Here is a 275,532-nt window from a genome sequence, read left to right on the forward strand (position 1 = left end):
ACTTAAGAAATCACTGTCAAATCAATTGTGCCATACTTAAGAAATCACTGTCAAATCAAGTATCACTAAGCTTTCCTTCATATTTTCTTCCTACAGTTCCAGCTTTTCTTCTATACTTTCAGGTCTATGCTTTCAGGTCTTACATTTGGGCAAGGTAGGGGAATCATATTACAAATTTAAAGCTTTTGTTGGTTTGGTAGGACTGGGGTTTGAACCTAGGGGTTTACACTTGCAAAGGCAGGAGCTTTACCGCTCGAGCCACAAGGTACCGCTTGGACCTCCAGTCCATTTTGCTCTGGTTATTTTGGAGATGGGGTCTGAAGAACTATTTGCCTGGGCTAGCCTCGAACCACAAACCTTCTGATCTCTCAGTCAGTCTCGAGTAGCTAGGATTATAGATGTAAGGCACCAGTGCCCGGTTTCTGGTGCTTTATTAAACACTCAGACTTTGGAACAGGTTCCCAGCCTTCCTGCAGCGCAAGATCCTAGGTCCTAGCTACAAACCCAGTGCACCATTTTTTCTGGAGTAGGCACTATAGATTCTGATTTACAGATGAGGACATTGAGGCTGGTACCAAATGACCTGCTCAAGGTCGTCTAGTGAGCAAGTAGACTGCATAGGGAACTGAGGGCTTTAATTGAAGAGCTTTCCTAACCCCCTGGAGCGGCTCGCTGCTTTATCTCCAGAATGCCCAGAGAATGAATGAACATCAGGAACGCGTCCCCTTCCTAGCAAACAGCGTTGGCAGGGCTCGGACGAGCCCACTGCTCGGCGCCCGGGGGTGCGCTCGCTCTCCTTGCGCATGCGCAGCTCATGCGCACGGCCCTTTCCACGCTCTGCCCACACGTGGTACGCTTCTCTCTCTGCATGGTACGTCCGGCCTTCCCCCGCGCCCGGGCCAGGGTGGTACGCGCTGCCTCCGCTCGCTGCCCCTCCCAGTTGGTTTCCGCGCGAAAAGCCGGGGCCTCCTGCGCTGCTGTCGCGTCTGCTGTAGCCTCCGAAATGCCGGCCCGCACCGCCCCAGCCCGAGTGCCCACGCTGGCCACCCCGGCCATCTCCCTGCCCGACGATGTCCGCAGGCGGTAGGTGTCATGAGAGGGAAGGGGGACTGCGGACTCAGGAACGGGAAGAGGACGATGCTGGGGTGGGGGGTCGCTTCCCCTCCGGGTAGCTGGTGGCTGCTGCTGACAGCCGGGCGCGCATGCGCGGGGTGGTGCAGTGAGGCGCGCAGCAGCGGTTGGCGCGGGCAGGGTGGCACTTCCGGTCGCGCGCGCTCCCCTGGCCGTTTGGCGCCAAAATGGGTAGTGGCCCTTTGCAGCTCCCTGGTGACTAGAAACTTGTGGGGGGCATTCTGATTCCCCCCCCAAAAAAACCAACAGAACAACCTTTGAGTTGGTCTCTAGGGTCCCTGTTTTCCGAGCAGCCACCGGGCCAGGTGCATGCCGTGCAGGAAGTGAGCAGCCCGCGGCCTCCGGACACCCCGTAGCCCCTGCACTCTGGCCTCCACTTCCGGTGCTCAGCTGGGTCCCTGCGGGCGCTGAGGGGGTTTCCTTGGTATCCCTGGGGCTGTGCATCCCCGTGGTGGCCTCCAGTGATGCCCATCGCTGACCTGGCCATGGCCTGGGACGGCGGGGCTCTGATGGGCAGCCTGGCCTAAGATGAGCCGTGTCCTTCATCACCTGGTCCTCGCATAGGGTGCAGCCCGGCTCCAGGCCTAATGGTCCTTATGGCATGTCTGCGCCCGCCATTCTTGGTCATCACACAAGGTGTGCACTGTGCAATGTGTGCATAAGAGTGAGGGGTGCCGGCTATTGGGCCCCCCATTCTCGCAACACTGTCCTTATGGATCCTGCTTTGCACAACCGGTGGCAGGAAGGCTGGTCCTCCTGCCTCTCCTTCCTGCCGGCTATCCATTCTTGTCTGAGTGAGCCCTCGCCATGCCTGGACTCTTTGCCACCGTATTTAATGCTTCCGCCATTTGTCTGGCCACTTCTGATTTGGATTTTGGGGGATGAAGTGGGGACAGGGAGGGTGTTTGATTCAAACTGCCCCAGCCCTTTTTTGTGTTAGGTATTTTTGAGATAAGGTTTCAAGAACTATTTGCCTGGACTGACGTCAAACCTTGATCTCCCTGATCTCTGCCTCCTGAATAGTTAGGATTACAGGCGTGAGTCACCAGCTCCGAGCTCTTTTTTGGTATTAAGGATTGAACCTCTAGGGGCTTGCATATGCTAGGCAAGCCGTCTACCATTGAGCTATACCCTCATCCCTTATTTTTAACTTGAGACAGGATCTTGCTAAGTTGCCCAGGCTGGCCTCAGACTCATGACCCTCCTGCCCCTGGAGTAGCTGCAATTACAGGTGTGCAATGTCAGGGTCAAGCTACTTTTTCATTTTTCTTTTTTGGGTGGTGGGTGTCAAACCCAGGGTCCTTTGCCTGACTAGGTAAATGCCATAGCACTGAGTTATATCTCCAGTTTGTCAGACACCTTTTTATTTATTTTTTTGTCAGTATGGGGTTTGAACTCTTGGCCTCATGCTAAGTAGTCAGGTGCTGACCACTTAAACCACACCTCCAGCCCTTTTTGCTTTTTTTCTTTTGGACAGTACTGGCATTTGAACTCAGGGCCTCATGTTTGTTAGGTGCTCTACCACATGAACCTCTCCTCCAGCTCTTACTTAAGCCTTTCATGCTTTTGTCCAGGCTGACCTGGATCTTGATTCTCCTATTTATATGCCTCCTGCATTGTTGGAATAACAGGTATCTGCCACCATGCCTGACTTATTGACTGAGATGGAGTCTCGTTAACTTTTTACCTGGGCTGCCCTGGAACCTCAGTTCTCCCAATCTCCACCTTTCCAGTAGCTAGGATTCTATCCTTGAGCCATCCACAGGACTTTTTTTTATTAACGGTGCTAGTGATCTAACCCACAGACTCTAGCATGTGCCATGGAATTACACCTCCAGTCTACAGTGGTTGACTTAATTGGATTTTTTTTTTTTTTTCAGTTCTGTTCAACAGTCCTTAATTGCAGGAAACACTTCGTAACAACACATTTAATCCTCAAGCGTTCTTGAGAGTACATGCTTTAGGAGTTCCTTCTAGAAAATGGGGATTCCTGGTGAGGTCCGTTTCTGGCCAAAACCGTCCTTTGAAGTAGACATTATGAATAGGCCACTGAGTCAGGAACTCTCCTGGAATTCTACCAATCACCTTAGGTTCTGTTTCCCTATATTGTAGGCTTTGGAGTTTTTTGTTCTTGCTTTTTATTTTATTTATTTTATTTTTTTTTTGAGGTACCGGGGCTGGAACTCAGGGTCTTCACCTTGAGCCACTCCACCAGCCCTATTTTTGTGTTGGGTTTTTTCGAGATAGGGTCTCTCGGAACTATGTGCCGGGTCTGGCTTCAAACTTCGATCCTTGATCTCTTCCTCCTGTGTTGCCAGGATTATAGGTATGAGCCACTGGCACCCAGCTACCTGTTGTCTTCTTGCTGCCACTCAGGATCTTCTTCAAACCCAAGTGGGAGCCTGTGGGTCCCCTGCTCCACAGGCTGCCTGGAGCATCTGGTGTGAAGCTCAGAGTCCCCATCCACTTGCCTGTCTCATCCTGCACTCGCTCACATGGCGAACGGGCCTCCTTTGTGCTTGTGGGCCTGGGAGTGCATACAGAGCACTCTGAGACTAGTTAGTGCCACTTAGCCCTCGCCCAGATCTGCTGTTTGCTGCTGGTCTTTCTTCGCTGCCTTGTACATGCTGAATGTGCTCTATACTGCTGAGCCACACCAGCCCTGTCTGTCCACTCTTTTTTTTTTTTTTTTTTATGGTGCTAGGGATTGAACCCAGGGCCTCTCACATGCTAGGCACTGAACTACATCCTAGCCCTGTCCACTAATTCTTAAGTCTGCCCTCAGAAATACAGTCTGACTTCCTTGCAATAAGAGTGTTGAAGGCCACGTATGGTAGTGTGTGTCTGTAATCCCAGCTATTTGGGAGGCAGAGGTAGGAGGACTGCAGTCCAAGGCCAGTTGAGGCAAAAAGGAGACAGTATCTGAAAAATATAAAGCAAAATGGTTGGAGGTATGGCTTAAATGGTAGAACTCTTGCCTAGCAAGTACAAGGTACTGAGTTCAAAATCCACCACTGCAAAAGTATTGAATCTTTTTCTTTCCTTTGTTTTTGTGTATATATATAATTTTATCTTTTCGTTGTGGTGGGGATGGAAACCAGGGCCTCCTGTGCACGAGCCCTCCCTCTGGGCTACATCCCTAGTCCAGAGGGTGTAGAAATCTGTCAGTACACCTCGCCTGCTGCCTTTGCAAGCCTAGAGTTGAGAATTATTACCTTATTTAAACTTGTTTTATTTTGGTGATACTGGGATTTGATCTTAGGGCTTCATACTTGCTTGGTAGGTGCTCTACTTTGTGAACCACACCTCCAGCCCCAGCATTATTTCAGGGATTATTATTCAGGGTGATTGCTTTATTGTAGCTAGATGCGCACACATACTTGAGCCAGATTTTCCCCTGTGAGGAAGCCCGGATTTCCACACAGATTCTCCAGGCCTGCTTTGGCCAGCTGAACAACCTTTGGAGTTCCACAGCTTCTTATCAGCTTGTCATTCTGTGATTAGATTAAGCCGGGTCTCAAAAGTCTTAACTCTAGTTGCACAGCTACCGAGGAGATAGGGAACAGGGCAAAACCTGACTGCTCCTTTTTGATGCTGCCCTCAGTGGGTTCTAGAGCCAAGGACCATGGGGTTGAAATCCTGTAATGCTTGTTACCAGCTCAGTCACCTCACCTCTGCACCCACTCCACAGTGTCATGCACACAGAGCAGGTAGTACAAGAGTGCCCTGCCCAGAGGTGTTCATCACCTGCTATCACACAGCCCATCACACATTTTGTTTCCATCAGGGGAATTAGTGTAATCTTTTTTTTCTTTCTTTCTTTTTTTTTTTTTTTTTGGTGGTACTAGGGTTTGAACTTAGGGCCTAAATCTTGAGTACTCCACCAGCTGTTTTTTGTGATAGGTGTTTTCGATTATAGGGTCTCACGAACTATTGCCTGGGACAGCTTCGAACCATAATCCTCCTGAGTAGCTAGGATTACAGGCATGAGCCACCAGTGCCTGGCAAATCAGTGGAATTTAAAAACGTAAATGTGCAGGTGTTTAATGTGGCCATGGATTCTGTGTGGTGATGATGCACTTTTGCTTCTTGTTCCCACCTTGCACTTCAGCTGACTTTTAGAATGATCTGGACTTGCTCCTTCTCCCGTCATCTTAGCCTATGTGCCAGGAGTCCAGTCCTTGTGGTTTTATTTTATTTTTTTGATACAGGATCTCACTCCTGTTCTTTTTTGGCCTCCTGAGTGCTGGGATTTACGGATGTGTACCACTAAGCCTGGTTTAGTCCTGCTGTTTTTTGGTGGGACTGGAGTTTGAACTCAGGGCTTCACGCTTACAAAGCAGGTGCTCCATCACTTGAGTCACACCTCTAGTCCATTTTGCTCTGGTTATTTTGGAGATGGTGTCTTGAACTATTTGCGCAGGTTGGCCTTGAACCATGATCTTCCTAATCTCAGTCTCCCAAGTAGTTGGAATTACAGGTGTGGGCCATTGGCGCTTGGCTTACTTATTTGTTGGTACCTTTTTTTCTAACACTGGAGTTTGACTCAGTGTCTTATGCTTGCTAGGCAGACGGTCTTACTGCTTGAGCCACTCTGCCAGATCTTTTTTAGGTCATGGACCTATGGGGGAACATTACTTTGCCTCCCACAGATGTCATCTGTTAGCCCCACTATCCCTGCCATGCTGTCATTCTTAAGCAGGGAGAAAGAATGAGGGTGTGTGTCAGTGGTTAGAGTACATGCTTGGCACATGCAAGGTGCTGGGTTCCATTCCCAACACCACCAAAAAGAAAAAAAAGAAGGCAAACAAGAAACCAGGCTCCCAGAGTTTTGGGACTTATCTTGATGGGCCCGTTCCTTTTGCCAAACCATAATTCTGAGTGGCATTTCTGGCTTAAAGGAGTTTAGAATAACTTAATATTTTGTAACGTCTTCCTGTCTTAAGTGCGATTGTGTGCCTCTGGCAGATGGGTTTTGCTAAAGCATGACTCCGTAGATAAAGGTTTGACTGTGGAGCACACTTCACACTTGTCAGCCTGACCTCCCCTCTGTCACTTCCTTGCTGTGACCTGTCTTTCCTGCCTGGTGTGGTTGCATCGGTATTCTGGGTGTTCCCTGAGCCAGCTTCCACACTGGTGCGCTCCTGCTTGGTTGGGTCCCTCTGTCCAGTTCACACTGTTGGGATCCCTCCTTCCTGTCACTGTATCTGCCATTTTTCTTGGGAAACACTCAGATTTTTTTATTTATTTTATTTGAGACATGACCTCACTATGTAGCCCAGGCTGGCCTTGAACTTGTGATCCTCCTGCCTCTGCCTCCCTAAGCTGGGTTTCCAGCCTGGGCACATCTGACTGTATTTGCCTAAGGTCTGTTTATCTTGCCTCCCTTTGATGACTAATGTGAGGGAAACAAGTGGGAATGAGTCATGGGGTCCCGTGCTGTGTAGAGCCAAGGTTTTTCCCTCCAGTCCTCACTGCTTGGTCTTTCTCAACCATCTTTAATATTCCTGGTGGTGACTGTCAGGTGGACGGGAGGTAATATGACAAGTTTCCCTAGGAGACAGATGGAATGGCAAGGTGAAGGCCCAAGAGGCTCCCTGAGCAGTCTGTCCCTTGCTCCCCTCCCCCACCACCAGGGCTCTCACCTGCAGTTTGAATACCTAGTGTGTCTTCCTGTGAACTGTGTCCCTTGGCCAGGCTAAAGAGCAGTGCATGAGAGGCCTGTGCATCTGTTTCTTGCTCCAACACAGGAAGTGTCTGCATCTGAGAAGGAATTGCCCCTTGGTGGGTTGTACTCTTCCCTTGTCTTGTCCTTAACACCAGAGGAGCCTCAGGATCCAGGCGCAGTCTGGTGGAACCTGGGTCCTGCAGAGGGACAGAGAGCTGGGGTGTGTATCTCAGTGGTAGAGCGCTTAGTGCATGAGGCCCTGGGTTTCATCCCCAGTCTCTCTTCCCCCAACCAAAATAACCTCCCAAAACTTCATGTGATCAAGAAGTCAGATGTAACGCTGCTGCCCTTGGGTGCCTGCTTCTGGCTGGAAGTGCCCAGTTCTGTGGCTGTCCTCATTCTAGGTTTGCCCCAGGCTTTAGTTAGCTTTCAGATCAGGTCTCTAGTTTTTGCCCAACCTGAACCACCATCCTGCTATTTACACTGCCCATGTAGCTGAGATCGCAAGTTTGCACCACTGTGCCCGACTCACAGTTGAGACGGTGCCTCCCTTAACTACCTGAAGTATTCTCTGCAGAGCGTCTCCAGCCCAGGCGACACAGCCTAGGCGATGCACATAGAATGCATATGACCAGTGCACCTGCAGGATGCTAAACATCTTCTTAATACAAACTCCTTTCCTGGCCACCCAGCAAGTTAAGGGTCCCTTCCTGGTGGTGCTCACATCCAGTCACCCAGCTTGTGACTTGAAACAGGGCCTGGCATACAGTAGGTGCCCACAGATAAGAGTGGTGCTTTGAAGCAGGGTCCGCAAGCACACTACTGTGTGACATGGGTTTGACAATGCCTGTCACTTGGGTTGCTAGCTTGGCCTCTGCAAAGGCCAGTGGGGAAGAGCTGTCTGTGCTATTTGGGTAGTGATAACCCAGCTTCCAGTCTGTGCGGCTGCTGGGTCTGAGTGTCCAGAGGCACCCTATCCAGGGTGCCCTGGCTCCACTGACAGATACCTGCCCAGCTGGTTAGACCTGTTCTGTCCTCATTGTCACTAGTCAGCTGCCACTGGGGACACAGCCACCCCACATCTCTTTCCATGGTGTTTTCATCCTTTATTCCCTCCCCCCACAGAAAAAAGAGGCAAGCTGATCCTCAAATAGCGAGACCAATTTTCCACCCAAACTCAAGGCTGTCCTGAGATTCTGAGCAGTTAGTTGCAAACATTCTGAAGGATGAGCTCTTTAAGACCCAGCCTACTGTTCCTGTCCCCCCCACCCCAGTGCTGTGGATGGAGCCTAGGCTTTATGCATGCTAAGTTAGTGCTCTAAAACTGACTAGCCAGCCAGTTCTCTAACTTCATCTCCAGCTCCCCTGTGCATGAGCACCGCCTGCTGCCTGCCCTGGACGCCTTGGCTGCTCCCCCCAGCACCGCCAGTTTCATCAGATCCACAGCAGAACGCCAACACCCCACTCTGCCTTTAGAAACATGAGTGGCTGTTCCCGCAGCGTGGCACTGGTCCACTCATTCTAACGCTAGATGTGCTGGGGCTCTTCTGTCACCCAGCTTACAGAAGCGCCCTGACTGTGATGTGTTCCCGCTTTCCTGGTAGCTTTTATTCATTTGATTATCTTTTGCTGGTGGTGGAGTAGCTCAAGTGGTAGAGCGCCTGCTTACCAAGCATGAGGCCGAGTTCAAACCCCAGTGCCTCAAAAGAATTAGTAAATAAGTAAAAAACAAAACCTTTATCTTTTGCTGTACTGGGGATTAAACCCAGGGTCAGGTTCTGGTGCATACTAGGCAGGTGCTCTACCACTTGGCCCACATTCCCAGTCCTTTTGTTTATATTACCTTTTGAGGCAGGAGCTCATTAACTTTGCCCAGGATGGCCTTGAAATTCAGATCCTCCTGCCTCCACCTCTTGAGTAGCTGGGTTTATAGGCATGTTCCACCATGCCTGGCTTCCTGGCACCTCTTAAAATCATGTCTATTTTCTTAGCTCCTGTGTTATTCCTCACTACCAGAAAATTGACCTCAAAGTTGTTAAGTTCACAGAGGATAATTACATTTATTTTTGTGGCACTGGGGTTTGAACTCAAGGCCTCATACTTACTAAGCAGGCACTCTGACCACTTGAGCCACTCCATCAGCCATTTCCTGTGATTTTTTTTTTTTTTTTTTTTTTGAGATAGGGTTTCCTGAACTATTTGCCCAGAGGCTGGCTTTGAACCGAGATCCTTCTGATTTCTGCCTCCCGAGTAGCTAGGATTACAGATGTGAGCCACCGGTGCCTAGCTGTTTTTTGGTTTTTTTTTGAAATGGTCTTAATTTGTAGCCTAGGCTGGTCTTGAACTCTCCATCCTCCTGCCTTAGCCTTATGAGTGCTGGGATTATACACGTGCACCCTCACGCCTGGTGACAAGGACTTCTCCGTGTTTGTGTGTACGCGTGCACACAGGTGGAAAGAAGCCACCATGTTATCTTGTGTTTTGTGACAGGATATCACTGTCTTGCCCAAACTGCCTACTAATCTGAGCTCAATCAATCCTCTGGCCTCCTCTAAGTAGCTGGGACTATAGCCGTGCCACCCTGCCCAGCTACCCGAAATTCTTAACCTGTGGTATTGATTCTTAGAGGTAAATGAAGTTACTGATGAGTGTTTCTTTCTCCCCCATTTCCTTTCTCTAGGCTCAAAGACTTGGAACGAGACGGCCTAACAGAAAAGGTAATTTCCCTTTGAAAACTTTTACTTTGGTATTGTGATTTGAGCTCAGTGAGTTTATGGAAATATCAACACAGTGTGATCATGGTCGCCCTCAGTATGCAAGGAAGATTGTCTCTACGACCTCCAGATACCAAAATCTACACATGCTGGCATCCCTTTGTATAAAATGGGGTAATATTTGCATAGGATCTATATGTTTCCACCTCTATACTTTTTTTTTTTTGAGAAAGAATCTGGCTATGTTCTTGAACTCATGAACAGCCTGGCCTCTGGCTCCCGAGTTCTGGGATGATGGTCCTTGTGCCACCATGCCCGGCTCTCCTGTATACTTTAAATAATTTCTAGATGACTTGTAACACCTAATATAGTATAAATGCTATATAAACATTTCTGCTGTATTGTTTGGGGAATAAGACAAGAAAGAAAATGTATACTGAAACATAACTATCCAAAAGATAAGTAAAGCAAAAAGTCCTGGGAAGTGACTCAAGTGGTACAGCACCTGCCTAGCAAGCATGAGGGCCTGAGTTCAAACCCCAGTGCCGCAAAAAAAAAAAACCTGTACATGTTCAATGCAAAGTTAATATTTTTTTCTTGGCCGGGTACTGCTGACTTAACCTGTTGTCCTAGCTACTTGAGAGGCTGAGATCAGTATGATCAAGGTTCAAGGCCAGCTGGAGCAAATAGTTTGCAAGACTATTTCCATCTCTAAAATAACCAAAGCAAAACGGGCTAGAGGTGTTGCTTAAGTGGTAGAGCACCTGCTTTGCAAGCCTAAAGCCCTGAGTTCAAACCCCAGTCCCACCAAAAAGTATTCTTTCTGTCAGAGGTTGCTTGAGTACATTTGTGTAACTGTGGATGTGGAGGACCAGCTATACTGAGTTTTGTCATTCAGTCTGATATGTGACCAGGCAGTGAACAAATCATGTGTTAGTCTGTTAATGGCTTGCAAGCGTGGGGACTGTTAAACCTATATCCCTCCCTTAGGAGCGCGTGAAGGAGAAGCTGAATCTCTTGCATGAATTTCTGCAAACAGAAATAAAGGCTCAGTTAAGTGACTTGGAAACCAAATTGCGCAAAGAAGAATTATCTGAGGTAAGTCTGCTCTCCGGCTCTTGGCCCCCAAAACCCCTCCTCCCCGTGACTCGGCTGTGAGCCGGGAGGCAGAACAGTCCCTGCTGTCCACGCTGCCTGCTGATTTAAAGGAAGCGCATGTGTTTCCTTGTTCTCTTCCTGCCACTCGTTTACATTCACTGCTGAATTATCCTTTCCTGCTGTAGGAGGGCTACCTGGCTAAAGTCAAATCCCTTTTAAATAAAGATTTCTCCTTGGAGAACGGAGCCCACACCCTCAATCGAGAAGCAAACGGCTATCTAGAAAACGGGAAAGGCCGGAGAGTGGGAATGTCAGAGCCAGACACCCCCCCGAAACCCGGCCCCAAACCTCGGGCACCCAGAAGAAGCAAGTCTGATGGTGAGACCACGTGTAAGGGCACTTGACCTGTTTTCAACCTTAATGGAGGCCGTGGTATGCGGGAGGGGACAGACTTTGACCCGTCTGCACCCCAGGGCAGTGTCTTCTGGTTTCTGGTGCTGGGTTGAGCCTGGTGGGTGCAAAGCACACGCTCTACCTCAGAGCTACACCTCCTGGCCCTCCAGTTCATTTCTCATGTACGCTTCCTAACTAGCTTAACTTGTGTAGGCACTCTGTGAGTTACAGTGGCTCAGTATAGGAGTTTTGAACTATACAGTGGTGTGCAAGTAACACACATTCACTTCACTTGGTTGGAGTCTTAACCTTTTTTTTTTGCGGTACTAGGGCTTGAACACTCAGGGCTACACCCTGAGCCACTCCACCAGCCCTTTTTTATGATTTTTTTTTTTTTTTTTCAAGATAGGGTCTTATGAATTATTTGCCCAGGGCTGGCCTCAAACCACAGTCCTCCTGATGAGTGCCTCCTAAGTAGCTAGGATTATAGGCATGAAACACCAGTGCCCAGCATTAACTTTTGGTCTTTTTCTGAGCTGTATGATATTCTTCACATACTAGGCAGTGGCAGCACCCAGTCAGCCACAATTAGCAGGTGTTAATTGCTGACATAAGCAACTGATTGTTGACTAGAATAAAAACCAAAGGGTGCACCAGCCGGGTGTGGTGGCGCAGACCTATCATCCCAGTGCTTGGGAGGCAGAGGCAAGGAGGATCACAAGTTTGAAGCCAGCCTGGGATGTGCACTGAGACCCTGTCTCCAAAAAGCAAAGCAAAACTTAGTCTGTTTAGTCCTCAGTACCTGGCTTTCTGTAACAGTGTGGTCTTGAAGAAGGCTTCCATGGTTGTAGACTTGTCTGTTCATGGTGGCTTCTTCTTGTTCTGTCTTTGTTTTTGTTTCTTCTTTAAATAGCTGAAGCATCCTCTAGCTCCATGGTTACAAGGAGAGCTACCCGGCAGACCACCATCACGGCTCATTTTGCCAAGGGGTCAGTACATAAGGAAGGCCCAGTTGTCAGGGCCTGGTGTTTCTGGTAATTTGGAATTGGTGGGGTGTCATTTAGCACCCATAACTTCCATATTGCATAGGTTTTTCTCTCTCCCTTCCCACCCGTACTTTTTCTTTCCTTCAGTGTTGGGAATGGAACCCAGGCCTGGTGCGTGCTAGGCAAATGCTCTACCTCTGAGCTGTACCCCAGTCCTGCGTGTGTTTTCTTCTTGCAGTTTTTGTTAGCTAGACATTTATAAACGACACTTTGGAAGACCTCATTGTTTTACTCTTAACAGGAAACTTTCAGTATACCCCAAGTTAGAGTATAGCTTAACAAACCCCCACAGACTCGTCACCCAGCCCCTGTGGTTACTAACTTGTACCTACTTTTTGTTCCAACTGGATGACTTTGAAAAAAATCTAAGGCACACCATTCTATGCCTGAAAACATGAAAAACTGTTTTTTATGCCTTTTGCAAACTGCGTGTGTGCATGCGCTACTGGGGATGGAGCCCAGGGTCTTTCGTGCTAGGCAAGTGCTCTAGCACTGAGCCACACCTCCAGTTCCATCTTACTTTCTGAGGTCAGCTTCAGGGGTGTGTAATGTCTCACTTCTTTGTGACGTTGGTAGCCATCATTCCACGTCTAGATCCATGATTTCTTAAGGGCTTGCAAAATGGTGATCTTTTTTTTTTTTTTTTTTTTTTTTTTTCCTAAGCTTGTCATTTCAAAGAAACACTAAGCATCAGTGTCTTTCAGCATCCTGGTAATGAGGGCCCTCCTGGGGGGAAGATGTCCAGGCTCTGCACTGGGCTTGAAGGGATCGTTTTGCAAAGGAGTAGTGGAAGTCATGGAGGTCCACTGGAACGCTGGGGTCTTGGAACTAACAGTCACTTCCCTGTGTGACAGCCCTGCTAAACGGAAACCTGAGGAAGAATCTGAAAGGGCAAAATCAGAAGAGTCTGCTGAAGAGGAAGATCGAGACCAGGTGGGGCTGGCACTGCTGATTTAGAACTGTCTCATTGTTATCTTTTTTTTTTTTTTCCAGTATTGGGGTTTAAATTGAGGACCTCCTGCTTGCTAGGCAGGTGCTCTACCACTTGAGCCATTCCACTGTTTTGCTTTAGTTATATTTTGGAGAGTCTCCCTTTTTGTTCTGGCTGGCCTTAGACTGCTATCTTAATCTCCATCTCCAGTGTAGCTGGGATTACAGGTGTTCATAATATGCTTGGCTTATTTGTCAAGATGGGGTCCGTTAACTTTTTGCCTGGGCTGGCCTCGAATTTTGATCTCTGCCTCTCTGTAGCTGGGATTGCAGAAGCCACTGCACTCAGCCCACTGTGGTAACCTGTTACAGTATAAAGGACCAGGACCTTGATGTTGGTGCAGCCATAGAGTGTTCAGACGGCACTGGTTTTTCACATGCCTGTGCATTTATTCTATGCAGTTTTGTCACAGGCATGCATGTAGAGTTTATCTGTAGTGCTAGGGACAGAATCCAGGGCCTTGCACCTGCCAGGCAAGTGGTCTTTCATTGTAGTATAGCCCAGCCCTCAGGTGAGCAGACTTGGCTAACCTCCACCTCCAACAAAGGACTCTGTATTTTTTGGTGCCACTGAACTACTTCCCAGCCTCATCTGCACAGTGTATTTTTTTTTTTTTTGAGTTATAAAAAGACAACCAGTCTCCCAGAGATGGAAAACCATGTGATCTTAGGAAACAGTGCCCAGGGTGTCCACCTGAGAAAAGCACGAGTGTCCTCCCTGTTGGGTGGTCCCTCCTACATGGGAACCCCAGAGACTACTCGGTTCTCCCAGGACCTAGAGTTCCTGGGGTGAGGGGAGTCTGACCCTCCCTGGGCCTCACAGCCTGATCTCCGGTGAGCTGGCACGTGCTGGGTCCCTTCTAGCCTTGCCTCTGCCGTGTGGACTGTGGACATTTAAGCCAGTCTCCCAGATCTTCTCCACAAACCCAGGCCCCCCTCTTTCCCCTCCCCGTCTTAACCACATCATGTGTGCTTGCTGAGTAGTTTGACTCATGCTTTTGGCAGTGAACTTGCTTTCAAACCAATGTTCTTTGTTTTCCCTCCCTTCCCTGTGTGCAGGAGAAGAGGCGTAGAGTCACGTCCAGAGGACCGTAAGGATAGTTATTTTTCTTCTATGCATTGTGGGAATTCCTTTTTGAGGGAACTTGGGTTTGCTAGGTAGGCAGTCTTACCACTTGACCTGTGCCTCTTGCCCTTTTTTGCTTTATTTGTGGTTCTGGGGCTTGAACTCAGGGCCTCCTGCTTGCTAGGCAGGAGCTCTACCTCTTGAGTCATTCCACCAGCTCTTCCTTTTCATTTTGGATGAGAAAGGATTTTTTTTTTTTTTTTTTTCCTTTTTTTTTTTTTTCCGGTGCTGGGGACCGAACTCAGGGCCTTACACTTGACAGGCAAGCGCTCTTCCACTGAGCTAAATCTCCAACCCCTTCCTTTTCATTTTCACATAAAATCTCACATTTTTCACGGGCCTGGTCACATACCATCATCTTCCTACCTATGTCTCCTGTAGCTGGGATTAGAGGCATGCCTCCACACTCACACTCAGCTTGTTTAAGCTAGGGTCTTGCTAACTTTTTGTCTGGCCTTGAACTCTAATCACCCTCTCTCTGCCTCCTGAATAGCTGAGATTACAAGCATGAGCCACTGCACTCAGCCTTCGGAAGGTTTAAAAAGAAGAGCTTTATAATGACTTTCCCTGGCAAACAGACCTGTTCAGGATGCTGAACTTAGGGTCAGATAACTACCCTTTTGACTCAGATAGAATAGAATGAATAGATTTGGATAGGCGGGAATGAACTAGATCACAGGTGAATGCAAAGATCTCGTTCCATGGTAAACATTAAATGAAAAAATGCCCTCGGGTTCTGGCATAATGATTTCTTCTGGGGTAGGAGGATGGATTTTGTGCAACTGCTTTGGGCTTCAGTCATACCTGGGTGTCTTGTTTTGCTTTAGAGTTGCTGGACATCCTGAAGCAGAACCAGAGAGAGTAACACCAGGAATTCACACCGCTCAGGAGGAGGAGAGAGACGAGAACGTAAAGCCTTGCTACCTCTCTGTTCATCAATCCCACCCTAATCTTCTTGAGTCCCCTTGGGTGCCAGGAATGAGGGCAGGGGTGGGGAATGCGTAGGAACACAATTGACATTCAGAAGTGATGGACTTGGCCCTGACTTGGGCTAAACTACTTTTCAAGTTCACTTTCCTGGTGGTCCTCTCCATGGAGGGTAGGTTATAAGGTTGTGTGGTTATAGTAAGGCCTCAGCTGCAGCCCTGGTGTCGGCTGGACCTTTGCCCCTTAGCCACAGAACTTTAGTCTTTCCCCTCACCTGTCCACCTGCCTCTTTCTTGCAGATGAGGTCTTCATGACACTTCAATTTCCAGACATGGTGGGGGCGTGCTCAAATTCCACAGCAGCGTCCAAATACTAGGTTGCTTTCTTGGGCTGGGAGTGTGACTCAGTGATAGAACCCTTGCCTAGCATGTGCAAGGCCCTGGTTTCCACTGCCAGCACCATGGAGAAGGGAAAAAAAAAACCCAAACTAATGTTGCCTTCTTATCACAGATTGGAATAGCTCTGCCCTGGACCTCCAGCTCCTCTGAAGTCAGGGAGTAGAAGGTTCTATGCAGCATAGATGCTGGGTCTCATTTGGTTTTGTTGGGCATTAAGATGTTGATTAGGCTGGGCATGGTGGGGCTCACCTATAATCCCAGCTTTTGGTAGGCTGAAGCTGGAAGACTGAGTTGGAGCTCCATAGCAAGGCCCTGTCTCAAAAACCAAACTCATACGGGTAGTGAACACTTGCCTCTGGATCCAGTTAGACTTGGAAGTCTGTTGTTTTACCTTTGTGGGGATCTGATGAGATGGTCCACAATTCCAGAACCATCTGGTACCTGAAGCTGGTCTTCAACAGTTCATCTGTCCAACCCCAGCTCCGGTTAGATAGCAGTTAGTTCATGTACATCTGGCAGTCACAGGAGAGCATGCAGCCCCTGGTGCTAGTGGGGCCCCTACCCTCAGAAGGAGTGAGATAGAAATCCCAGCCAGGGCTACCACTCCAGCAGCTCCTTATGCTGTAGAGGCCTGCAACTGTTCTAATATCCCCAGCTTTTGTGGTCTTTCTTTTTTTTCATGCTATTGAGTGTTGAACCCAGGGTGCCATACATGCTAGGCAAGCACTCTACCATTGAACCATGCCCCCAGTCCTTTTGCTTATATTTTGCTTTTGAGACAAGGGTCTTGCTAAATTTGTCCAGATCACCTTCACACTCTTGATCTTGCTCCCTCTGTCTTCTGAGTAGCTGGGATTACAGGCTTGTACCACCATGCCAGCTTATTGTGGCATCTCCAAATTTATGTGCATCAAGTTATCAAGTTCCTTTTTTTTTTTTTTTTTGGTGGTGGTACTGAGGCTTGAACTCAGGGCCTACACCTTGAGCCATTCCACCAGCCCTTTTCTGTGAAGTTTTTTTTGGTTTTGGTTTTGTTTTTTTTGAGATAGGATCTTAGGAGCTATTTGCTGAGGCTGGCTACAAACCACGTCCTCACGACTCTGCCTCCCGAGTAGCTAGGATTACAGGCTTGAGCCACTGGTGCCTGGCAAAAATTATTTCCTTTGAGGTTATCAACACTTGATAACGGACAACAGAGGAATTCTGCAGTTAAAAACATTTAAATCACAGTGCTTTGTTTTCTGAGATGGAGTCTCACTGTGCTTCTAGGCTGGTCTAGTAATCCTCCTGCCTCAGCCTTCTAAGTAGCTGGGATGACAGGCACCTGCCATTGGTCCCATCTTAGACTGCAGTGTTGTAGGATCTATTTTCTAAGAATTTCCTTAACTTCCTGTTTACTCGTCCTCTAAAAGAAAAAAAATTCTTGAAGGTAGATTGTATACCAATTAGGCGATAGGATAATTTTCAGTGTTATTTCCATAAAACAGTTAAATAGGAACAAGACCAAATGGAAAAAAACTAACCGGTCTTGTATTGCTTCTCTTAGGAAGACGAGAGACCAGGAAGTCAGACCAAAGAAATGTAAGTATGGCTGACATGTCTTTGTGCCATATTGTGACACAATTGCTAACAGCCTTTGGGAAAATAATGGGTTGGTACTGAGCACTGGTATGTTAGTTAGGCTTGCTGCTTGAGAATGGTCAGACCATCACAGCACTAGCTCGTGTTGCTGTAGTTCTTTTTCGGTTCCTTCTCCTAACCCTGGCCCTCCCTTGGTCAGATAGCAGTCTGTACTCTGGTGTCAAAAGGCCATCGAGTAAGTGGCTGTGTCAGTCAGTTGCCTCACCCTGGAAATACTGGATGACAAATAACCTCAAAGCCCAGAGGGGCTGGGCTAGTCATGGTGGCATGCGCCTATAATCCCAGCTATGTAAGACACAGGTAGAAAGATCAAGATCCAAGGCTGGCTCTGGGCAAAAGTACAAGACCTTATTTTAAAAAATAACTAAAGCAAAAAGCGCTGGGAACGTGGCTCAAGTGGTAGAGTGCTTGCCTAGCAAGTGCAGAGCCCTAAGTTTGAACACCAGTACTGCCAGAACAAAAACAAGACAACTCGGGCTTAAAACTGATCATTTACTGAGCTTAGCAGTCTGGTTTGGTGGCTGTCAGCTGATCTTGACTGAGCTTGACAAGGATAGGATTGACCCACCTGCCATGTGACTAGGCCAGCCTTAGTGCTTTCTTATGGCAGTGCCAGGGCTCAAGTGACAAGTAGCCCTTTTATTTTATCCGTCAGGGTCTCGCTGTATAGCCCATGCTGTCCTGGAACTCATGATCCTCCAGCCTCAGCCTCCCAAGTGCTGGCATTATAGGTGTGAGCCATCACACTTGGTTAGATGTAGTCTTTTTCAAGCCTTTGTTAACCTCTAGCTGACTGGAACAAACATTTAGGGCCAGGGTCCAGAGGAGGGGCATGTGCCCGATTTGAGTGGCAGGGCTCTGGTGGAGGGAACAGTGCTGACTTGGGTCTGGTGTGCAGTCAGCTGTGTGTGGTCACTGGTGCTGACCAGTGCAGCTGGTCACTCAGTGCAGCTCTTAGGAAACTACACGGAACATGAGTTCACCTTCCTCCCTGCAGACAGTTCCCATCAGGCCCAGGCCATCAGTGCAGTCCTCTCCGTGTCTTGTCTTAAGCTACTTCCATCTTTGTTCAACCTTTATATGAAGGGCTGGAGGCGAGGCTCAGTGGTAGAGCACTTGCCTAATGTATGAGGCCCAGCACCACCAAATAAATGCTTCTGGAGTGTCCTGAGGTGAGGGTAGGTGGCTTGCACTCTAGGGGACCACTCAGAGTTGCTTGGAATGGTGGCTCCCCAGTAGCTGACTGGCACATGTGTTTTGTCTTATGTGGTGTTTTGTCTTATGTGGTAGAACTTCTAGACAGAAACCGAAGGAGGAGCCGGACAGAGAAGAAAGACCAGGAACTCACACCAACATGGATGAAGCAGACAAGAGAGTAAAGTTGTCTTTACACTGCTTGGCTCTACCTTGTTCTCACATTCCCATTTGTTAAGAAATGGTGCAGGGCAGGGCTCTGGGTTCAAATCCAGCCCCATGTACTGTGGGGTGACTGAGCAAATTAACATGCTTTTTCAAACCTTGGGCATTAGTGGTTGCCCTGCGTGTCCATGCCTGATGCAGTGGGTGTGGAGTCCTTCTGTCCATCCAGCATGGTGGGAAGGCCTGGGTGTGCCACCACTTCTCATGAGGCCTATTCTCCCAGATGTTTAACCTGTGGTCAGCTCAGCCAAGCCTCTTTGTCTAAGTCTATGTGAGTGTAGCTCTCCCCTTGTTTCCCTGCTGGCTTCCCCACCTCCAGCTGAACCAAGTGAGCATATCGAAACCCTCAATCACTCAGTTGTTCCTTGGGCATCCACAAGGATTGGTGTCAGAACCCCCTTGCTCCCCCTTCTGTAAAATAGTGTTTGCGCAGAGGCCATGTACACTCTGTATACCTAAGTCATCTCTGGGTCATGCATGACGTACACGTCACGTACTGTTTAGGGAACAGTGGCACGGACAAAGTCTGTATGTGTTCGGTACAGATGAAGAAAAAATTTTTGCACTCATGGGCTTGCACTTGCTAGGCAGGTGCTTTACCACTTGTGCCATCCCCAGCCCCTTTTTTGCTTTAGTAATTTTAGTATAGCATCTAGTGTTTTTGCCCAGGGTCAGCCTACTTAACAACCCCCAAATAGCTAGGATCACAGGTGTAGCTACCACACCTGGCCTATTGCATGAGATGGGGTCTTAATAACTTTTTCCCTAGGCTAGCCTGGAGACGTGATCCTCCCAATCTCTACCTCCTGAGAAGCTGGGATTTCAGAGTAGCTGGGATTATGAGCATGAACCACTACACTCAGCCAGACCTTTTTCTTTTCTTTTTTTTTTCTGAACATCTTCCATCCAGTTGGTTGAATCCGAGGATATTGAGGGCCAGGTCTGGGCTTCAGTGAAAGTGTAAGATGACAAGTTACCTGCAGAGCCACCTTCTACCTGAACTCCCTGAGAGAAACTGAATTACGATTGTCCCAGGCTTGTCCACGTGGTTTTCCACTGGTTAAGATCTAGAGAGAGGGGCCCAAGGTCAGTCTTGCTGGTTATGAGCATTCTCAGATGTCTTAGAGCTGTATTCAGACACTCAGTCTCCTGCTGGAACAGGTCCTCCGAGACCCTTTTGTTTGTTTCTACTATGTATGAGGAGGTGGGAGAGGCCTAGCATCAGGAATATGAAGGTTACTTGAGACTTCACCCAGGGATACTGACATTTTTCTTCAAGGCAGAGGCTAGACTCCAAGCCCAACAATGACTGCCTCTCTTTCTGGCAAAGGTCACACATATGTCCATCAACCCATTTATTGCTCCCCCCGCTACCCCCCTTCCTCTCCCCCACCACTCCCCTCCCCCCCACCCTGCCACTGACTCTGTGGTGAACTGCTTATCTTCACCTGAGGCAATTTCCTGTATGTTTCTCTTACTGAAACTCATGGGAACATTGGCCTGCTTGCCATGCAGCTTCAGGTACTTCTGTCTCATGTTAGAAGGGCTCACAGGCCTAATCCAGCCTGCCGCCTGATTTTCTTAGGTTTTATTGGAATACAGCCACACCTTCTCATTCCTTCATTCTCTGTGCCTTTTTTTGTGGGGCAGCAGCAAAGGTGGCTTTCTGAAGCTGCAGGTGTCTGGCTCTTCACAGAAGCAGTTGGCCAACCTCTGGTCTCCTACAGTGCTGGGGATCTGTGTGCATTTGTAGATGGGGTGAAAACTTTCCGCCTCCTCTATTCCCCCTGCACTTCTGCCCTGTTCTTCGATTCCACAGGGCCACAGTCTTTAACCGAGATGCTTGTGTGTCCATTTCACGCTGCTCTGTCTTAGACTAATTGTTCCCATTTTTCTGTCTACTTCCCTCCCAGTCCCCCAGCCAGGATGAAAGGAGGCCCAGGAGTCAACCCAAAGACCCGTAAGTGACTGAAACTTGTCTTTTTTATGTTGTATTCATTCTCCAAACCACTGTTCCAAAAACCTGGGGTGATGAGCAGTGTACAGAGGTGGGTGGTGCTGTGTGAAGACAGGGCTGAGAGCCAGGTCCCACTTGGAGCCGTGTCCTTTCCCTCCACCCCTGCTTAGTTATGGCTTCAGTGCCTCCCTCCTCCCCACCTGGGGATCAGCAGGTTTTAGGATAAGTTTTAGGATAAGTTAGTAACCTACCTTTAGAGCCCTCAGAAGTGTTTTGGGTTTTGATTTTTTTTGGGGGGGGGGAGGGGAAGGGTAGCAATACTGGTGTTTAAATTCAGGGCTTTATGCTTGGTACAAGGGTGTTCTACCACTTGAGCCACTCCACCAGCCCTTTTATGTAATTTTTTTTTTTTTTCCCAAGATAGGGTCTTGTGAACTATTTGAGCTGAGATTCTCCTGATCTCTGCCTCCTAGTAGCTAGGATTACAGGTGGGAGTCACCAGTGCCTAGTTTGCTTTTTTTTTTTTTTTTTTTTTTTTTTTTTTGAGACAGGATCTTCCTATATAGTCTATGCTGGCCTGGAACTAAAGAGACTCCTACCTCAGCCTTGCAAGTGCTGAGATTACAGGCATGTACCACCACACTTGGCAGTATTTTGCTTGTTGATAAGAAAGTGTTAGTTTGTATTTTCAGTACAAGTTGGCAGCATAGTTACCTTTTTGGAGCTAATACTTGATGATACATTATCTATTTACTCCCCAGAGTTGTCAAACGGAGACCTGAGGAAACAGAACCCGAGCAAGTAACTCCACAGACTTCTGATGACAGAGATGAGGACGAAAAGGTAAAGGCCCTTGGTTTTGTTTTCATTATTGTTTTGAAGCTTTTTTTTTTTTTCTTTTTTTGAGACAAGATCTTACCATATAATCCATTCTGGCCTTGAACTGAGGTCCACCTGGCTCTTAAGGCTTTGTTTTTCAATACCACTGCATTTCATCCAGCCTACTAGGTTGGTATGTTTAAAAATGGATTTCTTGTTTGTTTTGGTGGCACTGGGGTTTGAACTCAAGGCTTCACCCTTGCTTGGCAGGCGCTCTTACTGCTTGAACCACTCCGCCAGCCCTGTATTTTGTTTTTGAGATGGGATCTCACTACCCTGTTGCCCAGCTGGCCTGAACCTCCATCCTTACATTTCCTGTTCCTGTGTAGCTGGGATGACAAGCGTGCCCCACCACCACACCCACCTCACCGTTTGTGTGTGTGTGTGTGTGTGTGTGTGTGTGTGTGTGTGTATGTGTTTGCGGTACTAGAATTCTTTTTTATGGTATTTGGATTTTGAACTCCGGGCCTACACCTTAAACCACTTAAAATCAGCCATTTTATGTGATGGGATTTTTTGAGATAGTGTCTTGTGAACTATTTGACCTGGCTGGCTTCGAACCACGATCCTCCTGAGTAGCTAGGATTACAGGCGTGCGCCACCAGGGCCTGGCTTCACCTCTTGTTTTTAACTGTTGCTGCAAAATCCATGATCTCTCTAAGAGTTATAAAGTGGCAACGATCTTCTTTCCTTTTACCTGAAGTAACTTGATGTTCCTGGGTAGTCATCTGTTCAGACTGACATAACCTGGCAGCTGACATAACTGGCATTTATTTCCCTTAGTTACTGGTGGTAGAAGTCCATGTTCAGGATGGCCACCTGGTTAGTTTCCAGTGGGGCTGATCTGGCTCAGACAGCTGTTGCCACCTCACTGTGTGCTCATGTGGCTTTTCCCCACTTGTATCTGGAGAGAGTGGGCCCTGGTTTGTAGTCCCCTTCTTAGAAGCCTGGTGGATCAGGGCTGCACCCTTCTGACCTTGTGGGACCTCAGTGACTTCCTTAAGAGCTCTGGCTCCAGATGCAGTCACATCGGGGGTTAGGGTCTTAACGTAAGACTCTGGAGAGACCCAGTTTAGTCTGTGATCCCCTTCATCAGCTGTTTGCTTTCCGAACATTCCATTTGTACAGGAAAGCCACATTGATCTGCTTGTTTCAATTTGGCTGCTCTGAACTCTTAAGGAGGTCTTTGGTCATAAGTTTTTTTTTTTTTTTTTTTTTTTTGAGATAGGATCTCAGCCATAGCCCAGGCTGCTCTTGAATTCACTGTGTAGCTCAGGCTGGCCTTAAACTTTCCATCATAGGCTGGGATTACAGTTGTACACCACATGCCCATTCAGTTTCAGTTATTTCTCTTTTTTTTTTTTTAACTTTTGTTTTTAATTTTTTTTGGTTGTAATACTGTACGATTTTACTTACTGGGATTATTCGGGTCTCACCTCCTGGTCCTCTGACTAACCCCTCCCTGTTTTTTGAAATCACATATGTGAAGTTCTGAGCTTAGAAGCACTGTCCAGGTGTAAAATACTTTCTCTTTTCTTTCCCCTAGGAGGAGAAGAGGCGCAAAACTACACCCAAAGAACCGTAAGAATTTTTTTGTTTATAATGTTAGGTGACTGTTCTAGAAAGAAAAATTAGGCTGAACACCAGTGGTTCACGTCTGTAATCCAAGCTACTTAGGAGACAGATCAGAAGGATCGAGGTTCAAAGTCAGCCCAAGCAAATAGTTCGAGAGACCCTATCAAAAAAACCCATCACAAAAGGACTGGTGGAGTGGCTCAAGTGAGAAAAGAATCTGCCTAGCAAACGTGAGGCCCTGAGTTCAGACCTGCCAAAAAAGAAAAACGAAGTGGTTTGTAGTGAATTACCAGAGCAATCTTAGCTTTGCTTTGGCCATGGGTCCAGGGTGGTCTGGTTTTCCCAGATTAGGCAGATTCTTCTGTGTCGTAAAGAGCCACTTAGGACTTGGCACCTGTCACTGTGGCCACCAGGGCCCACATATGTAGTGCACAGTGGGCATTGGTCTGGTAGGGTTGACTTGGCTACATTCTGAATTGATAAAAGAACAAAGTGTCTCATGTTTTATTCCCAGAACTGAGAAAAAAGTGGCTCGGACCAAAACCGTGGTAAACGCCAAGGTAAATGTACATGGGGGATCCAGCCATTGGGGAACCTGGTGCTGTGCAGCACTGCCTGCTGGGGTTTCCCAAGCTGCCTCTGAGGTAGTTTCTGTTCCTGTTCCCACAGGCCCAGCCGCCCAGGTGTGTCCAGTGTGGCCAGTACCTGGACGACGTCGACCTTAAGTACGAGCAGCACCCTCCTGATGCAGTAAGTTCTGCTCTGTTTTCACCTTTCACCTCCTGCCTCGTGTGCCTCCTCGTAACTGTCCTGTGTCCCTCAGCTGGAGGAGCCTCAGATGCTGACCAATGAGAAGCTGTCCATCTTTGACGCCAATGAGTCTGGCTTTGAGAGTTATGAGGCCTTCCCCCAGCACAAGCTGACGTGCTTCAGGTAATGTCATGACAGAAACATCAGAGCTGTGAGTTTCCCGCCGAGTCGTTAGCACCTGCCCATGTCTTAAGCTGCTACCTCTTCACAGGGAAGAGCCACGAGGCTGGTGGAGGCATGGTAGGCCTCGGCTGCACTGCACGCGTTCTTGTCATTGATGATGTAACAGTCTGTACTCATCCCGGAGGTCAAGTGAGGGTTAGCTCTGTGTTTGGGCTGATCTAGGCTCTGTGGATTTAGCACGTCAGGTCCCTGTCCTTACAGATGGAGAAAACAAGCAAGTGACACTTTTCAGGTTGTACAAGTTGAAGATCCTTTATTTGAAACTCTTGAGACCAGTGTTTCAGATTTCAGGGTAGGGCTGGGTCACATAGGGCCTTCCAGGCTATGTGTACGGTAAGGGGCCCCTCAAGAGCACCTGCTAGAAGCCTCAGATGGACAGCACCCTTAGGACCCTCCCTTTCCTGATGCCACACCCACCCCAGGCTGGAGGTCATGGCACTAGGGACAGGGTCCCTGTGTGTCACTGTGGCAATGCTCTCCCCCACACCGGGACTCTGATCCATGTCAGGATGCTATCTGTCTGAGGTCCCAGGATCAGGCAACAGATGTGATGGGCTGAAGTGAAGCCCACTGTGCAGGACAGATGTTCTGGTCAGCCATGGCCCCTGCGGTGTCCTTGGGAGACAGCAGGGGCCAGGGCTTCCTTGCTCCTGGGCAAAGGTGCTGAGGATGTGCTGCCCTGGACCAGGGCACCTGGCTTAGTTAACACTCTGCATTTGGCCTGACTATGGCTGGCCTAAACTAGCTATCAGAGGGTCAGCCCTGTCAGCTTGGCCCTTGCCTGGAACTCAGGGTTTCTCTCTGTCACTTCTGCAGAAACAGTGAGTCTGTGGGGCAGGGGACTGATCTCCCCCCTGCAGGTCCACGACATTCACCGTCTGTGTCCCTCTTTCCCACTGGACCTTAAGCCCTCAGGGTAGGGCTGTCATATCTCTGTCTGCCACGCTGGGCATGAGAGGCGACTCTACTTTGGGTGTCATGTTTTTCATTTGCAATGTTTACCTATCCAGGCACTGGTGCCTCACATCTCTAATCCTAGCTACTTGGGAGGTTGAGATCAGGGGAATCTCAGTTTGTGGCCAACCTGGGCAATTGATTTGCAAAACCCCCTGTCTAGAATGTCGCTCAAGTAGTGGAGTGCCCACTTTGGAAGCTTGGCCTGAATTCAAACCCCAATTCCACAAAAAAGTTTGTCTGAGCATGATGGTGAAATCCTGTAACGCCAGCAACTCAGGAGGCAGTGGCAGAAGGATTCCAAGTGTGAGGCCAGTCTGGGCTATGTAGTGAGACCGTATCTCAAAAAAAAGTTTGTTTTGTGCTTTTTTTTTTTTCTTTTCTTTTTTTTTTTTTTAATAGTACTGGGATTTAAATTCAGGGCCTTACACTTGCCAAGCAGGCGCTCTACCACTTGAGCCACTCTTCGGATCTTTTACCGTGTTGGGTTTCAAGATTGGGTCTCATGAACTATTTGCCCAGGGCTGGCTTTGAACCTTGATCCTCCTCCTCTCTGCCTCCTAAGTAGCTAGGATTACAGGTATGAGCCACTGGTGCCTGGCTTGATTTTTTTGTACCTAGGTTCTCTGATTACTCCTTTGGGAGAGACATGCTACCAAACGCCAAAAACGTTTGGCTCTGGGTGGCTGTGGGGACCATGGGTGCCCTACGTCCATTTGACATTAAATCTGCAATGGGAGGCTGAAAGCGTCCCTCTCCCTATGTCTCTGATGGGTCTTCCTATCCACCACCTGCTTTATTTTCTTACTGAAGTGCAAGTCACCTAACACACCCCAGGAAGTATCCCAAAGGGGTGAATCGATAGAAACAGTGCAGGTGACAGCAGCCAGGGCCGGGGGAATCAGTAGTGACTGCTGAGTGGGTACAGGGTTGTTTTGGGTGATGGAAGGTGGTGCTCCCAGCATAAGTGCCCCTGCCTTCATGGTGGTCCTCTTTGTAGATCCCCGTCCTCGTGACATGCAATCAAGCTTATTGTTTGGATGATTAGAACACAGTACTGATCTACTTTTCGGGTAACTAAAAAATAAGAGTCTAGGACTTGGATTTAGTTGCATCCCCTGGTGCCCAATCCTAACCCTCTGTGGCTATCTGTGGTGGTGTAACCTGCTGTTAAGCACATCCTCTGTCACCTGTCTAGTGTGTACTGTAAGCGAGGTCACCTGTGCCCGATTGACACTGGCCTGATTGAGAAGAATGTCGAGCTCTTCTTTTCTGGCTCAGCCAAACCAATCTATGAGGACAACCCATCTCTTGAAGGTATGGGAATGTTCTAGCAGTTTTTTTGGGACAGATATTTTAAAACAAACCTCACTTGTAAAGCAGTAGCCGGCCTCTCAACCTGAGGGCCTGAGGCTCTGCCCTGAACACCTGTTAGCAAAGTCACCCCAATGAGGACCGCCCAGCCTGCTGATGAGAAACGCCAGCTGAGCTGGGCCCTCCGAGGACCACGTCGTCCTACTGGGTACTAGGGACTTTGCCTCTTAGGAAACTTTTTCTTTCTGTACTTGTAGGTGGTGTTAATGGCAAAAATCTTGGCCCCATCAACGAGTGGTGGATCACCGGCTTTGATGGAGGCGAAAAGGCACTCATTGGCTTCAGCACTTGTAAGTGTCTGGGCCAGCAGAGGCTGCTCTGGGGCCCGAACTGGGGCCTTCTTGGGGGTTGTCAGGTTCCTGCAGGAAGTCTCAGCACGCTTGTAGAAGAATGCCACATGACCATGGTCCAGTTAAGGTGGCCTCTCATATTTTATGACTGGCCCTGGTACTGACCCTACAGTTTTAAGAGCGAGTCATATTCTTAAAACTCAAACCCAGACCGAATTCCAAAATCCAGAGAAAAAGCCCCCATGGCTAGTCTCCATTCTCCAGCTGGTCTGGACTGGCTACTTAAGGACAAACTGACTGTTCTTTGTCACTTGGGTAAAGAATGATCTTTAGATTGTTCTAAAAGCTCCATAGACTCATCCCTGCCCTGAGGCCAGCATGGCAGCCATCAGGTTGTACCTGCTTTTTAAAACATCACCTGGCTGGACATGATGGCGCTCACTTGTCATCCCAGTTACTGAAGAGGCTAAGGCAGGAGGATCAGTTGAACCTAGGAACACGGATCCCACCTGGGCACATAGTGAGACTGTCTCAAACAAAGCACATAAAAATGTCATGTGCATAAAGAAATAAATGTTTAAGGAGATAGAAGTGCTAATTACACTGATTTGGTCATGATGTTCTGTGTTTTAAAATAAAAGTCGTGGTTCCCTCCAGCGTTTGCTGAATACATCCTGATGGACCCCAGCCCAGAGTATGCGCCGATATTTGGATTGATGCAGGAGAAAATCTATATCAGCAAGATTGTCGTAGAGTTCCTGCAGGGCAATCCTGACGCCACTTATGAAGACCTGATCAATAAGATCGAGGTGAGAGGCTTTTGTTCTTCGTGAGCAGGACTGCGGACCCACATCTATAACCCAGATGTTGCTAGAAAACTAAGGTGTATGTCCAGAGTCAGGAGAAATTATTTCTGTTCTGTTGGGACAGTGTTCCGTAAATGTTTGAGAAGCACATCTCGGGGTGTGGCTCAGTGGTGGAGCACTTGCCCGACTGTCACAAGGTCCTGGGTTTTATAAAGAAAAAGACCAGTGTCAATGGCTCACACCTATTATCCTAGCTAATCAGGAGGCAGAAATCAGGAGGATCACGGTTTGAAGCCATTCCCGGGCAAATAATTTGTGAGACCCATCACAAAAATATGCTGGCAGAGTGGCTCAAGTGGTAAGAGCACCTGTCTAGCAAGCGTGAACCCCTGAGTTCAAAGCCTAGTGCTGCCAAAAAAAAAAGTATTAGATCTTTTCATGGTGCTAGGATGGAACCCTAGGCAAACACTACACGTCCCAACTCCTGTTTTTTTTTTTATTTCCCCAAAGACCACCGTTCCACCATCTGCAATCAACTTAAACCGGTTCACAGAGGACTCTCTCCTCCGCCACGCCCAGTTTGTGGTGGGACAAGTAGAGAGTTATGATGACGCCAAGGACAGTGACGAGCAGCCCATTTTCCTGTCCCCCTGCATGAGAGACCTAATCAAGTTGGCTGGGGTTACCCTGGGACAGAGGTAAGAACGCAGCCGGAATGAAACTGGAGACCTGAGATAAGGGTAGGCAGAGTTGCCTGTATCCAGTTCCCTAAAACGCTGGACCCTTCTCCCAGGCGAGCTGAGAGGCGTCAGACCATCAGACATTCCACCAAAGAGAAGGATAAAGGCCCCACAAAAGCCACCACCACCAAGCTGGTCTACCAGATCTTTGACACGTTCTTCGCAGAACAGATTGAAAAAGATGACAGGGAGGACAAGGAGAATGCCTTTAAACGTCGGCGCTGTGGCGTCTGTGAGGTAACCTCCCCTGGACCTGGCTCCTAGCCGTGTCTGAGTGACTTCCTGCTCAGATGTGGCCCCTACAGCAGGAGTGGGAAGGAGTTAGGAGTGGTGGCAGCCCGGGTGCCACATAGGACGAATGGGTTGAGGAGGTGTGTTCTGGCACTTTGCTGTTAATGGCACTGTCTGACTAGAGCCAGCTCCCTAGCTGGGGCGCGTTTCCTCATGTCCCTGTATCTGAAGTCCCTGTGTGGCTGCTGAGAGTGGCTGCCCACAGGGAGAAGGCTTTCTCCAATGGGGAGGAAATGCCCTGTCTCAAAACTTCCTGCAGGAATTGGGGGTGCAGCTCAAATGGTAGAGCACCTGCCTAGCAAGCACAGGGCCCTGAGTTCAAATCCTCAGTACTAGAAGATTTTTGTGTGTGCTACTGGGGCTTAAACTCGGGTCCTACACCTTGAGCCACTCCACCAGCCCTTTTTTGTGTTTTGAGATAGGGTCTCATGAACTATCTGTCTGGGCTGCCTTTGAACTGAGATCCTTCTGATCTCTGCCTCCTGAGTAGCTAGAATTGCAGAAGTGAGCCACCAGTGCCTGGCAGTTAATGCGGAATCTTCTGTTGGACATGTGCAGTCTTCTCACAGCATGTACATCGTTTGAGGTGCAGAAAGACGTCTAGACATGATGTAAAGTCCGTGGGAACGTGTGTGTGGTTTCTATGCAAATACTCCACCATTGTGTTTGAGGGACTTGGGCACCAGTGAATTTTGGTTTTTAATCTCCCAGGCATACTTACCGAAACTGTAGTTAGTTTCCTTCAAGGACTTAACCTAATTGGATGACAGAAATCAGGCCTATCTTGGTATTTGGTTTTGGAATCTCTCATTTGACTTTATCTTGCAAAACTACAGTAGCAGTCTTGAGAGCCACCTTGTGGTCATGCCTCACACTGGCGTCAGTTTTACCTTTAATAGTCTTCACAGGGATTGGCAAATATTTACAGTTCTGAGTTCTTGTCCTTTAGCACACATGTATCCAATGACTATAACCTTTAAAGTCTCTGAAAATGTAACAGATCTTTTGCAAATCTGTTACGTTGATGCAGGTAGCTTTGGTTAATCATTTTAACTGTTCTGTAGTGTTCTATTACATGATGTCTCAACTTGTTCCCTCAGTGATAGGTGCTTTCCGATATTACTAACCACAACCTTCTTGGACAGAGGTTTTATTTATTTTTTTTTACATTTTTATCCTATTGTTGTAGTAGGGGTACATTGTGAGATTTCCAGAAGTTCTTACTGTATATCATAGTTGAATTCACCCCTCCATCATTCTCCTTTATCCCCTTGGACAAAGGTTCTTGTGAGTTGCTGGGATGTGGGCCTGTATAGTCGTCCGTCCTTTGACATCCCCGGGATTCATTCCCAGACCCCCTCAGACACCACAGTCCCTCATGTGACTGTGTTTGCATAGAGCCTACACACACCCTCCATAGATTTTAAATTGTCTCTAGATGACTTATAAACCTGACAATGGAAGTACCGTGCGTGCATGTAGCTATCACTCCTCTTTGTTTAGGGAATAATGTCAAGAAAAAAACTGACCTGCTTGGTAGAGGTGCAGCATTTTTCAAATACTTTGCTCTGTGGCTTATCCCTCAATGATAGGCAACTTCAGTATTTCAAATTATGCCACGGCAGCTTCCTTAAATAAGGCTTAGAGAAGTGGTTGCTGGGGTGCAGGCCTATGGACTTGGCTTTTATCTAGAAAACTACCCTCCGAGGCGTTTTACCCACTGAACCGCCAAAGACTGTAGCTTCTCATCTTCCCTCTTCACCTGTCTGCCAGTCTGCAGAGTGGCAGGATAAGAAAGATATCGTACTCATAACGAGGTTGGATGTGCATGTCCTAGAAAATTCTACCTCCCCAGGAGTGATGGTGACTGACTACTCTTTGTGATGCTGTTCTAGGTCTGTCAACAGCCCGAGTGTGGGAAATGCAAAGCCTGTAAGGACATGGTTAAGTTTGGTGGCAGTGGACGGAGCAAACAGGCCTGCCTAAAGAGGAGGTAGGTGGGTCCACTGCTTGTTCCCCTAGCCAGGGACAGGGCCAGTTGATGCAGGTTTGCCACACACAGTCCCACTCTACAGATGTGTAGAACAGGCCAGATTCCTTTGCCTGGGCTTGTCCCGGGGCCAGTACCTGCTACCTGACTACAACAGCCCTGTCTGTGAATTTTTCAGGTGTCCCAATATGGCCATGAAGGAGGCTGATGATGACGAGGAAGTTGATGACAATATCCCTGAGATGCCGTCGCCCAAGAAGATGCATCAAGGGAAGAAGAAGAAACAGAACAAAGACCGCATCTCCTGGATGGGGCCATCCATCAAGGTAATACTCACCAGGTTCTCGCTTGGCTCGCTGTCACACTTCTCAGCCCTGGAGCCCAGACACCTGCCCACTTGCCCCGCTCCCCGCCCTTGAGCCTCTGTTTTCCTAACAAGCGTTTGACCTCTGGCCAGGGAACAGATGTCTGGGGGCAATAGGTCATCTCCCACTTGTCCTGTGTCCCCATACGTAATGGTCAGCTCAGTCCCTGTCTCAGAACTAGAATAAACAAATGACGATGTCCTCTGGGTTTCACCTCCCTGCTGTCATTAACCTAGACACAGTGGGTCCATTCAGCCCAGGTGGGCTTTGCCACCTGCTAGGTGACGGCATAGCTATGCACCTATAGGAGCAGGTGCTTGTGCTGCCATATAGTAGGAACAGTTGAGGGGGTGCTGGGAGCCCTGAGGCTTTACGGCACTGACACCTGAGCTCTGTGACCTTGGTGGTGAGGTTGGGGGCAGGACCAACTGAAATAAGCCCAGCTTCCCCATCAGGAGGAGGAGGAGGCTGTATGGAACAGTGGAGTAAGCGAGGAGCAGACAACAGTCTCAAAGACCACAGAAGGCTGGTTGTGTGGCTCAAGTGGTAATATGAGCACCTGCCTAGCAAGTATGAGGCCCTGAATTCAAACCCCACTTCCACAAAAAAAAAACCCCAAAAAACAGTGAGGTCAGCCCTGTGCTGCTAACCCCAAACTGTGGAACCAGAGTTGGTTCTGATGGTGGTGTGCAGAGCTGAGATGGGACGTGTGTGCCCTTGGAGCCAGTGACCAGCCAAGGGAGGCAAGTGTTCTCTGTAGCCAGCGGGCTGGTCTGGCTCATAGCATCTTGATGAACTCATAATGAAATCATAGTTGTGTTTTTACTTTTTACTCTGTTGGGGGGATCTGGGATGGAACCCAGGCTTGGTGTGTGCAGCACAGACTGTACAACAGAGCTGTACCCCCAGCCCCAGGTTCTGATTTCATATGAAGTTAGGGAGGGCTGCATAGTGGCCCTCACCCGAACTTGAACTCTAACCTTCAGCACGATGAGAAGAGGACCTTTTATGAGAAGGTGTGCATCGATGAGATGACCCTGGAGATGGGGGACTGTGTCTCTGTCATCCCAGATGACTCCTCCAAGCCGCTGTATCTAGCAAGGTATGTATCCCTTACGTACGAGCACGACGTGTCTACTGTGCCAGGATAAAACAGAAACACAGACCTGCCTTCCCCCAAATGGACTCAGTCAGAGCTCCGGCCACATCAGCCTTCTCCCATCCCATCTTGTAATGACAGGGTCACGGCTCTATGGGAAGACATCAACAATGGGCAGATGTTCCATGCCCACTGGTTCTGTGCTGGAACAGACACGGTGCTTGGGGCCACATCGGACCCCCGGGAGCTGTTTCTGGTAGATGAGTGTGAGGACATGCAGCTCTCATACATCCACGGCAAAGTCAAGGTCATCTACAAACCTCCCTCAAAAGACTGGTCTATGGAGGTGAGTGCCCCGTGCCTTCCATGGGCTGCCGCCTCACTGTTGGGCTTGTGGCTGATGTTGTGTTCTTGTTACCAAAGGGAGGCATGGACCCTGAGGCCATGCTGCTGGGGGAAGTTGACGATGGGAAGACCTACTTCTACCAGCTGTGGTATGATCCCGACTATGCGAGGTTTGAGTCCCCTCCAAAGATCCAGCCATCGGAATCCAAGTGAGTGGAGCTCGCTTGCTGGTCCCTCCCCACCACCCTGATATGTCACCCCATGCCTCTCTTAGGGGTTTGCTCCCTCTTTGTGCTCTATGGACCAAAGCCCAGCTGGACATCATGGAACCACTTAAAGCGTGTAGATGACCTGGGGATACCTTCGAGACACCTTCATTTCCAAGAGCAGAACGGGGCTTTCTGTCTTAGGACTTCCTGTCTGCTCATTTCATGGTGCTAGGGATGGAACCCAGGGCCTTGCTCGTGCTTGGCAAGGGCTCTACCACTGAGCTACCCACATCTCAGCCCTAAGGGCTTATTTTATTTCTGAGACAAGGTCTTGATGTATTTCCCAGGCTGGCCTGGAACTCTTGGGTTCTAGGGACCCTCCTGCCTCAGTCTCCCAATTAGCCAGTACTTCAGGCGTACACTGCCATTCTTAGTCTCATAGTTTGTTTGCAGCACTGCAGGTCAAATCTAGTGCCTTGTGTATGTGAGGCAAGTGCTCTACCACTGACTTACATCACTAGCCTTTTAGTCAGTACTAGGGTTTTGAACTTAGGGCCTTGAGCCACTTAAGCCAGCCACTCCTCCAGCCCTTTCTGCTTCAGTTATTTTTTCAGATAGTTTTATATTTTTTCCCTAAGCCAGCCTGGAATACAATTCTCCCACCTACACCTTCTGCATAGCTGAGATGACAGGTATGCAATGCCATGCCTGGCTTTTGTTTTGTCCAAGCTCACTTCAGACTGTGATCCTAACTCTGTCTACTGAGTAGCTGGGATTACAGGCATAAGCCATTGCACCCAGCCAAGCTCTGGTTTTTTGAGACAGTCTCCATGTAGCCCAAGCTGGCTTTTGACTCTCAGTCTTCCTGCCTTTGCCTCATGCATGCTGGGACTACACACCACCACGCCCAGCTTGGATGTTCTTAACCATATTCCAGATTCTGTTCTTGAATGTCTCAGGGTTTCCATGTTGATTGTTCCATCAAAAATGGGATGGCTTATTGTCTTTGTGTTACATATTTGGGCTGTGATCACAAATACATACCCTCACAGTGTAGACATAAAGGACAAGAAAGCCACTTCCTCCAGACATCTGCAAATACATTCTCCCAGTGGCCCCAGAGTCTACGCATCAACGCTGTGGGGGCGGCTGCTACAGTCACTACTGTCCACCTTAGGGCCTTGTTTCCTGCTCTCTCTTCCTCAGGTTCTGTGTGAGCTGTGCCCGTATGGCCGAGATGAGGTATAAAGAAATCCCCAGGGTCCTGGAACAGGTGGATGAAGTAGATGGCCAGCTGTTCTACAGCTCCGCCACCAAGAATGGCATCGTGTATCGGCTGGGCGATGGCGTGTACTTGTCTCCTGAGGCCTTCACATTCAAGTGAGTGCCCCTTTGCCAGGGCCAGGTTGCCTAGACCAGTCAAGCTTGGCTTTGTCATGCCGCCACTATCTGCGCCTCTCAGCTGCCGCACAAGCCATCGCCTTGGCCATTGCATTCAACTTTCCATTAATGTAACAAAATACTTGAGGTAATCAAGTGAAGAAGAGAAAATGCTTACTCTGTCTCACAGTCCAAGAATGGGCCCCAATGTGGTGCAGATGCGTTGGCAGGGTGCATGGGGCGTAGAGCTCACTTTGGCTCATAGCCAGAGAAAGGAGGAAGAGACTGGTGCCCCACAGTTCCCCCTTCAAGGGTAAGCCTCCTGTAACCTAGGTGCCTCCCACTTGTCCTTACCTTCTAGAGGTGCCACCATCTCCAACAGTGTTGGACCAGGCCTTTAATACATGGAACATTTGGGAGAGACTTATTTCTTCTTGGCAGTGCTGGGGTTTGAACGTGGGGCCTTGTGCTTGCTAGGCAGGTGTTCTGTTGCTTGGGTCATGCAGTGGTACTACCTTAGTTACTTTTCAAACAGGGTCTCTTGTTCAGGCCAGCCTGGGCAGTGATCCTCATTTATGCCTCCCGCATAGCAGGGATGACAGGCGCACACCACCATGCCCAGTTTATTGGTTGAGATGGGACTAGAGTTTGAACTCAGGACTCAGCACTTGCAAAGCAGGTGGTCAGTAACTTGAGCCACACCCCCAGTCCATTTTGCTCTGGTCGTTTTGGAGATGGGGGTCTCCAGAACTATTTGCTTAGCCTGGCCTTGAATCTTGATCTTGGCCTCCCAAATAGCTAAGATTATAGGCATGAGTCACTGGCATCCAGCCCCCTGCTAACTTTTTGCCTGGGCTGACCTAGAACCCTGATCCTCCTGAGTAGCTGGGATTACAAGTTTGAGCTACTGTACCTTCCATATCTTTGGGACTTTTAACATCTGTTTCTCTGCGTATAACCCACCATGAAGCCTCAGGCAGGCACTTCCTACACTCGGTTATGATGGGGAGAGCAATCAGATCTCACTGTGGACGCTCTGAGGAGGAAGCAAGCTGGGAAGTGTCTCGCCCAGGGCCTGGCTTAAGGTCAAGGCTTACTGAACGTGAGTTACTTCCTGGTCACTAGGAATTGCATCAGAAGACCCTTCCACCTAACAGGATTGAGGAGCTTTAAGGAAAATCAGAGCCACGGGTGACTCATGTTCTCCATCCGTTCCTTGTCCATCTTAACAACTAGTGCACAACTTCTGAGCTTAGTTCAATTTCTGGATTTGAGTTCCATTTTCCCAGAGTCCCCGTGGGACCTGGTTCCCCATTGTCAGCTTGGGTACTGTGAGCTCTGGAACACGGGAGTGGAAGCCTCCGCTTTGGTTCTGGTGGGGTGCATCAATCCCCCCTGGTACTGCTTGTCCTGGGAACAAGTGGTGGGCATCCTCTGTGGAACTTCCTATTTTTCCACTCGGTGGTACCTGAGAGCCCGGCAGGCAAGGTGGTAATGGGGAGGCGGCGACCATCAGAGTGACAGCAGTCTTCAGAGGGGTGGCCTATCAACTGTTGTAGGTGCGGCAGCCGAGGTGGGCAGTCACTTCCCCTGGGAGTCAAACCAAGCTCAGGTTGCCCCAGACTCTGTCTCCCTTCCCCATCAGTGCCTTCTTAGGATAGTATAGGTGACATCTCTCAAATCAGTCATGTAGAGCACAGCACTTTTGTTCTTGCCTGTCGCAGGTCAGCAGTGGGCTTGGACACCTGGGCTGACTGAGCTGGACTTTGAGATCAAAGAGAAGCAGGCTGGCCCTGCCCTGGGAAGCTCAAGGTCGCTTTGCTGCACTTGATGGGAGCTACATGTGCCACGTGGCCTAGGGACAGAAGGGGAGCTGGGAGTTTTGAGCAGTGCCCTAATGATAAATGAAACTTAACTTTTTTTTTTTTTTCGGTGGTACTAGGGTTTAAACTCGGGGCCTTCACCTTGAGTCACTCCACCAGCCCTTTTTTTGTGTTGGGTATTTTCGAGATAGAGTCTCAGGAACTATTTCCCTGGGCTGGCTTCAAACCTCGATTCTCCTGATTTCTGCCTCCTGAGTAGCTGAGATTACAGGCATGTGCCACCAGCACCCTGCAGAGACTTAACTTTGATGCACATCTTTCCCAAGGGCACTGGGCTGCATTAGCTTGTGAAATGTTAGACTAGGTGTGGGGTTGCTCCTCACGGTCACTTCTATGCAGCATCAAGCTGTCCAACCCCGGGAAACGCCCGAGGAAGGAGCCCGTGGATGAGGATCTGTACCCGGAACACTACCGGAAATACTCCGACTACATCAAAGGCAGCAACCTGGATGCACCGGAGCCCTACCGGATCGGCCGCATCAGAGAGATCTTCTGCTCCAAGAAAACCAGCGGCAAACCCAATGAGGCAGAAATCAAGATCCGACTCAACAAGTTCTACAGGTCGGTGGGCCTGTACGGAGAGAGGGAGCTGGAGATGGCCGTTTCTCCAGTGTTGCTAGTTATCTTTGCTGTGTTCAAAGCCCCAGTTTTTAAACCCTTTTAAAGCTGCTGAGCCCAGAGCTGGGGGTGCAGCTCTGAGTAGAGCACTTGCCTAGAGTGTATGAGGTCCTGGTTCCATCTCCAGCCCTGCCTAATGTAAAGGAGTTGAGGGCTACAGAACCTTTCTCTAAAAACGTATTTGAAGCAGATTTCCGAGTGATCAAAGCAGGGGTGGAGTGTCTTGGGCTTTGTCTGAGCCTTACTATCCACTGGCTGTGTGGGTTCCCCTATCTCCTCCCCCTTGGGCTCTGTACCACGTTGCTGGTTCTGGTGTTTCCACTTTTCTCAGGTGCTTGGCTCAGCTCAGTCTTACCTTTCTGAAGTGTTAGTGAGAAGAGCTGATGTGACAGGCCCATGTGGATCAGTGACAACTTGCTTTGCCTGTTAGCTAAGTGAATAGGTTTTCCCAGGTCCCTGCAATAACCAGTTGCAACTATAAGAGAAAGAAGCCTTCTGGTGTATAAGCCAGAAGTTGTAGAAATGCTTCTCACCAGGAGGTGGTGCTGTGGCTCATGAGGAGTGGTGGGGATGAAGGGCAGTAGCCATTGCAAGTGCAGACTAGGAGGCTGTGGGACCAGGAAGCCTGATGCACTGGGAGCTGTGATCTCCACTCAGGCCTGTGGAGACATTTATTGGTCCAGCCTGTCTAGTCGAAAACACTCCAGAGCCTGAGGGGGAGCAGTCCAAGGGGAAAATCTACACTGACCTCATGGGTTGGGTTGGTGTCAGAGCACTTGCACCAAAAATACAGAATAAAACTGTAAAACTCCTTCCAGGCTGTGTGAGTAGGGTGTACCATAAGATGTAAGTGAATGTTAGGGTTAAATGTGGGTTCCATCCCCAAGATACTTTTTTTTGGTAGTCCTAGGATTGAATCAGAGCCTTCTGCTTGCTAGGCAGGCGCTCTACCACATGAGCTACTCCTCTAGTCTCCTAAGATTACTTAGTATATGCAAATATCCTAAGTCCCTCCAAACTCAAACATTTCTTGTCCCAGGCTTTTCAGAAAAGCAACACTAGGCCCTCTACTTCACCGGCCCCCTTGGTGAGAGAATCCCTCATGCAGTGCCTTCTGCCCGCAGGCCAGAGAACACCCACAAGTCCACACCCGCAAGCTACCACGCAGACATCAACTTGGTCTACTGGAGCGATGAGGAGGCTGTGGTGGACTTCAAGGCCGTGCAGGGCCGCTGCACCATAGAGTATGGGGAGGACCTGCCTGGGGGCCTCCAGGACTACTCGGAGGGTGGCCCCGACCGCTTCTACTTCCTCGAGGTGGGGCCCGGGCTCCCTGGAGGGGCCTTGATGGTATGGTAGGATGACAGGTGGTGTATAAGGAAGGAGTCTAGCAGCAGGCTTGTGGCTTTCAAAGAAAGCATCGTTAGCAACTGCACATCCAATCTGTGTGCTTAAAGAAACACAAGAAGATGTAACGTTAGAACTGAGTGTGGTGGCACTCACCTCCCAATGCTCAGGAGGCTAAGGCAGGAGGATTGTAAGTTCAAGACCAGCATGGGTTGTAAGATCAAAAATACACCCTTTCCCCAAAGAGAGGGGAAATAGAAGCTGCAACATTTCAGTGTCTTGACACAACTAAAACTTACCTGAGGACTGAGTGGCCTCTGCTCACCAACCAGTATCTTCTCATGTACAGGGAAAGGTACCGCTTCCCTAGGACAAGGCCCTGCCCCTTTGACTCCTCAGCCAGGTGCCCACGTCCAGGCAGATGATCATGCAGGTGGCTCTGGTCATGGATAGGGCCCAGGAGCCTGTTAAAGTACTGATTGTGTTGGGTTCTTTTTTGGGACAGAACTAAGATTGAACAACTCAGGGCCACATGCTTGCTAGGCAGGTGCTTTACTGCTTGAGCCATTCCACCAGCCCGGTTTTGTGTTGAGTATTTCCCACATAGGGTCTTATGAACTGTTTGCCCAAGCTGGCTTCGAACTGTGATCCTCTTGATTTCTGCCTTCTGAATAGCTAGAATTATAGGCGTGAGCCACCAGTACCTATCTTGCTTTTAGTTTTTTTTTTTTTTTTAACCAGGGTCTCACATTTATGCCAAGACCATGACCCTCCAGTCCTCGTATCTATGCTCCCCATGGACATGGAATGACAGGCCTGCACCATGCCTACCTTATTGGTTGAGATGGGGCCTTTGATCCCTAAATTCTCCTGATCTTTGCTTTCTAAGTAGCTCGGATTCAAGTGTGAGGCACTCTTACCTGGCTCTTTTTCCTGATTTTAAAATGAGCAGTCGATCTTTGAGATAGTCTCACTTCTTTTTTGCTTTCTTGTGGAATTGGGGTTTGAACTCAGGGCCTACACCTTGAACCACTCCACCAGCTGTTTTGTTGTGATGGGTTTTTTTAAGATAGGGTCTCACAAGCTATTTGCCTGGGCTGGCTTTGAACTGTGATCCTCCTGATCTCTGCCTCCTGAGCAGCTAGGAGCCACTGGCGCCTGGCATCTTAAGTGCTTATAGTTGCAGTAATATCAGTGAGCAGATAAAATAATTTATGGTATTAGAACAGTTAAGGAGCTGAGCACAGTGGCACAGGCAGATAATCCCAGCACTTGGGAGGAGAAGGCAGGAGGATTGTGAGTTCCCATTGTGAGACAATGTCTCAAAAAACAAAAGGAAGGAAGAAACAAAGGCATGACTAGAGAGAAGTTAAGGTACTGAATACCAAATTAATTTAGTAGTCTGTTGAAGAGGGTTCCATATTTCCCTCTGAGGCTATAGTCGCTCACTCCTTTCCAGGCCTATAATGCAAAGAGCAAAAGCTTTGAAGATCCTCCGAACCACGCCCGCAGCCCGGGGAATAAAGGGAAAGGAAAGGGGAAAGGTATGTTGTCTTCCAGATTCCTTTTCCTTCCTGGCTGGACCCCAGGGCCTCGTGCCTGCTAAACCCCTGCTCTGCCACTGAGCCGCTCTCATCATGCGCTGCTTCTGTAAAACAAGGCTGTCTTGAATAAGGCATCCTATGAGAGTCTGTAGGACTGACTCCTGGGTTAATTTGCGGCATGTCCCCTCCAGGGAAAGGGAAGACAAAATCTCCAGTCTCCGAGCCGAGCGAGCCCAAGACGGTGATAAAACTGCCCAAGCTGCGGACCCTGGATGTGTTCTCTGGCTGCGGGGGACTGTCAGAAGGATTCCACCAAGCTGGTAAGTGCTGGCCCTTGTGAGCCCGGTCACCCTTCTGACCCCCACCTCTGGCTGGGAGGCTTCAGAGCACTCTGTGTCCTTGTGCCCACCAGGCATCTCTGAGACGCTGTGGGCCATCGAGATGTGGGAGCCTGCTGCCCAGGCGTTCCGGCTGAACAACCCCAGCTCCACTGTGTTCACGGAGGACTGCAACGTCCTACTCAAGCTGGTCATGGCCGGGGAGGTGACCAACTCCCTGGGCCAGAGGCTGCCGCAGAAGGGCGACGTGGAGATGCTGTGTGGTGGGCCTCCCTGCCAAGGCTTCAGCGGCATGAACCGCTTCAACTCCCGGACCTACTCCAAGTTCAAGAACTCCCTGGTGGTCTCCTTTCTCAGGTAACCAGGGCAGAAGCCCCTGTGTATGGCTCCTGTGACCCCGGGCAGTGGCCTGCAGTGGGTCGGGTCTTGCTTCCCCGCACCCTGCTGGGGTGACTCCCTTAGTGTTTCCTGCCCCACAGCTACTGTGACTACTACCGGCCCCGCTACTTCCTCCTGGAGAACGTGCGGAACTTCGTGTCCTTCAAGCGCTCCATGGTGCTGAAGCTCACGCTGCGCTGCCTGGTCCGCATGGGGTACCAGTGCACTTTTGGCGTGCTGCAGGTGGGCGCCGAGGACCAGCTGGCCACCGCAGTAGTGACGGGGGTCGGGAGGCAGACACTCAGACCTTCATTGCCCAGCATGGTGCTCTGGGAACTCAGATGGAAGAATCCCAGAGCGAGCCTACCTCTCAGTGTCCCCAGCGCCTGGGAGGCTTGGGCCCAGGGTCTTAGGCCTCTGTTCTCTTGTTCCTTTCCTGCTGTGGGGAAGGGTGGGGGCAGCAAGGACACCTCCAAGGGCAGCCAGAGCAAGGTTGGACATGGTGAGCTGCCGGAAGATGGCAATGCTCTTCCCCAGTTGGACATAGGCACACGCAAGCAGAGCCCACACGCCAGGTGGCTCTCAGTGACTGCATCTGCAGGGATGGGGTGGCCAGAGGGGACAAGGTCTTCTTTGCAAAGAGCTTGCTACTCATACTTCTGTTCAGGCAAGCACTGGACTAGTGGCAGCTTCAGGCTTGCAGTTAAGCCTGGCTGGCAGCTATAGTCTGTCTCCACAGCCATGGCCGTCAGGGATGGCAAAGCTCCCGGCTGTTTTTGGGGTCCTTCCACTGTGCTCCCAAAGAGCCAGCTGGAGTGACTGCTCCATCCTGTCCTCTCAGTGGCCGCTGCTTGGGGAGGCCCTTCACTCGGGTCAGCCCCCAGGTGGTTTGGGAACTCCCTAGGTGTGTGAGCTGAGGTACCGGACCAGCCCCAGTCCAGGTGCTTGGAACGCCCCTGACTGCAGGCATGTCCGGCTCTCCATGCAGGCCGGGCAGTACGGAGTGGCCCAGACGCGGAGGCGGGCCATCATCCTGGCTGCAGCGCCCGGGGAGAAGCTCCCCCTCTTCCCAGAGCCCCTGCATGTGTTTGCACCCCGTGCCTGCCAGCTCAGCGTTGTGGTGGACGACAAGAAGTTCGTCAGCAACATTACCAGGTAGGAGCCAGTAGAGTGCCTTCTTCACGGGCACAGAGTCCTGAGTTCAAACCTCAGTTCCACCAAAAAAAAAATTACCTCAGTGTGCCTTAGGCGCTGATGGCTACATGGTGGTGAGCAGTGAGCGGTGCTGGGGGTCCAGTCCCAGGATCTCTGTCCTGGGGGCCCGAGCAGAGGTGCAGATAGCAGGGCACGGCCAGCAGGGGGCGACAGAGTGCATGTCCCCCCAAGGTGCCAACTGCTGCCCCCTCTGCTGTGCTGCAGGTTGAGCTCAGGCCCATACCGGACCATCACTGTGCGGGACACCATGTCTGACCTCCCTGAGATCCGGAACGGGGCCTCGGCTTCTGAGATCTCGTACAATGGGGAGCCGCAGTCCTGGTTCCAGCGGCAGCTCCGGGGCTCGCACTACCAGCCCATCCTCAGGGACCACATCTGCAAGGTGCGGCCTGCAGTGCCTAGCTCCTGCTCCTTCTCCTTGAACCTTCATCCAAGCCGCTGTGACCTAGAGCCTCCAGCCTCACGACTCCCTTCCCTTCTTCTCCACCATCCCCCACACCTGTCCCAATCCTGGCTTCTCCCAGCCTCCTGCAAGCCTGTGCAGTCCCAGAACGTCTTCTAGTGCTGCCACCGTCCTGTGTTGACCTGGGGTATCTGGGTGCTACCTGCCCCACAGACTTCATCTCTCCCTTTTTCTCCCCTGTGTCTTCTCCCAAATACACCAATCCCAGCCCTCCACATCCTGCAGTTCTAATGTCACCCATGGTCATCCCTCATGCTGCTCTGTGGCCCTCAGTGGTTTTGTATTGTGTCCTCCCCATGGGATCTGAGTCCCTGGGGTTCCCAGTCACCACAGCATGCCCAGCATACTGCAGAGTTCAGGTGCACCTTGGTCCAGGTGACAGCCTGTTCATTCTTCTAGGACATGAGCCCCTTGGTGGCTGCCCGCATGCGACACATCCCCCTTGCCCCGGGCTCAGACTGGCGCGACCTGCCCAACATCGAGGTGTCGCTGTCAGATGGCACACTGGCCAAGAAGCTGCGCTACACCTACCACGACAGGAAGAACGGCCGCAGCAGCTCTGGCGCCCTGCGTGGGGTCTGTTCCTGCGTGGAAGGTGGGCCCCAGCTCCTGCTTCCCCCACTGGCTGGGGGCGGAGGGTGGCTTCTTGGGTTTTCCTACAACTGGCACATTTGCAGGTCAGCCTTAGGCTCTGGGTCATATCAGGTATCCCCAACAGTTGTACCAATGCAATGGGACCTCCGGCTGCTGTCCCTGGATGAGGTGACACAAGGTAGAGGCTGTTGCAGCCTCAGCACCACCCTCTCTTGCAGCTGGCAGAGCCTGCGACCCCTCAGCCAGGCAGTTCAACACCCTCATCCCCTGGTGCCTGCCACACACTGGGAACAGGCACAACCACTGGGCTGGCCTGTATGGGCGCCTAGAGTGGGATGGCTTCTTCAGCACCACCGTCACCAACCCCGAGCCCATGGGCAAGCAGGTGGGTCTGGGCAGGCGGCCAAGGCCACACGTGAATCCCTGCTCACAGCCTCCTTTCTCTTCCCTTCCCCGCACAGAGGGCGAGCAGCCCTGGCTCTCTTGCTCGGCTGCTCCCTCAGCCTCCATTGCATCTCTTGCTGTAGGGCCGCGTGCTCCATCCTGAGCAGCACCGCGTGGTGAGTGTGCGTGAGTGTGCACGCTCCCAGGGCTTCCCCGACACCTACCGGCTGTTCGGCAACATCCTGGACCGCCACCGACAGGTCAGTGCTCAGTGCAGCACGGGGGCTGGCTGGGAGCGAGGTGCTGCCTGGGACCCCCTGAGTGGCACCGCGTTCAGTCACCTCTGACGACACTGTAAGGGAACAGTGGGGTCAAGCTGGTGAGTCAGGGTGTCACTTAGCAGGCAGTCACTGAGCCCAGAGGAAGGTCCTGAGACACTGAGAGCAGGGTGTCACGATGGACTGTCGGGTTGGCTGTCCCTTAACTAAATGTACTACTGTTGGAATAATGACATGTACGGCTTAAAATCCATCAGGGCCTGGCTCCACCCCCATCTTATTGTCTAGAGCCAGGCCTCTTAGCTGGGAGAGAAACATGGCTCTGTGGCCCCCCTTCCTTTAGCTTTGAGGTACTAGGGCTTGAACTTGAACTCAGGGCCTACACCTTGAGCCACTCACCAGCCCTCTTCTTGTGATGGGTTTTTTTTTTTTAAGATAAGGTCTCAGGAACTATTATTTCCCCGAGGCCGGCTTCGAACTTTGATCCTCCTGATTGCCTCTTGAGCAGCTAGGATTACAGGTGTGAGCTACTGGCACCCAGCTAGCTTTGAGTTTTCTAAAGCCCTTTGAAGGCCCCTTCTCCATTAATGACACACGGGTGTCAGGTGCAGGGGTGGCTAACGAACGACAGAAGGGCTTTGGCCTGCAAGTGCAGAAGACCAGGACCCCATCCCCCAGAGCACTGATCCCCCCCACCCACCTTGCCAGTCAGACGTCCCCCTCTTCTTCCGCAGGTGGGTAATGCTGTGCCACCTCCCCTGGCCAAAGCCATCGGCTTGGAGATCAAACTGTGTGTGTTGGCCAAAGCGCAAGAGAGTGCCTCAGGTACGTGAGGCGGGGGCGGAGGTGCCCTGGGCTCTGGGGCTTGAGTGAGTCACTAGCCCCACCCGGGGAGGCTGCCATGCAGGTGCGCAGCCAGGTGAGGCTCCTGTTGGCTGAGCCTGGTAGGCCGGGCCTGCCTCAGGTAAGCAGCTGCTTATGGGAGCTCTCAGGACGGCTCAGAGCTCGGTACAGCTGCTATCAGTGGGCACTATCAGAGCACGCGGTGAAACGTCCCCAAAACCACGTACTTGTTCTGTCAGCCTGTGGCTCAGGGTGACACTGACTTTTCCTTTCCCTTCAGCAAACGTAGAGGCAGACACCACCACCAGGGACTAGTTCTGCCTTCCCACCACGTCTCCCTGGTTTCTGGCACCGGAACATCCACATGCACTGATGCTGTTGTCTTTTTAACATGTTGAAATCTGTCGTTCAAATGTGTTGTACAGTGTTTGTGGCCTTGGTTGTCATGAGGTGTGCTTATCAACTGACTTTGTGATCACTGTGCAGTACCTTGTGCATTCTCGATTTTAAAGGTTTTTTATTATGCATTATATCAGATCTACCACTGCGTGAGTGGAAATCAAGACTTTATGTAGTTTTTATATGTTGTAATATTTCTTCAAATAAATCTCTGCTATAAACCACCCTGGGCACTGACTCTGACTTAAATGGGGCCTCTGGCCCCACCTTAGCTAAGCTGGACAGGGAAGGGCGCCTCGGTGCTGAGCGACTGCTGGGTGTTTGAGGGCAGGTAGGGCCTGACTTCTGTGGCTCAGTCCTGGCCAAGGAGAAGCAAGCTCCAGAAGAAGTGCCCTCCAGGAAAGCTTTTTAAGGGGACAGTCTTGACTGGTCTTCACGGCCTTATGCCCATTTTTGGTCTGGAACAGACTTGCTTGGTGACACAGCAGCCATCTTGTGACTATGAAGACATGGAGTGGCTGGCACAGGAGTCACCACTGAGCTGCCCTCCAAGCCCTGGCCTGTCCACCCCCAACCAGAACCCCATTTGCCTAGGCTTGCTGCACTTCCAGTCCAACTCGATCTTACCGAATTGGAAGATGAGCAAACACTTGCTTTAGTTTGTCTTTGGGCAATGACTTGCTGTAGAATGCCAACAAAACAGAATCGGACACGTCGGTCACCATGGCTCATGATGCAGAGACCACTAGCGTGTAACTCCTGCCCTGCCATCCCTGTGGGCTTTCCCGAGGGCCCACTAGGTGGCACTTAGCCACATCTCCACAGATGCTTGTCATATGACCAAAGGACCAAGAATGGTGGAGTGCAAAATGCTTCAAGAAGGCAGTCCACCCCGGTGGCACACACCTGTAATTCCAGCACCCGAGGTGGAGGCAGACCCCGTCTCAAAAACAGTTGGGTGGCTAATACTGAGTACACTCACTGTGCAACCATCACCAATACTGCTTTCCAGAACTTTCATCATTCCAAACAGAAAATGTCCCCCTTAAGCACTCATTCCTCGTCCCCCATTCCTGGAACCGCCATTCTGCTTTCTGTATAAACGACTGCCTAGCTATGTGAGGTACACCTGTGAGTGGGATCCTGCAGGGCCTGTCGGGGTCCGGCTTTGCATGGATCTTGCCTGGGTCCCCTCCACACTGCAGTGTGGACCAGGACTCCATTCCCCCTTAAGCTGAATCCATTCCTCTTGGACTGTTTTGTTCTGTACCCATCAAGGATGGACACTGACTTGCTTCCACTTGTATTGGAATTGTGCTGCTGTGAACATGGGTGTGTTAACATCTGTCCGACACCCTGGCTCTGTACCAAAGCAGTGGGATGGTTGTATCGTATGGTCATCCTTGGTGGTGGTGGTACCGGGGTTTGAACTCGGGGCCTCATGCCTGCTGGACAGGAACTCCAACACTTGAGCCACTCTACCAGCCCAATTTTCTGTTTTTCGAGATAGAGCCTTATAAACTGTTTGCCTGGGCTGGTCTCAAACCTTGATCCTTCTAATCTCTTGCCTCCTGACTAGGATTAGAGGCATGAGCCACCAGAGTCTAGCTGCAGCTGGGTTTTTAATGAAACAGATCCCTGTCAAACTCCCCAGATATAATCACAGTCAGGACATTGCTGTATCTTCTTACCCAGTTTTCAAATTACCACGTGTTCATGTTATCAACTCAGTATTTCCTGTGTCTAAAAATACTATATAAAGCCAGGCATGGTGGTGCACACTTATAATCCCAGCACTTAGCTGTACATTGGTGGCTCACTCCTGTAATAGCTACTCAGGAGGCAGAGATCAGAGGATTGTGGTTCAAAGCCAGCCAGGGCAAATAGTTTGCAAGACACCATCTTGAAAAACCCTCCACAAAACCTGGGCTGGTAGAGTGGATCAAGGGGAAGGCCCTGAGTTCAAGCCCCAGTACCAGGGGAAAAAAAAAAATCCAAACACTTGGGAGGCTGACATAGCTGGATAATGAGTTCCAGGCCAGCCTGAGCTACATAGTGAGATCTGCTCTCAAAAAAAAAAAAAAAAAAAAAAGTAAGTGATATCTACTAAACTTGGTCACCTGCTGTTCAACCGTGGTTTTTTTTGTTTGTTTTAGCAGTACTAGGGCTTGAACTTGGGGCCTCCACACTTGCTAAGTAGGCGCTCTACTACTTGAGCCATGCTCCCAGCCCCTTGTTTGGAGTTTTTAAAGAAACACAACCTAGAAAAACTATAGTAAATCCCAGCACAACTAAATTAATGGTCAGCCTCTGTATCTACAGTGTTTAATGAGGAACTCTCTTGCTTTAGACTGAATCTTGTGTCCCTCAAAGGCCCATGTGGTAAAGGGCTGTTTTGCAGGAAGTCACTACTGGGAGATGGTGGTGATTGCAGGAGGGAGGCCCAGGGGCTCGAGGGACTACTTCCTTTCATTTCACTTCCTGGTGTTAAAGGTGTTGGGTTTTTTGTTTTGGTTTGTTTTTGGTGGTACTGGCCTTTGAACTCAGGGCCTCACGCTTGCTAGGCAGGCACTCTACATCTTGAGCCACTCCACCAGCCAAGTCTCCTGCTGTGACATGCTGCTGGTCACAGGCCCAAAGCATTGGGACCATCTGATCATAGACTGAAGCCTCATAAACCTTGAGCCAAAATGAAACTTTTCTCTCTTTAATGTGGTTGTCTCAGGAATTTGTTACAGTAAGAGGAAGCTGACTAACACACTTGTCTAACACAGCATCATTTCACAAGTGGCCATCGTCACACATGTGTAAGGTACCTACCATCCATGCTCCCTGGTGGCCACCGGTGACCCCCAGAACTTACAGAAACAGTGTTAGCCAGATCCAGGTTAAGTGTCCCTAATTTAAAGGAATTACATTTCATACATACTATACACACATTCATATCCCCTGTTAATGTATAAAATCTATATTCACATGTATATTATGTTTAAAGAAAATAATACATTTTTTGTTTTGTGGTGCTGAGGATTCGACCTAGGTCCGTGCACTTTGTAGACAAGCAGTCTTACCACTTGACTCCCACCCCGTCCCCCGCAGTCCTTTTGTTTTTTTGGCCTTGTGGGGGTTTGAACTCGGCCTCAGGCTGACTAGGCAGGTACTCTACCACTTGGGTCACACCCCCAATTCTTTTTGCTTTGGATCTTTTTCTTTTCTTTTCTTTTTTTTTCTTCACTTACTTTCTTTGGTTATTTTTGAGATAGTCTTGCTTTATGTTTTCGCTAGCCTAGACCGCAGTCCTCCTGTCATTCCTACTGGTGCTGGGATGACAGGCATGTAACCACTGTTCCATTGGTTGACATGGGTTCTTGTGCGCTTTTTCCCTGGGCTGGCCTCAAACTGCAATCCTCTTGATCTCTGTCTCCAAATTAGCTCAGATTACAGGTGTGAGCCACGGAGCCCAGGGGTTTAGGAGTTTTACTGGGGTAAAGAAGCAGGGTGGTTTAGGTCTTCGCAAGGGTGATCTGTCATGAAGTCAGTGGTCTGTGTATCCACGATCAGTCCTCCTGGCTCTTCCTGGAAGACATATTCAGAAAATGTCAGTGTTAGTGTGACCTGAAGTTGGAGTTCTCAGCTGCCTTTTTTTTTTTTTTCGCTTTTCCTGTGACAGAGTCTCACTATTTAGCCCATCCTGGCCTAGAATTTCCAATCCTCCTGCCTCAGCCTCCCAAGTGCTGGGATTATAGCCAGGAACCACTGTACCTGGTGCTGAATTCTCAGCCTTCTGATGTGATAAGGTCACCCATGTACTCTTGTACAGACAAGGTCAGGTGATAAAAGTTGGTTTCCACCATGTCCAGGAAAAGTAACCTAGGCAAACATTATCATAACCCCATGACAGCTGCGTTATCTCCTGCAAAACTAGTGGGAAAATGATAACAATCGCTCAGCTAGCCACCTCCAGAATTAGTAATTCTTAAAGTCGCCTAAAAGCAAGTGAAGCTAGAAAGTTTACTTAGGTTTTTCCTCAGTTCTGATGTTTAAATTTAAATGCAGGAACTGGGGACATGGCTCAAATGGTAGAGTGCCTGCCTAGCAAGCAAGGGACCCTGAGTTTCGATCCTGGTACCACCAAAAATAAAAAATTTAGCAGAAAAGTCCAAAATAAGGGGCTGACAGTGTATCTCAGTGGTAGCACACCTGCCTGGCATGCACAAGATCCTGGGTTCTCACCAGGTGCCTGTGGCTCACGCCTGTAATCCTAGCTACTTAAGAAGCAGAGATCAGGAGAATAGAGGTTAAAAGCCAGCCCAGGCAAATAGTTTGCAAGACCCTATCTCAAAAAAATTCATCACAAAAATAGGACTGGGGTTTGAACTCAAGGTGTAGGCCCTGAGTTCAAACCCCAGTACCACAAAAAAAAAAAAGATCTGGATTCCATTCCCAGCACACACACAAAGACCCCGTATAAGCTTCCCTTGATGCTGTCCTTTCAAAGCATCTATCATGAGCAGTTTCTGATATCTCTTTCTAGAAAATGATTTTCGCATGTCTGCTATGTACTATTAAAGAACTGTGCAAAATTAGGGTTGGAGGTGTCGCTCAGTGACAGAGTTTGTCCTTTGATGTGTGAAGCTGGATGGTATGCCTGTCATCCTTGCTACAAGAATCATGGTGCAGGCCAGCCTGGACATAAAAGTGAGACCCTATCTCAAAAAAAAAAAAACAAAAACAAAAACAAAAAACAACCAGAGCAAAAAGGGCTGGAGGTGTGGCTCAAGTGGTAGAGCTCCTGAAAGCATGAAGCCCTGAGTTCAAACCCCAGTCCCATCCAAAAAACAAACAAAATACCTCGCTGATGTAACACCCCACAGCATACAAGGATAAAGAGCCTATAAATGCTCTATAGTCTGATAAAGAAAAGGGAAAAAAAAAGGATCCTCCTTGCTTTGGTCACTGCTCCAAAATAACAGTAACAGGAATATAATTACTTAGCTTTTGTAGGGTCTGAACACGGCCTCCACTTCAGTCATACTCCCAGACTCTTTTTGCTTTAGGTATTTTTCAGGTAGGGTATCATGTTTTTGCCCAGGGCTGGCCTCAGAATATCATCCTCCTACCTATGGCCTTTGCCTAGCTTATTGACTGAGATGTGGTCTTGTGAACATTTTTCCTGGTCTGGTCTTCTCTCAATCTTCACCTCCAAAGTAGCTGGGATACCAGCATGAGCCACCAGGCCTGTCCTGGTCCTGAACCCATTTTCACATCCCGAGCTCATATCACTTTGATTGAGAATGCATGTTCTTAGATGGAGTACTGACAACCAGCAAGTAGGTGAAGAAACTTAAATCACAGGGCTGGGGGCTGGGGTGTAGTTCAGTGGTAGAGGCCCTGGGTTCCATCCCCAGCCCAACACACACACACACACCCCACAAGATTATATCAGAAAGCCAAGAATGGGGCTGGTGGAGCAGCTAAAGTGGTAGAGTGCCTGCCTAGCAAGTGGGTGGTCCTGAACTCAATCCCCACTACTGAAAAAAAAAAAGCCAAAAATGCTACAGGTTGGCTGAGTGGCTCAAGCGGTAAGGGTGCCCACCTAGCAAGCAGGAAGCCCTGAGTTCAAACCCTAGTGCCACCAAAAAAAAAAAAAAAAAAGAAAAACCCACAAAAATGCTACAAAGAAAAGGGAACCAGTTGATATCTTGTCATTCAGATAAGGAGATAAGGACAGTCCATGACAGGTGTCGGTGACTCATACCTGTAACCCTAGGTTATTCAGGAAGCAGAGTTCAGGAGAATCATGGTTCAAGGCCAGCCTGGGCAAACACTTGGCTTACCCAGTCAGGACAATATAGTGAGACCCCAGCTCTCAAAAAAAAAAAAAAAAAAAAGAAAGGAAGAAAGAAAGAGAAAAGAAAAAGAAAAAAAGAACGTTATTATCACTGTTATTATTACTACTACTATTATTGGGGGGAGGTGAGACAGAATCTCACTTTGTAGCCCAGGGCTGGCCTCAAATGGTGATCCTCCTGATCTCAGCCTCCCAAGTAGCTAGGATTACAGGGGTGAGCCACCGCTCCTGGCCCTACTAAACTTTTAAAAAGACAAATACACAATAAACCAGGCCTTTTGGTACTCGCCTGTAATCTGGGAGGCAAGCAGGAGCATTGCAAATTCAAGGCTAGCCTGGAATACACAGAGAGACTCTGTCTCAGAAGACCAAACAAGGGACTGGCAGAATGGCTCAAGTGGTAGAGCGCTGGCCAGCACGCGTGAGGCTCTGAGTTCAAAACCCCAGTACCGCCAAAATAAACAATGTTTAATGAAATAAGCTCAGAGATGCTCCTTGGCTCTTTACCAGCTGGCTGGGTACCAGCGCCCAGCCGCGCAGCTACAGTCATTTCCTCCTCCGTCCTCAGGGGGCGCTGTAGACGCCGCTGCCAGGCTGCTCTAGGCGGCGGCGGCGGCCTCACCGGAAGTCTCGTTCTCCGTCCGCTTCCGCTCTCTGGCCCGGGCTGGGGTTGCGTGGAGTAGACTTTACAATGCCGACCGGCGACTTTGAGTGAGTCCGGGGTCGCGGACGGGGGGCTCCGGAGAGGCAATGTGGGCATTCTGGGGCGTATTACGGGGCCGGGGTGCGCCGAGGCCGCGGATACCGGGCCTCGCTGCCCCATCCCTACCCCGCCACAAACTTGTCTCCGCAGTTCGAAGCCCAGCTGGGCCGACCAGGTGGAAGAGGAGGGAGAAGATGGTGAGTGCGTCTACGCGGTCGCCCCGGATCGCCTGGTCACTGCGCCTGCTGAGAGCCCCCTCCCTGCCCCAGGCCATCCTCCTGGGGCCAACCTGTTGCCCACTCCCTTGTCATCCTTCCAGGTCCCTGTCCCAGGCGGAAGTGGGAACAGCCTGGTTCCTGCATTTGTACTGGCGCCCGGATGGCTCTGTGGCTTGTCCCCCAGCTTCATGCGTGGGGTCTTCCCACTCCTGTCACTGCTCGAGGCCACCACGCCAGTCCTCTGCCCTTGACCCACCTTCCCTCAGCTTCTAGTGGGGGGTGTCACCCCCAGGGTCTTTGCCTCTCGGTTTTGGAGCTCCTTCCCGCCCCCAGCTGACCCTGTCTCCCCATGCTCCCTCTGGCAGACAAATGTGTCACCAGCGAGCTCCTCAAGGGTATCCCTCTGGCCACCGGGGACACCAGCCCAGAACCTGAGCTGCTTCCAGGAGGTAAGTGACCCACTCGTGACTGCCACTCCATCCCCGGGCTACCCCTGTCCCCAGCCTTGCTACCACCGGCTCCCCATTACCCAGGGCTCAGATACCCTCATCTTTTCCCAGCCCCACTGCCGGCTCCCAAGGAGGTCATCAACGGAAACGTAAAGACAGTGACCGAGTACAAGGTAGATGAGGATGGCAAGAAGTTCAAGGTGAGTCTGGGCTGAGGACAGAGGGCAAGTGCCCTGTGCTTGGGGGCACTTATATCTGCAGTGAGGGGCAGTGTGGGTTGGTGAGGACAATCCTGTAGTTCCAGGAACCTTGAGGTGCAAGAAGCCGACCTTCTCTCCTCCCTTCCACAGATCGTCAGAACCTTCAGGATCGAGACCCGGAAGGCATCAAAGGCTGTTGCAAGGAGGAAGGTGAGACCTTCCTTCCTGTTTTGGGGGTTTGCCTAAGGTTAACCCAGAGGAATTGGGAATTCCTGATGCTGGCAGGGTATCTAACGTTTTTGGGGAGTGGGGTGGGAATTGAGGTAGGGTCTTCCTATGTAGCCCAGGGTGCCCTGGAACTTGTGGTGCTTCTGCCTCCGCCTCCCAAGTGCTGGGATTGCAGGTGTGCACCACCATGCCGGGATTCAGGCAGCATTAGGTTCTTACTGCTCTTAGCCTGTCTACCTGGAGGAACAGAGCCAAGCCCTCCCTTGAGGCATTTAAAACCACAGCTCCTGTTTACCCAGGGCTTCTGGAAGAAGCAACAGCTGTGAAGCCGCATAGCACACTTTGCTGTGCACTTTCTTTGTGCCAAGACCCGTGCCAGGCACGCTGCAGGATGTTGCTTCTCACTCCATCTCCGTCACAGTCCAGGCAGGCAGGAAGCATTTGTGGTCCCTGTTTTATAGGAACGAATGAGGCGCAGGTCGTTTAAACAGAGCAAGTTCCCTTATGCCTGGCTGAACCATGCACGTCCCTGAGTGTCACTTCTGGTGGGAGGTGGCCCACCAGCCTGCCGTAGAAGTTGGTTGTGCATGTGTCCCTGCCCCACTCTCAGTCTCGTTTGTGGAGCTCTTGTCTGGCTGAGAGCTGCCCCTGTCTCCCGGATCCGATGTGAAGCTAGGGCCTAGCACGACACTTAGAATAAGGGAGTCGTCATTGTTACGATTAGGGGAGTGGAGTATGGGATTTGAGGCCCAGACATGCTGGAGGTGGCATTTGCAGGCCTGGGGTGCCCCCTCACGGGACCCTATCTGCCTCTGCCCTGATTTTTCTCATCTCCCCTCCCTCTCTGAGCCCAGAACTGGAAGAAGTTTGGGAACTCAGAGTTTGACCCACCAGGGCCCAATGTGGCTACCACCACTGTCAGTGATGACGTCTCCATGACATTCATCACCAGCAAAGAGGTAGGTGGGGCGACAGAGCAGGGTTGGTGCCAGGGTGGCTGTGGCAGAGGTGTGGCAGCCTCCTTGAGCTGCTCTGCCATTCCTGCCAGGACCTGAACTGCCAGGAGGAGGAGGACCCGATGAACAAGCTCAAGGGTCAGAAGATTGTGTCCTGCCGCATCTGCAAGGGCGACCACTGGACCACCCGCTGCCCCTACAAGGACACCCTGGGGCCCATGCAGAAGGAGCTGGCCGAGCAGCTGGGCCTGTCCACTGGCGAGAAGGAGAAGTTGCCGGGAGGTGCGGCCCAGGGGCTCTGTGGAGGGGCCCTGGTTGTTACAGCACCGGCCCTGTGGCTGTCATCATCCACACTGTCACCGCCTGTGTTTGGCTGTGCCTGCGCCTTGTGCATCCTTAGTGCGCAGCTGCTCTGAGTGCAGTTGGGGGTAGTTGTGCCAGGTTATGTGTGACTCGCTGGCTGCTCTTCTGCTGGTGACTGACCATTCTGGCTGAGTGTGTAATGTCTTGTCTGGCCTGTGATGCCAGCACCCCCACTTTGTGTGTGTGCATGTGATTCCCTTGCAACTGGTCCTAGTCCTTGGACACAGTCTGGTGGTGGTGGGCTTGGGCAGCTCCCTCCTGTGGCTGGCTTCTGAATTGTCCTTGTCCCCTGCCTTGCATGGGGATTGTGTGTTGTGTGCTTGGGGTGCTTAGCCCTGTGTGACAAGGTGTGGGTGCCTGGAGGGTGTCATCTCCCTGCTTGTGACCTTGGTGCCATCATGGCCACTGAGGTTTAGAGAGGCCTGGAGTGCCCCATCATATGCCTGTGGTTTGGCAGGTGGTGGTCATGCTGGACAGGGCCAGGCCTTTGGTGTCATAGAGTAAGTAGGGTGGCTGCTCAGTGGGCACCACTGCAGGGGCTCAGGACTGAGTGACCGTCCTTTGGTGTGCAGAGCTGGAGCCTGTGCAGGCCGCCCAGAGCAAGACGGGGAAGTACGTGCCGCCAAGCCTGCGGGACGGGGCCAGCCGCCGCGGGGAGTCCATGCAGCCCAACCGCAGAGGTGAGAACGCCTCCTGGCACCCTGTAATTATCCCTGGGCCACTGTGTGGGGGTTGGGCAGGGCCTTCTCCTCACTGCTGACCTCCCATTTGCACAGCTGACGACAACGCCACCATCCGTGTCACCAACCTGTCCGAGGACACCCGTGAAACAGACCTGCAGGAGCTCTTCCGGCCCTTCGGCTCCATCTCCCGCATCTACCTGGCTAAGGACAAGACCACTGGCCAGTCCAAGGTGGGCAGGTGGCCTCAGGACAAGTGGCAGGCAGGTGGGGTCATCCGTGCTCGCTCTTGCTCTTGTCCCCTGACTTGTCTGCACCGTCCCCCAGGGCTTTGCCTTCATCAGCTTCCACCGTCGTGAGGATGCCGCGCGCGCCATCGCTGGGGTGTCTGGCTTTGGATACGACCACCTCATCCTCAACGTCGAGTGGGCCAAGTAAGACCCTCCCCTCCCTGTTCTCCCCCTGCCCGCCACCATGGCCAGTTGGGCCCCTGGACATTTAACAGCCACCAAGCCTGCTGGGAGGTGACAGTTCTTTATTGTCTTTTTATAAAAACCCTGAGAGGGACAGATGGGCACCAGTGTCAGCTAGCTGCTTTTCTTGGGACCCACTGCCTGTCAGTCCACAGCAGCAGAGCCTGGCTTATAACTGCTGGTGTGGCTGCACATGTGCCCTTTGTCACCATGCTGCCTGTCTCCCCACGTCTTGGATGTCCTGCTTGTGGGGGTTTTTTGCTGAACCTCAGGGTCTGAAGCCTTCCTTATCCCTCCTTCATCCCTCCCTCTCCCTCTCCAGGCCATCAACCAACTAAACCAACTGCCGCTCAGAGCCTTGTTGACAAAAGTGACTTCAAAGAGCAGTGGTGCCAAGGGCATAAAAAGGCACAAAGCATTCTCGTGTGTCCTGTTCATTCTCAACGTTCTGTGTGGGGTGCCTCCCTCTCCCCCAAGCTGGGCTTTGGTCTCTGGCCCACGATGGCCTTGTGGGTGACACCGTGGAAGGGACTTGTGCCTTCCCCCACTTGCGCTGTGGTTGTCCCACCCTGGCTGCCACTTCCTGGAGGAAGTGGGAGCCCGGAGGGGACCTCTCAGGGCATAGGGCCTGTCACATTTTTGGGTTCTTACTTGGTCACTATGAGTGCCTTATGGTGAGGAGCAGGCTCGAGATAGAGCACGTCATAGGCCTAGCTCTGAGGTTTCAGGGGTGGCTGTGGCGGCAAGAGGCAAGACCTGGCCAGGGTTCTTGTCCGGGTTTTGGCGGGTCAGGTAGCACTGGCGGCAGCAGTCCAGGCTGGGCACCACGGCCATGTAGAGCAGCGGGTGGATACAGATGGCCAGGGGCACCAGGCCCCGCGTCACCTGGTAGCTCAGGTAGTGCTCCAGCTCCAGTGCCTCCATGGCCTGGGTCTCATTGGCAAAGCCTGGACAGCGGGCACGCCAGCGCTGCCGGGCGTCCAAATTGAGCACCCGTGTGACATGGTAGGGCACGTAGGAGCTGGCATAGAGGGCCACCCCACTGGCCACCAGCATAATCACACGCAGCTTCTCAGCCGAGGTCATGCTGTGACTGCGCAGCACGGCCCACCCCAGTGCACCGTAAGCCACCAGGGTGAGCAGCAGTGGCAAGCCGCCACCCAGCCCCGCCAGCACCAGGCTGTAGGCTCTGAAGGCTGGCAGCCGGCTGTCATCTGCTGTCCCCAGGCACTTGACACAGGCGTCAGGTTTGGTTTGGCTACACTCCCCTGCTTCCTGCTGTGGCTGCTTCAGGTGGGAGAAGCTGAGGGTGGGCACTGCCAGCAGGGCCGCCAGGACCCAACTGGCAGCACTGAAGGCCCAGGCATGTTTAGGCCGCAGATGGCTGCGGGTGAAGAAGGGGTGGACCACACCCAGGTAGCGGTTGAGGCTGATGCACGTGATGAAGATGACACCGCCCAGCAGGTTGCAGGTGAAGAGGAAGCGCTCCAGGCGGCAGGCCACCTCCCCATAGCTCCAGCTCTTGGGGGGGTAGAAGTACATGGCCAGCGGGGGCAGTGTCAGGGCATAGAGTAGGTTGCTGAACGCCAGCTGGGCAGAGAAGACCACGGCCAGGTGCCATGGCCGCTGTTCCCGCATGATGAAGCGGTATAGGGCCAGGCCATTGCCTGCCACGGCCACCAGGAACTCAACCATCAGAAGGGGACACAGGTATGCTTCCTGGTACGCTTCCAGCTTGCGGTCAACTACTGCCATAAAGTTAGCAGGGCAGGGCTTGGCATCTGTGGGCAGAGAGTATCACTGGCTGAGTCCTGTCCTTCCTCTTTGTGTGGTTCTTGCCCTCAGCCCTTTCGTGTTGGCACACCAGTCCCTCTGTGAACACCACATTGTTGAGTCCCTCCATACCCAGGAGCCCATACTCCTTTCTACAGAGGCTTGTCACTCGGATGACAAGTTTGCTGGGCTCTCCCTGGTTCTCAAAAGGACCACCTGGGCCACTGCCCTGGAAGCCAGCATGTAAGCCTTCAGTGACCACCCAGGCCCACTGTGCCCACCCTCCTGTCTATCAGGGAGCCCAGCCAGGCTGCTACCTCTTGTGCATGCCCCCACAACCTCCAGAGGGTGCCATGAACATGCCAGCCAGGTCCCTCCACCCTCCTGCACCCTTCCATATCCTGCTTCAGAAAAGCCAGTCCCACTGGGGTGTAGCTCTGGTAGAGGTGGTCTCAGCATGCACAAGGCCCTGGATTTCATCCCCTGCACTGCCATCAAAAGTTCAATTCCATCTCAGATACCATGGCTCACGCCTGTAATCCTATCTACTCAGGAGGCAGAGCTCAGGAGATCCACAGTTCAAAGCCAGTTTGGGCAAATAATTCCTAAGACCCTATTTTGCAAAATAACCCATCACAAAAAAGAAAAAAGACCCACTGGCAGAGTGGGTCATGTGGTAAGAGTGCTTACATAGCAAGCATGAGACCCTGAGTTCAAAGCCCAGTACCACCAAAAAAAGTTCAATTCCACAAAGCCCTGAAGGAGTCCAACCTTTCTCTCCCCACCCCCCTGACATTTATCTCCAGCAGCTGAGATTCCCTAGTCATCCCACATCCTGCCTCAGGACCTTTGCACTGACTGTTAGCACTTGCCCCACTTATGGGCCGTAGACATGTATGCAGGCTTTCCTCCCTCAGCTCCCTTGGCCTTGGTCCCGTCAACATCCTGACCACCCTTACATGGTGGTTGCATGCCCCTCAGCACCCTCTGGTCCCCATGCCCTGCTTGGTTTTTCTCTACAGTTGGTATCTCCGTTACTATGGTGAAAATGTCCATGAAAAGGACCCCCTACTGCAGAAGGCCAGAGAGGGCCCCCTCTTACTACTGGCTTCCCAGTTCCCACAACCCGTGTCTGGGACCACCAGCAGCACGGGGCTGGAGTCCACCCTATACCCCACTCAGCCTGTTTCCCGGTGTCCTGCAGACCACTGGCAAGGCACACACCCTCCTCCCACCCTAGCAAGTCCTTGGCGAGTGAAGTCCCCTCTGCCCCTGGAACCTGGCCAGCCCCATTGCCCCCATTTCAGGCTAAGTGGCGATGGCCTAGTCCCCACGTCAAGCATGAACCAGACCAGCCGTTTGCTCACCTGTGCTGTAGGCCGCCATGGCCTGCTCCAGCATCTGTGACACCTGAGGCCCCTCCCAAGCTCCCAGCAGCAGGGCCACCGCCTGCCCCTGAGGCTGCTCCAACCTCAGCCTGCAGAGCCGGGCCAGGAGCCGCCTCCCGCCCAGACGCTTCCTTCCTCATCCTGCTGCAGGAAGGAAGGCCGGCTGCTCACAGCATTAGGGAGGGGCCAGGGCCACATGGCCCAGGCCGAAGCTAGCACTACCTTCCGTTTGGGGCTGGCCAGGTCCCTAGGCTCCATCCTGTTGGCCCCCAGCCCATCCCAAAAGCAGACACAGATGTATGCCATGTTTGGTGGTTTATTGGAGGGAAGGTGGGGTGACAGCTCCTTTATGAAAGGAAACCGGGGTGGCCTAGGAGTGTCCAGGGCAGCTCCCGGGCCCCAATCTGGGGCGTTCCTGTGTGCCGCTGGGGCTCGGCTCAGGTGCCTCTCTTTGGTGGACGACGCTGGACTCGGCCACGGCCTGGGGCAGCCTCTCTCAGCCTTGGCTTGGCCTGGGCCCCTTGGGGTCGGCCCTTGGGCTCTGAGGGCCTCCAGGCCCCACCCCGGCCTCTGCCACGGTCCCGGTCAGGCCTCCGCTGCTTCACCTGCCACTTCCTGCCTGGGGGTCCGGAAAGCCGTCTCCGCTTGGCCACCCTGGGGAACATGTCTGTGGGGAGACACAGGGTCAGGTTCCCCCCCACCCCCGGTTGCAAAGACAGGCTCCACGACCAGCTCACCACCCTACCACACACCCTCATCAGGCTCCTCGCCCACTGCTTGGCGGAAGTACTCAGCCTCATCCTCCTCTTCTCCCTGGCGGCTGGGCCCCTCTGCCTCTGGGGGCGCCCCAGGGTCCTCAGCATCGCTGTCCCCGTCAGCCCCCGCCCGGGACCTCTTCATGCCTGCCAGGCTCTTCTTCCTGCAGGAGAGGGGCAGTGGTCAGCCCCAGCCAGGAGCCTACCCACCCGCCACCTGCCGGCTGGCCTGTCATGCCACTGACTTGTGGGCCTCCTGGCGCTCTCGCTTGCGCTGCACATTCTGGGCCTGCTGGTCCCGCCTCTGGGCCTTGAGCCGCAGCTTCTCCTCCTTGGCCGCCAGGATGGCCTGGAGCTCCTCCTCTGTCTTGTGCACTGAGTGGGGGGATGTGTGACATGGCTCCCTGCGGTCCCCACAGGCCCACTGGCACCACCCCCCACCCACGGCACCTTGTCCAGCTCACCGTAACTGTGGAACAGCACGTTGCCGGCCCCAACACCCTCTTGGATCTTAATGAGTCGCAGCGTCATCCGGGGCCCGATCTGGGGGGACCCAGGAGACATTCAGTCCTTCTGTGGGGCTGGGAGGTGCCAGAAGCCACCCTGCCATCACAGGCCACCTGTTCTTGCCTCACCTCCGTGAGCCGCACAGCACTCTGCTGGGCACGCATGTTGCCACGACCTGCGATGGCCTGGGGCAGCTCCGTGATGTTGTGCTCGCCATCGGGCTCTGCCTCGCTCTCTGACAGCCCTGCGCCCCTGTGGAGGGACAGACGGGCTCAGTGGGTCCCCTGGCTCCTGGAGCAGTCCTGCGTGCCCCCTACCCTCCCGCCCAGCACCCTCCTCACGTGGCCAGCAGCTCGCTGATGTCCTGCAGGCGGCTCATGTTGGGGAACTTCTCCTGCAGCAGCTTCTTCATCCCGCGACTAGCACCCACAGGGACCACTTTGATGCTGCTGTAGTGGGGAACAGACTGGGTTAGGGGACCCGGGATCAGAGGGCAGCTTGGCATCCCTTCCCAGAGTGCGTCAGTGCGTTTACTTTGAGACTGAGCCATCATGGAGTCTCAGCAGCAGTGCTGTCATCAGCCGCACGGGGACACCCACCCTGCAGTGCCTCCCCGCTCCCAGCACTCACTAATGGCGGAAGTCCAGCTCCTGGGAGTCAGGGTTGTAGTTAATCAGAAGGCAGCGTTTGATGGTGTTCAGGTTCACCTGGCAGGGACAGGGGACCACGTGAGCTGCCCGGGACCCACGCTGAGGCCAGATGACCTGGCCAGGCTGGCCCCATCCCACTGCAGGCACCAGAGTCAAGTGTGCATGTATGTGACTGTGTTACTGGTGACACCACGCAGGTTGGGCAAGGCAAGCAGGATTCATGGGCTCCTGAAAACTGTGAATGTGGGGCCCACCAGTGTTACCCACACCAGATTTCCTAATTAGGACCATCTTATCATAAGCCTAATTGAAGAACCACCAGAGCCAGGGTTTAGGGGCTGGGACTCTGCAGCCAAAGAGATTTAAAACTCCAGCCTTGCTGAGCATGGTGGTACCTGCCTGTAATCTCAGCACCTGGGAAACTGAGGCAGGAGGATCTTCAGTTTTAGGCCAGCCTGGGCTAAATATCGAGACTGGGTCTCAAAACCCCAAAAAGAAACAAAAAATAACTCTAGTACTTTGCCTAGTTCTATCCCTATCGCCGCCACCACCAGCACCACCACCACAGCCTCCCCCACCCCGCCAAAATAAACAAAAGTCTAGTCCTGCCTCCTTGACCCTAACCTCAGAGGCAAATGACTTCGTCTCTGTAGAAAGGGAGCGGGAGAAAGGGTCTGCTGCCTGCCACGCGTCAGAGCACCTTGTGCACGTTGATGGAAGGGAACAGGTTCTGGAACATGGTGGCTGTGAGCTTCACGTGCATGCCGTGGGGGCCGAAGCTGTTGAGCACCAGGAGGGGCGGGTGGATGAACTGCTGCTCGTGCATGCGGTGCCTGCGCAGTGAGGAGACCACATCACGCACCAGTGTGTACTGCAGGGAGGACAACGAGTGGGTGACGGCGACACTATCCACGTGGCCGAGTCATCCCCAAACCCAGCTCCTGTTCCACATGGCTCCCCTCCCCACCACCTCTACCCCTCACCTTGTTGACCTGGAAGGTCAAGGTGGGGCCTCCTGGGAGGCGCATCAGCTTCTGTAGGAGAAGAGAAGATGAGTGAGGGTGCAGGGGTCCAGCTAGGGGACAGGACGATGGGAGCCACTGCCACATCTCTTCAGAGCGTTTACTTTGAAGCCAGAATCATGGCAACTCAGGGGCACATGGATTCATCATGAGAGACTGGGGAGGAGGCCTGGGGGAGACTCAGGGTGTAGGTGCCCACTCACAAAGTAGACGTTGGTGTCCGTTTTGCTCAAGATCAGGAAGTGTGTGACCCCAAGGGGCCCAGCCACTGCCACACAGTCCTTCAGCGAGTTTTTCTTGCGAACCTGCAAATCACACAAAGGAGAAGAACAAATACTAACATCCCTCATTGAGCTGAGGGCCCTGTTATGCTGTTCTTTGCATCTAACCATCCCAACAGGGCCAAGCCCAGAAGAATAGCAAGATCCTGGCCTCTGGAGCCAATCAGACTTGAGTTCAAATGCTGCCCCCGCCCATTGCTTACAGTGCGCCGTCCCATTTGATAGATGTGCAAATTGAGGCTCAGTAACTTTAAGAGAAGCCAAGCTTTACTATGTCCATTGCTTTTTTTCTTCTTGCGACAGGGACAACTTAGGGCCTTGCGCGTGCTAAGCAAGCTCTCTACCCCCGAGCTACTACAACCCAGGCTTCCGCACACAACCAAGACCAAGGCTACATGCGTCTACCTGCGCGCCCGCGATCCCGGGGCCCAGGGTGGGGTGGAGGTGGGCATGGAGGTGCAGACCTGCAGGCGGGTGGCGGTGAGCGGCTCCATAACCCGCCGCACATCCAGGCTGAGCTGCCGGACGCTGCGACCCGCGCGGCCCCGCGTGAACACGAACGAGTGCGGCTGCGCAGCATAGGCCTCGAGGTTGCGGAGCTGCGCCTGGGCGCGCGCGCGTTTCTGGTGCCGGGACTGAGAGGGCGACAGGCGAACGGTGAGCGTCGCAGTCTCGGCTCGTCCCCACCCTGCGCTCCCCGCCGCCCTGATCGCCGTGACCTACCCGCCCCGACTGTCCCATGCTGCCTTCTCCTCCACGAGGCCGCCTCTGCCGTCGCTTCCGGCACTGTGCTGCTCACTTCCGGCGCCTGGCGAGTGGCGTCATCAGGCGGGCCGACGCACTGCGTGGCCTGAGGGAAGCTGGCGGAAATCGTAGGAGGAGTTGCTATGGAGACACTGCGAGACCTGTCCTACGGAAACTAAACAGGGCTACTCAGCTCCAGGCCGCGCATTGTCAGATTCACGGGTTCGAATCTCGTCGTGTCCTATTTCCTCCATCTGTGTTTTTTTAGATTTTGGAGACAGGATCTTGTTATTAGCTCATGCTGGCCCAGAACTCTCTATGTAGCCCAGAATGGCCTTCAACTTGAACTCACGATCCTCCGGCTTTTCACCAGCTGTGCAATTTTGATAACCATTTTCTCCACTCGGAGGCTACTAAGATATCCCAAAGTGAGGATAATAGCATGCCCAGGGCATGAAAAGAGAGAGCGAGCGAAGGTACAATGATTGGCACACTTGGGGAGCCATGCTGTACACAGAGAGACAAGGGAATAAATAGAGCTTGTGGCAGTCGGTCATTTATTTTGTCCCCCAGTTCCTGAAGGCCATCTGTCATCCCCGCGGACCCTGTCTGCTGATGGGCCAAGGGATGGAAACTCCACATCACATTCTGGAAACTCTGGGTAAGGCCAGTGCTTGGTGAATAATTCACCTCCTCCCTCTTTCCATTCAAAGCCCCAGACTTGGCCTCAGGACGCTGGCTTCCTCCCCGAAACCTTGCGGTGAAGGAATGGACACCCCCTGGTTGGGCTGTTCCTCTGCCATGGCCTCTCCTGGATTCTTTCTCCTCTTCCCCACCCCCCCCATTCTGCCTCCCCCGTCTGTCTCCTCCTACCTCCATCTCTCTTTTCCCCAACTTTGTCATCGACCATCCCATTCATCATCAGTAAGCCCCCATCTGTTCCCAGCTCTCTCCCTGCCTCCACAAGTGTCTCTCTCTCTCCATATCTCCCCTTTCTCCCCCTCCTTCAGCCCCCCTATCTGCTGCCAGTGGGGAAGCCAGAGGGGGCTGGGGGTGGGGGGCCGAGGGGCCCAGTGTGGGGGGTCCCAGGCCAGGCCCGGAGCCCAGCCTGGCAGCCTCTCTCTTGGATCTGGGAGGACCATTTCCTCTCTCAGCGCTGGAGTGCACTCGGGTTACTCCGGACGGTTCAAAGAAGGGAAGGACCCTGCTCCTCCTCTGTGGGGTCTTCAGACAGGTTGGGGACCCTGGGACTGGGCTCCAGGGGACTCTGGGTGATCTCTTTCTATGTCTGAGAAATGCCTGCAGGGTTGTTTCTTTTCCTCTGCCCCTGTGTGGTTTGACTTGTGTGAAAATGAGACCAAGTGTGTGAAAGACAAAGGGAACTTGAATGGTGGGGCGGATGGGCAAATGGGTTTCACCATGTCTCCTTGTAATCTCTGTGCTTCTTGGGCCAAGAGGATGTGTCTGACACACAGATCTGATACACTCAGCCCACAGGGCATTTCCCTTTAAGCTGTGCTGTATTTTGAATATACACTTGTTGCATGAATGTATATTTTGTTTCCAATTCTGTCTTTCTGGCTGTGTGATCACAGGCAAGTAGCTCACCCTCTCTGAGCCTTAGTTGTAAAATTTAAGGTAACACACAGAACCCAGCTCAGATTGCTAGGATTAAGTGAGAGAAAAAGGTGTTGGGTTCAATGCCGTCCCTGTCACAGAGCACGTGCCTACCAGTGACAGCCATCTTTGTCCTTCTCTGTGTGATGTGGATGTCTGGGGCCCAGATCCTGCAGGTCTGGCCGGGGCCTGCAGCCTCCCACGCTCTGCTCCTTTGGGAGGAGGAGAAAGGGCTGTCCAGGGCGCTGACCTGTGTTATCAGACTCTGGTGGTCTGGAAATTCTGCCTCAGTTCTCACGGGGGAAGTGGTAAATATTTACCATTGCTGCAGTCACGGGCTCAGGGGGCAGGGGGATTGAGGGTGGTTTCTCAGCCTTCTCTCTCCTGGTCTCTCACCAGCCTCTCCCCTTCCCCAGCACAGAGGCCCTACTGGACCCTCGGCTCTTCCTCGGACTTCTCGTGCTTGCTGAAAACCTCGGTCTTGGTCGTGAAAGGTGAGAGGGTGTGCGTGCAGATGGAGGTGGAGATCATGGCTTTGGCTTGGATCGGGAGGGTTCTTGCTAACTTGGGCTGACAGCGTGGGGTCCATCCTGTTGTAGGGGACCTGGTGTTGGCAAAAGAAAGACAAAGACGAGACCCTGCCCTGGGGAACTCCAGCTTGACCCAGTAGAACCTTAGTGATTGTGCTGTTCTCCCAGAACCCTCCATGGCTCCCACCTGATTCAGAGTAAATCGAGTCCTTCTCACAGCCCACAAGGCCCTGCCTGCTATGCCGTTACCTCTGTGCCCTCATCGCCTCCTATTCTCCCCTTCCCTCTGCTCCACCCTCGCAGGCCTCCCTGCTGTTTCCTGGCCAGCACCAAAGCAAGGTCCAACTTCAGAGCCTTTGCACTTGCTGTTCCCTCTGCCTGGAATGCTGTTTCCGCTTCTTTCTTCCTTCAGATCTTTGCTCCAGTTGTCACCTTTTTGGTGAGGCTTTTCCGACTCTTCTACTACTTGAGCCATGCCTCCTCCTGATCCATCTACTTAAACACCTTCTCTTCATCTCCAGACTCCTGGCGCCTTTCCTACTGGCTTTTTCTCCTAAGCAGTATCACCTACCTACTGAGTTTTACTTATTGTTTTCCCAACTACAATATCAGCTCCATAAAAGCAGGGATTTTGAGTGAACTACGGTGGTGTACGCCTGTAGTCCCAGTGGGAGGCGGAGATCGGGAGGATTGAAATTCAAGACAGAAAGTGAGACCCCATCTCAATCAACAAGTCAGATGTTGTGGTGTACATCTGTCATCCAAGCTACTCAGGAAGCATAGGTAGGAGGATGGTGACTATGAGGCCAGTCTGAGCTACATAGCAAGACCCTGTCACAAAGTAAAAATAAAAAAGGGCTGGGGGTGTAGATGGGTGGCATTTGCCCTGGGTTCCATTCCCAGCAGTACACACACAAAACACATACATACATACATACATGTGTGTGTGGGTGTACAGTGCTCAGACTAAGGAAACTGGAACTACAAAGGCCTTGCAGTTGGAGTTGTTTGTGGGTGCATGGGGAGGAGATGAAGGCAGGAAGGACCTGGCAGACTGCAGGGCCTTAAGGATCACCAGGAGGATCTGCTTATTTCCTCTAAGTGAGGTGGGACAGAAGGCTCTGAGCAGAGGGGTGTTCACAGTGCCTTCTGGCCTCTGTGTGTATAGGGGACAGACCAGAGGTCAAAGGCAGAAGATTGGCCAACAGGGAGGTCACTACTGTAAGGAAATCCAGATGGTGTCTGGAGCTGGGAATGGGGGAGAAAGGGAGTGTGAAGGAATTCTGTGTCTAAACAGAAGAGTGGACAGGCCTGGCTGATGGCTTGGAGCTGCTGTGGAAAAAGGCCGCTGCAGGCTGGGGTGTGTGGCTCAGTGGCAGAGTCCTCCTGAGGCCCTGGGGGCCCTGGCTTCAAGTGGAGGGGGGGCGTGAAGAAAGATGTAATGGGGTTTGGGCCTGAGAACTTGTCCACTACTAGAGATATGAGAGGACTTAATGAGACCTCTCCTCCCACATCCCCACCCACGCCCCATGCTTTACCTCCACCTTCCCTAAACTGCCTGCAATTCCTCCATCAGGTGCAGCCTCAGGGCCTTTGCACTTGCTGCCCCACCCCCATCCTTCTCTCCCCAGACACTCACAGGATTTCCTCCCTCACCTCCTTCATGTCCTCCTTCAACAACCACTTACCTCTCAATCCGCCCTGGCACGGATCCCCTGTATCTGAGGTTCTCTTATTTTTAGTACTTAGTACGGACTCAGGTACTCTGTTACTCCTATTTTTGTTTATTGCCTACCAGGGCAAGGACTCTCGTGTTTTGTTCCCAACTATTCACGGTGCATGTTGGCAATAATGGCACTGAGAAGTTTCAGTTCTTACTGCACCCTTAAGCTTCTGTTTTCCAGGGTTACGGTCCTGCCTCAAGTCTAGCTTGAACCCTCCTTCTGCCCCAACCTCCAATCAGCATGAACCATAAGATCCTAACCAATCAGATCATGCTGAGTCCCACTGAGGGGTATTTAAGCCCCTGCCCCTCTCTCCCTCGCTTTCTTGGCTCTCTCCCTCTCCCACCCGGCAGTAGAGTCTCTTGGCCAGATCACTCCTCTCCACGTGGTCACTTTGGGGCCTACATTTGGTGCAGTGACTCGGATTCGAACCGAGATTGCTGCGCTCAATAACTGCTTGATGAATGAATGAATGAATGAATTAAAGCGCGAGGAACCCACAGTATGGAAATGAGGACGGGCATGGGCCCCGGGGGTCCCGCAGGTGGAGCATAGTGGGGAGAGGAGGCTGCCTGTGGCTCTGGAGTCCCACGTCCTCCCTCCTCCTCCTCTGCTTGCAGGTGAGCCATGTGCGCGCTCCCGATGCGCGCGTTGCCGCCGCCGCTGCTGCTGCTGCTGCTGCTGCTGCTGTGCGCGTGGCGGGCGCGGGCGGGCGCCCCGCGCTGCACCTACACCTTCGTGCTGCCCCAGCACAAGTTCACGGGCGCCGTGTGCTGGAGCGGCTCCGCCCCCGCGCGCCCGACGCCGGACGCCGTCAACGCCAGCGAGGTGGCGGCGCTGCGCATGCGCGTGAGCCGCCACGAGGAGCTGCTGCGCGAGCTGCAGCGGCTGGCGGCCGCTGACGGCGCCGTGGCGGGCGAGGTGCGCGCGCTGCGTAAGGAGAGCCGGGGCCTGAGCGCGCGCCTGGGCCAGCTGCGCGCGCAGCTGCAGCACGAGGCGGGGCCTGGCCAGGGGGCGGAGCCCGCCGCCGGGGCGGGGCCGGGGGCGGAGCCTGCCGCCGCGTTGGCGCTGCTCGGGGAGCGCGTGCTCAACGCCTCCGCCGAGGCGCAGCACGCGGCCGCGCGCTTCCACCAGCTGGACGTCAAGTTCCGCGAGCTGGCACAGCTGGTCAGCCAGCAGAGCGGCCTCATCGCCCGCCTGGAGCGCCTGTGCCCCGGGGGCGCCGCTGGGCAGCAGCAGGTAACCGCCCAGCCTCTTCTCGGAGCGGCCACTTGCTGTCCCCACCTCTTCTCCGCAGTTCCGAAATCCGAAAGTCGGGAGGGAGTGGGGAGAACCCTAGCCAGGAGCCGGTGGTTCAGCCTGTAATCCTAGCTACTTGGGAGGCTGAGGGCGGGAGGATCGAGGTTCGAGGCCAGGCTGGACAAATAGTTTGCGAGACCCCCATTTCCATAACCAGAGCAAAATAGACTGGAAGTGTGGTCCAAGTGGTAGAGGGCCTTCTTTACAAGTGAAGACCTGAGTTCAAAGCCCAGCCTCACCAAAAAGAAAAAACAAAATTTCCACCCGCCTGGTCTCGTTACTTATTTGACTGAAAACATGAGGGTTATTTATAGTACTTATACACACTTAACGCAGATATTCATAAGGTCCTCTACTCACATGAAGCCCAAAGATAGTATATCCCCATGTGCCTCCCGCCACGCTCTGAATTCTGGAGCATTTCTGACCCCGCTGGTTTTAGGGTGCTGGGGAAGAACCCAGGGCTTTGTGCATGCTAGGCAAATGCTCCGCCACTGAGCTACACCCTCAGCCCTGCCCCAGCTTTCGGGTTAGACGTTGTTGCTCTGTGACTGTCCCTATGTTCCAGGGTTGATGGGAGAATTTGGTAAGCTAAACACTCGAAGTTGGATTGTGCTCCTGTTACACCTACCTTTTCGGAAAGGGAAACTGAGGCAGAGATTAGTTAAGCTCCGAGCACCATGGCGGGAATGTTAGCCCAGCTCTATGTGCACTTGAAGGCCACGAGTTAGGCTTGGGGGCGGATGGGCCTAGTACCGGGGGATCTCCTTGCCCGGCTTCCTGATTGTTAGGGCACCAGGAGCTTTACCCATCGTCCAGGGCCCGACACCGGCCTCCTGAGCAGAGGATGAGGGCACCTACATCTGACTTTCTCCCTCACCAGGTCCTGCCACCACCCCTGGTGCCTGTGGTTCCTCTGAGTCTGGTGGGTGGCACCAGTAACACCAGCAGCAGGTTGGACCCAGCCCCAGAGCCTCAGAGAGACCACACATTGAGACAGCAGGGGCCCCAGGCCTCCCCCTTGTCTGCAGGGCACCCTGCTGCTCCCACCAAGCCAGCTGGTAAGATGAGGCAGGGCTGTTGGGGATGCAAGGAACTAGGAATTCCCAGTGCAGTGTGGGTAGAAGGCACTAGAAGTCAGGATTTTAATGGCAGAGTCCAGTTATAGTGAGAGGACTGGAGAAAATGAGGCTCTTATTCTGGCAAGGAAGCAGGGAGATAGGGCTCTTATTTTGACTGAAAAGAAAAAAAGAAAAAAAAGACTAGGGCTGGGAATGTAGCTCCACGTAGAGCACCTGCCTAGCATGCACAAAACCACTGCAAAAAAAAAAAAAAAAAAACCCACAAAGACCAATCTTGTTATGATGTGAAAATAGGAAACAGGAGAGAAGGCACTCTTATTTTGGTGAGTGGACAGATTTTAGGTCTGCCACTTTGGTGAGGAACTGGTTTACAGTACCATGTTCAGGGCTTATATGCTGGTGAGAAGACCAAAGAAGCAGAGTTTAGGAACTCCAGACTCTACATCCACTCTGCTGAGGGAAGAGTGACTTACCTAGGTAAGGAAATGGCTATTGGTACTTAGTTAAGAGTGTGGGAAAGGAAGAGGCAGTACTTTTTATTTGGGTGAGGGGACCAATGAGTCATGAATCCTATTGTGGCACGCAGTGGTTGGCCCTGGCTGTGCCTCCGTTACCCCTGTGCCCACAGGCCCCTGGCGGGACTGCGCAGAGGCCCAGCAGGCGGGCCACGGGCAGAGCAAAGTGTATGAGCTGCAGCTGGGCCGGCGTGTGGTCTCGGCGTGGTGTGAGCAACAGGTGGAGGGTGGGGGCTGGACTGTGATCCAGCGGCGACAAGACGGGTCCGTCAACTTCTTCACGAACTGGCAGCACTACAAGGTGGGTGCGGGTGGGCAGGGCAGGCGGGGCCCAGGACTCCTCATTTCCTCATGGTCCCACCCTTGCCAGGTGGGCTTTGGACGGCCCGATGGGGAATACTGGCTGGGCCTCGAACCCATATACCAGCTGACCAGCCGCGGGGACCATGAGCTGCTGGTGCTTCTGGAGGACTGGGGGGGCCGGGGGGCACGTGCCCACTACGACAGCTTCTCTCTGGAACCCGAGAGTGACCATTACCGCCTGCGGCTTGGCCAGTACCATGGTGATGCAGGAGATTCTCTGTCCTGGCACAGCGACAAGCCTTTCAGCACCATGGATAGAGACAGAGACTCCTATTCTGGTAAGGAGACCTTTTAATCTAGTAGGAGGGTAGAAGAGATGGGACTTTTGTTCTGGTGAGAGAACGAAGGCAGAAGCTTCCTCTAGTAAGGAAGCTTGTAGTCTGACTAGAGAACAAGGGACCAGGCTTTTATTTTGATGAGGGGATGGGAGCCCAGATTTCTTCTCTGATGAAGCAAAACTTTCAGGAATCCTGTACTGGCTGAGGGCAGAGGTTGAGTGCTAGGGCCTTGAGCTCTTACCACTGAGACACACCCCCCTCCAGTCCAGACATTTATTGTAGAAAGGAAATAGAGATTTTTATTTTCCTGATAAAGGAATGAGCAGTAGGCATCTACTTAGCAGAAAAGTTGGGGAAGGTGTGACTTGTACTTCAGCAGGAAGATCGGGAATTAAGGCTGTTACTCTGAAGAAGAAAATGGGAAGCTAGGGCTTTTATTTTGGAGAGGAGATGGAGGAGCAGGGCTTATATTCAGTAATATTGAAAAGGGCCAGGGGATGCCCGGCAAAAGCCTTGCACAATGAGGTGCTGGTACAGACTTTTATTCTGCTGGGGACACAGACTCACTCTCTCTCCCCTCAGGTAACTGTGCCCTGTACCAGCGTGGGGGCTGGTGGTACCATGCCTGTGCCCACTCCAACCTCAACGGTGTGTGGCACCACGGTGGTCACTACCGGAGCCGCTACCAGGACGGCGTCTACTGGGCTGAGTTCCGCGGTGGGGCATACTCTCTGAGGAAGGCTGCGATGCTGATCCGGCCTGTGAGGCTGTGACTACCTGTTCCTCTGTCCCCTAGGGCCCAGGGGAGGCCGGTCAGCCAGAGTCCTGGCCAGGCCTCCTCTGCGTGGCTTTTCCCCAGGGCCCCAGGAGTTCCTCCCCATTCCCCAGCTAAGGTCGCAGGCCCAGAGAGGGCTCCCAGGGGTGTCTGCGCCTTGGCTGAGCTTATATAACACCACCAAGTATCCACAGACTGACCGTGTCTGCTTCCTGTGCGCACCTGGCCGGAGGGGTCACTCCCTGGGCCCACCCTCCTCCTCTTCCTCCTCCTCCTCCTTCAGGTCCTCCAAGATGAGGTTGTCCAGATCGTCCAAGAGGCCACCTTGGCTCAGGCAGGTGGCCACGGTGGAGCCACTGCTGATGTGCGGGTTGCTGGGGTAGAGGACTTTGGGCAGGTGGTTTTGTTTACGACTCTTGGGGTGGGCGCAGGAGGTCCCCGGCACATGGGGCTCTGGGGGGGAGAGGGGGAGCGGTCAGGACCTTGAGGTTTGGGGAAGAGTCTGGGGACCGGGGGCAGCTGAGGCTGGAGGAGGAGCCGAGGCCACAGCTGCACAAAATTCAGACGTGTTCAGAGTACAAGACACAGCCAGGAATGTGGGTGTCGTCTGGGGAGAGGCCAAAACATGACGGAGGCCCGGGGACGCCCAGCTTTGTACCTAAGACCCCAGGGGGAGGTCAGGTCCGGGCCTCACCTCTCCGGTTGTAGCAGTCGGCGGCCGAGCAGGAATGAGTGTGTGAACTCCGACGGTCCACGTCCCGGTCCCAGCGCGGGGGGAGGATCCGTGTCGGATACACGGGGAAGCCACACCCGTAGCAGGGGGACGGGGACCCCATCTGTGCCCAGCCTCTGGGGGCGGGCAGGGTGGTGAGGGCCCGAGGGCGAGTCCGGGCTGCCGTTGGGGGTGGGCTGCGGAGCGGGGCTGGGGAGGGGAGGGTTGGGACTGGGGGAGGGGGGAGACACCCTTGCCCTCACCGGAAGTTGTGCCGACACTTTGGGCAGTGGAACTCAGCCAGCCCCCACATCTTGTCAGCTGGCACTGGCTCATAGCGCTTGCGACATTTTCGGCACCTGGACACCTGAGCAGGTGGAGAGGGGACCAGGGCGGTCAAAGGTGTCTGGGTTTGGGGTCAGGCCTGCAGTGGCTGGTGTGGCCTTCAGATGCCCAGCTCCCAGTTCAGTGGCTCACGCTGGTGGCCTGTCGATGGCCACAGTGGTAAACAGCAATCGGCAAACACTGCAAACCGGGCTCCCCCAGGACCATCCTGCCAAGAGCTAGTTAAGCATTTACCAAGAGCACTCTGCCGGTCAGGGGGTTCAGAAGCCAGATTTGGGAGTGTGGCCTGGGATCGAGATCGAGTTCAAGTTCTATGGCCTGGGGCAAGGAGTTCAGCTTCTGGAACTCCAGGGCAGGAGCCCAGCTACAGGTCGAGTTGGACTCCAGAGGCTGGAGGCTGCGGCTTAGGCTCTCAGAAGTTCACGCCCTTCCGTCAGAAGGACCCTTGCTGCAGATGTGGGTCAGGAGTTAATCTCAGGCAGACTCAAGGTCAAGTTTTTTTTGGTGATATTGGGATTTGAACTCAGGACCTGTGTTTACTAAACAGAACAGGTGCTCTACCTCTTGAGCCACACCCCCAGTGCTTTTTGCTTTAGGTTTTTTTTGTTTTTTTTTTTTTGGTGGCGGTGCTGAGGCTTGAACTCAGGGCCTTCACCTTGAGCCACTCCACCAGCCCCACTTTTGTGTTGGGTTTTTTTGAGATAGGTTCTCACGGAACTGTTTGCCCTGGCTGGCTTTGAACTGCAGTCCTCCTGATTTCTGCCTCCTGAGTAGCTAGGATTACAGGCATGAGCCACTGGTGCCTGGCTGCTTTAATTATTTTTCAGCTAGGGTCTCACTTTTTTTTGCCCACAGCTGACCTTGGACCATGCCTCCATCATAGCTGGGATGACAGGAATGGGCCACCATGCCTAGTTTTGATTGGCTGAAATTAGGGTCCTGCAAGCTTTTTGCCTGGGCTGACCTCCAACCATGATCCTCTCCATCTCCACCTCCTGAGTAGCTGGGACTGTAGGTGTGAGCCACAGTACCTGGCCCTCAAGATCAGGTTTTGATTTATCACCTCTTTCCGCTGGGGCACACGGCGCCACCAAACGTGGTCACAGGAGGAGCAAGCAAACTGGCGGTCCACGGCAGGGATGAGGTCATCCTGGGCACGCTGGAACATGCGTAGATTGGCTTCTGTCAAAGGCAACAGGGAGGTCGCCACTGCCTGTGGAATGGAGGGGTGGGGACAAAAGGGTGTCACCCTCCTCCAGCAATACAAACGTGTCAGCCCCCTCTTCCTACAAATGTGTCCTCCTCCTGCCCAACAAATCTCCTCCTCCAAATGCATGGATGTGCCCCCATCCTCCCTCCCCACCGCCAACACACCTGGATGTCCCGGTCTTGCTTCATGTCCTCTGGTGGGTCCTGGGTGGAGAAACAGAACTAAGAAACTGGGGAAGGGTCTCAGGTCTCTTTGCACTCTTGCTTGCCAAAGGAAGGACCCCTGTATGGGGGGAAGGGAGGGGCTCCTGGATGCGGAGACAGGGTCCTGGACCCATTTGAGAACAGGGAGCCCGTGAGTCGCCAGGAGTGACAGCAGTACCTGCTTCTGAGAGCCAGGTGTGTGGCCTCAGCTATTCAATACCTGTTATCACCATTGCTGGGGGGGACTGAGGCCCAGAGTCCAAGAGCACCCTGAATGAGTGGGGCTGCACCCCATTCTCCCTGCTGGCCTGCAAACACCACACATTTGTGGTACCATGACACCACTTCTTTGAAGCCACGTTGCTTTAGGCTAACAGTTTAGGAAGCAGTGAGGTGCAGGTTCAAATCCCAACTCTAACACCTCCAGCTGTGCAAAAGGCAGGCAACCACTGAGACCTTACTGAGAGGCATCTGAAAGCCTTGGTTCTAATCCCAGGTGGCCAGGGTTCAAATCCCATCTGCTGCCTGCTTCCTGCATGAACCTGGCAGGTGACATTACCACTCTGGACCTCAGTTTCCTCATCAGCAAAATGGGAAGATAATGTATAACAGGACCTCTCTCCCATGTCACTGTGGCCATGAAATAATTCCTGTCATACGGGAAGTGCTCACTCTACCACTCTCTTTTGGTCTGTTTTAATCACATTCTATGCATACACGTAAAGAGTATAACACACTTTATTTATACTCTTTAATGACTACGATAATAAGCCTTTCAGGTGGTCCAAGCCACTTTACCAGTGACCAAAGTGCTCTAAGACGCAAAGGGGCCATGTCACATCTGAACATCAAAGCCATTCAGTTTTTCTTCCTTTCTCCCTAGTTTCAGTTTCTCTTTCTCCCTTTTAGTACAATCAGCACATAACGAGTGCCTACTGTTTGCAGGCTCCTTGGCCGTTAGCAGATGGGAAAGGGGAAAAGGTGAGAATGAGGTGGAGCGATGATGAGCTGTGGATTGGCCACCGCGTCGCATCCCTCTTGCTCCAGAGTGGGACACCAAGGCTGGCTGGGTCCCCTGAGCTATCCCTCCCCTTTGGGCCGAGGAGTCAGGTTACCTGGGCATCCAAGTCATTACTCAGTTCCTGACCATCTTTCTGCTTCACGCCTGGTGGGAGAAGAAACGCAAGGCCCTTGAAGGCTGTGTAGGAGTTCAAGGGTGTCCCTCCCCGACAAGCCAGGCCCCCTGCGGGAACGGGTCCCCGCGCCTCTTCCCACGCCACGCCCCCTGGCTTTCCCACGCGGGTCCCCACCGTAGACGATGGAGCGTCCCACGCCGGTGTGGTCGCTGCCGAATTTCTTCATCAGAGCCCCCGCCTTTTTGGGGGAGACCTTCCCGTGAAACTTCTCCCGCAGGCGCCGCACGCTCTTCTCCAGCTGCGATGGGCGCAGAGGGCTCGGGTGGGGGCGGGGAGGACAGGCGACGCCCCTCCCCCACCCGACGTGCCTGAACTTGACCCTTGGCTTTGACTTCCGCGCCCCCCCATCCCTTTATGGCATTTCCTGGAAAAAGCCAAAGTCCTCGCAGGGCACTGGGGGAGGGTGCGGAGTGGGGCGCGCGTCCCAGCCCGGGGTGGGTGCAAAGGGGTGTAAGGAGCAGGGAGGCCGGCCAGGTTACCCCGTGGTCTCTGACCCCTGACCCTGCAGCCCCCGCTTTTCCTCGGGGAGGCCGCATTTCGCTCTCGGGGATGTGGAAGTCACTGTCCCTTGCTGGGGAGGGCAGGGGGGACCCGCGCGCCAGCCAGGGTTGGGGGAAGGCGTGCGCTTCGGATGCGGTCCCCCAGAACTGCGAAGCCCCCTGGGTGCCGCCAGCCCCTCCCGGGCGTCGGTGACGGTCCCCTGGCCCAGTTGTGGCCATCTCCTACCTCCACGCCTTCCTGTGACATGGTGGCGGCGGCCGCGTAGGTCCCCGCGAGGGTCCGCACTGCGCGCTCGGCCGCCCCCCACCTGGGCGCGCCCGTCGGTCCCGCCGCGCGCAGGGCGGAGGGGCGTGGCCTGGCCTGGCTCCGCCCCCCTCCCCGGCCCCTCTTTCGCTTTCGATTCTTGGGGGACGGGGCGCGCTGGCTCCGCCCCGGCTCCGCCTCCGCTCTTGCGCCCCGAGCCCCGGCGGGTGGCTGGCGGCGGGCGCGAGGCGCGCGGGGTCTGCGCCCTGCGGCGGGGCGCGCGCAGCTCGGGCGCGGGAGGCGGCGCGGCCTCTGCAGTCGGTCACATGTCCCCACGCTGCGCGGGGGCCGCGTCTCCACGTCCCTCGTGGGGGCGGGGCCGCCTCGGAAGGCCGTGCTCCTCCCCCAGCCCCCCCCCCGTGTGTCACCCTCCCCGCCCCCATTCGCCGGGGAATGAGCGCTCCTCAGGATCGGGGTCCTTCTCTGGCTCTGAGTCTCTAACCAGGCCACCTGCCTCTCTTTGAGCCTCAGTTTACTCCTCTGTACAATGGGGATGACCATGGTTCCTACATCCTGGAGTGGAGAGGGTTTTTTTTTTTTTTTTTTTTTTTTTTTTTTTTGCTGTACTGGGGTTTGAACTCAGGGCCTACACCTTGAGTCACTCCATCACCCCTTTTTTGTGATGGATTTTTTCAAGATAGGGTCTCATGAACTATTTGCCTGGGCTGGCCTCGAACCACGATCCTTCTGATCTCTGCCTCCTGAGTAGTAGTTAGGATTACAGGCGTGAGCCACCAGTGCCTGGCTTCAGAGTGGGTTGTTAATGGCTCTTGGAGTGCCGCACTCACTCCGCTGGTTCCCGGGTCACCTACGGAAAGTGCATAGGAAGGACAGGCAGGCCCGTAGGCGAGAGGGTGATGGAAGAAATGACACATTTCTGGTCCCCAGCACTCTCGACAGCATGGAGGAGCTCCTGAGAATCGCCATTGTTAAAGCAGGAGGTTGAGAATCCCATGGGCCAGCAAGATTCTCACCCAGCACGGGGACTGGCCCAAGCTCTGAGCTGAGGCTCTAACCCAGCACGGGGACATCAGAGATGGCATCTTGGGGAAGGGGATGGTTTGTACATAGTCACTGGAGTTTGAGGTCTTAGTAGGTGAAGAATAGAGAGAAGCAGCCACGCATAGGTAACTCATGCCTGTAATCCTGGGCAATTAGTTCTGGAGACCCTGTCTTGAATAAAACCCAACAGAAAACGGGGTTGGCAGAGTGGCTCAAGTCGTAGAGCGCCTGCAGAGCAAGTATGAGGCCTTGAGTTCAAACTCCGATACCGTCAAAAAGAGAGAGAGAAAAAAAAGGAGTACAGAGGGAAGAAGGAAGCAAGAGACTCCGGGGCTTAGGGGCAGGGGACATATGTCTGGGTCTGGGGGCACCCCAGCCTCTGTCCACTAGATACCAATGGCATCCTTCCCCCAGTCGTGGAAATCAAAGATGTCTCCAGACATTACCAATGTCCCCTGGGGGGCAAGATCCACTAGGGGAAAGAGTCCATTTTTTCCCTTCAGTTTTGCTTCCTTACATCATCAGAATAAATGTTAAAACTTAGAGCTGGGTGTGGTGGCTCATGCCAGCAATCCTAACTACTTGGGAGGCAGAAATCAGGAGGATCCCGGTTTGAGGCCAGCCTGGGCAGAAAGTCTGGGGGGCCCCATCTCAATCAATAAGCCAGGTGTGGTAGTTCACACCGGTCGTTCCAGCTACATAGGAGACATAAGTGGGAGAATTGTGGTGTAGGCTGGCCCTATCGCGGAAATAACCAATGCAAAAACAAAACAACAACCAAAAAAATCCTATCTACTCAGGATGCAGAGAGCAGGAGTTTCGAGGTTCAAAGCCAGCCCAGGCAAATAGTTCAAGAGATCCTATCTCAAAAAAATCCATCACAAAAATAGGGCGGGTGGAGTGGGTCAAGGTGAAGGCCCTGAATTCAAATCCTGGCAACACACACACACACACACACACACACACACACACACACACACAAAGGCTAGGGTCATAGCTCAAGGGGTGGAGAGCTTGCCTAGCAAGTGCAAGGCTCTGAGTTCAAACTCAAGTACTGTCAAAAAAAAATTGAAGCTCCACTCCCTGATACAGATTAATTTAAATTATATTTAAACACTATGGTATGGAAACTTTATTGAAGCTCTTCATAAAGCTAAACATATAGGCAGGCTTGGTGGTACATACCTGTAATCCCAGCTACTCAGGAGGTGGAGGTAGGAGGACTGGGAATTGGAGGTCAACCCCCACAGTTATGGAGACCCTGTCTCCAAAAGCAAAATACAAACAAGTGTTGGGGCTTAAGTGGTGGAGCACTTGCCTAGCAAGCCCTGAGTTCCATCCCCAGCACCACAAAACAAGCAAACAGACAGAAACCCTCTCATGGGATCCATTGACCCCATTCTTGGGCACTTATACCCAAACGAAAGGAAAGGGACAGGCGGAGGAGACGCCCACGCTTATTGCAGTGCTTCTCACAATAGCCGAGCTATGGAGTCAGCCTATGTGCCCATCTGTGGGTGAACGGATATAGAAAATACAGTCTAATGCACAGTGGAATACTACTCAGCCATAAAAAGGTCAAAATCCCCTCACTTGCATCAACATGAATGAAGCTGGAGGACATTGTGTTAAGCTAAATAAGCCCAGCACAGAAGAGAAATGCCACAGGATCTCACTCATGTGTGGGAGTGAAAAAAATTGGATATCAAGTCAGGTACCGGTGGTTTACCCCTGTAATCCCAGCTACTTGGGAGGTTGAGATCTGGAGGATCACATTGGAGACCAGCCTGGGCAAATCGTTCGGGAGACCTCCGTCTCCAAAAGAACCAGAGCAAAATGGACTGGAGGTGTGGCTCAAGTGGTAGAGCTCCTGCTTTACAAATGTGAAGCCCTGAGTTCAAATCCTATCCCATCAAAAATATATATTTTTTTAATCTCATAGAAGCAAAAAGTAGAACAGTGAATAGTTGCCAGCCACTGGGAAGGGCACGGGGAGGGAAGAATGGAAGAGGAAAATCTAGTGCCTAGTGGGGGTTCTGGTTAACAAGAACGCCGCCATGTATATTTCAAACTAGTTACAAGGGAAGACTTGGAATGGTTTCGGGAAAGAAACAATCCATATTTAAGAAGCTAGATACACTAATTTCTGTGCTTTGATCTTACACAGTGTAAACATGTATCGAAACCTCACTCTATCTCACAACTATGTGCAATTGTGTAGCGAGATCAAAAATAAAAATAAAAAGAGCCAAGTGTGGTGGAACATTCCAGTAATTCCAGCACTCAGAAGTTCCAGGCCAGCCTGTGGTCTACACAGCGAGACTGCTGCAACAGCCCCCCACCCCAAAATAACAAAAACAAATGAAAAGGGCTGGGGTGCAGCTCGGTGGTAGAGCACTTGCCTAGCATGCTAGGTCCTGGGTTTGATCTCCTGAGCTGCAAAACTAAACAGATAAATTATAAAAAATGGAATTAGGCCAATCTAATGTGAGATTGCTATATAATAATATCTTAATTATATAGATATATATTGTTTAGAAAATGAAAATTATAGGTGTTCTGATGTCTTCCAGTAGGACCCCAAAGCTTTGTTGGGGAGGCCCCACTGTGACGGTATGGGTGCACTGTGGCACGGAGGCCTAACCAGAGTAGATGAACCGAAAAATAAACATTGAAGGAATCACCTGGGGACACTGTGCTCTGTTTGAACTTTGTGACCATTTCCACGGGGCGAACGAGGTTTCCTTGTGCAGTAGTGTCTTTAATTTTTATTAAAAAGGCGTAGAATAAAGAGAAAATGCTGGGAGCAGTGGTGAGAAAGGCAGCTGCTGACACTTTAGTGTAATTGAGTCAAAGATGAAATCCACTAGACCCACGTGTTGGTTACATTGTGTGATGGCAGGTAGGACGCTGGCTCATCTAAGAATAAGACACAACTTCTGCCAGTCTGGAGTTCCCAGTCCTCACAGTCGCTCTACCAAAGGGGATAGATGCACAAGGCCACCATGGCTGGGGCTTATTGAGCAGGACAGGGTGAGTGGAGAGAGGTGAAACTTATGTTTGGAGTGGCTTTTGTTGCTGTTGTGTTTTGTTAGCACTGGGGTTTGAACTCAGGGCCTCAGTTTTCTACGCAGGCGCTCTACCACTGAGCCACAGCCCTGGCTTCTCCTTCTGTGCATTTCTAGATGTTAAGTCTCTACATTTTCCCTCTTGCATATTCTCTAACATTTGAATTTCTTTTGCAACAGGCACCCAGCACTTTGTAGTCAGAAAAAAAAAAAACCCTCAATAAAATAGATCTGATTATTTTAAGAAAACAAAGTGCATGAAACTCTCAATTACAGCTCAGAGGTGAGCAGTAATTTGGGGGTTTTATAACTCACATAACCCTCAGTACATAGACTGTCCTTCGTAGCCCCAAACCTGTGCCATGTCCTTCACAGAACAGAAATCCATTGTTGGAGTTTTGTGAACTCGGCTTCATGACACTTCCAGGAATGCAATTTTTTCGTGCCACAGTTGACAAACCTGTTTGGGGACTCTGTTCAGGTGAGTTTGGTGAGCTGGGAAGTTGCAGCATCTAAAATAAATGCCTGGCTCAGGTGGTAGGGTTCCTGTTTTAGCAAGGGTGAGGCCCTGAGTTCAAATCCCAGTTCCACCAAAAAGGAAATGAATACCTGAGTGTGTCTGCAGCTCACTGAGTACCAGGCTGTCTGTGTGATACTCTCTGGGCCTCCGTACTTTAGGATTTTTGGTCCCTGTTCCCTTTACAGATGAAGAAACTGAAGGCTATGGTTTGAATATGTTTGGCCTCCTCTAAAACCCATGTTGAAATTTATTTCTCATTATGAGATACAAAGAAGTTATTCAGGGAGCTGGGCATGGTGGGTCATTTCTGTAATCCCAGCACTCGTGAGATTGAGGCAGGAGGACCATGAGTTCAAGGGCAGCCTGGGCTACATCATGAGACTTTGATTAAAAATAGGAAAGAAAAGGAGAGGAGAGGAGAGGAGAGGAGAGGAGAGAGAGAGAGAGAGAGAGAGAGAGAGAGAGAGAGAGAGAGAGAGAGAGAGAGAGAGAGAGATTAGGGCTTTCTATAGAGATTAATCCCACCACGGTTGGGAGTGGCTGTGCTGTAGAAGCCACTTGGACTGGGTTTCTCCCGAGTTCCCTGTTTTGCACTATGTGATTCCCTGGCTGGCTTCAGACTCTTACAGCAGGAAAGCCATGACTAGGTGCACCCCTCCCCCTTGACCTTGTACCAGAACTGTGACCCAAAATGAAACTGTTCTCTTTATAACTTAACCCATTCGAAGCTGGGCATGGTGGTGCACATCTGTAATCCCAGCTACTCAGGAGCCAGAGGCAGGGGGATCTCGAGTTTAAGGCCAGCCCAGGGAAAGTTTGGCATCCCTGTCTCAAAAATAGAAACAAAAGGACTGGGGATGTGGCTCAAGGGGTAAAGCAATTGCCTAGCAAGCACCAGGCCTTGGGTTCAATGCCAGCCAAAATAAATACAAAAATAACTTACCCAGTGTTGACAGAAAATGAAGTAAGACACTGAGTGGCAGAGAGATTAAGCAAATCATTTGCAGTTGAATTTGTCATATTTAAAATTCTTTTTCAATGCTAGGTGCCTTGTGCCTTTAATAGTCAGTTTAGAGTTACTGTAATGAAATACCCAAGGTCATTCACTTATAAGGAGAAAAAGTTTATTTTGGCTCACAGTTTTGGAGGTTTTAAACCAAAATTGGGCAGCTGCATTCTGTGGGTCACACATCATGGCAAGATGGACAGGTGGAAGTAGAGAGAGGAGACTGGGGTCCCACAACCTCCTTCAAGACAATGCCCCCAGTGGCCTAATGTCCTCCCATGGCCTCACTTCTTAACGGTCCACAGCACCTCCTAGTAGCGCCACCCTGAGGACATTCGTTTAAACTGCAGCAAGGGTGTTTGGCTTAAAGTGACTGAGGCAAGACCAGAACTCAGGTCCCTGTGAGGACATCTGGACAACATGGAAGGTGTGACAGTTTTTTTTTTTGTGTGTGTGTGGTATTAGGGTTTGAACTCAGGACCTACATCTTGAGACCATTTTTTGTGATGGGTTTTTTCAGACAGGGTCTTGTGAAGTATTTGCCCTGGCTGGCTTTGAACTGCAATCCTCCTCATCTCTGCTATGCATCTTTATTTATTATTATTATTATTATTGCAGTGCTGAGGATTGAATCGAGGGCTCTGTGCAACCTAGGCAACATCGCAGCCCAAGAAAACATCTTTATGTAGTCAGTAGTTACAATTTACATTTTTTCCCCAAATACTTTGATCCAAGTTTGGTTGAATGTGTGAAGGTGGAACTGGTGGGTAGGCTGATCGTATGCTATTTTAACTATTTTACTTTATTTAAACCAATTCATTTATTTATTTTTGTGATGCTGAGGATGGAACCAGGACCTCACATGCTAGGCAAGCGCTCTCTCCATGAGCTGCAGCCCCAGCCCTAAATCTGTTATCATTAAAGAAGGGATCTTTGAAGAGGTGACATTTCTTTTTCTTTTTGATGGTACTGGGGTTTGAACTCAGGGCCCCATCTTTGTTAGGCAGGCACTCTACCACTTGAGCCACTCCACCAGCCCTGTTTTGTGATGGGTTTTTTTCAAGCCCAGGCTGGCTTTGAACCTTGATCCACTATGATCTCTGCCTCCTGAGCAGCTAGGATTACAGGCATGAGCCACCAGCACCCAGCGAAGAGCTGACATTTAAACAGAGTCCAGCTAAGGGAAGGGTTTGAGCCATACATGGGGATGAGGGGAGTACCAGATAGAGGGACAGTAGGTGCAAAGGCCCTGGGGTAGAAAACAACTTGAGTGTTAGAAGAACACAAGTGATGCCCGTGAGGTCAGAGTGGGGTGAAAAAGTGACAGGTGACAGGTCCAAGCCATGTCACGGCAGGTTGTTTAGGGCTATGGCTAAGAACAAATGTCCAGAGTTTGATCTCTGTATTTGATCTCTGTATTTGAAGTTAAGTCCAGTGTCCCAATCTTCTTTGAGACACCTCCCTGAGAACAACAGTGAGGACCGTGGCAACTCAGGACTCACAGCCACGGTTGGTCATGTATTCTGAAAATTCCTCCAGCTGGTCCAGCAATTTCTTCTTGCCCACGGCCCCTTCTGCTGGCCACAGCATGAGGAATGTGTCCTTGCCCAGGATGTAGGTGTAACTGGTGGGAGACAGCAAAATGGGAAAGGAGACTCGGGTATCTTTGGAGGCTTGGGGACCTCCCCAGTCCTGCTTGGTGTCTTTAACTATAGGATCCCATCTGACTCTTTACTGCCCTCTGTTGGGAAATGCAGGTAATGAATTTCCCTATAATCTTGTGAATGAGTTGTGCAGTGCACAGCCAGAACCTCTGTTCATGGCGGTCCTGACACCCCAGATGTCCCACTGACAAGTCTAGCAGAAATTGTGGAACTGAGGACTGGGCCGGGGTAGAGAAGGGAACCCAGTCAGGAGTCCCCTCCATACGCACTTGGTTTCCACTTTCCACAGGTCTGATGTCTGGCCCATGATGAGGTACGACTCCTGTTCTTTTAAGCCCAGGGAGTCATAGCAGGTGGCGTGGGAGACAAATTTCTTCATGGTGAGGGGCACAACAGCATCTGTGCCTGGAAGAGAGCCAGTGTGAGAACAGGTGCAGGACTGGCCCCATGTCACCCTGGGACATCCCCCAGGGCAGGGCAGCACTTCCTCTCCTGTCACCTGGGACATACCACTTTTGATGACAGCTTGGAGCTTCATGCTGTAGTGGATGTAGGGGTTTGAGGCAGAGGCCTCCACTGCCTCCAGCTTGACCTTGTACACTGGGGAGGACAAAGGGTAGGAAGGCGTGATGTGGCCCTCGGGTGGGTCTCACTTTCCCCTGCTGCTCCTTCCCGCCTTCCCCACTCACCAAAGTCCACGCCTGGCTCACAGGCGGCCACCTGGAGCTCCTTCTGTCTCAGCCGGCCGCTGTCCTGCCTCAGGGACGGACATTGCTCTGGAAGGTCAGGTGACCGTGCTCTGGCTGGCTGGGGAGTGGCCCGCCTCCCTCTACCGCCCTCCACCCAACTCCTCAGGTCTCTAGGTCTCACCATTCTGGTCTGTAGGGTCCTCCACAGTCTCTCCCTCCACTCACTCTTTTCTTCCTTTCCTCCTTCCCCTTCCTTCCTTCCTTCCTTCCTTCTTCCCTCCCTCCCTCCCTCCCTCCCTCCCCTCCTCTTTGTCCTTTCTCTCTCTTTCTTGTGATGGGACTGGAACCCAGGGCCTGGTGCATGCTAGGCAAGCGCTCTGCCACTGAGCTATATCCCAGTCCCCATCTGTGTCCGTGTCTCCCATCTTCCCTCTCTCTCTCTCTGCTTTTCTTGAGACAGGGTCTCGCCATGTATATATATGTAGCCCAGACTGTCCTGGAACTCGCCATCCTCCGTCACCTGGCCGGATGTGTGTCTGCCCCTCGGTCTTTGGCAGGGCCTGAGTGCAAGAATCTCTGTCCCTGTCTCTGTGACTACCCTCAGCGCAGAGGACAGCCAGGAGGTGGCCGAGGTCTCCTGGGCCCCCAGGCTGGGGTTCCCCCGACCCATCTCACCCTCGGCGCATCTGCAGACATCTTTGTGGCAGACCTTTCGCAGGGAAGAGCGCTCGCCGGGCAGGTTGTAGAAAGCACCGCACCTGTGGGCTGCCAGGAGCAGAGCCGGGGAGTGACTTTGCCCAGCCTTCCAGGGGCGAGGTGCCCGCCCGGCCCCGCCCGGCCCCGCCGGGCCCCGCCCCGGATCTGGCCACGCCCCCTCCAGACTCTGGCTACCGCCCATTTCCTAGCCCCACCCCCTGGAAGCCTCACCCTGCTTGGCCCTGTCCAGCCACTCCCCAGGCCCCGCCCCTTTAAAGACCACGCCCCTTCTCGCCCCACTCCACTCCCCAGCAGGCCATGCTCAGTCTCTTATTGGGTTCTGCTGCTTCCAGACCACGCCCACTTAGAATCACCCAAGAAGGCCACGCCCCTCGTGAGCACCCAGGCTCACATTCCCCAGCTCCTGGCTCTGTCCTTTGCAGTCCTGGTCCCCTTGTGGGACACCTGTCCACCCCCCAGACTTTTGCTCACAAGGCTCGTAGTAGTCATAGATGGTGACCAGAGCAGCCTGAAGGAACTCGGCCTGCAGCATCCTGTGCACGCGGAAGCCCAGCACCGTGTCTTCTTTATGGGAGAGCTGGGGGAGGGGGTGGGGAGGAGTCCAGTCTGAGCTGAGTATGGGGCATTGACCACAGGACCTTGACCATGACCACTGGCCACGTGGGCTGGACTGTAGGCACAGACCTCAGAGGGAATGGCTGCCTGCCAAGGCCACTCAGGGGACCATCTGAAGGTCTCTACCTGGGCACCTGGCCTTCCTCACCTTGTCCAGGTAGAGGACAACCGTGCTGTCGCTGGAGCTTGTGTTGGTCTCGTACTGGAAGGCATACATCTCCACGTCGTTGGTGAGCTGGGGCAGAGGGCAGCGATGGCGGTTAGCAGGAGGCCTCCAAGTCCCCAGACCTAGGAGCTCAGCTGGTGTGAGCTCCCGGCCTCATCTGCTGTTGGGAAAACTGAGGCCCAAGCATCAAAGGACATCCTTAAAGCCATGCTGGGGGTCACTTAGGGCAAGTGCTGTGATCCCAGTTACCAGGGAGGCAGAGGTAAGGATTGTTGGCCCAGGCAAAAAATGAGAGACTTTATCCAAAAAATACCTAAAGCAGAAAGGGCTGGTGGAATGTCTCAAGTGGTAGAGCACCTGTTTAGCAAGCACAAGGCCCTGAGTTCAAACCCCAATGCCGCCAAAAATAAAACCAAAAGAGTCATTACTAAGTAACCTGGCCCTAGCATGGGGCAGTCCATGGGGCCCTAATCCAGGTAACTTCTGCCTGCTTCCACATGGAGGGGGTGACATGTGGCTCAGCTGCTTGCAGGTGGGGTCTTCTTTACCTGTTTCAGGTCATCCAGGTTGGGGTAGAAGCCGGTGAGCAGGGAGATCTCCATGATAGTCATGGTGGCCTCTCGATTGTCCTGGAACCTGGGGATTTCACAGTCTGTCTTCCTACTGTCCTGCTGCCTCTTACCCCGTGCTCCCCACTGCCAGCTTCTGCACCAGTGCAGTAGCCTCATCTCCACTCTGCCCTCAACAGCATAGAGCACTAGCAAGCAGGAATCTGGGTGTCCCCTCTAAATATCTTGTGTTAGGGTCTACAGCAAGTGCTGTTTCATCTGTTCTCCCTAGCCTCCTCCTCCTCTTTGGTTGCTTTTTTTTTTTTTTTGAGGGACTGGGGTTTGAACACAGGGCTTCACTTCACACTTGCAAAGCAGGTGCTCTGCCAGTTGAGCCACTCCTCCAGTCCAATTTGCTGTGGTTATTTTGGAGATGGGGTCTCATGAGCTATTTACCCTGGCTGACCTTAAACCTTGCTCTTCCTAATCTCAGCCTCCCAAGCAGCTAGGATCACAGGTGACAGCCACCGGCGCCTGACATTTCGTGCCTTTATTATAGCTTCTAGAGCTAGGTGCTCAGTACATATTTGTATCTGGGGCAGACCTGGCCAAGGGAGAGCCATTGCGCTTGGAGTTAACTCTGCTCATCTGGATGATGGAGCTCGTTGGCTGTGGCAGTTTGCCACCTTAGTTCAAGCAGATGTGACAGGATGACAGGAAGAGTTGGAGGTAAGATAGGGGTAGGATGAGGCATGGAGAGGTCAGCTTGTCCCCACCCTCCATCCAGTACCCAGGGAGGGAAGAAATGTGGACAGAAGATCACAGCGCCTTCCTCCTGCCCAGCCCAAAGTCCTGCTCCCATTACCTTGTTTCCATCCGGAGCTGGAAAGTCTCCTCTCCTTTTTTATTTTCTGCAGCGAGAAAGAAGGGGTTTAGAAGGCTGGAGAGCACCGTGACTGAGCTCAGGGCCTCTGGAGCCAGCTTTCTGGGTTCAAATCCTGATGCTGCTGATGTGTGACTTTGAACAAATTGCTTAACCTCTCTGCCTCACTTTCTTCATGTATAAATTCATCATATTCTGAAGCCATTGGGAGCAGGAGGGGGAGGAGGAAGGGGGGGGAGGAGGAGGAAGGGCTCAAACCAGAGTGTGAGGGTTCTCTCCTCTCTTTGATACCCCAGTCTGAGAGCTGACAAAGTCTGCTATTTCTGGTCATTTTACACCCATGACCTTGGTCAGGCTTCCTGAAGGACCAGTCTCCCTGGTCTCCCGGCTCTCATTTTTGCCCTCTCCTGTCTGTCCTCCCACAGTGTCAAGAGGAGCCAGTGCAAACCTGTGCTAGGTCCCTCCTCTGCTTAGAACCTTCTATGGCTCCCAGTTGACTTAAAGCAAAGGCTGGCCAAAGTCAAACCCTCCCTATGACCAAGTCCAGGTGCTAGCTTCCCTCATCACCTCTCAACTGTCTCCTAAAATTCTACCTCTTGCTCCTCTCTAGCCACATACTCTCCTCACTGTTACTCACACCCAGTGAATTCATTCCTATTTCAGGGCCTTTGCACCTGTCCCTGAGCCACACATCCCCAGCCCTGGGTTTTTGAGACAATGTTTCACTGTGTAGCCCAGGCTGGCCTCAAACTCATGATCCTCCTGCCTCTGCCTCCTGAGTGCTGGGACTACAGGCTGCATCACCACATCTGGGGACACAGGACATTTTTCTAGCTCATATCTATGTTTCCAGGACCAAGAAATGGTCTAGCCTGCAGAAAATGCTCACTAAACATTTGTTGAATGACTGAATAAATGTGCTTCATGAGCAGCAGCTAAGATAAAGTAATAAGGACGCAGGGTTGTGCATTACTGGGTCCTCGCTCACCTTCTGGGACACTTTGCAGAGTCACATTTAGGCGGTAGAGGTTGCATGTCTCCTCCCAGGACTCTGGGGACCTGTGGTACATCGTCAGTATCTGTCAGGGCAGAAAAAGGACATCAGAGCCCATGGCAACCCTCTCCCTTTCCTCCTCACTCTCATCCCTGACTTCCCAGGTCTCTGCGCAAGTGGGGACTCAACCCAAGGTCTCTTCCCCTCTACCCTTTGATTCTGGGGTCAGAGCCAGAACAGGCTCGAGTCTAGTAGAACTTCCTTCCTCCCTCCCTTCCTTCTTCCCTTCCTGCCTCCCTCCCTCCCTGCCTGCCTTCCTGCCTTCCTCCCTCCCTCCCTCTTCTCATCCTTCTCTCTCTCTCTCCCTCCTCCCCTCCCTCCTCCTTCCTTCCTTCTGTCCCTCCTTCCTCCCTCCCTCCTCTCCTCCTCCTCTCTCTCTCTCTCCCACTCCCTCCCTCCCTCCCTTCCTCTGGGATTATAAGCATGTGCCACCACGACTGGCTTATTTTTCTTTTCTTTGTTTTTGGTGGTACTAGGGTTTGAATTTAGGGTCTTGGACTTACTAGGCAGGTGCTCTACTGCTTGGGCCACTCCTCCAGCCCTTCTAGTTAAAGATTTCAAAGGTGAGTTCTTTGGCATGAGTTTGTGACTCCCCTCAATTCATATATTGAAAAATTAAACGTCAGTGTCACTACATTAGAAAGTGGAGCCAGGCGCCAGTGGCTCACGCCTGTAATCCTAGCTACTCAGGAGGCAGAGATCAGGAGGATCGTGGTTCCAAGCCAGCCTGGGCAAATAGTTCACCAGACCCTATCTCTAAAATACCCAACACAAAAAGGGCTGGTGGAGTGACTCAAGGTGTAGGCCCTGAGTTCAAGCCCTGGTACCACAAAAAAAAAAAAAAAAGAACAAGAAAGAAAGAAAGTGGAGCCTTTGGAGGTGATTAGGTCAAGAGGGTGGAGACCTTAGAAACAGGATTAGTGCCCTTATCAGGCCTCACAAAGCTCCTTGCTCCTTCCATCATGTGAGGACAAACAGGAAGACAGCATCTAGGCACACCTGTAATCCCAGCACTCAGGAGGCTGAGGCAGGAGGATCTTAAGATCCAGGCCAGCCTGGCTACATAAAAAATTTAAGGCCAATCCGGGCTACCCAGTGAGACCCTGTCTGAAACAAACAAAAACAAAGGCAAAAAGAAAAAGAAAAACAAGAAAGCACCAATTGTGAACCAGAAAGCACTGAATCTGCCAGTGCCTTGACCTTGGACTGCCTCCCCCATCTGGAACTGTGAGAAACCTCCTGACTTAGTGGTATTTTGGCATGACAGCCTTCGCGGACCAGGATGCAGGGGACCAGACCTACCGAGATGGTGCCTCTTCCATTGCCACTGACTTTGATCTCTAAGTCATCCTGAGCCAAGAACTGAAGAGAAGAAGAGGATTTAAGGGTGACACAGGCAGCACCAGGGGGCTGAGAGCAAGGAGGGCGGGGAGGAAAGCATGCACAGAGCCTCCAACATACTCTTCACTGACATCTTTGCACCTTTTCATTTTCCCCTCATTTTGCTTTTTTTTTGGGGGGGAGGGGTATACTGGGGATGGAACCCAGGTCTTGAGCTTGCTAGGCAGGCACTTTATCACTTGAGTCCTGCCCCCACCCCTTTTTTTACTTTGGTTATTTTTTTAGGTAGGGCCTCATGCTTTTGCCTGGACTGTCCTCGGACCATGATGCTCCTACATCCACCTCCCCAGTAACTGGGATTACAGGTGTGCACCACCACACCTGGCTGCATACATTTCTTTCTAGATTGTTTCATGAAGACAGGGACCATGCATCTTTTATGACTCGTGGCCCATGGTAGACACTCCAAAATGGTAATGGAACAGATGACTGTATACATCAACATAAAGTCAAATTGCCAACAGCCATGACGTCATCTTTGGGGGGAGTAGATTGGTAAGGATGTAGCTGTTGGCCTTATCCTCAATGGGATAATTATACATGGACCTCCTTCCTGTCCCCCAGTGCCACCCTCACCTCCAGTGCCACCTTTGCATAGACCTCCTGCCCGTCCCTCATCTCCGCACCTTGGCTGACCGCTGCTGGTAGGCGTTGTTCCGATTAATGAGCCACTGCACGTTCAACGCTCTCTTGGGGACACTGATCTGGACACGGAGGTCCTGGGTTCCATGGAAGGGGACATCTTCGCTGAAGCGGGTCAGGGCTTCGAGGGTCACCACGGTGGTCTGGGTGTTGGAGCAGGGGACGGAGATCAGCACCACAGACAGGGCTCTGGCCACTTCAGCACCACGGACAGCGCCCTCCCGCGGGCGGGGCGCGCCAGCACCTCGGTCAGCTCCCGGCCCCCTCCCAGGCCCGGTCACCTGCGTGGACCCGAAGCCCCCGCCCAGCTCGCGCCTCTCCAGGAGCCACTTGGCGATGGCGTGCGTCTCATGGTGCTGGCCCAGATAGAGCTTCTGCATCAGCGCGTAGGCTGTGGCCTCCACAGTGTACAAGGAGTCCTGGCCCAGGTAGCCCACCGGCCAGTGGGTTTTGTCTAGAAGAGGGACACACCCACCTGGTCACCTGGATTGGGGCTAACTGCCTCCTCCTGCCTCTCCTTCAATCCCATCTGCACTGGGGCTTGACCTCAGGGCCTCCACCTTGAGCCACTCCACCAGCCCTTTTGTCTGTGATGGGTCTTTCGAGATAGGGTCTCTGGCACTATTTGCCCAGGCTGGCTTTGAACCACCATCCTCCTGACCTCTGCCTCCTGAGTAGCTAAGATTACAGGGGTGAGCCTGGCTCATCGGCCATTTTATTGAACATCACTGTCTGAGGGACCGTGGGACCCTGGAGGGCAGGGACCGTGTCAGCCTTGCTCGCCTCGGTCTCTTGGGCTCTGAGCTCCGGAGGTGATGCATACCAGGGGCTCAGTAAACACTCAGTGGCGAGTCGCAATTTGCTGGATTTGGGATTGTGTCCCCTCCCCGCCCCCGTGACCGCGGCTAACGCGCAGTGGGCTGTGCCGTGCCCCACACCCACCCTGGCTGGCGAAGCTGTCCAGGCGGTCGTTGGCCCGGGGGCTGTTGGCCAGTGCCAGCGCGTAGGAGGCTATGGCCATGGCAAAGGTCGTCTGGATGTTGGGGAGTTGCGTTTCCAGGAAGCCTCGGGCTCTCTCTAGGCTGCCGGCCAAATTCTAGAGGGTCCAAGGGACGAGGCCAGAGGGAGGTGATCAGAGGAAAGAGGTCCAGGAGTTAGGGGAGAGGGACCGGGAGGGACTTGGGGGCAGGCTCACGCATCCTGCACACCCCGCCCTCCTCTCTGGGGTCCTACCGTTATTCTGGGGCCGCACAGTTCGCTCCCCTCATGCAGGGCGATCAGGACAAGTGCCGTGAGGGATATGTCTGCCTCTGAGCCTTTGTAGCCACCCTGTGGATAAAGTCACACCCACGAAACTCTGAGCATGGTGGGGACATCCATCCCAGCCTTCCTTCCTGACCTTGGGGTGCTGCCGGGGCTGGATGCTGCTGGAGGTGCGATGTGGAGAGAGGGAGGAGCTACCTGAGGGTCGCCTATGTGGGGTCTGCCTTACTCACAAAAGCTGACAGCAGGCTGGACACGCAGCTCAGTGGTAGAGCGCTTGCCTAGCATGTGCAAAGGCCCTGGGTTCCAGACCTGCACACGGCAGCTGGTACTCCCGGGTTAAGTCCTTTGTACCACCTCAGAACATCCTCACCTCAGTCCCGTTTTCCTGATGAGGAATCTGAAATGTGGAGGCTTCCATTGCTGGAAGGCGACCAATGCAGGGCTCAAACTCCTCTTTGCCCCCCCACCCCGCACTGAATTGAATCGTGTTAACTTGGAACCTCAGAATGGAATCTTATTTGGAAAAAGGGTGTTTGTGGGTGTAATTAGCTTAGAAGAGGTCACACTGGACCAGTGTGGGCCCTGACTCCAAAGACTGGGGTCCTTATAAGAAAGAAGCCATGTCTATGTAGGAGGCAGAGAGGTGAGGATTGTGGTTTGAGGCCAACTCAACGAAGGCCGGATCGCTGGCAACCCACAGGAGCCAGGAGGAGGTTGAGAGAAGAGAAGAGGAGGAGGAGAGGACTCCTCCCTGGAGCCTGGGGCGGGAACGTGACCCTGCCACCACCCGGATTTGGGACTTGTAGCCTGCGGCACTGAGAGAATAAATATCTGCTATTTTGGGCTGTCACAGTAAACCGGTAACTGTCCCCACTTAACAGCGGCCAGAACCGGGTGACTCCCTCTTCTGACCAGGACTCTCCATGGCTCCCACCTTACGCAGAGGAAAAGCCCAATCCTCCCAATGGCCTAAGGCACGGTGCCTGATCTGTCACGTCACCTTCCTGCCCTCACTCACTCTGTTCCAGCCATAGTGACGTTCCTCCTTGGTGTCCCTCTGACATGCAGGGCACTTTCCAGTCTCAGGCCCTTTGCACATGCTGCTTCCTCTGCTTGGGACCCTGTTTTTCTAGTTGACCATATAACTTGCACCCTCACCTCTTTAGGTCTTGTGCAAATACCAGCTCCTGATGAAGGCTGCCAAGAGTCCACACCTGTTACTGTTATTTTAGATGCTGCCCCGAACTCCTGGGTTCCAATGGTCATCCCGCCTCAGCCTCCCAAATAGCTGGGATGACAGGCGTGCAACACTGGCGCCCGGCTTCACTCATTCATTTGATCATTCATTCACTCAATTCATTCCTTCATGTTCTCATTCCTTCATTCATTCACTCACGTTCATTCCTTAAACACTCCCTCATTCATTCACTCAGTGTTTCATTCAGCAAACGCTTCCCAATGTTCTGAATGATACCTGCTCCCCGAAGTCCTGTAGACTTGGGGATCTGAATCTTTCCTTTCTCTCAGGCCTCAGGACAGACTGCCCTGTGTCCTATCTATGTGCCGTGGGCATGCCGTCCTCTCTTCTCCCTCCTGCAGCGTGCCACAGGGCCTTTGCAAGTGCTGCTGACATTGCCTGGAGCTCAGTTTTCCATTCCCAAGATCCCCAACCAAGCCCTAGCTCATTTTCAGATTACTGTTTATGCCCCGGGCCCCTGAAAGCTACTCTCTCCTGATTTTCCTTTCCTGTGGAACATAACATGATTTTATCTCAAAGGATGGCGACTTATATTGAGCTGGGAGCATGGCTGAAGTGGAAGAGCGCTTGCCTAGCATGTGCGAAGCTCTTGGTTCAATCCCCAGTACCAGAAAAAAAAAAAGCCAAATCAACAATTGCTAATTATAATTATTTGGTGAACTTCCGCCTCCCTCCACCTCCAGTATCTTGGGAGTGTCACAGGGCAGGGATTGTATGTGTCATTTACCTAGATGGTTCCCTTCTGCCCAGCACAGAACCTGGTGGACAGAAGTCTCTGAATCAATGTTTGTTGAATGAGTGAGTGAGTGAGTAATAGGATAGGTGCAATGATAAAGGCAGGCACCGGGCTGGTATTCTGGGGAGGCTTCCTGGAGGAAATAGTGTCTGAGCTAAATCTTGAAAGAAAACAAAATTTGGCCACTTTAGGGGGAGGAAAAAAAATGGATGAAGGAAGGCTATTCTGTGCCTAGAGGGTAGCATATGCAAAAAGACAGAGGTGATTTGGGGAACCCACAGGAATTAAATGTGAGTCATGAGCAATGAGCCGTGAGAGAAAAGATAAAATGACAGCTGGGAGCCTGGAAGGTGTTTGAGCAGGGGAGAGACCCACCAGGTTGTGTTTGACTTTTCTTTTTTCTTTGTTTTGTTTTGGTGGCACTGGTGTTTGAACTCAGGGAGTTTTGCTTGCCACTTGAGCCACTCCGCCAACCCATTGTGTTGGATTATTTTTTGAGGCAGGGTCTTGCTATCTAACTTTGGCTGGTCTGAAACTCAAGATCCTCCTGCCTCAGCCTCTTGAGTGCTGGGATTACAGGCGTGCACCACCACACCCAGCCAGGCTGTGTTTGAAAGATGTTTCTGGAGGAGGCTGGTGTGGAGAAGACTGGGTGGGAACAGATGTTTTGTCTCAACACTGAGAGGACTCAGGCCCAGAGGGAGTAGGGTCAGGAATGGTCACTCTGATGGGACAGATGGGACCCCAGATGTGTTCAGGCTCACCCGCATTGTAACAGAACACAGGTGGCCCAGCCCGGGGGACACCCATCTCTTTCCCTTTCTCCTCCTACCTGAGTTGGACTTTAGTGTCCTATTGGGGCTCAGAGCCCTAGGTTTTGTTTGACTGGTCCAGGCAAGGGGACGGCAGGTACCTGCATGGACGCCATGACCACAGGGCCTCTCTCCAAGAAGCTCCCATCCTCTGCCTGTCTCTGGGAGATGATCCATTCAGCCATGGCGCAGAGGGATGGCAGGTCGAGCACCTTGACGGTCATTATGGGGTAGGCCAGCTTGAAGATTCGGAACACGTAGCTTGTGAGCCTGTTGGGAGAGGGAGCAATGACAACTGGGAATGGAAACCAAGGGGTTCCCCACACTGGGGGGGTCCACCGCTCCCCGTGTCTGCCAGCGTAAAAAGCCAGTTGTCAGGCTTCTGAGGTCGTGGTGGCAGCCGTGACCGGGCCATCCTTACCAGGTGCTGCCTGGGCTTCCCTTGGTGACATGGTAAGTGCCATCGTAACTGCGGTGGGTGAGCATTTGAATGTGACCTGGGGAAGACACAAAGCCAGGCTCGCGGGGACAGCCGGGGTGCAGATGTGGCTGGGCAGCTGGCATCAGTTAGCAGGAATATTCTGGAGAGTGGGGACGGGGTCCGGGTGTGACTTGGGACTGTGTTACATGTAGGTGTCACCCATGATAGGTGTGACCTCAACAGCCGTTGTGCAGGTGTGTGAAGGAGGCTTCAGGGCCCAGGTATGAGTGTGGGGATGCAGGATGTGTTCATACCTGCCTGGGAGTCACCTGAGATATTGTCAGCTTGGGGGCTCTAGGGAGACGTGTGTGTTGGGGGGGGTCGCAGCTTGGAGGGGTCAGGTGTAACCTGGGAGAGGGTTATTCTGGGGGATCCCTGCCTGGGACTTTCTTTGAGGGGTTTCTTCTTGGCTATAAATCAGGGGTGTCCCCATTGCAAAGTTATTTCTGGGGTGCAACCTTGGAGGGGCCCTCTTGGGGGTACTCTGAGTGCTGTCACTGACTTTTCTGTTTCTTTGCCCTGTTTTGCTTGAGCCGGGTTCTCGGGACATTGCAGGAACCGCACCTGGCTGTGGGTATTGCTACCTGTGTATAGCCCAAGTCCACCTGCAGGTTTATGATTTGGGGGTGACATTGGGGGTGACCGTGTCTGGGAGTTACCTGGGCAGTTACTGTTTGCGAGAGCCCGTGGAAGAGGGGTCAGCCCGAATTTACCTGCGGGTCTCTGAGCTCAACTGGGGCATCCATCTCTGGTGGTACCTGGGGTTGGTTACCTGTAACCTGGGGAGGGGTCCACAAGGAAGTGCCCTGGGATTATTTTGGGGTTTCCCACTTGGGGTTGATATGGGGAGGGCAGGTAGAATGTGCACAGTGGGAACACGGAGGAGCCAGGGAGCAGGTGTGACACCATCTCCAGGTACATTTTGCCAAATGTTCTCTCCACCATTTTCCTGGAATAACTGTTGACTACGATTGAGGTTTCTTCTCCTTCTCCTTCTTTGCAGTACTGGGTTTGAACTCAGGGCCTCATGCTTGCTAAGCAGATCCTCCGCTACCTATGTCACTCTGCCAGCCCTGTTTTGTATTGGGTCTTTTTTTTGAGATGGGGTCTCGAGAACTATTTGCCCAGGCTGGCTTTGAACCACGATCCTCCTGATCTCTGCCTCCTGAGTAGCCGGGATTGCAGGTGTGAGTCACGGTGCCAATGAGGCTACCGCCACCACGGTCCCCAGCATCCACCCCAGTAGGGACTTTCCTAACCCCAGAAGTCACCGACAGTCCTCACCTACATCTCATTATGGTTGCTGCTTCATGCACGCACCCCAAAATCAACATCCTGGGTCTGAGGATGACAATGGGGTGAACCACTCTCCCACATCCCTCCCCCAACTCCCTGAATCTTAGAAATTCTCAGAAATTTCTGCAATTACGCGCAAAACATTGAGTCCACTTATCTGCACGGCGTACTTCCACCTTTAATCCAATAAATCTCATTTTTGCATTGGCTTTGCTTCAAATAAATCTTGCTAAGTTAAAACTCTATGTGTGCCCCCCCCAAATTCTTTCTTTGGCGAGACCAAGACACTGCCATTCACCCCAGTGACAGGATTACGTGGGGGCATTGCCTCATCAAATTGAAAGAGTAAGTTGGGGTGGTGCACAGCCATAATCCCAGTTACCCAGGAGGTGGAGGCAGGAGGATCACGACTTTGAGGCCAGCCTGGCCTACATAGTGAGACTCAGTCTCAACAAACAAACAAGCCAACCAAAAGCCCCCCCGAGGGTCCCCGCTCTCACCGCTGATAATATTCTTTATCACCTGGTCCCTGTGCTCCACCCCGACCTTGCCCCACTGGCCGGTGGCGTCCAGGTAGCCGGTCAGGATGATCACGGGGGCCAGCCTGCTCAGCGTCTGCTCGGGACAGCCACCCGGGACAGTCAGCAGGTCCTGCACCTCCCTGGACGTTAGGCTGCCCAGGACAGCTTCACCAAGGATGTCACCTGTCGGATGGGTGAGGGGGTCACCTCAGGGAGTGGCCACCAGGACTCCCCCTTCACCCCAGGTCAGCCCCCAGCCCTCCCTGTCCCAGTGTCTGGCAGAACCTGGACCCAGCCGCCCCCACCCCAAACCTGTCCCCCGCCCCACCTTGGACGCTGACAAACACTTCCGCCTGCGTGCCGGGCACCTTGTTCAAAAACTCCCGTCTTGGCACCAGCTCCGCTTGGGTCTGACCTGATTGGGTACGAGCTTCTGTGATTGGGACATTTCAGCCCCTTTCTCCTCCCCAGCATGGCCCCAGGGCCCCACATGCTCCCCCACTGGCCCCACAAACCTTGAGGGTTCAGAAAAATACTGTGAAAGAGTCTCTCTATCCGGCCCCCGGCCTGTGGGAGAGGAAGCAAGTTAACAATGGCAGCAGCAGTGATGATGACAGTCCTAAGGACAGTAAGAGGAAGCGCGGCTTAGGTGTGAAGTCACAGACTCGGCCCAAATGTCTGGGCTCAAATCCCAGCTCTTCTACTTCTGAGCTGTGCATCCTTGGGAAAATTTACTTAACCTCGCTGTGCCTTGGTTTCCCCTTTTGTACAAGGAGGAAAGTAATTGTTCCTCTCTCAAAAGCGTTCTGAGGGCTGAATGAATTAATAGTCTTGACTGACCTTGTGCTTAAGTAAAAAAAAATATATATATATATATATATATACGTATATATATATATATATACGTATATATATATATATATATACGTATATATATATATATTTGGGCCCAACTGGTCCTCCCATGATCACAGCCGGGGCCCAGGGGAACCCCGCTTCTTGGCAGTACCTGGACCAGGAGCACTTTTTTCACGTGGTCCATGACTCCGAGGCCCACAGCCTTCACCTCCACGTCCACTTGGCCAATCTCGAGAGGGAGGAGCACGAAGGGCACCATCTTGGTGGAGGTGGGCGGCACCACCACAACCTGGCGGGACGGGGCTCCCGGCTTTGAGGCACTGCACAGCGGCTCCTTGTGGGGAAACTCTACCCGGACCTAGGGCAGGATGGGGACGTGGTTCCTGAAGTACTGGGGTGGTCAGGATGCCACCTGAAATGCTCAGAGCCAGCGGCCAGCACTGCATGTGGCCTGGGTCACGGCCATGCTGTGTGACCTCGGGCCAGCCCCCTAACCTCTCTGTTCCTTCCTTTCCTTATCTTAAAACCATTGTACCCATCAGACGGAGTCATTGCAAGATTTAAATGAGATAATATCTTAGCAGCTTTCCCAAGGGGCCCTCTGGAATAAAGGAACCACTTCAGCATCACTCCCCTGCTTTTATGGGTAGGATGGGATTTGAACTCAGGACTTTGCACTTGCAAAGCAAGCGTTCTACTACTTGAGCCACACCTCCAGTCCATTTTGCTCCGATTATTTGGGACATGGGATCTCCTGAAGTATTTGATGAACCTTGATCCTCCTGATCTCAGCCGCTCAAGTAGCTAGGATTACAGGCAAGAGCCACTGGTGCCTGGCACCCCCTTCTGTTTTCTTTCTTTTTTGGGGGGGCATGAGGGGATGGCATCTTACTATGTAGCCCAGGCCGGTCTGGAACCTGTTCTATAGTTCAGGCTGGACTCGAACTTGCTGTGTAACCTAGGCTGGCCTCAAACTGTGACTCTCCCGCCTCCATCCCCCGGTTCTGGGATTCCAGGCGTGCCCCACCGTGTGGGGCGACGCTGACAGGTGTTCTGGCCGGGCGGGGCGGGGCGCTTCACCTTGACCTCTTGGTCCTTGAAGTTGTACAGCACAGCTTGGATCTGCACCTGCTCGTTCCGGATCACAGACGACGGCAACTTAAGGTCCACAAAGAAAGTTTTCATCACCATCAGCTCAAAGGGCTCAGAGACGCAGACGCCTAGGGCCACCAGAGTGCAAGGTGTTACAACTCAGCCGATGGTGTCCCGGGGCTGGGTAGGGCCCTCAGCATCGGGCTTGCGGGGTCACCTTGTCCATCCTTGAGGCTGATGGCCACAAATTGCCAGGTGGTGATGGAGTCCGGCATTTGCACAGAGAAGGAGTGTTGAGAGAGGCTTCTGGAAACGGGGGAGGGAGGGGTCACTGCCTGGACAGAGGCTCTGGGTCAAGAGAGGTCACTGTCCAGGCGATGGTCACTACTGGGGGGACGTCACCTGCTCTCTCTATCACAAGCCTCGTCATTTTGGGGGACCCACTGGGCTCTTCCTCCCATCCAGGTGGACCTATCTTGGGTCTACCCTGAGCCGCGGTGTCACTGCTGGGGTCATGGCCCGTGATCAGTGTCCAGGAGGGACTGCCATCCTACCCCGCGTTACTCTTTGGCAAAGTAAGTGTCCTCCAGAGCCAGCTCTCGGGGAAAAAGGTGCGGACAGGCATGTCGTCCAGAAAGAGATCATCAAACACGTCGTCCTCATCGCCTGCGGGAAGGGTCGGATGCAGGGTGGCATCTCCTTCATGGCTGTCCCGCGGCCCTCCTCGCCTTCAGGGGAGCCCCACCCGCTGTCCCCTGCCCTGACCCTCTCACTTGTCCCTAGAATCAACTGTTCTTCCCGAGCTTCTCGGGTCAAGGTCTCGGACAGGTGGCAGCAGTCTAGGAAGGCAGCCACGCAGACTGGACCGTGGCGGACATATCTGGTCCTCTCCACGCAGGACAGCCCCACCGGGCTCTCTCGGAACCCAGCCTCGCAGCACTTGCGCTCCAGATCCGAGTTGAACTTGTTCACTGTGGGCCCGAGTTCGCGGAGGAAGCAGGGTTGGGTTGTCAGAACCTAAGCAAACTGAGCCCCGTCCACCTTCCTGCCAGGGGCATCTTGCCTCTGAGCCACGATCCTGCGGCTTACACTGTGCCTCATGCCTTTCCCATATCCTCCCAGAGCCTCATACTGAACCCAAGTGCTGAATTCTGATGAGGAAGCTGGACAACAGAGAGGTGGATTCATTTGCCTAGGGTCACACAGCATGCACACTGCAGAGCCAGGGCGAGTTGACCTGGTTCTAACACCATCCACGGCTCTCTCCCATCGTCCAGCCCCCAGGCTCAGAGCTGCTTCTTCCAGTCCCCACCCTGGCCTTGGATATATGCCCACCATACGCAACCATGCAGCTACATTCACCGCTGGATCAGAGGCTCGATAGCTAAGAACTACATTTCCCAGCCTCCTTTGCAGTGACAGTCCTGAAGGGGGTGAGATCCAGCTGCTGGGGTGCAATTGTGTAAGATTTGGAAGGTGGGAGAGAAGTGTGTGTGTGCAGCAGTGGAATCTCGTGTGTGCGTGATTTGAAACGGGTGTAATTTTGTTCCAATAGTTACCAAAATGCCACAATTTTCTAAGATTTTATCAATTACAATATCACCCCTGTAGTAGGGTGATTGATCTTGGCTCGGTGAACAACCTTCTACTCTTTATATATTCCTTCTAAACTTTTTTCTTTTGAGACAGGATCTCATTTCATAGTTCAGGTTGGCCTCGAACTCTCGATCTTCCCACCTCAACCTCCTGAGTGCTGGGACTACAGAAATGCACCACCATGTTTGGCACAGAATTCCCAATGACGCCTCTCCTTGCTAGAAATCCCGACATTTCCTGTGCTCATCCCTGAGGCACAGTGGGTTGGAAGACTTCCGTTCTCACCTGCGTTCCTCCTGGTCTCCAGTCTCTTCAGGGAGCGGTGGCGGCGGGGGCTGGGAGGGGCAGTCTGAGGACAGTGCCACTCTGGGGGCCGGAGAGAAGAATGAGGGGACAGTGGTCCAGATAGCATTTATTGGGTACTTACTGGATGCTCAGTGCTGTATTTGCATCACATTTAATTCCATTATTTCCTTTCTTCCCCCTAAAAGCTGGGCAATCCTTAGTAAATTGCTTAACCTCTATGGGCATGAATTTCTCCAGCAATTTAAAATGGGCATAAACAGAACTCTATCACTGAGATCATGCATACAAAAGTACTTAGGAGGGCAGGGGGTGTAGCACAGTGGCAGAGGACTTGCCCAGCATGAGCAGACCCTGGGTTCCATCCCCAGTGCCCCCCAAAATGTAGTAAATCAGGACTATAATTAACATTAGTAGTCACAGCTGAGAGAAGACACTCATACTTGTCGCTGATGAGGGCGACCCCTGCTCTCCTCCACACACTTGGGCTCTTACCTTTTGGGTTGGCCCTTACAAGGTTCCCCCATGTACTGAATGTTCTAAGAGAGCCGTTGTTGGAACCTCTACACAGCCAGACTTTGTGCCATGCACTCCCCAACTGTCGGGTGTGACATCGGCTCATGTACCCCAGGTTTGTGAGGTTGCTGGTGAGTGATCCTAAAAGCCCCAGAGTAAGGGGACAGCGCAGGCGACATTTGTCATGGAAATTGGGGCGATGGGCCATGTCCTGCAGTATCCCTGCCTGGTCCCCTGGTATTGCAGTCTATCAGGACCATTATGGAGGCCACTATAGAGAGAAAAATGGCTGCTCATGCAATGAGGCTATGGAAATACAAATCTCTAATTCAAGATGATGCTCTTTGACCCTAGGTGGGTCTGAGCATCAAAGAGGGGAATGATATATCAGGGAGGAGGACCAGAAGAGAAACAGACAGGCTGTGTTCTAAAAATGAGGCGGGGGAGGGGATGGCAAAGCAGAGAGATAAAGCTTAAAGAATTGAAGCATGACGGTCACATAGCGCTGGGGGAATGAAATAGCCAAGGAAGTCACATGCAGTCATATGTGGGTTGAGCTTTGCTTTTTGCTTCTGTAATCTGTTTGCAAGGGCATATAAGGTGAGACCTCTTTGTTCTCCGGGCTCAGCCTTTGGACGTGAGTCCCCTGAGTCTGTGCCAGCACAATAAAATGCTGCTTCCTGCTAAACTGCCTCAGTGTCCCCTATCTCAGCTTGCGATTCCCGCAAGAGTGCTACTGTTAATTTTTACCTCTGGTATACATGGCCCTCCAAACTCTTATTTTTGTTTTTGGCAGTGCTGGGGTTTGAACTCAGGGCCTCATGCTTGCTAGGCAGGTGCTCTACTGCTTGAGCCCCTCTGCCACCTCTTTTTTTGTGATGGGTATTTTTTTGAGATAGGGTCTCCTGAAATATTTTCTCAGGGCTGGCCTTAAACTGCAATCCTCCTGATCTCTGCCTCCTGAGTAGCTGGGATTACAGGGTGAGCCACCAGTGCCGGACCCAAACATCTATCTTAACCAACGCAGAGTGAGTTACTTCTATTATGACAGTTATTCTATTATTACTATTATTATTATTATTATTATACTTCAGTTATCTCTTATCTGAAATGCTTGGGACCAGGGGTGGAGGTACGGCTCAAGTGGTAGAGCACCTGCATAGAAAGCCAAAGGCCTTGAATTCAAATCCCAGTACTGCCATAAATAAATAAAGTGAAATGCTTGGGACCATAAATGCTTTGGATTTCAGATTTTGGATTATTTTCATGGCCTACCTGTTGCACATTTGAAATCTGAAATCCTGAAATCTGAAATTTTTGAACATTGCATTGGTACTAAATTTTTTTTTCTCAGATTTTAGACCATTCCAGAGTTTGCATTTCTGTATTTAGGGATGCTCAATGATTACCTCTATTTTTATGGACACAGCAGTGGAGACTCAGGGAGAAAATGTGACCAGCCCATGATAAGTGGCAAGGTCTGGATTGTAATCCCTGCCCCGTGCCTGTACCTGAGCTTGCCTTGGTCTCCATCCCGGTGCTGATCTTCAGATCCAACCCAGCATCCTTGAACACAGCAAGCCTGTCCTTCCCACTGCCTGCCGTGCAGCCAATGTCATGTTCCTCCACCACGTCCCAGATCTGGGGGTCAAGACAGGTATACCTGGGTTTGGGACCTGTCTCACCCCTTCAGGAAAGGAGCCATGGTGCACTGGAATTACAAGCTCAAATAATAATCCTAAATCCTTCTGCCATCTGTTGAGTTCTTGCCACATCCGGTTGCTATGCCTTGCACCGGCTCCCAGAACCCACAACACCATGGATGCTGCCACTCTCACAGCTGAAGGGCTCCAGCTAGAATCTTCCATCAACCACCTAGCCCAGAGCCCACTGGTCTCACCTTCTTCTGAGTGAGCTTGTGTTTGCTGTTCAAAACATAGACAGCCTTGTCCACTGCCAGCAGCCCTACTGTGGCCTCTGAGTCACCTGTCACCTTCAGCTCCACTTTACTATTGGGTTCCAAAGTTGAAACAAACCCATCATTCTTCAAGCCAACCTTCAACTGAGCCGAGAGAAAGAGAGATGTCATGAACTCCATTTTCAGCTTTGCGTTCCCTGTAGAACCCCACCAGACCAAGTTCACCCCTGTGTTGAGCTTTTAAGGCCACATAGTTTCCTCTTTTTTGCCCCCTGACCCCATGGCCCCCTCCAGGCTGGGAATCCTTGAACTTGTACAGATCTTGCTAGAACCTTTTTTTGGTGGTACTGGGGTTTGAACTCAGAACCTTGTGCCTGCTAGACAAGTGCTTTATCACTTGAGCCACACCTCCAGCCCTTTTTGCTTTTAGTTTATTTTTCAGATAGGGTCTCCTGCTTTTTATCTAGGACCAACTTTTACCACTCTCCTCTCATCCCCACCTCCCACATAGCTGGAATTACAGGCATGCATCACCATGTCCTGCCCTTGCTAGAATTTTTTGATGGTGATGTTACAGCTACAAGGAGTTTGGCATACGTGTCCCATGCATCTGTCATTCACGTCAATCCATATGGAGTCAGCCACCAGCTCAGGGTCCTGGTTCACTCCCCTGGGCAGTAAATAAAAGGCCAAAATGCGAAAGGAAGGTAGCATGTCTGGAGTCACGTCAATAATGGCGGACGTGTAGACACTCCCTGGGCTTTTTAACTGCTGTTTGGAACTCACAATCCAGCCTTTGCTCAGAACCTTGGGGATAAAGACACCGAGGGTAAGAAGGGGAAGGCCAGCCCTTTCCTGAGCCTGTCCCAGGCCACCCCACCATCACACCTTCATAACCCAGCAAGCCAAGGACGTCCATTACACAACACTAGGGGGCGCCATTCCAATGGTCCCAGGGGAAAGACCTCTTTGGCTCAGCCCCCGGTTCTAGCTCCTCACTATGATGGTGAAAGAGGTGATCCTTTCTTTGGCTCCAGAGTCCCTATGTCTCGTGTTGAGGCTTAGTTGGATGTTGCTGCCGACTTCCGTGCCCAGCGTCTTCACCTCAATGTGCAGGAAGTTCCCTGACTTCTCCTGAGTGGAGTAAGGCCAGGCGGTCATCGTGGCTGAAGCCTTTGGCCACAGAGAAGTGTCAGTTTCCACCTGCAGAGAGCCACAGGCAAGTAAACCCAACCTTCCCAGCTCACACAGCCCCAAAACCGCACCATTCTTTACCCTGTTGGGTTGGTACCGAGATGGGGAGCTGTTTCAGGTTTGCATCTGTGTTGATGGTCAGAGAAGCCACGCCATCTTCTAAGGTGTGCACTTTGTGGTTTTGGCAGTGGACCAGGACACCGGAGGCTGGAGACCCATCAGGATTTGAGACAAAGACCTGGGGGTAGAATCTGGGGTGAGATGAAGGACAGGTGGCGGGGAAGGTGTGGCTTGGAGTGAGAAGCAGAAAGCAAGACTTCCATCTGGATAGGACGCCTTGTACAGTTGTACAAGAGGTGCACTGGGCACCACCAGGGCATCCTTCACATTCCAGTCTTTGTGAGTGGTGCCCCCTAGAGTTTTGAGGTGTCTAACTATGCCAGCTCCTGGCTGTGGGCATGCTAGTTGGGATGGGAAGACTGGGAGTAGAGAGGGTAGGAGGAGACATGGAGGGCTTGGGGAAAACTCAGAATAGGATTGCCACTGAAGAGTGCCTCTAACTTTCTTGTATTGGGCAGGACTGGGGTTTGAACTCAGGGCTTCACACTAGCAAAGCAGATGGTCTACTGCTTGAGCCACACCTCCAGTCCATTTTGCTCTGGCTATTTTGGTGATGGGGACTTCTGAACTATTTCCCTGGGCTAGTCTTGAACCATGATCCTCCCAATCTCAGCCTCCCAAGGAGCTAGGATTATAGGCGTGAGCCACCAACTCCCGGCTGTAACTTTCTTAATACCCACTGGGCATCTCAAAGTTTTGGAGCAAGACTTGAAGTGAAATTGGGGAGTAGGATGGACTCAACTTTGGTCTGAACCGCCCCCCTCCAGAGTGGTTTTGGGTAGGGGGCCCTGAGTCCCTGGGTGGAGTGAGCCCAGACTCTCACCCTAAAGTGGAAAGGCATTCCTGGCTTGAAATACTGTGGTGTCCTGATGAACTTGATGGTGTATGGTGTCTCCACGATCTTCACCCCTGAGTGCTCCACCTGCACCATCTCGCCCCCTGTGGAGACAGGGGGACCATGGAGTCGGCCAGTGGCTCAATTTCCTGGGCAAGTGGTGTGGCTGCTGCCGTGAGCAACTCATCTTTTTATTTGTGGCTTAGTGATTGAGATGGGAGTCTCACTAACTTGTTTGCCTGGGCCTGGACTCAAACTTCAATCCTCCAATCTCTACCTCCTGTGTAGCTGAGATTACAGGGGTGAAGTACTGTACCCAGCAGAGGCAGAGAAAGACAACTGCACAATTTTCACTCCTCCCAGCCCTGCTGATGTCTCCTCATTCCTCTGATGAGGGAGCAGGCTCAGAGGTGGCCTGAGGTCCCATGGATGAAGAGTCTGAGCTGGGAAAAAATCAGTATCTTGGCCCTCAGTCAGAGCCTTGGGGGGAGGGTACCACCTGAGGAGAACACGGTGACGTTGATAAAGATGGAGGCCCCAAGAAGGTCCTTTTCTGGGCCTTCAAACATGGCCATCAGCTGGTCCTTCTGGAGGGAGATGTGGCCCTGGCCTTCAGAGACCTGTTCTTGGGAGGACAGAAGGAGATGGCTTCTTGGGGGAGTGATGGGAGGTGGGTGGAGAGGAGGCAAGAGGGGGGTGTCACAATTTGGTCACCTCCACTCTCTGCAGAGAGCTTTGGATGGGGATACGGCGGGAGTCCATCTTCACTCCAAAGATGACCAGGGCATGTCCGTCCACTGGCTTGTTGAATATATACCTGGAGGACAGAGGGTCACCTTTGTTGGCTGCAGAGGTGGCTCCAAGGATCTCGCTGGGCAGCTTCAGGAGGGGCACAGGTGGCCCTTGGAATCTTAGATGGCTTTGTCGCCAATGCACACGAGCCTGGGAGGTGACAAATATGTCATGGGGCCCGTGCAACCTCACACGATGGTAGAGGGAGCCGAGAAGCCTGGAGGACCCAAGTGGTGGCCTGTGCCACTTGTGGGTTTTCAAAGATGGGGGACAGTCTCGTGGGCCTGGCATGTCTCAGGGGTGGCGGCAGAGCTCCCTGCCACCCTCGGTCCTTCAGACGTGGGCCATGTTTCTCTACCCACTCTGTTTCTTGGTGTCCCTGTCCTATAGCAGGCCGGGGTGGGGGAGGGCGGTGATCAGCCTCACCGCGCCTGGATGTCAACGTCCAGGCTCTCGTCATTAAGGTGGAAAAACATCTTGTTTGGCATCAGCTGGACATCAAAAGACGGGAGCACTGTGTAGGATAAGAGCAAGGTGACTATCAGCATGTCATTCTGTCCCTTTCTTATCTTTCTCTTTCCTCTGTGACTCTGACATCCCCCAGGGGCTGGAACACACAGTTCTGCTCCCAGGCACATGGCAGGTGCACGTCAGCCCTCCGGCCACTCTTGAGACATCCCATCCATCTCCAGCCCCGGTCCCCACGTGCTCCTTGGGGCCTCCCTGCCCACGGCCTCCTCACCGTACTCCTTCACGTCAAAGGTGGCCTTGAACTTCTGCTTGCCTGCACTTTGGTAACTGGCTTCTATGGTCCAGGTCCCCAAACTGCGATGAGAGAGTCAGGAGTCAGGGAGACTGGGGATCACCTCCGCCCACGCCAGCCCTTAGGGTTTCCACAGCGCACCTCACAAGCTCCGGTAGGTGAAAAGAACTTGCAAAAAGTCCTTCTTTGGCCAGCAGGCTCTGACTGGTCACTGTGATCCCCTCTGGGTTCTGTGGGGACAGGGGTCAGGACCTTTAGATCTCCAGCATGTGTCTTGACCCCAGTGTCTAAGATCCACCCTCCCCCTCCCCGCCCAGGGGGAGAGGCCACCTTGATGTCCAGCGTGAATGTTCTAGACACAGGGTCCATCTTGTGATTCACCGTGAGCACCCGGTACTGGACTAGAGAATATGGGGACATGCTGCGTGTCTGATAGAGGGCGGGGGGAGATGGCTTGCAAAGAGGGGTGGCCTTTAGGATCGTGGGGGGTGGTGGTGGAGGGGACTTTTGTAGATGGATGGGAGGATATTGAACATTAAGGGACATTGTGGAGAGGAGTTAGCATCTGTCCCCAAGCTAAGTCCCCAGGGGCTGTACCTGAGTGCTCTGGGGTATAGATAGTCTTGTCGGTCTGGATGAAGATATAGCCAGCATGGGGAATCACTAGCACCATCTTCTCCATGAAAGAGGAGGCTGAGGGGGGCCCCCAAGCCACCCGGATGATGATATATTGCTGTCCTGGTTTGGCCGGGTATACCAGAGACTCAGGAACCTGGGGGAGACATACCCACATTCCTCAAGTTCTGCTGGGGTCTAGGGGAAAAACCTTGTGGCAGATCTTGGAAGAAGCAACTGAGTGGAAGGGAGCCCTCTGGGTCAGTCCTGGGGAGCAAGGACGCCATGTGCAGCTGTTCGGGTTGCTCACTGCACAAGGGCACCGAGCCACGGAAACCCAGTCCACGCTCAACTTCCTCAATGACCAGCAGAGGGCGCCCGTATAACTCACAGAGAGACGTCTGTCCGGCTAGAGGCAGTTCTTTCTGCCCTAGGGGACTTCTGATTTCCAATGGACACAACAGAATGATGACATAGAGACACTGTGTCAACTCTCCAGTGTCCCTTACGAGAAGTGCCCCTAGGGTCAGCCCCTCTCTGCTGACATGGGGCCTCCCTTTCACCCATCCTGGCCTGTCACCCACCGTCACAAGCATCTGAGTCATAAAGTCATTTTTCGGTGACAGCAAGAGCTGTGTCCTAGCCACCATTGTCATCCTCAGGGGAAAGTCCCACACGGTGACGTTCACCCCGAGGGGCGTCTCGAGAGGCTGCGTGGAGTCTGAGTGGGCCTGGACGTGGATGTTCTCGGGGCTGCCCACTCTCATGACTCGGGGGGTCACCAGGATGTACCTGACAGAGAGGAGACATAGGGACACATGACTCAACCGGAGAAGGGGGCCACCCCATGAACAGGGGAGTCAGGTAGACATGACACAAGCAGGACGTCACCGAGTCCCCGAAGACCCCCGACTCACAGTGGCTCAGCGTGGACGAGGGGGCCGCCCATGAGGATCAGAATGAAGCCCAGGGGCCAGGTGGCGTCCATGGTGAGGCAGACAGCAGATATGTGGCCCCTGGTCTGCCCCGGCTCTGGCCTGTTTGCCTTGGCCTCTGCTGGCTGGGTTAATATCTAAACAGGTGTGGGGAGGGATTCCCGTAATCCAGTGGAAGAGGATAGGAGGGGGCTGTCCCTTTGAGGGGGACTGGGGACAGGTGACAGAAAGGATCTTATCCTGGGGGCCTCCCCCTCTCCCAGCGGGGAGCCATGTGGTCCCCAGAACATTGACCCTGGGACTTGCTTGGGCTTAGCTGGTAGGGATGGGTAGAAAAGTCTCCCTCCCCCGCCAGGCCGGGTGGCTTGTCCCCACCCCTGCCCTTGTGAATTTGGTGGCGGTTTCTGGGACACAGCAAGCATTTCATTCTCATTTCCCAATCCCCTGCATGAGCAAAGCATGTGGCATGTTGCCGTCTGGCCCCAGGAGCAGCCATTATGGAGCCTTCTGAGAAACCCAGGGGTCAAACTCTGCCTGCCAGGCTCCAGGTCCCTCTGCACCCAGCGTGCACCACAGCGGGGTTCCCCCTGCCTTGCAGGAGCCGGAGCTGCTTGGTAAATGTGGCCATTGTCCATTGTTCTCGTCACGACAGCCTCCTTTTCCAGCAGACAAATTATACATATTAAAACCAGAGAAGAAAACACATCATGCTTGAAACATTCCCGGAAGAAGGCTTTCTCTGTACTCAAAAAATTCTTGCTGGCCGTTTTCTGGACCCATTAAAGTGATCTCTGCTTGCAGACGATTCTGTCTGAGGTTTTTCTCTGCCAGCTTGAGGAGTCTCGCCTCTTGCAAGGACCCTGACTCCCCAACACCAACACAGTGATAACAGACACTTATCCAACAAAGACTCATTTAGCATTTGCCACCAGCCTGGCTCTACTCAGCAAGCTGGGGACACAGTGGTGAGCATGGGCTCTTTGCAACTCCTGGAACTCTCACAGCCCTGCACCCATTGTACAGATGGGGAAACTGAGGCCCACAAAGGCTGGTCGGTTTGCCCAGTGTGTCAGGCAGTTGAGAGGTAACTACCAAAGAATCAAGAGAATCAAATTAAGACCTGGTTGGAAGGTGGTGGTGGGGCGCAGAGCAGGTTTAATTTGGAAGGTTCTAGAACAGTGTACCCATTCATGATCCCCAGCTGTCAGGGAATCTTTAACAGCTCAGATGTCCTTTGCCTGGGGGAGGGGGTGCTTTCCTTTCACAGCTTTGTCCCCCACCAGGTGTTCACAGCTTCCCTCTGTTGGAAGCGGGGACTCTCAGGTGTCTGGAACAGAGGCTGATCCAAAGGTGTCAGAGCTGGTGGAGTGACTCGAGTGGTAGAGTGCCTGCCTAGCAAATGTTAGGCCCTGAGTTCAAACCCCAGTACTGCAAAGTATATATATATATATTCTCAAATTTTGCCAGCCACCGGTGGCTCACGCCTATAATCCTAGCTGCTCAGGAGGCAGAGATCAGGAGGATCGAGGTTCGAAGCCAGGCTGGTGGAGTGACTTAAATAGTAGAGCACCTGCCTAGCAAGTGTGAGGTCCTGAGTTCAAACCCCAGCACCACCAAAAACAAAAACAAAAACAAACAAAAACAAAAACAACCATAGGTGAGATGTCAGGGGCTCTATTCTTGGTCCCTGCCTGTTTTCTCTCCCAGCTCCCCAGTAATAGGACCTTAGGTTTCATATATCTGTTCCTGACTTCAATCCCGGATCTATCTCAATAACCATCTATTGAGCACCTGAAGAGGAAGATCAAGAGGACAGGAGAGAAGCTGTGGGTTCCACCATAAGGTCGGCCTCACATCCAGCCTGTGGGTTGGAGCTGTCACTTGGCTGTTCACGGTCAAGTCCACGTGTCCTCCCGCACTTGGCCACTAGAGGGCGCGAGCGCGCCTCCGGCCGGCCGGGGCCCCACCCGCAGGAATGCGGGCGGGGAGGGCGGGGCCGCTGGCCGCGCGCCGGGAGCAGCTGCTGCACTGGAGCTGCTTCCTCCCGGCCCGGGATGCACGCGTCCGTGCAAGGATGGGTGGCCTGTGGCTTTTAAAAATTAAAAAAAAATTTTTTTTTACCCCCTAGCCCAAGGGCTGTGAGCCCAGGACTTCCCGGGAAAAGGCTGGGCAGGACTCAGGAGGCCTAGAGATAATTCCTATAACTCTCCACCTCACAAATAGGATTTATTAAACACGTGGCAGGACGGTATCAGGGACTTTCTGATTTACAGACGAGGAAACTGAGGTCCAGAGATGTGCCCAGCTTATCAGTACCCCAGCCCAGTCCCCCACCCAGGGCAGGCTCCTTGGTCCTTTTGTTTTCTCCAAGGTTTCAGAACTTGCCCTTGCTTCCTGATCTCTTATGCCTCGTCTCCTGGTCCCCAGAGGTCTCTGCTGGCATGGCAGTGAGAATTTTCAAGAGAAATCTGCTGCTAAGAGGGAGGAAGAATTCAGCAGCCACATTTGGGGCTGCTGGTTTGATATTACTCCTATCTGCATCTGAAATCCAGGTGTAATTAGAGCTAGGCTGTCCCCAGCTTGGTCAAGGAGAACTCAGGTGGAATAAGGAGCTGCTGCCTCGGCTAGCCTGGGCAGTCAAGCTTCTTGGAGGAAGTGCTGTTTAGGCTGAGATCAGAAAGTCTCAGTGAAGTAGGAGTCATTGGCTGGCCAGGCCAGCTAGGCTCACGCCTGTAATCCTAGCTACTCAGGAGGCAGAGATCAGGAGGATCGAGGTTCGAAGCAAGTCCGGGGAAATAGTTCAGGAAACCCTATCTTGAAAGTACCCAACACAAAAAGGGGCCTGGTGGAGTGGCTCAAGGTGTAGGCCCTGAGTTCAAGCCCCAGTACCACACACACACAAATAAAAATAATTAAAACTTGAGTGATAACACTTGAATGGCAAGGCTGTGGAAAGTGAGCTAGCACACACACCCTTGTCCTCCAGGATGGAGATGAATTTGCTTGTGTTCCTAACAATTGCAAACGCATAGATTCTTTGCCAAGGAAACTCATGAAGAAACACTTGCACATGTGTGAAATGATGTGTGCACACAGAGCTACTCCACACAGATGTTTATACAATAGCAAAAGCCTGGAGCCAGCCCAAAGATCGCTCAGTGCGGACCCGTTGCATAAATTACCACTTATCTACACAAAGCAATATATCGCAGATTGGCTAGAGAATGAAGATGACACAGAAAACCCTCCAAGGTATATGATTCAAGAACAGAACTGAAGTGCAAAATCTTGTGTTGTGTGTAAGCTGATTTTAGTGAAAAAGTTAAAAAAAAAAAGATAAACTGGTATTTTTTTCCTGTTAAAACATTTTGTGCTGCTTTTCAAATTTATGGCAAAGTATACATAATACAAAATTTGCTATCCTAACTTTTTTATTTGAAACAAGATCTTGCTATGCAGCCCAGATTGGTCTTAACTCGAAGTTCTCCTGCCTCTGCCTCCCTGAAGGCTGGGATTACAGGGGTGAACCACCATGCCTGGCCTATTTCACCATTTCTAAGTGTGCAGTGCACACTCGCACCGCTGTGCAGCCATCACCACCATCTCTAGAGCTTTGTCACCTTTCCAAACTCAAACTCCATCCCCATGAAACACTAATTCCCATCCTCTGGCCTTCACTCTTCTACAAATGGCTGGATTTATGTGCTCTCTGGATATTTCATATACTTGGGATTATGCAGCACTTTTCTTTTTTGTCATTGGCTTTACTTCACAGTTCTCAAGGTTCATCCACATTGTACCATGTGTCAGAATTTCCTTCCTTTTCAATGCTGAGTAATACTCCATTGTCTGGCTATATCCCAGTTTGTTTATTCATTCATAAGTTTTTCCCCCTTGTATAATCATGAAGAAGACCTGGCTAGAAAACCCAATCATAACAGGAAAGGGTGGGGGAGTCAAGAATCTGACAATTGAGGGAAAGAGGATAGAATTGTTTTCAAAATGTCTTTTTTTTGAGGGGTGGCACTCGGGTTTGAACTCAGGGCCTCACACTTGCTAGGCAGGTGCTCTATCACTGAGCCACCCCACCAGCCCTGTTTGCTATAGTTATTTTTCAGATAGGCTCTCGCATTTTTGCCAGGGGCCAGCCTGGACCAAAGTCCTCCTACCTGTGCGTCCTGCATAACTGGGACAACAGGCGTGCTCCACCATGCTCGCCCCCTCTAGACTTTCACCGTCTCTAGGTGACGTGCAATACCTCATACGATGTGAATGCTATGGAAGTAGTTGTTGTGCTGTATTTTTAAATTTGTATTCCTTTTTTTGAGACAGGGTCTTACTATGTTGCACAGACTGGCCCTGAACTTGCATTTCTCTTGACTTCACCTCCCAAGTGCTGGGATTACAGGTGTGCACCATTACACCCAGCTTATTCATTTTTTTTTATTGCTTTCTGTCTGCACTTGACTGGATTCATGCAGAACCCTCAGCTACAGAGGGCCGACTGTTCCCCAGCAGATGCTACAAAGGTCGGCCGCCATGAAGGTGCTGAGTGGCTGGCTCTGAATATATTTTACAAATCAAGTGAACCACAGCTCCCGATAGGTTAGCCGGGATGTAGCTGAGTGGCAGAGCATGTGTTTAGCTTGCTGGAGGCACTGGAGCTGGAGCCTGGAGGCACAACACAAAAGAGTAAAAAAGAGACAGAGACAGAGAGAGACACAGGGCTGGAGCATGGCTCAAGTGATAGAGCTCCTGCCTAGCACAGGTGAGGCCCTGAGTTCAAAACTCAGTACCACACACACAAAAAAAAGATAAAAGCTCCTCCAGAAAGAGGGAGAGTCAGAGAGAGACAGAGAAAGACAGAGACAGAGAGAGACACACATAGAGAGACAGAGGGAGGGAGAAACAGAGAGACACAAAGATAGAGGGACACACACAGAGACAGAGACAGAGGCAAGGAAGGAGAGACAGAGACAGAGAGAGAAACAGAAAAAGAGATGGTAAGAGGGAGGAAGGGAGAGAGCAAAAAAAAAAAAAAATCAGGGGTGGGGTGTGTCTAAAGTAGTAGAGCACCTTCCCAGCAAGCACAAGGCCTGAGTTTAAACCCCAGGACTGCAAGAAAAATAAAAGATAAAGAAAGAAGGAAAGGATCAGCTCACATCGTGGCAGAGGAACCAGAGTCCAGTGTTGGCCTGACCACTGGAAGAAGAGACTTATCTCCATGAGATTGGGGAGGCTGGGGGCGGGCACCATGTATCAATCCAGAACCAGGAGTCTCCTGTCTTTGGCCAATGTCCACTGGTCAGCGATGGCATCCAGCCAGAGTTTAATAACGGCTTCCCCTCACTGGACTTGTTTTCATAGTGACCACTCAGACTTAGGAGGAGTCTTTGCTACAGCCAGCAGAACTTGACTCTGAGTGATTTAAGCAACATGGGAATTTTTAGGGGGTAGTTCTAGGGGATGGAGGGGATCATGGCACTGCCAGCCTTGGGAAATAGATGGAAAGTAAGCAGTGACACACAGCAACCTCATCCTAAATCAAATCCTCCCATTGCGTGCTTCACTCCCCTCCCCCATGATGAAATATGGACAACTGCATCTACTTAGCATGCCTATGGTGCCTTCTCCTTCCAGACAAGGAGATATAATTGTCTTTGAATATAATTCATGTATGGCTGGGCTAGGTGGCTCATGCCTGTAATCCAGGTGGGAGGATCACAAGGCCAGGCTGGGCTACACAGCAAGACTCTGGCTTAAAAAAAAAAAAAAGAAGTGGGAGTGAGAATGTAGCTCAGTAGTAGAGCACATACCTCTCAGTTCTCTCTCTCTCTCTCTCTCTCTCTCTCTCTCTCTCTCTCACACACACACACACACACACACACACTTTTTTTTTTTTTGGAGGCATTTTGTGCTTGCTAGACAGGTGCTCTACCATGGAGCCACTCCAGCAACCTGACAACACGCACTTCTCATATAAAGTGGCCCAATGCAGGGGGACTTTTCCTGTCACCCCAGCTCAGTTATTGCTACCTCTGCTTTACAGAGTTTGAGTAGGCGGTCACCTATCCACGGCCACCCTGGGAGTCACCTGTGAAGTAAGAGCAGAGCCAGCATTTCAGCCCAAAGTCCATTTTCTTCCAAGGTCTCTGGAGGAAGGCAAGGGAACCTGACATTTGGAGGTTCAGAGGGGGATCCTGTTTGCATTTTAATTTTTTTTAATTTAAAGAAATTTAGTTTTACTAAATATTTAGTATAATGACAGCTTGTGGTTATAAATATATATTCAGTGAAAACACAGGTATAGATGGCGAGCTTGTGCACAAACACCTTGTGTTAATATGGTGTATATGACCAGGAAAGTGGAGAATTCTGTGCGGGGTGGGGGGGAGTGGGGAGGAGCCTTGGTTCTGCATCATCCTTGTGTTCCCAGGACCAGGATCAGGAAGTTATTTTAAAAAAGTTTTTTTAGGGTTGGAGGTGTGGTTCAAGCCATAAGTGCCTGATGTGCAAGTATAAAGTACCAGCAAAAAAATTGACATTAAGTTTTTTTTTGGTAGGACTGGGATTTGAACTCAGGACCTCACACTTGCTAAGCAGATGCTCCACCACTTGAGCCTCTCCACCAGCCCAAGATGATGAAGTTAGGAGTTGAATGAGGCAGACCTATCTTATCCTTCAAGGTCTGTGACACCCCTTCCTCCTGGACAGGTAACTGGCTTCCTGCTCTGGGCTTCCTAGCCTAGAGTCCCAGTGTCCCTCTTTCTGCTCCAGCCTGAACCATGGAGGGGTCTGTGCCTGGAACCTGAGGCCCTTTCTGGGATTTTAGCCATGTGGAGACACAGAGCAGTGAGGCAGTTTGCTGAGTGACTTAATGAATGAATGACTTATGAATGAATGAATGAATGAGTCTGTGGTGGCCCACTGAGTTGGGTGTGGACTGAGGAGCCCTGGTTGTTCCCAGGTGAGGAGGATCAGGCTCAGCTCTGCTCATCCCGGCCGCACCCGTTTTGGGAGGCAGCCACAGGCCAGGCATCGAAGGCCAAGGCTGAGGAGGCGAGGCCAGTGGAAGAGGAGTCTGTGGGCGGTTCTCACGTACAGGCTGCCCGAGGGGTCCACGGCTTTGAGCGCGGTCAATGGGATGTAGCGGGCGTTGGTTTGTCTGCGCAGGGGTGGTCGGGTAGAGCTGATGACCTTGACAATGGCCTGTGGGATGGAGCCCTGAGTGCTGGGATCCAGGGACCCCCCTTTCCCTTAGTGCCCCAACATACCTGAACCATATCTGCTGGGCCACTCACCTGGGCCACCTCCTGTGGGCTCTGACCCACAGAGCGGAAGAGCTCCCTGGAGGCTGGGAGGTACAAGTCCCTGAAGTAGCCCAGGCTGTCAGGATCAGTGCCTGGAAATTCAGCCGTGGAAACCTGAGCCAAGAGCTTCCCCTCAAAGTCGGTGGTCACAGGGCCCGGCTCCACCAGGGAGACGCTGGGGATGGGGCAGGGGTGGTAGTGGGTCTGGTGCCCCAACCCACATGTTGCCCCATTTTGTCCACAACTGCGCCCCTCTCCTCCTCCCTCCATTTCTCTCCATCTTCTCCACTGTCTCCATCCCCCAGTCCTTGATCTCCCTCCTCCCCTGCCTCCAAATACTCGCCCTATTATCCTTCTCCCTCCTCTCCCTCTCACTGTCTCTCCCGCCCCCGCACAGTCTGCCGCTTCCCCCTCCTCACCAGATATTGAATTGCAGCAACTGGATAGCCAGGCTCTCGAAGAATCCTTCCAGTGCAAACTTGGAGGCTGCATAGACGTCGTTGAACATGACTCCTGGGAGGGTTGGAGGAGAAGGGGTCTTTGGTGGGGGGGTGTCTGAGTGATAGGCATTGTGTTTGGGAGACGGAGCAAAAAGGATGTGAGGATCAAATGAGGGTAAACTCAGTGCATGTCCTTATATGATGGGATCACTAGGGTCCACACAAGGTCATCCTGGGGGTGCCAGATGCCACCTCTTTCCAGCTTCTCCTAGACTCAGGAAACTTCCCTACTTCCCTCTATCCTTGGCATGGGATCCCCCAGGGCTCACGGAAGCAGTGGCATTCAGTAGGGACCTTATTAGTGCTTCTCCATGGCAAGGTCACAATTCCTTAGAGGTTACCGAGGAGGGAGACAGTTCTCAGGAAATTTCCAGCGGGGAGGAAGGGTTCCAGGAAGAAAGTTCCAGGAGCATGGGTGGCAAGCAGGCAGTCTCCAGAGGAGGCCATCGGAGATGTAACGAATCAATTTGTGTTCTCTCTTCTGCTGAGAGTCCTCAATTTATGCGTCTCTAGGTCCAGATGGGGGTGTGTTTGGCAAAGAGGAGTCTCAGGAGAGAGGGTCTTAATGGTTCTTTGGGGTTTGGGTTGATGGTTGGGAGAGCATTTTGGAGATCTTCAGAAGTGGAGTTGGTTCTGGGATGTGGATGGCTCTTAATGGCACACATACCAGCACCACCCACTCTTACACCAGGGCAGGCATAACTAATCTACCCCAGAGATTTGTGTTTTTCTTTTGAACTTCAGAATCCTTCTCAACACAGCTCTCCAGGCTCCTTTGGAACATGAGCCTCGAGAGGGCCAGACAGTAGAGGTGCAATCCCTAGGGGTGGATCCCCAGGACTCACCTTGCAGCCCCATGACACTGCTGACCACCACGATGTGGCCTCGATGCCTCCTCTTCATGCCCGGAAGCACAGCTTTGACCAGACGGACAGCCCCGAAAAAGTTGGTGTCGAAGACACTCTGCATGGCAGCTATGCTGAGCCCCTCCAGGGGCCCCACCAGGCCCACTCCAGCGTTATTCACTAATGGGGGATGTTGAGTGTAACCTTGAAGTTCCCCAGCTGTCCCGCTCCCCTACTCCAAGTCCAGGGTGTCTTGGGTGGACACACGTGGAACAGGCCTGGGTGGGTGGAAGAGCCACTGGGAACAGAATTCCCTGTAGTGCATGAGCAATTCAGCACTGACCCCAAATTGCATCAAAAATGGCTACGCCCACCCTCCTGAGGAGGTTGCTAGGGACCGTGAGTGGCTGCTTCATCACACTTCCTTCTCCAAGTGACTCATTAGACCAATTTTTCCAACCACATATGGTTGTCTGCATATGTGAGAATGTCTGTTCATTAACCCTACCCCGTTCCAGGTATCAGATCAGCCCTGACACCTCTAATGGACTGGTTGGTGGTCCCAGCCTTTGGACAACTGGTCTCCCTCCTTCTCCAGGGTCACAGGAAGCCCACAGGCTGGTGCTCAGATCTGGACCTGCTAAGGGTCTATACTTAGACCAGGGAGAGGGCCTCTTACCCAGCACGTCCACTTCTCCCTGGATGTGGCTAAGACACTGGGACACTGAGTCATCACTGCACACATCCAGCTGGGCCACGGTAAGGGTCTTCCCCAGAGCCTCTCCAGCAGCCACCTCCAGTGTTTCCTTCTTTCCCAGGTCCCTCATGGTGGCCACCACTGGGGACAGAGAGCAGAGCTGGCTTCTTTTTTCTGTATGTTTGTGTGATCTTGCATGAGCAGTCACAGAGATATGGAGAACCACAAGTTTACACGCCTACATCCATTAGGCACTCAGCAAATGAACACTTATGCACACACATTTTTTTCTTGGTGAGACTGGGGTTTGAACTCAGGGCTTTGCACTTGCAAAGCAGGCACTCTACTGCTGAAGCCACACCTCCAGTCCATTTTGCTCTGGTTATTTTGGAGATGGGGTCTTGAGAACTATTTTCCCAACCTGGCCTCAAACCTGATCCTCCTGATCTCCGCCTCCCAAGTAGCTAGGATTACAGGTGTGAGCCACTGTGCTTGACTTGTGCATTCACATTTCCTTGTACCCACATCATCCATCCATCTGACAAGCATTTCCTTGTACTATGCACCATGGGCTTATTCTAGGTGCTGAGACTATTGTGTGAAATAGGATAAAGTGCCTGCCTTCTTGGAATTCACAGCCTAAGGAGTAAGACAAAAAAATATAAATATAAAATGGATTGCCATGAGAAAAATCTGTGTGTACATCCAGAGGCAACACAACTGCACTCAGCATGAATGGCCACATTACATCACCAATATAAGAAATCCCAAATCATGGAACACTTACTGGATGTTAGTTACTTTGCTCACCACTACCTCTGACTCACAAGTTATTTCACTAGCTCATTTCCCAAAAATGGCTACATCGATATTTCCCATCCCGCGAACTCCTAAAATCTTACCACCTTTCTACAGTACATGGAGTTGAATCCAACCGCTCTTGAGCCTTTTTTTTGGAGACCTGCTCTTGCTATGTAGCCCAGGGTGGCCTTGAACTCACAATCATCCTGCCTCATCCTCCCACGTGCTGGGATTATAGGCACACACCAACATACCTGGACTGAGCATAGTTGTTTGACGCCATGAATTTTGGAGTGATTTATTTATTTATTTTTGGCTGTGGTACTGGGGTTTGAACTTGGGGCCTCATGCTTGCTAGGCAGGCGCTCTACCACTTGAGCCACTCCACCAGCCCTATTTGCACATTGTCTGCAAGGCTGTGTGATTCATAGATCTGATACAGATGGATGGGGCCACTTGCATACACATGCACTGAGGTGACAGACAGGGACAGAGGATCTGGGCTGCCCCAGTTCAAATCTCAGTTCTGCCTTCTTTCTGCTGGGCCATGGCAAAGGACTTGGCTGGGCAAGAACCTCCGGTGGCCTAATGCCTCAGTTTCCTCATTTCCAAAATAAGGCAAGACTTGTGTGTGGTGGCTCACACCTGTAGTCTCAGCTCCTTGGGAGGCAGAGAACAGGAGAACTGTGATTTGAGGCCAGCCTAGGCAAAGTTAATAGTGACACCCCATCTTGACCAATAAGCCAGGCATGATGATTCACACCTGGCATTCTAGACATGTGGGAGGCACAAATAGGAGGATCATGGTTCAAGCCAACCTGGGCAAAAACTAGAGACTCTATTAGAAATCAACTAAAGCAAAAAGGGCTTGGGGTGTGACTCATGTGGTAGAGAGCCTGCCTAGCAAGCACAAGGCCCTGAGTTCAAACACCCAAAATGAAATAAAATGAGGCAAGAGCTAGTGAAGGATCACCTCCTGGGGTGACTGAGGATTAAATGACATACTAGATGCATTTAAAATGGATCTTGTCATATACTAAGAGCTCAGTGGGCACAGGTGGGCACAGTGAAGCACATCTGTAATCCCAGCCCTCGGGAGTACGGGCAGGAGGATCATGAGTTTGAGTGCAGCCTGGGCTACATAGCAAAACAATAGCTGGGGACTGGCAGAGTGGCTCAAGTGGTAGAGCACCTGCCTACCCTGAGTTCAAACCCCAGCACCACCAAGAACAACAACAAAACAAAACCAAAAACAACAGCTGGGTGTTGTGGCTCACATCTGCCTGTCATCCTAACTACTCAGGAGGCAAAGATCAGAAGGATCACAGTTCGAGGCCAGCCCAGGTAAATAGTTCATGAGACCCCATTTCCAAAATAACCAGAGCGAAATGGACTGGAGGTGTAGCTCAGGCTGTTCAGCACCTGCTTTGCAAGTGTGAGACCCTGAGTTCAAACCCCAGTCCCACAAAAACCAAAACAAGAAAACAGAGGGAGAGAAGCAGCTGTGCCAACTGCAGTGGCACACACACACACACACACACACACACACACACACACACACACACACACAGCTCCTCTTAAGTAACAGCCCTTTGCCTTCCTCCCGTCCAGCCTGTTGTAGGTCAGAGGTTCCTACAGCTGGGGCCCAAGGTGTTGCAATGCACTCCAGAGCCGCACAAAGGCAAGCGTCTACAAATAAATGGCCTTCTTAAGCCCCTACGGTCAAGGGCACCTGAGAGGCTTATCTTGGAGCAGTAATCTGGGGAAGGCTGGGGAAGGGTGCTTCAGCGAGGTTCTTCTTCCGTTCTTGGAGCTGCTCAACCAAACTTTGTAGAGGAGTCTTTCTAGACCACCCCTGCTAAAAATGCCAGTCCTCACCCCATGCTACCCTCCCTCCTTGGCCTTATTATTTTGTTCCTGGCACTTGGTACCACTAGAGAAATTGTAATTTCTTTTTCTCTGTTTACTGTCTGTCTCCTCTGTCCCACTAAACCATTACCCAAGGCTGAAATGTTGGTTTCCTATTCACATCTGGTTTTTTTCTTTTTTTGGCACCCAGAATAGTGCCTGGCACTCAGTATAGCCTCAAGAAATACTTGTTGGACTGGGCGAGGAGAGGGGATGGTCCATGGAGGGAGAGGTGGAAAGGGGGCTTCCTTTCATGAGTGCTGGGCCCTCCCCAAGTCCACAAGTATAGCTGGAAGGGGCAGGATAGTGGAGACTGGGCTGCCGGCTGGGGGTCCTATAAAGCCAACCTCATGCCTGTGTCTTGTGGCTCCACCTTGCTCCCCTTACCTTGGTAGCGTTGTCTGGGGTCGTGAGCCAGGTGCACAGCAAGCTCCAGACCAATTCCTGATGAACAGCCAGAGATCAGAACAGTCTGGGGTGGGGAGGCCATGTTGATCTCTGGACATGTGACTTCAGCTGGACAGCACCTGACTCCCCCCCCCACCCCACCCAGCTCAGTGGCTGCCTTCTAAGCCCCTCCACCTGATCCCCTGCAGGAAAAGAGGCCCAGGAAGTCTCAACTTAAGGATCCCTTAAGCTCCATACACCCTTCCTGTGTCAAAATTCCTGTTGAGAGCCTAGAATCCTAGCTACTACGGAGGCTGAGATCAGAAAGATCACAGTTCAAGGCCAGCCTGGGCAAATAGTTCTCAAGACCCCATCTCCAAAATAACCAGAACAAAATGGACTGGAGGCGTGGCTTAAGCAGTACAGTGCCTGCTTTGCAAGTGTGAAGCTCTGAGTTTAACCCCCAGATCCGCCCCCACCCCCCTAAAAAAGAAAGAAAGAAAAAAGAAAAAAAATTCCTCTTGAGGGTTGGGGGTGTGACTTGGTGGTGGTGCTGTTTTGCCTAGCAGATGTGAGACCCTGGGTTCCATCCCCAATGTCATTCCTTCCCTTCCCTTCCTTCCCCTCCTCCTCCCCTCCTCCTCCTCCTTATTCTCTCACCTTCTCTCCCTCTCTACAACTGCCGCACTCATAAAGTTTATTTATCTTCATTTTTATTATGATTCTAAATTATTCCAGACATGGAGAATGTTTGTGGGGGGAACTGGGGGTAGGGGTTGATTTCTTCTCTTACTGCCTCTATTCTGGATGCAGTTAGAAAGCTGGGCATGGTGGTACACACCTGTAATCCCACCATTCAGAAGGCTGAGACAGAAGCATCTCCAGTTTGAGGCCAGCCTGGACTACATGATGAGAACCTATCTCAAAAACAAACACCCAAGAATCTCTAGTTGGAAGGAGAGTGAGAGAAACCAACAGTGAGTGTGGTCCCAGCAGGGTCTGAGAACTGTTAACAAGACTACAGTTAGGTTACAAGAAGTTAGACTACAGGAAGAACTTCCCAGCAAGACAGGGCATGGCAGGAACTTTATGAGAGTCTTTTAGTTATAAAAAATCTCAGCTTGGGAAGAGCCTGGGGATGGTGGAGGTGCTGCTCCGGGATGGGGGAATTCCCTCTCCTTCTCCCATCCCAAGAGGCCCCCAGCTCTTCCTCAGGCCAGATGGGGCCCTACCCCTGCCTCCCCAGGGACACAGAGACTCTTTGTCTGTGGAGCCCGGGTTGAGAGTGAGCTGCCTGCATCTAGCTCCCTGTTCCCCAAAGGGGGAGGGGGGTGGGGGGGTGGAATGATTTCAGAGCCCAGGGTCCGCCCTTTTGCTTCCTCCCTGGGAAACTTCTGTCTCACATCCTGCGTGTCTGCGCTTGTCCAATTACACAGGAGCACTACCTGAACCCCTGGGGCCTCTTCACACTGGGGGGGGGTGTCCCAGTAGGATAAGAGAGGCCTTTGTTTCATCCCAGGAATGGCAGGAATCCACCCCCCCCCAGGGAAAGACTCCCCCATCTGATGGAGACACTTGTGGGGATGTGAGGATGTAGGATTGGGGCGGGGTAGCCATTAGGGTACCCGAGGGGGAGGAAGATGAGGGTTAGGGATAGAGTTAGGCAGAGTGCTTTCTTGGAGGATTTAGAGTTTGGGGGGGTGGTACCAGGACCACAAGGAGAGATGGGGGTTTACAGCAAGGTGGGGAAATCAATTTGGAGACCTCAGGTGACTTTTGGGAGAATGAGAACTCCTTACTTAGGCGGTCTGAGTGGAAGGTCTTGAGGTAAGACAGGTGGGTGAAAGTTTGGGGTGAGGCTGGAACCCACATTCCCCCTTGGGGACCTGGATGAGTCCAAAAGGGGTTGGTATAGAGCCACACCTTGCCCTAATTCCAGGGCCTAGATGGAGACTGGAGGTTTGAAGGAGGCTAAGATCCCTGAGCGGACCTGTTAGGAGGGCAAGGACTTGGGGTAAGGCTGGGACCCCGAGTTCTACGGTTGGCTAGGAGTGACGCTGCTCCTCCGCCGGGGGTGGGGCCAGAGCGGGCTCCAGGCCTGGGGCCCCAGCCGGCCAATCAGCGCTCGGTGCAAACTTTCCCCCTCCAGCCGTGGGTCCCCCGCCTCCCGCCAGCCCCGCCCGGCAGTTGCTGGAGCGCAGGGCGCGGCCCGGGCGGGGTCTGTCCAGTCTCCTGCCGATCCCGACTGCAGCCGGCCGCCGAGTGACCGCGCCGGACCCGAGGAGTCGCCGCGCCCCGCAGCCGCCCCGTCCGGTCCCCCGCCTTGCGCATGGGCCTCGCCCGGATGGGAAGCCACCGGGGCCTGGGCCAGCCACGGGCCGGCCTCTGCCTGTTCCTGGTCGCGCTGCAACTTATGCCCCGGACGCTGGCCGGTGAGCCTGGAGTGAGGGCATAGGACTTGGGGTGCAGGATCCAGAGAGATTCCATACACTGTGTGGAGATGTGAATGAGGGGCGTGCGTGGGGGTCATGCGCGTTGCGTGTGGGTGGAGATGTGAGAGTCCCATTCTGGCTGATCTGTGGGTGTGACAGCTGGGGGTGGGGTGGAGAGAGATTTAGGGGTGTGACAACTGTCCTGGGAAACGTGTGGCTGTGTTTACTGGCGGGTGCATGAAACTAAATGCAATGTGTAGCGGTGTGTGTAGCAATGAGTGTGCAGCCACTTGGGGCTGAAATCACGCATGCTCTTAAACGTGGAGGTTAATGGTGACTTTTGAATTTGGGTGACAGGATGGTCCCTGGGAGGGTGTGTATAGTGACATGTGAGCGTGCATTGTGTCCAGCGTGTCTGTCTGTGTCTGACTCCGTGTGTGTGTTACAGGTGTGACTGTGTGTTTCCAGATGACCCTGGGAGAGCTGTAGTTGTGACTGGGGTGGGGTGTAATTTATTGTCCATGAGTTCGCGTGGCTGATGCTGAGATGAGTACAGATGAGAGTGAGAGGAGGGCCACACCTGTCTTTGCGCCCTGTTCTCCTTCTTCCTCTTTTGCCCCAAATTGGCTCACGCCCCCTTGGTCCCACCCTTTGCCCCCCCACCCCCACCCCGCGCTCCCCAGAGCCAGATCGTCAGCACCATGGACAGGGCCGCGGTGAGGGGCGAGGCGGGGCGGGGCGCAGGGCGGGGCGGGGCGGAGCGCGGCGGGGGCGGCGGGAGTGGAAGTTGCTCCCCGTCCCAGTTGCGAGAGCCTGGGGTGTTTTTCCCGAGGAATTTCTCAGGGCTCCCCCAGGGGTCCCGGGGCCGCAGGACGGGTGAGTCAGAGCTGACGCATGCCCAGCTGCGCGCATCTGGCACGGAGCCCCGCCGCGCCCCGCAGGGTTGGGGTGGGGGTGGGGTGCCCCAGGGTGCCCCCAGGGTGAAGAGATTCAACTGGTGAATGACCAGGGCTTTCCTGATCTAAAGGACCCCAGGTTAGGCCCAGGGCTTTCCTGATCTAGGGGACCCCAGATTAGACCCTACAAGAAATTAAGGTGAGCTCAGTGTCCCAGCCCCGGCTAGCTCGGGCATACACTACAACACTTTCTCGCACTTTCTTTGGAGTGCAGGAAGGTTCCTGCCCATGTGGGTAATCCCAGATTAGCCTATGCCCCATTCCCATGCTCACACATCCGCATGATCATGTAATCTCAGGCATCCATCCAGAATATAAGACTCTTGGGACACGGAAACACCGTGGCCACACCCAGCCAACCCCATCAGCGTCCCCCCAAAACACAGCATTCTGCCACTCTCCTACGTCTTCAGATTCTCACACGTGCTTCCCCTGGCATCCATGCAATCATGGTCGACATTCACAACCAATCGCCCACTCGTTGACTTGTCACATTCTCTCAGGAACTGCGTTGCAGAGTCACTTTCACTGTGAGTTGGAGCTATTACAACAGACCAAGGTCTCCATCACACAGACACATCCATGTGTCAAACACCTGCACCTAAGAGACCATCACAGACCCAATATTTGCACACACGTGACACCTCACAAATGACTTCCCAGTCATTCTCTGATGTATCCAGTCACCCACACACTCTCCTGCACGTACACACATTTGCACCCACCTACGCTCTCCCACACATCTGGGGGGGGGTGGAGGATTCCAGCTGCATCCCAGTGTGGGATGCAGTCCTTGCCTTCACATCCTAGACTCCACCCAGCATCTCCCCGGGGACCTTGACTAGCATATGGAAGAGGGTGTGGGCGTGCGTGTGGGGTGAGTATGGGCTGGGTCCCTGACAGACCCCCTATCTCCTGGCCCTGCAGGCAGGACTCAATGCCTCTTGTGTATCTCCTTGTCACACCGCCAGCCATGGAAAGAAAGGGCAGTCAGTTTCGGAAAGGTCATTGCACAAGGGACACAGGACTGAAGCAGGAGTCCTTTGGATTGGATGCCAGAAAGGACTTTTGATATCTGAAGGAGCAGTGGCCTAGGGGAGACACTTTCCACTGCGTAGAGGCTGGGGTCTTTGTGGGGGAGAAAGTCTCCACGCAGGGTAAGGTTGTAGATCTGGTTCCTTTCCTGGACCCCGGCCCATTCAGGGGGTGGGGAGTGTGCAGCTGGTTTGATTTGTCCATGGGGGACTGACCCTTGCGGTGTGAAGAGCCTGGGAGCCCAAATCTTAGCCCCAGGGGGCTATAACCCAAATACCTCTTAATGACAGTCCAGCCACAGAACAGGCAATTAAAGATGGGGGTGGGGGGGGGAGAGAGAGAGAGAGAGAGAGAGAGAGAGAGAGAGAGAGAGAGAGAGAGATCTTTGCACAGTACTGATGCATAGAGATGTGTAATTCTCCGAGAAGAGAGTTAACCAAATACCGACACAGACTGAGTAAGTGAGCAAGACTGATAGACCTACCAACTGACTCAGAGCTGGATGCAGAGATGGGTTCAGAAAGCAGGGCGGAGAGAAGGCAGGAGCTGGACAGAAGGAAAGACACTGGGGCAAGAGGGTCAGGGGCTGGAGCAGACCTGTGCAGTTAGGAGAAGGAAGGTTATTTCTGACCCAGGCAGAGCTGGGATGGGGGTCTTCACCCAAGCCATTCCCTCCCTCCAAGTCTGGCCCCCAACTCCTGTTCCCAGTGGTGAGGTCAGCAGAGCCGCCCCTAGGGGTGAGGTCATGGCAGACTCGACAGAATCTAGATCCTGCCAAGAGGCTGGGTCAGGGGGTTAGTGGGACAGTTTGCTGAGGGTGGGGGAGGGGACCAGGCAGGGACTCTGGGCCCAGGGGAAGCCCCCACCCACCTCTGCCCAGGCCATGTGGTTCCACTTAACACTGGCCTGGCTGTCTGGGGTGCAGCCAGGAGGATGGCCTGGATCAAGGTCGGATTGGGCCAGATCAGTCCCTTCTTTGGCTAAGATGAGAGAGGAAGAGGGTCAGAGGGGGAAGGGGGCTGAGGTTATCAGAGCGAGGTGATCAGAAAGGAGGTCAAAGAGGAAGATAAAACGGGGTGTCAGAGGTCAGATGGAGGAGAGTGGAAAAGGCAGGGGAAGAAGTCAGGGGGTAATCAGAGGGAGGCCTCAGGAAGGAATGGGACGGGAACAGCGGGGAGTCAAGGGGTAAGTCAGATGGAGAAGGGGTGCGTGCATGCACACGTGTGTGTGTGTGTGTGTGTGTGTGTGTGTGTGTGTGTGTGTGTGTGTTTGGTGGTGGTGGTGGTGAATCTAAAATACAAGTTAGCAGCTAGGGTAGGTGTGATGGCAAATGCCTGTGATCCCAGCTACTTTGGAAGCAGAGGCAGGAGGATTTCAAGTTCAAGGCCAGCCTGGACAAAGTTATCCAGACCTATCTCAACCCCAACCAAAGGTTTGGGGGCGTGGTTCAAATGGTAGAGCATTTGTTTAGCATACACAAGGCCCTGGGTTTCAACACTAGTACCACAAAAAGAGAAAAAAAAAAAAGTTAGCAGGGATGGCAGAAGAAGAGTAGGAAACCTGGCACCTGTGGCTCAGTCCTGTAACCCTAGCTACTTGGAAGGCTGAGGTCAGGAGGATCGAGGTTTGAGGCCAGCTCAGGCAAACAGTTCTTGAGACCTCATCCCCAAAATAACCAGAGCAAAATGGACTGGAGGTGTGGCTCAAGCGGTAGAGCACCTGCTTTGCAAGCTTAAAGCCCAGAGTTCAAACCCCAGTCCCACCAAAAACAGAAAAAAAAAAAAAAAAAAAAGAATATTCAGAGGGAAGAGGCCATGGAGGATGGTGGTCAGAGGGAAGAGGCTATGGGAGATGGGGGGTCATGAAAGGAGATGAGAGGGAGAAGGTGGGGGAAGAGCACACACACAGCCCCTCCTTCCCCTGTGGGTTTCCCCTGGCAAGGGAGATCCAGGCTTGTGCGGGGGAGTAGGGAGAAGGGGATGGTTTGGCTCTGGGGCTCCAGCCAGGAAGCTTTGATTCATCCTAGAACTAGGTCAGCTTTTTTTCTCACCAAAAACCAAGGGAAAAAAATAAATAGCAGAAATCAACAGACTGATGTAGCCGGAACATCTGTTGGCTGGGGGGGGGGGGTGTTAGCTGGTCCCAGGCCCAGCTCCTTCTTCCAGAGCCATAAACACACTCAGAGGGGAGGAGGGAGTCCCCCAAACCTGAGCCACTAACATGGAGCTCTGGGGGGGTTCCAAGTCTCCCACCTTATCCTGCTTCTCTCTGCAGTGGATCCTGTGGATGTGCTAAAGTCCTTGGGTGTACACAGGGGCCAAGCCGGGGTCCCCGAGAGGCCTGGCTTCTGTCCCCACAGGACTCCAGAGGGTGACCGAGCATTCAGAGTGGGCAAGGCCAGCGTGCTCAGTGTCCCCACGTTGGACCTCTTTCCAGGTGAGTTAGGACAGGAAGGTGTCAGGGTCATGATGGAGACAGCAGGAGTCACTACCAGGCCACCTGACCTGCCTGCTCCCTTCTCTCTTCCACCCAGATGGGCACTTCCCTGGGAACTTTTCTGTGCTGATTACTCTGCGGGGCCAGCCAGCCAATCAGTCTGTCCTCCTATCTATTTATGATGAGATGGGTGCCCGGCAGCTGGGCCTGGTGCTGGGGCCAGCTCTGGACATTATAGGTGGTGCCTTCACCCGGATGCCCCAGCAGGTCAACCTCACGGATGGCAGGTGACTATAGGAAAGAGAAGTGGGGACCCATGGAGGGCAAGGTGAGGTGTACCTACACTGAAACTGTTCCCTTGCAGGTGGCACCGTGTGGCAGTCAGTGTGGATGGTGATATGGTGACATTGGTAGCTGACTGTGAACCTCAGCCCTCTGTATCAAGCCAGGGACTTCGATTCATCAGTACAGCTGGGCTCACTGTGCTGGGGACCCAGGACAGTAAGGAGGAGACTTTTGAGGTAGGAAGAAACTTTTGTGATAGGGGAAACTGAGGCAGAGGGTGGGAAACTTTGTCCACTAGTTGAATCTGGAGAAGACGAGGGGAAGGCAGAATTGAAGGAAGAGAGTGCCATGCTTGTGGCACCATTGCCACATGTCACATGTCTGTCATATGGTTCTAAAACCATGAGATGGTAAGTTATGATGGTGATCATGACATGTAGCAAGTACACATGTACACATGTTGTAGTAGATTAACTAGCTGTGAAACGACCTGAGACAGTGGTGGTAGTTGTGATGGTGTGGTTGTGACATTGGGGACTGGCCAGGCAGTGTCATGTGGCTGGGTGACATATAGGTTTTTGGTGTGGTGACAATGATTGGTGGCTGTGCTGTGTGTGATTGTGAGGTGTGTGGCCTCTGGGAGGCCAGGGACCTGGTCTGTCGTGTGCTGGTCTGGATCCCTTGTACCTGGAAGGGCATCTGGCACAGAGTTCCTGTTTCACCATGTAGCCCGAGGGTTAGGGACAAATACACCTTCATGCGACAGATGTGGGTGTGGCTTGTGGTTGTGACATATGTGGTCCTGATAGGACTCTTCCTTTTCTGAGTTGCAGGGGTGGCTGTGAGGGTCATTCCTCCTTCTATGTGGGGTGCTTTGGAGGGCACCACACTGGGAGGTGGGCAGGGCTGTGCTGGGGAAGGGGTCAGAGTCAGCCTCTGGTCCTTTTCACCTGTCCCCACTCTCTCCCAGGGAGACATCCAGGAGCTGCTGATAAGCCCAGACCCCCAGGATGCCTTCCAGGCCTGTGAGAAGTACCTCCCTGGCTGTGACAGCCCAGACCCCCCAACTTCAGGGGTGAGTGAGAGGCTACATTACCTGACCCAAGGTCCTGGGCTGAGTCATTCTGGCTCCAGGTGGGAAGAAGTGAGTTCTAATCCCAATGGGGTAGAGTAACCTGACTCCCAACATAGGACAGAGGGATCCCTGACCTCAAACAGAGTCCAGGCATGAGTGCCCTTGACCTTAAGTCACATAACTGAGTGATTCAGGTCACCCTCAGTGTTGAGTGGGAACCAACGGACCACAGGCCAGCACAACCCCAGGTGACCTGAATGATACCACCTTCATGGCGGAGAGGGGATGCACCAGACCTGACTGAGACCCTCTTTCCAGGGCCCCCAGGAGGAGCCAGAAACCCATCCTCCTCGCCGCAAGGGTAAGGGAAGAGGGAAGAAAAAAGAGCGAGGGCGCAAAGGCAAGGGCAGAAAGAAAAAGAACAAGGAGACCTTGGCCCCCAGTCTACCTCCCAGCCCCCTGGAGAATCAGGTAAGGTACCTGAGAATGCTCACATTTGGTCTCAACTGCCTGTCCTCACAGTCTTTGGCCTCTCCTCCATGGCCTTGGTCCCCAGCCTCTGATCCTGCAGCTCTGGTTTCTCTCAAGAGTTGAGGGGAGGGACACAGGTTCTGTCTTAGGAGCTCTCCCATGTCTGTTTCCCCAGTCCTGGGGAGGCTGGTGGGAGAGGGCACACCCAGAGGTGTATCTGGTTAGTAGGGGGTTCTTGGTGAGTGCTGCTGTTTAGCTGGGGGTGAATAATGATAGGCTCATTGGTTAGTGTGACCTTGTTAGGGGATCCACCAAATGGGCCCATTGAGGGTTAGTTCTTGGGGGATAATGGCCTCTCTAATAGGAATTGCTGGTTGGAGGTGATCACAGAGGGAAATGTTAATTGAGCTCAATATTTGGGGTGTTCCTAGCTGGGGGCCACAGTAAATCATTGATGGAGGTCATTGTTGGTATTTTTGGTAGTCTCCTGTTTAGGGTCAATAGGGGTTAGCCAGGTATGATAGCTGACACCTGTAATCCCAGATACTCCAGAATCGGAGATCAGAAGAACTGAGGTTGGAGACCAGCTTGGGCAAAAAGTTAGAGAGCCTCCATCTCAATCATCAAGCCGGCTGTGGTGGCTCATGCCTATCATCCCAACTATTCAGGAGGTGTAAATAGGAGGCAGAAATGCAAGACCCTATCTGAAAAATAACTAAAGCAGAACAGGTTGAGGGTGTGGCTCAAGTGGTAGAGCACCTGCCTACCACACATGAGGCCCTGGGTTCAAACTCCAGTACTGTGTCCTCCCAAAAAATTAGGGGAGTTGTTGGTAGGGGATTGCTAGAAGGCGTAGTGGGATCTCTATTTGGGGTTACTGTTTAGATGAGAAATTTTCAGGGGATCTTGAGCAGGGCTGTTAGTTTGGGATCCCTGGTGGGTTATTAGGAAATCCACCAACAGTGGAATTACTGATTGGGGCCCTTCACTGGGGTGGGGCATAAATGGGCTCAGCTAAGGGCGTTCATTGTTGGAGGATCCCTAGTTGTAGGAACCATTGGCTAGGGGCCACTGGAAGGGCCCATTATAATTAGTTCTCATTGTTGGGGGGATGTCACTGGTTGGGAAGATCACTGGATGGAAGAGTATCTGGTTGGAGGCATTGGTGGCAATCCTTGATGGGGATTGGGCTTGCTTGTGGGTCACCAGTTGCAGAAACACTTAGGTCCATTGCTGTGTGTAGGTTATGGGGTAGAGGTCTTGGTGTGGGTCCTTGGTCGAGGATCCCTCCCTGCTTGTACTACAAACTAGTTCCAGATCCTCCTGGCTCAGAATATGAAGATGAGAGATAACAGGCTTCACCCCAGCCCCTTCCTCAGCCTTGCCCCTCAGCTGGGTCCCCACCGTTCTCTTCCTGTGCCTTGACCCACTTCTGCAGCTGTCCAGGCCAGATGGAGCTGACTTTCTTTGTGGCCTGGCTGGCTGACAGCTGAGCTCTGCCTTGGGACAGCATATGTGGGATAGTCTTTGGGAGTCTGGCCCTGAATGCTGGACCTTGACCCTGACCTTGGGCTCTGGAGGCAGCCCAGCTCTGCCTTCCTCCTCTATACAGGATGGCTGGTCAGCCACCAGGGGAGCACACCTTTGCTGCCATCGCCTTGACTTTCTTTGCAACATCCTCCTTTGTCCCACTCCCCAGCCTGAGGCGAGGCCTGGCTCCTCCTTTACCCCTGTTTTGTCTTGATTGCCTGGCCTGACCCCAGACTGATACTCACCCCATGCCTGCTGCAGACCTCCACTGACGTCTCCAAGACCGAGATGCCAATTCCAAATGTGCCCCTGACTCCCACGCCTTTGGTTGTCACTGCCACGGTGACTATTGGCCACAATGTGACTGTCCTACAGGTCAGTGGAAAGTGGATGGTGCTGGAAAGGGGAGGCTCCTGGGTGGCGGTGGTGGTGACAGATAAGAAGGGCAGAGGCAAACCTTGACTGCTCCAGTATCCTCAGGAGGAGAGGGACCCTGGCAGTGAAATGGAGCTGAGGACCTCGGAGACCGAAGCAATTGAAGAAGACGGAGAAGGGGCAGATCCTATGGGCCCTGAATTCCGGGCAGCAGAACAACCTTTTGAGACTGAGTTCCAGGTCTTTCCTGTGAGTGTGGGGGCTAGGAAGGGACTCCTATGGGGACCACACGAGGACACATTCTCTCTCTAGACTCTATCTGCCTCAACGTCTTTGTAGCACACCAGTGCAGCCAACAGCGCTTACTGAGTGAAAGGCCGTGCTAACAAATGGCTCTGTGGGTAAGGTGATGCAACCGGCTTTTAGTAAACCAGGATGAGAAGCCACTTGACCTTGGAATGGGATCTCACTCCAAACTCTGGAAGCTGCCAAACTGTACATGGACAGCAGGGGGAGCCAGAGAGGCATCAGGGAAACCTGTAGTCTAAGCAAGAGATGCCAACTGGGGACTCCCTCCATTTTGGTCTTGCTGCTAGAGGTGGAGAAAGGTGTGTGGTAGGACCATTGAGTAAAATGGGTTCTCTAGCCTTGTGACAGAGGACCAGGTGGAAAGCCAAGGGTCTTGGGCCAGGCGCAGTGGCTCATGCCTGTAATCCCAGTTGCTTGTGAGGTAGAGATCAAGAGGGCAAAGAGTTAGTAAGACCCCACCTCAACAAACAAACCAGGCTTGTAATCCCAGCTATGAAAGAGGCGTGGGTAGGATCACGGTGTCAGGCTGGTACCAGACAAAAACAAGAGACCCTATCTGAAAAATAACTAAAACAAATAAGGACTCGGGGCGGGGAGGTGAGGCCCTGAGTTCAAACCCAGAAATACCACCCCACCCAAAACAGATGCTGGGCATCGGTGACTCATGCCTGCAATCTTAGCTACTTGGGAGGCTGAGATTGGGAGGATGAAGATTTGAGGCCACTCCAAGCAAGGAGTTCTCAAGACCCCATCTCAAGCAATAGTTGGGCACAGTGGTGCATGCCTGCCACCCCAAGCTACACAGGATTGGGAAAATTGCAGTTTCAGGTCAGCCTGGATAAAAACGTTTGTGAGACCCCATCCCAATGGAAAAAAGCTGGTTGTGGTGGCATGCATCTGTCATCCTAGCTAACAGTCAGAAGCTTAAATAGGAGGATCTCAGTCCAGCCCAGCCTGAGATAAGAGCAAGACCCCATCCCCAAAATACCCAAAACATAAAAGGGCTGGTGGACTGGCTCAAGTGGTAGAGCACTTGCCTAACAAATGTGAGGCCCTGAGTTCAAACCCCAATACCTCCAGGCACCAGTGGCTCACGCCTGTAAGCCTAGCTACTCAGGAGGCAGAGATCAGGAGGATCACGATTTGAGGCCAGTCCAAATGGCCTCAAAACCCTTTGTGAAGGGTGTTTTCCAAAAAACCCTCTTGAAAAAAACCTTCACAAAAAAGGGCTGGTGAAGTGGCTCAAGGTGTAGCCCTGCAAAAAAAAAGAGAGAGAGAGAGTTGTAACTAACTGTGACTGCGTAATCTGGGCTAAGCATTGTGTTAGGTGCGCCATCTTCACAGGGATGTACCATTGTCACTCAGTCACTTCATAGGGGACACTGTTACTTGCTACTGGCCATGGGCTTTTCTCAACATCGCTCAGCTGGTGAGAGGCAGAGCCAGGACAGGGAGCTTTGGGGACTCCTGAATGTGTATTGACTGAAGAAAGGACTGGAAGCAGAGCTGGGAGGGTCGATCCTATGTGTGTAGGAGGGGGCTCGGTGGCTCGGGGGCTCACTTCTCTTTTCTTCCCACTCCCGGTCCCCAGGGCGTTGGAGAAAAGGGAGCCAAAGGAGAACCAGCCGTGATAGAACAGGTGAGGGGCTGGGGCTGTGGGGGGTTTGAGGGGTTTCGCTAGAACAGGAGTAGCACCCATTTCTCTTTTCAGGGACAGCAGTTTGAGGGGCCTCCAGGACCCCCAGGACTCAGAGTGAGTACTGGCCGCATTCCACTCTTCCTATCTTTCTATTCTCTCTCTCTCTCTCTCTTTTGAGACAGAGTTTGGCTCTGTAGCCCAGACTGGCCTCAAATTCAAGATCCTTCTGCCTTGGCTTCCTGAGTGCTGGAATTACAGGCACGCTCCATCACACCTGGTTCCATTTTTCTTTTTTAGTTGGGGTGCGTTTAAGCCCTTGGGGTGAGGAGTTGGGGCGTAATGTTGCCTGGTCATGTGGAGACCATTGAATATTTGATGGCCAAAAGATGAGGTGAAAACAGGGCTGAGCTGTGAAATTGGGGTTCATACAGGGTTGAGGTGGGGCAGAAACCGGCTGACAGGTAGGGCAGGAAAGTCAGCTTGGAGTCAGGGTCAGAGGTAGGTTGGACATCAGTGTGGCTTAAATTTTGCATTTCCTGTAACGTTTTGTTTCTCTGTCCCCTACAGGGGGTGGTTGGTCCCTCAGGCCCTCCTGGCCCCCCAGGATTCCCTGGGGACCGTGGTCTACCGGTAAGAGACTCCCCTGGGTACGGGTCCCTTTTCAGGCTGGGAGCATGAAGGGCTGAACATGGGGCTGAGGGGACAGGACTGGGAAACATGCCCTGGCTGGTATTGACTTCTTTTGCTGATCCGTGAACAATCTTTGTGGTCTCTCTTCTGTCTTTGGGGGCCTATCCCCCACTTTTCCCCCTATACCTATCTATGTATCTGTTACCACCTGTCTTTCATCTCTATATTTCTCTCTATGTCTCTGTCTCTCCCTGGTCTCCCTGTTCTCTCTCTCTCTCTCTTTTCCTGCCTCCATCTCTTTGTCTTCATCCACCTCTGTCTTCTTTGTCTCTTAATCTGTCTCTCCGTCCCTCTTCCTGTCTCCATCTCTCTGCCTCTATCCCTTGCTGTGTCTTTCCCCTCTCCTCCCTTCTTCCATCTCTCTCTTGTTCCCTCTCTCAGGGCCCCGCTGGCCTCCCAGGAATCCCTGGCATTGATGGAGTGCGGGGCCCCCCAGGCACCGTCATCATGATGCCGGTAAGAAGGAGATACAGTGGCACAGCCTTGGGGACTGGAGTCCTGACCAGGGAGGGGGCTGTCCTTGGAGCTGTCCTCACCTCTGCTTTCTCCTTAGTTCCAGCTTGCTAGCAGTTCCCTCAAAGGACCTCCAGTCTCCTTCCAGCAGGCCCAGGCTCAGGCAGTGCTACAACAGGCACAGGTGAGTGGGTTGGGGGGCAGTGTTCATGTGAGAGGTGACAGAAATGAGGGCTAGTGAAAGGACAGGAGTCACGGGGAACATCTGTCTCCTAAAGATGCCTATCTTGGATTTCTCTTGCTATAACAAAATACCTGAGACTGGATAGCTTATACAAAATACAGGTTTATTTGGTGTATGGTTCAGGAGGCTGGGAAGTCCAAGAGCTTGGTGCTGCCACCTGGTGGTGGCCTTCTTACCTCATCATACCACAGCAGAGTGGGGTCTGTAGGTGTCATTAGTGGGATCACAGCACTGAGGGCAGGGAGTGGATGGCCAAGGAATAGCAAGCCAGAGCAAATGTGCAAGAAAGCCACTAATCTCATCGCAGGGGGTCCCACCCTCATGACCTCATGTAATCCCAATCACCTCCCAAACAACCCCACCTCCAAACTCCACTGACATGAATTGGTGATCAAATTTCCAACACATGCATTTTTGGGGGTTGGGACACTGTCAAACCATAGCAGCGCCTGTGTGTGTGTGTGTGTTGGGGGGCTGTCAGGACTCTTAGGGCAGACTTGAGGCTCTGTTCCTCTCTTTGCAGCTTTCAATGAAAGGTCCCCCTGGCCCCGTGGGGCTCACCGGACGCCCAGGTCCTGTGGTAAGGAGTGTGCAGAGAGGAGGGGACACATCTACGGACAGGGGTCACACCCTTCTAACCATGTCCCCCGTCTCTCCTCCGCCAAGGGTCTCCCTGGATATCCAGGTCTGAAAGGAGACATAGGAGAAGTGGGGCCACAGGTGAGATTGTGGGGTTGGGACAGGATTGGATGGGAAGGGTCACCCCCCAAAACCTTTCTGGATGCAGAAGATGTCAAAGGAGCCAAGGACACCCTTGCAATTCTCGCCCTTCCTATGGAATGACGTAAAATAAGTCCTTTATTCTTCCTTCTTTCCGTCTCCTTTCTTTCTTTTCTAGGGTCCCCGAGGACTACAGGGTCCTCCTGGGCCCCCTGGCCGTGAGGGCAAGATGGTGAGTAAGTTGTCAGTCCCCAAGCCACTTCTTCTTCTTTTTTTTTTGGTGGTCAGGGCCTTCCTGAGCTCTGCTACTTGAACCACACACCCAGCCCTTTTTGCTTCAGTTTATTTTCCAAGTAGGGTCTTGCTTTTTGCTCAGGGTTGGCCTCAAATCTAAATTCTCCTGCCTTTGCCTCCCACGTAGCTGAGATGACAGGTGCACACTACTGTGCCCAGCTTATTAGTAGTTGAAATGGTGTCTCCCTAACTTTTTGCCTGGGCTGGCCTTGAACTCGATCCTCCTATCTCTGCCTCTGGAGTAGCTAGGATTACATTGTGAGTCACTATGCCTGGCCTGAAGATGGGAATCCTTAATCTGGGTGATGACGGTAACTTAGACTACAGTAAGAGATCTGGGGATAATGAATAATGGGTGGTTTTGAGAAGTTTTGGCAGGTGAAATTAGTACTCAAGAGAAGCCTCCTGCAAATGACTAATGAATTATACTAAATAGCCAGGTGCTGGTGCTTCACGCCTATAATCCTAGCTACTCAAGAGGCAGAGATCAGGAGGATCTCAGTTCAAAGCCTGCTAGGGAAAAATAGTTCATGAGACCCTATCTTGAAAAAACCCTTCTCAAAAAAGGGCTGGTGGAGTGGCTCAAGGCGAAGGCCCTGAGTTCAAATCCCAATACCACACAAAAAAAGCTTACTAAATATCTAGATGATATTAATGATAATGTAGTTGAGGAGGTCTTAATTTGGGGGAGGGACCAGGGGAAGTTTATCCTTGACCCTTGGTCTCACTTTCCTCATAGGGCCGCCCTGGAGCAGATGGGGCTCGGGGCCTCCCAGGAGACACAGGACCCAAGGTTGGTGATGGGGTCAGGACTGGGTGGGGGTGGGGACTGTGCAGGTCAAAGGTTCAAGGCTCAGCAGCTGTCTCTTTGGACAGGGTGACCGGGGCTTTGATGGTTTACCAGGGCTGCCTGGTGAGAAGGGCCAAAGGGTGAGTGTGTGACATCTTTTCCCCTCCCCATTCTCCTTCCCCATGTCACAGTCTCCTCTCCCTCAGTATCTGACTTCAACCCTGGTGTCTAAGTTCTCGCCCCCTCATACCCTATCTCCTTTCCTGGTGCGTGTGGGGGTCACTGCCACCTGTACTATTCCCCTCCCATCTCCCCTCTGTTCCCCGATCCAGGGTGACTTTGGCCACGTGGGGCAACCTGGCCCCCCAGGAGAGGACGGTGAGAAGGTAAGTTTGGAGATGAGCTGAGAGCTAATTTGGAAGCAGAGAAGTCTGGGTGTCTGTCAGCAAGGAGGAGCGAATTCAGGGGCTGAGTGAGGGGTGAGGCTCAGCAGGATGTCTGAGGAGGGGGGTCTCAAAAAGCCAGTTTGCAAGCCAAATGCTGGCTTTGGGGTTAGGGAATCAGACTTGGAATTGCAAGTGTGGGATTGGGGGCCCATGCACTTGGTCTGCAGGATCCTGGGACCTTGGTCTAACTCTGAGATCCCCTAACCTAGGTGAGGGGAGATGGCCCTTCAGGGGTGGTACTCCCCCTCTTCAAATAATGATACCTTCCCACAGGGAGCAGAGGGACCTCCAGGGCCCACTGGCCAGGCTGGGGAGCCGGTGAGCATCAACCCCCTTGCTTGTTGTTGGAGACAGGGTGGGGACTCTTGGGTCCCTGGAGCTCCCAGGGCCACAAGAAGGGGTGCTGGGATAATGATTCTGCTCCTTTGCAGGGTCCCCGAGGTTTGATTGGCCCCAGAGGCTCCCCTGGCCCCCTGGGACGCCCGGTAAGGATGTCACAGACTCTCTGACTCCTTTTCTGTCTTTTTCTCACCTGTCTCCCCTTCGCATGTCCACTTTGGTTGTGTGGTATCTCTGTCTGTCACCTTTGTGCCTGTGCCTCTCAGGCCCTTGGCTGACCCCAGTCCTGGTCTTACATCTTCTTTACCCGCAGGGTGTCACTGGAAGTGATGGGCCACCAGGTGCCAAAGGCAACGTGGTATGTGACTTTTCCTCTGATCCTTGGTCCTTCTGACACTCTGAGCCCATGATCGGTCATATCCCTGTCCACGCCTGTGACCCTTCGTGTCAGCCTTACTGATCGCGGCACCAGCTTCACTGAACCCCCACTTTCCCTACAGGGTCCCCAAGGAGAACCAGGTCCGCCAGGACAGCAGGGAAACCACGGGTCCCAGGTTTGGTCTTTCTCAATAATGGGGGGCAGGGGTCAGCTGAGACCTTAGACCCCTCCGTGGCTCCCCAGTCTTCACACTCATCATTCCATTTTCTTGTCCCCCCTCACCCTCTTTTTATGTCCTCAGGGAATCCCCGGTCCCCAGGGACCCATTGGCACACCTGGGGAAAAGGTGAGTGGCCGTTCTACCCATCACCACTGCCCCATGTCACATCCTACGACTCTGTCTACAGGAAGAGCTTTGTCCCAGGGGCTGGGGATGAATTCCTACATCCCCTATGCCAGCCCTGAATGACAAAGTGTCCTTGTCTGGGAAGGCTTTCAGAGAGAAACCAAAACCTACCCAGGCTAGACCACAGAAGGGGACATTGTCAAGATAAAGAAAGACGCACAGAGCCTCTCAGAGAAGGATTTCTGAGATCCCTGGGCAGGAGAGCCTGTTCTCTGGGGCCAGTGGCCTCCCCTTTGTTCCTCTGGACATCTGTATCCGATTCCCTTGGCAGACTTCTTTCTGCACACAACTTACTTTGTCCTCATCCCTCGCCAGCTGCTGGGTTACCATTTCTGGCCCCTGATCCCTGTGACCTTACATCATGACCTTCAATCTGTACCCAAAGCCATCCAAGGGACCAAGGTTTCTATCTCTTACTGCTAAAATTCCTGAAGGAAGCTGATTGGCTGAGCTGGGCCAAGGTGTCCTCCTTTGGACCTGGGAAAGTCTTGCAGGACATAGGGTCACTTCATGTCTGACAAGTCTGAAGATGAACCTGTGGGTGGGAGGCACATTTATTTATTTATTAAAATTTTTTTTTTATTGTTTTATTATTCATATGTGCATACAAGGCTTGGGTCATTTCTCCCCCCTGCCCCCAACCCCTCCCTTACCCCCCACTCCACCCCTCCCTTACCCCCCTCTCCCCCCACCCCTCAATACCCAGCAGAAACTATTTTGCCCTTATCTCTAATTTTGTTGTAGAGAGAGTATAAGCCATAATAGGAAGGAACAAGGGGTTTTGCTGGCTGAGATAAGGATAGCTATACAGGGCATTGACTCACATTGATTTCCTGTGCGTGGGTGTTACCTTCTAGGTTAATTCTTTTTGATCTAACCTTTTCTCTAGTACCTGTTCCCCTTTTCCTATTGGCCTCAGTTGCTTTTAAGGTATCTGGTTTAGTTTCTCTGCATTAAGGGCAGCAAATGCTATCTAGTTTTTTAGGTGTCTTACCTATCCTCACCCCTCCCTTGTGTGCTAAAGCTTTTATCATGTGCTCAAAGTCCAATCCCCTTGTTGTGTTTGCCCTTGATCTAATGTCCACATGTGAGGGAGAACATACGATTTTTGGTTTTTTGAGCCAGGCTAACCTCACTCAGAATGATGTTCTCCAATTCCATCCATTTACCAGCGAATGATAACATTTCGTTCTTCTTCATGGCTGCATAAAATTCCATTGTGTATAGATACCACATTTTCTTAATCCATTCGTCAGTGCTGGGGCATCTTGGCTGTTTCCATAACTTGGCTATTGTGAATAGTGCCGCAATAAACATGGGTGTGCAGGTGCCTCTGGAGTAACCTGTGTCACAGTCTTTTGGGTATATCCCCAAGAGTGGTGTTGCTGGATCAAATGGTAGACCAATGTCTAGCTTTTTAAGTAGACTGGGAGGCACATTTAAAGAAAGGGATGTGGCTGGCTGGGGAGCCACCCCCCAACCCTAACACATTTTTCATACTGCTGTTCTTTTGCAGTGCTGAGGATGCTAGGCAAGCGCTCTACCACTGAGCTACACCCCAGCCCCCCCACACTCATTTTATATCCCTTCTTTTGATTCTCCCAGAGGAGGAGGATTTCTGAGGCTCAGAGAGGGCAAGGGTTTTCCCAGGGTCACACAGCAAGTCTAGGCAGAACTGGAATAGCTTTCCTGGCCAGTGACTTGTTCCCTAGCTCTGACTCAGCTGTCTGTCTGGGTGGCACTGTCCAGCTCCTAGTGGAAATCCAGGGCCCTGAGACCCTCTGTGATTTTCCTTCAGGGCCCCCCTGGAAACCCAGGAATTCCAGGTCCCCCAGGAGCTGATGGTCCTCCGGTGAGTACCAGGGCTGTCACGAGGTGGGAGGTGAAGGGGGAGGATTGGGAATTCGGCTGGTGAATTTTGGTCTCTGATGATAAAAAGCATGTTTCTCCTTCAGGGCCACCCGGGCCATGAGGGTCCCACAGGAGAAAAAGGGGCCCAGGTGAGTGACCAGGAGGAGGAGGGTGGGTGGCAGGGCTGAGAGTCAGGGGCCAGAGAGGACAGCTACAAGGACATCAGGAATGTGGAGGGAGCAAAAAAGGATGACATTGACCTTCTCTTCCTCTCAGGGTTCACCAGGGGCGGCAGGCCCTCCAGGCTATCCTGGACCTCGGGGTGTCAAGGTAGGCAACACCTGGGGGCTTTTGGGCACCATTGGCTCAAGGAAGCAGTTCAAATAGAAACTTCTAAATGTGTAGAGAGGAATCAGTTGGCTGGGCCAGATGTAGTGGCAGTAAGGTTTGAGTGGGGGCAACAGTACAGTTGTCCCTGGTTACCCTCAGAGACACCAAAATCCACAGAGTCACAAGTCATTTATGTAAAGACATAGTATTTGCAAATAACCTACCCAATTATGTCTAGCTGCTTTAAATGCCTGCTACAATGTAAACACGTTAAGTACTTGTCCTGCTGTGTTGTTTAGGAATTAAGGACAAATCTATACATGTTCAATATAAATGCAATTTTTTCAGGGTTTTTTGGGCAGCACTGGGATTTGAACTCAGGACCTCCCACTTGCTAGGCAGGTGCTCTGCCACTTGAGCCATTCCACCAGCCCTTTTTGCTTTAGTTATCTTTGAGATAGCATCTTGCGTTTATACCCGGGCAGGCCTGGACCAAGATTCTATTTATGCTTTCCAAGTAGCTGGAATGACAGGTGCCACCATCACACCCAGATTTTTATTGACTGACATGGGATCTTTTAACTTTTTTTTTTTTTTTTTTTTTTTGCCCCAGCTGGCCTTGAACTGAGATCCTCCCAATCCCCACCTCTTGAGTAGCTAGGATTAGAAGTGTGAGCTGCCACACCTGGCCAGATGAAACTTTTTTTTTTTTTTAGTATTTTCCATCTGCATTTGTTTGAATCTGCAGACATGGGACCTGAGTGTATGCAGGGCTGACTGTATAGAGAAGTGTCTGTGTTTCTTGGGAGCTGAACAGCCAAGGGACAGCCTTACAGTGTAGTTGTCACCTTGACATTAAGGACAGCTGCATCCATTAAGACACTTTGCTATAAACACATGTGGCACATTGTAGTCAAGTGGAGGTTCTGTTATAACCCAAGCCTGCAGCCGTGTTATCTACAAGCACGATATGCTGAAATAAACCAAGAGCAAGCGCACTGTGGCTCAACAGAGAGACACTGTTCCAAGTTCAGGGTCACTGGCTTCATGTCCATATGGCCATGGAGGCCAGTTACACTGTACCCAAGAACAGGTACAGTTTACCTGTTGTCTAAAAACAGTGCAATGTAGCCAAAGCCAGCTTCTTGCACTTTGTATTATGGACAAGCTCAGAGTCACTATAATGAAGGAGGTTGCTGGATTCTATCTGGCCACCATGTCCCATGGGCACCCAAACTCAGAGGGACATGGTGGCCAGGCACAGTTACACAGACAGTAGTAGTTCCTTTACCTGCAGTTTCACTTTCTGAGACACCCATTACCCAGAGTAAAACACCAGTCTGAAAATATTGAATGGAAATTTCCAGAGATAAACAATTCATGAGGTTTTTTGGGGTTTTTTTGATGGTACTGGTGTTTGAACTCAGGGCCTCATGCTTGCTAGGCAGGTGCTCTACCACTTAAGTCATTTGGCCAGCCCCAGTATATGAATTTTAAATTATACATAATTCTGAGCAGTGTGATGAAATCTCATGCCATTCTGCTCCATCCTGCCTGGTGAAATATCCTTTTGTCCAGAGTATCCACCCTGTATATGCTACCTCCCTGTTAGTCACTTGGTGGTTGTCTTGGTTATCAGATCAACTTAATACTTACTTAATAATGGCACTCTGGAGTGCAAGAGGAGTGATGTTGGAAAATTAGATATGCCAAAGAGAAGCTTTGAAGTGCTTCCTTCAAGTGAAAAGGTAAAAAATACAATTAGGTATTTTGGGCCAAAATACTTAATACCTATAAGTGTGGCATGCTTCTTATAATCCCAGCATTTAGGAGGTTGAGTAAGGAGGATTGTGAGTTTTGAGGCCAGCCTGGGCTCAAAAAGAAAGAGGATACAAAAAGAGACCCTGTCTCAAAAAATGAGAGAGAAAGAGAGAGAGAGAGAAAGAGAGAGAGAGATTTTGGCAGAAAGGGAGACTACATTCACATAACTTTTTAAACAGTATAATTCTATTTTATTATTACTTATTATTGTTCATCCCTGTCTCATTTATAAGTCAGTCTTTACCATAGGTAGGTATAAAGAAGAATAATACTATATACAGGTGACTTCAAGCACCCATTAGGGATTCTTGGCATGTGGCTCCTGCAGACAAGGGAGGACCACGATCTTGTAGCTGGATCTTGTTACATTGTAGCTGAGAAAAGAAGACAACTGTAGCCGAGCTTAGTTACATTGTGGTTGAGTAAGTTACCTTAGGCACAACCCTCATGCTGTTTGGAAACACATCGTCACACTGTATCCAAGTGCAAGCTCATGTAGTCAAATGCAATGTTCAGTTTGGTGTGAGGAGGAAGTCCAGGCTTGCCCCAACAGCCTCTTTGTCACCAGGCAGAGTCTCCTTGCAGCTAGCACAGTGGGGAACATTCCTCTCCCTTCCTAATGAATCTGGGATGTCCTTTTTCCTTCTCTTGTCAGAAGGAACCGTGGACACAGTGTCCCTGGGAAACAGGACTCCATTACTTGGAAATTTGGCCTTCCCTGCTCACCCCACACAAATGACCTTGGCAGGCTGTCAGAGGTGGGGGAGGGGAGACAGCCCCCACAAATCTCAGTAATGTGCGCTGGGGGCAGTCATTTCCTCCCACGCTGTCCCCACCCCACTCAGCTCCAGTGTCCTCTTGGGACCATTCTGGCTGTTTGGGAGCAAAAGACTGAGTCTGGAACCCTCTTAAGCAGGGAAGGAGGCTGAGAGCATTCTTTTATTTTTCAGGGTACCTCTGGCAACCGGGGCCTCCAAGGAGAGAAAGGCGAGACGGTGAGAAGAAAGAGGATATGTTGGAGGGCGGGAGTCCCTGTCACCACGGGGCCCTGACTGTGTCCCTTTGCGGAAGCCTGACTTCTATCCCCTTCTCTCTCTTATCCAGGGAGAAGATGGTTTCCCTGGCTTCAAGGGTGATGGGGGACTGAAAGGCGATCGGGTAAGATGAGATCTTGATGAAGGCTTGTGTGGGTCTGGGGGGCTCAGGGAAGATGAGAGGGGCAAAGATGGGGGCTCAGGGGAGCAATAAGTACAAATGACTGCTATCAAGTCCTTTTCTTTCTATTCCAGGGGCAACCAGGACCCCCAGGTCCCCGAGGAGAGGATGGTCCTGAGGGGCCAAAGGGGCCTGAGGGGCTGGTGGGCGAGGAGGGTCCCCCAGGAGCAGCTGGGGAAAAGGTGACTAAACTGTGCTCACCTCCTACCTTTCCCTTCTGACCTCCAGGTTGCCTGGTTTGACCTTTGTCTCATAATCTCTCTGTAGGGCAAGCTTGGGGTGCCAGGTCTCCCAGGTTACCCAGGCCGCCCTGGACCTAAGGTAAGAAGCCTGGGATCTGGAGGTGGGCAGGAGCAGGGAGAGAAACTAATATCTGGGGGGGTCCATGCTCTGGTCTGAGGGGTGAGCTGTCCACCCCCGGGGTCAGTGAAGAATGTAAAATATTAGCTTTGACCTCTGATGGACTTGAGCTCCAAACCAATCCTTCCCAGCTATGTAACCTTGAGCAGCCTCTTAGCCCATTTTCTCAGCCTCAGAATGGAGATCACCAGTACTACCTGCCTTATTAGTTTGGTGATGGTGGTGATGATAAAATTGTTCTATCCTTATTTGGTGTGACTGAGGCTGCTCCATCAAAACCAAGTTAGTGAAGAGGGATGTATTAGTCTGTTTTCTGTTGGTGTAATGAAACACTTGGGGCTTGGTACTTTATAAAGTGAAGAGGTTAGTTTAGCTCACAGTTTTTGGAGACTGACAGTCCAGTATTAGTTTGCCCTTTGATTCAGCTTCTAGCACCTGCTTGCACCCCCATCTTGGTAGATGACATTGTGGCAGGAGCACGTGTGAGAGGGAAGACAGGGAGTAGAGAGAGGGGAGGGGCCAACCTTGCATTTTATAACATCCTGTCATTGTAACTAGCTGGGGTCCTAGGAGAGCTACATTAATCCCTTTCCATCAGTCCCAATGACCTAAAGACCTCCCACTAGGCCCCGCCTCTTTTTCTTTTTCTTTTTTTGGTTGTCCTGGGATTTGAACTTTGGGCTTCAGGCTTGCACAGCAGGTACCTGCTCTACCATTTGAGCCACGCCTCCAGTCCTAGGCCCCACCTCTTAAAGGTCCCACTACATCAATCCTGCTGCACTGAGAACCAAGAGTCTATCACATGGACCCTTGGGGAACAACCCACGTCAAAATCAAAACAAGAGAGAACCATAAAAAATACAGATCTTACTTATCTTGAATCAGTTATAGCATCACTGAAATGTACTTACACAGAAATATATTTACTGAAGTCCCGCATCTCTTTGCCAATGGTTTGATGGAAGAGGTGACCTGTGGGATTTATGTTTCTGCCTAGTACACCCATATACATCGTGGGTAATTTGTCATCTCTGTTTATATGTAAAGTAGTTCAGGACCTTAAAGATACTTGGGAATGAATTTAAGGACAGAATTCTTCCAGAGCTCCATAGTTTTGCTGTTTTGAGCTAATGTTGGTATCTTGCCGATACCTAATTCCACTACAGCTTCTTATTTTTTATTTTACTACTCATTTATTTATATTTTTGGCAGCTCTGGGGCTTGAACTCAGGACCTCACGCTTGCTAGGCAGGCCCTCTACCACTTGAGCCACTCCACCAGCCCTTTTTTGTAAAGGGTTTTTCAAGATAGGGTCTCATGAACTATTTGCCTGGGCTGACTTCGAATCACAAACCTCCTGATGTCTGCCTCCTGGGTAGCTAGGATTACAGGCATGAGCCACTGATGCCTGACTTGACTGCAGCTTTTTAAAAATGGCTTTCTTTTAGACTGAGTCCTTTCCATACAATTTAGTTTGGATAGCCGTCTTTCTTTTCCTATCTATATTTCATCAGTTCTTATAAATTTTCATGAAGTCACATGACCCCAATGGCACGGATAAAGGACACAAACAGGTTTGGAAGAAACTCAAGGCACTGTCGCTAAGTATAGCTCCATTTACATAGCAGATGTCCGTGGGAGTTTGAGAGACGCTCCTTGGGAGAGGCCAGTCAGGGCATACTGGACATTGAGCAATGCGTTTTACGACAGTCATGACCTTGGTTAAGTCAAGGTCAGTTTCAGTCATCATAAATTACAATAATGGGGCTGGGGAGGGGCTCAAGTGGTAGAGCCCTTGCCTAGCAAGTTCAAGGCCCTGGGTTCAATCCCAGTACCACCAAAAACAATACCAGGAGTGTGTTAATCAGCCTCATGTTACTTTTACTGACACAATTAACACAAAAGAGACTGCTTATTTGACTGATGGTTTTGGAGGTTCCAGTCCACAATTGAGGAGAAGGAGAGAGAGAGGGAGAGAGACCGAACTTCATCAATCCCCCTCAGGGCCATGCCCCACTAGGCCACACCTCTGTTTTCGTTTTTGTGGTACTGGGACTTGAACTCAGGGCCTTGCACTTGCCAGGCAGGCACTCTACCACTGAGCCACATCTCCAGCCAGGTTTGCTTTGGTTATTTTTTGAATAGGGTCTCACTGTTTATGCCCTGCTCAGGCTGGACTGTGACCCTCCTATTTATGTTTCCTGCTTAGCTGGGATGAGAGGTGCACACCACCGCACCCAGCTTTTATTGGCTGAGATGGGATTTCTCTTAACTTTTTGCCCAACCTGGCCTTGAACCAAGATCCTCCAGATCTCAGCCTCCCAAGTGACTAGGATTACAGGTGTGAGCCACACCCAGTTTAGACCCCACCTCTTAAAGGGCCATAGCACCTTCCAATAGCATCACCTTGGGGACCCAGCTTTTAACACATTGGAGATGCATCCAAATTATAGCAGGCAGCTAGAACTTCCTGAGCACTTGCTGTGTACCAAACAGCAGGTGAAGAACTTTCTATGACCCTACTGAATCCTCACCAGACCTTGCGAGGAAGGTATTGCTGACATCTCTGTGCTAAACAGACGTTAAACAAGCAAGAAACTGTATAAGCTCATTTCAATTTGAGTATTCTGAGAAACAACAAATAGCATAGGAAAGGCTGTTTTGTGATAGACTGAGGGTGACTTGGAGGGGCTGATGTTCAAGATGGTGGCACAAGGGCATCTCGATGAGGTCTGAGTGAGCAGCTGGCCATGTGGAGACCTGGGAGAAGAGCCTTTTGGGCAAAGGGAACAGCCAGTGCAAAGGTCCTGGGGCAGGAATGCTGTTGCCTCCATGGGGAGCCGTGAGGGCCAGTGTGGCTGGAGTGGAGTGAGAAGGGGAGAGAGGAGGCAGATGGCTGCTTTGGAGGAGGTTGGGGCTGGAGGGACTCAAGGAAGCCACTGAAAAGCCTGGTCACTGGCCTCTGATTCTCTCCACTCACTCAGGGGTCGATTGGATTTCCCGGGCCCCTGGGTCCATTAGGAGAGAAAGGAAAGCGGGTGAGTTGTGTGACCCGGGGAGAGGGAAGGGCTAGCCTGGGGGGGGGAACAGCATGCGTTTGAGCGTGATGGTGGGTGGGTGCTCGTGACTGTGTCTGTGCTTGGAAAGTCCTTGTGTGCAGCCACAATCCCGTGTGCCCTGCAGGGAGCCCACAAGTGATCACACCCGGGATTATCACGCACGGGCCTATGAACGCGTGTGCACATGTCTCGTATTCTCATGTAGCTCGAGCCGGCTCTGTGTGGTGCAGCCTGTGGCCTTGTGCGTGGACTTGCGTGCACCTTGCACGACCGTCACCCACGTGTGCATGCACCTAGGGTGTAGCATGATGCATTGTATTGCTCTGTGTTATAACTGGGCAAATGGGTTTTTTGAGGCCTTGTTCTTATAGGGTTCCATGCTCCACCTCCCAAGTAGCTGGGATTACAGGCATGCACCACCATGCCTGGCTTGGGTGTATGAGGTCTTTGTGTGGTTGTGAGCACAAAGGCATGTGTGTATCTGAAAGGCTTGTGAATAAATGTGTGGCAGACATCTTTTTGGGGATTCATCTGTGCATCTATCATGCTTTGCATCCTGACTTTGTTTTTTCTTGCTCCTATTTGCTTTTTAGGGGAAGGCAGGGCAACCAGGACAAGAAGGAGAGCGGGGACCACCAGTAAGAAAAGCTCCCACCTTGCTGGGTCTTGGGGGGGGGTCAGGGCTGGGAGAGGGGAGATGGTGGAGAGCGGAGGATGGGTGGGGCAGGGCTTGGGTTATGTCCCTGTCCCTGGTGAGGCAGGAGAGGGGTCCCAGAGGGAGGCATCTGGGCTTGGTGTCATCTCCTTGGCTCCTGCACCTCTCACTTGTGTTCTTTGCCTTTTGTGTGTGTGTGTGTGCAGGGCTCCCGTGGAGAGAGGGGGCAGCCGGGGGCCACAGGACAACCAGGCCCCAAGGTATGGGATGGGTGGATGAATGGAACCTCCCCAGGCAGCCTGTCTGTCACTCACCAGCCTCCCAGTCCTCCCCAGTTGAGTTTGTTCTGCAGCTTGAGTCTCATTTATTCCGTCCTAGGGCGACGTGGGGCAGGACGGGTCCATTGGGATTCCTGGAGAAAAGGTGACTGTGTGTGTGCGTGCGTGCAAGCGTGGGATTCTAAAGTCAGTCCTTGATCTGCCCCTTGCCAGTTGTGTGACCATGGGCAAGTCACTTAACCTCTCTGTGCTTGAATTTCCTCTGCTGTAAAATAGACTATAGTGGAGAATGGAATGACCTGTTTGTTGGACAGTGCTCAGTCCCATGTCTGGCATGCAGTAAGCACTCAATAGGTGCTAGCTTTTATTTATTTGTTTTGAGATAGGGTCTCACTATGTAGCTCAAGCTGGCCTTAAATTTTTTGATCTTCCTGCCTCAAACTCCAGAGTGCTGGGATTACAGGCGTGAACTACTGTGCCTGTGAGCTAGCTTTTTTTTTTTTTTTTTTGGAACTGAGTTTTCAACTCAGGGCTAAAGGTGTGAGCCACTGGAGCCTAGCTTTTGATGTCATTTTGTGGAGCACAAAATGGGGGGGGGGGACATGAAATAATGATTTTTTGTTCCATTTCAGGGCCTCTCTGGTCCACAAGGACCCCCAGGATTCCCTGGGCCAAAAGGCCCCCCTGTGAGTGAGGTCACCCTCTGATTGGGGGTCAGGTGGGAGGGGAAGCAAAGAGGGGGAGACTCTGTATCTACACCCCAACTCTCTCACACTTTGTCACCCAGGGTCCTCAGGGGAAAGACGGGATATCAGGGCACCCCGGACCAAGAGGAGAATTGGTAAGTGACCCTTTGACCTGTGACCCTGACTTCATTAGCTCCTCCCTCTGACACTTTCTTTTATCTTCCCAGGGCTTCCAAGGTCAGACAGGCCCACCTGGACCAGCTGGCGTTCTGGGTCCTCAGGTCAGAGTGGACCCCATGAACTCACTGTGGGGCCTTGGGGAGAGGTGGATCTCTGATGGACCCCCCAAGTCACCCCCACTCATGAGGCACTATCTTCCTCTCCAGGGAAAGACAGGAGACGCGGGGCCTCTGGGCGAGAGGGGACCCCCAGGCCCTCCTGGACCTCCTGGGGAACAGGGTCTTCCAGGTCTGGAAGGCAGAGAGGGGGCCAAGGTGAGCTGTGTCCCCATGGGAGAGCTTGGAGGAGCAGCCCCACACAGTCCCTTTGGTGGCCATCATGCCACCTCAGGACTTGGACTCCACCCTGTGGGGGAGGGGCCCAGAGTCATAGATTGGGGGTGGCGGAGACACCCCATCTCTGCAGCCTGACCTCCCTCTCTTGTACTTCTGCAGGGAGAACTAGGACCCCTTGGGCCTCTCGGGAAGGAGGGGCCACCTGGACCCAGGGGCTTCCCCGGTCCCCAAGGAGCCCCAGGGGACCCAGTGAGTATCTTTGGAGCCCCTCCTGGATGTGCCTGGCTGGTGGGTGGAAGGGAGAAGGAAGAGGGACTGGGTGGGGCCGCGCGATGGTACCATGGAGGTAACTGCACAAAAGAACAGTGGGAGGAGGAGCCCATGGGAGCCAGAACCCAAAGCCCAGGGCCCAGTCCTAGGAAGGGGCCAGGGACTGAGCACCTCAGAGTGAACACAGGACTTGGGGGCTTTCTTGGGGGTTTTTTGATTTTGAATCCTTTCCTCCCTCAGGGACCTGTTGGTTTGAAGGGTGATAAGGGCCCTCCTGGCCCTCTTGGAGCCAATGTAAGTGTAACCTCATCTGCTGAGTGGGGAGTGTGGTGGAGGGAACTTGGGGCATCCACGATAGAGCCTGTCATCTTTGGAGTCAGACAGGTCTGAGGCCACACTGAGTTTTGCCCCCCCATTGGCCGTGTAGTTGTATCACTCAGTGAGCCTCAGTTTCTTCATCTATAAAATAGCTGCTAGAAGACTTCCTCTCTCATATGCTCAGTGGCCTGATCCATCTGTATTTGTCTGTTTCATGTTACTATATTGAAACACCTGAGGCTGGATAACCTTATAAAGAAATAAAGTTTTATTTAGCTCATGGTTCTGGTCCAAGGTCAAAGGGCCATCCTTGAGGATGACCTGTATTGTTCACTTTAAAGTTGCTAATCTTTTTTGTTGTTGGTACTGAGGTTTGAACTCAGGGCCTCACACTTGCAAGGCAGGCATTCTATCACTTGAGACACTCACTCCTCCAGTCCTTTTTTGTGTTGTGTATTTTTTGAGATAAGATCTTACAACCTCGTTGCCCAGGCTGACTTCAAACTCCAATCCTCCAAATCCCTACTCCCAAGTAGCTAAGATTGTAGGTGTGAGCCACTGGCTTCCAGCAAGAAGAACAACTTAAATAGCCTAGTCAGGGAAGGCCTCCCTGAGAGGTCACATTTGAGCTGAGACCTGGAGGAGATGAGGACAGAACCCCGTGTAGATCAGGGGAGAGTGTTCCAGGCAGAAGGAACAGCATGTGCAAAGGCCCTGAGGCAGGACTGTGCTTGGAGTATTTGAGGGACAGCGAGGAGATCTGTGTGGCTGGGGCTGAGTGAGTGAGCAGGAAGACCAGGGTAAGAAGGTGATGGGCAGTAGGTGTGGGGTGTTGTGGGAGCCATGGAGGGCTGTGAACAGAGGAGGGATGAGTCCCAATTTGGTTGCTTGTGAGCACCTTCTGGCTCTTGTAGAGTTGGGAGCAGAGAAGACATGATGGTGTAGGTGAAACTCAGGGCCTGTCAACTTAAAAACTTTCCATAGCTAGGTGCCTGTGGCTTACTCCTATAATCCTAGCTACTTGGGAGGCTGAGATGGGGAGGATTGTGGTTTGAGGCCAGCCCAGGCAAATAGTCTGTGAGACCCCATCTCCAAAATAACCAGAACAAATTGGACTGGAGGTGTGGCTCAAGTGGTAGAGCTCCTGCTTTGAAAGTGCAAAGGTCTGAGTTCAAATGCCAATCCCACCAAAAACAACAAAACCTCCCCCAAAACCAAAAACCTCTCCATAAGTGAAAGCCATTATTAGTGTATTATTCTTAACCCCTACCCGTTTTCAGGGCTCCCCTGGTGAGCGGGGTCCTCTGGGCCCATCAGGTGGCATTGGGCTTCCTGGCCAAAGTGGAGGTCAAGGCCCTGTAGGTCCTGCAGGCGAGAAGGGGTCCCCGGTAAGTGTTTTCCCCCCATCCCTCAGCATCCTACAGACCCACTCATGTAGACCATTCCAGCCCTGACACCCCCTTTTCACTCCCCCCATCAGGGAGAGCGCGGAGCCCCTGGCTCCACTGGCAAAGATGGGATTCCAGGGCCACTGGGGCTTCAGGGACCCCCTGGAGCTGCTGGACCTTCTGGCGAGGAAGGGGACAAGGTGAGGGGCTCCCTAAGAGGCTGGGTCTAGGGAAGGAGTTCAGGGTGGCAGGGGCTGGGTCCTCCCTCACCTGTCTCCTCCACAGGGGGAAGTGGGTGCCCCCGGACACAAAGGGAGCAAAGGTGACAAGGGCGATGCGGTGAGTGGGGTCGCAGTGAGGAGTGGTCCTCAGGGGAGGAGAAAGGGGGCCGGGGATGTGGAGATGGGCGTGGGCTGCCTGTCTCGCTGAGCCTCGTGGCAAGACACTGAGTCTCTCTCTCACTTCTTATAAAGCCGCTAATGCCATCCTGGGGACCCCACCCTCGGGACCTCATGTAATCAATCAGATCTCAAAGGCTCCACCTCCCCCATGCAGCACTAGCAGCTCAAACTCCCTGGAGTTAAGGGGGCCACTGAGCCACCTGCAGACTGGGTAGTTGGGGCCCCAAGAGATCTGGAAAGACACCGGGGAACCTAGCACTCTGCTCCCCTCTGTTTTTCCTTGGTGGCTATGCTTCCATCTGCTTTCAAATCCCAGCTGTCCCCCATGAGGTCAGTGACAGCATTGCTGAGGCCACTCTGTCCCCATCAGTTGGTGTCTAGGAAGTCAGGCTTGGGCGTAGTAGCTGTCACTTCCTGGTGGGGGCAGTTTTTCTAATAATGGGGTGTGGGCAGGGAGGTATTGATGACTCCTGCCCCAATGTGGAACCTGAGGGAATTTTCTCTTCTCACTTCCTCCCCCCACTTCCTCTTTTCTTTTCTTGCTTTTGAGATGGGATCTCACTAAGTAGTCCAGGCTGGCCTAGAATTTGATCCTTCTGCCTCAGCCTTCCAAATTCTGAGCAGTGGGCGCCACCATGCCTGACAACTGAGGGGTTTTTTTTTTTTTTATTCTGTTTGTTTCCCTAGGGCCCACCTGGACCGACAGGAATACGGGGTCCTGTGGGACACCCAGGCCTCCCGGTGAGTCTCCCGCTTTGTGATGCTCCTTAGGTCCCCGATGGCAAGGGAGCGTGGTCCTCAGCAGGACTGAATCCCAACCTCAGTCTCAGGCTAACATCCACCATGAACTCAACTCCAGCCTCAACTCTGCTCGTGACTTTGACCTCAACCCCAACAGAAGCCTTATCTTCAACTCCTCTACTTTAGCAAACCCTAGCTGAGTGCTGCCCGTCACCCCAACCACAGCCTCACCCCCAGTGCTGAACCCAAATCTGAATTCGAACTTTGAATTTGACTCTAGCTTTGTCTTACTCAGCTTTCTGTTGCTATCACAAAATACCTGGGATCGGGTGACTTATAACTAACAGAGGTTTAGGGGCCAGGTGTAGCTCCATGGTAGAGCACTTGCTTAGCATGTGTGAGGCCCTGAGTTCCATCCCCAGCCCTGCACGCACACACGTACCCACGCACTCACGCACGCACGCATGCACACACTAGAAGTTTATTTGCTTCATGGTTCTGGAGGCTGGGAAGTCCCAGAGCTTGGCTCTGGTGTCTGGTGGGAGTTTCCAGCTGCTTTACAGCATGGTAGAGGGTGTCCTATGGAGAGATAGAGCATGGTGACAGCTCAGGTCTCTTCTGCTTCTTATAAAGCCAGTTATATTGTCACAGGGGCCCCACCCTTGTGACCTCATGTAGTTCTGATGACCTCCCCAAGGCCTCACCTCCACATTCATTAACACATGAATTTGGGGATTAAGTTTTCAACATGTGAACTTTTGGAAGACAGCAGATCCCAGTCTGAAACCTAACCCTAAAATCCATCTCAAACCCATGGGAACCCTGCTCATGACTCCATTCCTGAACTCACCCAACCCTTACCCCAATTCTGACCCTTGACCTTGACCCTAGCTCTAATCTTTGAATGGAACCCCAACTTTGTCTTGCCCATCTTCATCCTAGGGAGCAGATGGGGCTCAGGGACGCCCTGGACCCCCAGGCCTCTTCGGGCAAAAGGGAAATGAAGGCATCAGAGGCTTTGTGGGTGTAATTGGCCCCATAGGCCTGCAGGTAGGTGCTTAGGTCTGGGGGTGCTACCTGATTCCCCACACCCTGCACCCCAACCTTCTTGCTTCTTTGTTCCACAGGGGCTGCCAGGCCCTCCTGGAGAGAAAGGGGAAGTTGGAGACGTAGGGTCCATGGTATGCCAGACTCCCAGGGAAAGGTGGAGGGAGGGGCGGGCTGACCATCTAGGGGTTCATAGAGGACCCTGTCATTTTTAAGGCTCCTGTACACTTAAAGGTGTGTGTGGTTACTTCAGCCTTTAGGGGGGGATGAGGGTCACTGTATACTGTTCCGGTCCTCTCACAGGGTCCGCATGGAGCTCCAGGCCCTCGGGGTCCTCATGGCCCCAGTGGATCAGAGGTGAGCACTCCGGGGCAGGCAGGATGGCTTGGAGTGGGAAACCCCATTTTCTGTGAAGAGGTTGTCAGGCTCCCAATGTCTTGTCTCCCCCTTTGCTGTCTCCCAGGGCTCTCCTGGGCTGCCTGGAGGGGTTGGCCAGCCAGGAGCTGTGGGTGAGAAGGTGAGAGGGGCGGAAGAGGACTGCATGGGGTGGGGGAGGTGAAACCTGCCATACTGGGGGTGGCTTTTCTGGGGATCTCCTCTCTGTCTGCCCAGATGGGACCTCTCCCCACTCACTCTCTGCCCCCTGCAGGGTGAGCCAGGGGATGCTGGAGACCCAGGACCCCCAGGAACTCCCGGTATCCCAGTGAGTCTTTGTGATGTGGCCCCTGTACCCATCTCAGGGAACCCCTAATCCCTTGGTATGTTGTGCACCTTGACCTCTGGGTCATAGGTCATCCACAGACCTATGCACATCCCCCATTATTGTGATGAAAAATCCTCTGGAAGATCTTGGAGAGGGCTTCTATGTACAGTTCTACAGACTGTACACTGCACAGGAGTGTAGTAGTGAGGGGGCATCTGGGGGTTCAAATGCAAGCCATGAACCCTGGCTTGGGGATAAGTTGCATAGAGACCCCCCAAAGGAGGGCATAGACTACATCAAGCTTGCCCTTGACCAGTGGGTCACTGCATCATCCATACCTCTGACTTAGTCTTAGGTCTCTTTGACCTCTGACTCATGGGTTGCCTAGGCAACTCTGACCCCAGAACTATCCCAGACCATGTGATGCCTGAATTCAAGTGGTTCCCTGGAGACTGAACCACTCCCACCTCTGACCTCTGACCTCTGTCTTTGCAAAGGGGCCCAAAGGTGAAATTGGTGAAAAGGGGGACTCAGGTCCATCTGGGGCTGCTGGACCCCCAGGCAAGAAAGGCCCCCCTGGAGAGGATGGACCCAAAGGGAGCATGGTGAGTTCAGGTGGGGTGGTGACAGCAAAAACTGGGGACAATTGAGTAGTATTCCCAAACTTTAGATCAGGAGTCCCCTCCTGAAATTTACTGATCCTACGAACAAGCTGGAACATAAACGAGTGAATGAATGAGTGAATGAGGCAAGCAAGCAATGGTTACACATCCAGGTAACCATCTTCACACTGGATCTGTCTGATGATGTGGTAGAGGTCAAGGTTAATGTTGGGTCAGAGCTGGGGCTAATTATTTGGCATAAGGATGCAGGCTGAGGCCCTCCACCATCTAGGTGGGGCTCAGGGTGTGGGGCAGGAGTGTCAGAGCATCGATGGGAACTAAATTTGCATCTCGCCACCATAATCCCTTGAATCCCCAGCTGGGCAGTGACAGGAGGGTGATGTGAGATAATGCATGGAATGTTCTTAGCTTAGGGCCTGCACCCACTAAACACCAGAATGTGCCAGGTGCTGGTGGCTCACGCCTGTAATCCTAGCTACTCAGGAGGCAGAGATCAGGAGGTTTGTGGTTGGAGGCCAGCCTGGGCAAGGCCCTAATCTCAAAAATACCATAACATACACACATTCACAAACAAAAAAAGGGCTGATGGAGTGGCTCAAGTGGGAGAGTGCCGCGCAGTAACAGTGAGGCCCTGAGTTCAAAACACCAGAGTGTTTGTGCCACCAGCACAGGAACTTCGTGCTTTGTTCAGTAATGTGCAACCTGAACTAGGAGTGCATATCTGGTCAATAAATGAACGAGTAATCACGAATTGGGAGATGTGATTATGAATTGTTTTGTGTTCCAGGGCCCCACAGGGCTCCCCGGAGACCTAGGGCCCCCAGGAGACCCTGGAGTTCTGGTGGGTATAGCCCCTCCCCCACAGCCCACTGTCTTCCCAAATTCTGTCCTTCCACCGCTACCCCCAGACTTGAACAAGGTCTGGAGCAGATAACCCTCTCTGTCCTTCAAATCCTCATGGGGTACCCCCATGCCCCACCCCAACTCTATGTCCCCCCTCCCAACCCCTGCAGGGTACTGATGGCCCCCCTGGGGAAAAGGGAGATCATGGCGATATTGGGGGTCCGGTGAGTGGGGGAACAGGGTGGGGCTGGTGATGGGTGAATTGGGGGCCCAGGGGGCTTGGATAGTGGAAGTGGGGTACCCAGTGCCTGCTGGTGCTCCTGCTTTGCCTCCCTGGGGCCCCCATGAGTATGAGCAGCTTAAGGAAGGGGAGGGAGATGGCTGGTGCTAGGTGGTGTCTGGGGGAGGCTGGCTTCTGGCCCAAGGCATGAGGTCACAGCCATACTCATCCCATTGCCCTGTCTCTACAGGGACCGCCCGGTGCTTCTGGGGAACCTGGTGCCCGTGGGCCCCCTGGCAAAAGGGTAAGTGACACTCACTTCCTAGCTACCCTGTTCCAGTCATGAGTCAATCACCCCACAGCTCCCAGTCACCCCAGATCCCTCACTCACCCCAAGGGCCCCTCTCACACTCTTCTCCTCAGGGTTCGCCAGGCCGCGTGGGCCCAGAAGGCAGAGAGGGAGAGAAAGGTGCCAAGGTGAGTCCCTGTCCCTGGAAGGGGGTCCCTGCATGGACACCCCTCTTCCATCAGCAGCTGGGCTGACTCTGAGCTGGAGGCAGCAGCTGGCCCCCTGTGAGTCTCTGTGCCTCCCTCACCTCTGTCCATTTCAGGGAGATCCAGGTCCTGATGGGCCCCCAGGGAAGACAGGCCCAGTGGGGGCTCAGGGGCCCCCTGGACGTGTTGGGCCTGAGGGTCTCCCAGGGATCCCTGGCCCTGTGGTGAGTGGGATGGGCACTGGGAAGGGGACAGGGGTGGTTCAGGTGCCTTCCTGTTTGTCCCACCCCCCATAACCTCATCACAATTGGACAGAGTCTCTCCTGATGGGCGGTGTGGGCGTCCACACTGGGGACTGGCAGGGAAGAGCCCACCCCCGTGTTCCATTTTATCCTCAGGGTGAACCCGGCCTCCTGGGACCCCCTGGGCTGATGGGACCTCCAGGTCCCCTGGTAAGAGACTTCTTTGTCCCTCAGGTCTCAGCTCTGAGGACTGCACTGGCCATCCAGTGACCATCTAGTGATTATGGGTGTTGATGGTACAGGCCCTCACTGGCCACTCATCTGTCTACACTGGCATCTCTTCTACCCATCTCATCTGACCCTCTGTCTTAATGGTCGACACTGACCACCTACACCAACTCCTCATCTTTCTTTTCCTTCCTCACTTCCTCCTCCCTCTCTTCTCCCTTTCCTCCCTCCTTCCCTTCCTCCTCTTCTCCCTTCCTGCCTTCCTCCCTTCCTTCCTCTCTTCCTCCCTCCCTCCCTCCCTCCCCCCCTTCCTTCCTTCCTGTTCTGGGAATGGAACCCAGGGTCTTGTGCATGCTAGGCAAGTGTGCTCTGTCATGGAAACTATGCCCCCAACCCTTGTTTTTTTGAGTCAGGGTCTTGCTATGTAACCCAAGCAGGGATTACAGGTGCAAACTACCATGCTCAGCACTGACCCTCCATCTTGGTGGTCTACCTTGATCACACTGATTCTACCATTCTCATTGGCCATTCTCCATCCAACCCCCCATTGTTTCCCATCATCCCTTGATTGCCCCATGACCACATCTCTGGGTTTTCCCTTTGGAAATTTGAGTAGTTCTCCAATAGACCATTTCTCAGCCACCCACATGGACCTTGGGATTTCACTCTGAAAACCACAAGGTGACACTTGTCTCTTCCTAGGGACCCTCTGGCCTCCCAGGGCTGAAGGGGGATGCTGGCCTCAAAGGGGAAAAGGTAAGACTACCTGACTCCATTGTTCTTCTCCACATCTCCCCCACACTTTCCCTCCCTCCCTGGCCAGAGGGCTGGGAGAGTGGGGTGTCCTCTGCTCTCATTACCCCTGGGGCTCTAGGAGAAAAATCTCTCAGCATCTCCCCCACTGTGGCCCCCTCTTGTGCCTCTTTGTGCTCCAGGGCCACATCGGATTAATTGGCCTCATTGGTCCCCCTGGGGAGGCTGGTGAGAAAGGGGACCAAGGGTTGCCAGGTGTGCAGGGCCCCCAAGGCCCACAGGGAGACCCTGTGAGTATGTGCTCTGCCCTGAGAGGGAAGAATATGCCTGGGGACTTGTTTGGAGACTGTGGGTGTGGGGTCTGGAATGGCAGGGGTTGTATTTGGGGAAAATGGGGTGGAGGACTGAATCTGGAAGCTTGCAGCTTGGAAGCTGCATCTGAAGTTTGGGAGTCTCTATAGGGGAATTGGAAACTTGTCTAAGATTTCAGGGGATTGAAGACTTGTCTGGAGGATGTCTGGGTAATGGGGTGCACCCCATTAATACTGACTGATGTCCCTTCTCCAGGGTTCCCCTGGTCCCACTGGCTCTTTGGGCCACCCTGGGCCCCCAGGTGTGGCGGTGAGTATGGGGGTGAGTGGGTTGTGGGATGGGGGTCACTGTGGAAGGCCAGGCAGGACCCCAGCATTCCCTCTCTCTACCCCACAGGGCCCTCTGGGACAGAAAGGCTCCAAGGGGTCCCCGGTGAGTAGGAGCTGCCACCCTGGTCTCCCTCCATCCCAGCTCCCCACCCCCCTCTGCTTCTCCAGACCCTCGTCTCTGCTTGCCTTCCTTTGTCTATTCGTCCAATCGTGCATTCAACTAATATTTATTCAACACCTATGCCCTATTTCGTGGACTGTAAGATACCATTCATGGTCAGATGCACCTTAATTTTATAAACTGCTGAGAAAGAATACAGTTCTGCCAGTCGGTGACTTGCCAAAGACACAAAGATGTTGGTTTTGGATACGGAAAGGAAGTGGATGTCTTCCACTGAGCACTGAACCTTGGGGTCCCCCACCCTGGGTGTGTTTCTGTGCATGTGTTGACAGGTCATGGTTTCCACACACAGAATTCAGCAGGAAGTGACTTCTTTTTACAGGGATCCGTTGGTCCCCGTGGAGACACTGGACCTGCAGGTCCCCCCGGCCCCCCTGTAAGTTTTCCTGAGGTCAGGGGGGGAGGGCAGAGACTATGTTGGGGTGTCCCCATGGCATCCCCCAGACACCAGGTGTTCCGGGGTGAGGTGGGGAAGGCAGGTTCCTGACAGTCCCAGGAGAGCCTGAGCTTTTGGGTGGTTGTGATTAGTGGGGAAATAATGGGGGCTCTTACCTGGGTCTGTCTGCTCTGCTCTGTTCCCCTCATCCAAATTTTCTGTCCTTGTTTTTCCATCTGATCTTGACCTGTCTGTATCTCAATACTTGTTCTACTCTATTTCCCTTCCCCTCCTCTTCCTCCTCTTCCTTCTCCCTCTGCCATGTCTCTCTGTCTCTTCTTTCTGCATCTCCTCCCTCCACTCCTCCATCTCCACTCCATGCCCAGGGTCCCCCAGCCCAGCTGCCTGAGGGATTGCGCAGGCGCCGCAGGCGTGCAGTCCTGGGCACCCCGGAGGGTGGCCTGGAGGAGGTGCTGGCTTCACTCAACTCTCTGAGCTCGGAGGTAGAGCAGCTGCGGAGACCTCCAGGCACAGCCGAGCGCCCAGGTCTTGTGTGTGATGAACTTTACCGCAACCACCCGCACCTGCCAGATGGTGAGGTCTAGGTCCCTCCCCAGGAGGTGCACAGGAGTATCTAGGGTCCGCCTCCACTCAGACCTGTCGGGTCTGCCTCTGTCGCAGGGGAGTACTGGATTGACCCCAACCAGGGCTGTGCGCAGGATGCATTCAGGGTTTTCTGCAATTTCACGGCGGGAGGAGAGACCTGCCTCTATCCAGACAAGAAGTTTGAGACCGTGAGTGGCTAAAACGGTGTCACCCCCCTCCCCAGGAAGGGCTGTCCCCTGTTCCATCCACACCTGGCCTCATCCTTCCTTCCACCCATGTGCACTGAGCCTGCTGTATGCTGAGCCCTGGCAAAAGCACCTGCTCTACAGTAGAGCGGATCAAGAAGAAGATCTCAGGGGTTGGGGGTGTACTCCCTGGTAGAGCACTTGCCTAGCATGTGCAAAGGTCCTGGGGTCAATGCCCAGAATGCCTTTCCCCAGTCTCATTCAATGGAGCACACTTTCTACTGTTTAAATCAGTATTTAAACAGGGGTTATTATGCCTGTTCCAAGGACTTTGTGCCATTCATTATTATGCCCCAGTTACCTAGCTCTTTTTATTTACTTATTAATTTATTTTGTGGTGCTGGGAATTAAATCCAGGGCCTTGCACATGCTGACCAAATGCTGTGCCACTGAGCTACATCCCCAGCCATTCATCCCAATTCGATCATCATCCCCCGGGGGGAAACTGAGGCACAGAATGATATTGAGATTGTCCAAGGCAGCCTGGCTCCAGAGTCTCAGACTTCAACTACCTGGCCACACTATCCGCTACCCAGTAGTCCCCATGGGTTCACTGTCCTTTAGGCTGTGGGCTGGGAGGTGGCACTATGTAGTCTGATCTTAGAAATGCTGGGATTTTTCATCCAGGAATTTTGAGCCTCCCTGTACCAAACGCTAGGCTTAGTAGTTTAAGACAATGGATGAGCGGAGTCAACAGTCATTGGCTGAGGGTGGCCTCGGGGGCGGGGCCAAGGAGCTGGGGATAGTTATCCACCAGCCCCGCCAGTCATTGGTTGAGGGCGGCCTCGGGGGCGGGGCCAAGGAGCTGGGGGTATTTATGCACCAGCCCCGCCAGTCATTGGTTGAGGGCAGCCTCGGGGGCGGGGCCAAGGAGCTGGGGGTATTTATGCACCAGCCCCGCCAGTCATTGGTTGAGGGCGGCCTCGCGGGCGGGGCCAAGGAGCTGGGGGTATTTATGCACCAGCCCCGCCAGTCATTGGTTGAGGGCGGCCTCGGGGGCGGGAACCTGCCCCCTTGCGCACCTGCCCAGGGGACTTCCACAGCCAGGGCACAGTCTGAGATATCCACGTCCACAGCCTCCGGTGTGAGGAGGCAAATGCAGACTGGACATGAGAGTCACACGTCCCCTTTGCTACAGTGACTTTTCCGCCCTCCCACAGGTGAAACTGGCCTCCTGGTCCAAGGAAAAGCCGGGAAACTGGTACAGCACTTTCCGACGAGGGAAGAAGGTGGGTCACCAGAGGCCGAGGGAGGGGGTGGAATGACATTTGGTAGGACTCAGCATGGGAGCTTGGGAGAGGGGCTCTGATGGGCGAGATAAACAGGACAGACCTTCCTCTGCCTTCTTGGTGACCGCAGGCTGGAGATGGGGAGGGGCCACCTTTGATGGGTAACAGTGGGTTAGTCACACACACAGAGCAACGATGCTGGGGTGGAGAAGGGCACGGTATGGCAGAAATTCAGAGGCACAGCTGGAAAGACCTAAAAGCTTCCAGGTGATGGTCACAGCTCATCCAAAACCTAAAGAAAATGAGTTCTGTTAGCAAGTTAGAAAGCACAAGGACAAGTGTTCTAAAGGGAGGGAATAGCATATGCAAAGGCTCAGCATCCAGAGAGGGTGTGCTGAATTTCAAGAAGGAAAAGTCACATACTCTGCTATAGACTGTGAAAGGGAATATAGGAAAAACGAAGGGGTAGAGAAGGGCTATGCCAGGAGCAACCTGTGGGAGTAGGGAACCATGGAATGTTTGCAAGTGAGGGAGGCCAGGTCAAATGTCTGTAGGCTGGTGTGGGATGTAGACTGGAAGCCAGTCTCATGCACTAAACAAGCCCTCTACCATTTGAGCCAAGCCTGTAACCCTTTTGGTTTTTGAGACAGTCCTCCTGCCTGTGCCTCCCCATGCACTTCCTAATGCTACCGAGAATACAAATACACCTGTGTGATATGCAATCGTATCTTGGCTTGCTTCCTCCAAAGCAGACCCTAAGACAAGGGTCTTACCATATCTCGGTTTGCGGTTCCCCCAAAGCAGATTTACACTTACTCAAGTGTAAGTACTTTTATCCGGGAGATGATTCCAGGAAACACCAGTGTAGGAGTGAAGAGATAATACAGGGACAAGAAGGAAACCAAGTTCATGCCTGATCCCAGTTGGTGGAAGTAGGAGGATTGCAGATTTGAAGCTAGCCTAGGCTAGCCTAGTGAGTTCAAGGCCAACCTTGGCTTCAGAATGAGACCCTGTCTCAAAAAAAAAAAAAAAAAAAAAAAGGGTAGCAGAGTGGCTCAAGTGCTAGAGCACCTGAGTTCAAACCCCAGCACTGCCAAAAAAGAAAAAAGAAGGAAGCAAAAAAAAAAAAAAGCTCTTGGTGTCTCTTTGGAATCTAGGCAGTAGGTTGGTCTGCCCCAGACATGAGGACATGGGAGAAGTGGCAGGTGTGCTACTGGATGAGAGATTCTGGGAGGTGGATTCCATGGAAAGAGCGGTGGCCAATGGAGCACTGTCACCCCTGCCCTGCCCTAGTTCTCCTACGTGGATGCTGATGGGTCTCCGGTGAACGTGGTCCAGTTGACCTTCCTAAAATTGCTAAGTGCTGCTGCCCGCCAGACCTTCATCTTCTCCTGCCAGAACTCGGCCGCCTGGCTGGATGAAGCTGCAGGTGACCACAGACGCTCCCTCCGCTTCCTCGGGACCAATGGGGAGGAGCTGTCCTTCAACGAGACAGCAGCGGCCACCATCAGGGTCCCTCATGATGGCTGCCGGGTAAGGGGACAGGGAGGAAGCTCCGGAGTGGGGAGGGAGGCTCTGCCCACTCTGCCTCTAACTGATCCTCTGTGTCTTCCTGCGGTCAGCTCCGGAAGGGACAGGCGAAGACGCTCTTGGAGTTCAGCTCTTCCCGAGTGGGCTTTCTGCCCCTATGGGATGTGGCAGCCATTGACTTTGGCCAGACGAACCAGAAGTTTGGATTTGAACTTGGCCCCGTCTGCTTTAGCAGCTGAGAGTTGAGGGATGGGAAGGACATCAAGGTTGCCCTGCTGGGGCGTATTTGGTGCTGAGGCTTTAACGCCACCGTATATATCATCTCCTGGGACTCTGGAGTCAGGAAATGTGACTGCATGTCCCTTCTCCCTTCCAGGAGGCTAAGGGATGGACTCCTCCAGCCCAAAGGTCCAGCTCCCCTCTACCCCATCCGGGTGGCATAAGCGCAGTCTGGCTCTTTCTCCCCTCCATCCTCATCCACCCATCCACTCCACCCCTTCTGAGTCCCCATGCAATGATAGAAGCCCCTCACGCCTGTCCCGCCCCCCCCCCGTAAGTGTCCTTAACACCTTTTGGTGCTACCCTTCCCCATAGTTAAGCACTGGATTTCTCTGATCCCAGGATGGGACCCCTTCACACATTTGAGCTCTGCGTCCCTTCTGCTGCCTCAGGCCAGCTCTGCACACTCCCCTCTCCCACTCCCACCTTGCTATGCCAGGTGGTTTGGGGACCAAGATGGCGGTCACAAATCAGAAACCTAATGGTGCTGCCCTATTTATACCTGGGTCTGTATTAAAAAGGGAAATCTCCTCTGTTGTATATTTAATCTGCTTCTTCCTCTGCAGAAGGCTGGGATATGAGGAGAGAGATTCTGGCACACCCCACCCCTACCCATCCTCCCAGGCCATAGGGCAAAATTGTCCTCTGAAGTCTGAGAATAAATCAATGAACTGTGTCCCTGCCTCTGTCTTTCATCTGGTGTTGCTGGCCATCTCTGTCTTAGGGACTGGCTCTTGTCTCACCTGGGGACCTGCTACCACCTGTCTTAATCAGTTGGGTGTATCTTTTGGATATCCAATTATAATGGGACTTGCTGGAAGTTATGCCCTGTTAACTAACTCAATGGGTTAGTCAACTTTCCATCTGCATGACAAGATCCCTGAGAAAAACAACTTAAAAGGAAGAAGGATTTATATTGGATCATGGTTTCAGAGGATTCAGTCCATGGTCACTTGGACCCATTGCTTTGGACGTGTGTTGAGGCAGAACAACATGGCAGAGAGCGTGTGGTGGAACAAAGATACTCACCTCATGGTAAGCCGGAAGCAAAGAAAAGAGCGAGAGGAAGGAACTGGGTTTCGATATATCCTTCAAGATCACATCCACAACTTAGGTGGGGCCTAACTTCCTCCCACTAGGCCCCACCCCCTCAGGTTTCCACCACCTCCCAACAGCGCCACCAGCTGGGGACCAAGCATTCAGCACATGAACACTGGTGGACATTTAAGATCCAACCATAACCTAGATCCTAGAGGAAAAGCTGAACTTAACTTTCCATGTTGACTTGGTTCTGGAATCTCTGGCTGGCTTCAGTAAATGGAACCAAATGACCATGGAGCCAGGTGTGGTGGTGCATGTCTATAATCCCAGCACTCAGAAGGCTGAGGCAGGAGGATTGTGATTCTAGGCCAGTCTGAGCTACAAAGTGAGACACTATCTCAAAAAAATAGTAACAATAGTAAAAAGAAAGCTGGATATCCACATGTAGACAACTGAAACTGTACAAAAATCAATTCAAGATCGGTCAAAGATCTTAACTAAGTAAGACCTGAAAGTACTCGAGGAAAACATGAGGGAACACTCCAAGATCCAGGCACAGGAATCCTGAGGATTCCAATAGCTCAGGAAATCAGAGCGAGAATTGACAAATGGGATTGCATCAAATTGAAAAGCTTCTGCACAGCCAAGGAAACAGCACAGTGAGGAGGCAGCCCCCAGAACAGAGGACAATCTTTGTCAGTTACTCATCAGAGGGGGGAATAATATCCAGCATATGCAAAGAGATCAAAAAAATTAAACAGCCAAAGGACAAATAATCCAATTAACAAATGGGCAAATGAATGGAATGGAGAGTTTGCAGAAGAAATGCAAATCACTAAAGAACACATGAAAAAGTGCTCACCATCTCTAGTCATAAAGGAAATGCAAATCAAAACCACACTAAGATTCTACTTCACCACTGTTAGAACAGCCATCATTAGCAACACCACTAACAATAGGTGTTGGTGAGGATGTGGGGAAAAATGAAACTTCATACACTGCTGGTGGGAATGCAAGCTAGTGCAATCACTCTGGAAATCAGTATGGAGGTTCCTCAAAAAACTAAAAATAGCCAGGCACCAATGACTCGCCTATAATCCTAGCTACTCAGGAGGCAGAGATCAAGAGGATCCAGGTTTAAAGCCAGCTTTGGCAAATAGTGAGACTCTATCTTGAAAAATACCCAACACGAAAAATGACTGGAGGAGTGACTCAAGTGGTAGAGCACTTGCTTTGCAAACATGAAGTCCTGTGTTCAAATGCCAGTCCAACAAAAAAAAATTGTGGGGCTAGGTGTGGTGTCACACATCTCCCAGCTACTTGGAAGGTACAAACAGGAGGATCATGGTTAGAGGCCAGCTCAGCAAAAAGTAGTGAGACCCCATCTTAATAAATAAGCCAGGCATGGTGGGATCCATCTGAGGTCCCAGTTACAGGAAATGAGGTAAGAGAATCAGTTTGAGGCTAAACTGGGCAAAAGCCTGAGATCATATCTAACATAAACTATAGCCAAAAGGCCCACGGGCATTACCATGGTAGTAAAGTGCTTCCTTAGCCAGTGTGAGGTCCCAAATTCAAACCCCAGTACCACCAAAAAAGAAAATTACAAGAAAGTTAAAAAAAGGGGAGGGGATTGGGGGAGAAGGGAAGATGAGAAGAGTAATAGAGGGGGTGAACATGACCAAAGTACGTTATATTCATGTATGGAAATGTCACAACGAAAACCCTCATTTTGTACAATTAATGAATGCTAATAAAAATATTTTTTGGTGGCACTGGGGTTTGAACTCAGGGCTTCACACTTGCTAGGCAGGTGCTCTACCACTTGAACCACACCTCCAGCCCCCTAAAAATAATTTTTACACAAGAATTTGGAATTGGCTGTTGGATTTAATTAGATTAGCATTGATTTCAGAAGTGGGGCAAACTGAGCGTATGGGTTTGCTGTGAACAGGGGGTGCAGGGGGCAGTTTAGAGAGTCGATTAAAATGAGGTCAGATTTGGGGTGACTTGAATTGAGAGTTAGATGTTAGGCTGAGGTTTTCAAAAACAGCTTTGTTGAGATACAATTCACATACCATGTAATTCAGTACTTAAAGTACATAATTACATGGTTTTTAGTCTATTCCAACTTGTATAACCGTCACCACAATCAATTTGAAAATATTTTCACTACCTCCAAAAGAACTCCCACATCTATAGAAGTCACTTATTTCTCCCCAACCTCCCACCCTAGACGACCACTAATCTACTTTTGCTTTTCTCTTCTCTCCTCTTCCCTCTCTCCCCCCTCCCTCTTTCTCACTTTCTTTCTTTTTCTTTTTCTTTTTTTTTTGAGACAGGGTCTGAACATGTAACCCAGGCTTGCCTTCCCTCCTCCATTCCCTCCCTCCCTTCCTTCCTCCTTCTTTAGTTTCTTGACTGCTTCCCCAGTGCCAGGCACTGTTCCAGATGCTAAGGATGGAAGAGACGTGTTGTCTGCCTTCAGAATCTTACTCCTGAGGCACAGATAATACTCACATAGCTATAGAATGCAATTTCAGAGTTGCATTTTTTCTTGTCACTATTGCAATTCCATGCAATTGTTGTGAGAAAAAATGAAGCAAGTCACTTGGGGAGGGAAAGGTGGGCTGGGGGTGATTTAGAATAGGCTGATGGGGTCTTCAGAGAGGAGGTGCCAGGTGTGTACAGAGAGTGATAGGAGGGTTGGAAGGGAAGAGCCCTGTGAAGTCTTGAGGAACTTCCCCTGACACCCTCAAATAGCACAGAAAGCCCTGGAGGAGCTGCAGTTGCTCCTGTTCATTTCTGATTTGTTGCCTCTGCTAATTTATTTCCTCTGTGGTCCCCTCTACCACCCAAATGTAGACCTAGGTCTGCTAGTTCCTCCTCCAACCATCCTTACCTCAAAAATTCATGGGGGGGCTGCCAGGTGTCAGAGTTCACGCCTATAATCCCAGCATTTAAAAGGCTGAAACTGGAGGATATCGAGTTTGAGGTAGGCCTGGGCTGCATGGCAAGATCTTGTCTCAAAACAGCACAGAACAAAATAAAAGAATGCATGTGGGAGTGCTTGTGTAGTGTGCATCAGGCCCTGGGTTCCATCTGCATTCAGCTGAGCACTTATGACTAAAATACATTCCCCAGCTTCCTTTGCAGTTACACTGGGGCCATGTGACTGGGTCTTAGCCAGTAGGATGTGAGTGGTCATAAAATCTCCTCACAACCTTCTGCTCTCTTTCCTGGATTCATGGTAACCTTGGAGGTCACATGTACAAGAGCAGATTGTTAGGCCAAGAGCAGTGGCTCATGCCTATAATCCCAGCTACTTGTGAGGGAGAAATCAGGAGGATCATGGTTCAAAGCCAGTCTGGGGAAAAAATTATCAAAACCCCATCTCAATCAATATGCCAGGTGTGGTGGTTCACGCCTGTCATCCCAGCTACATGGGAGGATTGAGGTCTGAGACCAGCCCTAGGGAAAAATGTGAGACCCTACCTGAAAAATAACTAAAGTAAAAAGGGGTGGGGGAGTGGCTCAAGGGGTAGAGCACTGCTGAGCAAGCACAAGACCCTGACTTTAAACCCCAGTACCACCAAAAAAATAAAATAAAAATGGTCAGAATGCTGCAATACAGTGTAAATATTATGTAAATACTTTTTATACTATACTGTTTATGGGACAGTGACAAGAAAAAATTTCTTTCTTTTTTTTTTTTTTTTTACTAGGTCTTGGTGGCTCACGCCTGTAATCCTAGCTACTCAGGAGGCAGAGATTGGGAGGACTGTGGTTCAAGGCCAGCCCAGGCAAATAGTTCACAAGACCCTATCTCAAAAAAAAAAAAAAAAATAAATAAATCACAAAAAGGCTGGTGGAGTGGCTCAAAGTGCTGGGGAGGAAGCTCAGTGTCTTGCAGATGCAAGGCAGGCACTCTCGACAACCTTTTTTTGTTTTGGTGGTACTGGGATTTGAACTCAGGGCCTCACACTTGCTAGGCAGGTGCTCTACTGCATGAGCTACCCGCCCCAGCCCTAGGAGACTCTACAACTGATTTGCATCCTCAACCCCAAGAGCAAAGTCCTGCATGGGGGGTTGAGTGGTAGCTCAGTGGTAACTGGCCTAGCATGCGCAAAGCCCTGGGTTCAATCCCTTGTGCACACATCCTGTCGTGCTCAGAATAGGCTCCAACTATTTTCACCCTGGGATTGGTTGAACCCATGGATGCAATACCAAGAGCTGACTGTGGATGGAACTTGATGGCGGCGTGGTTCCCTGACTCACTGCTTATCCAACAGATGGTGACAGGAACAGGCGATAACTTGGTTATATTTAAGTCGCTGAGCTTTTTAGGGTTGCTTGTTACAGCAGCTAGCATCACTCATCCTGACTGACACAGCGAGTGCCTCCAACTTTCATTGAAGGTTGGCTTGAGTATGTGTGAGAACCAGCAGGCCTAATAGCAGGAAAATGAACAAATTAAAATTTAATACTGTCATGCTTATGTCTTCTCTTAAACAAAATTAGAGATAAGGGCAGAACAGGTTCTGCCTGGAAGGGGAGAGGGAGGGAAGAGGGAGGGAGTGAGGGGTAGGGGGAGAAATGACCCAAACAATGTATGCACATGTGAATAAATAAAAAGAATAAAAAATAAAATAACGTAAATAAAAAATAATTAAAAAAATTTAATATTGAATATCTCTGTCCTTAAAAATCCCTGCCACTTCCGGGTGTGGTGGCATATGCTTGTAATCCCAGCACTTGGGAGGAGGAGGGTGGTGCAGGCAGTCATTCCAAGTTTGAGGCCAACCTGGGCTGCCTAATGAGATCTGCTTCAAAAAAAAAAGTCCCACCATTGTAACTTTGTCACTGCCACTGCAGAAATGCTCTCCCCTTCCTGCCAGTCTGCCGCCTCTCTCTTCTTCTCCCCTGCCATGTCTCTCCTGGCGCCCCTACTTCATTCCTTTCTCAGGCTGTTGCACTGAGATCAAATAAATACAATCTTCCTTTCTTACAATGAATCATTCGCTCAGCCGTTCCTTTTGCCTTCTCCTTACAGACCATCTCTCCATGCCCACAAGACTCATGATTAATTCAAGAAAAACTATCACTAATGATCACAAGCTACTCAGGAGGCTGAGACTGGGAGGACCTGGGTTCCAGGCCAGCCTGGGAAAAGAAGTTAGAGGGACCTCATCTCAAAGGAAAAAACCTGGGCATGGTAGTGGCTGTCTGCTATCCCGGCAGTGGTAGGAAATGTGAACTAGGAGGATCAAGGTCCAGGCCAGCCCAGAGCGGGGTGGGGAGCAAGAGCCCATCTCTAAAATAACCAGAATAAAAAGGGCTGGAGGCATGGCTGAAATGGTAAAGCACCTGCCTAGCAAGTGTGAGTTCAAACCCCAGTACTGCCCAGACAACACGATCACATTCGCCATTTCATCAAAAGTTTTTGCCTGGCCTGAGGACGTGACTCCGTGGAAGAGCACTTGCCTAGCATGCCTGAGGCCCTGGGTTCCAGCCCCAGCACCAGGAAAAATAAAATTTTACTTCAACGTATTTATTCCTCATGACAACCTTTGCAAAATATCTTCATTTTGCAGATGGGGAAACTGAAGAACACAGTGGTAGAATAACACAGAGTCTACAGCTAGCAAGAGATGAAGCCTGTCAGTAAAAAGACCCCTGAAACTGGGCTTGGTGGCACCTGCCTATAATCCCAGCTGCTCTGGAGGCTGAAGGTAGGAGGACCACTGGAGTTTGAGACCAGCTTTGGCAACCCAGGAAGAACCTGACTCAATGACATTCGCACATGTGCTTTCTAATAATCACAGCCCACTTGGGGTAGCACCGCCCATTCCCTTTTACAGGTGGGGCAGGAGGGAAATCGAGTCAGAGAGAAATGGTGACTGTCCCCAATCCACAGTGGGGGCCTGTTGGAGGGAAGGGACAATTAATGTCTAGTTTAATGAGGACGCTTTAATTAGCCCGAGGCTGCTCATGAATGGGACCGCGGACCCTGTGAATGGAAGGCGAGCTGACGGGGGGGAGGGGAGGGGTCTGGGCCGCTGGCATCCATTCTGGTTCTGCATCCTGCAGCCGCTGCTGGGAACCCCAGCTGATTTGCATATTCAGCAGCCATAATTAATCACACGCTTCCTGAGCAATTACTGCCACTGGGGGTGGGGTGGCCAGCCACGGGCGGCTTCGTGTTGAGGTGGCTGGGGGCACAGTAGGGGATTTTGCACACGCAGACTCGTGACACTTACAGGATCTGATTCAAATCTTGTCACCCCCTCCACAGCTGCAGCCACATGTCAGATCCGTGTCACACACCGCCATCCCCTCAGCCAGAGTCAGGCAGGCTGGCACCACAGTCACCCGAACAGTCACCCGCAGCTGTGCTCGCACACACAGGGGTCTCCGCACACAGGTGATGGCCTTCACCAATGCACCCCGGAGATACAGCCACATCTGGAGAGAGGGAGAGAGAGAGAGACGACAGACAGAGACAGAAAAAGAGAGACAGAAAGAGACAGACAGACAGAGATAGAGACAGGAGAGACAAAGAAACAGAGACAAACACGAAGAGAGAGAGACACACACACACATAGAGAAACAGAGACAGACAGAAAAAGAGAGACAGAGAGAGAGACAGAGATAGAGACAAGAGAGACAGAAAAAAACAGACACAGACAGAGAAAGAGACTGAGACAGAGAGACAGAGACAGACAGGAAGCGAGAGAGAGAGAGAGAGAGAGAGAGAGAGAGAGAGAGAGAGAGAGAGAGAGTGGTCTGTGGCCCTCACAGAGCTGACTGCACCCAGCAGCTGGGCACAGATAGGAACCTCCAGTCCCCTGCAGAGAGACACACCACAGCACATCATGGGGTCTTGGACAGGTCAGAGGCCCCCCGGTCACGGTCATTCATTCACTCAGCAGTCATTTATTGAGCACGTGCTGTGTGGCAGGCGCCATTCTAGGCTCTGGAGACAAAGCAATGAGCAGACCAATGGTCCCTGGGCAGGAGCAAGCAGAATATCAGCCCTCTGGATTCCGGGATTCGACCAACCTTAGATGGAAAGTGTTTGCAGGGAAACAAAACTGTGCGTGTGGACTCCAGCAGGCTCTAAACGACACGGAATAGCAGCCATGGACACAGTGATCATTTTGGCGGGTGTCCCAAGTCCTCTAGAGATGGCTTGAAGTCCAGGGGCTGTGTCCAGGTTCTGTGCAAACTCAAGCCGTTTCTAATCAGATTGACTGGCTCTTTTGCCTGCTCCCCTGTCACTCAGCAGCAAAGCCATTTTCTAAAAGGGACTTGCGCGTCTGTGGATTTTGGTATCTGTGGGAGGCCCTGGAACCAACCTCTGGAGGATAGCAAGGGGTGATTGAGCAGGTGCCACAAATCAATTGCAACTTGAGTCTGGAATGAGTGCTCAGTCTATTTGTGTGACCTCAGACTGGTAACTTAACATCTCTGAGCCTCAGTCTTCTTTCTTAGGAAACCTTTCCCAGGGCTACTGGGAATGAGCACCGGCCTGGCTCAGGATGGACAACTCGCTGTGGTTCAGAGCCAAGTTCCGGCTGCCTAACCCCGGGTGAGGACCCTGCTTCTTCCTGCCTGGGCCGAGCTGGGTCTTCTTGTCCCGCCAGCTCTTGCCTCAATTCCCAGGCCTGTGATGGGAACCACATGTGCTGGCCGCCTCCCCCGCCTCCCCTCTCCCCCGCGGCGGGCCCTGCGCCTCCTGCTCTCAGCCTCGTTCCCACGCCGCCTGACCATGGCTTTGCGTGGCAGAGGATGTCGCCATGGTGGGTCTGGCTGTGTGCAAACTCTCCGCTTGTGCCGTGGGCGTGAGTGCGACTGGGTGTGTTTGGTGCACATGGCCTCCCGGGTGCCTGTGTGCAAGTCTCTTGTTTGGTGACCGTCCTGTGGGCCACGAGTGGGTTCAGGTGTCAACCCCAGGTCTGATGGAGAGCTCCAGGAAGCTCTGCGCCCGCTGTTGAGTGTTCCGTGTGACTACACGACCGCAGGGGCGCGGTGTAGGCTGGGGATCTGGGTGTGGGTCCATGGCGTGTGTCACACTGTGGCACCGTGTTTTGTGTGGCCTTCCTGTGTGCCGGTGGGCGTGCTGCTGTGCTACAAATCCGAGTGTGCTTGTGTCGTTTCTGGGCGACCCTGTTGCGGTGTCTGGGTGTGTTGAGGTGTGACAGCAAATCTAGTGTGTGCCAGGTATGTGACCTGCCTGCCTGTTTTGCGAGCACACTGTGGCGGGTGAGTGTGTTCCCGCTTCAGCCGCACGGCTCGCAGGGCTGTTGTGTGAGTGTGACTGTGACTGTGTGTCTGAATTGTGGCTCTGTGATCAAACTTCCTGCCTTCATTGTGTGTCTGGGCAGTGTGTGTGGGAGCGAGAGCGAGAGAGAGAGAGCAGTCTGCCTGGTTGCTGTGGCTGTTTGGGGGTCACTGGCAGTGTTTTCCTGATGACCACATATCTCACAAAGCTGTCACGTGTGTGTGTGCGACAGCTGTGTGCCTGTGTGGTGCTGTTTGTGTGGCCGTGTGCCCATGTGAACAGCCTCAGTTCTGTGCTGGGACTTGTGTGTGAATGTCTCGAGCCGTGGGCTTTGTTATTTCGGGTGTCAAATGAGTGACACCCGGGGTGGGGATCTGGGGCAAGGGGACAGCTGCACTTGCAGGCGTCAGTTGTGGTGTAACTGCAGCTGACTGGCCGCCGGCTGTCCTCCACGCGGGTGGAGGGCGTGCGTTTCCGTGGGGTTGTGTCTGGGCCTCTTACCCGTGTGTGTTGTCCCCGGATGCCTGGGTGGGTGTCTGTGTTGTACAGAGGATGTGACGACCAAGTTCCCAGCCCCACAACTGGGTCGTCTGGCCCATGCGTGCGTGCGTGTGTGTGCAAGTGTGTGTGATACCTGTAGGGCAAGAAGTCGCAAAGGTGGCAGCCACCAAACAGTGACATACGCCCGAGAGAAGGAGAGGGAGGCTGACCACTCCAGACAGTCTGTGCCACCTCTGAGGGTGTGGGTTGAACTCAGGGCTCCTTTGGGACACAGAGCGCCCTGCGGTGTAAGCAAGTGGAGAGTGGGGTTGGGAGGGCACCTGCTGGATGTCAGGGACGGGGGAGAGATGACACTCAGCTCACCTGGGCCCCACCAAGCCCTGTGGACACCCAGGTGTCACCAGCAACCTCAGCATAGGCGGCCTCGCGTCTGGAGTCAGGGTTCTGCAGTCTGAACCCTTCTGTGCCTTGATTTGTCCGTCTGGGAAATGGGTGGATGTATAGACACCGTGCGTGCCCTGCCCCATTGCCTCGGCCTGTGCCTGGTCATGGGCACACTTTTTCCAGCCTGAGTGCTGTCTCAGCACACCTGCAGGCCAACCTGGACATGCTGAGCTGATGGTGGCCCTGGGAACAGTCCTCCCCAGTTCAGCCTCTTCTCTCTATGTGGGTACGGAGCTGTTAGTCACGCATAGCCTGGGAAGATATGCAGCAAATATTGTCAACATGATGCTATGGACACTCATAAAACTTTATGGATGTCAGACGGAGCTGGGTTTGAATCCTGTGTCTGCCCTTTATATCTGGGTAACCCTGGACAGGTTACGTAACCTCTCTGAGCCTCAAACTTTTCATTCTTGTTTGTTTTTGTTGTTGGTTATTATTTGGAGACAGGGTCTCACTATTAGGCCAGGCCGGCCTTGTACTTACAATCCTCCTACCTCAGCATCCCTCCCGAGGGCTGGGATTACAGACCTGCACCACCATATCCAGCAAACTTTTCTTTTCTTTTATTTCCGGTACTGGAAATGGAACTCAGTGCTTCCCACATGCTAGGCAACTGCTCTCCCACTTGAGTCATGCCTCCAACTGTTATTTGTATTTTGTTTTTAGGACAGGATCATTCTAACTTTGCCTGGCTGGCCTTTAGCTCAAGATCTTCCTGCCTGTGCCTCTTGAGTAGCTGGGATTACAGGCATGAACCCCCATGCCCAGCTCTGGCAAACATTTCATTTTGAAATTGGGGATAAAAATCCTGACCTCACAAGGCTACTGGAAGAATCAAGCATGCGTGAGAGGGCTGAGCCCTGTGGCGCATTTAGCTGGATCTCAATGACTGGGGATAGTTGTTATTAAAAGGATGTTCCCAGAGTGGTTTGGGAGAGCACTGAGTGGTTAGTCACATGTAGCCTGGGGGGTAAGGACAAGTTTCTCACCAGACAGATAAAAGAAGTCAATGTTCCCAGCACATCTCAAACTGGGCTTAGCTGTGGGAAACAGAATCAAAACCGGATGCCGTGCTGTGGATGGAGTGTGACTGCGTCCCTCAAAGGTTTGTTCCTGTCCTGGAGGCCTTGCCCTCAGGGTGGCATTGCCGAGATATAGCAGGGCCCTTTAAAAGGTGGGGCCTGGGGCAGTCATTGGTGGGGACTGCCCTTGGAAATGATTAATGTAGCTCTCATGAAAGCCTGGTCAGTTCCCACAAGAACAAAAATGTTGTAATAAAAAGAAGCACGGCTCCTGCTTCCCTCCGGCTTCCTGTCTCACCATGGGATCTCTTCCGCACACCCTCCCACCATGGTGACACCTTCCACCATGAGGTCCCCACCAGAGCCAAGCAGATGTCAGCACCATGCCCTTGGACCTCTAGAGCTAAATAAACCCCTTCAGGCCCTGGGTGCAATGCCCAGTAGTGCAAAAACAAAAACAAAAGCAAAACACCCTGATTTCTTTATAAACTATCCAGCCTCGGGTACTGTGATAGAGCAACAGAAGATGGACTAAGTCATTAGGGCATCAGGGTCCCGGTACTTACAAAGTGGCAGAAGGCTGGCTGCTGAGTTCTAGATCAGGTCTATGGGGTGACTTGCCACAGAATGCCACCTCTCAACTGGCCCACCCGGGAGCCTCTGCCTGTTATTATCAGACAGGTGGGGAATTGCACCAGGGACCATTGACCTCAGTGGTAGAGCACTTGCCTGGGCATGTGTGAGGCACTGGGTTACATCCCCAGCACGCGAGAGAGAGAGAGAGAGAGAGAGAGAGAGAGAGAGAGAGAGAGAGAGAGAAAGGATAGAGGGAGGGAGGGAGGAAGGAAGGAAGGAAAGAAAAAGAAAGGAAGGAAGAAAGGAAGGAAGGAAGGAAGAGGGGAGGGAAGGGAAGGAGAAGGGAGAGGGAGAGAGGTGTGGAGGCTCATGCCTGTAATCCCATGCTGAGGCAGGAAGAATAGGAGTTTAAGGCCAACCTGGAACTGAAAAAACGAAAATGCAAAACAAACCAACCAAAAACAGAAAGGAAAAAGAAATAAGCAAAAGAATTGAAAAGAATATATCACCATATCTGATTGTAAACAAAATGTGGTCTATCTATACAATGGAATATTATTCAGCCATAAAAAGAAGCACAGTTCTGATACACGATATCCATGGCTGGGCGGGCGAGCCTTGGAAACTATGTTAAGTGAAAGAAGCCAGACTATGATTTCCCTTATGTGAAATATCTAGAATAGGCAAGGAGATCGAAAATAGACTGGAGGTTAGCAGAGCTGGGGGAGGAGAGGGTGGGGAGTGATCGATTGCCTAATGGTTGCAGAATTTCTGTTTGGGATGATGAAAGGTCCTGGCAACGGAGGTGATGGTTACACAACATAGTGAAAGTAATGAGTGCCACTGAACCACACACTAAAAAAATGGCTTAAATGGCAAATTTTGCCTTATGTATTTTTTACCAAAACTTAAAGCTAATGATGTAATGTATCAAAAGCTATTGGCTTGTACACTTGAAGGGTTAATTTTATGGTATGTGTATTATTTCTCAATTTAGGCTTTCTTTTTGATACTGGGAAAAGTCTTTTTAAAAAAAATACAATGAAGCCAGGTGTGGTGGCTCATGCCTGTAATCCCAGCTACATAAGAGGTGGAGATTGGAAGGACTGAGGATTCAGCCCAGACCAGGAGTTAGTGAGACCTCATTTCAACCAATGCTGGGCATGGGGGTGGGAGCCTATGATCCCAGCTAATTGGGAGACATAAATAAAAGGACGAAGTCTGAGGCCAAGCCCTGGGTAAAAACGTGAGACCCTATCCAAAAAAATAATGAAAGCAAAAAAGGACTGCTGGTCCTGAGTTCAAACTCCAGTACTACCAAAGAATATAAAAATAAAAATGAATGTGCAACATTAGTTGCTATTTAGAGGTTTTAAAGCTGCTAGCATTGTTATGGTAACTGCTTCTCCGTCAAAGCTAGTGGTGAGCTGGGCATGGCAGTGCACACCTGTAATCCCAGCACTCAGGAGATTGAGGCAGGACGATCTAGAGTTTGAGGCCAGCCTGAGCTGTATAGCAAGACCCTGCCTCAGAAAAAGAAAAGAACAGAAGAAAGAAAGGAAGGAAGGAGCTGGGCACAGTGGCAAATACCTATAATCCTAGCTACTCAGGAGGCAGGGATCAGGAGGATTGTGGCTGGAGCCCAAATCAGGCAAAAAGTTCATGAGACCCCATCTTAACCAATGAAAGCTGCGCATGGTGGTACACACCTGTTGCAGCCAGGAGGGAACGGTAAATAGAAGTATCATGGTCCAGGCTAGCCAGACTGCAAATGTGAGATCTTATCTGAAAAATAACTGAAGCAAAAAGAGCTGGCAGAGTGGCTCAAGTGGTCAAACACCTGCCTAGCAAGCACAAAACTCTGAGTTCAAACCCAGGGACCACCAAAAAACAAACAAAGGAACAAAAAACTGGTGATGATATTGGTGACTGGAAACAAGAATATTCCCACAGGAGAATCCACACTTTGACTGGCAGTTCTCTGTACCAATGCAGAAGGATGATGGCTTCCACCTCCCCCACCCTCTTTTCACTTGGTGGACTCTAAGTGGCATAGAGAAGTATAGCTGCAAGAGAGTCTGGTAGTGTCGTTTTGTTTGTTTTAACTTTGCCAGCTCTGTGACACAGGAATGCACACTAGGAGGTTGGCCCAGTACTAAGAACCAACCCACCACCCTGTGGTTTTGCTTATGCAACATCCTTTCCCTCTTAAAGCTCAAAGTTCTGTACCCCCACACCCCTTTTCTATCCAGTGTAGGTTGAGTGAGGCTAACTGCACTCTCTGGCTCCAGGAGAATGAGCTATCATTCAGAGCTGGCCACGCCCCATTCCTCAAACACTTGATTGGTTCAGGACGAGCATGTGACTTGGGGTGGCTCATAGAGTTCTTATTTTGCAAACTCTTTTTGCTGATGTTGCAAAAGTTAGGTTTCTGCACTTGGTAGCAATGGACCGTGAATAATATAGACAGAGATTAGCAAGGACAAAGCCTGGTGTAGCTCCATCCATTAGTGACCTTCTCGATTATTTTCTCAATGAAAATTCTGCACTGGATGTGAAGCAAAGGCTAGGCTGGGTCCTCCTTTGATCGGACACTGAAGGGGTTTTGGGATCACAGAGCCAGTGGCTGCCTACCCACCAATTAGGAAAATCCAGTGCCCAAATGGTGAGATCCAGCCCGCTCTCACTGAGCTTTCCACACTTTTGTCCAATGCTCAGATCTGCGTCCCCTAGTTCTTCCATGTCACCACAAGATCCTTGAGAATTTAATCCTAATCTCTCTTCAATGATGGCCCATAGTTCTGACCACTACACCACAGGCACCCCTCATGCATCATAGTATCGCCCACAGTGCTGACCTTGAAGCTGACACTAGGACACTGAGTATGACATGGCCAGGCTTACACTGATTACTATGTCCGCCACAACACAACCAGGATTGACCAGTGATGCCCACAGAACTGACACTAGCAGAAGCGGGATACTGATGGCAGCCCAGGTCACCATTCAGTATGACACTGACCACAGCATGATGGGAACCCTGAGATCCCTATTGATGCAGCAGAAATAGCCATGACGGTGCATTGAATGTATTGGCTCAGACCCAGTCTGAAAAACAAGCCCATGCCAGATAGTTGGACCTAGGGGATTCCATGTTGGAATTAGTCACAGAGGCACTGGGTAGTGATGAGCACAGGGGAGGAGAATCAAGTCCAGAGTAGCAAGCTGCCATCTTTCCATGGGCTGAACAGACAAAAAGAAGTAGTTATCAGAGTCCCAGCCACCTGGCAGGAGTTGCACCACAGTGGGGGATGAATTAGTGAGGCTGTGACCTCAGAGAAGACACAACAGCCACAGCTAGAGACACCCAAAGTGGAGAGAGAGGCAGTGCCTTCCTTCCCGCCTCTAGTCTCCTTCCAGCCTCCCATTGGCTGAACCCAGCCAGAAGCAAGAGATCTGGGAAATGTAGTTTTCAGTGGGCAAGGGCTCCTGGGAAATGTAGTTTACAGTGGCACCTCCCCTGACTCAGAAGGGAGAAGAGAAGACAGTTGAAGAGTGGACTGGAGGGCACATGGGCCACAGCCCAACCACAAACACAGGTCATTGGTTGGCCACAGCAGTGACCATCTGCTGGACAAGATTCCAGAGTCCTGAAATACAAACCTTACAGTGTCCAATCTTAGTCTTTTCATATTTGACCAACCTGTACATCTACCCTACCCCAACTGGGTAGACCGGCAAAAGGAGGACTTTGGGAAAGGGAGGTAGAAAAAGAATAGCTGAGATTCTGTCTTGGGACCAGATTTCATGGCCAGTGTCCTCAATCGCTCTATGTGACATTCCACTCTGGGGACTGAGTGCTGGCCAGATGCAATCTGTGTTGGTAAGCCACAGATGTCTCACAACGATGGGAGATGTGGGGAGGAAACAGGTGTTTTAACAGACGGAAACCTCTTTGGCTAAGGTCACATGGTGAAGTAGTGACAGAGCCAGGGGTGTTGGACCCTGAGTTCTTCCTCTTTGCTTTTGCAAAGACATCAATAACGTGTTATCTGCCTGGCGCACAACAGAGTCTGAAAATGCTAGCTGTCTTCACCCCCCGTATTTTATGGCTGATTTTTCTGTAATCTGACATATTCCACCCCCCCCAAAAAAAGCCATTGAGGGGCTGTAGGAAGACAAGTGACTAGAGAAACTGATGGGTGGAGGGTGAGAGGCAGAGAAAGGCTGCCCATCCTCCCAAAAGAAGGCAGGCAGGACAAGGACGCCCTTCATATGCAAATATTTCGCGTGGGGGCGGTGTTAATATTTTGATTCCCTCCGGATCTGGTCTGTCATCTTGGGCCATTGAAACAGGAGCGAGGCGGGACTGTCCCAGGTGTGGCGGGGGAGGGGAGGCTTCCAGCGCGGAGAACCGTGGGAAATGAGCGCCCAGGGATAGTGAACTGTTGGAGGCCAGGTCCCCCCACCTGGTCACCTCTCTTGTCTCCACGTCGCTCTCTCCTACTCGCTGATTTTTGCTTTTCCCTCCCAGTCTCCATCTGTGCCCCACCTCCCCTTGTCCTGGCATTGACCCCATCCCCAACTTCCACTTTCACAGGCCCTGCCTCAGTTTCCCTGTTGGCTGTTGAGTCATTTAAAAAGAGGGGGCGCTCAGAATTTCTTTCTTGTTTTTGGCTACAGGGCCTTCCTCCTATTCCTCAGTTCCCCACTGGTGCCCTCTCCCACCTCCACCTTCACCGTGGGAAACACCCTAGGAGGGTGAAATTGACGAGCACGTGACCGCGCCTCTCCCCCATCTCCATGGCCAGTCCCCCCCAATGTCCTGGGGTGTGTGTGTAGAGGGGAAGCTGTGGGGTGTGCGTCCCCGGCTCCCCTTGCCCGTGCCCATCCCCCCTCTCCCCCGCCCCTAGACCCCGCCGACGAGCTGGGGGCGGGGCGGGGGGGCGGAGCCCGCAACAAAGACCCGGCGCGAGCGAGGGGCGGGGGCAGGGGCGGGGCGGGATCCCGGCGGCGGCGGGCGAGGCGGGGGAGGCGGGGGAGGCGGGGGCGGTGCGTGAGGGTCGCCCCGGCCCTGGCGGGCGGGGTCGCTCCTGGTCCCCGCGCCGAGGCGCCGCGAGGGCGGGCGGGGGACGGCAGGCCGGGCAGGGGGCGCGTCATGTGGCCGCTCACGGTCCCGCCGCCAACGCCGCTGCTGCTGCTGCTGCTCTGCCCAGGCCTCGCCGGACAGGTAGGGCCCGGCGGGCAGGTGCGGGCGCGGGGGGTCCTGGAGGGGAAGGGGGCTGCTGGATGGGAGGGGTGCTCCGAGGCTTCCCGGGGAAAACGAGATTTGGGGCTCCACGAGCCTCCTGCATCCCCCCCAGAGCTGCAGGGTGGCTGGGGACGAGGGGCGGGGGTCGCAGCAGGGGGGAGGAGCTGGGACATCATCCTGATTGGGGGGGCGTCAGGAGTAGCCTAAAGCTGGGATCATTTGGGTGTGGGGGGACACACAGCAGGATCCCTCCTTGCTTTGGGGTTCTTAACCCCTCAGGTGAGCAGAGCCCACACCCTGCCATCTCAGCTCCTGGGGGAGGAAACTTCAGGGGGCTTTGGGGTGTCGCTTACCTGTCACTTCTCCATCATGGCTCAGGTGCTTGGTTTCTGAAGGCTCTCCCCCTCCCCCCGTCGCCTGCACCCCCAGAGTAGGAAAAGGGGCGGGGCTCACGTGTGAGTGACTGACAGGGACGTGTGTGAGGTGCTGCGGGAGCGTGGGGGTGCAGGGTAACCCGTGGACGTGTATGTCTTTGTGTCGCGGCTGGGTGTGACCAAGGCGAGTTTGTGTGTGTGGCCGTGCAAGTGTTTGCCAACTGTGAGTGAGTTGGGGTGTGATCGGGTGAGGGTGTTTGTACGTGCGGAAGATTCTGTGTGTGACTGTGGGTGGCAGTGACCGGAAGGCTGCTGTGACTGCAAGGCTGCTGTGACTGCCAGGCTTGTAAGCCTACGACGGGAGTTGTGTGTCTGTGTGTGGCTTGATGGTGTGACAGCCAGTGAGGACTGTGCTCATCCCAGGGGGATCTTGTGCAGTCATAGCTGTGTCAAGGACCGTGTGCGACAGTGTCCAAATGCTTTGGTGTTGTAGGAAACGTGCACGGCCAGGTAGGTTACCGGGTGACAGTCCTTAGTGACTATGTGCCATTCTGTGCCTTTGAGTAAACCACTCTAAAAAGGAAATGTGAAGGTCGAGGGTTTGCGTGTGCAGGTGTGAGCCTCCATGCACGTGTTTGTGTGGCCTCTGCACACTCCACGGAAGCAGCTGTCTCCCTATAGCACCCCACCTCTTGGGCTGGCAAATGTGGAGCTATTGAGAAACCTCCTTCCTCCTCCATCTTGGGGGTGGACCTCCCCTCTCCTCTCTCCATCTCGCAGATCTGTAAGGACTTAGAGAGAAGCTGGTATTAAAAAAAAAGTCCTAATTATAAAAGCAAACATTCATGAAGGACTTATTTGCGAGGCGCTCTGCCCAGCACACAGCACTAGTGAAAGCGTTTCCTCTTAGGGTTCTTTTGGTTGGTGGGTGTCATCGTTCCTTTCGTTTTAGAGATGGGGAAACTGAGGCAAGGAAAAGTTAAGTCACTCGCTGAAGGCCAGACAACTTAGGACTGGCCTGAGATAGGATTGAACACAGACAGTTTGGCTACTGAACCTATGAGTTTACTGCTTGTTAAATAATCCATTCCGTGAGTGTGGACACCACCTGTATAGATGTCACTAGGTGGGTTTTTGAAGTAGAAATTCAGGGGGAAAAAAAAAAAGCATCTGGGAGGCTTTGCTTTCCTGAGCAGGACAGGAGAGGAATCAGATTGTGCCCACTCCCCGTGGGGACAGAGGGATGAGTTAGATTCATGAGTTAGGAGGAATGGAGTTAGATTCTAGATAGAAAGATGTCCACAAGGAGAGGTTGTGGGGTCCCCTGCCTCTTGTTTCCCTCTCAATTGCCCAGCGCCTGGCTTCAGGCTGCAAAGAGACACACAAAAGAGAGAGAGACAAGAGACCAAAAGAGATTCACCCTTGAGAAATTACTGGGGGGAAAATGAGCCAGGAATGAAGGTGAATTTGATTTCTAGCATCCTTGGACCCAGTCCTCTCCCCAGAGTTTGATGGGAGAGAAGCAAGTCCTCCACACCTCAGGACTGAGAGGGAGGTGTTTGGGGGCGGGGCTAAACGCAGATGGGGCGGGACTGAGAATGGGTAATGATGGTTGGGGCGGGGCCAATGGAATCCTGTCCCGGGTTGCAGTGTCTCCAGGCGGCCACCAGGGGGCACTACGTGAGATACAATGGTCTCACCCTGGCTAAACCCATCCAGCCTGGCACCCCAGGAAAAGGAAGGGAAGGTTCTGCAGAAAGGACGCTCTGCCCTTTTCCGCTCCAGGCATCGCTTTCCAGTCCCTAATAGGCTGTGGGCTGCCCCATTTGTCCTACTTGGAAATTATTTACTCATCTTTCCGGAGAAGCCCACAGAGGTGAGACCACAAAGGAACTTGTGGTTTGTGGGCAGGAGTTTGGATTTGATTGGGAAGACAGAAGGTAGGACCTGTCCAAGACATCTTCCATCCACCCCGGGTTTTGGGATTCTGTTCTGTCAGTGACCTGGAGCTACCAGAGGGCCTGACAGCTCCCAGCCCCTCACCCCCCATCTTCCCTATGGGCAACATGCCCTCTTTCTGGCCCCTGGGAAGTCCTCCCTGAAATCTAGCTTTATCTTTAGCCCTGCCTGGATTTGGGATCAGCTCTTTCCTAGGGCTGGTCATAGTTTGAATCCTATGCCCCAGGGCCTTTGTACTTTGTCCTCTTCTTAGGACACTGTTCCCCCAGAAACAGTTTTTCAAGTCCCCTCTCTTTCTGCTTAAATATCACCTCTTGGGAGAAGCTTGCCTGACCATTAAAATAGTCCCCATTTTGCCACTCTCTAAGCTCTTCCTGTGTTCGTTTTCTTCATCTCCTTTGTCATTCCCTGTCCAGGACTTACCTATTCATTGGTCATCCGTCTTCCCACTACAACAGCAGCTCATCTCTCTGGTGCCTAGTACAGAGGTGGGAACACAGGAGGTGCTCAGAAAATATGGGTTTTTTTTTTTCCCTTTTGGTTTAGTTTTTTGGCAGCACTGGAGCTTGAACTCAGGGCTTAATGCTTGCTAGGCAGGCACTCTACCACTTGAGCCACTGCACCAGCTATTTTTTGTGTTGGGCATTTTTGAGATAAGAGTCCAAGAACTATTTGCCCTGCCTGGCTTTGAACTGCGATCCTCCTGATCTCTGCTTCCTGAGTGGCTAGGATTACAAATGTAAGCCACAGGGCCTTGCTCAGCAAACATCTGTTGAATGAATCAATGGATGCATGGGTCCCTTGCATACACACAGTCTTTTTCTCAAATCATGAGGTTCTTGTATAGTAGCCCCCTCTTGTCTAAGGGGGATATGTTCCAAGATCCCCAGCAGATACCTGAACCATCAGAAAATGCCAAATCTTATATAACTGAAATGGCCACTGAGTAACTAGCAGGTGGGCAGGATATGCAGTGTGGATACACTGGCAAAGGGATGTCTAAGAGTGGTGTGCAAATTTAACACTTTTGAATTGCTTATTTCTGGAACTTTCCACTGATATTTTCTGATTGTGATTGACCTCAGGTAAGTGAAACTGCAGAAAGCAAGGCTACAGATAAGGGAGTGCCAAGGGACACTGGTTCCTGGATCAGAGGCATCAAAAAAACACCCCATGTTGGGTTGGGAGTGTGGCTCAGTGGCACAGTGCTTGCCTAGCATGTGCAGGGCCTCGGTTTGATCCCCAGCACCTCAAAAAAAAAAAAAAAAAAAAAAGAAACCCCAACTTATTTACCTATGCCTAAAATCCCACTACAGGGCACTGTTACTTAGGGTTAAGATACTGTTCCTCCCAGAATCTTCTAGAATGTGTAAATGTCTCAGGTGGACAGAGGTAAATGGAAATCTTAAAAGACTCCAAGACAAAGTGTAGGGAAGAGCCTGGTTGGAGCTGGGCCCACAATTAAGGAGCTGGGGCGACACCTAGTGGTAGAGTGATGTTTGTGCAGGAGGTGTGGGTGTGGGTGTGGGTGTGGGAGAGATTCCAAGCCAAGATAAGTTAAATGAGGCATGCCCTCCTGAACAGAATTTTCAGGGGATGCCAAAAACACTAACCAAGATAGGTGTTTTATTGAAATATTTTAAGAAAGTCAAAATTAATGCCAAAAATCGACAAAATGTTAAATTTTTAAATACAAATGGGGTCTAAGTCTGTCCCCCCACAACTTTTGTCACTTTAATCCTGGCCCCACATGAGTGTGTCTGTAGTGCCCCTGTATGTATATTCAGAGACTGTGGACAGCTGTCCTTGGTGTCCACAAGACCTCCCATGGACACCAAGATCTACCCATGTCAAAGTCCCTCACTTTTTGTGCACACCCTCCAGATAGACTGTCAGTCATCTCCAGGTGACTTAGAATACTTGATACAATGTAGATGCTATGGAAATAGTTGTTACAGTGTGTTGTCCAAAACAATGATAAGAAAAGGAGTGTATAGGTACTCAGGGCAGATTCAAATTTTTAAAAAATATTTTCTCTTCATGGTTGTTGAATCTGCAGTGCCAATCCCAGAGACATGGAGGGTGGGCTGTACCAGGCATTTGCCCAGCTGAGCACAGAAACTTGTGTATACCATAGTTGTACGTGTGGCTGTGTGTATATAGTGACCCCATGTCCCTGTGTGTTGACCGTGTGGCTGGGTGTGTATTTCTTTTTCTTTTTCCATGTAGAGATTGAATTCAGGGCCTCACACATGAGCCTTGCCCTCAGTCCCCTTGATTTTAGTTTGTTTTTTGTGTAGAGTCTTGTGCTAACTTTTTGTCCAGGCTGCCCTCAAACCTTGATCCTCCCAAGTAGCTGGGATTACAGGCATGCACCACGACCAACCCTCCTTTAAAAAAAAAAGGTTTGTTTATTTGTTTGTTTGCAGTACTGAGGTTTAAACCCAGGGTCTTGCAAAATGCTTCACCACAAGCATTGCAATGTCACAACAGTCTATCTGATAACTGAAATAGCCACTGAGTAACTAGCAGGCCGGTAGTTTATACAGTATGGATACACTGGACACAGGGATGATTCATGTTCCAGGAAGGACAGGGCAGGACAGGGTAAGATTTCTTAACACACTAAAAATGGTATGCAATTTAAAATTTATGACTGACTGACTTGTAAAATTTCCCATTGAATTTTTCTACAATACCACTGGCCTCAGATAATTGAAACTGTAAGTGTTCTACTGCTGAGCTACACCCCCAATCCCTGTTGTTGGTTTTTTGTTTTTGTTTTTTGGGTTTTTTTGTTTTTGTTTTTTTTGATGAGACGGGGGTTTGAACTCAGAGCATCACGCTTGCAAGGCAGGCACTCTGTCACTTGAGCCACACCTCCAGTCCATTTTGGTCTGGTTATTTTTGAGATAGAATCTCACAAACTATTTGTCCAGGCTGATCTTGAACCGTGATCCTCCTGATTTTAGCCTCCTGGGTAGCTGGGATTACAGGTGTGAGCCACCACACATGGCCCCCTATTGTATTTCTTTATGAGGTCAGTGGCTCGTGTGGGTGATGACTTTGTTTCTGTAGAACTCAGTATCAGTACCCAGGAGACAATAGCTTTCTATTTTCACTTCTTCGTGCCTTATTTGTGCTGCCGAAGGATGAGGTGGAAGATTAAACTCTGGGAGATTTTGCACGTAAGTGTAGGGAGTGAAGCAGTGACATGTCTTCCCCTCCAGGATGGAAGCCCAGGCCGTCTCACAACTTCGTCTATCCATAGCTCAGACCAAACCTAGGAGAAGCCAGCAGAGGGCAGGGAGCGGTCTGAATGGATTCCAGGAGGTCTGTGTGCAAAAGTGTATTCACACAACTCCCAGGAAGCCCAGCCGCCTCCCAGTGGCTGTGCACGCGTGCTTCGCACGTAGTTCTAATAATCCTGGGCCACCAGTGTGGAAATCCTGCTTGCGCACAAGTTATGGTGTCCCCATAACTATGGCATAGTCAGTTGAGGCCATTGAATGAATAGCAAATAGTTCCTCATTTTTTTTATAGAGACCTGAAAGAAGCTGTTTATTTTGAGTCTACAAAATAAATTATTTGCATCCATTGCCTATTACGCTTTCTCAAACTTTTCTGTGTGCATTTTTCTGTTTAACCACAAACCCTTCCAACTGTGTTTTGCTTTCTTATGTGTGGGTACATTGTGGCCTTTACAAAGGTTCTTACAATGTATCAAATATATCAAATTGGAATTCACCCCCTCCACTGCTCTGCTTTATCTCCCCCAATTCCTGGAAGAGTTTCAGCAGGTATCATTTTTGCATCTACATACATGTGTTCACAGAATTTAAACCGTCCTCATCCTCCTACCCCCTTCCCAGTCACCTTCCCCCTCCCACTGGTGCCAACCCGCCCCCTCTCCCCCAGGCAGGACCTATTCCGCCTCCTGTTCTCTGATTTTATAGAAGAAAAAAAGATAAAAAGAAAAACATGATGTTTTGCTAGTTTGAGATAAAGATTCTTGAATTCTCCTTGGACAGGCTGTATTTAATTTGGAGCTTCCTCCACCAAAGTTAGGACCCCACCAGTGCAGAACACATTTGAAACCACTGGCAGAGAGTATTTATAAATATAGGTGGGACATTTGTCACTTTCAAAGCATTTTTGCATCCATTGTTGCCTTGTCTCTTCAAGGTAATCAGGTGCCTCTGTATATGGTTTATTCCATGTAGAGATAGGTATGAGTCACACAGAAATGCTTTTCTTGCCCCAAATTACAAACCAGTCAATAGGAAAGCCAAAGTTTCAGGTCTTCTGGCTTCTTTTAAAAAAATTTTTTTTCTTTTATTCATATGTGCATACAATGTTTGGGTCATTTCTCCCCCCTTCCTAAATTTTTTTTAATTTTTTTATTCATTTATTCATATGTGCATACATTATTTGGGTCATTTCTCCCCCCTGCCCCTGCTCCCCCCTGCCCCCTCTCCTCCCCCTCTTGCTTCCAGGCAGAACCTGTTCTGCCCTTATCTCTAATTTTGTTGAAGAAACGACCTAAGCATAATAAGAAAGACAAAGCATTTTGCTAGTTGAGATAAGGATAGCTATACAGAGAGATTCCTAGCATTGCTTCCGTGCACAAGTGTATTACAACCCGAATTTATTCATCTCTGCCTGACCTCTTCACTACTTCCCGGTCACCTTCCCATAGTGACCTCTGTCATTTTAAGGTTACTGTATTAGCTCCTCTGCAGAGGGCACATCAAACACTTTTCAAGTTTTAGGTTCCCTACCTTTCCCCATTCCTCCTGTATGTGTTCTTTGGTGGTACTGGGGTTTGAACTCAGAGCCTTGTGCTGAGGTAAGCGGTGCACTTTTGCTTGGCTGTCCTAGAATCATGATCCTCCTAACTTTATCTCCTGAGTAGCTGGGATTACAGGTATGTAAATAGCTTTTCATCTTTTAGACCAGGAGAGAATTCCAGCAATTCCCAACAAAAATACATGCAAGTCCATCATGAACCAGGTTTCTTTCTATTCTTTATTTCTCTAGTAATTCCTGTGAAAAAGACACCAAGTGAGTTGGTTTGAATATGGTGAGATGTGACACACCTTTGTCTTTTGATTTTCACTTACTTTGGGCAGTTCCACGATTTGAACACAGCACCACAATTTCAGGCCTTGTCCCCTACACATCTTTCTGTAGAGCGGATGACAGTTCACAAGTTGAGATAGATACAGCAGGCACGTGGTACAGTGCACAAAATGTCAAGAATCAGTGGAAGCCAGGCATAGTGGTTCATGCCTATAATTCCAGCTACTTGGGATTAATGCCAGGCAAAAGTTCAAACCTTTCTCTGGAAAAACAAACTAAAAATGAAACAGCCCGGGTGAGTGGCTCAAAGTGGTAGAGCACCTGCCTAGCAAGTGTGAGGCCCTGAGTTCAAAGCCCAGTACTGCCAAAAAAAATTACAGGTAAAATACACACAGTATAAAATTTATCATCTGTTTGGGGTTTTTTTGGTGGGACTGGGGTTTGAACTCAGGGTTTCATGCTTGCGAAGCAGGTGCTCTACCGCTTGAGCCACACCTCCAGTCCATTTTGCTCTGGTTATTTTGGAGATGGGGTTTTGAGAACTATTTGCCTGGGCTGGACTTGAACTACAACCCTCCTGATCTCAGCCTCCCAAGTAGCTAGGATTACAGGCAATAGCACCAGCACCCGGCTTCTTCCTTTCTAAGGCTGAATGGCATTGCACTGCTGCCCACTTGTCTGTCGTGGCCATGACTTTCTCCCACTTCTTGGCTGTCATGAATAATGGTGCTGGGAATCACTGGTGCACAGAGATCTTGAGAGTTTGCCTTCAATTCTTTTGTGCCCATACCCTGGAAAGGAGTTGCTGCAGCCTATGGAAATTCCATGTTTATAATTTTTTGAGGGCCCCCAGACTTTTTCCCACAGCCAGTGCACCATTGTACATCTCCACAGCCTTCCTAACACTAACTCTGTCTGAAAGCCGCCTGCCACATTTTATTTCTTAATTAATAGAAAACTTTGTTTTATCTGTACTTCTTTTCTCTTTCTGTTTTTTTTCTATGTTTTCTTTCTCTCTCTCTCTTTCTTTTCACTGAAGCTGATTCAAATGGTAGGAATTTCTTCCTAGTAAGTATGAAGCCCTAAGTTCAAACCCCAATACTGCCAAAAAAACCCTTTCTTTCTTTCCTTCCTTCCTTCCTTCTTTCTTTCTTCCTTCTCCCTTCCTTCTTTCTTTTTTCCTTTCTTCCCCCTTTCTTTCTTTCTGTTCTTTCCTTTTCTTTTTCTTTCCCAGAGCTTGTACTCAGAGCCTTTCACATGCTAGGCAAAGGCTCTATCACTGAGCTACATCCCTAGCCGTTCCATGCATTTCCTTTTAAAAACTCATATAACCTGGGGGTGGCAGTGCACACCTGTAATCCCAGCATTTTGGAGGCAAGGAAGGAGGATTGAGAGTTGGAGACCAGCCTGGGCGACATAGCAAGACCCCGTCTCAACACAACAACAACAACAAAACCCCTACACACAAGGGCACACATGGCTTCATATTGAACTCACAGCCAACAGCCTAACTGGCGCCTGAGGGAGCCTTGTCCAACATCCAACAGGTGTTCCCCCAAGGCGCACTGGCGCGTCCTTCCTTGCACTTAAGAACACCTGGTAGAATCTGAGTGCTCCGTGTGTGGGCGGAGTCATTAGCAAGAAGCACAGAAATGCAGACAACTCCACAGCAAACAGACTAAAACATGCGCTCATGCATGCAAGGGCTGGGGCTGGGGCTCAAGTGGTAGAGCCCTTGCCTAGCAAGTGCAAGGCCCTGAGTTCAAATCCAAGTAATGCCAAAATATATGTGTGTATACATGTACACACACACACTCACACATACACACACACACTCCGCGCGTAAAACAGGAGGTGGAGCGTCACCCTGCTCGACCTCAGCTCACTCAACACTTTGCTCCTCTGCACGTGGCCATGAATGACCACAAAAGCCCCAATAAGTTGGCCTCAGAGGTATAAATAAACTGTACAGTGCAGGCAAATTTGCCAATGTGGAATCCGCGGATAACGAGGCCCAGTGATGCAGGCCTAGGACAGGGACTGCCGGGCCACAGGAGAGATGGTGGTGAGGTCTTGCGAAACCGGGACTCCTCTGAAAAGCGGACCGATTCCCCCTTCCGCCAGTAGGGGGCGAGCGTTGCACTGCTCCACACCCTCGCCAACGCCTGACGTTTTCCCTCCCTCCCTCCCTTCCTTCTGGACTGGGGTTTGAACTCGGGGCTTCGCACTTGCAATGGAGGTCTCTACTGCTTGAGCCACATCTCCAGTCCATTTTGCTCTGGTTACTTTTGAGATGGAGTCTCGCCAACTACTTGCCTGGGCTGGCCTCAAACCTTGACCCTCTGGATCTCAGCCTTTCAGGTGGCCAGGATTACAGAAGTGATCCTGGCACCCACCTTCTTTCTTTTGACAGGGTTTTCAATGTAGCCCAGGCTGGTCTCAAACTCGAGATTCTCCCGAATGCTGGGTTTAGGGGTGTGAGCTGCCACATCCAGTTTAGGCTGTCTTCTTTTTCCTTACTGCTTTGTAGGGAGATGTGTGTGTGTGCCCAGAATTTATATAAACACACACATACATGTATGTAACTATAAAATCAGAACACGAGGGGTTTGTGTGTGTGTGATACCGGGGTTTGAACTCATAGGTGCTGTACCAGTTGAGTTCATTTACCTTTATTCTTTAGGTTATTTTTCAGATAGTCTCATGCTTTTTACTCAGGCTGGTCTCAGATCCTAATCCTCCTACCTACGCCTCCCTCATAGCTGGGATGACAGATATACACCACCACACTCAGCTTGTCTATGGAGATGGGGTCTTTAACCCCAGTCCTCCTAATCTCCACCTCCCAGGTAGCTGGGATTACAAGCATGAGCCACCTCACCTGGCAGAATATGAGTTCTTACTCTGTGGCTTGCTTTTTCATTGCCTTTTTTTATGGTTTCCAATTTTATTTATTTTTATTTTTTATTTATTCATATGTGCATACATTGTTTGGGCCATTTCTCCCCCCTGCCCCCCCACCCCCTCCCCTGCCACCTCTCTCCATGCCCCTCTTCTAGGCAGAACTTGTTCTGCCCTCTTCTCCAATTTTGTTAAAGATAAGACATAAGCAATAATGTTTCTTTTCATTAAAAGAATTTCTTAATTTTCCTGTAGTTCAAATCATATTTTTTATCTTCATAGTTCATATTTATTAGCCTCCTGTTTTAGAAATCTTTGCTAACCCCAAAGTAATGATGCTATTCTATATTTTCATTATTTTTGATTTTTCACATTTGGCTTGATTTTCACAAATGATGTGAGGTAGGGATCCACTTTCATTCTTTCCCACTATGAATTGGTACAAATAAATCAGCCCAGTGTAGACTCTGGAGTTTAATCCTGGGTGCCTCTGAGGAAGTTTCTTAGCATCTCTGTGCCTCTGTTTCCTCAGCTTAAAAAAATAGGAAGGCCAGGAGAACATTATTCTGAGTGAGGTTAGCCTGGCCCAAAAGACCAAAAATCGTATGTTCTCCCTCATATGTGGACATTAGATCAAGGGCAAACACAACAATGGGATTGGACTTTGAGCACATGATAAAAGCGAGAGCACACAAGGAAGGGGTGAGGATAGGTAAGACAGCTAAAAAATTAGCTAGCATTTGTTGCCCTTAACGCGGAGAAACTAAAGCAGATACCTTAAAAGCAACTGAGGCCAATAGGAAAAGGGGACCAGGAACTAGAGAAAAGGTTAGATCAAAAGAATCAACATAGAAGGTAACACACATGCACAGGAAATCAATGTGAGTCAACTCCCTGTATAGCTATCCTTATCTCAACCAGCAAAAACCCTTGTTCCTTCCTATTATGGCTTATATGCTCTCTACAACAAAATTAGAAATAAGGCAAAATAGTTTCTGCCAGGTATTGAGGGGGTGGGGGGGAGTGGGGTGCGGAGTGGATGGTAAGGGAGGGGGTGGGGGCAGGGGGAAAATGACCCAAGCCTTGTATGCACATATGAATAAAATAAAAATTGAAAAAAAAGATATGATAACCAAATGCAAAAAAAAAAAATGGGAAGGCCAGATGTGGGGCTCATGCGTGTAATCCTAACTACACAGGAGGTGGAGATGGAGAAGATCTCAGTCCAAGGCCAGCCTGGGCAAAAAGTTAGTAAGACCCCATCTCAGTCAGTAATCCACGCATGGTGGTGTGTGCCTGTGGTCTCAGCTATGCAGGAGGTGTAGGTAGGAGGAACATGATCCAGGCTGGCATGGGCAAAAATGCAAGACTCTAACTGAAAAATAACTAAAAGCAAAAAGGGCTGGTGGAGTAGCTCAAGTGGTAGAGCGTCTGCCTAGCAAGAGTGAGGTCTTGAGTTCAAACCCCAGAACTGACAAAAAAACAAAAACAAAAACAAAGGAGGAAGGGATTATATAATCCTCTGTACAGCAAAGGAGGATTGTGAGAGTTCAGTGAGCTGTCACATGAACTGAAGTGCATATGGCACCTAGTACATGACAAGTTCCCAGTCACCTTAGCAATTATTGATGCTGTTCTGACAGTTGTGAATATTTTCCTCCTGGGAGATTTCTTCTAAGAGCTCCTCAGCCCGGTGCTCAGAGAGATAGTGATGAGGAAGAAGGGACACTTGCTTGAGCTATTTCTGTATCAAGATGAACTGGTGACAGGAGGGAGGACAGAGAAGGAAGAGTCTAAGGGGCATAAGATTTCGGACTGTGAGTGCGTCGGGGCCAAGACCTTGGTGAAGAAGCATTCTTAAACTGTCACTGGTGGCTCACGCCTGTAATCCCAACTACTTGGGAGGCTGAGATTGGGAGGATTGCAATTTGAGGCCAGCTTGGGCAAAGAGTTAGTGAGACTCCATCTCCAAAATAACCAGAGTGAAGCAGACTGGAGGTGTGACTCAAGCGGTAGCATGCCTGCTTTGCAAGTGTGAAGCCCTGATTTCAAAGCCCAGTCCTACAGAAGAAGAAGGAAGAAGAAGAAGCACCCTTAATGTATAAGGAGTCACTTACTCTCCTGTTAGTACAAGGACAGGGCACACTTGCTAGACAGGTGCTCTACCACTTGAGCCACCCCTCCAGCCGCTTTGCTTTGGTTATTTTGGAGACAGAGTGTCACGTTTATTCCCGGGCTAGCCTAGACTTCAATCTTCCTATCTGTGCTTCCATATAGCTAGGATGATAAACATACACCACCGTACCCAGCTTTCATTAAATGATATGGGGGCTTGCTAACTTTCTGCCTCAAACTGTGATCCTCCCCATCTTTGCCTCCAAGTAGCTGTGATTATAAGTGTGCACCACCATGCCCAGCTCAGTGACTTCATAAACTTGATAATTAGTGCAGCCATTCGGTCTTAGGACATTCCCATCACGACCCCGATGGCTGCCTGGTACCTATTTGAATTCCTTCCCCACGATGGATCTCAGTTCCAGGCAATCACTAATCTACTCTGTCTCTATTGATTTGCCTTTTTCAGGACATTTTGTATAAATGGAATCATAAAATCTGTGGTCTTTTCTGTCTGCCTTCTTTTACTAAGCAAAATATTTTTGAGCTTCATCCACATTGCAGCAAATATCAATAATTCTTTCCCTTTTATGGCTAAAAGAGTTCCATTGTATTGGTGGAGCACAGTTTGTTTGTTCCTTCGCCAGGCAGCAGACATTTGGTTTCATTCATTATGAACCCCACTGTCATGAATATTTACGACGGTGCCTTTCTGTGGACATATGCCTTTATTTCTCCTGGGTAGCTGGAATGGTTGGGTCTTATGGAAGGTCTTTCTGTTAAATTTGTAAAGAAATTGCGAAGTTGTTTCTCAAAGTGGTTGCCACGTTTTATATTCCTTGCAGTAATGTCTGGAATTCCGGCTTTTCCCACAGTCACCAATACTTGATAGGTCTGGCTTCCTGGTTGATGCCAGTTCTAGTTGGTGTTTACTAGTCCTGGGAGACACACAGGTGGAAATGTTAAGAAGCAGGTGGATTTTGTGTCTGAGCTCCAGGCGGGGATAGAGCTGTAGGTAATGCATCCCATTAGCCGGTCGGTCAGAAATCACTTCTTGGGGCTGGGGTGCAGCTCAGTGGTCTCGCTTGCATAGCATGTGTGTGGCAGTGGGTTTGGAAAGAAAGGGGGAGGGAGGAAGGAGGGGAGGGGAGAGGAAAGGAGGAAGAAGGAAGGGTCAGAGGAACGTGTAAAACTGAAAAGCACAGAGAGATAGAGATGGCTCACCGTCAGCACAAGTTTATTCAGGAGAAGAAACCTGTGAAGGGGGTCCCAGAAAGAGAGCTACAGCCCCCTGCCACTTACAGACTGGGGGTTTGTAGGAGAGGAGGGACCTGGTAAGGGGTGAGGGAATTTTTTTCCATTGTGACTTGTTCATTGTCCGTTGCTAAGGGTAGTCAAGGAAGTGGGTCTTGAGTTCTGGCACAGGTGCTGGGAAACCAGAGTTTCCCTTGGGAGCCCATCTCTACTGCAGTCAAATAACTCTAGGGTCAAGCAGAGTGTAAGGTGGCTTAGGTGATGTCAAGTTGAGACCTACAAAAGGAAGAAGGAAGGAAAGAAGGGAGGGAAGGAAGGAGGGAGGAAAGAAGGAAGGAGGGAGGGATGGAGGGACAGAGGAAGGAAGGAAGGAAAGAAGGGAGGGCGGGAGGAGGAAAGAAAGGAAGGAGGAAGGAAGGAGGGAAGGAGGGAGGGAGGGAGGTTGGAAAGTTGTTCGTTGTTCTATGTCCTGAAGATGCAGCTGTGAAAAACACATACCTATAGGTGACAATCTGTGGGGCTGAGAGTCTAGCGAATAGACCATAGACAAAAGTACACACGATGATAATGTTAATGAATGAAGAACAGTAAGCGCAGAAACTGGAAGAGCTCCAATCGCAAATGAGATGCTTGTTCAGATAAGGTGTATTTGGGGCGCGCTGGGGCTCAGTGTTGGACCACGTGCTTATCGTGAGCAAGATGCTGGGATCCATCCCCTGCACCACAAAAAACAGAAAGAAAAACGTGAAAATGGTGGCTCTGTCACTCAGGATTCCGTCAGGGAAACAAGCACTTTAGGTGTTTCAGCGAGAGAGAATTTAATACAGGGAAATGGTTACATGGGAGATGGTTAACGGGGTGATCAGGGAATCTAGCAACAAGCCATTTCAGAAAGTCGCTGAAGGACAGAGCAAAGGGTGGTGTGACAAGGAGGGGGCTCTTGTGTGGGAGCTGGGTCTGTGGAGAGAAAACGCTATCAGAACCCCCCCAACATCCTCCATAAAAAAAAGGAGAGATATCCTGGCTTCTCCTGCCCCACTGTCCCATCTCCCTCCAGGGCCTCCCATTGGATGAACCTGACCTGAATCCAGTGCGCAAAGAGCCCTGGGAAATGTAGTTTTCTGGAGAAGGGCAAGGCATGACTCTGCTCCACACCGTGACAGAGCAGAGACAAAGAAGAGGATCAAACATGTGGGCATCTGTTTTGAGTAGCAGCAACAGCAAGTGCAAAGGTCCTGAGGCAGGGAGTGTGTCAGATGGAACCAAGACCTTGGGTGTGGGTGTGATGATCAGAGCACAGTGTGCAGAATGAGAGGGCAGGGGCAGGACAGAGTCCTGGGAGGGAGACACGGACATTTAGGGAGTGGTGGTGTAGCTGGAGAGGTGGAGGGAGAACTAGGAAATGGTGTGTCTGAAATCAGTGAGAGTGGCTTATGCCTGTAATCCTAGCTACTCAGGAGGCAGAGATCAGGAGGATCTCAGTTCCAAGCCAGCCAGGGAAGATAGTTCACAAGACCCTATCTCAAAAAAAAACCATCACAAAAAAGGCTCCAGGTGTAAGCCCTGAGTTCAAGCCCCAGAACCGCCACAAAAAAAAAAAAAAAAAAAAAAGGAGGGCGATTGGAAGGTTTGGAAGGTTATCGATGTCTTTGGTCTGAAGAGTTTTGGAGGGGCAGAGGAGGTGGGGGGTACATTTAGGAACTTATCGAGAATGAGTGTCACTGGATTTCATATTGTCTAAGCCAGGCTGCTGGGAGCCAAGTGACTCTGGGCTCTGAAATCAGATAGACCTGGGTTCAAATCCAGGACTCCCAATTCCCTGCTGGGCCACCCTAAGTGGGTCCCCAATCTTCTCAGAGCCCAGTTTCCTTATGTGAAGGGTATACCCTCCTATACTTTTCTTGGGAGGTAGCACAAGTGCTAGCAAGCTCATTTCCAACCCCTTCAGTGCTCATAAACGGAAGCTTTAGTACAAGTAAGCAAGGACCCAGCTTGGTGTTTTTCCTGTCATTTATCAGTTGCAAATCATAATAGCAATGTCAGCTCCTATTTATGAAAAATGTACTATGTCCCAGAAACTGCAAAGTGCTTTACAAATGCTATCCTCCTCCACTTCCCCCTGGCTCACTAGGTTCCAACAGCTCTGGCTTCCTTCCTGTCCCTTGAGTCTGCCTGCCCCAGGGCCTTTGCACTTGCCATTGCCGTTGTTTAGAGCTCTTCCTCTGGGTATCCAAACGGCTTCCTCCCTCCCCTTGGCAATCCTATTTGAGGTGTACTTTCGCACACTTTCAGAATCCTGATAATCCTATTTGTATTTCTATTTTCTTCCCTTATTTATTTATTTATTTATTTGTCTGCGGTATAGAACATTAAAGCTTCCGGCTCAGGCTGGCATTTTTCTCTGAGAGTCAGTGTCTGGGATGCTCAGTAAGTCACTTTAAGCTCCCCAAACCTTTTACAAGGTTTAAAATCACCAATCCTCAGAACCTCCCACTTTGCAGATGAGAAACTGAGGCACACAGGGGAGGTCACTGCTGCAGGTCACCTGTGGGCACACCTTGGCTTTCTCCTCTGTGATCAAGCTTAGAAAAAGACAGTCCAAGACCCCCCCAGTGTCCACCCCCAGGTTGGCTGCTGCTCCCCTTGAGAGCAAAGGCCTGAGTCATCGCCGCCTCCAGACGGCGGCGGCCGCGGGCCGAGGGCGACGGCGGCGGCCGCGGGAGGTGACGCGGGGACGCCAGGAGGGGGCGTGAGCGCCGGCAAAACAGAGGAAATTAAACCCGCCTGGCGCGTGGGGAGGGGGGGAGAGAGCATGGATGGAGGGGTGAGGACTCTGCGCTCCACGGTCCCCCAGGGGACAAGCCCCGGAGCCCGAGCCCAGGGACTGGAGGGAGGTCCCAAGTGTGCAAGTTCCCCGCCCACACCCCCGCCCCAAGTTCAAGTTCTAAGTCAAGCCCCACCTGGGACTCGCTGCGCCCTGGTCCCGCGCTTCCCTCGCCGCCCTTGGATGCGGAGAGGAATCTGCTCGCTGCCCAAGTGACCCCCATCAGTCACCGCACCCCGCGTCTAGTGGCTCGGGATCACGCCTCTCAGGGCTCCCCTAGTCCCATTCCATCCAGTGAGGGACCCCAGAGGAGACTTGGTACCACTTGGTACCGGGGAAGCCCCTTCCCCGATGAAAACGAGATCTGGGGCTGCCCGATTCCTGGGAGCGCACTAGAGTCTCGCCCACCCCCACGCCCCCTTGTGGGTTTTAGGGCGCCAGTGTCCCAGCCATAGCAGGTGGGTGAGGACTGACTGGCGCCCTCCACCCCATGTTGGGTGGGGGGACTACGATGGGCCAGCTGTCCTCCCAGCTGCAGGACGCCCCCCCCCCCGGCTCCTTTTAAACGCGGGGGTTTCCAAGAGGGGCGGTGCGCCGAGGGTGGCCCGGGGATACCACCGGGGTGGGGGGACGGGATCGCCGCTGGGGGGCGGGGCTGGGGATGCCGCGGTGGGGGGCGGGGGACGTCGCTAGAGGTGGGGGGGGTCCCTACCACCTTGGGGCAGCCCGGGAGAATGGGGGGGGACGGTGAGGCTGCGGGAGACCGGGTGGGGGTAGCCTGGGCGCCCCCCGCCCCCCGCCGGGCTCGGGGCGGGAGCCGTGACGTCACGCGGCTGGAAGTGCCCGGCGCGGAGGCGGGGGTGGGGTGCGGGGTGGTGGGGGGGGAACCGGCGCTTTATAAGCGGAGCCCGCGAGGCGCGCCGAGCCGCAGCCGCGTCCCCGAGCCCCCCGGCCCCCGGCCCCGGCCCCCAGCACGCGCTCGCGCCCCTCGGGGCGGCTGGGTGGCGAGGGCTACCGCGCGCCTGGCTGGCTGGTGGCGGGGCGGGACGAGGGGTGCGCGGCGGGCAGCCGCGGGGCATGAGGCGGGGGCGCGATGTCGGTGCCGCTGCTCAAGATCGGGGCCGTGCTGAGCACCATGGCCATGGTCACCAACTGGATGTCGCAGACGCTGCCCTCGCTCGTAGGGCTCAACGGCACCGTGTCCCGCGCGGGCGCCTCCGAGAAAATCGTGAGTGGCCCCGGGGGGCGCTCCCGGGGGGGGGGGCGTGGTGCCCGCGCCACCGCCACTGTCGCCTCTGTCGCCGCCGCAGCCCTCCCCCCCACTCCTGTGTCCCCATAGTGCCAAGCGATGCGGGCCGGGGGTGTGCGCCCTCCCCCGGGGGGGTGCGCCCTCTTGGGGCTCGGGAGCTGGAGGGAGACCCGGGGACGCCCCCCTCCACGCCACCTCCACGCGGCACAGCGTTGTTCTTCTTCTTATTAGTAGTAGTAATGATTATTATTAATATTGGTGAGTGGTGTCCGGGTGCCAACCAAGGCTCGCTCCAGCCCCGGGCGGAGGCGGCAAGGGCTGCGGAATTGAGCCGCGTCCGGGCTGAGTGGGGCGCAGTGGGAGGGTGAGATTCGGGGCCTGGGAGGGGACCCTGCCTCTGCATGAGGGTTGCCTGGGAGTCTCCGGGGGTCTCCACCTTCAGGGACTCTGCCTGGTTTGTGTCTAAGCGGCTTTGAATAGTTACACATTCTCTCTCCTCTCTCTCTCTCTCTCCCCCCCCCCACCCCCGTGTCTCTATGTCTCTCTTTCCTTTACTCTTTCTCTGGGTCTCTCTTGATTTCTGTCCTTACCTATCTCTGTCCATCCCTGTCTCGCTGTCTCTGACTTTGCATCTCTCTTTGCCTGTCTCTCTTTTTCTGTTCCTGCACACCCCACCCCCCAAGCATCTCCCTCCCGATTACCTGTCTCACCAAGTGCAGAGTATTTATCCCCTTAAGTCACCCACCTGGGAGACACACAGGGCTCTGGCTGAGCAGAAGCTGATGCTGCCTCCAGCAGCTCCAGGACTGTCCCCTCCCCTCCCCCTCTGTTGCTTCTCCCTCCACAGAGCTTTGGTTGGGGTGGGAGTAAAAGGGGACACTTTGTCTGGTTAATAATGGTGGCTCCATTGTCCTGAGGAGAGAGGAGGGGTCTTCCCCCATTACAAACTCCCTCAGCCCATCCCCTCCCACCCTTTGCCCCTCTGGGAACCCCCTCATAGTCCTCAGTTTGCAAGACTCCTCTCAACACAACGTGGGACTCCCTTGCTTCTGCACAACATTATCCCAACTTCTCCAATCCTTTATCTAGCACCCCATCACCATCACAACACTTCTTTTTCTTCCAAGGCATGCAGGCAAGTGTTGGGGGGTGGGAGAGACACCATTCACTGTACCCAGACTTTGGCCAGCCCCTGGGGTCAGGTGTTACTGCGCTTGACACACAAGTGAGATGTCAGTCCAGATTCTCAGACTTGAAACCAATATATGAGGTGTTGTCTCTCACATCAAGTGACATTGCGTGGGTACACCCTGGTGTGTGTATTTATGCATGTGTTTGGGTGAGTGGGTGGGGGGTGGAGTGGGGGCTGTGTCACAGCATTGCTGACGCGAGGATCCAACTGCGTTTTCCCATGTGTGAGACTAGTCCCAGAATGACTAGTGGGAGTGTCTCCGAGTGAGTGCGTTTGGGTGTAGATGTGTTGAGTGTGTGTCTGCAGTTGTGTAACTGTGGGTTCACTTGTGTCAGGCGATCACATGTGCGTAGAGTTTGTATACATGGGTGTGACACAGCCTCTTGCTGTTGCTACCAGAGGGGAAGGGAGAGATGGAGTCATTGAACTCAGAAGCCAAATCCCCCCACCTAAGTGTGAGACTGTGGCCATGCATGGGGGAGTTGTGCGTAAGTGTGTGTCTAAATGCTAAAATGCCAGCGTCCAGTGTCTCTGGGCCTGTGTGCATAAGCATGTACGAGCCTGTCTCTGAATTATCATTTTGTGTGTGCAACTATTTTTGTATGCATATAAGTGTGGACATGTATGACTGTGTGTGTTTGGGTGTGCAAATATATATGAATGTGTTTGCCTACTTTGTATGCATGTGGGTTTCCTGTGTATTAGATGTTTTCTGTAAGTGTGTGTGTGTGTGTGTGTGTGTGTGTGTGTGTGTGTGTCCACACAAGACCTGGTTCTCTGGCCCCTCTGTAGCTAACAGCACCTGATCCAATGCTTTCATGAAAACGCTCGCTGAAAGCTAATGGCTCTCCCTTTCCCTCCCTCAGCCTTGCTATGCCTTGCCAAAAGGGCTCTGTGAAGGGAGATGCTGAAGGACTCTGGGTTTGGACTGGGAGGGGCCTGTGATATGAGGGTGCTCAAGAGAGGGTCTTGGGATCTGAGAAACTAGATTTTCCCCCACCTTGCTCTATGACTGTGGGCCGGTAACTGCACCACTATGAGCTGCTGTTTCTCATCTGTCAGGTGGGAATAATTCCTACGTCACAGAACTCTTGTAGGTAACAGAGACCCTTCCATTCATCCACCCATCCATTCATCCTTCTATCTGTCCATCATCCTCCCACACATCCACCCACCCATCCATCTATCCATCCACCATCCATCCACCCATCTGTCCATCCCTCTCCACCTACCCACCTACCCATACATACTTTCATCCACTCAGTCCATCATCCACCCATACATCCATCCACCTATTATCCACCCACCCATCCACTCACCCATCTATCCATCCCTCCGTCCTTCCATGCATCCACCCTCCATACATCCATTCATCTGTCTACACATCCATCTGTCCACCCATCCATGAATCCATCAATGCATCCACCTATCCATCCATCTGTCCACCCACTCATCCATCCACCTACCTATCCATCCATCCCATCCATCCACCCACCCATCTCTTTACACCCATCTTTCCATCCATCCATCTACTCATCATCCTTTCTTTATTCCATCTGTCCATCCATCTTTACATCCATCCACCCATTCATTCATCTTGACATCCATCCCTTCATCTTTCCATCCAACTTTTTGTCCACCTCTCCACCCATCTATCTCTCCATCCATCCGTTATTCATGATTCATCTATCTTTCTTCCTTTAATGGATCTATCCATCCATCCATCCATCCATCCATCCATCCATTCATCCATACTTCTACCTTTGCATTCCCCAATTCCCCCATCCAACCATCATGCATTCGTCCTTCCATCATCCATTTCTCTATCTCTCCATCTGTCCATCCATCCATCTCCCCATTTTATTTATTCAGCATCACTACCCAGTACCTCTTCTGTGCGTACATGTGCATTTGAAAACTCCCAGCTCATGGCCTTTCATACCGAAGCTCAGTTTGCGATAGGATTTTGAGTCACATATATGTGGGTTGAATTCTGACCTGCAGCTTGCTATTATTGACCTGTTAGTCAATTTCCTTGTCAGTCAGGAAGAAGTCAGAGTCTCCCTTAGAGTAGAAAATCTGTGAAGAGACTGGAGGTGTGGCTCGGTGGGATTGCACTTGCCGAGCGTGCGTGGCCCTGAGTTCCATCCGAAGCACTGCCAGAACAAACAGAAATCCATGAGGAATCTGTTACTCACTACTGAGTGCTATAGCCTGGTGCATAGTAGGCTCACCATAAATATTTGACAAATGACTGAATCTACAATCCACCATCATAAGGAGTCTTGGATTCTACCTTCAAGTGGAGATAAAGGCTGGGCACACAGTAGGTATTCAGAAAGGAGGGGATGTGTTATTTGCCATTATAGCCAAGCTCATAGTAGGTCTGGAGTGAATACTTAAGTGTCTACATCAATTTCACTTCCTAAGGATTGGGGAGAGCAAGTGGAAGCGCCCAAACACCTAGTAGGTATTTGATAAGGAGTAGGAAGATGGAGAACGCCAGTGTGGGGGAGACAGAAGGATCTAGAAACCTCAGCAGTGTGAATTTCCAAAGCCACAGACAGATGGTTGGTGGCTGGTATGTGGCTTAATAAGGGGCCTTGGTGGTGTAGTGGGTCGTTGTCTGCGCTGGCTTCCGCCACCCTCCTCCATCCAGAGAAGCAGCTCGCGTTCTTGTGATTCAGACCCTCCCTGGGAAGGAGGCGGGAGGAAGCTGTTGCTGCCACTACCTTTGGCTAATTCTCAGCCATAAACCGTCCCTGAGGGATGGGAGCCTTGGGCGAAGCGGCTCTTCACCTGAGGATCATAAATCCAGGGCCAGACTAAAAGCTGGGACCCTATTACTGGGGGCCACCATCGTGCCAGGGCATGCAGTAGATTACCGGCATCGTCTGTGTTCCATTCTGGTCGGTTCCCTCCAACTTAAAGACTGGAAGGAGGAAGGGGAGAAGGGGGAGGGGTGTCTTATTTGGGGAGGATCTGAGCAGTGATCAGCAAAGGTCCTTTGAGTATTTTTCCATAAGGACCAAAACTCAAGATAGGCGTGGTGAGTCACATCTGTAATCCCAGCTACTCGAGTAACAAAAACCTCAGCTCTCAGGTTTAACGCAGCCTGGATTTATTCTTGCTTCTGGCATGTATCCATCTTTGGCTGGCTGTGGTTGGTTAGGCTCTGTCTATAGTGGTTATGTGAGGACCCAAGATGATGGAAGCTGTCTTGTGACACTGTCATTGAGGCAAGCGAAAGGGGCCGGGGCACATCAAGTTCCCCCTAGGCCAGGCACCGGTGGCTCATGCCTGTAATCCTAGCTACTCAGGAGGCAGCCATCAGGAAGATCGTGGTTTGAAGCCAGCCTGGGGAAATAGTTCACAAGACCCTACCTTGAAAAACCCATCACATAAAAAGGGCTGGTGGAGTAGGTCAAGGTGAAGGTCCTGAGTTCAAACTCCAGTACTGAAAAAAAAAATCCCCACTGGGTTCTAAACTTTGTTCCAAAACTGGCATGTTGCCTATGCTTACAGTTCATTGGTTGAAGCAAGTCATGTGGCCATGACTCAACCTGAAAGAGGGTGAGAGGCCAGGCGCTGGAGGCTCACACCTGTAATCCTAGCTACTTGGGAGGCTGAGATCAGGAAGATTGAGGCTCGAGGCCAGCCTGGACAAATAGTTTGAGAGACTCATTTTCAAAATAATCAGAGCAAAATGAACTGGAGGTGTGGCTCGAGCAGTAGAGTGCCTGCTTTGCAAGACCAAAGCCCTGAGTTCAAATCCCAGTCCCACCAAAAAAAACCCAAAAAATGAGGCCACTTGAGAAAAGTGACCAGGTATTTGCCAATACCACCCCCTGCCAATCCGTCCTCTTAACTTCAATGACAAGAATTCCCCTGTGTTCCTTCATTCGCTCACACATTTATTCAACATGTGTTTATTGAACTCCTATTACATGTCAAGCATAGAACAGTGCACACAGGAGGCAGAATTCCTTGTCTTTGTGGATCTGGCATTCTAGAAGAGTGGGGAGTGACAAGTGAGTGGGTGAATCTCTACAGTGTCAGGTGGTGATGTGTGCTGTGTAAAGGAGCACAGGACAGAATGAGGGGATGGGGAGTAAGAGGAGAACGGTTTTGGACTGAGTGGACTCTCTGAAGAGGAGACTGGTGCAGAGGTCTGAAGCTAGAGCAGAATAGCTAGGGAAAGAGTCATAGGAAGAGAGAACAGCAAGTGCAAAGGTCCTGGGGTGGGAGCATACTTGAAATTTAGGAGGAACACTCAGGAGGCAAGTGTGGCTGGTGGAAAGTGGGGTGGGGGGCAGATCAAGAGGAAGTGAGTGTTGGGAACCATACCATATTGGGGGATCTTGTAAGGACTTTAGATTTAACTTGAAACTCCTCCATGTACTCCCCGTCCTCGTTCCTTGCTTTCTATTTCTGGATTGCACTGTATACCTTGTAATAGACTCTGTGTAGTTTGACTAATTTGTCTGAGCTGGGTGTAGTAGGCCAAGCTGTAATCCCATCTACTTGGGAGACTGAGGCAGGCAGCTCTTCAGTTCAGAGCCAGCCTGGGCTGCATAGCAAAACCCTGTTGCAGCCGGGTGCTGGTGGCTCACACCTGTGATCCTAGCTACTCAGGAAGCAGAGATCAGGGGGATTGTGGTTCAAAGCCGGCCTCAGACAAATAGTTTAAGAGACCCTATCTCAAAAACACCCATCACAAAAAAGGGCTTGGCGGAGTGGCTTAAAGTGTGAGAGCGCCTGCCTAGCAAGCATGAGGCCCTGAGTTCAAACCTCAGTACCACTAAAAAGAGAGACAGAGAGAGACCCTGATGCAAGAAAACAAAAACCAAAAAGTATCTTCTCTGATTCTTTGTACTATATAATATCCTGTCCATAAGAGCAGGGAATTTAAAAAAAAATAGTTTGTTGACTGTGTTAGCCTCAGTACCAGCACATAGTAGGTGTTTAATAAGCACCTACTAAATGAATACACAGAACAGATGGGATGCTATGTAAGGCGTTCTGAGCAGGGGAGGAACTGAACCTTACTCAGAGCCAGGCATGGTGGGTCACACCTGTAATCTCTGCAGCTGGCACAGGCAGGGGTGCTCAAACACCCTGTGAGAAAACATGGGCTGAGCCCCTACTTTGTAGTGGAGAGCATTCTAGAATATAGGCTCGAAAGACAAATAAGGGATGTGGGTGTGACAGAGCACACGTGTATAGCATGCGCAAGGCTCTGGGTTCCATCTCCAACGCCACAGAAAACAATGAATAAAGTCTCTCTACTTCGGTTGCCCTCAGCCTCATCAGCTGTACTTGTGACGTGCCATGGTGTGGTGACAGGATATTTCTGGAACGTTGTGGGGGCAGAGGAGAGCCAACAAAACCAGCCTGGCTGCAATGTCGTTTTCCTGGAGGTGGGCAATGCCTAAATTGAGCCTTTTATTTTTTTCTCCCCAGTGCTGGGGATGGAACCCTGGACCTTGCACATGCTAGGCAAGTGCTCTAAAATTGAGCCCAGCCCTTAAAATTGAGTCTTAAAGTCTAGAAGGAATCAGGCAAGTGAAGGGAGAGCAGTGACCCTTCAGACAGAAGGAATGGTGAGGCCAAAGGCTCAGAGGCGAAGGGCATCCTGGCGGGCACAGTGAAAGTTGCAAGCAGACAAAGGTTCTGAGATGGGGGCCTAAGTGTCCCTAGTGTTCAGCCAGGTCCAAGTGCACAAAGGGATTTGGCCTGAGGTATTCGATTTCATCTTGGGTGTCATAAGACAGGAGCCTTGGAGCAGGAAAGGATTACAAGGCTGCCTATTATTTTTTCTATAGATTCAATTGTTAGAAAATCTGTCTACACTGCGAGTTTGAAACCTATTTTCTTCCAGCCTTGCTGGGCGAGGAGGGAGAAAGCAGCCATCTGCGGGAGGCCCAGGGGCTTTGCAACTTTGGTGTGGGTTGGGTGTGTTTGTGTGGGGGAGGGAAGAGGCAGCCACTGAGAGGCCAGGCTGGAGGGAAACTGAGGCAGACCTGATGGGGGGGAAATAGGTCCAGGGTCTGCCTGTGGCTGCCTTGGCCCCATATTGGTGTTCCTTTGTCTCAGCCTGGAGGCCTCTTTGTTTTTAAACTTTTTCCACAGACCTCCCTCTCATCTCTCCCTCATTAGATAGGGATCTTTTTATTCATTTCATTTTATTTTTAGTTGAGACAGGATCTTGCTATGTAGTCTACTTTTGTGATCCTCCTGCCTCAGCCTCCCATGGATTACAAGTATGTACAACCGTGCCTGATCTTTTTCTTTCCCTCCCTCCTTCCCCCTTCCCTGCTTCCTTCCTTCCGTCTTTCTTTCCTTCTCTCTCTCTCTCTCTCTCCCCCTTCCCTCCTTCCCTCCCTCCCTCTCTCCCTCCCTTTTCTTTCTTTGGGCAGAGGTCTATCTATATTGCCCAGGTTGATACTCCATGGATGTTTGTTGAGTGACTATGGGCGATTATCTCTGTCTGTTTTTCAATGTCTTTCTGTCACTTTCTGGGTCTCTGAATCTACTCACCATCTGTGCATTGCTGTCTTTCCCTCCATGTGTCTCTGGTCTCTGTCTCTCCATCTCTCTGCATCTCTTTCATGTCCATCTCTCTGTCTGTGTCTGGGGTGTGTCTGTCTCTCTGGAGTTGTCTCCTATAGGATGCCAATGGGGAGTGGGAGAGGCCTGGAGTGGAAACAGGCTAGGATTCCCAGGCTTAAGAGGCCCCTCTTCACCTAAGACTGGTTCTGGCATTCAGAAGGATCAGACCAGTAGCTGGTAGTGGGACTGGAGTGTCCGGCCCCCTGGGGACACTGCCAATGGGAGCCTGAGGCTGATGGGAGGTGGCTGGCCAAGCTCTCCTCTGCCATTCCCTTGGCCACCCTGGAGGGCGTCCCTCTAGGACCCAGCCACCAGGCCCAGGCTCCAAGATGGGACAGCCGTCTGGCTGCAGCTGTAGGAGCTCATTTTGAACAAGGGAGATGATTGCGGGAGTGACGGGGGGAGGGCAGTGCGGGCCAAAGAGGAATCAGGCGACATTGTCGCTGCTGTGGGCGGGCGGCCAGGCGGATGAGCCAGGCGGGAAAAGGCAGAGGGAGATTTGTCTGCCCAGCCACAAGGCCATCTGTCCCTACTTCTGGCCTTTCCTCTTGCGAAGTTTTTCTGCCTGGAGCCCCCTCTCCACCACCTCTGCTCTGCCTTCTCTGTGCCCCGTCCCCAGGGCCTGTCACTTGCGTGTCTCTCTGTCTCTCCACTCAGCTCTCTGCAGTATCTCTGAGCCCTCTTGCCTGTCCCTTGGCGCCAGTGTCAGTATCTGAGCCACGGCCCTCTTAGAGCCCGTTTTCTTTTCTTGTCCTGTCTGCCACACTCCAGGCTGCAGACAAACAGAAGTGACAAATTCCCAGGAAACGGATGGAATCATGTCCTTCAATAAAGGGATATTTGCAAAGATATCTCAATTAGGACTAATTAATTAAGTGAGCCACTTCTCCTGCCCTCTCCCCCACCCCGCGGTCCCCACAGCCTCCCCGGAGGGACCAGGCCAGTGACTGGATGGAGGCCGGCTGGATGTTTAATTCATCACCGTCTGCTCTCTGTGGCCCCAGCAATCCATCCGGAGGGACAAGGTGGCCCAGACGTGCAGATTCAGGCAGAAGCTGGCCACCTGCCTGACACCACCCCTCACCCCCGGTCTGATGGAGCCCTGCCTTGGGTGGCAGGGGGTGGCAGATATGCTGCCACCCAGCACGTGTGAGCCCATGGGACATGTCCAAGTGGGGCAGCGTGTGTCACTCGTGTGCGCAGTGTCTGAGCGTGGCCAGGTGTGCCAGCCTCTGTGGAGCACGTCTGAGCCTGGGCACGTGCCAGGGCCTGTCACGGCGTAACTGCTGTGCCACACTGCAAATTCCCAAGCCTGCAGGTGGAGCCTCTGTCCTCAAGGGCATGGCAAGGTGTGTCTCAGCAGGGTCCCCTGGCAAGGACGGCAGTTATGTCACAGCATCTACATCAACGGCAGATCCAGTGAAGGGCCCCAAGCCACACACCGCGAATCTTCCCCAGACCCTTCAACACTGGTGTGTCAAGACGTGGAGTTCCAGCTCTTTTTTTCATTAAGTGTTTTTAATTTGATGAGTCAGGGTCTCATTATGTAGACCAGTCTGGTCTTGAATTTGCAATCCTCCTGCCTCAGTCTCCCGAGGGCTGAGATTACAGGTGTGCACCACTGCACCCAACAGAACTTGTCGATGTACCATTTGCCCTTCTTTCTTTTATGGCATGACTTCAGGGTCCCCTCTTTATCCATGGCCATCCTCCTGTCAGACACCATAGGGTCACTTAGTCCTGCCTGTGCCTGCCCCTTTGCACCCCACCCCAAGGAGCTCCCAGTGCAGAGGGAAAATGGCACATCTGAATTATACTTTCTAGTTATGAAGCTTCAGTGTAGGATCGAGGCCATCGAAGGTATGACTAAAAGTCACAGAAGTCAGTCTTTATTGGAAAGATGGAGCTGGTGGCTCAGACCTGTACTCCTGGCTACTTGGGAGGCTGAGATCAGGAGAATCATGGTTCGAGACCAGCCTGGGCAAATAGTTCGCAAGACTCCATTTCTAAAATAACCAGAGCAAAATGGACTGGAGGTGTGGCTCAGGCAGTAGAGTGCTTGTTTTTCCAAGTACCTGTTTTGCAAGTGTGAAGCCCTGAATTCAAATCCCAGTCCTACCATAAAAAAAAAAAAAAAAGATGGTAACGCAGCCCTGAGTGTAATGTCCCCAAATTCCAGGGTTGTGCTGGGGTCATCAGCCTGCCCTGGAATGTGACTTCACCCTGCACACAGACACTGGCTGGGACATTTGGTGCAGTGAGAAGAGAGAGGAATTTGATCACTCTTTTGAGTGCCTTCTCTGCCTGTTCCAGAAGTGCAGGGTTCCCCGACCCCGGTGGCCAAGGCTGGCTCCATTAGCCCTTGTGACCTCGGCAGGACACCAGGCTTATTAGCAGAGCACAAATTCTGCAGGGAGCTTTCAGGACTGACTGCAGTGCTCATGAGGAGGCTGGGGAACCAGGAGGGCACTCGACAGGATGTACACAGATGTCGTTTCCTGCTGGGACGAGCAGGGCTGCTCGCAGATAAGGCAGGTGGTACAAGTGGACGGAGAGGATTGCACGTGAAGGACCTGGCTGTGCTTGGACAAACTCAGATACGTAGCACGTCTGTGGCTCCTGGGTGGGCACAGCATATGCACGACGATCCAGATGAGCACATGGAGGGAGTGCCCTGCTTTTTCACAGAGAGGCATTCCCTGTGTGATGGGCACAAGGCCCCATTGCGAGCAACTCTGTGCGTGTAGGAACATGGTTAGAAAGTGTCATGTGGACAGGTAACGGTCCAGGAGAGAGGCAGACTGACTCAGATAAACTTGGCGTGCAGACAGACAGACTTCTTACCCAGATCAACTTGGGAGCTTTTGAATTGTATGCAGAGTAACCCTGAGTTACAATGGTTTGGTTTCTTTTCTTTTTTTTTTTTTCTTTTGTGATACTGGGGTCTAAACTCAGGGCTACACCTTCATTCACTCCACCAGCCTTTTTTCGTGATGGTTTTTTGAGATAGGGCCTCGTGAACTGTTTGCCCAGGCTGGCTTCGAACATTGATCCTTCTGATCTCTGCCTCCTGAGTAGCTGGGATTACAGGCGTGGGGCATGAGCACCTGGCCTTTTTTTTTTTGCTTTAGTCATTTTTCAGAGCATTTATGCCCAGGACCAGTCTCAGACCATCATCTTTCTACCTATGTCCTCCACTGAAGCTGGGATAACAGGCACATAACACCATGTCTGGCTTATTGGCTGAGATGGGGTCTCAGTGACTTTTTTGCCTGTCTGGCTTCTCCTTGAAATCATCCCAATCTCCAGCTCCCTCGTAGCTGGAATTATACAACAGCACACCACCAAGCCCAGTGCATTTGTTGAGATGGAGATCTCCCTCACTTTTTGCAGGGGGCTGGCCTCCTATCTGCAATCCTCCCCATCTCCGCTGTCTCCAGATTAGCTGGGATTATAGGCATGAGCCACCTAGCCTGGCTAAATGTCTTGCATGTGAATAGGGCATCTTTGTACTTGTCCTCTGACACACACACACAGCCATTTGCATGGAATTACACTAATGCACACATATCTACGTGGTTCCTCACAGAAGTGAGCATGCGTTCCAGAAGTGTCCCAGACACAGACACACAGCTGCCAGCTGATAAACTTGGGTGTTTGAAGGTAGTCACAGAACCCTGGTATCCTAATATGTACACACTACCATCTGGGGACAAGAGTGACCACATTTCCAGAGCCCTCTTGAACTTCTGGCAAAGTGAGCCCTCAAATCCAAGAAGGCTGGGACTCAAGTGGTAGAGCACTTGCCTATGGAAGGGCAGGACTGGGCTTCAGATCCTCAGTACCACAAAAAAGTGGGTGTTTGGGCTCAATGATGCCATCCAGGGATACAGAGCTCTGAGCCTCGCCTCGTCTGGTCTTCTTGGGTGATTCTCCTCCATTTGACACCCCTCTCTCCTTGGGGCTAATTTGGGGGCTGATGATCAGAAAGGCCCCTGGTATAAGGAAGGACCAGGTGTGAGTTAGAGGCCGTCGTTAGCGTAGAGGACAGGCCTTGTTGCCACCAGTCACGAGTATGCTCCCTGAATCTCGGAGGAGTTGTGGTCCTCTGTGTCTGTCTGACCTCTCCCCTTCCCATCCTGCATCACTGGGATGTCCCTCCAGCCCCTGGCTTCATCAGTTTCCCAGCTGTTCCAGGTGTTTTTTATTTTGTTTATTTGGTGGAACTGGGGTTTGAATTCAGGGTTTCATGCTCTCGAAGCAGGCGCTCTACTGCTTGAGCCACACCTCCAGTCCATTTTGCTGTGGTTATTTTACAGATGGGGTCTCAGGAACTGTTTGCCTGGATTTGTCTGGAACCGCAATCCTCCTGCTCTCAGCCTCCCAAGTAGTTAGGATTACAGGTGTGAGTCACTGCGCCCCACTTCTGTTCCAGTTTTAACGCCTTTAACACCATCCCCCACCTCTCCTCCCTAGGGCCCCTCTACCAGATGGCTCTTCCCTGACACCTCTCCATTCTCTTCGCCTCCTGACAGCGGCGGGTGAGTGGGTGCTGTGGTTTGGATGTAAAATGTCCCCCACAGGGTCCTGTGTTGAAGGCTTGGTCCTCATTGCCCTGGTGCTCAGAAGTGGGTCCTTGGGAGGTGAGTAGATCTTGAGGGCTCTGACCTCATCCATGGATTAGTGCACTGATGGGTTCAGAGCTTCATGGCTCTTGGGAGAAGGTGGAGCTGGAGGGAGTGCCCCCACCCCGGCCACCACGAGGTGAGCAACTTTGCACACCTCTTCAGGGCGTTCTGCCTCACCACAGGCCCCAAAACGACAGGGCCAAGTGACCATGGCCTAAAACCCCTGACATCACGAGCCAAATGAAGCCTCTCCTCCTTTAAGTTGATTTTCTCAGGTATGCTGTCACCACGATGGAAAATTAATTAACACAGGTGTCCCAATGGGATAGGGAAACACACAGGGCATGTCACAAAACCCAACCCCTGGGGCTCCACCCATCACTGATTCAGTCTTCCGTCCATCATTCATCAATTCAGTTAACAAATACTTAACCAGGAATCTATGTGCCAGGTAGATGGGACAGACAAGCATTGCTCTTATGGAATTGAGGGGTTTTTGGCAGTGCTGGGGTTTGAACTCAGGGCCTCATGCTTGCTAGGCAGGAGCGCTACCACTTAGCCACACCTCCAGCCCTTTTTGTTATATGTATTTTATGAATAGATTGTCACATTTACTCCTGGGCCAGCTTGGACCACAGTCCACCTATTTATACTTCTCATGTAGCTAGGATGACAGGTGCACACCGCTGAGCTCAGACTCACAATCTTCCTGCCTTGGCCTCTTAAGTGCAGGGATTACAGAAATGAACCCCCACTCCCAGCTTCTCCAAGGTTTTATGCTCCCTGTTGGGGGAGCTAAATTATCCTGGTCACCCTTGCTTCTGTTGAGTTATGATTCTCCAGTTGGTGTCTTATGCCCTCAGTCTTTGCTTTGACCCTTACCAAGCCTGAGAGCTTGGCCACTGAGGTCAGGGAGACCCTCCATGCCAGGCCAAGTCACTCAAACTTGATCTTGAACACCATGGGGCCATTGATCCATCCATGCATTTATTCAACAGGTATTTTTGAGGATTTCTTATGAACTCATCACGGGAGACAAGATGGTGAGTCAAACAGACGGGGGCGCATGGCAGTTTCTGAGAAATAGGAAGACAGGTACTGATCATAGATTCACAAATAAATATAAATAACAACTCTGATGACATCTTGGAGAACAAATTCCTTGGTGCTATAAGAGTTTTTTTTTTTTGGGTGGTGCTGGAGCTTGAACTCGGGGACTTGCACTTGCTAGATAGGTGCTCTGTCACTTGAGCCACTCCACCAGCACTATAGGAACCTCAAATAAGGAAATTTGATCCAATCTGGAAAGTTCAAAGAAGGAAGAGCTGAGGTCTTGATGCAAAGAGAAGAGGGTGCTCTGGGCAGAGGGAATGTCATAGGCAAAGGCCCTGGGGTGAGAAGTCTTTAGTATGAGAGACTGAAGAAGACCTTGGAGTGGGAACTTGATTCGGGATGAAAGGAGAGGGGATTGTACAGCACACACCCAGAGGTCATATGGCCATGTTGAGAAGTTTTGTCTGTGTCCTAAGAATAAAGGAATCCACCCATGGGGATGGTGTGGTCACATGTGCCTTATAAAAGTTCCCTGAGAACCAGGCTCCATGGCTCATACCTGTAATCCTAATGCCTGTAATCCTAACTACTTGAGGCTAAAATCGGGAGGCTCGCAGTTCGAGGCCAACCTTGGCAATTACTTCTTGACACCCCATCTCCAAAACAACCAGAGCAAAATGGACTGGAGGTGTGGCTCAAGTGGTGGAGTGCCTGCTTTGCTAAGACTTGAGTTCAAATCCCAGTCCCACCCTCCTCCCCAAAAAAAGTTCCCTGAATCTCCCTTGTGCACAGAATAAGGCTGACTTGAGGTAGACCAGATGGACCTTCTGAATCGCGAAGATGAGTTGGACCATTGGGTTGAGTGGTGATAGAGATGCAGAACCACATGTGAGCTCTAAGGGGACCTAGGAGTTAAAGTCAGGCAGACTTCGTGGGGATGAGGGGGCGCCTGGGGGGTCTGACCCATTGACCTGCAGGATGGGGATGAATACAGAGACAGTTAGACCAGAACTGCACTGAAGGGCAGAGATTCGGATTTCACATTGAGTGTTGGGAATGAAACCCTCTCATCTGGTGGGGGACAGACCCGGAGTCAGGTGAACAGGTGTGTTCCAAGGACATACATGTGTGTGGCTGGCTGAGAATCGTTGGAAAAAGAAAGGAGTAGAGAGAGAGGCCAAGGCCAAGGCTAGAGCAGTGGTTCCCAACCAGAGGGTTATTTTACCCTTGGGACAGTTGCCCTGGAGACATTTCGTGGTCACATCTGGAGGGGTGACATTAGTGTCCACCCCTGGCGTCTAGTGGATATAAGTCAGGGATACTTCTCAACATCCTATTGTGCACAGCATTGAGTTATTTGGTCCCAAGTAGTAATAGTACTGAGGTTGAGAAACCTTAGCCTGAAGAGGCATTAGTGGTCAGGTGGAGGACATAAAGGAGGTACAGTGAGGTAGGAGGGAACCGTGTAACTGTGCGTCTCAGTCTGTGTGCTGTTGCTACCACTAAGTTCCACAGGCTGGGTGATTTATTAAGCATGAAGGTTTATTTAGCTCAGGACTCTGGAGGCTGGGAAGTTCCAGAGATGCATGGTGCAGGCATGTGCCCAGCATCTGGTGAGAGACTCATGGTGGAGGGCATGCCATGGTCAGGCAGTGAGCTAAGCAGACAGCACGTACGTTTGTAACAGAGCCAATTCCTGGATGACCCATTAATCCATGAAGAGATTCATCCAATCGTTAGGACAGAGCTCTCCTGGCCTACTCAAGTCTTATGGGCACCATCCCCCCTCCCAATTAATTTGGGGACACTGGGGGTTATGTTTCCCGCTCACAAATTCAGGAGACATTCCCAAATCACAGGTGTTATGGAAGCCAAGGAAAGGAAATGCATCAAGAAAGAGACATTGTACCCCATAACAACAATAAATAAATAGAGAGAGAAAGAGAGAGAGAATACGGGCCTGGCAGATTGGTTCAAGTGGTAGAGCACCTGCCTACCGAACATGATAGCAAGCATGAAGGCCTGAGCTCAGATCCCAGTACCCTGGAAGGAAGGGAGACAGGGAGGGAGGGAGGGAGGAAGGAAACCTAAAAAGGAGGGTGGGGGATAGGGAGAAAGGTGGGGGGTGGTGACTCGAACATATATTGTAAGTACTTTTGTCAGTGTCCTAACGTACCCCTGTTACAACTATAATATGCTAATAAGTAAATAAAGGGGGAAAAACCCAAGCAAACAAAAACAAAAACAAGAGAAAGTTCTGCTTGAGAAAGTGTGTTTGAACAGGCAGGATAAAGACAAGAGAGTTTGTATGAGATTCCCAAGAAGGCAGAAGGGATCAAACAAGAATGACCCCATGAACTGTAGGAGGAGGGGCATTCCTCCATTGTAAAAGCGGGAGGCGCCAGGTTGAGCAAAAGTTGGTAAATTGTGACTTGAGAGAAGGGGCATTCTATTTTATGGTTTTTTTGGTTCTTTGGCACCATGAGGCTTGAACTCAGGGCCTAGCTCTCTCTAGGCAAATGCTCTACCATGTGAGCCACACACACGTCTCTCCCCATTCCTTTAGTTTGTTTTTCAAATAGGGTCTGAAGCTTTTGCCCAACTGGCCTTGGGCTGTGATCATCCTCCCTCTGCCTCCCGAGTAGGTGGGATTACAGGCATGCGCCACCGTGCCTAGCTCATTTCATTGCCTCTGGAAGGTTTGGAGATGAAGCTGGGGAAGGTTGGAGGAGAGCGATGGTTTTGAGTCTTTCTGTTTAGCATGTTCTGCCCTGTGACAGCACCTGGGCTTTGTCCCTCCCAGCCTGTCTGCAGTACTCCGACCTGAAATCCTGGTGTGAGATTTGGCATCTGAGCCTGGGGACAGCTTAGGTGGAGGACTGCCCAATCCTGGTGTCTACGAAAACCCATGACGGATTCTCTTAAAGGCCCCCAAGTCTTGTTTTTTTGAGACAGGGTGTCACTAAGTAGCCCCGGCTGGCCTCGAATTCTCCATCCTCCTGCTTGAGCCTCCTGAGAGCTGAGATTACAGGCGTGCGCCGTTATGGCTGGCTAAAGTCTTCAATTCTTTTCATTTTTCTTTTATTTTTTTGATGATGCTGGGGATGGAACCCAGGACTTTGCACATGTGCTAGGCAAGAGCTCCACCACTGAGCCCCACCCCCCAGCTCATGAAGACTAATGCCATATGTAATAAGTAGATCATGAAGAAAGCCTTGCCATAATACTACTTCAAAAGACCCATAAAATTCACTTTAATGAATTTCAGATAATGGCATTGGGAAAATAAAATGTCTTTATCCTCATTAATCCGAGGACACACCAATCATTTGAGGCGGGTGTTTGTCACAAAGGCCCTGAGCATTTGGGGGAAGGGCTCCATGAGAGACGGGGTTCTTTGGAACAGGACTGCTCAGCTGTGGTTCTCGAAGTCCAGCCAGGGCAAGGTGGACCCAGGTACTGGCAAGACAGGACAGGAGCCGCTCAGGTCCCAAATGGCGGGTAAATTCAAGCCCTGGGGACCGAACACAAACACACCCCTGAGGTCTTCAGATCCTCCATGGTTGGCTCTTTGTCAAGGTCAAGGCCGAGCCCTGCAGAGACAAGGGCTGAGCTTGGGGCTGAACTTGGGTCTAGGAATAGACCAAAGACAAGCCTAGGAGATATTGGATAGGTCTGACTGGATAGGTCTGCCTAGGACTTGGATTTGGACTTGAACTAGACAAGGCCAAACCCAGATCCTCGGCTAGAGTCGAACCCAAGTCTTCAGACAGACCAGGGCTAACCTCACCTCCTGATCTCCATCAGAGAAGAACCTATGTGAACAGAACCAGGAAATGAGTTTACTTTTTTTTTTTTTGCGGTGCTGGGGTTTGAACTCAGGGCCTACACCTTGAGCCACTCCACCAGCCCTTTTTTGTGATGGGTTTTTTGAGACTGGATCTCATGAACTATTTCCCTGGGCTGGCCTCAAACTGTGATCCTCTTGATCTCTGCCTCCTGATTAGCTAGGATTACAGACGTGAGCCACTGGTGCTGCACTCACTTCACCCAAACTTTTGAGAGCCTCTGGGATTGGTGCCCATTGCAAATGACTTGGAATGTGCCAGGACTGGTCAGAAGCAAATTTAATTTTTCAATGAGGGGTCATCCTAGGACCTGAGTTGGAGCCAGCTCAGACCCATGAGCCTGGACATATACCCAGTTGAGTCAGGGGATGACAGTGCCCAGGGTGGCTGTCCCTCCTCCCCTTGCCTGTGATTACTGTCACCCAGGTTTGAGTGAGGTCCGTCCCCATGCCACCCAGATCATCCCACACAGAGATTCACACACCACAGCAGATCTGTTTGCACACACACACACACACACACACACACCACTTGTGTTTTGGATATAAAATGTCCCCTGAGAGGCACTAACCTCATCAATGATGCGTTCATAGCTGAATGGCCTGATAGGATGTGGGAGCCTGACCCCTTCCCCCACCCCCCCCTCTGCTTCCTGACCGCTGCTCTCTGCCACAGCCTCCCGCCACCATGATGTTTGGCCTCATCTCAGGCTCAAAGCAACAGCTGAGCACTGGTGGCTCACGCCTGTAATCCTAGCCACTCAGGAGGCAGCGATCAGGAAGATCGTGGTTCGAAGCCAGCCCCAGCAGATAGTTCATGAGACCCTATCTTGAAAAAAACCCATCACAAATAAGGGCTGCTGGAGTGGCTCAAGGTGTGGGCCCTGAGTTCAAATCCCAGTACCTCCAAAATATTTTTTTTAAAAGCAGTGGGGGCCAAGCAACCATGGACTGAAACCTCTGAAATGGTAAACTGAAATACTCTTTCCTCCTTTAAGGTATTTCCTCAAGTATCTGTCACAGTGGCAAAAAGTGACTAACACACCAATCCATGTGCAGGTCCCAAAACCACAGCTGTGCCCTCCGCACACCATGCACATCGACACGCAAACCGCACATACTCACGCACAGATCACATCCGGGTCTTGCTGTGCCTTTGGGGTCCTGATGTCCCAGAATGGTAGCCCTCGAATTGTGCCACTGGTACACAGCCTGCACTGTGCATCTTACTCAGTCCCTACTGTATTCTGTCATCTGCATAAGTCATATACTCCCTGACATTCACGCAGGTAACAGTTACTCGCTCCTGCTCACAGACACAGGCAATCCCACACATCAGTCTCACACACTCACAGAACCTGTGCAGTCAGCATCGGCTAGGCTAATGCTGTGTAACAAAACAGCCCCCAGCTCCCATTAGGACAGTGCAGTCAAATGAGCTTTGGTTCCTGCTACATGAGGGCTGGCAGGGGGTCTCTGCCTAGTCTGGTCACTTAGGGACCCTCACTGATAGATGTGCTTCATGTCAACAAGCACGTCTGCAATTGCTAACACAAGAATGTGGCTCTTAAGTTTGACTCTTAAAGCTTTCTCCTGGAAGTTCCTTCCACTCCCACATGGTCACACTGGGGAAGTACAGTCCAATCATGTGCCTAAGAGAAAGGAACTGGAGGGACCAGGCACGGCAGCTCACGCCTGTAATCCCAGCAACTCAGGAGGTGATGATGGAAGGATCACCAATTGAGGCAGCCCAGGCAAAAGTTAGCAAGACCCTTCTCAAAAACAGACTAGGCTTGGTAGCAAACACCTGTAATCCCAGCTACACAGGAGGCAGAAGTAGGGGAATTGAGGTTTGAGGCCAGCCCTGGGTAAAAATACAAGACCCCATCTGAAAAATAACTAAAGGAAAAAGGGCTGGTGGAGTGGCTGAAGTGGTAGAACACCTGCCTAGCAAGTGCAAGGCCCTGAGTTCAAACCCCAGCATCACCAAAGAAGAGCCAGTCTTTACGATGCGTTCCTGTCTGTGAGATGAGGCAGGAGGCCACACATGACTTCCTCCTGGTTTGCCTCTCAGACCCCTTATTTCATGGCACATCAGAGCGGCCTCCCGCCCCTCCTGAGCTGGGGGTCCCAGGGTGACGCCTTTCCCACCCAGAGCAGGAGCTGAGAAAGCCGCAGCGACACCTCCTCTGCCCCGGCGTGGGCGGTATTTTTCCACAGACACTGGAGACTGTACCAATACTGTGAGGACATCTCAGTGCTGCCTGCGAACCTGCCCATCCTGCCAGGGCGGCCTGGGGTGGGGGAATCTGGGGGTGGGGGGAGCAAACCAGGGGACCCCGGCCCCCACCCGCCCCGCTCCCAGTGCCTCTAGGGACCCTCTCCTTCCCCTCCCCAGCCAGCCCTGCTCCTCCCTCTGACTACTCAAGTATTCCAAGGCAGGAAACTCATGAATATTTATGAGGGCCTGGCAGTGAGGGAGATAAAAAAAAAAAAAAAAAAAACATTTGGAATTTATGAACCAGGATCCATCTATAAATAACAGGCTATGGAGGTGGGGGCTCTTCTCTCCCCCACTGACTCCTTCAAGTTCAACTCCAGCCCCATCCCAGCCTCCCAGAGCCGACCCCCCCCGCGTGTATACACACTTGCACACGCACACATGCACACGCAGAGCCTCACTGCTGACGCACAATTTTGCATCTCCAGGTTCGTGGACACACGCACACATTCACGCAGCCAAGCTAGAGACACTTTCACACCTGCCAGGCTCTGGCTCCCACCTCCCTTCCGCGCACACACACCGCCACCGCCACCACCATGCAGAGGGACCTGAGTGTGACCCGGCCACCTTGGGCAGATGCAACCTCATGCTCAGACCAGCATGCACACCTGGGCACAGAAGCCCCAGCCACAGCTCGTGAGGACCCTTCCTGAGCCCTGGCCCAAGCCAGGTGCTTTCCTTCTCTGGGCCTCAGTTTCCCCTTCTGCATAAGGGGCGTGCAAAGGGTCCATTTCATGTGGTGTCTGTGCAGATTTTTACAAAATACAGACAGGCCTGGGGGTGCAGCTTGGTGGTAAGCACTTGGCAAGGCCCTGGGTTCCATCCCCAGTATTCAAAATGATGAGATGTATACATACATACATAACAAAAAGCAAATGGAGTCCAAGTGCCTGTCGTGTGCAAGGTGCTCTATTCTCAGCCAGGTAGCACGGGAGCGAAAAGAAAAATAAATAAATAAAATAACAGGTTTTAAACCTCTGTCTGTCTAAGCCAGGTGTGGTGGTGGATGAATGTAACCCCGGCACTTAGGAGGAAGAACCAGGAGGATCATGAGTTCCAGGCCAGCCTGGGCTCCAGAGCAATTTTGAGACAAAAAAAAAAGAAAGAAAGAAAGAATAAAAAGAAAAGTCTGCCTGACATTCTGGAGGAGAAAAAGAGAGTTTGCAAAATGAATGCATGGGGTATGTGTGGAATGTGGGGATCTGAGAGTGGGGAAGGCATGGGGCGTGCTGGGTCCCTGTAGAGCCCACTGGCAGGATCCATGGCATTTGAGTGAGGATTTGAAGGGCGTTGAAGGACAGTCCGGGGCAAGGAACAGCCAGTGCGAAGAGGATGAGAAGGAACAGCGGAGGTGGAACAGAATGAGCGCAGGAGAAAGTGGGAGGAAGGCGACAGGGCAGATCCTACCTGGTCTTATGTGTCTTGGTGACAGCTCAAGCTTTTACTTTGTCCTAATCCATTCTGAGATGGCGTGGGCTTTGTACTCATGTGTCAGTCACTGGCTCCCCCTGGGGGTGGGGAACGCCTCCCAGGCACCCCAGGGTGTGGTGGCTCCTGGAGGGCAAGTGCAGGGATCCAGAGGTCCCAGCAGCGACCCTCTGTGCTGGGAGGCTGAGGTGCAGGGAGAACCCCGAGAGCAGCTCCTGCACCCCCATGAAAAGGGTCATGGGAGCGCCAAGCTCGGTGCCATTTACAGTGTGGATGTGACAGCAGCACCTGCCCTTGGCTCCCTCGGGGTGAAAATTGGGCCCATTTGGCACCGATGACCACTGATGCAGCTGAGGTCCTTCCGGGTTTATTAACTGCCAGGGGCTCAGCCCCTGCCTGCAGATTTTGCCTGGGAATTGCTAAAGGGAGCCATGAGGCTCAGAATAGCCAAAGGGGAGGCATTGCTGTTACTCCTACTTTGCAGATGGGAATAGTGAAGCACAGAGAGATTAACCCACTTGCCCAAGGTCACCCAGCTAGAAAGTAGAGGAGGCAGGATTTGAACTCAAGTCGTCAGGCTCTGGGGGGGTGTGCTTCGGGGTTATACTCAATTGCCTCGGATCCTGTGGCTCCTTCAACACCCAAAGCCCTGTGTCCATCTTGGGAAGGAGAGGAAGAAAAGAGAGCTGACAGGATGGGGGTGGGGGGGTAGAAAGAGGTCACAGGGGAAACTTGGGAAGGACAAGAGGCATCCATTAGTTCATTCACTAATACTGGTGCCTGCTCTCTCCTGGCCCTGGGGCTGCACAAGGAGGAAGAATGGGGCTGGAGGTTCAGCTCAGTGGTGGAGGGCTTGCCTAGCATGTGTGAGGCCCTGGGTTCCACCCAGCACTGCAGAAAGAAGCAGGAGGAGAGAAAGAAAGAAGGAAGGAGGGGAGGAGGAAAGGGAGGAAGGAAGGAAGGACTCACCTGCCCTTTTGGTGCTCACAGGCTACATTCCCAGCCAAGGAAAAAAATAAAATGTAAGAACCCGCTGAGTGCCGTGGGTCACACCTGTAATCCTACAGGAGGCAGAGATCAGGAAGACTGCTGTTCAAAGCCAGCCCAGGCAATATTTTTGCAAGACCCTATCTTGAGAAAAACCATCACAGAAAAGGGCTGGTGAAGTGGCTCAAGGTGTAGCCCTGAGTTCAAACCCCAGTACCAAAAAACAAACAGACAAACAAACAAAAACCCTATGTATGTGTTGGGGAAGCAAGGAACTTTGGACATACACACATACATACACAAAGTGAGCCTAACCACTTGTCTTTGTGGGTGGAGAAGGCTTCCTGAAGGTGGTGATGTTTTACTCTGGGCCTTGAAGGAGGTATGTTATTTGGGGAGGGAGCTCTGGAGTACATGGCAGGAGAGCAGAGTAGAAACACCAGCATTTTACAGCCTTTGAGCTCCTAATGAAGAAAGCAAGCAACATTGCCTGGAGGTTTTTGGGAAACCGGTACCAACATTTGTTGGCCACCTACTATGTGCTAACTGCTGTTTTAGGCATTGGAAATATGGAAGTGCCTGAGAGATAGGAGGTTCTTGACTTTGTACACTTCTCTCCTGTTGTATTGCATTAGTGTGTTTTTTGTTACTATAATGAAATCCCCAAGGCTGGTGACTTTATAAAGAAAATAAGTTTGTTTAGCTCACAGTGCTGGAGGTCCAAGGGCATGACACGGGTACCAGCTCAGCTCTGGTAAGGCAGGTGGGCTCACATGGCAGAAATCCATGCAAGAGGGAGAGCTTACCTTCTGGAAAGAACCAGCCAGGGGTCCCCTCCCAAGAATTCTCTTATCCCTTACCCCAGTAACCTCTCCCTAGCCCCACCTCCTAAAGGTCCCACCACCTCCTGATATCACCACACTGGGAACCAAGCTTCCAATTCACATGAACTCCTGGAGGACAGACCACATCCAAACCATAGCATGGGTCACCCACTACTTTAGCCAACAACTGTAGTAAGATGGCTTCCATTGTGACAAGTGCCAGACAGGGAGATGAGGACTGAGAGGGCCGCTTTAGAAATCAATCAAGGAAGGCTTCCCTGAGAAGGTGACTTTTCAGCTTAGCTTTAACTGCACAAGAAGGCTCCAGCATCATCCCTATGACTTGTGGAGACCAAATGGGACAGTTGACCCCTGCCAATGTCCTCTAAGTGGAAAGTTCAATGATTAAGGCAACTTTAGAGAGAGAAAGAGAGAACATGGGCTCTGAGTCCCGTGGGCTGATCATCTACTGGTGTCCCACCCAGCCCTTCCCTATTTGTCTCTGGGAGGTGAGCCTTGAAAACTACATTTCCCAGGTGCCCTTGCTCACTGACTTCCTGCCAGGTTCAGCCAATGGGAGGCTGCAGTGGGAGTTTGAAGGCGGAAGAAAGAGGAGCCTTCACACCACTGTTGGAGGTGAATGGGTAGTGACCTCGGTCGCTGTCCCTTACCTGGTACTTACTATGTGTGAATTTAAGTTCTGCATGAAGGCATTGGTTCATTCGTCTCCCCAATAGCTCTAGGGGGTGGGCATTAGTGTTAGACCCATTTGACAGATGGGGAAACTGAGGCATAAGTCACTTGCCCGAGGTTTTTAGACTAGGAAGTGGCACCTCGAGGTCCCTTGTGCATGCATCCTGCGTGCACAGTGCCTGGCACCTGCACCAGTGATTATAATAATTATTCCTTGCAGGGCTGGTGTCTCTGCTCAGTGCTGACGCTGGAGGTGGCAGGCACAGGTGCCAGTGTTGGTGGCCACAATGCATGCTGATTGCCAGGTGGCAGAACAATCCCCGGATGGGACCGCACTGCCTGTCCTCCTCCGGGAAGGGAGGGAGAGGCCATGGCCTCCCTCGGGCAGCATTGGGCAGGAGCAGCTGCTCCAGGCTCAGCCCGGATCGATTTCCCTTCAAGTGGCCCATTCTCTCTAACAAAGGGCTCGGGTGATCCAGGTGGCCGGCACTGTCCCCTCCCTGCCAGGAGGAGGATGTGCCTCCCAGCTGGAGCTCTTTTCTGTCTTTGAGAGAGGCATTGCTTTGAAAGACAGAGAAAGCTATAAAGAGTGGTCAGTCACCCCTCTGGCCTCCCCATTGCCCTGCTGGGTTTTTCTGTGTCCTCTGCTCACACTCGGGAGGGGCTAAATGGCACCACCAACCCCCCCACCCAAAAAAAAGACAATTCCTATGTTGAATCTTAACTCCCAGTGTCCCACAATGTGACTGTTTGAACCTGAGTTCAAAGCCCATACCTGACAAAAGAACCAGCATTGCCAGCACTGTGGTTTTGGACTTCAGGTCTGCAGAATGGTGGGAAGCGAGTCTCTGTTGAAGGCCACACCATCTGTCACACTAGCAAACTCCTGCAACACTTAGTGGTTTCCTGACCCCTCAGGGTGAGCTCTCAGCCCATCCTTTGTGTGTGTGTGTGTGTGTGTGTGGTACTGGGATTTGAACTCGGGGCCTCAGGCTTGCTAGTCAGGTGCTCTACATCATAAGCCATGCCCCAGTCTTGTTTTTTTTTTTCTTTGTCCAAGCCAGCCAGGACCACAATTCTCCTATTTTATGCTTTCCACTGTTGCCGAGATGACAGGCATGCGCCACCACGCTCAGCATTTTTTTCTGTTGAGATGGGGGTCTTGTGAACTTTTTTGCCTGGGCTGGCCTCGAACTTTGATCCTCTTGATCTTGCTTCTGTAGTAACTAGGATTACAGATGTAAGCCACCAGTGCCAGGCTTCAATCCATCATTTTTTGTTGTACTTTTTTGTTTGTTTTCTTTTTGAGTCAGGGTCTAGCTGTGAAGTCCAAACTGGCCTCAAACTCTCTATCCTTCTGCCTCCACCTCCCAAGTGCTGGGATTATAGGTATGCACCACTACACACCAGCCCTAATCTCTTATAAGAGTCCCAGTGCTGTAGGGTTAGTTCCCACCCTAAGGAACTTGCTTTAATATAGTAACCTGTTTAAAAACCCTCTTTCCAAATACAGTCACATTTTGAGGTGCTGGGGCTGGGAATTCAGCCTATGAATCTGGGAGGGACACAGTTCAGCCCATAAGAGAGGGGGCACCGAGAGCAGCCCCTGGCTTCAAGAGAGAAACTGAGGCACTGCTGCTAAACCACTGCCCAGAAGGAAAGAAATGAGGGACTTAAGTACCCAGGATTCTCAATTCTGCCTCCTGTTTCCTCTGGCTATCCTCAGGGACCAGACTTTGCTGGAGGCTGGAGGGCAAGGGACTCTGGAAGGTGTAGACTTTCAGCCTCCAAAACTATGAGCTAAATAAGCTTCTTTTCTTTGTAAGTTAACCAGCCTCAGGTATTTTGTTATAGTAACTAAACAGACTCCAACACAGGCATCAGGTTCTTGGAGCACAGAGCAGATGGAGCAGCGGAGAGATTGGATTTAAGAGAAAATTCTAGCTCACCTCCCAGGCTCCCAGTTTGATCTTCAAATCTTCATTGAACAACTTTTGGAACCTTCCTTGCACCATTTTTCCTCCTACTAGGATGGAACTTTGATGAGGGTTTCATGGATGGCACTGTCCCTAGAGCCTGGCACATAGAAGATGCTCAGTAAACATGCATCTAATTAATCAGATAGCTTTTGTCCATGCTGTCCCCTTTGCCTGGACTCTTTTCCTCCCCACCCTATGGACTCCCAGTCATTTCTCCAGTCTGCTTAGCTATTGCTTCTTCCAGCATACGGGCCCTACACCCTCAAACCCAGACTCCAAAGCCAGCCCGGCTCCCGTGCGTCCCCCAGACAGCACCTGTCACACCCTTTTATCATCACCTCTTCACTTGTCATTCTTCCTGGCTCATCTGTGAATCTGGGGACACAGAAGCCAGTTATCCCCACTGCCTTTCCAAGGAATACTGCCGTGGGCACTTCTGTGGCTCTCGCTCTGAACTGTAACTTTAAAGCACTTCGAATGTATTAGCTCCCTGCAACCTTGAAATGCAGCACCTACAGCCTTTGCCTTGTTTGGCAAATGAGGAAACTGAGGCTCGGGGACAGTAAATAGCTTACCCCATGTAACAAAGAGCCCAGGTTTAAACTCAGGCGATCCGGGTCTCCCTCTTTGCACTTCAAGCTAGCCCCTGTCCACTTATTTTTATTCCACAAGCAATGATATCACATTTGCTTGTATATTACATTGCATGGGTGAAGCCTTGTTTTCTTTTGTTTTGTTTCGTTTTTGTGATGCTGAGGATTGAACTCAGGGCCTTTGCACATAACTAGGCAGGTTGTCTGCCACTTGAGCTACGCCCCCAGCCCTTTGGTTTGTATTGTTTTTGGCACAGGTTTTGATCACTTTGTCTGGGCTGACCTTGGACTTACGGTCCTTCTGCCCCAGCCTCCCAAGTAGCTGGGATTACAGTTGTGTACCCCCATGCCCAGCTGGGTTTTGTTGTGTGTGTGTGTGTGTGTGTGTGTGTGTGTGTGTGTGTGTGGGTGTGTGTGTGGGTGTGGTACCGAGGTTTGAACTCAGAGCCTGGAACTTACAGGCAGGTATGCTATCACTTGAGCCATACTCCCAGCCCTTTTTGCTTTAGCTGTTTCTTTGGATAGGGTCTTGTATTCTTGCCAGGGCCAGCCATGGACTTTGATCCTCCTACCTACACCTCCCATTAGCTTCAATTATGGGCCTAAGCCACCATGCCTGGCTTTATTTGTTGAGGTGGGGGGTGGGGGTCTCGATAACTTTTTGCCCTAACTGGCCTCAAACTACTGTCCTCCCAATCTCTGCCTCCCGAGTATCTGGGATTACAGGCATGTGTTATCACACCTGGCTTGGTTTTTTGTTTTGTTTTGTTTTGGTTTTTTTTGTTTGTTCATTTTTTGACAAAGGGTCTTACTATGTAGCCCAGGCTGGTCCTGAATTTGCAGTTCTCCTACCTCAACCTCCCGAGTATAGGTAGGCACCACCATGCCTGGCAGGTGAGGCCATTTTAATATATAAACAACTTCATAAGAGCAGTACTATTCTTAGCCTCCTGTTACAACAGGGGAAACTGAGGCACAGGAAAGTTAAGTCACTAGCCCAAAGTCACACAGCAGAGTTGAGATTTAAACCCAGAAGACCCTGTTCCAGGGTCAACTGGAGACTCATGTCTTTGAAACCCTGGAACGCGTATCCAGAGGTACAGCCAAAGTGATAAAATCTGGTCATCCCAAATGAACTTGCCACTCCCAAGGGACTCATAGGACCTAGCAGGAAGGAGCCTGTGGAGGTTGGATCCAGGCAGAGCTGGCACTGGCTGTCCCTGGTGAGTTATTAACTGGCAGGTTCATCTGTCACCTCCTAGAGCCTGGTTGTCCAGCCTCTGCAGTCTCCTTTCCTCCCTCCAATCCCAGCCCAGAACGCTCGCATCAAACACCTCCATTTTGTGCAGGGGTGTCCCTGGCTAGTGGCACAAAATGCTTCAGCCAGCCACGAAAGATAAATTTCCCCCACGACGACCTTTTCCACACGCTACCGGATTGATTTCCGAAATCCATCCCCAGCCGACGGGCCGGGCCCAGCCCCCACCGCAGGCGCTGATGGCTGCGGATTTATGCCCGGGCTAGAAATTGAATTCCTGTAAGTCTAGGCAAGTGTCTAAAAAGCTCACCCAGGCTCATTTTTACTTCTGACAAACTTCAGGCGAGAGATTAAACCTGGACGGGTGTCTTCCAACCACAGTGGCAGGGAAATGACCTCACGCAGGCATTTTTCTTCCATTTTTTTGAGGCCTTTGCCTGGCCTCCCAGGGTTGAGAACTAAAAAAAAGCAAGTCAGACTTGCAGGCCTGCGTGGTGAAAGGAAATTCCCAATTTTAACCAGCTAATGTGACAAAGGGGACATGCGGTGTGCACCCAAAGGCAGGCTTCTTGGTCCCTGTGTCACATAAGGAACCATTCGCAGGCATGGGAGCTAGAGCTGCTGCAATTTCTCTCTGTCACCAGCCAGGCTCCTGCACCAGCTCCTGAAGCCCACAGCTTCGGCTACTTGGCGTTGTTCTCATTAAACTCCCCTGGGCTGTGGCACAGAGGACCCCAGGGTCAGTGGATGATTCCAGAACCCCCAGTCCAGCTCCCCCACCCCCTGCCAGAGGCCCCCGCAAGTCTGGGAGGAAGAAGCAGAGAAATCAAGTGACAGGTCTGGGAAGGCAAGACACAGCATCTTCCTGGAGAAAGATCTCCCTCCCTTGCCTTGAAAAATGAGCCCTCTGATGCAAATGTAGCTGCTTGTCTTTGGTTCAAAAGCCCCTAAATATTAAAGAAATGAATCCTTGATGTCTACAAAGAAAGGATCAAAACCAAATCTTTCTGAAGGGAGAAGCGCTTTTATGTCTCTGTGAACTTCTCTAGATCTAGCCTCTGGCAGGGATGCCGACAAAACAGCAGGATGAAGAACTAAATGATTGCAATTCGGGGATGCATTCATTCAGGAACTTGGCTCTGCAGCAGCTACTGTGGGCTTCCGGCTGGGGGAAAAGGGGATTCAGGGCCTGCCCATCCCCCCATTTTTTATGGGTGCTGAGTGTGGAACCAGGGCCCTCCACCTGCTAGGCAAGTGCTCCACCACTGAGCCACGCCCCCATTCCTGTTCCTGACCTTAAAAGCCAATGGGAGGGCCTGGGGGCGTGGCTCAATAGTAAAGCTAGTACTGAGCATGCGCGAAGCCCTGTGTTCCTCTCCACAAAAAAGCCAGTGGGAAGGTCTGGGGGCGTGGCTTAATGTAGAGTGCTTACTGGGCGTGCGCCAGACCCCGGGTCCTAGCGGTAGAGGGCATACTGAGCATGCACCAGACTCTGGGGGGTGGGTTCTAGCTCAAAATAAGCCAATGGGAGGGCGCTGGGGGCGTGGCTCAGAGGTAGAGCTTGTAGTGAGCATGCGCAAGATACCGGGTTCCATTCTCAGCACTACAAAAAGCCAGGAGAAGGGGCTTGGGGCGTGGCTTAGTGTGGAGCGCTTGGTGAGCACGTGCGAGGCCCTAGCCCTCACATCCCGCCTCCAAAAAAGGCACTGGGACAAGCTACAAAATTCCTGACTAGTAGTCCTAGAAACTGTCAAGGTCATGAAAAAGAAGACCGAGAGACTGTCACAGACCAGAAGAGACTTAAGGGGACATGATGAGTCAGTACAACGTGGGATCCAGGACCAGAAAAAAGACATGAGTGGAAAAACGGGAAATTCGAATAAAATCTGAATGTAGTTAGTGATAACCGTGGATTTTGAGTTGTGATGTACTGTGGTTACATAAGATGTTAACAGGGGAGAGTGGGGAAGGGGCACGAGGGAGCTCCCTGTATGATTTGTGTATTTTTCCTGTAAACCTAAAATTATTTCAAAGTAAAAATTTATTAGGAAAAAAATAATCAGCAAGAGATTTGCTACAGTTCTGGAACAGTGCGGGTTCTGTGTTGGTGATGAATGTGCGAAACAACCAGGTGCGTATTGTGTGCCAAGCACTGTGATTGGTTCTTGGTCTCTGCTGGTGCCTATCAGTCATCCAATAGCAAGCCAGCCCATTGTGATCTCAGCTTTTATGTCGTGCTATGTGTGGTTTGGATCCTGTTTGAGTGTGGCCCTCAGGGTTCACGTGCTGGAAACTTGAAGGCCAGTATTGACGTGGTGGAACCTTTAAGAGGCAGAGCATAGTGAGAGGTATTTAGGTCATTGGTGGGGGTGTCACCTTTGAAGAGATTAATGTAGTTATCTCCAGACCCCAGTTAGTTCCCGAGAGTGGGTTTTATAAAAAGAGTAAACTTGCTGGGCGTCAGTGGCTCACGCCTGTAATCCTAGCTACTCAGGAGGCAGAGATCAAGAGGATTGCGGTTCAAAGCCAGCCCAGGCAAATAGTTTGCGAGACCCTATCTCGAGGAAAAAAAAGAAAAACTTCACAAAAAAGGGCTGGTGGAGTGGTTCAAGGTGAAGGCTCTGAGTTCAAGCCCTAGAATCACAAGAAAATAATAATAATGAAATAAATAAATAAACAAACAAACTTGACTCCTGGATTCCTCGTTTCCTGTCTTGCTGTGAGATCTCACCATTCTCATATATTCTCCCTCCATGGTGATGCCACCCGCCAGGGGGCTGTCACCAGAGCCAAGCAGATGTCAGCACCATGCTGTGGAACATCTAGAACTGGGAGCTAAATACACCTCTTCTCTTTATAAAGTACCCAGCGTCAGTTATTTCTTTATAGCAATAGAAATTGGACTATCACAAATCAAAAGCAGAGAGGTTAAGAAAGGCACAGAGAAGGACTGGGGGGTGTAGCTCCATATTAGAGTGTATGCTTAGCGTGCATGAGGCCCTGGGCTCAATCCCCAGCGCGCGCGCACACACACACACACACACACACACACACAGATAAATCCCACAGAGGCCCAGAGAGGTTAAGGCACTTTCCCAAAGTCACACAGGAAAGGGATCTGAATTTAGGCCCAAGAAGCCTGTGCTGTTGGAGTCTATAGTGCCTAGTCATTCAGAGATATTTATTGAGCAGCTACTATCTATCTCAGGGGCTGGCCAGATCAAGGGATTTAATTTAGGGAATTAGTTATAGGGATGCTGGAAGGATGAAAAAGAAACCCAGAGATTTGCAACAGCAGAGAGAGCCTCTATACCCTTGGGACTGGGAGCCAGAGAGAAGAGGTGGTATACAGAGAGCTCAAGATTGGGTGGCCCAACAGGGCTGAAGACACAGGAGTTGAGGTCACAGCCAGAGTCCACAAGGCAGAGAATATACCCTTCCTCCCCCATGGAGCAGAGGAGTATGGGAAATGTAGTTCCTAGTCATGCAGAAGGTGGGCAGGGAAAGAAAGAGGATGAATCTAAGCACATCTAGTAGCTGAGTGGCCTCTGATATTCTGGGCATTCCTCTGATCTTCTGCAGCAGACAGAACAGACCTGGAAGCCAGGTGTGGTGCTGCACACCTGTAATCCCAGCACTCGGGAGGTTGAGGCAGGTGGATTGTGTGTTCAAGGCCAGCCTCGGCTACATAGATCATGCTTCAAAAAGAAGAAATAGAAAATCAATATTGAGCAGCTTGTATTTAAGTATGTGTGTGTGCATGTTTGAGTGTCTGGGAGGGGGACAAATTTTATTGTCATTTTTTAAATGACCGGGAAAATGATCCTCCTGGAACTTACCAAGAGAAAGTAACAAACCCCACACTTGAACATCCATTATGGTTCAGTCTCATGGGGTTCTTATAAGGACTGGTGAGAAATTAGCAGCCAGACACTTAGAACAGGTCACCATTCAGAGAAGATGTGCGATAAATGTTAGGTGTTATTTATTAATTGTTGTTTTTTTAGCTTCATCATTGTGATGCTGAAAAACTGCTTCTTCAAAAATCCTATGTTCTCTCTCATATGTGGACATTAGATCAAGGGCAAACACAACAAGGGGATTGGACTATGAGCACATGATAAAAGCGAGAGCACACAAGGGAGGGGTGAGGATAGGTAAGACACCTAAAAAACTAGATAGCATTTGTTGCCCTTAACGCAGAGAAACTAAAGCAGATACCTTAAAAGCAACTGAGGCCAATAGGAAAAGGGGACCAGGTACTAGAGAAAAGGTTAGATCAAAAAGAATTAACCTAGAAGGTAACACCCACGCACAGGAAATCAATGTGAGTCAATGCCCTGTATAGCTATCGTTATCTCAACCAGCAAAAACCCTTGTTCCTTCCTATTATGGCTTATACTCTCTCTACAACAAAATTAGAAATAAGGGCAAAATAGGTTCTGCCGGGTATCAAGGGGGTAGGGGGGAGAGAGAGGGGGTGGAGTGGGTGGTAAGGGAGGAGGTGGGGTAAGGGGAGAGAAATGACCCAAACATTGTATGGACATATGAATAAAATAAAAATTAAAAAAAAACCAAAACTGCTTCTTTCATGGGATTATCACATTCCACTGTCACAGGATTTCATCTGTGTATATTAAATACTAGAGGAGGACTCAAGGGGAAGTGTATTAGTCCATTTCCTATTGCTATAACAAAATACCTTAGCCTGGGTAATGTATAAAGAAGAGAGGTTTATTTAGCTCACAGTTTTAGAGGCTGAAATTCCAAATTCAGCTGGCCCTGGATTGGCCTCTGGGGTCTCATGGTGGATGGCACGTGCAGAAGAAATCACATGGTGAGAACAATTCAGGGGTCAGGCTTACTCTTTTTATAACAACCTGTCCTAGTGGGAACTAACTCAATCCATGAAACCAGCATTCATCCCTTCCAAGGGCGACACCCCCAGTGACCTAATACCTCCCATGAGGCTCTGCCTCTGAAAGGTTCCAGCACCTCCTGGCATAGCCACCCTGGGGACCAAGCTTCCAAAACATGATCACTTAGTGGATACACTCATACCACACCCAAATCATAGTGGGCGCCACCTAGAACCAGGGAACCCCACTCTGCTGAGGCTGAGCAGGTTTTCCTCCTGTGAGTGGGCGGGTGGAGAGAATATTCCAGGCAAAGAACACAGCATGAACCAGGTGTGGAGGCTGGAAAGGGGAACTGAAGAGACAGGAGAGGCTTTTATTTTCCAAGTTTGTGTTTTGTTGTTGGTTTGGTAGGACTGGGGTTTGAACTCAGGGCTTTACACTTACAAAACATGTGCTGTACCGCTTGAGCCACAGTTCTGGTCCATTTTGCTCTGGTGTTTTGGAGATGGGGGTCTAGAGAGCTATTTGCCTGCCTGGCCTTGAGCTGTGATCCTCCCTATCTCAACCTCCCAAGTAGCCAGGATTACAGGCGTGAGCTACTAGTACCCTGATGGAGAGTTCAGCCAGGCCCACCTTGTGGGCATATCCATGTAGCATTTAGGATTTATGCTAATTCCAGAAGGTCTGGGATGGGGGTGACACACTGAAGGCAACTGTGGTTTCTCTGGGAGGATGGCTCAGAGGGCAGAAAGTGAGTTCCAGCTTCTATGGAGAGGAGAGCAGTCCTCCTGACATATGGCTGAAGACTCTGATAGGCCAGCATTCATATTTGAACTCTGAGTTCAGGCAACTGCACGGTCCTCACTATGCCTTGGTTTTTCCATCTGCAAAATGGAGCAAATGTTAGCACCACAACTGGGGCTCTAAGAATTTTTTTTCTTTGTGGCACTGGGTTTGAACTCAGGGCCTTGTGCTTGCTAGGCAGGTGCTCTGCCACTTGAGCCACTCCTCCAACTCTCTTTGCTTTTAGTTTATTTTTCATGCAGGGTCTTGTGCTTTTGCCCCAGCTTGGTTCACCATGATCCTTGTACCTCTGCCTCCTGAGTAGCTGGCATTGCAGGCGTGCACCACCATGCCCCACTAACGATTTCATACCTGTGGTATTTACCAAGCAGCCTTGAAGAGTGAGACGTAAAAGTGATGGAAAAAAATGAAACCTTCAGTCTAGGTAGCGCTTACGGCCTGGTCCAAGCCCTTCTCTCTACTCCTCTGTCTTTTCCCTCATTCACCTGTGTGATTTAGTCCCATCTCTCTTGATCTCTGACCCCCTCCAAGTCTCTCACTGCCTCCAGTCTTCCCCATCTCAGGCCCTACTGCTTGGGCCCTGAAGTTGAAGTCATTCTTGTCTCCCCTTTCCTTCTTTCCACCCCACATCAACCCTCAACAAATGTTGTGTGCTCCCCCTTTAAATCATTGGAGCTGCCTTGTTGTCTTTATGACTGTGGGGAGGAAGGGATAACAGCATGTTCAAAGGCCCAGGGGTGATAAGGAGCTTCTGGGTCATAGACACCCTGGAGGCCCAAGTGCGTATCTGTTTCTTTCCAAAATGTTCTCCCCAGAAGAGGTGCTCTTGAGTGCCGGGGGTGGAGTTCCAGCTTGCACATCTTCAAAACACACTTTTTTGATGACTGGTGACATCAGAATTGGTAGGTTTTTTTGTTTGGTTGGTTGTTTTTTTTGGTGATACTGGGGTTGAACTCAGGGCCTCATACTTGCTAGACAGGCACTCTGCCACTTGAGCCACAACCCCCATCCCTTTTTGCTTTAGTTTAATTTTGAGATAGGGTTTCAATTGTTGCCCAGGCCTGGCCTCAAATCACAGTCTTCCTACCTCTGTTTCTCCATGGCTGGGATTACAGCTGTGAACCACCACACCAGGCCCAGAATTAGTAGCTTAATGCAGACCTTGGTCCATAAATCTGGCTCTCCTAACTCCAGAAATCCAGGAAACCATGGTGGTTCTACACTGTCAGAGCCCCATGCAGGGGGCATGGCTTGCTTTTTGTAAATTCTTCCACCAAGAAGCCTTCTCCACATCTTCCCTGGACTGGGGACTCCAGGTGCGGGAAAGTCAGTTAAACTCTGCCTTCCTGTCCCAAGACAATCTGTTTCATTGGACTGGGTGGGGGAGGGGGTACATATTGTCACTATGATGTCAGAGCCTTCAACGTTCTGAGTGTAAGGACTGAGGCAGGGGTGGCTTTGGACTAAGAGGTTGTACTGGGCTGAAGCCTGCGCAGGCCTCAGGGCTAGGTGGGCTCAGTGCACTGGCAGGCAGCAGATAATGAAAGAATGAGTGTGTGAATCAAGAAATGGATGGATAAATGACTGAATGAAAGAACAAATGGGTAGATGGATGGATAGATGAATGAATGAACCAATGGATGGATAGATGGGTGGATAAGTGGGTGGATAGATAGATGTGGCAGGTGAATAGATGAATGAATGAACAAGTGGATAGATAGATGAATGAGTGGATGGATGGAAGGATGGATGAATGGATGGGTGGATGATGGATGGATGGATGGGTGTGTGTGCGGATGGATGGGTAGGTGGGTGGATGAAAGGATGGGTAGCTGGATGGATGGTAGCTGGATGAATGAGTGAATGGCTGGATGGATGGATAGGTAGGTGAGTAGGTGGATGGGTGGATAAACAGATGAATAAGTGAGTGGGTGGATGGATAGATGAATGAATGAATGACCGAGAGAAAGAACTCACAGTTCCCTCCCCCTGCCACCAGACTGTCCAGGCAAAGCCCAGCAGCCCAGGCTGCAGGAGGCCTTGCGACTCCGTGCTCCATCCTGGCGCGACAGAGCTGATATCTTCTTTCAGGCCTGTCAAGCTTATCGTTCAGGGGGGATTTGCCCAGCGCCTCGAGGTCTGACAAGGGCAGCCGGCTATTATCTCAGGCACTCCAGAGGGAAGCAGCTCGTCATGGCTCAGACATGGCAGACAGGCACGTCCCTGATCATTCATCACAGCCCTCTGCCATGGCCACTAGGGAGAAGTCGGGGCTGCCAGGCACCTGTCTGAAGCCTGATCCCAGACCATCCCCAAGCCAGTCAGGTGTCAGAGGGGAAATTCAAGGTGGATCAGTGAAGATGTTTGCTCTCTGTCACACCAGTCTATCAATGTCTAGTCATTCAACAAACATTCATTGTACTGGCTCTGTGGATTCAGGGAAGAATTACCTCAAAGCAGACAAAATTCCCCACCCTTATGCTGCTTCCTGTTCAGGGACACCTCAGTTGGCCATTGTTTTCCAGGCTCAAAGAAGGACAGGGAGGGGGCAACAACGGTGTTGCAGCCTGTAGAGCTGGATGGCCTGTGTTCGAATCCCCGATCAACCACTTACAGGCTGTGACACTTTGCCCAAAATACTTGACCTCTCTCTACCCTCGTTTCTTTTCTTATCAAAGGAATAACAATAATACCTGCCACATAGCTCTTCCAAGAATTAAATCCGTTGCGTAATTAGAGCTTGGAACAACGTTCAGTGCACAACGCTGTTGTTCCAATGCTGTTCCTGTCCCCCAGATGTTTATGTGTTGGAAACTCAGTGTGGTGAGAGCTTTAAGAAGGGGGGCCCGGTGGGACGTCCTTAGGTCAGTTGGGGGTGTGGTCTTGGAAGGGATTATGGGACTCCAGCCCTTACTTCCTGCCTGACAATGTGATCCCTCGTGAATGCCCCAAATCCTGCCATTGCAACACCATCCACCATGAGGTCCTCACCAGATTCCAGCTGATCCTGGTACCTTGTCCTTGAAGTGCCAGAACTGTGGCCTACATACATAAATCTGTTTTCTCTCAAAGTTGTCAGGTATTTTGTTCTAGTGATGAAACAGACAAACACAGTACGAAACAGAAACCCAGGATGGAAAAGTGCCCAGGATGTCTTGAGAGTCGGGTAACCTATTTCAAGAACAGCCTGGGCTGCTGGGGACAGAGACTGAGCTCCAGGGACCAGGCAAGAGTTAGCCTGGCTGTGAGATGGGATGACAGTGTTAATGGCAATGCAAAGTCCAGAGGTGGGAAAAACCACAGTGCCTTCCAGGCAGCGGTCATGAGGAGAGGACACAGTGTGACCCTTGCTCACTGCCCGCCAAGATGAAACAGGACCCTCCACCTCCCCTGTTATGTCAAAGAAATAGTCTAAGCTGGGTGCATATTTGTGATCCAAAACCAGGAATATCACCAGTTCAAGGCCAACCTGGGCTACAAAGTGAGAACCTGTCTCGAAAGAAAAGGAAGGAAGGGAGGGAGGGAGGGAGGAAGGAAGGAAGGAAGGAAGGAAGGAAGGAAGGAAGGAAGGAAGGAAGGAAGGAAGGAAGGAAGGAAGGAAGGAAAAGAAATATTCTAGGACAGGATGATGTCTGGACCCTGTAGGGCTAGGATGGAGCCAACCTCACTTATCTAGTCTCTCCAACTCCATTCTCTTGGGTTGTTTTTTGCTTTGTTTTTTGTGCAGTGCTGAGGATGGAGCCTAGGGCCTGGTGTGTGCTGGCCAGTGCTGGACCACCGAGCCGCACCCCAACCCCCTGTTTGGACTTTCCTTTTCCTCGTCATCCAACAGCCTGGGTCCCAACTCGATGCTGGATTTAGCAATTGTTCACCACTGCAATTCCGCGTCTGCATACAACTCACATACTTTGATCCCATGAAGTGACTTAATTGGCTTTTGAGGGTAACAGTAAAAGTAATAGTGATGGAGCCGGGTGAGGCTCAGTGGCGGAGGCTCTGCCTCGCAGATGGGAGGCCCCGAGTTCCATCCCCAGCATCGCAAAATATTATCATAATACAGCAGCCGTTCCTACGCACTGCCGCCTGCTTTAGTTGCTTGTACGTATATATTACTAGCCATCTTGCTCTCTTTTTTGTTCTTTTAGCAGCACTGGGGTTTGAACTCAGGGCCTCACACTTGCTTGACTGGCACTCTACCACTTGAGCCCCTCTACCAGCCCTTTTTTTGTGGTGGGTTTTTTTTAAAGATAGGGGCTCGAGAACTACTTGCCTGAGGCTGGCTTTGAACCACCATCCTCCTGATCTCTGTCTCCTGAGTAGCTAGGATTACAGGCGTGAGCCACCGGCACCTGGCTATGAGTTATCTTTTTAATTTACTCCTGCCTGGCAACTCAGTGAGTAAGGACAGCTAACCCATTTAAATCTGAGGACACAGAGAGGTAAACACTTGCCACGTCACACAGCATTTCCAATGGAGAAGTAAATTTGGGCATCCTGACCCTAGGATCCTGATCTTAACAGTCTGCTCTACTCCACTGGAGCAGGAATACGAAACACGCTCCAGGAATGCAGTCATTTCTATCGTAAGGGTTTTGTCCGCAAAGAGACAGGCAACATCACAGAGAATCTGTTTTTGGGAGGACCGTGGGAGAAATCCCTGCCTGTTCTCAGCACCAAAAATAGTTGAGTTTTGTCGCTAGCATCTGGTGTGCTTTTGTTTTGGGACACTGGGAACCGCACGAATGACCAGCCTTCTCTTCTTCAGTTAGCCGGTGAGGAGCACGAAGCCAAATTTCTGGCCCAACCATATGCTGATGGGTCGGGTTTGAAGGGATGAGTTTTCTTAGTCTCTTTTCTGGCTCTGTCTTATATCGCCACTTTTGTTTTCCTCCCTTGCAAAAAAACATAATTTTTTTTGGTGGTGCTGGAATTGAACTCGGAGCTCAAGCAAGTGCTCTACTCTACTTGAACCATACCCTAGTCCTTTTGGTTTTAGTTTGCTTTTCAGATGGGGTCTCACACTTGCCTGCGGCCAGCCTCTGATGGAGATCTTCCATCTTCTGCCTCCTGAGTAACTGGGATTACAGGCATATACCACCATGCCTAGCTCACAAATTTTTTTGGTAGTTCTGGGGTTTGTACTCAAGGCTTCGTGCTTGTTGCTAGGAAGGAGCTCTACCACTTGAGCCGTGCACCCAGCCCTAAAAAAAATTGGATTTAAAAAAGCCTTAAGAATAATGACAGTCTGAGAGTACAGCTCAGTGGTAGAAAACTTGGCTAGCATGTGTGAAGCCCTGGGTTCCATTCCCAGCACCAAAGAGGGAAAAAAAAAAAAAAAAAGCCGGGTGCTGGTAGCCTGTAATCCTAGCTACTCAGGAGGCAGAGATGAAGAAGATCAAGTTTGAAGTTAGTTCTCAAGACCCTATCTCGAAAGAACCCATACCAAAAAAGGGTTGGCGGAGTGGCTCAAGGTGTAGGCCCTGAGTTCAAATGCCAGTTCTGCAAAATACATACTAAATAAGAAGAATCTCTGATCTACATATATATATATATATTTTTTTGCAGTGCTGGGCTGAAACCTAGGACTTTACACATGCTAGACAAGTGCTTTACCCTTGAGCACATCCCCTAGAACCCCTGATTTTTAAAGGCTACCTAATATTGCATCTTGTGGTTGCATCTGACATTTTTTAAAATTGTTCTCCCTATTGTCAGCTAATTGGAAGCAAAAACTCTAGCTCTTCAGTTTTTAAGCAGTGCTCCAACGAGCATCCTTGTAACAGTCTGGTACTTGTCCATCCAATTCCAAGGGCTGGATTCTTTGCCTCAGATAGGCCAGTTAAAATTCAAGTACGGAAATCTTGACGCCTTGGCTGTGGACTGGCGCACTGCCCTGCAGAAGTGTCTAATCCCTGCTCTCATATTTAATTGAAGTGATCTTGTGATATTTTTACATATTCTCGTAAACCACTTAGATGTCTGTCTGAAACAAGGCAGGCCCAAATAAATGTGGAAGCCCCAAGCTATCTCTCCCTCCTGATTAAATTATCCGGCCTCAAATTCAATAACATCCTTATTTTATTAAGAGGCAGCTGCTTTGCTGTCTTACAGTTGGCTAAGCCCCCAAGGCCAGGGTTCCGCGGATGGCCGCGGATGGCCACCCCCAGGGGACCCTGTAACAATCAGGAATCTTCTCCTGCTCTTCTTCCTCCTCCTCCTTCTCCATCTTCTTCCCATGCCAGGGATGGAGCCCGCAGGTTGGCACCTGCAGGCAAGGGCACCCCCAGCTCACCAGGAATTGTTTTTGAGTCAGGATGTAGGCAGGTGAGTTGGCTGCCTGAGACCTGGTTAATCCTGAGCCTGTGGCGGAGCTGGTGGTTAATGGGAGCAGCGGCTTTGGCAGAAGTATTTGAAATCTTCCAGCCAGAAAAGACGATTTGGGGAATAGCTACTTCAGCTCAGAGCTTTCCCTCTGAGAGTCCATTAGCGGGGATATTAGGCCAGAGCCAGGGCTCAGCGAAAGAGAGACATGGTCACATCCCAGGGGAGGCAGGCTGTCCCTGTCAGAACCCCAGGAACACCTGTGTGCTCACACCTGCTGTCGCCAGCATTTCCCTCGGGCTGTGACCTCCGAACTATACCCAGACTAGGAGGAAATGACACTGAGACTCCCAACCACTGCGCCTTCTAGGTCATTCCGGCAGCTCCCGGGGGCTTGAACTTAACTGTGCACTTGAACTTGAACCTGCCAGGCAAAACTCGGGATCTTAGCTCATGGCATTTAATTGCACACTTGCAAAGAACGCTCTGGCGAGGTGCATCCAACACAGTCAATTATTTTAGGCAAGCCACGGAGGCCTTTGCTTTGTGCCACTTAAATCCGGCTTCTCTGTTCTAACTCAATTTCATATGTTGGGGGGGGGATGCCTTGTTTATTTCAAAGGACACGCTAGGAAATGGAGGCAAGAGATGTTAATTACGGTGAGCAGGGTGGCTTTGTTTCTGCAGAAATGAAAGTCTTGGTGGGGGAAGGGGATGCCCTTAATTGCTCGGGGATCAAAGCCAGGGAAGATGGACACTTGGGCCTCTGTTCATTATTTGGCTTTGTGTCATTTTTAAAGGATTGGGTTTGTGGCCAAGGCTCAGCGGCTCACACCCGAGATCCCAGTTGCTTAGGAGGCAAAGATCAGGAGCATCACAGTTCCAGGCCAGCCTGGGCAAACAGTTAGTGAGACCCCATCTCAACAAAGAAGCTTGGTGTGGTGGCGCACACTTGTCATCTCCACTACATAGGAGGTGTACATAGGAGGATCACGGTTCAAGTCTGGCCACAACCAAAACACAAGGCCCTACCTGAAGAATAAAGCAAAAAGGGCTGGGTGTGTGGCTTCTCCTGAGGGAGGATCTGAGTGCAAGTGCAAGGTCACCATAACCATGGGTTCCACATCTGCTGATTCAAACATCTACAGGTTGAAAATATTAGGGGAAAAATTATGTCTGTACCGAACAAGCCCAGGCTTCTTTTCTTGTCATTATTCCCTAAACAATACAGTGTAACAACCATTGCCATGAGGTTTCCATTGCTTTAGGGGTTCTAAGCTGCCTCAGGGGGTTTAAGATCTGTAGGAGAAAAGGGCAAACACTCTGCCCTTTTCTGCTAGGAGCATCCTCAGGGGTCCCGGAACTTAGCTACCCAGAGACGGCTGTGTTTACCTAGGAGGAAGCCACAGGAAGAAGCAGGGGAGCAGGGCAGAGAGGAAGTAAAGGAAGGAGACCCCTGCAGGGTGAGCTAATAAGCTAGTTGCAGCCTGGGCCACTGTGGCACAGACCCTGGGGCTCTGCCGTGAGGCCTCGAGGATGACACGCTTCCAAGTGCTCTTCCATGGAAGCCGGGGATGGTGGTGCATGCCTGCAATCCCAGCACTCAGGAGGCCGAGTGAGGAGAACTGAAAGTTCAAGGCAGCCCAGGCTGCAAAGAAAGATCCTGTCTCAAAAAGCCAAACCAATCTAGGCACCATGGTTTATGCCTATAATCCTAGCCACTTAGGAGGCAGCAATCAGGAGGATTGTGGTTTGAGGCCTGCCTGAGCATAAAGTTCAGAAGACCCTATCTCAACCAGTAAAAGCTAGGCATAGTGGTGCATGCCTGTCATCTCAGCTAAGTAGACATAGGAGGACTGAGGTCCAGGCTGACTGGGCAGAAATGCAAGACCCATTCAGAAAATAACTAAGGCACTGGAGGCTCAGGCCTATCGTCGTAGTTACTTGGGAGGTTTAGATCTGGAGGACTGCAGTTCAAGGCCAGCCTGGGGAAATAGTTCAAGAGATTCCATCTCCAAACTAACCAGAATGAAAATGGATTGGAAGTGTGGCCCAAGGAGTAGAGCACCTGCTTTGCAAGACTGAAGCCCTGATTCACTGGTGAACCCCAGTCTCACCAAACAACAACAAAAAAGTGGTAGAGTGCCTGCCTAACAAAGACAAGGCCCTGAGTTCAAACTCCACCACCACCAAAACCAAAAAACAAACCGAACAAAAACAGTTCTCTCACGGGGGAGGTCCCCAGCCCCTGCGAGCCCTTGTTGAGGTCAGTGGGTGCAAAGAAGGACTTCCCTGCCTGTCCAGTGCAAAGGCAGAGCGGACCCTGACCACCAGAGGGCGCTCTCCGCCGCGGGCATCTGGCCTGCAGTAAGCGCGGGCTGGCTGCACGCACTTCACCCCCGGGTGCAAGGAGACTTGAGAAGGGCAGATTTCCCACAGAGGGAGGGGCGCGGGGACTCCCAAAGACGGGGTTCCTCCAGTCAGGCGGGGTGTACACAAGGCACAAAGAATGACTCATTGTAACGGGTTCACTCGGCATTTTTGAATGGTTTATTTTTCTTATAAATTAGTGGAGGAGTGGAACTCATCTGTGCAATTATACCATTTGCTCTCATTCCAATAAGCTTAAAAAAAAGAGTTTATTGAGTGGGAAGAGGAAAAGGTGGGGTGATGGCGGGAGACTCTGATTGCTCATAAGTCATAGTCGGGCTTATCTGTACCACAGCTCGCGGGTGAGCGGTAATGACCGTGCAGATGATCGATTTCTGGGCTGCTGCTTTTCTCTGCAAGACACTTGTGGTTTTATCAGAGCTTCTTCCATGCTTGTAAGAGTGCATCCTGGATTGGGCCTGGATTTTCCATTTCCTGTCTCTTGGCCTCCACCATCCAGCCTCACTGCCTCCACCGGCCCATGCGGACACCTCTGCTTTGGTCTCCCTGCCTTGCATCCCCTACCCCACCCCCACAGCAACCAGCAGTCACTTTAGCACCACGACTGTCCTCTGCCTAGAACCCTCTGTGGCTCCACCTCACTCAGCGCAGAAGCTGAAGTTCATGCTGTAGCTCACAGGACTCTGCGCTGTCTCCCCACACTCAGCCTCTCCGCGTACCCCCCTTTGCTCTGCTCTGCACACACAGCCTCCTCCGTGGTTCCCAGCCCCGCCAAGCGCCATCCAGCCTCAGGGTCTTTGCACTTGTGGTTCTCTCTGCTCAGGATACCCTTCCCCAGACGTGCACCTGGCTCTCCCTCACCTCCTCTGGTCTTCCTCAAATGACCCTAATGTCGCAACCCCAAAGTCCCTTAGGTACCCTCACCCCACCCTATCCCTTTCCCTCCCTGTATGACTTATTTTCGTGGAACTCAACATTTTAAATATTTGATGTTTTCTGATTTACATCTGTGGCTGTTTGCTTTTTTTTGTTGTTGTTGTTCGCTGGGATTTGAACTCCAGGCCTACACTGGCTAAGCAGGTGCTCTCACCACTTGAGCCATTCCGCCAGCCCTGTTTTCTGTGTTGGGTTTTTTCAAGATAGGGTTTCACGAACTATTTGCCTGGGGCTGGCCTCAAACTGTGATCCTCCTGATCTCTGCCTCCCGCAGTAGCTAGGATTATAGGTGCCCTGCAGCCCAGGCTGGCCTTGAGTTTGCAGTCCTCCTGCCTTGGCCTCCCAAGTGCAGGGATTACAGGTGCACACCTCCACACCCAGTCTTCATATTTACTGGTTTTTGAACAGCATTATCTTTCATCCAGTTTTGGACTTAATCTGGTTTTGGGCTCTGATGAGTCCTGCAATAAAGAAACTTTGACAAGATTGACAGTGTACAAACTTATTTAACCACAGCGCACCCTACTGCCAGCACCTGGTAAGACTGGCAGTGTTCCAAGGAGCATGATTTGAAGCTGGATGCACGCCTGTAATTCCAGCATTCAGGAAGTTGAGGCAGAAAGATGGAGAGTTTGAGGTCAGCCTGATTCGCATAGTGAGGTCCTGTCTAAAAAAATAACTCAGGACTTAACAAGGAACGTGTCTTGGGAAACACAGTCATAATTGATCGCCAGATTGAGCAGCTTAAATTGACTGGAAGTTTAATTTAGGAGACATCGTCATTTTTTGTTGTTGTTGGCACTGAGGTTTGAGCTCAGGGCCTCACACTGTACTGCTTGAGCCACTCCGCCAGCCTTGTGTTGAGTTGGGTTTTTGCAGATAGGGTCTCACACACTATTTGCCCTGGCTGACTTCGAACCTCAATCCTCCTGATCTCTGCCTCCTGAGTAGCTAGGATGACAGGCGTGAGCCACCAGTGCCCAGCAAGATTGCACTTTGTTAGTGACCCCTGAGATATGTTCAGGGTCCACGTGCCACTGCAGACTGGGGACACTGAGAGGGAGGTCCAGGCTGAGGGTCATGACAAGTGCATCTATGTCCTATCATGGAGGCAGTGTTGTCTGTGTTCACACGTGTGTGAGAGAATGAATTCCCAGCTTGGAAAGGAGCTTCGATCCCACAATTCCTTGCCGCATTCCTTAACCCTCCCAAGCCTCAGTCTTGTCATCTGTAAAATGGGCATCACACACAGTGGTCTTCCACATCCCAGCCATCAGCAGAGAGCGTCTGTGATTTCCAGGGATTCCTCCCACTTTCTCTCCCAGCAAGACCCAGGTGAGCCACCCCCACCATGGGGTCCTGATCTCTGACCCACTCTATCCCAGACCCTCTTCCAGAGCCCGGAAGAGGGCTGGCAGCTGTACACCTCGGCCCAGGCGCCCGATGGCAAATGCATCTGCACGGCCGTGATTCCCGCACAGAGCACCTGCTCCCGCGACGGCAGGAGCCGGGAACTGCGGCAGCTGATGGAGAAGGTAGGAACTTCCAGGTGCCGCCAGGAAGCGGGGACGTTCTTCCCGCTGGGCCTCTGTCCTGGTCAGGTTTGGGGGACCCAGTCATGTGGCCAAAAACCCAGCTGTCCTCTGGGTAGGCATGCCTCCCTTTTTTTTGGCAGTCCTGGGGTTTGAACTCAGGGCCTGCACGCTTGGTAGGCAGGTGCTCTACCACTTGAGCCACTCCGCCAGTCCTCCTCTGATTGTTAATAATGTCTACCAGAACGTCTCATGGTGTCTGGGCTGGGTAGAGGCTGCCGAGGAAGACATCAGTAACAAGATTCCAGAGAATAGTGACAGCTGGTGAGGGGAGGGGAAGCTGGGGTGCAGACCTGAGGACAGTACAGCAGGTAGAGGGGCAGCAAGTGCAAAGGCCCTATGGATGGGAGGTTGGGATGGTTTGACTGCAGAGGAGGCAGGTGAGGCTCGGGACCCACCCTTGAAGGATCTGAGGGGAGGAAGGTGACCTGATTTCTTTTTTTCCTTTCTAGGACTGGGTTTGAACTCGGCCTTTTGCACTCACTTGAGCCACTCTTCTGGTCCATTTTGCTCTGGTTGTTTTGGAGCTGCTGGTGGTGGTGGTGGGGGGGGTGTCTCAAAAACTATTTTCCCAGGCTGGCCTCAAACCTCGATCCTCCCAATCTCAGCCTCCCAAGTAGCTGGGATTACAGCCTTGAGCCACTGTTGCCTGGCCTGATCTTGCCTTGCTGTGGGGAGAATTTACTGCAGGGGCTGAGAGCAGAAGCAGGAGTCAGGGGAGAGGTGACGCATGGTGGTAGCCAGACAAGGTAGGACCAGGGAACAGGACCCGGAAGGATGGGACACTATCAGGAGGTTTCTAGGAAATCTGGTCTTTGGGATCTGAGGGCGGGGCTGGGAGGAGGAGTTTGGGCCTCCAGCATTGTCCCGTCCTAGGTCCAGAACATGTCGCAGTCCATGGAGGTCCTTGAGCTGCGGACGTTCCGTGACCTCCAGTACGTGCGCAGCATGGAAAGCCTCATGCGCAGTCTGGACGCCAGGCTCCGGGCGGCCGACGGGTCGCTGTCGGCCAAGAGCTTCCAGGTGGGTCCTCCTGGGGTTGGGTCAAAGGTCAAGTCAATGTCCCCTGCCCAGTCCTCACACTCATGGACGGGATCGGTGCCCACCCGTGCCAAGAGTGATTGGCTGGCCTCCGGGGTCCCTTATGGCCGGGTGTGCATCGAAGACACCGGGTGGAGTTGCGGGTCAAAGGTCGGGGGTCAGGATGGGGGACCGTTCTGCCTTGGTGGGCAGGAGCTGAAGGACAGGATGACGGAGCTGCTGCCCCTGAGCTCGGTCCTGGAGCAGTACAAAGCGGACACTCGGACCATCGTGCGGCTGCGGGAGGAGGTGAGGAACCTGTCGAGCAGTCTGGCCGCCATCCAGGAGGAGATGGGCGCCTACGGGTACGAGGACCTGCAGCAGCGCGTGATGGCCCTGGAGGCCCGGCTCCACGCCTGCGCCCAGAAGTTGGGTAAGACTTGACCTTGACCCGTGGCTGCCACACCCAACCCTAATTACTACCTGTGTCCCAAAGCTGGGCATGGTTTTGACCTCTAATTTCTAAACTTCAACCCCTGATCTTTCTACACCAGACCAAATCTGGGTCCAGAATCTGGAAATGACCTTGACCCTTGACCTCCAACCTTTCACCCCCAACCTCACTCCATACTGGAATTGGATTTTGGCTTCCTCCCTCACCCCTGGTCCCAGTCTTCCGATTTGCTCCTTGTTCTGCCTCCTCTGGGCTCCTCCTGTCCCCCACCTTACCCTCACGTCTGCTGTCCTGTCCCCCAGGCTGTGGGAAGCTGACTGGGGTCAGTAACCCCATCACCATTCGGGCCATGGGGTCCCGCTTCGGCTCCTGGATGACAGACACGATGGCCCCCAGTGCAGACAGCCGGGTGAGTGACAGTGCCCACTTCAGGGGTGAGAGCCTGGGAGGGAAGTGGCCCGTGACTGCCCACAGGTGCCCTGGGATTCCACAGCAATGACTTGTAGCCTCAGGTGTCCTGGGTCCCCAGGGCCCTTGGACTTCTCTTGACTGTTTAGTGACCAAGGACAATTCCAGCCCTGTGAATCCCAAATTTACTGACCTCCTATGATTCGACGGAGGCTAGTGGTCACCGCGTACAGTTATGTATAATTTTACAACCGTCACGCTCCGAGAACGATACCGTTAGACGGGTCTGTCATTGTTCACACATCACAGAGTCCTTCAAACAAAAATGGCTGGGTGCTGTCATCTTATGGGCCCACTGTCACACATGTGGTCCACCGTTGTCTGAAATGTCATTACGTGGTTTGTGACTGACCAGTTCCCAGTGACCACTGACTGAAATATGCACCCAGTGACATCCCCACAAAAGCACTGCTGTGACCTTTGGACTCCAGTGGTCTCCACGATCATGATCACTTATCACCTAGACACACAGGAACCGTCCACCGACTGTCCAGTGACTGTGCTGCACTGGTGACCTTTCTAGTGACTGGTACTGGTCCCACGGTGCACACTGAGTGGCTGTAGGTAGTCATTAGTCTTCCTGCCACCAGGATCACTGGTTTCCTTAACGTCTGTCTCTAGTTTCCTTATCTTCAAAATGGATGTGACAATGTCAGCATTGGAGTTTATAAGATTCTTATCTCAATAAGGAAACTTGTGCCAGACGCAGTGGCTCACGCCTCTAATCCCAGCTACTTGGAGGCAGAGGTAAGACGACTGAGGTTTAAGGTCAGCCTGGAGAAAAGTCAGCATGACCCTATGTCAAAGAGCAAGCCAGATGGTGGCTTACGCCCGTAATCCCAGCTATGTGGAGGCAGAGGTATTAGGATCCAGGTCTGAGGCTGGCTCAGACAAAAGCAGGAGACCCTAGCTGAAAAATAACGAAAGCAAAAAGGACTGGGGGCATGGTGCCAATGGTAGAGCACCTTCCAGAAGGCCTGAGTTCAAACCCCAGTACCACCAAAAAAAATAATAATAAGGGCATGCAACATTTTATTAACTCGGCAACCATGGTGATGCTATAAGAGTGATGACTTGCCTAGTCACCCTGTGACTGCAGGCAGTGAAGTGACCTCTTACTACCCAATGGCTTTCCAGTGGCCACTAACCATCCAATGATCAGTGCCTTTGTGGACCCAGTGAGGCCCCATTTAGACCAACAGCAGCCGGATGTGCTGGTGCACACCTGTAATCCCAGCGCTGGGGAGGCTGAGGCAGGAGGGTCTCGAGTTCAAGGCCAGCTTGGGCTATGTAGCCAGACCCTGTCTCAAAACAACAAAAACAGCACCAGCAGCTGGGACCGAGATGGGCGGGGAGTGCCGGCTGGAGAGGGTAATGACCGTGTTAGCCACGGTGGGTTCTCAGTGGCCCGGCAGGTGACCGCGGCTCCTCCCATAGGTGTGGTACATGGATGGCTATTACAAGGGCCGGCGGGTCCTGGAGTTCCGCACTCTGGGCGACTTCATCAAAGGCCAGAACTTTATCCAGCACCTGCTGCCGCAGCCGTGGGCGGGCACGGGCCACGTGGTGTACAACGGCTCGCTCTTCTACAACAAGTACCAGAGCAACGTAGTGGTCAAGTACCACTTCCGCTCGCGCTCGGTGCTGGTGCAGAGGAGCCTGCCCGGGGCGGGCTACAACAACACCTTCCCCTACTCCTGGGGCGGCTTCTCGGACATGGACTTCATGGTGGACGAGAGCGGGCTCTGGGCGGTCTACACCACCAACCAGAACGCGGGCAACATCGTGGTCAGCCGGCTGGACCCGCACACCCTGGAGGTCATGAGGTCCTGGGACACCGGCTACCCCAAGCGCAGTGCGGGGGAGGCCTTCATGATCTGTGGCGTGCTCTACGTGACCAACTCCCACCTGGCCGGGGCCAAGGTCTACTTCGCCTACTTCACCAACACGTCCAGCTACGAGTACACCGACGTGCCCTTCCACAACCAGTACTCCCACATCTCCATGCTGGATTACAACCCCCGGGAGCGTGCCCTGTACACCTGGAACAACGGCCACCAGGTGTTGTACAACGTCACACTCTTCCACGTTATCAGCACCGCCGGGGACCCCTAGGTGCCTCCTCGGCTCATGCTGCCCCAGGAAGGCTGCTGGGGGTCCTGTCCTCGCTGCCTGTGTCCCTTCAAGTTTCTCTTGTCTCCATCCTTGCCCTCTCTCTCCCCCCCCTTCCTGTCTTTCCTTTTCTCTCCCCACCTTTCTGCCCGCCTTTTGTTCTCCCTCCCCCCCTGGATTTCTATCAATGCTTTTCTCAATTTTGTCTTTTCTTCTATTGATCTCTGCTTTTGATACGCTATTTCTTGGTCTTTCTGCCTTTTTATTGACATCCCTGTCTCTTTTTATTGATCTCACCCTCCAGTTCTCTCTCTCCCTTCTCCCTGCCCCCCCCTTTGCTTCCCACCCCTTCCTCCCTCACGCCTCCCCCCACCCGTGGAGTTGAGTGCATGGATCTCTTTTTTATTTACGCGGTTTCTTTCCGGATTGCCGGAATAAATGAGACCTTGGACATTTGACGCTGTGGTTGCTCTGTGTGTCTGATGGTGGCAGAGGTGGGAGTGGAGGTCAAGTCTCCACCCAGCCCCTCCATCCCCAGATTACAGCTTGGGGGGCGGGGCGGGTGAGCCCAGCATGGGGCGGACACCGGGGAATGCCCCTTTCTCCCTGGGCGAGCCCCTTAAGGACACAGGTGAGGAGACCTGATGCAAAGGTGCTTCGACCAAGGCAATTCGTTTAAAAGCAATTGGATCAAAACAAGCGAGAATTCTATTACGATGATGAAAATTGGCCTCAGATGAATATCCCGTCGCTGGCTTCTCACTCATCGATCACGCCGGTGCATTGCTGAGCTGTCTGGCAATGTTTTAATGGGTTTTTAACAATTTGGCTGCTTTTAAGAGTCTGGGTAGGAGAGGTTAGGGCCCCGCCGAATTTATCCTTTCTTCTTTTTGCTTTGTAATTTCAAAAACTGTTTTGAAACGAGTCATGCCTGTTCTGAGTTAATAACACGAGTCTGGAGACAGCAGGAAGGAAAGGGAAGGTGCAGTGAGCGCGGCCTGGCCTTCAGTCAAACCCCGCAAACCCTGCACACTTCCACACCTGCAAGGGACAGGGCAGGGACGGACATGGTGGCGGCCACAGCTTCTGGAGAAGGCCAAACAAAGACAGACCGGAGGCAGGAGAGAGGTGTGTGAGGGGGCCAGCCAAGGGGTCACAGAGCCTAAGAGTTCTGTCTAGCGTGACACAAGGTGTGTCTGGAGACTGACAGGCTGGAGGGATGAAGCTGGGACCAGCACGGTGTCACCCAGATGAGGGACAAGCTGGCAGGATTGCCAGAGGGGCGGGCAGAGCCATGGGGGCTGGGTTTCTCATCTGGAATGGAGGCTGGCACAGTAATGACCCCACCTCCATGGCGGCTCAATGGTGGTCCCCACTGAACGCAGGGCAAGAACAGCTGGCCCAGACCCCACCCCTCGAGGCCACAGGAAGGGTGCCGTGTCCCCACCTCTAATTAATGGCCTCCATGATTAAGTCATCTCCGGGAACACAGGGCCATATTGGGAAGGAAACCCATGAATAATTAATGGAGCTGCCTAATGTACTCATTTAAAACCAATTTTTAAAGAGATCCCTGAGAAGAGCAATTAATTTCCATATAAATGAGCAAGTGCGACATGCAGAAAAGGACAGATTCCTAGGTTAGCACAGGGAGGGGCACGGCGTGCACACCTGCTAAAAACACCAAACTAAGATGGCACAGGGCCGGGTGGCTGAGAATGGCTGATCCTCCCCGCCCCCCTCGCATTTCTCTGGGGCAGAGCTCTGAGTGGCCCCAATCTTCAGATGCCCAAGGTAAGGTCGGGACTAGAGGGCCATTGAGTTCCACAGACTTTGTCCCAAATACACTTGGGACCTGGGGACCCACATTCTAATACCAAGGGCAGGGTTGGCAGGGCTGACAAGGCCATGTCTGTTACATCTGAACTCCAGAGTCCTCAAACAGAAACCCAGAGGACCTGGCAACAACGGCCGCCTGTCTCTGTCCCCCCCCCCCCACCTCCCCACAGGCTTTTGTTCCAAAGTAGGATAAGTAAAAGGACTGACCTTCCCACCCCCCTCCCCGCCCCACCACACAGGATCACCTGTCTGAGGCTGTCCACTGCTGACTCATTGATTTACCCTGTATCTGGCTACAGCCAAGAAACTGCAACTCCTGCCCAGTGACAGTAATGCCAGGTCCTCTGTGGTCGCCTGCTCTAGCCCTGCCCGGTGGCTGCAGCACAGGGCAGACCAGGGGAAATCAACCCTCTGGGATGGGGCCTGCTCTGGGAGATGCCAGCAAGACATGCCCAGAAGAGGGCCAGGGTGCAGCTCAAGGGTACAGCAGGTGCCTGGCACGTTCAAGGCCCTGGCTTCCATCCCTAGCACCACAAGGAAAGGAAGAAAAAAAGCAATGAAGCAGATGGAAGAGGGCAGCTCTTCCACCCTGAGGGCCTGGGCAGGAGTGAGGTAGACACTGAGAGGGTTCTGGGGGCAACTTTAACAGCAGCGCTTTAGCTTGGGTTTTGGCCACTGTGCAGAGAGACCAGGGAAGGGGGAGGATGAGGCCCAGAGGGACAAGGTTGTCTCTCAGCATTGTGCGGGACAGAGACATCCAGGCACAAGGCCACGCACACTCTGAAAGCACACTCTGAAATGTAGATGCTCCCTGGTTTCAGGTTAGCGAGGACTCTGGGGAAAGGCTTCCCAGGTCCAAACCCTGGTGCTCCCTACAGCTCACTTCTTGTTCTCCCTGGCATTCCACTGGAAGGGGTGTGACTGCTCCCTGACCTATCCAAGTGTAGGTACAGACAGCACTGCTGCCTCTATACCCCCCACCCTCCTCCACCACAAACATTCTGCCTGGAGGTGCAGCCAACCAAGCCAACTCTGCCCAGCCTGCCAGAACCAGGAAGAAACTCATTAAACCTTCCTAATGACAAGTGCTCCAGCAGGTGGCTGACGGAGAGCAACTGCTCCACAAATAGGCCAGCTGAGCCCGGCTCAGGTGACTATAAGTCTCAGCCCTGTGGGGGAGGGTCCTCCAGGGTCCAGCTTTATTTTACTCAGGTCCACCCCCACTATCCAGGCTGGTCTCCAGAGAGTGTTATCACTTCATCTAAGACCCACAAGCCCTGAATGAATGCTGAACCCCAAGCCCAAGCCTGGCCCAGAGGTTGCTGTGGGGAAGTGATATGGGAGGGCTGGCACCCAGAGGCAGGAGAGCCCACCTCCCCCAGCTACCTGAAAGTGGGCTCCCCCAGCTACCTGCCACTGGCTGACATCCCCTAGGGTCTACCACAGACATGAGGCTGCGTTTCCTCCTGAGACCCCTTCAGGATCCCTGCTCTCAGAGGTGCTGGCAGTAGCCCTCTCCCCTCCAGGCTGGGGGAGCCTCTGTTGCCATGGTAGCAGCATCTGCAGAGGGTGCTGGTCTGGTGGCTGTGGCTAGACCCAGGAACTGGCAGAAATGCTGGCATTCTGGGCAGGGCCGGGATGTGGCACGGAGGGTGGCCTTTGTGTGCAGGGCCCAGGGCATGCAGGGAGCACCCATTACCAAAGGCCCCGACCTCGCTCTCCCAGGTTCCCCACTGATCATGCCAGGTGGGGCAGGGCCCTGTATCCGGGAGGGCGCGGCACCCTGGGGTTGTCTCATGGTGTGGGGAGCTGGAGTACCCCAAGGGGCCCTGCCAGGACCCACAGGTCCAGGAGAAGGGGGGCTTCTGAGGCAGCAAGAGCAGCTTGGACACCTGGGCGTGTGGGCCATCAGTCAGTGATCCCCTCCCCACCTCCTTGGGAGGAAATGAGACCCAGGCTCAAGAGCAGTGGTTCAGGTTTGGGTTTAATTGCGGGTGCAGAGAGTGCAGCACTGCTGCCCAGAGGCCCGTGCCCACACCCAGTGTCTGCTTTTTGCAACTGAACAGGGGAATGGGCTGAACGAGAAAAAACTCTAGGCCCTCCTGGCTGTCTCTGGGACATGGAGGACAGGCCACCCCACTCCCCTGGGGCTGGGAACCTCCCTGTCCCTGCTGCCCTTCTGAAGTTTCCTTCAGGGGGAGTCTGGCAGAGACAGCCCCAACTGCAGGAGGACAGGGAGCAGGAATCCCAGAGCCCCCATCTTGAAGAGCCCCCCTCCCAGCCGTTTTGGGAACAATAAATACTGTGTGGCGGGTGCAGGGAGGAGCCAGGAGCCCCTTGGTGCAGCCCTGCAGGCCAGGCCTGGCGCCCACAGCCCTCACTCCGTGCGCAGGATGATGTGGATGCCGGAGTCTGTGAACACGGGCCCGCTCATCTCCCCCGTCCGCAGCGCAAATGAGGCATCTTCAAACGGCTTCTGCATCTGACCTGGGGACCGAAAGGGGTGGCGGGGAGGAGGGGGTCAAGCATTGTTGGCAAGGTCAGGCAGGCAGCCTTGGCAGATGGGGCTCAGTCTGTGCCTGCCTTACACTCATTCATCACCGAATTTATAGCCCTGTCACAGGGCTGAGCTGCGGCCCAGCTGGGGGTGGCAGGGCCATTAAAGAGGCCCTGGGAAGCTGGAGGACAGCATGAGGGATAGCAGGCAGAGCCACCACCACTGCTGTGCTTACAGCCGCATTTTAGTGACGACTCTCCCTGGGCCTGTTTCCCCCCACCCCCAGATCATCTGTCTCAGTCTTCACTGGCTGCCCCTCCTGGACTCCTCTCTGACACCCAGCAGCCGGAGGAGGAAGAGGCTGGTTCCTCAGCTCCCCATCTCCTCTGCCCCGGCCAGAAGGGCCTAATTTTAAGACTGCCCATCTGACACGCCTCCCCTCACCACTGGGTTCCCCTCCTGCAAGGTGGGCAGCAGGACTCTGGGGGACAGGCCCTGGCACTCCTAGGAATCCACCTTCAGCCCTCGTGGAGGCGATGCCAAGGACAACAGAGCTGCCTTGCTTGGTCCGCTATGGGAACTGTGCAGGCAGACCATGACCCCAGGAGGGCAGGACACCAGAGACTGCCCCCATCTTGTTCCAGCCTCACAAACAGGGCAGCCCTGTCACCTGAGGGTGGGTTGTGCTGCCATCTGGCGGGCTGAGAAGGCCTGCAAGGCAGAGGATGCTTCTTCCAGAGAGCCAGGCGGCCCCTCCCAGCCTCACTGCCCCCAGGGTGGTGCCCACCCCTGCCCACCTCTGCTGAAGGCACCCAGGTCTCCCCTGGCCTTAGCTGAGCTGCAGTCGCTGAACTGTGAGGCCAGAGATTCAAAGTCCTCCTCTCCTGACTTGATCTTCTGGATATAACCTGTGGGGACAGAAGAGGAGAGCCCCAGTGGTGGCCAGACAGGGTGGAGGGGAGGCTGCTCTTCAGGAGTGTGCAAGCCCCTCACCAATGCGCACCCCTCCCCACATGTCCACATTTTCACACCTTCTCCCTGCACCTGAATGTGGAAGTCACTCCTGTCCAGACATTACATAGGGCCACCAAGATGTGCCTTCCATATTTGTGTACCAGGGACCCAAGCCTGTCATATAACCCCACACCTGTGTCCTATAGTGACCTCCACAGCCAGGTGAGTTGCCTGTTGTCACTCTCTCTCCCTAACACTCACGGACAATGTAAGCCGTTCCCCGCCCCAGGCCTGGGACACAGAACTGAGAAGCCTCCCCCCAAGCCCCGACAGGCAAGAGGAGCTGAGACTCAGGAGGGTCACCAGACCCCATAGCAGGAGGCTTCCCCCCGCCACAGTCTCAGGGTCCAGGACAGGCAGGCCAGGGTGCAGCCCAGCTCTGCAACGGAGCTGGCCCAGTCCTCAGCTGTGGGCCTCGGCTGTCCCACCTGTGGGATGTGGGAGGTACAGCTGGGAGCTAACTGGGACATTGGGAGGAGAGCCTGAGGTGGCCCAGGTGGGGCTGCAAGGGAAGTCAGTCAGTCCTGTGCACATAGGCCCCACAGGCAAGCCACAGGCTGGCTGACAGAGCCCCAGACAGACCCACCCTGGCGGCCCAAAGCAGTCCCACTGGGCCAGGACTCTCCTAGAGGGAGGAAGGTGGAGGAAGGTTGAGGGAGGGAGCCAGGGCAGAGGGAGGAAGACAGCAACACCCAGCATTGGTGACCTTTTTCAGGAATGGAGCATGGAGGGTTGTGTGTCTGCATATGTGTGTGTGTGTGCATGGCATGTATTGGGTAGGTCTCCAGCTGCCTTCCTGAAGTAGGCAGGCTCCTCTCTCGGCTCCTCCTGGGGCTCACAGGGCAGTAGCCTGGCTTGGGAGCAGTCTCACAGCAGGCTGGGCCTGTAGTTTTCCTGATTGGCCTGGTGGCTGCTCCCAGGGTGCACAGGGGTCACACCCACCCTGCCTGGCTGCCTGAGCGATGGGCACACATCCATGGTGGTTTCTTCGTGGCTTTCTGAGACCATCTCGCTCTGTAGCCCAGGCTGTCCTGGACCTTGCAATCCTCCTGCTTCCACCTCCCAAGGGCTGGGTTACAGTTTCCAGATGTGAAGGTGGGCTTTGTGACATCACCCTCACGCTTCCATCTGACCCACACGAGGCTTCCCTACACACACCTGTTGCTCTACCTGGTATAAACGTCACTGATACACCCATCCAATGCCTGTTTGAGCCCCTGGGAGACATCACTGGTTAATGTAACTGGTGCTGTGAGGCCCAGACACCTGGCCTAGGTCTATCTGACACTGGGCTGAGTCAAACTTCCCAGGGGCCTCACCACTGCCTGTCTGACCAGTCTTTTGCTTCCCATCCTGACCATCAGGTGCACAGTGTCCTGCACTGTGTGCGACCTTGATGAACATAACTTGCCATCACTGTTCTCCCTGCCGTGTGGAAGCTGTGTGGCCCTGGGACATAGCTGCCCCCTTGCTCCACCCATCACAGGCATCCCAGTCTGACCTGGCCAGCACGAGGCCCTGGCCTGCCCGGCCCTGTCAAAACAAGCACCTCCTGCTTGGTCTGTGTGTCACAGTGGTTTCAGTGTTCTTGAACACTCTGGTCTCAGTGAAACCCACCTCAGGGCTGATAGTGGGTCCACTGGTGCCAAATGCACCCATCAGAGATACTGACCTACCTCAGACCTTTTTAGGTCACCTCTCTTGCTGCTCTTTTCCCTGGACTCCCAAGTGTCTCCCCAGCCTCATTCATGAAACCCCGAAATCGCCCCCTGCTCTCTCTTGTGTAGACCACAGTTGATCAGACAAGGAATCCTGACGGCATAGAGTCCCAGGGCACCTGCCTGGCCCTGAGCAGAACCATGGCAGGTACCCAGCACCCACAAAGGCAGGCCCAGCCTCAACCCTGAACAATAATCACCTTGTTGCAGCTCCCAGCAGCTGGCACCACAAGGTCCCTGAACTGGATAGCCCAGGGTCTCACACACATGCACAGTATGCAAGCCATATCCACTTAAAAATGAGTAAGAAGCTGAACATGATGAGGCATGCCTGCAATCCCAGCACTTGAGAGGCTGAGGCAGGAGGCTCATGGATTTGAGGCCAGCCTGGGCTGCATATTGAGACCCTGTTTCAAAAAAATAAAAAGAGAAGGAAAGAAAAAGAAAATAGAGTAAGAGCCATGCCACAGCACGTCACCCAGATTGGTCTCTGACCAGCCAGCATTGGTAGAAGACTCTGCTTTTTTTTTTTTGCAGGTTTGAACTCAGGGCTTCTCACTTGCAAAGCAGCACTCTATCACTTGAGCCACACCTCCATTTTGCTCTGATTAGTTTGGAGGTAGAATCTTGTGAATTATTTGCCTGGGCTGTCCTTGAACTATGAGCCTCCCTATCTCAGCCTCCCAAGTAGCTAGGATTATAAGCATGAGCCACTGGTGCCTGGCTGACACTCTGCTTTGATATGAGCCTGAAAAGACATTTTTAGAAACTGCATTCTTCCTGAGTTCTCCTTGAGTAATCAAGGCTGACCTTCAAGAGGTCTGTTCCCATGTGTCTCCTCAGCTCAGTCAGTACCTGTCCCCAACATGATGGTGCTCCTCCTACTCTCCCTACCCCCCACCTCCAGACATCTGCCTGTGTCCTCTAGTCTCTCCCACAGCCTCTTTAAGCACCTCGAACATGAGGTGCCCCAGGGGGATGCATTACCACTGTCCTGTTTGTGCATATGTGGAGGACAGGGGCCAGGCACCTTTGTTCATATGACTGCCCCTCATCCAGCACTATGCACAAAACTGGTGTCCCCTGGTGTTCAAGGACGTCATGAAAAATGAGACAGAAATAGGCAGGGGAAGGAGGGAGTCAAACCCATGACTGGTCTTGACACAGAGGCACTGGAGTCTCCTGCCTTTCTTAGCTCAATCTCAGGACTTACACTAAGGTCAGACATCCTAAGCCTCCTCCAGGATGAAGCCTGCTTACCAGCCAGCCATTAAACCCTCCCCAAGATAGCGCCCATCCAAAAAAGAAAAAAAAAAAAACCATGTGTGGATGTAATCCCAGCACTCAGGACGCTGAGGCAGGAGAATCATAAGTTCAAGGCCAGTCTGGACTGCACAGTGAGACCCTGTCTCAGAAAAACAAAATGAAAATGAAAAAAAGACAATGCCTATCAAACTTGATCAACGGGACTCCAGTCAGGGGTCTAGCTGTGAACAACAGATTAGGCCTCTCCAGTCCCCATCTGGAGCAGGGGTCTTCCACCTGCCTCTGCTATCAGCAATGCCAGCCTGCTCAGGGCACATCCTCAAGGCCAAGGAGGGCAAGGGTTTCCAGAGCCTACCTCTGCTCTCCAATTGCTGGGTCCAGACTCCAGCTCTGTCACTCCTGAGCTCTGTGAGCCTGGTAGGTGACAGCATCCTGGAGTTTCACTTGACTGGCCTATAAAGTGGGGTAACAGGAGTTCCCACCTTGGAGGCTGTTCTGAGGATTAAATAATTAGCACAGACCTGTGCTCATTTCTGTGAGCTTGACAGAAATGAGCTGCTATGGGCTGAATGCTATGCCCTGCCCCCCCCCCAACAAATGCATGAAGCCAGGCCCCTTAGTGCGATTGCATGCAGAGACAAGGCCTTCAATGAGGTAATGAAGGCTAAATGAGGTCATAAGTGTGGGGCCCGATATGACAGGATTAGTGTCCTTATAAGAAGACTCATGTCAGGGATTGTGGTGCATGCCTGTAGTAGAGAGACTGGGAAGGAGGATCACTTGAATCCAGGAGTTCAAGGCTAGTCTGGGAACACAGAGATCCGATCTCAAAAAGAAAAAAAAAAAAGAAACACCATACAGATAGGAAAGCCATGAGGGCAAGCAAGGGCCTGTGTGCAGGCCAAGAGATGCCTCGTTAAGACTCTGGCTAGAACCTGATCTTAGACTTTCAGCCTCGAGAACTGTGAGAAAAGAAATTTGGTCACTTAAGTCACCTAGTGTGTGGCATTTTGTTCTATTAGCCTGAGCTGATTTCCATAATGACTTAAGGGAAAACGAGGGAACCAAATGGGTGGTCTCTGACCCTAAAAAGGTGGCGAGACGACCCACATGTCCTGTCCCACCAAATCAATAGGCTGCTTCAAGGCCACAGACACCCAGGAAGGGGTGTCAGTGAAAGAGGTGACAGGATTTGTCTGCCATCCCAGCAAACCCAAGATCCAGCAAGAGAGACCCAGAGACCTGGCTTGAGACTAGCAGGCTGAAAGGGTGGCATCAGGCCACAGGAACTCACTGTCCCTCAGACCCTGTGAGAAAATTGATACTTGTATACTGCGTCTCCCCAGGATCCTTGTGGGGAGAAAGGTGAGGCAGTGGTGAGGGGGGAGCCTGGGCAAGCAGGGGTGTGCAATGGGGAACAGGAAGGAGGCCTTTCAGACAAGGACACTGGCAATGACACTGGGCCAGGCCTTGTGTTATTGACAACCCCTGGCCTCAGCCCAGAGACTGCAGAGGAACTGATGCTGGGCAAAGGAGCCTGGATAGCACTGGGAGATGCTGGATCCACTGCAGGCAGCCTGTCCAGAGGGACAGGCCAGAGATAAATAGGCACTGGTGATACGAGCTTATTAGTTGGAGCCTGAACTTGGATTTCTGACCTGCAGAACTGTAAGGAAAGAAATTTTCATTATTTCAGCCTCCCAGTGTGTGGCACTTTGTTACAGCAACCTAAGTTAATTAGCATAATTACTTAAAAAAAAGCAAATGAATCAAAGGGTGGTCCCTGACCCTAAAAATGTATAGAGACAACTGACCTGCAATGTCCCAAATCAATAGGCTGGGCACCTGCCAGCTGGGGCTGGCGCCACCCAAGCCATCTCCGCCTGATCATCTGGAACAGGCCCAGGCCCAAGGGAGGACAGCCATGGTCCAAGGAGGAAAACCAGGCCTGAGAGCCAGTGGTCAGTGACATGGTGCTTGAGACTATGGCTACCAAGATGGCCTGGCCGGGCCACCTCCCTGTGCCCTCCTAATGACTCCAAGATCCTGCCTCTGCTGGACTCAGGTAGGAAGCTGAGGCTGGACTTCATGATCTAAGGTAACCAGCTGGTCTGGCTGAGTCCAGCATGGTTCCCCATCGTTGCCCAGAGCTCATTCCAGGGGCATGGCAGGGGAGGGCAGAAAGGGCTGCCTGTGAGCCCAGGCCCTGTCTCACTGTTTCCGCCAAGTAGAAAGCAAGTGGCAACTACTGAGGCTGCTGTTCACGGATCCTCTCACCCTGTTCTACACATGTGGCAACTGACGCTCAGAATGAACACACTTGCTTGAAGCCACACAGCTGGCACCAGGCTGGGCCCCGGTCACTCTGACCTTATATCACCTACTCTTGAACACCTGGTCCTTGCCCACTCCCTATCACTGAGTCCTCCTGAATCTTCTAGAATCCATGGCCCCCCAAGTTCAAGTCACACTGCGTCACACTGCAGTCACTGCCACGGCTCCCATGGGGCCCTGCAGCAGGTGCTGGGACTCCTGCTCATGTTCCTCAACCTGTGTCCACTGAAGGTCAGGTTGAGGGCCCCACTGCCCACTGGGAGCACCCAGACATCCCTAAGAGTCCAGCTGACCTCAGCCCCCCATACCCTACCACAGTGGCAGCCCACCAGCCATGCCCTGCCATTCTTGAGCCAGGGAAGTACCTCACCTGCCTCACCCAGGCCTGTGCCCTGCTCACTGTCCTTGCTTGCCTCAGCCTCCTGCCACCCCTCACTGGGGCACCTCCACTACTGTGTCTGCCTCCAGCCTGACTACTCTGCTGAACCCCAGGTGCCCACTGTCTCTTCCTCAGCCTGAGCTACTTAATGAGCACTCTCTACTGGAGATGACTCTACCTCTGGATGACCATTTCTTCTTGTTAGATTTTTTTTTTTTTTTTTGTGGTACTGGGAATTGAACTCAGGGCCTCCACCTTGCCAGGCAAGTACTCTAATGCTTAACTATACCCCTGCCCTTTTGTTTTAGAGACAGGGTCTCACTCACTTTGCCCAGGCTGGCCTCAAACTCACCATCCTCCTGCCTCTGCCTCTCAAGTAGGTGGGATTACAGGTGAGTACCACCATACCCATCTCCTCTTGTTCACCCTTAGGCCAGGAAGGGTTCCAGGGACCACTAGGGCTGGGAGGCTCCAAGAGGAGCCTCCATGATCCTCCACAACTTCCCTTATTGCTCCATCTGGGCTCTGAATGTCTGGCTTCCCTGGCCCTGCACATTCCAGCCACCCAGATTTTTCCCGAAGGTCCAGCACCACTGGGGCTCTCCCCTGGCCCCACATAGCCACATGTCCTGCTGTCTTCAGGAAAGACTTGACCCTGTCACCTCACACACCCCCTCCTCAGCCCTTGAAGTCTTGCCCCAGCCACTCCAGCTCTAGCCTCTGCACAGCCTTGTCCTCTGCCCAGCGTCCTTGCTTCCCACTGGCTCATGAAACAAGCTGAGAGGTGACTTGGGACCAGACTGTATGGGAAGGACAGATGCAGCCCCTGCCCTTGAGAGGCTTGGGAGTCAATGAATTGGCTTTTCAGACAAGCTAAGAGAGCATTTACTGTGCCACCACGCCAGGGGTGGTGGTGGTGGTGGGGGTGTGTGTGTGTGTGTGTGTGTGTGTGTGTGTGTGGGTGTGTGTGTGTGTGTCTGTGTGTGTCTGTGTGTGTCTGTGTACATGTGAGATAGCCTTCGGGCCAGTACCAAATCCAGTGATGGCCAATACTGACTAAAAATACGATTCTGGCCAGGCCCTGTGCTACCAGCAACAAATATGACACCACACCACAGCTACTGCCATTAGAACATTCACTAGATCCCGGTGGCTGTTAATGTTAGGCTGTATTCAGTCCTTCCCATTACCCTACAAGGTGGGGCCTATCACTAAAACACTGATTGTTACAAGTGAAAATAACTGAAGCTCAAAGGTGTTAAGTAATTCATCCAAGGTCAGGACCTGGCAGAGACAAATGTTGCCCCAGACTATCTGGGGTTGTGTGGGATAGGAATGGTCTGGGGACTCTGCTGAGAAAGGCCAGGGATAAGACTGAGACCAGCACAGTCTGACAGAACTTCCTGAAAGAATGGAAATATTCTGTATTCCCACTTTCAGAGATGGTATCCACCAGCCACATGTGGCTTCTGAACATATAAAGTGTCACCACTGCAACTGAGGAAGCAGTTATTTATTTATTTATTTACTTTGGTGGTACTATAGTTTGAACTTAAAGCCTCATGCTTGCTAGGCAAATACTCTACCACTTGAGCCACTCAACCAACTCTTTTTTGTGATGGGTTTTTTCAAGATAGCCTTGTGAACTATTTGCCCAGGCTGGCTTCCAACAGCAATCCTCCTGATCTTTGCCTCCTGAGTAGCTAGGATTACAGGCACGAGCCACTGGTGCCAGTTCCAATTTTTAATTTCACTTAATTTTAATTAACTTAAATGGAAACAGCCACACATAGGAAATGGTGGCCATAAACCAGGGTTCTTCCAACTACAGCCCGCAGGCCAAATTCTGCCTGGCTTTGGAAACAGTTTTATTGGCACACAGTCACAACTATATGTTTATACAGTGTCTGTGGCTGCTATGGAGTTACAAGATAGAACTGACAGAGATTGTACGGCCCACAAAACCTAAAATATAACTATGTGGCTTTTATTTATTTTTTGCAGCAGTACTAGGGATTGAACTCAGGGCCTGGCACATGCTAGGCAAGTGTTCTACCACTTGAGCCATGTCCCCAGCCCCCATGTGGCCTGTACAGAAAAAGCTCTGAATTACAGTGGACAACCACTGTCATCAGGTCAGAGTTAACTCATCAACTCTGATGGCTGGCTCTGTGCCTCACACTTCCCTGCCCTGTCTCTGGACCCACAATGTGTTCCTGGCCCCTCCTTGATGACAGTACTGTTCAGAAAAGCTTCCACTGACTGACAAACACTGGGAGCCACATGCTGCCTTGCCTTACTGAATTTCCATTACAGCCCTTGGATTCAGGTATATCATGGGACCATTTTACAGAGGAAAATCTCGAGAAGGCCAGACAAGTCTCCAAGGTCACAGAACTCACTAGCCACTGGTACTATCAAAACCCAGGTGGGCCAGCAGCCCAGGCCGGGTTCTCTATCCCTACCTAGCTCACCCCAAATGGCAGGTAAAAAGCAAAGAGAGGACCAGGTGTGATGGTACATGCTTATAAACCCAGTTACCCTGGAGGTGGAGGTAGGAGGATCCAGGTCTGAGGCCAGCCTAAGCAAAAGCATGTGACCCTTCCAAAAGACAAACTAAAAGCCAAAAGGGTTGAGGGCTCAAGGGTAGGGCAACTGCCTAACAAATATAAGGCCCTGAGTTCAATCCCTAGCACTGCCAGACTGAAAAAAAAAAAAGAGAGCGAGCAAGGTGGCTGTTTGAACCAAACTCATGTCAAGTATGGGTACTTCTGTTTGGACCAACTCCATGCCTGACAGCTGAGCAGGCTGGGGTGAAGGGTCTGCTGTGACTTCTACAAGGCCCACTGAGAGAGGACCCCACCCCCAAAGACCCTGTCCCCCACCCTGCTCACCATTGATCAACTCCAGGGCCTCCTCCTTGGTCCGGGTGATCTTCTCCTGCCGCCAGGATGAGGGTCGCCTTGACTGGCTGTGCTTCACCAGCAGGTGTGAGCAGCGGACCCTGGCAGGCTCCCCTTGCCCATTTTTGCTGCTGCTGCTACTGCTGCTGTTGCCACTGGGCCGCTCCCATTGGCTAGCGTTGGTGATGTGATTGAAGTAGTAGACCCGGCCTGAGGGGAGGGCAGGTAAGAACTCAGTTGGGGCTGTGCTCAGGGGGCAGAACCCTGGGTTTCCGACCAGAAGCCAGGATAAGGGACTGGTTTGTGAGATGCCTTCATTCAGTAAACCCACTTCATGTCCACCATGTGCCACAGGCTCTGCAGACACAGATCAACATGGAGGGTCACAGTCCCTGACACTACAGAACCAACACGCTAGGTAAAGTTTACCTAGGAGGTAAGATAACAAGGCAACTTCTGTCATTGACACAGTAGAGAAGAAAACAAGTCAGGGATGGAGAGGAAGCCAGGAACAGGGAGTGGCCTGAGTTCAAATCTGCCTAAACCTCTTACTCTGTGATTTACCTTCCCTGGGCCTCAGTTTTACTACCTATAAGAGACAACAGTACCTGCCTGTAGGGCTGCTATAAGGACTGAATAAGTTTGTACATCTGTAAGATGCTTAGGACAGAACTGCAGCTTCTATGTGTGTGTGATGGGTTTTTTCGAGATAGGGTTTTGCAAACAGTATGCCCAGAATGTCTTCAAACCTCAATGATCTGATCTCTGCCTGAGATGTCCTGATCTCTGCCTCCTGAGTAGCTAAGATTATAGGCATGAACAAGCAGCATCTGACTAGAACTGCAGCTTCTATTATCTCCACTGTGCAGAGGCTACACCTCCTGCATCTCAGACAACAGCGGCAGCAGGTGATGTTTCCTGCACATGTACTCTGCAGCAGGCATACACAGAGGCCCATAGGAACTGAACTCAGGTAGGACACACTCTAAAAACTCTGCTCTTCTCCCTACCTGGTGTCCTGGGTTAGAAGGGCAATGTTACCCAAGCTGTGGGGAGCATGAAGGAGTGAGACTGCAAAGAAGCTTGAACGAAGGACCCAGAATATTCTGGGTGTCACTCTAAAGGCTGGGAGTAGGCCTGGGTTATATGGTGGACCTAACACTGTAAAGAGCTGGGTGGCACCCACAAAGAAGGCAGTTAGGGTCCTGCTGAGTAGAAGTGGGAAGAAATGGGCCCAGAGCTGGGCACAGCATCAGGGTTTTTTTGTTTTGTTTCTGAGAGCAGGCTGACCTCGAACTCACAATCCTCCTGCCTCAGCCTTGTGAGTGCTGGGATTACAGATATACCCTAGCTGAGCGCATCGGGTTTATGTTGGGGTCACAGCCACAAGCCAAGACTGGAGCAGGTTAAGCAAACCAGTAAATAACTCTAAAACCTTAGCAATGGCTCTAGCTCCCTGAGCCCCCATCTTCTCATCTGAAAAATGGGGATGCGAAAATAAGAGCATGGAACCTAGAGAGAGTAATGTGGTAGTCAATGTTTGCAACGTGTTCACCAGAGCACATGATGCTCAATAAATAAGAATTATTACTGCGACTGTGACTATTATGGGCTCTGGAGGCAGCAGAGTGACCCTGGACCAACCCAGAGATGCTGGCCTGCTTCTCAGGCGTTGGCAGTGACACCTGAAGTGGAAGTGGACTCTGAAGACAGAATGGCTGGGATCTAACCCAGTCCCCAAGTCCTGAAATGCGTGATCTGGATGGGTTCCAAAAGTGCAGGCACCTCAGTCTCCTCACTTATAAAATGGGAGACAACTACCTACCTCCCACAGTTGCGGCAATTCAGAGAGAGAACTTAAAACACTTCAAGCGCTTGGCACGCGGCTTGGCGCAGAAATAAACATGCCCAATCATTAGCGCCATTATTTTGGCAAACCCTTCAGTCCGGCCCCAAGCACAGGGGGTGCAATATCGCAGATTCAGCAGTAGGTGTGGATGGCAGCGGTGTTACCGGGTAAATTGTGGAGCTCTGGCCATTCAACATTCTGGACCACGCCCTTTGCACTGTACTGGGGTGACCTCTTCCCTGGAGGAACCCCCAGGCCCAGCGGGGTGCAGAGACTTCCCCAGGGGCATCAGTTGCATTTAGGCCCAGAGGTCTCAGCCGGCCGGTGGGACCAAGACCATCGCCCAGGGGAGAGACACGACCTCCCCAGCCCCTCTCCCGCCCCCTGCCTCACTTTCCCTGGCACTCAGCCCGCACAACGCGGGCCGGGGCCGTTACCCCGGGGACGACGCGGAGGAGGCAAGACCCTGTGGGAGGAGGCGGCGGTACCACTGTGCCCGAGGGGACAGCTCGAGCCCTGCTTCTGCGGGCTCGCGCGGCCCCGCCCCAGCCCCGACCCCCGCGGCACCTGAGCTGCGGCTCATGCGCTTCTCCCATCCGGGCGGCAGCTTCTCTTCGTCCGCCATCTTCCTCCTACCGCAGCGCCGGCTCCGCCTCCGCCGCACCGCCAGTCGCCCGTACCCGCCCACCACCACAGCAGATTGGCTTGTCGTGTCCCGCACCGGGGCCTGGTGGCAACGCTTATTGGACAACTCAACCGTCCCAACTGGCTCTCTAGCTCTCTATTGGACAGGAGCTAGGGAGGGTGTATCCACCCACGGTTTACCTGGGGCCCGCCTCCGGTCGGCCTCACCCAGGCCACGCCCCTTTCCTCTTCTCAGCTTTTAAGTGGTGCGAAAGGGATGCGAGCCCGCCCTTTCAACGCCCTTTGCGAGCGCCAAAAAAATCCCGACTCCTTCTTGGCGCTCTTAGTCAGAGCCCGGCGGGATAGAATAGCGCTTCTTGATTGGCTACTGTGGCTGCGTATCCCGCCTTCCATACAGAAGCGTAGAAGTAACCGCGGCTGACTAGCTAACGAGGAGATACTGCCTTTGCTGTTGTCATAGCAACACAGTTGCCTTGGTGATGGGTAGCTAGGTGTTCAAAGCCTAAATTTGGCTCCTTTCTCTCTCTTCCTTTTTCCTCCAGATGTCCAAAGCTAACCTAGTTCCTTTTGTTTTTTTACAGGGCTAATCATGTCCGTATGCCACTGACCCAAGACACTTTTCGTTTCTTTTGGAATCTACTTATTCCCCGTTCCTGGGTGACTGGTGGGTGATGGCATTGCCACTCGGATGAGAACACGGAAGGATGCGCGGGTGGGTGCTCAATTTAAGCCAATTTAAAGTTACAGAGCCCGTGGAACACTGAGGAGGTAGTTGAGACACTGAACTGTGGGCTGGAGAAAGATGTAAGAGCCCAAGACAGAGACAGGGAAGCATTCAATTGCAGTTCGTCTACAGCATGGTCCTTATGTGACTGTTAAAAAGAATGAGGCTCAGTGACATGAACTCTGGAAAACACGATTAGAAGCAGGGCGAGGTAGGTTATGCGCACTCTGGAGTCAGACTAGTGAGATTCAAATCCTTGCTATAATCTTGAAAAAATTACTTCTCGGCTTTAGCTTCTCCAAGTGCAAAGTAAACATAAACAGTACTACACACCTCTTCTGTTTTATGTCAAGACTAAAGAGTGATCCGTATAAACAGTGTCTGGCCCATACAAGGATAGGTGTTAGCTGGTATTTGTTAGGTGAAAATCCAAGTACCACGGAGCAATTATGCATGAAAGTGTAACAAAACATCAATAAAGAAAACTAAAAAGAGTGAGTGGATACTTGTGGAAAAATGTCCGTTATAAATTATAAAAAGCAAGCTGCTGAACGCTATTATTAAAGTATGTATAATTATCTTAATTGTGTAAGAACTGTACTTTTTTTTTTTTTTTTTTGAGATAGGGTCTTGCTTTGTAGTCAAGGCTGGGATGCAGTCCATAGCCCAAGCTGGTCTTGAATTCAAGATCCTCTTGCCTCAGTCTCCCAAGTCCTGGGATCTAGGTGCATGTCACCAAGCCTGGCTCAAACTGTAATTTTGTTGTTGTTGTTGGCACTGGTGTTTGAACTCAGGACTCACACTTGCTAAGCAGGTACTCTACCACTTGAGCCATTTCTCCACCCCCTTTTGTGTGTGTGTGTTGGGTATTTTTAAGATAGGATCTCCCTAATTATTTGCCCCGCTGGCTTTGAACTGAGATCCTCCTGATCTCAGCCTCCTGAGTAGCTAGGATTACAAACCTGATTATATCACAGAAACTCTCTGGATTCCTTAAAATGTTAATTTCTATCACCAGTGATACTGGTGAAGGAAGAAATGAGGAACTTGATTTTATACAACATTTTGATTTTTATAAGCATGTGTTAGCATATCCTTTTCTGTTTAAAAACAATTTTAGACATAGAGCAGATTTGCAAAAGTAGTAGCGTTTTCATATACCTTTTACCCAGCTTTACATCAGCATCTTACATAATAAAAGAAGAGAGGCTCTCAACCAGGATCAATGTTGTTCCCCAGGGGACATGTGGTCATGTCTTAAGATATTTTTGGTTGTCACAAATGAGAGGAAGGATATACTACTATACTACTGGCATTTAGTGGGCAAAGGTCATCGATGCTGCTAAACATACTACAATTCGCAGGACAGCGTGCACAATAAATCATCCAGCCCAGGGCTGGGGTGTGGCTCAGTGTTAGAGGGCTTGCCTAGCTTGCACGGATCGTGGATTTGATCCCTACACAATAACAAAGAAAAACAAAATCCCTCTCCACTGCCCTTTTATAGAAGGAGAAAAATCCAAACAAATCAGTAAAAAGTATTCATTAAAAAGAATGAGAGAGACAATTTATATAATGATATATGATCAAGACATAAAGCACAAAAAAAGCAAGTTGCTGCCAGCCTCCCAGTACTCATGCCCACATGAGCTGACTGGGAGGCTGAGATCAGGAATAGCACATTCCAAGACCAGCCCAGGAAAACAGTTCATGAGATCCCATCTCCAAAATAACCAGAGCAAAATGGACTGGAGCTGTGGCTCAAGCAGTAGAGTACCTGCTTTGTAAGCATGAAGAGCTGAGTTCAAACCCTGGTCCCACAAGAACAAAAAAAAAGCAAGCTGCTGAATGGTAACGAGTATTAACAAAATGTATAACTACCCCCTACTGTATGGAAACTCTTAGTTCCCATTTCAGAAAATCCTTAGACTCATTTGAATACGTTAATGATTGCCACTGGCAGAAGTGATGGTATAAGAAACTAAAATTTTAACAAAACTTTTAGATTTTTTATAAGCACATATTAGCATAGTCATCTTGTGTATATGTTGGGGATTGAACCCAAGGCCTCTGGGACGTACTGTACCACTGAGCTACACCAGCCCCTAGCATGGTCATCTTTTCAAAACCAAACTGAAGTTATATAAATGCATTGCAAAAGGCTTAGCCTCAGGAGAATGGGTGAAGAAGGGTTTTACCTTTGGCCTATACACTTCTATGCTGATTTGAAATGAAAGAATCCCTCTGTTAAATCTGTCATGGAATTTTAAAAACTTTTTCTCATTTTAAGCTTCCTGCCATAGCTGGAATGACAGGCCCATGTCTGCTGAGACAGGGTCTTGAAAAATTTTTTGCCCTGGCTTGCCTGCAACCACAATCTTCCTCAAAGCCTCCCAAGTAGCTTGGGATGCCAGATGCACACCCAGACCCTAAGACAGGTTCTCATGAGTGACTTGCCTGGGTCAGACTTGAACTTCAGTCTTCCAGATCTCAGACTCCCAAGGAGCTAGGATAACAGGCCTCAAACACTGGCACCTGGCTGAGGAAAGACATTTCTGACATATCAAAAGGAAGGGGATAAAGATTTTTAATGAACACAGGAAAAAAAAAAAAAGAGGAAGGGGAGTCCTAGGATAGGAGAGAAACCACAGGCATGGGCTGGAAAGTGACTCATGGAGGCCAAAGAGCGACCACTCTTAATGAGCTACAAGCCAGCAGCATCCGAGGTCCAATTCCCAAGAAAGGGAGGCAGAGGCTGGGTGGAGCTTGGGGGAGGGGAAGAGTAGTGGCCTAGACTTGGCCATGTTCATGTATATAGGAGAGAGTGGATGAATGAGGCTTGGGAGAAGGGCTCAGAATGAGGCCAGGCCCAGGCTCCTCTCCTGATGTGTGAGAAGACACGGCAAGGTCAACATCACGATATGTGGCCAGGAGAAAGGTGAAACATTTGGCCTCCTGTTTATTCGAGCCTGGAGGAAAAAACTGGAGACAAATAACACTATAGTGGGCCGGAGGTGTGGCTCAAGTTGTAGAGCACCTGCCTAGCAAGTGCAAAACCCTGAGTTCAAACCCCAGCAATGCCAAATGAAAGTAATTATAAAACACAATAATGCTACGTGCCAGGAGTTGAGCTCAGGGCCTCGTGCATGTTAGGGAAGCACTCTACCACTGACCTGCATCCCCAGCCCTAAGGCATTTCCTGTTTTAATTGCACTACCTCAAGGAGATGTGGTTAATGTCACAAGGATCATTGTAAAGGAAGCTGAGAAAGAGGTAGGCTTTCTGAATCTCACTGCTCTGATCAAAGTCAAACCCAGCTAGCCTGACATTTGAGGCAAGGCTCATCATTCATAATGTGCCAATAAAATAGGTGTAAGAAAATTGACTGGGGGTTGGGCGATGATGCTCACACCTGTAATCCAAACTACTCAGGAAGCAGAGATCAGGAAGATCGGGGTTGGAAGTAAGCCCTAGGCAAATAGTTTGTGAGACCTTATCTCGAAAATACCCAACACAAAAAAGGACTGGCGAAGTGGCTCAAGTGGTAGAGCATCTGCCTAGCAAGCATGAGGAACCCGAGCACTGCTAAAAAATAAATAAATAGGGTAAAGGGAATAACAGCTTAAGCCCAGCATCGGTGGCTCACGCCTATAATCCTAGTTACTTTCGAGGCTGAGATCCAGAGGACTGAGGTTCAAGGTCAGCCTGGGTAAACAGTTCTTGAAAGGGTTTGCAGCTATTCTGGAGGCTGGAGCACAGGATCAAGTGTTCTAGACCAGGGCTGGCCCAAGGGCAGAGCATGAGGCCCTGAGTTCAAGCCCTATTACTAACAAAAAAAGAAAAAAAAAGAACAGTTTATTCGGTTCTGTCCTGCTGGGAGGCCCCATGTTGAGGGCCACATCTGGTGATTCTTCTTTCCAGTGGTGACTGTAGAGTCCCACTGTCACACAGGAAGTCACAGGGTGAGAGCAAAGAGACAGCAACAGACCCACTGAGCTAACCCATCCATTCATAAGAGCAGAGCCCTCATGATCTAACCACCTTTTAAAGGTCCTACATAGTCCTAGCTCACACTGGGTGTTAAGTTTCAACATGAGTTTTGGACAGACATCTAAGCCACAGCAAAGGCTTAGGGAGATTATATAACATCCCCAGAGTCACTCAGCTGTTTATGGCCAAGCAGGCATTCCATCCATGGTCTGTCTGAATCCAGAGCCTGTATTACTAACTACTACAGCTACTGTACCTACCCAAGGTCTTTTTTTAAGGCAGAATATCACTATGTGGCACAGACTGGCCTGGAACTCAAGATCCTCCTGCCTCAACCTTCCGAGTGCTGGGATTACATGTGTGTACCACCATGCCTATCCTCTCCCAAGATCTGTTCCTCTTGGAGACTCAAAGCAAAGCCCAGAGTTCTGTGTTCCCACTGTGCTGCTCTACTCCTCCCTTGTTGCTTCAGCCCATGCTGAGTTTCCAGTGAGCAGCTGTGCCCTGATGGTTTAGTAACAACCAGTTGCCAGCCCTCCCCTTCATGAGACAGCTCTCACACAAAGATGACAAACAAGTAGCATCTCAGCTTTTATTAATGTGAGTTTTTAAAAACAAGCATCCATAGCAGTGTGAGAGGTGGGAGAGGAGGAGAGTGCAGGAAGAAGGCCTGCCCTACTGATAATAAAGTTCCAGGTTCATCCCATCATGGATTTCATCTGAAGTAAAGGTGTCAAGGAATCCTCACTGGGGCTCCACCCCCCACACCCCCACTGCCCCGCACCCCTCATCCACTTACAGCTGGATACCAGGTGACTTGAAACCTTCCCTGGCTAAAGAAGTAATTGGACTGGGCCATTTTGATTTGGTGAGAATCCAAACTATAAAAAATACATATGCTTCCTGGCTAACAGACGTGCAGGAGTCTCATTCCAGCCTGACCTCCTGCCCCAACACTCAGGTGGAAATCAGTGTAAATACTTTGAACTTGAAGTGTCCAACTATTTCAGCAGTCAGCCACCCAACTCCCCATTTTCTCAGTGCCATGTGCCACATTCTAAGTTCAACATCTTCTGTGTTAAATTTCCTTTGTTTTTCTGGTACTGGGGATTGAACCCAAGCCCTGGCTATGCTACTCCACTTAAGTCATGCCCCAAGCCCTCTGTGCACTTAAGCACATACAGACTTCAGTACACAACCGAGAGAACCAGGGCCAGGCATGGAGACTGTCTCAAGAAGTCACACAAAGGCCAGGAGCTGGTGGCTCACGCTTGTAATCCTAACTACTCAGGAGGGAGAGATTCAAAGCCAGCCCCTGGCAAATAGTTCATGAGACCCTATCTTGAAAAAAACCCTTCAAAGAAAAGGGCTGATGGAGTGGCTTAAGGTGTAGGCCCTGAATTCAAACCCCAGTACTGGAAAAAAAAAAAAAAGTCGCACAAAGGATACAGTCCCCCAGCGATACATGGTCCTTAAAGATCGTGTACCTATATGGTGCAGACATTTAAGAGAGACGCTGAAGGAGGTTCTTCACCTTGGAGGCAGACTGCACCCCAGCATAGGGCTGCCTGCAGTGCTGCCCTCAGCCAACACCTTCTAGCCTAATATCGTCCAGCCCGCAGTTCTGCACTTACCACTTCTTAAGGACAATCTTGTTCCAACGGGTGCCAGTTTGGGCCGCGATCAGTTTCTTGAGGTCCCCGATGGTGTCATCGGTGCTGGGCACGGAGAAGTTAAGGCATGTGGGAGACGTAGAATGAGGAAGACGACATTCCAGGGTGGAATACATTACACTCTGCCAGGACCCCAACCGTCCCCTCTCCCACGTTTAAGTAAAACCACCCTCCAACACCGACGGGATTCCTGTCTCATGCAAAGCATCCCCAGAGACCAATGCCTCTCGGCTGTCAGTGGATACTTGCACTTGACGCGGACTTTCTTCCCCAGACGGTCGTTGCAAACAACCTCGATCATCCTGGCTGGAGCTACACAGGGCGGGGAGGAAGAGGCACTGGGGTCAACTTCCGGGTCTCCTAGGTCCCAGAAGCCCCAGTTTCCAAATCTCTCGGGTCCCAGACCCTCAGACCTCCCCTTGAGTCTGTTCATCTCCGCTAACCGCGGGATCCGAGTTCTCTCCGGCCCCACGTCCCGAGTCCCAGGACCGGGGATTCCAGACAGCCGCGTCTCCGCCCCTTCTCGCCCCCAGGGCTCCCGGCTTCCCTTACCACCGGCTCGCGGACCTTTGGTCCGCTGAGTCCCGCCGGCTTTTGTGGATTCCAGGCCTCTCCGCCTCACCTACTCACCTCGAATCGCCTCGAACCTGCCCACACCACAACCTCCTAGCTCGAGCGCCGAGCCCGGACTGGAGTAAACGCTGAGCACAGGAAGCGGAAGTGCTTAGCCGGAAGCGCCCGCTCTTAAGTCCCGGCTGCCTGTCCGCGCCAGGTTGGGTTCTTCAAGGTTCCGGGCTCGAGCAGAGCTTGAGATTCGCACGTACGGCTGAGGTTGGGCAGGGGGACGCCTGCGGTAGACTCGGCGATCGAGTTGGGGGGGTCTCGGCGAGTTCAGGGCCGACACCAAGCCCGTTAGAAGCCGTTTGTGAGGCACCTTCATTGTAGAGAGACCTGGTCCGTTGGTGGCGACCAGAGGGTCCCATGGGCAGGGATGACATCCTGTTATTCCTGCGCCCGACCAAGGCCTTTACTGCAGATTCAGGGCCATTGTGGAGCGGCAATCGAGTCCTGCCGCCTTGGTGCCTTCATTCAGGACAGGGCCGGGCCTCGTCGCCTTGGCTCACCTCTTCTCTCTGGCCATCGCGTCTGCCCCCCCGACCCCCGCCACATGTGGGATGCAGACTGCAGTCGATAAGCGATCCTGGATGAGAGTCCACGTTGTGAACCATCTACTCCTCGCCAACATGCAAACCCCGCAAGAAAGCTGGAAACCGCACAATTGCGAAATCTTTTGCTTCCGCATCTTCAAGGAGCATTTGTACCAGATTCCAGGTTCGTGGGAGCTGGTGGGACAGGACCCCCCCACCTTCCTAAATTCAACCAGACACCTTCTGCCAAAGGAGCTGTTGAACGGTTCCTTCTCAGCAGACAGGATTCCCCCAGGTCAGTAAGCCTAAATTTATTCTGAAAGGAATGAATTGATTTTGGCGGGGGTGGGGGGAGGGAGAGGAGGGGCCTTAGGAGTTTGTTGTTGTTGTTGTTGTTTTTTGAGACATGTCCTTGCTGTGTAGCCCAGACTGACCTCGACCTCGCGATCCTCCTGCCTCCGCCTCCTGATTCTGGGGATTACAGGCGTGGCCCACCACGCCCTACTAGGAGCACACCATTTCTTACCTGCCCAATCCATCTTCTCAAACTGGGATGTGAGGTTAGGTGGAGGACATACGAGGCCACCCTGTGGAAAGAACGGATGCTTTGTGCTGTGGTTTGAACATGGTTTGAGAGTGCTTCACAGGATTCCTGTGTTGGAAGCCTGATCCACAGTGAGGCAGTGTTGGGAGATGGTAGGAATTTTAAGAGGTGGATCCTTGTGGGAGGCATTGTGGCTCGCGTCTGATATCATGGAAAACAATTATTATTAATTTTTTAGTACTGCAGTTTGAACTCTAGGGCCTTACATTTGCTAGGCAGGCACTCTACCACTCACACCTCCAGCCCAAGCCATGGGTTTTGGATCCAGAGAGATAAGTCAGAATCCTAATCTTCCTTTAATATAAGCTGTGTGATCTCTCTGAATCTCATTTTCCTCATCTGTGAAAAAGGATGGCAACCCCCACGGTAGCCTTGGTGTAAGGAGTGGTCGTGGACAGTCATAGTTTGCAGTAGAGCAGATAGGAGAAGAGGGAAGGGTGGAAGTGCAAGGGTGGGCAACACATCCTTGCATTCACATAGAAATTGTATCCCACAAGGCCTTAACAATAGTTACCACTAGGTGGCGGAATTGCTAGCATTTTCCTTCTAATGCTTTTTGGTGTTTTCCCAGGTCTGTGACATTGAATACATGGGATTTTCTAAGGGGAAGGAGTAAATATTTTTGTTATTCTCCCATTTTATTTATTACTTACTTATTTTTATTAGTATATTATTGTTGTATTGGGGGTACATTGTGACATTTACAAAAGTGCTTACAACATCTCTTAGATTCCCCCCTCCATCATTCTCCTTATCCCTCCCCCTTCTTAGAATAGTTTCATCAGGTCTTATTGTTCCTTTTTCATACGTGAGTACATAATACTTCCATCATATTTGCTGTCCTTCACCCCTTCCTTATGCCTTCCCCTCATCCCCCCCACCCCCCACTGGGACCAATCCCCCCCACAGGACCTGTTTTACCTTCCTCTCCTCACTCTCCTCCTTTTTTGGCAGTACTGGGGTTTGAGCTCAGGACCTCATGCTTGCTAGGCAGGCACTATACCACTTGAGCCACTTCCCAGCTCCTTCATTTTTTTAAAAAGACATTTTTGTATGTTTATAATGGTTATACAGGGAGTTTCATTGTGAAATTTCCTTATACATACATACATATAATATATATTACATATTATGTATGTATACACTATGTATTATATATATATGTATTATACACCAAATCAGTTCATCCTCTCCATTATTCTCCTTTCTACCTGTCTCCTTATGGTGACTTCAACAGGTTTCAATGTGCCCAATTCATTATTTTTAGAAAGTACATCATCTATATTCACCTTCTTTACTCCCTTTTTTTACCTTCTCCTTCCTATTAGTGCCCTTGGCGTGACCTGTTTTACATTCTATTGTTTGTTGTTCAGTGGGATTTTTGCCTTGGTATTTTACCTGTAAATATGTAAGGTCAACTGGGAAGAATAAATATTCTTAGAACTGGGTGCTGGTGGCTTATGCCTGTAATCCCAGCTACTCAGGAGGCAGAGATCAGGAAGATCATTGTTCAAAGCCAGCTCGGGCAGATAGATTGTGAGACCCTATCTCAAAAAAACCCATCACAAAAAAAGGTTGGCTCAAGCGGTAGAACACCTGCCTAGCAAGTGTGAGAGCCTGAGTTCAAACTCCAGTGCCACCAAGAAAAAAATAATAAAAGTTCTTGGGGTATGGATCCATGGCTCAAGTGATAGAGCATGTGCCTTGCAAATGTGAAGCCTTGAGTTCAAGCCCCAGACTGCCAAAAAATATGTAAGAAGAATTTAAAAAGTTCTTTTAAATTTTTTTCCTTTTGTTTCTTATTTTTTGAGATAAGGTCTCACTTTGTAGCCCAGGCTGGCTTCAAATTCCCAATCCTCCTGCTTCCACCTCCTGAGTGCTTGGATTACAGGTGTGTACCACCATGGCTGGCTAAAAAATAAATTCCAGGTTTCTCTGTGATTCTCACATCACTCAAGCACAGGATTGTGACGCTGAGCTGTGGCCTGGGAGAGACAGAAGTGGGATGAGGTGTGCTACAAAAAGAAGAAGAAAATGAGGCCTGGGATTATGGGGGCTTGGGCTTCATGGGGGAATGAGAGGGTCTCTTGGAGGGGCTAGGCCATCCTGGTAGGTGGGAGGCAATGGGGAGTCCTGAACTAGACTGCTACCGAGTAAAGCTCCCTTCCTAGGCCCAGGTGGGAGGGGGAGGGGCCTCAGAAGACCTCAGGACATCTCACCTAGTATGACTCCCCTCACCAAACCCTGGGCATTATAATCCTGCACTGATGAGAGCTAGGAGCTACCATTTGACAGACTAGGGCAACTCCAGCCTGTATCAGAGCAAGCCAGGCCCCTTCTGCCACCAGAGGAAGGATCCTATACATGGGGTTCCTTTTCTCTCACTGACCACCACCCTCCCCTGTACTCCTGTTTGTACTCCTGTTTGCTGCTGGTAAAGAGATATTTCTTTCTTTTGTGTGTGTGGTGATGGTGGGGTTTGAACTCAGGTCCTCGCACTTGCTGTACCACCAGAAGATGGTCCTTAGAATCCCTGTATCTGAGCCAGGGGCAATGACACTTGTGTTCTGCTTAACATGAAGGCAGTGTCCCATCCAGAGTTCAGCAGGGGGAAGAGAACCTTCAGGATGCTCAGGAGGTCCCTTCTCAGCCTCCGAGCATCTCAGCAAAGCCCAGTCTATAGTTCGGATCTTTTGGGAGGGAAGGGTTGTTGCTGTTGTTTGCTTGGGTTTTTTTGTTTTTTTGTTTTTTTGAGACAGGATTTCACTTTGTAGCCCAGGCCTGGGCCTGGGCCTGCTACTTACCATGTAGCCCAGGCTGGCCTCAACTCCCAATCGTCCCGTCTCAGCATCCTGAGTGCTGAGATTATAGGTGTGTGCCATACTCCACCTAATTTGGCTCTTCCTGTCCCCCAAAGGCCCATGTGGTTAAAGGCTTGCTTCCTGGTTTGATGCTATAGGGAGGTGGTGGGATTTAAAGAAAAAAAATGGGTGAGGCTTGCTGGGCGCCAGTGGCTCACGCCTGTAATCCTAGCTACTTGAGCTACTTGGGAGGCTGAGATCAGGAGGATCATGGTTCAAGGTAAGCCCAGGCAAATAGTTCACAAGATGCTCTCTCCAAAATAACTAGAGTAAAATTAACTGGAGGTGTGGCTCAAGGTAGAGTGTCTGCTTTGTAAGTGCAAACCCATGAGTTCAAACCCCAGGCCTACCAAAAAAAAAAAAAAAGTATTTTTTCCATTGGAGGTTGGTTGAGTATAGTTGCAGAGCCAACTATGTTGAGTTTTGTCACTCAGTCTTTGTGATGTGACCAGGCAGCACAACGAATTGTATGTTAGTTTATTGAATAATAGCTTGGGAAGTCGGCAGAGCCTGTGCCACAAGCTCTTGGACAGCTGAGATTGCTATCTTATGCAGGTCTTTTGGACTTTTCCTCCATGGACACAAGACGATAGCCAAAGCATGAAGCATTTTATCTGTGCTCTTATTTGAAGAAAATGTCAAAGGATTGGAACTTAGGGTATGTGTGTTTTGAGGTAACACTTGCATGTGGGTAAAAATTTGAGCAGCATAAAAGGCACTACAAGCTGGGCACAGTGGTGTGAACCACACCTATAATCCCAGCTTCTTGTGAGGTGGACGCAGGAGGATCGTGGTCTGAGGCTGGTTGGGATAGTGCAAGGCCCTATCTGAAAAATAACTAAACCTTAGTGGTCTGGGAGTGCGGCTCAAGTGGAGAGTGCTGGAGGCTCTGCATTCAAACCCCAGCACCACCAAACGAAAAGGCAGTGCAGCAGCATATGGTTTCCTACCCTTGTGCCCCTCGCAGCAGCTACTGCAATTGAAAGTTTCTGTTTCCTAAAGATAGTTTGTGCATCCTGAAAGGTGTGATCTGGGGCCTCCCAAGACAAGGACACACCCTTCGGATGTAACAGGGTTCAGTCCAAAGAGACTTCAAACTTTCAAGTAACCAGCAGCATTTTAAATTATGTCAGAGGTAGGAAATGGAGATCTTGGTTTTCATTTGTTCCATTCCGTGTTCCTCAGGTGCTGGGATCAAACCCAGAGTCTTCCAAGTGCTAGGTATCCATGTGTACATACATATATAATTCTTAGCTCCAGTATTGTTTGTGGTAACAAATCAAGAAGCACCTGAATACCCATGAACATAGGGATGTTTGAATAACTTTGAGATTGGGTATGAAGGTCCAGGCTAGCCTCCAATTCGAGATCCTCCTGCCTCAGCCTCCCAAGGGCCGGGATTGCAGGCATGTGCCACCACACTTGGCTTTTGAGTAAACTCTTAACCTCTCTGAGGAATTACTGGTTTTCGTTTGTTTATTTGTTTTCTGAGTGATCTGTATATTTGGTGATAGTGTCAATTTATTCCTTGGATGAACTATGCCTCATATAAATTTATTCTCGTGCATCCAAAAGCATTACTAGGGCTGGGAGCGTGGCTCAAGTGGTAGAGCTCCTGCCTAGCGAGCGTGAAGCCTTGAGTTCAAAGTCCAGGACCAGCCCGCACCCCAAAAACCTAAACAAAGCCAAACAAAGCCTCCCTAAGCAAAAAGCTGACAGGACATCTGTCTGCCACGTCCTCCGCGTGAACGTCGTCCCGATCCCGCCTCAGGGCCCCATCCCCACCCGACGGCCTCCCAGGCTTTTCTTTTTTCTTTTTCTTTCTTGTTTTGCGGTCGTTGGTTCGACTCTGCAGCTGAACCACACCACCCTCCCCGGGCTTGGTTCTCGTCCTCAGCCACCACCCTTGCTCTCTGGGCTCCGCCCTCATGCCACGCCCCCGGCGTTGGCCACGCCCCAACCCCGCCTTCCAGACTTGCTCTTGGTCTTTATCCCGGCCTCCCAATCCTCGCCTCGCCTAGACCACGCCCTACAGGCGCAGACCTCTATCCCAGCCCCGCCCCATCCTAGCCACGCCCCCGAGCCTTTTCCCGCCAAACCACGCCTTCCCACTCGGTGCTTCTCCCAGCCTGGCCTCCCGGCTGCTCCGGCTCCAGTCACACCACCCCAGGGTCGGTCGTAGACCCGAGGCCGCACCTCCGAGCCGGTCCCGGCCCTAGGCTATCCGGGTAACGAGGCAAAGCCACTTCCCCGTGAAGGGAAAGTGGGGTTTCTCAGCCGGCTTCTGGACGTCGCGGCCACCTCAGCACCCTCAGGGAGCGTTCCCGCGTCGCTTTAACCGGAAGCGGAAGTGCGTGTCGGCGGGATCATGGCGACTCTGGTCGACCTGCCGGACTTGGTGCTACTGGAGATCTTCTCTTACCTCCCGGTCCGGGACCGGATCCGCATCTCCAGGTGCGGCCCCGCTCCTCGGGGGGAAGATCCGGGCAGGGGCGCTCCGGAGATGCGGATCCGGTCCTGGCGGGGCCGGGGTCGTTCTAACGACCGGTCACCTCCCCCAGGGTCTGTCACCGCTGGAAGAGGCTGGTGGACGACCGGTGGCTGTGGCGGCACGTCGACCTGACGCTCTACACGGTACGCGGGGTCGGCGGGCGGGCCAGCCGCCGGCGGGTTGGCTGGGACCCCGAGCACCTCCCTCCCGCTGCGGCGACCTCGGGGACCCGGCTGGTAGGTGGGGCCGGGTCGGGACCGGCTCCGCCGCCCCGCGCCACGGTTTCCCCAGCCTAGAAACAGGGAGGAAGCAGTGCTGCGAGCCGGCGCCGGTGTGCACGGCTGTAATCCCGGCTACCTGGAACGCTGAGATCAGGAGGGTCGAGGTTCGAAGCCAGCCCTGGCACATAGTTCCCGAGACCCCCATCTCCAAAATAACCACAGCGAAGTGGAGGTGTGGCTCAAAGTGGTGGAGTGCCTGCCTACAAGTGCGAAGCCCTCAGTACAAACTCCAGCCCCACAAAAAACCAAAAAAAAGTTTTGGTTTGGTTTTTTTTTTTTTTTTTACTTGCAAAGTGATTTTTTTTATAACCTAAATGAGCATAAATTTATTTGGTGACAAAATGACATCTGACGTGAACTGGCATGAGGCTATCCATACAGCCTTTTCCCTACCTACTTCGATAGAATGCTGTTTTCATACTGTGTTACACCGGGAAGTCTTCATTCATGTGATTACAGCCTACACCCCACTGTTGGTGTTAGATAGTGTCCACACCACATTAACTCTGAATTCTAAAGCGCATCTGTCCCCAACTGATTTGGGTATGGGATCGTGACCCTATAGAAAAATCACTTTCAGCCAGGCACTGGCAGGGATTGGGAGGATGGTGATTCGAGGCCAGAGCCAAAAGTTCACGAGACTGCATCTCAATCAAGAAAAGCTGGGTACAATGTTGCACTCCTATCATCCCGTGGGAAGCGTAAATAGGAGGGACTCCATCCAGGCCAGCCAGGACACAAATATGAGACAGTATTCAGAAAAATAACTGAAGCCAAAAGGACTGGAGGTGTCGTTCAAGCGGCAGAGCACTTACCTTGCAAGCTCAAAGACCTGAGTTCAAACCCCAGTACCGCCAAAAAAGAAAAAGATTTCACAAATCATGAATAATTGTACCAAACACATTGATTGGTGTTGCCACAGGTGCAGCTAAAAGCAATTGACAGTTGTCCCCTGTTAACTTGGGCAGAGTCACCACTATACTTGTTGTGAAGTGTTCCTTTCATCCTGTCCTTTGGTGAGAACGAGCAGTCTTTACAAGATCCAAATCTTTGGAGTGTCTTTGGAGTCAGGCTGTGTTGGATTCCCAGCCCAAACCTCCTGTTTCCTTTTTTTTTTTTTTCTGGGATAGAACCCAGGGTCTCATCCAAGCTAGGCAAGTGCTCACCACTGAGCCACACCCCAGTCCTGGTGTGTGCTTTTAGGCAAATGAAAGCATTCATTTTTTTGTTTTTGTTTTGGGTTTTTTTACTTTTGTAGTACTGGGGATTGAACCCAGGGCCTTCCACACGCTATGCAAGTGTTTTACCACCTGAGCCACACCTCCTGCCCTTCTGTTTGTATTTTGTTTCTGAAACAGGGTCTTGCTAACTTTTCCTGGGCTGATCTCGAATTTGAGATCCTCCTATTTCTGCTTTTCGAGTGGCTGACATTATAGGTGTGAACTATCACACCTGGGTTTTTTTTTTTTTTTTTTTTTCTTTTTGTGGTACTGGTGTTTAAACTCAGGGTCTATACCTTCAGCCACTCCGTCAGCCCTGTTTTTGTGTTGAGTTTTTCAAGATAGGATCTTGAAAACTATTTGTCCCATCTGATCCTTCAAACTCTGATCCTCTTGATCTCAGCCTCCCGAGGTCCTAGGATTACAGGAGTGAGCCACCAGCGCCCAGCATCTGGCTACTTTTTAAAAAATAATACATATGCAAGATTTGAAATGCAAAACAGGAAAAATTCAAATATCTTTAACTAAGACCTTAAAGTCTTGTCCATATTTCTGTCCTCCCAAGTCAACCTGTTCTTCCTTCCTGGAGGCAACAAGTGTTCCCATTCACTTTTGCATCCTAGAGACCCTGTCATCCCTTGGTATCTGCAGGGATTGGTTCAAACACCCCAGATACCCAAATCCCCGGATGCTCAAGTCTTCATATATAAAATGACATGGTGTTCACGTAGAACCAGCACATATTGTCCTGTAGACTTTAAATTATCTCTGAATGACTTAGAATACTTAATGCAATGTGAGTGCTATGAAAGCAGTTATTTTTGTTTTTTGTTTTGGTGGTAGTGGGGTTTGAACTCAGGGCCTCATGCTTGCTAGGCAGGCACTCTACCACTTGAGCCACTCCACCAGCCCTGAAAAAGATTTTTTATCCATGCTGGAGGGATGGCCTAAGTAGTACAGTGCTTGCCTAGCAAGCACAAAGCCCTGAGTTCAAACCCCGGTACCACCAAACAAACAAAAAACAGTAGGCCTGATAGTGTGCACCTCCCAGCACTGAGGCTGAGGCAGGAGGATCCAGGGGTCAAGGCCATCTGTCATCTTGGGCTGCATAGCAAGACCCTATCTCAAAACAGAATAAAAAA

The 275,532-nt window shown here is 51.6% G+C and overlaps 12 protein-coding genes and 2 non-coding genes across 36 annotated transcripts in view; 6 read left to right on the forward strand and 8 right to left on the reverse strand.

The window, feature by feature from the left end:
- Positions 1-836: 836 nt before the first annotated feature.
- Positions 837-44,306, forward strand: Dnmt1 (DNA methyltransferase 1). Of its 3 annotated transcripts, none has more exons than XM_074054096.1 (40): positions 837-1,083; positions 9,480-9,516; positions 10,504-10,611; positions 10,797-10,989; positions 11,918-11,993; positions 12,905-12,983; positions 14,100-14,131; positions 14,994-15,075; positions 17,038-17,072; positions 18,423-18,507; positions 20,465-20,511; positions 21,270-21,351; positions 22,934-22,968; positions 23,477-23,522; positions 23,632-23,712; positions 23,786-23,895; positions 26,108-26,226; positions 26,481-26,573; positions 27,231-27,382; positions 27,890-28,077; positions 28,173-28,356; positions 30,306-30,403; positions 30,579-30,726; positions 31,752-31,867; positions 32,006-32,210; positions 32,288-32,418; positions 33,625-33,798; positions 36,021-36,242; positions 37,424-37,616; positions 39,106-39,190; positions 39,382-39,510; positions 39,603-39,885; positions 40,008-40,149; positions 40,895-41,061; positions 41,326-41,503; positions 41,984-42,179; positions 42,397-42,563; positions 42,706-42,822; positions 43,575-43,665; positions 43,964-44,306. In XM_074054096.1, the coding sequence occupies exons 1-40, from the start codon at positions 869-871 to the stop codon at positions 43,996-43,998; spliced, it is 4,956 nt and encodes a 1,651-aa protein (XP_073910197.1). In that variant the 5' UTR covers positions 837-868; the 3' UTR covers positions 43,999-44,306. The 3 variants fall into 3 exon arrangements, with proteins under 3 accessions (XP_073910197.1, XP_073910198.1, XP_073910199.1); XM_074054097.1 differs by having other exon boundaries at positions 10,837-11,001; XM_074054098.1 differs by having other exon boundaries at positions 956-1,083; positions 10,797-11,001.
- Positions 44,307-50,537: 6,231 nt separating this feature from the next.
- Eif3g (eukaryotic translation initiation factor 3 subunit G) lies at positions 50,538-54,623 on the forward strand. The gene is made up of 11 exons (XM_020165837.2): positions 50,538-50,644; positions 50,787-50,833; positions 51,220-51,303; positions 51,415-51,503; positions 51,654-51,713; positions 52,586-52,690; positions 52,780-52,969; positions 53,623-53,730; positions 53,827-53,963; positions 54,058-54,164; positions 54,526-54,623. Exons 1-11 carry the CDS (start codon positions 50,625-50,627, stop codon positions 54,539-54,541), a joined length of 963 nt encoding a protein of 320 aa, XP_020021426.1. The 5' UTR covers positions 50,538-50,624; the 3' UTR covers positions 54,542-54,623.
- Positions 54,624-54,679: 56 nt separating this feature from the next.
- Positions 54,680-61,450, reverse strand: P2ry11 (purinergic receptor P2Y11). Of its 2 annotated transcripts, XM_020165836.2 has the most exons (13): positions 61,303-61,450; positions 61,044-61,214; positions 60,502-60,603; positions 60,260-60,310; positions 59,977-60,147; positions 59,257-59,333; positions 58,968-59,075; positions 58,755-58,878; positions 58,584-58,662; positions 58,365-58,494; positions 58,117-58,283; positions 57,939-58,031; positions 54,680-55,984 (listed from the first exon to the last, which is right to left on the reverse strand). In XM_020165836.2, exons 1-13 carry the CDS (start codon positions 61,318-61,320, stop codon positions 54,906-54,908), a joined length of 2,370 nt encoding a protein of 789 aa, XP_020021425.1. In that variant the 5' UTR covers positions 61,321-61,450; the 3' UTR covers positions 54,680-54,905. The 2 variants fall into 2 exon arrangements, with proteins under 2 accessions (XP_020021425.1, XP_020021423.1); XM_020165834.2 differs by lacking the exons at positions 57,939-58,031; positions 58,117-58,283; positions 58,365-58,494; ... (7 more) ...; positions 61,044-61,214; positions 61,303-61,450 and adding an exon at positions 57,344-57,805.
- Positions 59,138-59,217, reverse strand: LOC141417154 (small nucleolar RNA U105B). Its single transcript, XR_012441757.1, has one exon. It is a non-coding gene; the product is annotated as a small nucleolar RNA U105B (small nucleolar RNA).
- LOC141417148 (small nucleolar RNA SNORD105) lies at positions 60,374-60,461 on the reverse strand. The gene has a single exon (XR_012441750.1). It is a non-coding gene; the product is annotated as a small nucleolar RNA SNORD105 (small nucleolar RNA).
- On the forward strand, positions 61,435-69,504 carry Angptl6 (angiopoietin like 6). 7 transcript variants are annotated; one of them, XM_074054103.1, is made up of 8 exons: positions 61,435-61,545; positions 61,897-61,984; positions 63,340-63,434; positions 65,815-66,433; positions 67,377-67,554; positions 68,204-68,391; positions 68,461-68,731; positions 69,314-69,504. In XM_074054103.1, exons 4-8 carry the CDS (start codon positions 65,822-65,824, stop codon positions 69,502-69,504), a joined length of 1,440 nt encoding a protein of 479 aa, XP_073910204.1. In that variant the 5' UTR covers positions 61,435-61,545; positions 61,897-61,984; positions 63,340-63,434; positions 65,815-65,821. The 7 variants fall into 7 exon arrangements, with proteins under 7 accessions (XP_073910204.1, XP_073910205.1, XP_020021363.1 ...); XM_074054104.1 differs by having other exon boundaries at positions 63,357-63,434; XM_020165774.2 differs by lacking the exon at positions 61,435-61,545 and adding an exon at positions 61,660-61,799.
- Positions 68,991-74,051, reverse strand: Shfl (shiftless antiviral inhibitor of ribosomal frameshifting). Of its 2 annotated transcripts, none has more exons than XM_074054106.1 (9): positions 73,899-74,051; positions 73,287-73,410; positions 73,092-73,141; positions 71,938-71,976; positions 71,627-71,776; positions 70,482-70,585; positions 70,201-70,355; positions 69,729-69,959; positions 68,991-69,523 (listed from the first exon to the last, which is right to left on the reverse strand). In XM_074054106.1, the coding sequence occupies exons 1-8, from the start codon at positions 73,917-73,919 to the stop codon at positions 69,742-69,744; spliced, it is 861 nt and encodes a 286-aa protein (XP_073910207.1). In that variant the 5' UTR covers positions 73,920-74,051; the 3' UTR covers positions 68,991-69,523; positions 69,729-69,741. The 2 variants fall into 2 exon arrangements, with proteins under 2 accessions (XP_073910207.1, XP_073910206.1); XM_074054105.1 differs by having other exon boundaries at positions 69,707-69,959.
- Positions 74,052-80,621: 6,570 nt separating this feature from the next.
- On the reverse strand, positions 80,622-105,996 carry LOC109687763 (complement C3-like). 3 transcript variants are annotated; one of them, XM_074054107.1, is made up of 41 exons: positions 105,841-105,996; positions 105,508-105,715; positions 104,906-105,080; positions 104,639-104,709; positions 104,450-104,538; positions 104,288-104,370; positions 103,972-104,059; positions 103,468-103,570; positions 103,253-103,373; positions 102,742-102,857; positions 101,896-102,036; positions 101,604-101,807; positions 101,202-101,411; positions 100,587-100,748; positions 100,198-100,327; positions 98,153-98,233; positions 97,045-97,242; positions 96,826-96,937; positions 96,489-96,577; positions 96,260-96,399; positions 95,331-95,537; positions 94,837-94,888; positions 94,650-94,736; positions 94,301-94,504; positions 92,445-92,520; positions 92,125-92,293; positions 89,185-89,280; positions 88,894-89,047; positions 88,233-88,405; positions 87,936-88,094; positions 87,211-87,270; positions 85,843-85,933; positions 84,837-84,882; positions 83,972-84,059; positions 83,406-83,492; positions 83,114-83,219; positions 82,601-82,690; positions 81,926-82,012; positions 81,747-81,836; positions 81,506-81,641; positions 80,622-81,196 (listed from the first exon to the last, which is right to left on the reverse strand). In XM_074054107.1, exons 1-41 carry the CDS (start codon positions 105,909-105,911, stop codon positions 81,064-81,066), a joined length of 4,983 nt encoding a protein of 1,660 aa, XP_073910208.1. In that variant the 5' UTR covers positions 105,912-105,996; the 3' UTR covers positions 80,622-81,063. The 3 variants fall into 3 exon arrangements, 2 of the variants coding, with proteins under 2 accessions (XP_073910208.1, XP_073910209.1); XM_074054108.1 differs by lacking the exons at positions 104,639-104,709; positions 105,841-105,996 and having other exon boundaries at positions 105,508-105,644; XR_012441365.1 differs by lacking the exons at positions 80,622-81,196; positions 81,506-81,641 and having other exon boundaries at positions 82,635-82,690.
- A 6,792-nt stretch (positions 105,997-112,788) lies between these two features.
- Rdh8 (retinol dehydrogenase 8) lies at positions 112,789-118,409 on the reverse strand. The gene is made up of 6 exons (XM_020165773.2): positions 118,307-118,409; positions 115,193-115,351; positions 114,514-114,693; positions 113,588-113,681; positions 113,160-113,343; positions 112,789-113,067 (listed from the first exon to the last, which is right to left on the reverse strand). The coding sequence occupies exons 1-6, from the start codon at positions 118,407-118,409 to the stop codon at positions 112,852-112,854; spliced, it is 936 nt and encodes a 311-aa protein (XP_020021362.1). The 3' UTR covers positions 112,789-112,851.
- A 2,084-nt stretch (positions 118,410-120,493) lies between these two features.
- Positions 120,494-160,415, forward strand: Col5a3 (collagen type V alpha 3 chain). 3 transcript variants are annotated; one of them, XM_020165831.2, is made up of 67 exons: positions 120,494-120,738; positions 125,004-125,165; positions 125,263-125,452; positions 125,530-125,686; positions 126,421-126,525; positions 126,844-126,996; positions 128,788-128,901; positions 128,998-129,150; positions 130,802-130,849; positions 130,922-130,963; positions 131,417-131,479; positions 131,921-131,995; positions 132,093-132,176; positions 132,760-132,816; positions 132,903-132,956; positions 133,135-133,188; positions 133,990-134,043; positions 134,127-134,180; positions 134,373-134,426; positions 134,760-134,804; positions 134,918-134,971; positions 135,139-135,183; positions 135,326-135,379; positions 135,506-135,550; positions 137,409-137,462; positions 137,566-137,610; positions 137,738-137,791; positions 140,563-140,607; positions 140,717-140,770; positions 140,902-141,009; positions 141,095-141,148; positions 144,172-144,225; positions 144,840-144,884; positions 145,108-145,161; positions 145,280-145,324; positions 145,812-145,865; positions 145,967-146,020; positions 146,093-146,146; positions 146,252-146,359; positions 146,540-146,629; positions 146,891-146,944; positions 148,249-148,356; positions 148,449-148,556; positions 148,642-148,695; positions 149,445-149,498; positions 150,441-150,548; positions 150,626-150,679; positions 150,849-150,902; positions 151,009-151,062; positions 151,195-151,248; positions 151,746-151,853; positions 152,659-152,712; positions 152,885-152,938; positions 153,185-153,238; positions 153,358-153,411; positions 153,546-153,653; positions 153,828-153,881; positions 154,602-154,655; positions 154,835-154,942; positions 155,220-155,273; positions 155,361-155,396; positions 155,797-155,850; positions 156,237-156,444; positions 156,532-156,644; positions 157,862-157,930; positions 159,224-159,463; positions 159,553-160,415. In XM_020165831.2, the coding sequence occupies exons 1-67, from the start codon at positions 120,636-120,638 to the stop codon at positions 159,697-159,699; spliced, it is 5,262 nt and encodes a 1,753-aa protein (XP_020021420.2). In that variant the 5' UTR covers positions 120,494-120,635; the 3' UTR covers positions 159,700-160,415. The 3 variants fall into 3 exon arrangements, with proteins under 3 accessions (XP_020021420.2, XP_020021421.2, XP_073910210.1); XM_020165832.2 differs by having other exon boundaries at positions 120,495-120,738; positions 129,007-129,150; XM_074054109.1 differs by lacking the exons at positions 120,494-120,738; positions 125,004-125,165; positions 125,263-125,452; ... (3 more) ...; positions 128,788-128,901; positions 128,998-129,150 and adding an exon at positions 129,826-130,038.
- A 16,275-nt stretch (positions 160,416-176,690) lies between these two features.
- Olfm2 (olfactomedin 2) lies at positions 176,691-243,878 on the forward strand. Of its 4 annotated transcripts, XM_074054111.1 has the most exons (7): positions 176,741-176,840; positions 206,900-206,964; positions 238,694-238,843; positions 239,777-239,923; positions 240,134-240,353; positions 240,677-240,783; positions 242,280-243,878. In XM_074054111.1, exons 3-7 carry the CDS (start codon positions 238,835-238,837, stop codon positions 242,955-242,957), a joined length of 1,161 nt encoding a protein of 386 aa, XP_073910212.1. In that variant the 5' UTR covers positions 176,741-176,840; positions 206,900-206,964; positions 238,694-238,834; the 3' UTR covers positions 242,958-243,878. The 4 variants fall into 4 exon arrangements, with proteins under 4 accessions (XP_073910211.1, XP_073910212.1, XP_020021361.1 ...); XM_074054110.1 differs by lacking the exon at positions 206,900-206,964 and having other exon boundaries at positions 176,691-176,840; XM_020165772.2 differs by lacking the exons at positions 176,741-176,840; positions 206,900-206,964 and adding an exon at positions 194,356-194,598.
- Positions 243,879-246,759: 2,881 nt separating this feature from the next.
- On the reverse strand, positions 246,760-259,461 carry Pin1 (peptidylprolyl cis/trans isomerase, NIMA-interacting 1). 2 transcript variants are annotated; one of them, XM_074054190.1, is made up of 5 exons: positions 259,321-259,461; positions 256,896-257,114; positions 250,223-250,429; positions 248,088-248,198; positions 246,760-247,280 (listed from the first exon to the last, which is right to left on the reverse strand). In XM_074054190.1, exons 1-5 carry the CDS (start codon positions 259,376-259,378, stop codon positions 247,171-247,173), a joined length of 705 nt encoding a protein of 234 aa, XP_073910291.1. In that variant the 5' UTR covers positions 259,379-259,461; the 3' UTR covers positions 246,760-247,170. The 2 variants fall into 2 exon arrangements, with proteins under 2 accessions (XP_073910291.1, XP_020021419.1); XM_020165830.2 differs by lacking the exon at positions 250,223-250,429.
- A 5,229-nt stretch (positions 259,462-264,690) lies between these two features.
- Positions 264,691-266,555, reverse strand: Ubl5 (ubiquitin like 5). The gene is made up of 5 exons (XM_020165771.2): positions 266,416-266,555; positions 266,031-266,097; positions 265,747-265,830; positions 265,562-265,599; positions 264,691-264,831 (listed from the first exon to the last, which is right to left on the reverse strand). Exons 2-5 carry the CDS (start codon positions 266,084-266,086, stop codon positions 264,788-264,790), a joined length of 222 nt encoding a protein of 73 aa, XP_020021360.1. The 5' UTR covers positions 266,087-266,097; positions 266,416-266,555; the 3' UTR covers positions 264,691-264,787.
- Positions 266,556-266,569: 14 nt separating this feature from the next.
- Positions 266,570-275,532, forward strand: part of Fbxl12 (F-box and leucine rich repeat protein 12) — an 11,276-nt gene continuing 2,313 nt past the window's right edge. The window contains exons 1-4 of one of the 5 annotated variants that reach the window (XM_074054187.1): positions 266,570-267,228; positions 270,954-271,056; positions 272,527-272,852; positions 272,960-273,032. In XM_074054187.1, the coding sequence (XP_073910288.1) occupies positions 272,767-272,852; positions 272,960-273,032 (159 nt within the window). In that variant the 5' untranslated portion in view covers positions 266,570-267,228; positions 270,954-271,056; positions 272,527-272,766. Of the gene's footprint in view, positions 267,229-267,270; positions 272,853-272,959; positions 273,033-275,532 lie in introns of those variants that run through there. The other 4 variants (XM_074054186.1, XM_074054188.1, XM_020165770.2 and 1 more) reach the window with 4 other exon arrangements.

This window comes from Castor canadensis, chromosome 14 (assembly GCF_047511655.1).
Source record: "Castor canadensis chromosome 14, mCasCan1.hap1v2, whole genome shotgun sequence".
Taxonomy (NCBI): Eukaryota; Metazoa; Chordata; class Mammalia; order Rodentia; family Castoridae; genus Castor; species Castor canadensis.

Bases quoted from the DNA above. Each gene is read 5' to 3' on its own strand.
- Shfl (XM_074054106.1), bottom strand. From the start codon at position 73,919: ATGTCACAGGAAGGCGTGGAG. The intron at 73,142-73,286 runs GTGGGGACCCGC...TTCTCCCACCAG, and splicing joins GGGACGCTCCATCGTCTACG to GCGTGAAGCAGAAAGATGGT. The intron at 71,777-71,937 runs GTGTGTTGGCGG...TCCATTCCACAG, and splicing joins AGCAAGACCGGGACATCCAG to GCAGTGGCGACCTCCCTGTT.
- Rdh8 (XM_020165773.2), bottom strand. From the start codon at position 118,409: ATGGCCTCCCCACCCCAGACTGTTCTGATCTCTGGCTGTTCATCAGGA. The intron at 113,682-114,513 runs GTGAGTCCTGGG...CAACCCTCCCAG, and splicing joins CAGTGTCATGGGGCTGCAAG to GAGTCATGTTCAACGACGTC. The intron at 113,068-113,159 runs GTGAGTGGCCCA...TCCATCCCACAG, and splicing joins GCCCACAGGAGGTGGCCCAG to GCCATTGTCAAGGTCATCAG.
- Dnmt1 (XM_074054096.1), top strand. From the start codon at position 869: ATGGTACGTCCGGCCTTCCCCCGCGCCCGGGCCAGGGTGGTACGCGCT. The intron at 11,994-12,904 runs GTCAGTACATAA...CCTGTGTGACAG, and splicing joins ACGGCTCATTTTGCCAAGGG to CCCTGCTAAACGGAAACCTG. The intron at 12,984-14,099 runs GTGGGGCTGGCA...CCCTGTGTGCAG, and splicing joins AAGAGGAAGATCGAGACCAG to GAGAAGAGGCGTAGAGTCAC.
- Col5a3 (XM_020165831.2), top strand. From the start codon at position 120,636: ATGGGCCTCGCCCGGATGGGAAGCCACCGGGGCCTGGGCCAGCCACGG. The intron at 149,499-150,440 runs GTGAGTCTCCCG...TCTTCATCCTAG, and splicing joins TGGGACACCCAGGCCTCCCG to GGAGCAGATGGGGCTCAGGG. The intron at 155,851-156,236 runs GTAAGTTTTCCT...CTCCATGCCCAG, and splicing joins CAGGTCCCCCCGGCCCCCCT to GGTCCCCCAGCCCAGCTGCC.
- P2ry11 (XM_020165836.2), bottom strand. The intron at 60,148-60,259 runs GTGAGGGGTAGA...TCCTCCCTGCAG, and splicing joins TGACCTTCCAGGTCAACAAG to TACACACTGGTGCGTGATGT. The intron at 59,076-59,256 runs GTGAGTGCTGGG...TCCCCACTACAG, and splicing joins GAGCTGGACTTCCGCCATTA to CAGCATCAAAGTGGTCCCTG.
- Ubl5 (XM_020165771.2), bottom strand. From the start codon at position 266,086: ATGATCGAGGTTGTTTGCAACGACCGTCTGGGGAAGAAAGTCCGCGTC. The intron at 265,831-266,030 runs GTATCCACTGAC...CTCCGTGCCCAG, and splicing joins AAAGTCCGCGTCAAGTGCAA to CACCGATGACACCATCGGGG. The intron at 265,600-265,746 runs GTAAGTGCAGAA...TGCACCATATAG, and splicing joins AAGATTGTCCTTAAGAAGTG to GTACACGATCTTTAAGGACC.
- LOC109687763 (XM_074054107.1), bottom strand. From the start codon at position 105,911: ATGGACGCCACCTGGCCCCTGGGCTTCATTCTGATCCTCATGGGCGGC. The intron at 101,412-101,603 runs GTGAGGAGCTAG...TTTATCCCCAAG, and splicing joins TCACCTCTTTCACCATCATA to GTTCTGAGCAAAGGCTGGAT. The intron at 96,400-96,488 runs GTGACCCCGCAA...TGGTGGCCCTAG, and splicing joins CAGCCTCAAGGATGGACAAG to GCGTCTGCGTCTCTGAGCCC.
- Eif3g (XM_020165837.2), top strand. From the start codon at position 50,625: ATGCCGACCGGCGACTTTGA. The intron at 50,834-51,219 runs GTGAGTGCGTCT...TCCCTCTGGCAG, and splicing joins GGAAGAGGAGGGAGAAGATG to ACAAATGTGTCACCAGCGAG. The intron at 51,714-52,585 runs GTGAGACCTTCC...CTCTGAGCCCAG, and splicing joins AGGCTGTTGCAAGGAGGAAG to AACTGGAAGAAGTTTGGGAA.
- Olfm2 (XM_020165772.2), top strand. From the start codon at position 194,464: ATGTCGGTGCCGCTGCTCAAGATCGGGGCCGTGCTGAGCACCATGGCC. The intron at 239,924-240,133 runs GTGGGTCCTCCT...CTTGGTGGGCAG, and splicing joins TGTCGGCCAAGAGCTTCCAG to GAGCTGAAGGACAGGATGAC. The intron at 240,784-242,279 runs GTGAGTGACAGT...CTCCTCCCATAG, and splicing joins CCCCCAGTGCAGACAGCCGG to GTGTGGTACATGGATGGCTA.
- Angptl6 (XM_074054103.1), top strand. From the start codon at position 65,822: ATGTGCGCGCTCCCGATGCGCGCGTTGCCGCCGCCGCTGCTGCTGCTG. The intron at 66,434-67,376 runs GTAACCGCCCAG...CTCCCTCACCAG, and splicing joins GCGCCGCTGGGCAGCAGCAG to GTCCTGCCACCACCCCTGGT. The intron at 68,392-68,460 runs GTGGGTGCGGGT...CACCCTTGCCAG, and splicing joins CGAACTGGCAGCACTACAAG to GTGGGCTTTGGACGGCCCGA.
- Pin1 (XM_074054190.1), bottom strand. From the start codon at position 259,378: ATGGCGGACGAAGAGAAGCTGCCGCCCGGATGGGAGAAGCGCATGAGC. The intron at 257,115-259,320 runs GTGCCGCGGGGG...CCCTCCCCTCAG, and splicing joins GCGCATGAGCCGCAGCTCAG to GCCGGGTCTACTACTTCAAT. The intron at 248,199-250,222 runs GTGATTATTGTT...CTGTCCCCACAG, and splicing joins CTGCTGGGAGCTGCAACAAG to GTTATATCCAGAAGATCAAG.